The sequence below is a fragment of the Patiria miniata genome, unplaced genomic scaffold (assembly GCF_015706575.1).
Source record: "Patiria miniata isolate m_02_andy unplaced genomic scaffold, ASM1570657v1 HiC_scaffold_6, whole genome shotgun sequence".
Classification (NCBI taxonomy): Eukaryota; Metazoa; Echinodermata; class Asteroidea; order Valvatida; family Asterinidae; genus Patiria; species Patiria miniata.
The window spans coordinates 6,820,095-7,108,452 of record NW_024037073.1 but is presented as its reverse complement, the minus strand read 5'-3'; the positions used below and the strand labels follow the sequence as shown (position 1 = coordinate 7,108,452).

The 288,358-nt window shown below is 41.5% G+C and overlaps 13 protein-coding genes and 19 non-coding genes across 54 annotated transcripts; 8 read left to right on the top strand and 24 right to left on the bottom strand.

Annotated features, from left to right (window-relative positions):
- Positions 1-6,941: 6,941 nt before the first annotated feature.
- Positions 6,942-13,955, top strand: LOC119742782 (hyalin-like). Its single transcript, XM_038218955.1, has 9 exons — positions 6,942-6,996; positions 7,966-8,301; positions 8,587-8,832; positions 9,011-9,253; positions 10,173-10,415; positions 11,003-11,281; positions 11,647-11,880; positions 13,129-13,377; positions 13,942-13,955. Exons 1-9 carry the CDS (start codon positions 6,942-6,944, stop codon positions 13,953-13,955), a joined length of 1,899 nt encoding a protein of 632 aa, XP_038074883.1.
- A 50,265-nt stretch (positions 13,956-64,220) lies between these two features.
- On the top strand, positions 64,221-90,509 carry LOC119742832 (hyalin-like). Of its 16 annotated transcripts, XM_038219016.1 has the most exons (32): positions 64,221-64,255; positions 67,706-67,978; positions 68,455-68,697; positions 68,831-69,073; positions 69,202-69,444; positions 69,570-69,812; positions 69,952-70,194; positions 70,306-70,548; positions 70,687-70,929; positions 71,041-71,283; positions 71,414-71,656; positions 71,782-72,024; positions 72,163-72,405; positions 72,531-72,773; positions 72,912-73,154; positions 73,279-73,521; positions 73,653-73,895; positions 74,021-74,263; positions 74,644-74,886; positions 75,476-75,718; positions 76,422-76,664; positions 77,039-77,281; positions 78,799-79,026; positions 79,807-79,929; positions 80,168-80,307; positions 81,526-81,745; positions 82,398-82,473; positions 83,854-83,903; positions 85,381-85,613; positions 86,393-86,467; positions 86,765-86,824; positions 88,279-90,509. In XM_038219016.1, the coding sequence occupies exons 1-31, from the start codon at positions 64,222-64,224 to the stop codon at positions 86,807-86,809; spliced, it is 6,357 nt and encodes a 2,118-aa protein (XP_038074944.1). In that variant the 5' UTR covers position 64,221; the 3' UTR covers positions 86,810-86,824; positions 88,279-90,509. The 16 variants fall into 16 exon arrangements, with proteins under 16 accessions (XP_038074944.1, XP_038074945.1, XP_038074949.1 ...); XM_038219017.1 differs by lacking the exon at positions 69,202-69,444; XM_038219021.1 differs by lacking the exon at positions 69,952-70,194.
- A 471-nt stretch (positions 90,510-90,980) lies between these two features.
- Positions 90,981-106,661, bottom strand: LOC119742831 (phospholipase B1, membrane-associated-like). Its single transcript, XM_038219014.1, has 14 exons — positions 106,346-106,661; positions 105,765-105,877; positions 105,005-105,068; positions 104,370-104,428; positions 103,657-103,724; positions 103,075-103,118; positions 100,457-100,565; positions 98,492-98,690; positions 97,621-97,709; positions 97,081-97,159; positions 96,583-96,687; positions 96,062-96,154; positions 94,189-94,254; positions 90,981-92,948 (listed from the first exon to the last, which is right to left on the bottom strand). Exons 1-14 carry the CDS (start codon positions 106,440-106,442, stop codon positions 92,742-92,744), a joined length of 1,392 nt encoding a protein of 463 aa, XP_038074942.1. The 5' UTR covers positions 106,443-106,661; the 3' UTR covers positions 90,981-92,741.
- A 4,549-nt stretch (positions 106,662-111,210) lies between these two features.
- Positions 111,211-128,934, bottom strand: LOC119743200 (bile acid-CoA:amino acid N-acyltransferase-like). Of its 4 annotated transcripts, none has more exons than XM_038219580.1 (10): positions 128,833-128,934; positions 124,117-124,254; positions 121,870-121,994; positions 121,135-121,392; positions 120,834-121,003; positions 119,096-119,212; positions 118,842-118,927; positions 114,190-114,301; positions 113,224-113,431; positions 111,211-112,196 (listed from the first exon to the last, which is right to left on the bottom strand). In XM_038219580.1, exons 2-10 carry the CDS (start codon positions 124,248-124,250, stop codon positions 112,081-112,083), a joined length of 1,326 nt encoding a protein of 441 aa, XP_038075508.1. In that variant the 5' UTR covers positions 124,251-124,254; positions 128,833-128,934; the 3' UTR covers positions 111,211-112,080. The 4 variants fall into 4 exon arrangements, with proteins under 4 accessions (XP_038075508.1, XP_038075507.1, XP_038075504.1 ...); XM_038219579.1 differs by having other exon boundaries at positions 128,829-128,927; XM_038219576.1 differs by lacking the exon at positions 128,833-128,934 and adding an exon at positions 124,786-125,012.
- Positions 128,935-138,093: 9,159 nt separating this feature from the next.
- On the top strand, positions 138,094-162,771 carry LOC119742781 (phospholipase B1, membrane-associated-like). The gene is made up of 13 exons (XM_038218954.1): positions 138,094-138,114; positions 138,697-138,754; positions 140,676-140,734; positions 142,447-142,514; positions 143,083-143,126; positions 143,468-143,576; positions 145,034-145,232; positions 145,860-145,948; positions 146,456-146,531; positions 148,116-148,220; positions 148,487-148,582; positions 159,044-159,112; positions 161,182-162,771. Exons 1-13 carry the CDS (start codon positions 138,094-138,096, stop codon positions 161,314-161,316), a joined length of 1,128 nt encoding a protein of 375 aa, XP_038074882.1. The 3' UTR covers positions 161,317-162,771.
- Trnap-agg lies at positions 149,081-149,152 on the bottom strand. The gene has a single exon. It is a non-coding gene; the product is annotated as a tRNA-Pro (tRNA).
- On the bottom strand, positions 149,725-149,796 carry Trnap-ugg. Its single transcript has one exon. It is a non-coding gene; the product is annotated as a tRNA-Pro (tRNA).
- On the bottom strand, positions 150,204-150,275 carry Trnap-ugg. Its single transcript has one exon. It is a non-coding gene; the product is annotated as a tRNA-Pro (tRNA).
- Trnap-cgg lies at positions 150,576-150,647 on the bottom strand. Its single transcript has one exon. It is a non-coding gene; the product is annotated as a tRNA-Pro (tRNA).
- Positions 151,182-151,253, bottom strand: Trnap-ugg. Its single transcript has one exon. It is a non-coding gene; the product is annotated as a tRNA-Pro (tRNA).
- Positions 151,608-151,679, bottom strand: Trnap-agg. The gene has a single exon. It is a non-coding gene; the product is annotated as a tRNA-Pro (tRNA).
- Trnap-ugg lies at positions 152,219-152,290 on the bottom strand. The gene has a single exon. It is a non-coding gene; the product is annotated as a tRNA-Pro (tRNA).
- On the bottom strand, positions 152,591-152,662 carry Trnap-agg. Its single transcript has one exon. It is a non-coding gene; the product is annotated as a tRNA-Pro (tRNA).
- Positions 153,202-153,273, bottom strand: Trnap-ugg. Its single transcript has one exon. It is a non-coding gene; the product is annotated as a tRNA-Pro (tRNA).
- On the bottom strand, positions 153,637-153,708 carry Trnap-ugg. Its single transcript has one exon. It is a non-coding gene; the product is annotated as a tRNA-Pro (tRNA).
- Positions 154,009-154,080, bottom strand: Trnap-agg. Its single transcript has one exon. It is a non-coding gene; the product is annotated as a tRNA-Pro (tRNA).
- Positions 154,467-154,538, bottom strand: Trnap-ugg. Its single transcript has one exon. It is a non-coding gene; the product is annotated as a tRNA-Pro (tRNA).
- Trnap-agg lies at positions 154,840-154,911 on the bottom strand. The gene has a single exon. It is a non-coding gene; the product is annotated as a tRNA-Pro (tRNA).
- Trnap-ugg lies at positions 155,383-155,454 on the bottom strand. The gene has a single exon. It is a non-coding gene; the product is annotated as a tRNA-Pro (tRNA).
- Positions 155,800-155,871, bottom strand: Trnap-agg. Its single transcript has one exon. It is a non-coding gene; the product is annotated as a tRNA-Pro (tRNA).
- Trnap-ugg lies at positions 156,842-156,913 on the bottom strand. The gene has a single exon. It is a non-coding gene; the product is annotated as a tRNA-Pro (tRNA).
- On the bottom strand, positions 157,220-157,291 carry Trnap-agg. The gene has a single exon. It is a non-coding gene; the product is annotated as a tRNA-Pro (tRNA).
- Positions 157,815-157,886, bottom strand: Trnap-ugg. The gene has a single exon. It is a non-coding gene; the product is annotated as a tRNA-Pro (tRNA).
- Trnap-agg lies at positions 158,654-158,725 on the bottom strand. Its single transcript has one exon. It is a non-coding gene; the product is annotated as a tRNA-Pro (tRNA).
- Positions 162,772-163,693: 922 nt separating the features above from the next.
- Positions 163,694-174,326, top strand: LOC119743157 (phospholipase B1, membrane-associated-like). The gene is made up of 14 exons (XM_038219530.1): positions 163,694-163,911; positions 164,939-165,057; positions 165,177-165,240; positions 165,821-165,879; positions 166,579-166,646; positions 167,265-167,308; positions 168,118-168,226; positions 168,765-168,963; positions 169,680-169,768; positions 169,920-169,998; positions 170,123-170,227; positions 170,812-170,904; positions 172,625-172,690; positions 173,315-174,326. The coding sequence occupies exons 1-14, from the start codon at positions 163,830-163,832 to the stop codon at positions 173,531-173,533; spliced, it is 1,395 nt and encodes a 464-aa protein (XP_038075458.1). The 5' UTR covers positions 163,694-163,829; the 3' UTR covers positions 173,534-174,326.
- A 1,281-nt stretch (positions 174,327-175,607) lies between these two features.
- LOC119743158 lies at positions 175,608-192,653 on the top strand. 2 transcript variants are annotated; one of them, XM_038219532.1, is made up of 9 exons: positions 175,608-175,915; positions 176,231-176,349; positions 177,011-177,074; positions 184,906-185,017; positions 186,535-186,574; positions 187,636-187,827; positions 191,091-191,142; positions 191,923-192,131; positions 192,537-192,653. In XM_038219532.1, exons 2-9 carry the CDS (start codon positions 176,343-176,345, stop codon positions 192,545-192,547), a joined length of 687 nt encoding a protein of 228 aa, XP_038075460.1. In that variant the 5' UTR covers positions 175,608-175,915; positions 176,231-176,342; the 3' UTR covers positions 192,548-192,653. The 2 variants fall into 2 exon arrangements, with proteins under 2 accessions (XP_038075460.1, XP_038075459.1); XM_038219531.1 differs by lacking the exons at positions 175,608-175,915; positions 176,231-176,349; positions 177,011-177,074 and adding an exon at positions 180,462-180,559.
- A 16,747-nt stretch (positions 192,654-209,400) lies between these two features.
- Positions 209,401-222,446, top strand: LOC119742381 (phospholipase B1, membrane-associated-like). The gene is made up of 14 exons (XM_038218279.1): positions 209,401-209,710; positions 210,057-210,175; positions 211,115-211,178; positions 211,715-211,773; positions 212,426-212,493; positions 213,946-213,989; positions 214,974-215,082; positions 215,984-216,182; positions 217,120-217,208; positions 218,165-218,243; positions 218,656-218,760; positions 219,424-219,516; positions 220,497-220,562; positions 221,431-222,446. The coding sequence occupies exons 1-14, from the start codon at positions 209,614-209,616 to the stop codon at positions 221,632-221,634; spliced, it is 1,395 nt and encodes a 464-aa protein (XP_038074207.1). The 5' UTR covers positions 209,401-209,613; the 3' UTR covers positions 221,635-222,446.
- Positions 222,447-224,392: 1,946 nt separating this feature from the next.
- Positions 224,393-233,370, top strand: LOC119742875 (coiled-coil domain-containing protein 42 like-2-like). Its single transcript, XM_038219105.1, has 9 exons — positions 224,393-224,614; positions 225,860-225,917; positions 226,581-226,757; positions 227,412-227,569; positions 228,968-229,050; positions 230,349-230,518; positions 231,141-231,251; positions 231,886-232,002; positions 232,673-233,370. The coding sequence occupies exons 1-9, from the start codon at positions 224,523-224,525 to the stop codon at positions 232,826-232,828; spliced, it is 1,122 nt and encodes a 373-aa protein (XP_038075033.1). The 5' UTR covers positions 224,393-224,522; the 3' UTR covers positions 232,829-233,370.
- A 7,500-nt stretch (positions 233,371-240,870) lies between these two features.
- Positions 240,871-254,584, bottom strand: LOC119742582 (protein salvador homolog 1-like). Of its 2 annotated transcripts, none has more exons than XM_038218680.1 (8): positions 254,504-254,584; positions 252,180-252,337; positions 250,742-250,909; positions 248,603-248,707; positions 247,982-248,084; positions 244,985-245,089; positions 243,563-243,759; positions 240,871-242,015 (listed from the first exon to the last, which is right to left on the bottom strand). In XM_038218680.1, the coding sequence occupies exons 2-8, from the start codon at positions 252,274-252,276 to the stop codon at positions 241,753-241,755; spliced, it is 1,038 nt and encodes a 345-aa protein (XP_038074608.1). In that variant the 5' UTR covers positions 252,277-252,337; positions 254,504-254,584; the 3' UTR covers positions 240,871-241,752. The 2 variants fall into 2 exon arrangements, with proteins under 2 accessions (XP_038074608.1, XP_038074609.1); XM_038218681.1 differs by lacking the exon at positions 254,504-254,584 and adding an exon at positions 254,189-254,315.
- Positions 254,585-254,651: 67 nt separating this feature from the next.
- LOC119742581 (radial spoke head protein 4 homolog A-like) lies at positions 254,652-268,748 on the top strand. Of its 2 annotated transcripts, XM_038218679.1 has the most exons (14): positions 254,652-254,787; positions 254,958-255,150; positions 257,062-257,123; positions 257,469-257,596; positions 258,182-258,283; positions 259,204-259,380; positions 260,732-260,786; positions 261,681-261,794; positions 262,524-262,621; positions 262,945-263,086; positions 263,595-263,704; positions 264,847-264,988; positions 266,328-266,445; positions 266,736-268,748. In XM_038218679.1, the coding sequence occupies exons 2-14, from the start codon at positions 255,062-255,064 to the stop codon at positions 266,962-266,964; spliced, it is 1,566 nt and encodes a 521-aa protein (XP_038074607.1). In that variant the 5' UTR covers positions 254,652-254,787; positions 254,958-255,061; the 3' UTR covers positions 266,965-268,748. The 2 variants fall into 2 exon arrangements, with proteins under 2 accessions (XP_038074607.1, XP_038074606.1); XM_038218678.1 differs by having other exon boundaries at positions 254,737-255,150.
- A 1,328-nt stretch (positions 268,749-270,076) lies between these two features.
- LOC119743036 (tRNA (adenine(58)-N(1))-methyltransferase catalytic subunit TRMT61A-like) lies at positions 270,077-288,139 on the bottom strand. Of its 2 annotated transcripts, none has more exons than XM_038219353.1 (6): positions 288,111-288,139; positions 276,523-276,727; positions 275,735-275,876; positions 273,252-273,418; positions 271,677-271,776; positions 270,077-271,075 (listed from the first exon to the last, which is right to left on the bottom strand). In XM_038219353.1, exons 2-6 carry the CDS (start codon positions 276,709-276,711, stop codon positions 270,537-270,539), a joined length of 1,137 nt encoding a protein of 378 aa, XP_038075281.1. In that variant the 5' UTR covers positions 276,712-276,727; positions 288,111-288,139; the 3' UTR covers positions 270,077-270,536. The 2 variants fall into 2 exon arrangements, with proteins under 2 accessions (XP_038075281.1, XP_038075283.1); XM_038219355.1 differs by having other exon boundaries at positions 288,115-288,138.
- Positions 280,113-285,797, bottom strand: LOC119742780. Its single transcript, XM_038218953.1, has one exon. The coding sequence runs from the start codon at positions 285,795-285,797 to the stop codon at positions 280,113-280,115; it is 5,685 nt and encodes a 1,894-aa protein (XP_038074881.1).
- Positions 288,140-288,358: the final 219 nt, after the last annotated feature.

Below are 288,358 nucleotides of genomic sequence, written 5' to 3'. Positions count from 1 at the left end.
GGGACCCCCCCCCCTCAATTTACAAGTGTCCCTCTTGCAGACATAAATGTGCCCACTCGAGCAGAAATGTGTTCCTTCGAGATGCAAACAAAAACTGGCCTTAAAATTTCGGACAATTTGTCTTCATTAACCGTTTCCCAAAATGGTATAGAGAGTTCTGATATGAACGAGGAATATGAAAACCAAGCCCCAAAACCCTTACAATGCGCCCTGAAAATGGGTACATAATGCGTAGTTTGCATAATGACCGGGTTTGAAGAGCCCCTATTTTGGAACATGGTACCAGCCCCCCCCCCCCTCCCACTATTTGATTTCACGGAGTGCCCGGTGACAAAAACGTGTCGACATTTCTGTACGGATGTGTTCCCCCTCCCAAAAAAAATGGATACGCTGCTGCACTAAACGGAAGATGCCTTTTACTGAGCAAGTGCCCCTTTTTGGTGACCCCCCCCCCCCCCCCGTTTGAAAACTGTTCCGCCGCCACTGTTATCATGTGGGTCATAGACCCGTAATAATTTAATTACTAATCTGTTTAGAAATGTTTGGGAGGGTTGAGTTCACAGTCTTTATGGGAGTTTGAAAAACTGCAGCAGGCCAAGGCAAGCCCGATAAAGGAAGTCGCGGACCGCACATAATTCTATTTCATTGATTCACAATGGCCATAAGTTTCGTAGAATAGACTTAAGCGGTAATCTGATGGAGATGACGTATACTGCCTTGTATGCTTAAAATCAACATGTTTATTTAGCTCTAACTTGTGTAAATATTTTTAAAGTACTTGTATTTGTAAGTCTGTATGCAATCTATTCCTTGTGAATTTCTCTTTGCTAAACTTTACATGTAACGTGCAGTCCCAATGCAAGGGACTGTTTTTATTATTAATATTATTGGCTTTTTCGCAATTTGCGAAAAAGCCTTTGTTTTTGTTGTCATTTTTTTTTTTTTTCGCAAATTTGCGAAAAGCCTTTGTTTTTGATCTCATGTATTTTTTTTTTGCTTTTCGCAATTTGCGAAAAAGCCTTTGTTTTTGTTATATATTTGCAATATGCTAAATGTTTTATATGTTTTTGCAATATGCTAAATTCAAAATTCTTTTGTATTAGGTTTGTTAAGCAATAGGTATATGCACACAATTTTGAAAAATGTTTTATTATATGGTAATAATGTTTTATTAAGATGGTAGTCTCCTCCTTGATTCTCTTCTCAATAGAGCCAAGATGGTTAGTTTCCTCCATAATTCCCTTCTAAATAAAGCCAAGATGTCTAGTCTCCTCCGTATAATTCCCTACTCAAAAATATCCTCTTGGCCAAGATAGATGGTTAGTCTCGTAATTCCCTTCCAAACAATATCATCATCATTGTCAAGATGGCTAGTCTCCTCCCACAATTCACTTCCAAAAAAATATGTTTCTAACCAAGATGGTTTGTCTCCTCCGTACTTTCCCTTCCTTAAAATATCCTTCAAATCAAAATGGTTTGTCTCTTCCATAATTCCCTTCTTAATATCTTAAGCCTTGATTGAAAAGTGGCGCATGCATGCCTCAAATAAGGTTAATGATAATGTAGCGCATGTCCCTATTACATGTATTATGTGACTGATGTTTTTACCCCGTAGTTAAGACAATGAATGAATTGTTGTTCCATGCATTTGCCCTTTATGCATCTGGAAAAGTTCAGCTAAATGACATTCAAAGCATCCTTAAAGTAACGTGATTTGCTACAAGAACTATATCGGTAGCTTTCAAGCGCTATAACTCAAAAACTAGCTGGACAACCCCTCCTTTTAACATGGATTACTAACGTTATTTTTTCACGTGCTTCTTCAATAAAGCATAGTAAAGTTTGACCAGACTGCGTTAAAACATGCACAGAGACAGTTCTTTTAAACCTAGCAACTTTTTAGCGCTGAAAAGGCAAATATCCTTGGATCGCAGGATATATTATACTCCGATCGGAGGATAATTGTAGTATAGTTTATACGCAACCTCGTCCCCAGTGCTTACTTAATTTCCAACCGCGTTAGTAAACCCTGGATAGGAAACTTTCTTCCTGTATCCTGATTGGATACCGCAATTGGCTAGTAATGGATTTTTATCGTGTACTTGGTGCCATATATTCACAACGTGCAGTACGTGTTTTCGCGATCATTCGCCCACGCCTTCTCGAAAATACTAATTTCCTTTCCAATTTGCTCATATTAATATGAAATATGATACTGCATGTTGTCTCGATAACATCGTAACAGTTTGATTTAAAAAATCGTGTTTTCGTAACTCACGCCGTGCTCGCGCTGCTACGAATTGACTCTGTTTTTACCCCAGACACCGCATACAAAAACAAACGCTAATGTGTAACGCATATCCAGGCACCAGACTGTTCCTCATTTGCATACGTGTGCAAAAATCTTGCACATGCAAATGATCCAATACCAGGGTGAGAGAGCAAGTAGTGGTGGGCGCGTACTGCTCGACACCCTGGGGACGAAGTTGGTTTATACGGCGATCAAAGTATAACGCCCTCAACGTTCACTTATTTCCAGAGTTATCCGTCGATCGGAGGATGTTCCCTGATGGATGGAATACGTGAGTTGTGCCGGTAACTTTAAAACACGTTCTGGCGCCGAGCTAGCCCCATAAATGTGGCCTATTTACTGGACTGCCTCCGTAGGCAGTCCAGTAAATAGGCCACATTTATGGGGCTAGCGCCGAGCGGCCCAGGTACATCATCATCATACATGTTGTTAGAATTAGAAGGCTTCTCTCCGTCAGCGGAGAGGAGAAGCCTTCTAATTCTAGAACTAAATCTTAAAATTAATGTGGCCTGACGTTGCGAACTTTGCAAGTTCTTCTTCAGAGGCTAAAACAGAAATGACAGAGGTACATACATTAACATGGGGGTGCACACAAACATGCAGGGCTGAAAGAAGAAACACAAAAGGAGGATTAGGTGTGGAAAGATGCAGGGGAGGGTGGATGAGAGAACAAAGAAACAAAGGGAGATGGCAAACCACAAGGGGTCTTGTGTAAACAGGGGAGGGACCAGAAAGGGGAAGGATCAAAGGTCACAGGGAGTGGGAACGGACAAAAGAGTGTGAGAGTGAAGGGATATGATGGGGGGGGGGGACAGTATTGAGGTGGAAAGGGATGAAAGATGGGGGAAGATGGGTAAACACAAACAAGGAAGACCAGATGGATTATCTGTAACAGAAGACAATGGAGGAAGAAAAGGATTAATCATTTCCAAGTTGGATGTTGAGACCATGTGGTTGAATAGTTCGAAGACGATTCATCCACACTTTCTCTCTGCTGAGGCGAACTGAGTCCTTGCGATGGCCAAGAGATTCAATGCCTTGCAAAATCATATCAGAAATGGAGTGGTTAGGCAGGTTGAAGTGATGACCAACAGGGGTGTCTAGTTTGTTGGTGTTGACCGTTGACCGGTGGGCATAGAAACGCTTCTTGAGCGTATTCTTAGTCTCACCTACATACTGCACTCCACAGACCCTGCAAGAAATGAGATATATGACATTAGAGGTGTTACAAGTGATGTTACCAATGGTTCTGTGGGTAGTGACAGAAGAGTGGCCAGAAAAGGAGTCAGACTCCTGGATATGAATCTGGCAGACAACACATCTGGAACTGCACTTGAAAGTACCATGCTGGGTGGGAGGGGATGCATCTAAGGAAGGGACTTCAGCTCGAACAATCAAGTCCCGTAGATTTCGAGGACGCCTGTAAGCCAATGTGGGGCCGTTGGGGATGGCGCGGGCAAGGCGATCTGAAGTATGGAGGATATGATGATTGTCATTAGTGATTTTGCGAAGGGGAGGGAGATTGGGGTGAAACGTGGTAACCAAGGGAATCATGGGTTTGGCCATGGCATCAGGGGCCTTTTCCGTGAGAGCTTGATTTCTGGGGATAGCTTTAGCTCTGGCAATGGCACGATGAACTTGGCGAGAGCTGTGACCCCTGGCCACCAAGTTGTTCCTCAGTATCTGTGTATGGCGAGAGAAATCGGAATCATTAGAACAAATTCTTCTGAGTCTGAGTGCCTGGCTAAACGCTATGCCAGTTTTGCAGTGCCTGGGGTGACAGCTGGAGGAGTGGAGGTACTGGTGGGTGTCTGTGGGTTTGGAATACAGGTCAGTGGTTAGTGAGTTGCCTTGCTTGCGGACGGTGACATCCAGAAAGTGGGTTTGGTGAGCCGAGAACTCCGATGTGAATTTGATGGTTCTGTGGAAGGAATTGATGTGGTTAGTGAAGGTCAAGAGACTGTCCTCATCACTGGTCCAGATGAAAAAAACATCATCAATATATCTCCACCAGATCCAAGGGCGACACGGGGCCGAGGCAAGAATGCGTTCTTCGAGGTCGCCCATGAAGAGGCAAGCCATCGACGGGGCCATGCGAGTGCCCATTGCAGTGCCGTGTACCTGTAGATAGTGTTCACCAAGGAAGGAAAAATTGTTCTTCGTTAGTATAAGTCTCATGAGGGTGCCAACATCACTGATGGGAGGAGTCGTGTGTCCTGCCTTGGCCAGAGCCAAGGAGCAAGCACGAACACTCTCCTCATGTGGGATGTTGGTGTACAGAGACATTACAAACAGTTCAGTCGCATCTTCCATAGACGACCACGCGCGTGTACTTGTAGTGGCATGAACACGACGCGCTCTACTCCATAGCGATTCTACACAAAGCAAAGAAAACGACGGCCTCACGGCTGTTTCCAAGACTTTCAGATTAATGCACACCGAGTTTAAACTAGAAGATATATTACTTAAACATTCTGGAGGAAAAAATTTACAAAATGAACAACTAAACATCCGTACCTGGTACATTTCCCTACTTGTGACAACACGCACATTTTGACTAACAGCAGAATGAGCAACGGAGATTTGCACGTAATTGACAGTGTGACCGGCGGGCTACCGCAGTGTGCGTACTGCACTGAAAGTTCCCGGATTCATGACGCGCCGTTACTTCAAGTAATAAATGCACACTCGGCACTGTAAAGAGGATTTTGTAAGCTTCATTTTGATCGGTCATTCAATGCAGTTGGTAAAACTAATACCCCGTACCAAGGACCAAACAAATTTGTCTACTCAACAGACCTTTGGCCGCCATAAAATAGGCGAACATCATTTTGCTACGCTCCACCACTGTGTTGTTACAAAGTAACAACTCAACGCGCGCGCGCCGCGCGATCAGGCGATGGTAGACTTGTACTGACACACACGGCGTATACACACATGCAAGGGATAAACGCAATTGCTGCGACAAAACCGTTCCACACGCACTTCACGTAATCAATAACTGACTTAATAAAGTTTAATACTGCTGTTCATGTTGCGACTCGCCGTGTACAAACTGTTTGTAATGATGAGACGTCGAAAGTCCCAATGATGGCTGTGCTGGGAATCTGGTCCTTGATTCCTTCAAGCTTGCGTAGGAAGTCTGGGGTGTCGTGAATGTATGACGAAATCTGTGGGACAAGGGGTTTGAGAAAACTGTCAATGAACAGGGAGATGCGTTCCGTGGGTGAGCCATTACCGGAGATGATGGGTCTACCGGGGTTGCCAGCCTTGTGAATCTTGGGTAGAAGGTAAAATCTGGCAGTCCTACAATCACAGGGAGAAAGAAATTTGTGAGCTTTCTTGGACAACTGGTCACGTGATCGCATATCGTCAAGTACCTGTTGTATATCTCGACAGAAAGTGCCTGTGGGGACCGGTCAGAGTCAAGGCGGGTATAGTTAGTGCGATTATCCAACTGGCGGTGGGCCTCATCAATGTACTCGGTAAATACTAGCGAAATCACTCTCTCTTTTGATCCGCTACATATAACCATGTACAATTTTGCCCATACGTAAATCACTTACTTGTTAGGCTTCCTGTGAATTTACGCGAGTGTTGGATCTGTCATTGCAATGCATTGCCAAGAAATCTGATGTAAAATACGGCACAACTTTGTCACAACGAACATGACAAACATTTTCAAAATGATCAGAAAATCAAGAACAGGCGTGACACTCTGGTACCCCAAGTTTCGTTTGCGCAAAACGGTAGGAGTACCACCAGTGGGTACCCGACTAACCGTCTTACATGGCAGGATGACCGTAATACTATGTAAAAATCTGCTAAATCCACTTTAAAAGTCTGCCAAATCACCCAGTATATATTGCTGGTCCATTGTGCAAGGATTTGTTTCAGGGATCTTTCAATAAATGAAGGTTTTTCAAACCAAATGTGCCAAATTTCTCTAATCTTTTTCCTTCATCTTCATAATTCTGCCAAAAAAAATATTGTGCTGGATTTTCTGTACAACTCATTTTTTGTTTGCAAATATTCTGTCAAATGTAGCCGAAATTCGGCTAGAATGGTCACTCCATCTTAGTAAACGCGGATCACAATAGAGTGTTTTTACTATAGATTGAAGCGTGGCTATGTATATAGCCACGTTCACGGGTCTATAGCCACGTTCACGGGTCTAGGGGCGTGGATGCGGGCCTGGACGGACAAGCATCTTGCTGCGAACACGGCGACTACGGCAAGCAGTCACAAAATGGTTGACGATGTTGAATTTGTACTTGGGCGGGTGGGGTCCTTCGGTGAGCCGGACCCCATCATACAACCAACTTGGACCCAATACGAGCAGAACTTTTCATTTCTTTGCAAATTGAAACATCGACGTGATGAGATCGAGAAATAAGCTCTGTTGGCTGATGTTTCAGTACTTCGACCTATTTATTCTTAGATTGGGAATTAATTTTACAAATGATTTATCCATATTTTATTTTTTTCCACTGGCACTAGCTTTCCAGTACACCCACTGGAAAAACCACAATACAAACACACTAAGCAAGGACCAAGCACACTACATGTACTAACACGTCTAGGTGATACGTAAACATTATGCGCAGCCACAGCCCATGCTCAATTATTCATGGTAGTGCTAGTGGGCACACCTGAGGTACCGGTATATGCTCGCAAATTTCAAGGTAGGTCTGCCCGAATCGCCAAGACTACTCCTAGAACTAGTATGAGGCGGCTACTCCTAGAACTATGAGGCTCCACGTAGTGGAGCTCCACTTCGTGGAGCCTCATAGTTCTAGGAGTACTACTAGGCGGCTTGTTCGTAAAAACGAACATAATCCAAATCCAGTTTTGGACCAAGCAAGACTACATTCGATAAGGCATCTGGGTCAGATTTTACCTGACAGTCTGGTCATAGTTGTGTAAATTAGCCTACACTTCTTGTCAACATGACAATTGCTTGTGTCAATTTTACGGGACACGTCCACATATGACCCAGAAAAGTGACCCAGAGAGACGTCATTTTGATCCAGTGTCTGCAGGTCAGATCTCCCCAGGATACAGTGTGGAATATCATTGCTTTGCTACTGAACTACCACAATGATTGAAGTCTCCACTGCATTTGTACTACATTATGCCAAAATTACTGTTTTGTGACCCAATTTTGGAAATAAAAAGTGCCGTCTTTAACCCAGAATTAGTCCAGAGTTAAATCTGACCCAGAATCGAATCAGGGTCCTTTTTGACTTAGGGTCAAAGTGGCACTTTTCTGGGTCTAAATGACACTTTTGGCAAGGTTTCCAGGTCAAAATGATCTGGGAAACGATCAAGAGAAGTGTCATAAGTTTACCCTGCAAAGTGTAATCGTGACCTTGAAAAGTACACTCTAAAACTAAAAAATCCAGACAGATTTTACCCGGCGCGGAATCCGGGTTATGTTTGGCCTGACACTTTATTCTTGATCGAAATGACACTTTATCGGGTCAAAATTACCAGAAAATGAATCAGACAAAGTGACAATTCATTATCATTTTGACCCCTAAAAGTATCAGGTCAAACTTGACCCTGGAGTTTTGAGAGTATCAGGTAAAACTGACCGAGGACTTTTTAGAGTGTATGTCCACCAACTTTGCTGTGTTTCTTGTTTTTGACAGCTCTGGTGTTCGATGGCTCATCGTGTCCTCCGCCAGAAGCGAACACCGGGAATGATAACAACACGATCCTGGCATACCTGCCCTCCAACGTGTCAGTCGCCCCTATCTACTGGACCAACCCAGTGCTGGAGTCGCCGCCTGCCAGTACCCTTGAGTACATCTTTTGCGAGCCTGACCCCAACATGGATATTGACATCTACTGCCGGTCGGGGGACGAGTTCCCTGTGACGTATAATAACGATAATGATGGGCGCATCAAGGTCATTTACCAGCTGGTTGATCCGACTCCTCCCGACTTCGAAAATGGCGATTGTGTTTTCTACATAAGGATTCTCGGTAAGTTACACTCTTAAAAGTCGCCAGGTTCAGATTTGACCTGACACTTTCAGGATTAAATTTTGTTCTGGGTCACAGCAAATCTGTGTTGCGATTTTATGGAAGAGTATCAATAATAATGCTGATCACAAGTATCAAAAAATAAAGCTGCCTTGAAATTTTGTATGTTTATAGATAAGCTGCATGAGGGAAAAAACCCCTGTATCGCTCTTTTACTAAGTCAAATCAAGAAAAAAATACCGTAAATAGGAGTCTTTCGTCAACAATTTTTACCCCTCTAAACAGACAAGGACGCTCCGACGATAACTTGCCCGCGGCCGTCGAATGTCAACGAGAACACCGACGCAGGTGCAACAACGTATACATTGGTCTACAGTGCGCCCGAAGTTGCGGACAACTCTGAGGGCGTGGTCTGGAGCTCTGACATCACAAACGGCACTGCCCTCTCCATTGGTCCCCACGTTGTGACGTTTACAGCTACTGATACTTCTGGAAATACAGCCGAATGTTCTTTCACTGTAACAGTTGAAGGTATTAAAAACATGTTAATGGCTTTCAGTGAACTTTTTTTTAGTCAGGGTTCTTCCAATCTTGATGTCGACCAAAAATCCTATATCGCCATGTCTTTTTTTTATGGCCGAGCATGTTGATCGGACGTATCGATTGTTTGTAAAGTACTCTTCAAGTACTTTTTCTGATTGGTTTCCAGACTCTGAGCCTCCTGAACTGGACTGTCTGGACTCCTTCTCCATCACCACAGCAGTGGGCCAACCTTACGGCGTTGCATCTTGGGTGATACCGACCGCGACCGACAACTCCGGCGATGCGCCAGTGCAGACCGCCAACCTGACCAGCCCTGCAAACCTAGGCATCGGCATCCATACAGTGACCTACGATGCCACGGATGGTAGTGACAATACCGCCTCCTGTACATTCCAGATCACTGTTACAGGTAGGGAAATGTAACTATAATGCGTCTATCTGGGGTTTTCCTTAGAATATTCTTCTGGGGTTTTCCTCCCACCTCTAAAACTGTGAATTTCTTCACATTGTCTTCTCTCTACAGGTTCTTCAGGCTCTTGAGCTGCAGTGCCTATATACAGGGTGGATAAAAACAACGAAACCAACATATTATTGCTAATTGGAACGAAAGTAGGGAACATGTGAATCAAAGGGAGATATCCTCTGTTAGGGTTGAATCTCCTCTTTAAAATGACACCCTGATCATGTCATTACATTCACGGTTGACTGAGCAGTGACCAATTTTTATGAAAGGGTCTATTTAGAGAATTGCGCCACTTTTCATGGTGAAATCTCGTTTTCCCCCACCTGCCTTGATTGACAACCATAGCCTTTCACTCTGTGACAAATGACACAACAAAAACCACAATTGAAAAGTGGCGCAATTCTCTAAATAGACCCCTCCATAAAATTGGTCCCTGCTCAGTCAACCGTGAATGTAATGACATGATCAGGTTGTCATTTTAAAGAGGAGATTCAATTCTAACAGAGGATATCTCCCTTTGATTCACATGTGCCCTACTTCTGTTTCAATTAGCAATAATATCTCGGTTTCAGTTTTTTTTTATCCACCCTGTATAAAGAGCACTTTTGAGGAATCCTTGGTTTCAGATAAAATAAAAAACTACAATGATTAAAGGCCAGAAATTGTTTATCCAACTTTTTTTGCTGTAATCAGCTCAAAACACCACGGTGTCGAAAGTCCTGAGACATTTGTTTGTGTACTTATTTATTAAGTTTTCAGTTAAAAGTAACAGTTGAACTGTTGACCATTATTAAACTATTTTTCATTAATATACAAATTCAGCTTCAAAATAATTCTCATATTCATGTTCCATGCTTTTTTGCAGATGAAGAGGCTCCAGACTTGAGTTGTTTGACTTCGTTTTCTATCGAAACCGTGTTTGGTCTCCCATACGGAACGGCTACATGGATGATCCCTACGGCCAGCGACAACTCGGGTGAAACCCCCGTGCAGACTGCGAACCAGACTAGTCCTGTCAATCTAGAAATCGGCACCTACACCGTCACCTATGATGCCACTGATGCCAGTGGTAACAGTGCGGAATGTTCATTCAAGATAACAGTCGTCGGTAAGTGTAGTATACAAGTAATGAATGTTTATGAGTGCAAAGGTAAGAATAATTTCATGAGGTGAGTGGAACGTTCCATTTCATGAGGTGAAGCTAAGTGGAATGGGACATTCCATCTGTTACCGAATGAAATTATTATTTCCATTGCACAAATCGAGCAATTCATTATTTGTTTTGTACAACATCTGAATAAATCCTCGTTATCTGAGTGGTCAGAGCCACCAATAGTTTGACCGTGCAACAAAATTTATACTTGCCGTGGAATATTACCTTGGGTTGGGACGAATAATTGAATGATATGTGATCAACGACCAACCACTCAATGTTGTCTCTCATTGCGCGTTGTGTGTTCCATCAGCTAGAGAGAGCATGGGCGTCGTGAGGTGGGGGGGGGGGGGGGGGGAGAGAACAACATTGTTGAACATTGACCAGGGGAGTGGGTGACCGTGGGAGGCCAAGGTTATTTTCAAGTGTCCCAAGCATTTTGGCCGGGATTGTAGATTCAAGAGCAATTCTGACCTTGGACATTTGTTTTAGTGTGCCTTCCATTCGAGTTAATTGATTCTGCTTCCTTTCTTTTTTTTCAGAGGGAATTCCACTGTCAGTAACTTGCACTCCGTTTTCCTTAACGACGGACTCCAACAAAGCCCACGCCACATACACACTGCCCTTGAACCCGGACGTAATCGAGCATAACTCTGGGAGCTATACCGTCGAGACCACAGTCACCACACAAGACGGGACGCCAGTCTCGCACACTGATGGGCAGAGTGCCCAGTTCAGTTACGATGAAGTTTACAGCGTCCAGTACTGTGTCCAAGACAGCACGACAACAGAATGTTGCACAAGTCAACTGGCAGTTCAGGGTAAGCATTTTGAAAGCAGGAGCAGTTTGATATATAAACATATTTCTTTAAAAATTATAGGAAACCCAAATTAAATGGAAGATGCTTATTGATGACGTCACACATTCCTTGTTCCAGCGAAAAGATGTTTTTTGCTCCATTCTATGAAAGAAAACTGTTTATTCCATAACAACATTGTGCATGTTTTCCTGTCATCGGCTTCTCAGATTTACTCACATTCTTAAAACAAATCCCAAATAAATGCATAAACCGAGCTGCAAATAACCGTTCGATCGGTGACATTTTAATAGAATGGTTTTCATGTAGAAAAAAAATTGTGCTGAAAGTTGGTGACAATTGGGATTGGATGTTTTGAAATATTTCAGATGACGAGGACCCGGTAATAACTTGCCCAGCAGCGTTCGAGACAGCCACCGATGCCGGGGTCGCATATTACAATGAATCTCTACCCGCTGCTACGGTTACTGATAACTCTGGCGAAGACATAATGTACATTCCAGAGGATGGCCCTTATCCACTCGGCACCAACACTGTCACGTACACTGCCACAGATTCCAGCCGCAACAGTGCTAGTTGCACAGTGGAGGTCACTGTGAAAGGTAGCCCAGCATATTTACTTGTTCACACAGACATACCTTTCACATTACAAATGGTTTGTACACGGCGAGTCTCAAAATAAACAGCAGTACTCAACTTCACTAATAAGTCGCTCCTTGATTATGTGTTGTGCGTGTGCAATGTGACTTTTTCGCAGCATGCGTGTTTATCCTTTGTGTGTGTGTGCACGGATACCCTGTGTGTGTCAGTGCTAGTCTATCATTGCCTGATCGCGCTATAATTTGGGGGGTTTGGGTTCCGCTTTTTTGTTTTTACTTACCCTGTGTAGTAAGGACACTTTAAACGCCCTGTGAAACTATTTCTTCTGCCATGCTGTCATATTGAAGAAAACATAAAAGAAGTTCATTGCCAAATATGTGTCAAGTGACAAAATGTTTTGGAAATTTCCGTTAGTAGTAGGTTAGTAATTGACCAATTGTGGTAGAATCTCATCAACGTAGCTTGTGAAATATTGTCCAATTATATCATATACAAATGGACGCGGAATGTGCAAAATTGGAGGCAAACAAAATTTAACGTACACAAGTCCATATAGCGTTGTCTGAAGGTCAATTAGGCGAATCCGTGAATGGATGCACGCAAACATTGGCACGAGGCGCACGTGTGTGTGGTTGCTATTATTTGTCGGTTCAGTGCGTAACATTGCATAGATACAATCCTTTAAATGAGAACATGTGTTCCGGATACTGATATGGGCACAATTCAAAATATGACTCAGCAAGTTTTAAAATGAAATCAAGATCCTAGAATATTGTTATCTCGGAATATACCGCATTCACAGAGCTCAAACTTCATCAAGTTAGTTGTTGAGCACCCGTCTTTAGATTTTGAGCATTTTGGTTGCTTCAAACGAAACAAATGGCAAATGATATACGCTACCTTTAATTATTTTCAGGAGCAAAAGCCTAGGCTTTTGTTACACAACTATGTATTAGAATCACCAATTCTCATCATACACAAATTGGTTTCAGCTGAAAATCATACCTCTTGCAATGTTCTTCTTAATTTTTAACTGAGAGTCATCAATTTTATTAATTACTTTCAGGATCACAGTTGTATTAATGTGTTTAAATAATAATTACGCCTGTTTTCTTTCTCTTCATATATTTTTCATTCAAACTTACTTGTGTCGGTGAACCTTCAATCATCCTGCTATTTTTGTCAACACACAACCAGCTGTTGCTAATAGACTAGTTTTTTAATTTTCTTGTTTTTTTTGTTGGTTTCAGACGAAGAACGACCAACCATTCTCACCTGCATAGATAGCATCGGCACGACCAATATGGGATCAGGCGTAGCGACGGCCTCCTACGAACTACCCACTGGCATCGATAACTCGGGCTTAGAAGTCACTGTTCAGTGCACGCCGGTACTGGGCACCCTCCTCCCACTAGGAACTCACACGGTCACCTGTGTCTTCCGTGATCAAGCGGTGCCTGTCAATATCAACCTTTGCTTCATAACGGTGACTGTAGGTGGTAAGTTGAAACCACTTGATGCACTCTTAAAAGTCCACAAGGCCGGGCGTCATCAATCCCTTCTCAAAGGTGGGGGGGGGGGGGAAATACCTTGATCAGAACTAATGTGAGCGTGAAGCGCAAAGCCATAACAGTGGGGGTTCGGGGCCTGCTTAAGGGTCCTGGATAATTTTGGATTCTAGATGCTGTGTGGTGTGATCTGAGACAATTTCTGACCACTTTAACCATTTGTTTTAGCCAAAGAACATCATTTTCAAGTTTGGAGTCTATGACTTAGGGGCCATTCAAAATTTTCAATGTTTTTAAATTTTGACGAGGGGGGGGGGGGCATTTGATAGGCGTATTAGGTTCGGGCAGACCTCACACAGAAGAGGATCACTGGAGAGAGATGGGCAAGTTGTGCTGTCAGGTGACTCACAATAGCCTAGGCCTTTCCGTAGAAAAAAACATTAAAAATAAACAAAAACCTGGGTCTGAGAGAGTCCAATTTCTTCACAAATATTCATCTCAATAAAAGTCTGTTTGAGATTTCGTAATTATTTCTAAAATGGGCCCCTTTAAAAGGTTACAGTCAATGACAGTAAACAATAAACATAAGCATGCAAATAGAAACAATTCACCCCAGACATGCAAGACCATAAAGAAAATGCCAGACGGAGATTCTATAAAATTCCCAAAACGTCTTCTACAATTAATTTTGGAATGAATACAAAATTATAGTTCATTTAAATCATAGAGGAAAAAAACATGACCCAAACTAGGCCTATGTGTTTTTTTTCCCCCGGAAACTGAAAATTCCAATATAGTCATTTTCCTAGTTCCGAATTGCAAACATCATTCAGGCTGCTTTCGGCTCAACTACTGCACAAATTCAAGTGACATTGATTAAAAAGTTTACCCTGAGTGACAGAGATGTTACACAACAATTTTCCAAATTTAAGCCCTTTTAAATTTGACTTGACCCTACTTCTATGTAAGCGTGCGTGGGTGGGTGGGTGTCCGGATAAATCTTGTCAGCGCGATAACTTGAGAAATACTTAACATATGAACTTCATATTTGGTTTGTGTATTGTTCTTGGTAATCCTAAGAAGCCTATTACATTTGGGACCAAAAGGTCAAGGGTCAAGGTCACAGTGGCTAAAACAATAGAAATTTTGTTAGCAGGATAACTTGACAAATGCTTCACATGTGAACTTAAAATTTGGTTTGTGGATTGTCCTTGGCAATCCTCAGAAGCCTATTGCATTTGGAGCCGAAACGTCAAGGGTCAAGGTCACAGTGGTTAAAACAAAAGAAATTTTGTCAGTGCGATAACTTGAGAAATACTTTAAATGTGAACTTAAAATTTGGTTAGTGGATTGTCCTTGGCAATCCTAAGACGCCTTTTGCATTTGGGGATGGTCAAGGGTCAAGGTCACAGTGACTAAAACAAACATGTGAATTCCTTTAGGGAACTAACCCACCGGGCCGGTTTTTATGTGCAACCGCTATGAGAGAACACGGCGAAAAAATCATTAAATGATACATGGTCAGCCAGACACCCTCGGCTACGGATAATGTGGACACCTTAACTGCAAGTGACATCAGTTGTACAGATGGGAATGGCAATTCAGTGGTGTCAGCGGGCACATACACTTTGGGCACCACGACGGTCACGTGCACTGTCACTGATGCCGCTGCGAATATGGATACATGCATGTTCACCATAGAAATCATAGGTAAGACTGGGTAGTGGCTCTTTGTCCTGGATTAATGGAACTGAGTAGTTTTTGATTGACTGACAGAAGTTGCGGATAGAAAAGGCAAATTTGTTTTTGGCGTCCAGCTCATTTATTTTCTTTTGATTTAATGCTGCCTAACAGATGATGAAAACCCTGACATCACATGTCCTGCCGCAGTCACGGGCATGTCTACGGACGCTGGAGTTGCGACTGCTGTCGTTACATGGTCAGCCACACCCTCGGCTACGGATAATGTGGACACCTTGACTGAAAGTGACATCAGTTGTACAGATGGGAATGGCAATTCAGTGGTGTCAGCGGGCACATACACTTTGGGCACCACGACGGTCACGTGCACTGTCACTGATGCCGCTGCGAATATGGATACATGCATGTTCACCATAGAAATCATAGGTAAGACTGGGTAGTGGCTCTTTGTCCTGGATTAATGGAACTGAGTAGTTTTTGATTGACTGACAGAAGTTGCGGATAGAAAAGGCAAATTTGTTTTTGGCGTCCAGCTCATTTATTTTCTTTTGATTTAATGCTGCCTAACAGATGATGAAAACCCTGACATCACATGTCCTGCCGCAGTCACGGGCATGTCTACGGACGCTGGAGTTGCGACTGCTGTCGTTACATGGTCAGCCACACCCTCGGCTACGGATAATGTGGACACCTTGACTGCAAGTGACATCAGTTGTACAGATGGGAATGGCAATACAGTGGTGTCAGCGGGCACATACACTTTGGGCACCACGACGGTCACGTGCACTGTCACTGATGGCGCTGCGAATATGGATACATGCATGTTCACCATAGAAATCATAGGTAAGACTGGGTAGTGGCTCTTTGTCCTGAATTAATGGAACTGAGTAGTTTTTGATTGACCGACGGATGTTGCGGATAGAAAAGGCAAATTTGTTTTTGGCGTCCAGCTCATTTATTTTCTTTTGATTTAATGCTGCCTAACAGATGATGAAAACCCTGACATCACATGTCCTGCCGCAGTCACGGGCATGTCTACGGACGCTGGAGTTGCGACTGCTGTCGTTACATGGTCAGCCACACCCTCGGCTACGGATAATGTGGACACCTTGACTGCAAGTGACATCAGTTGTACAGATGGGAATGGCAATACAGTGGTGTCAGCGGGCACATACACTTTGGGCACCACGACGGTCACGTGCACTGTCACTGATGCCGCTGCGAATATGGATACATGCATGTTCACCATAGAAATCATAGGTAAGACTGGGTAGTGGCTCTTTGTCCTGAATTAATGGAACTGAGTAGTTTTTGATTGACGACAGATGTTGCGGATAGAAAAGGCAAATTTGTTTTTGGCGTCCAGCTCATTTATTTTCTTTTGATTTAATGCTGCCTAACAGATGACGAAAACCCTGACATCACATGTCCTGCCGCAGTCATGGGCATGTCTACGGACGCTGGAGTTGCGACTGCTGTCGTTACATGGTCAGCCACACCCTCGGCTACGGATAATGTGGACACCTTGACTGCAAGTGACATCAGTTGTACAGATGGGAATGGCAATACAGTGGTGTCAGCGGGCACATACACTTTGGGCACCACGACGGTCACGTGCACTGTCACTGATGCCGCTGCGAATATGGATACATGCATGTTCACCATAGAAATCATAGGTAAGACTGGGTAGTGGCTCTTTGTCCTGGATTAATGGAACTGAGTAGTTTTTGATTGACTGACAGAAGTTGCGGATAGAAAAGGCAAATTTGTTTTTGGCGTCCAGCTCATTTATTTTCTTTTGATTTAATGCTGCCTAACAGATGATGAAAACCCTGACATCACATGTCCTGCCGCAGTCACGGGCATGTCTACGGACGCTGGAGTTGCGACTGCTGTCGTTACATGGTCAGCCACACCCTCGGCTACGGATAATGTGGACACCTTGACTGCAAGTGACATCAGTTGTACAGATGGGAATGGCAATACAGTGGTGTCAGCGGGCACATACACTTTGGGCACCACGACGGTCACGTGCACTGTCACTGATGCCGCTGCGAATATGGATACATGCATGTTCACCATAGAAATCATAGGTAAGACTGGGTAGTGGCTCTTTGTCCTGAATTAATGGAACTGAGTAGTTTTTGATTGACTGACAGAAGTTGCGGATAGAAAAGGCAAATTTGTTTTTGGCGTCCAGCTCATTTATTTTCTTTTGATTTAATGCTGCCTAACAGATGATGAAAACCCTGACATCACATGTCCTGCCGCAGTCACGGGCATGTCTACGGACGCTGGAGTTGCGACTGCTGTCGTTACATGGTCAGCCACACCCTCGGCTACGGATAATGTGGACACCTTGACTGCAAGTGACATCAGTTGTACAGATGGGAATGGCAATACAGTGGTGTCAGCGGGCACATACACTTTGGGCACCACGACGGTCACGTGCACTGTCACTGATGCCGCTGCGAATATGGATACATGCATGTTCACCATAGAAATCATAGGTAAGACTGGGTAGTGGCTCTTTGTCCTGAATTAATGGAACTGAGTAGTTTTTGATTGACTGACAGAAGTTGCGGATAGAAAAGGCAAATTTGTTTTTGGCGTCCAGCTCATTTATTTTCTTTTGATTTAATGCTGCCTAACAGATGATGAAAACCCTGACATCACATGTCCTGCCGCAGTCACGGGCATGTCTACGGACGCTGGAGTTGCGACTGCTGTCGTTACATGGTCAGCCACACCCTCGGCTACGGATAATGTGGACACCTTGACTGCAAGTGACATCAGTTGTACAGATGGGAATGGCAATACAGTGGTGTCAGCGGGCACATACACTTTGGGCACCACGACGGTCACGTGCACTGTCACTGATGCCGCTGCGAATATGGATACATGCATGTTCACCATAGAAATCATAGGTAAGACTGGGTAGTGGCTCTTTGTCCTGAATTAATGGAACTGAGTAGTTTTTGATTGACCGACAGATGTTGCGGATAGAAAAGGCAAATTTGTTTTTGGCGTCCAGCTCATTTATTTTCTTTTGATTTAATGCTGCCTAACAGATGACGAAAACCCTGACATCACATGTCCTGCCGCAGTCACGGGCATGTCTACGGACGCTGGAGTTGCGACTGCTGTCGTTACATGGTCAGCCACACCCTCGGCTACGGATAATGTGGACACCTTGACTGCAAGTGACATCAGTTGTACAGATGGGAATGGCAATACAGTGGTGTCAGCGGGCACATACACTTTGGGCACCACGACGGTCACGTGCACTGTCACTGATGCCGCTGCGAATATGGATACATGCATGTTCACCATAGAAATCATAGGTAAGACTGGGTAGTGGCTCTTTGTCCTGAATTAATGGAACTGAGTAGTTTTTGATTGACTGACAGAAGTTGCGGATAGAAAAGGCAAATTTGTTTTTGGCGTCCAGCTCATTTATTTTCTTTTGATTTAATGCTGCCTAACAGATGACGAAAACCCTGACATCACATGTCCTGCCGCAGTCACGGGCATGTCTACGGACGCTGGAGTTGCGACTGCTGTCGTTACATGGTCAGCCACACCCTCGGCTACGGATAATGTGGACACCTTGACTGCAAGTGACATCAGTTGTACAGATGGGAATGGCAATACAGTGGTGTCAGCGGGCACATACACTTTGGGCACCACGACGGTCACGTGCACTGTCACTGATGCCGCTGCGAATATGGATACATGCATGTTCACCATAGAAATCATAGGTAAGACTGGGTAGTGGCTCTTTGTCCTGGATTAATGGAACTGAGTAGTTTTTGATTGACTGACAGAAGTTGCGGATAGAAAAGGCAAATTTGTTTTTGGCGTCCAGCTCATTTATTTTCTTTTGATTTAATGCTGCCTAACAGATGATGAAAACCCTGACATCACATGTCCTGCCGCAGTCACGGGCATGTCTACGGACGCTGGAGTTGCGACTGCTGTCGTTACATGGTCAGCCACACCCTCGGCTACGGATAATGTGGACACCTTGACTGCAAGTGACATCAGTTGTACAGATGGGAATGGCAATACAGTGGTGTCAGCGGGCACATACACTTTGGGCACCACGACGGTCACGTGCACTGTCACTGATGCCGCTGCGAATATGGATACATGCATGTTCACCATAGAAATCATAGGTAAGACTGGGTAGTGGCTCTTTGTCCTGAATTAATGGAACTGAGTAGTTTTTGATTGACTGACAGAAGTTGCGGATAGAAAAGGCAAATTTGTTTTTGGCGTCCAGCTCATTTATTTTCTTTTGATTTAATGCTGCCTAACAGATGATGAAAACCCTGACATCACATGTCCTGCCGCAGTCACGGGCATGTCTACGGACGCTGGAGTTGCGACTGCTGTCGTTACATGGTCAGCCACACCCTCGGCTACGGATAATGTGGACACCTTGACTGCAAGTGACATCAGTTGTACAGATGGGAATGGCAATACAGTGGTGTCAGCGGGCACATACACTTTGGGCACCACGACGGTCACGTGCACTGTCACTGATGCCGCTGCGAATATGGATACATGCATGTTCACCATAGAAATCATAGGTAAGACTGGGTAGTGGCTCTTTGTCCTGAATTAATGGAACTGAGTAGTTTTTGATTGACTGACAGAAGTTGCGGATAGAAAAGGCAAATTTGTTTTTGGCGTCCAGCTCATTTATTTTCTTTTGATTTAATGCTGCCTAACAGATGATGAAAACCCTGACATCACATGTCCTGCCGCAGTCACGGGCATGTCTACGGACGCTGGAGTTGCGACTGCTGTCGTTACATGGTCAGCCACACCCTCGGCTACGGATAATGTGGACACCTTGACTGCAAGTGACATCAGTTGTACAGATGGGAATGGCAATACAGTGGTGTCAGCGGGCACATACACTTTGGGCACCACGACGGTCACGTGCACTGTCACTGATGCCGCTGCGAATATGGATACATGCATGTTCACCATAGAAATCATAGGTAAGACTGGGTAGTGGCTCTTTGTCCTGAATTAATGGAACTGAGTAGTTTTTGATTGACCGACAGAAGTTGCGGATAGAAAAGGCAAATTTGTTTTTGGCGTCCAGCTCATTTATTTTCTTTTGATTTAATGCTGCCTAACAGATGACGAAAACCCTGACATCACATGTCCTGCCGCAGTCACGGGCATGTCTACGGACGCTGGAGTTGCGACTGCTGTCGTTACATGGTCAGCCACACCCTCGGCTACGGATAATGTGGACACCTTGACTGCAAGTGACATCAGTTGTACAGATGGGAATGGCAATACAGTGGTGTCAGCGGGCACATACACTTTGGGCACCACGACGGTCACGTGCACTGTCACTGATGCCGCTGCGAATATGGATACATGCATGTTCACCATAGAAATCATAGGTAAGACTGGGTAGTGGCTCTTTGTCCTGAATTAATGGAACTGAGTAGTTTTTGATTGACTGACAGAAGTTGCGGATAGAAAAGGCAAATTTGTTTTTGGCGTCCAGCTCATTTATTTTCTTTTGATTTAATGCTGCCTAACAGATGATGAAAACCCTGACATCACATGTCCTGCCGCAGTCACGGGCATGTCTACGGACGCTGGAGTTGCGACTGCTGTCGTTACATGGTCAGCCACACCCTCGGCTACGGATAATGTGGACACCTTGACTGCAAGTGACATCAGTTGTACAGATGGGAATGGCAATACAGTGGTGTCAGCGGGCACATACACTTTGGGCACCACGACGGTCACGTGCACTGTCACTGATGCCGCTGCGAATATGGATACATGCATGTTCACCATAGAAATCATAGGTAAGACTGGGTAGTGGCTCTTTGTCCTGAATTAATGGAACTGAGTAGTTTTTGATTGACTGACAGAAGTTGCGGATAGAAAAGGCAAATTTGTTTTTGGCGTCCAGCTCATTTATTTTCTTTTGATTTAATGCTGCCTAACAGATGATGAAAACCCTGACATCACATGTCCTGCCGCAGTCACGGGCATGTCTACGGACGCTGGAGTTGCGACTGCTGTCGTTACATGGTCAGCCACACCCTCGGCTACGGATAATGTGGACACCTTGACTGCAAGTGACATCAGTTGTACAGATGGGAATGGCAATACAGTGGTGTCAGCGGGCACATACACTTTGGGCACCACGACGGTCACGTGCACTGTCACTGATGCCGCTGCGAATATGGATACATGCATGTTCACCATAGAAATCATAGGTAAGACTGGGTAGTGGCTCTTTGTCCTGAATTAATGGAACTGAGTAGTTTTTGATTGACCGACAGATGTTGCGGATAGAAAAGGCAAATTTGTTTTTGGCGTCCAGCTCATTTATTTTCTTTTGATTTAATGCTGCCTAACAGATGACGAAAACCCTGACATCACATGTCCTGCCGCAGTCACGGGCATGTCTACGGACGCTGGAGTTGCGACTGCTGTCGTTACATGGTCAGCCACACCCTCGGCTACGGATAATGTGGACACCTTGACTGCAAGTGACATCAGTTGTACAGATGGGAATGGCAATACAGTGGTGTCAGCGGGCACATACACTTTGGGCACCACGACGGTCACGTGCACTGTCACTGATGCCGCTGCGAATATGGATACATGCATGTTCACCATAGAAATCATAGGTAAGACTGGGTAGTGGCTCTTTGTCCTGAATTAATGGAACTGAGTAGTTTTTGATTGACTGACAGAAGTTGCGGATAGAAAAGGCAAATTTGTTTTTGGCGTCCAGCTCATTTATTTTCTTTTGATTTAATGCTGCCTAACAGATGACGAAAACCCTGACATCACATGTCCTGCCGCAGTCACGGGCATGTCTACGGACGCTGGAGTTGCGACTGCTGTCGTTACATGGTCAGCCACACCCTCGGCTACGGATAATGTGGACACCTTGACTGCAAGTGACATCAGTTGTACAGATGGGAATGGCAATACAGTGGTGTCAGCGGGCACATACACTTTGGGCACCACGACGGTCACGTGCACTGTCACTGATGCCGCTGCGAATATGGATACATGCATGTTCACCATAGAAATCATAGGTAAGACTGGGTAGTGGCTCTTTGTCCTGAATTAATGGAACTGAGTAGTTTTTGATTGACTGACAGAAGTTGCGGATAGAAAAGGCAAATTTGTTTTTGGCGTCCAGCTCATTTATTTTCTTTTGATTTAATGCTGCCTAACAGATGATGAAAACCCTGACATCACATGTCCTGCCGCAGTCACGGGCATGTCTACGGACGCTGGAGTTGCGACTGCTGTCGTTACATGGTCAGCCACACCCTCGGCTACGGATAATGTGGACACCTTGACTGCAAGTGACATCAGTTGTACAGATGGGAATGGCAATACAGTGGTGTCAGCGGGCACATACACTTTGGGCACCACGACGGTCACGTGCACTGTCACTGATGCCGCTGCGAATATGGATACATGCATGTTCACCATAGAAATCATAGGTAAGACTGGGTAGTGGCTCTTTGTCCTGAATTAATGGAACTGAGTAGTTTTTGATTGACCGACAGATGTTGCGGATAGAAAAGGCAAATTTGTTTTTGGCGTCCAGCTCATTTATTTTCTTTTGATTTAATGCTGCCTAACAGATGACGAAAACCCTGACATCACATGTCCTGCCGCAGTCACGGGCATGTCTACGGACGCTGGAGTTGCGACTGCTGTCGTTACATGGTCAGCCACACCCTCGGCTACGGATAATGTGGACACCTTGACTGCAAGTGACATCAGTTGTACAGATGGGAATGGCAATACAGTGGTGTCAGCGGGCACATACACTTTGGGCACCACGACGGTCACGTGCACTGTCACTGATGCCGCTGCGAATATGGATACATGCATGTTCACCATAGAAATCATAGGTAAGACTGGGTAGTGGCTCTTTGTCCTGGATTAATGGAACTGAGTAGTTTTTGATTGACTGACAGAAGTTGCGGATAGAAAAGGCAAATTTGTTTTTGGCGTCCAGCTCATTTATTTTCTTTTGATTTAATGCTGCCTAACAGATGACGAAAACCCTGACATCACATGTCCTGCCGCAGTCACGGGCATGTCTACGGACGCTGGAGTTGCGACTGCTGTCGTTACATGGTCAGCCACACCCTCGGCTACGGATAATGTGGACACCTTGACTGCAAGTGACATCAGTTGTACAGATGGGAATGGCAATACAGTGGTGTCAGCGGGCACATACACTTTGGGCACCACGACGGTCACGTGCACTGTCACTGATGCCGCTGCGAATATGGATACATGCATGTTCACCATAGAAATCATAGGTAAGACTGGGTAGTGGCTCTTTGTCCTGGATTAATGGAACTGAGTAGTTTTTGATTGACCGACAGATGTTGCGGATAGAAAAGGCAAATTTGTTTTTGGCGTCCAGCTCATTTATTTTCTTTTGATTTAATGCTGCCTAACAGATGACGAAAACCCTGACATCACATGTCCTGCCGCAGTCACGGGCATGTCTACGGACGCTGGAGTTGCGACTGCTGTCGTTACATGGTCAGCCACACCCTCGGCTACGGATAATGTGGACACCTTGACTGCAAGTGACATCAGTTGTACAGATGGGAATGGCAATACAGTGGTGTCAGCGGGCACATACACTTTGGGCACCACGACGGTCACGTGCACTGTCACTGATGCCGCTGCGAATATGGATACATGCATGTTCACCATAGAAATCATAGGTAAGACTGGGTAGTGGCTCTTTGTCCTGGATTAATGGAACTGAGTAGTTTTTGATTGACTGACAGAAGTTGCGGATAGAAAAGGCAAATTTGTTTTTGGCGTCCAGCTCATTTATTTTCTTTTGATTTAATGCTGCCTAACAGATGATGAAAACCCTGACATCACATGTCCTGCCGCAGTCACGGGCATGTCTACGGACGCTGGAGTTGCGACTGCTGTCGTTACATGGTCAGCCACACCCTCGGCTACGGATAATGTGGACACCTTGACTGCAAGTGACATCAGTTGTACAGATGGGAATGGCAATACAGTGGTGTCAGCGGGCACATACACTTTGGGCACCACGACGGTCACGTGCACTGTCACTGATGCCGCTGCGAATATGGATACATGCATGTTCACCATAGAAATCATAGGTAAGACTGGGTAGTGGCTCTTTGTCCTGGATTAATGGAACTGAGTAGTTTTTGATTGACTGACAGAAGTTGCGGATAGAAAAGGCAAATTTGTTTTTGGCGTCCAGCTCATTTATTTTCTTTTGATTTAATGCTGCCTAACAGATGATGAAAACCCTGACATCACATGTCCTGCCGCAGTCACGGGCATGTCTACGGACGCTGGAGTTGCGACTGCTGTCGTTACATGGTCAGCCACACCCTCGGCTACGGATAATGTGGACACCTTGACTGCAAGTGACATCAGTTGTACAGATGGGAATGGCAATACAGTGGTGTCAGCGGGCACATACACTTTGGGCACCACGACGGTCACGTGCACTGTCACTGATGCCGCTGCGAATATGGATACATGCATGTTCACCATAGAAATCATAGGTAAGACTGGGTAGTGGCTCTTTGTCCTGAATTAATGGAACTGAGTAGTTTTTGATTGACTGACAGAAGTTGCGGATAGAAAAGGCAAATTTGTTTTTGGCGTCCAGCTCATTTATTTTCTTTTGATTTAATGCTGCCTAACAGATGACGAAAACCCTGACATCACATGTCCTGCCGCAGTCACGGGCATGTCTACGGACGCTGGAGTTGCGACTGCTGTCGTTACATGGTCAGCCACACCCTCGGCTACGGATAATGTGGACACCTTGACTGCAAGTGACATCAGTTGTACAGATGGGAATGGCAATACAGTGGTGTCAGCGGGCACATACACTTTGGGCACCACGACGGTCACGTGCACTGTCACTGATGCCGCTGCGAATATGGATACATGCATGTTCACCATAGAAATCATAGGTAAGACTGGGTAGTGGCTCTTTGTCCTGGATTAATGGAACTGAGTAGTTTTTGATTGACTGACAGAAGTTGCGGATAGAAAAGGCAAATTTGTTTTTGGCGTCCAGCTCATTTATTTTCTTTTGATTTAATGCTGCCTAACAGATGATGAAAACCCTGACATCACATGTCCTGCCGCAGTCACGGGCATGTCTACGGACGCTGGAGTTGCGACTGCTGTCGTTACATGGTCAGCCACACCCTCGGCTACGGATAATGTGGACACCTTGACTGCAAGTGACATCAGTTGTACAGATGGGAATGGCAATACAGTGGTGTCAGCGGGCACATACACTTTGGGCACCACGACGGTCACGTGCACTGTCACTGATGCCGCTGCGAATATGGATACATGCATGTTCACCATAGAAATCATAGGTAAGACTGGGTAGTGGCTCTTTGTCCTGAATTAATGGAACTGAGTAGTTTTTGATTGACTGACAGAAGTTGCGGATAGAAAAGGCAAATTTGTTTTTGGCGTCCAGCTCATTTATTTTCTTTTGATTTAATGCTGCCTAACAGATGATGAAAACCCTGACATCACATGTCCTGCCGCAGTCACGGGCATGTCTACGGACGCTGGAGTTGCGACTGCTGTCGTTACATGGTCAGCCACACCCTCGGCTACGGATAATGTGGACACCTTGACTGCAAGTGACATCAGTTGTACAGATGGGAATGGCAATACAGTGGTGTCAGCGGGCACATACACTTTGGGCACCACGACGGTCACGTGCACTGTCACTGATGCCGCTGCGAATATGGATACATGCATGTTCACCATAGAAATCATAGGTAAGACTGGGTAGTGGCTCTTTGTCCTGAATTAATGGAACTGAGTAGTTTTTGATTGACTGACAGAAGTTGCGGATAGAAAAGGCAAATTTGTTTTTGGCGTCCAGCTCATTTATTTTCTTTTGATTTAATGCTGCCTAACAGATGATGAAAACCCTGACATCACATGTCCTGCCGCAGTCACGGGCATGTCTACGGACGCTGGAGTTGCGACTGCTGTCGTTACATGGTCAGCCACACCCTCGGCTACGGATAATGTGGACACCTTGACTGCAAGTGACATCAGTTGTACAGATGGGAATGGCAATACAGTGGTGTCAGCGGGCACATACACTTTGGGCACCACGACGGTCACGTGCACTGTCACTGATGCCGCTGCGAATATGGATACATGCATGTTCACCATAGAAATCATAGGTAAGACTGGGTAGTGGCTCTTTGTCCTGAATTAATGGAACTGAGTAGTTTTTGATTGACCGACAGATGTTGCGGATAGAAAAGGCAAATTTGTTTTTGGCGTCCAGCTCATTTATTTTCTTTTGATTTAATGCTGCCTAACAGATGACGAAAACCCTGACATCACATGTCCTGCCGCAGTCACGGGCATGTCTACGGACGCTGGAGTTGCGACTGCTGTCGTTACATGGTCAGCCACACCCTCGGCTACGGATAATGTGGACACCTTGACTGCAAGTGACATCAGTTGTACAGATGGGAATGGCAATACAGTGGTGTCAGCGGGCACATACACTTTGGGCACCACGACGGTCACGTGCACTGTCACTGATGCCGCTGCGAATATGGATACATGCATGTTCACCATAGAAATCATAGGTAAGACTGGGTAGTGGCTCTTTGTCCTGGATTAATGGAACTGAGTAGTTTTTGATTGACTGACAGAAGTTGCGGATAGAAAAGGCAAATTTGTTTTTGGCGTCCAGCTCATTTATTTTCTTTTGATTTAATGCTGCCTAACAGATGATGAAAACCCTGACATCACATGTCCTGCCGCAGTCACGGGCATGTCTACGGACGCTGGAGTTGCGACTGCTGTCGTTACATGGTCAGCCACACCCTCGGCTACGGATAATGTGGACACCTTGACTGCAAGTGACATCAGTTGTACAGATGGGAATGGCAATACAGTGGTGTCAGCGGGCACATACACTTTGGGCACCACGACGGTCACGTGCACTGTCACTGATGCCGCTGCGAATATGGATACATGCATGTTCACCATAGAAATCATAGGTAAGACTGGGTAGTGGCTCTTTGTCCTGAATTAATGGAACTGAGTAGTTTTTGATTGACTGACAGAAGTTGCGGATAGAAAAGGCAAATTTGTTTTTGGCGTCCAGCTCATTTATTTTCTTTTGATTTAATGCTGCCTAACAGATGATGAAAACCCTGACATCACATGTCCTGCCGCAGTCACGGGCATGTCTACGGACGCTGGAGTTGCGACTGCTGTCGTTACATGGTCAGCCACACCCTCGGCTACGGATAATGTGGACACCTTGACTGCAAGTGACATCAGTTGTACAGATGGGAATGGCAATACAGTGGTGTCAGCGGGCACATACACTTTGGGCACCACGACGGTCACGTGCACTGTCACTGATGCCGCTGCGAATATGGATACATGCATGTTCACCATAGAAATCATAGGTAAGACTGGGTAGTGGCTCTTTGTCCTGAATTAATGGAACTGAGTAGTTTTTGATTGACCGACAGATGTTGCGGATAGAAAAGGCAAATTTGTTTTTGGCGTCCAGCTCATTTATTTTCTTTTGATTTAATGCTGCCTAACAGATGACGAAAACCCTGACATCACATGTCCTGCCGCAGTCACGGGCATGTCTACGGACGCTGGAGTTGCGACTGCTGTCGTTACATGGTCAGCCACACCCTCGGCTACGGATAATGTGGACACCTTGACTGCAAGTGACATCAGTTGTACAGATGGGAATGGCAATACAGTGGTGTCAGCGGGCACATACACTTTGGGCACCACGACGGTCACGTGCACTGTCACTGATGCCGCTGCGAATATGGATACATGCATGTTCACCATAGAAATCATAGGTAAGACTGGGTAGTGGCTCTTTGTCCTGGATTAATGGAACTGAGTAGTTTTTGATTGACTGACAGAAGTTGCGGATAGAAAAGGCAAATTTGTTTTTGGCGTCCAGCTCATTTATTTTCTTTTGATTTAATGCTGCCTAACAGATGATGAAAACCCTGACATCACATGTCCTGCCGCAGTCACGGGCATGTCTACGGACGCTGGAGTTGCGACTGCTGTCGTTACATGGTCAGCCACACCCTCGGCTACGGATAATGTGGACACCTTGACTGCAAGTGACATCAGTTGTACAGATGGGAATGGCAATACAGTGGTGTCAGCGGGCACATACACTTTGGGCACCACGACGGTCACGTGCACTGTCACTGATGCCGCTGCGAATATGGATACATGCATGTTCACCATAGAAATCATAGGTAAGACTGGGTAGTGGCTCTTTGTCCTGGATTAATGGAACTGAGTAGTTTTTGATTGACTGACAGAAGTTGCGGATAGAAAAGGCAAATTTGTTTTTGGCGTCCAGCTCATTTATTTTCTTTTGATTTAATGCTGCCTAACAGATGATGAAAACCCTGACATCACATGTCCTGCCGCAGTCACGGGCATGTCTACGGACGCTGGAGTTGCGACTGCTGTCGTTACATGGTCAGCCACACCCTCGGCTACGGATAATGTGGACACCTTGACTGCAAGTGACATCAGTTGTACAGATGGGAATGGCAATACAGTGGTGTCAGCGGGCACATACACTTTGGGCACCACGACGGTCACGTGCACTGTCACTGATGCCGCTGCGAATATGGATACATGCATGTTCACCATAGAAATCATAGGTAAGACTGGGTAGTGGCTCTTTGTCCTGAATTAATGGAACTGAGTAGTTTTTGATTGACTGACAGAAGTTGCGGATAGAAAAGGCAAATTTGTTTTTGGCGTCCAGCTCATTTATTTTCTTTTGATTTAATGCTGCCTAACAGATGATGAAAACCCTGACATCACATGTCCTGCCGCAGTCACGGGCATGTCTACGGACGCTGGAGTTGCGACTGCTGTCGTTACATGGTCAGCCACACCCTCGGCTACGGATAATGTGGACACCTTGACTGCAAGTGACATCAGTTGTACAGATGGGAATGGCAATACAGTGGTGTCAGCGGGCACATACACTTTGGGCACCACGACGGTCACGTGCACTGTCACTGATGCCGCTGCGAATATGGATACATGCATGTTCACCATAGAAATCATAGGTAAGACTGGGTAGTGGCTCTTTGTCCTGAATTAATGGAACTGAGTAGTTTTTGATTGACCGACAGATGTTGCGGATAGAAAAGGCAAATTTGTTTTTGGCGTCCAGCTCATTTATTTTCTTTTGATTTAATGCTGCCTAACAGATGACGAAAACCCTGACATCACATGTCCTGCCGCAGTCACGGGCATGTCTACGGACGCTGGAGTTGCGACTGCTGTCGTTACATGGTCAGCCACACCCTCGGCTACGGATAATGTGGACACCTTGACTGCAAGTGACATCAGTTGTACAGATGGGAATGGCAATACAGTGGTGTCAGCGGGCACATACACTTTGGGCACCACGACGGTCACGTGCACTGTCACTGATGCCGCTGCGAATATGGATACATGCATGTTCACCATAGAAATCATAGGTAAGACTGGGTAGTGGCTCTTTGTCCTGGATTAATGGAACTGAGTAGTTTTTGATTGACTGACAGAAGTTGCGGATAGAAAAGGCAAATTTGTTTTTGGCGTCCAGCTCATTTATTTTCTTTTGATTTAATGCTGCCTAACAGATGATGAAAACCCTGACATCACATGTCCTGCCGCAGTCACGGGCATGTCTACGGACGCTGGAGTTGCGACTGCTGTCGTTACATGGTCAGCCACACCCTCGGCTACGGATAATGTGGACACCTTGACTGCAAGTGACATCAGTTGTACAGATGGGAATGGCAATACAGTGGTGTCAGCGGGCACATACACTTTGGGCACCACGACGGTCACGTGCACTGTCACTGATGCCGCTGCGAATATGGATACATGCATGTTCACCATAGAAATCATAGGTAAGACTGGGTAGTGGCTCTTTGTCCTGGATTAATGGAACTGAGTAGTTTTTGATTGACTGACAGAAGTTGCGGATAGAAAAGGCAAATTTGTTTTTGGCGTCCAGCTCATTTATTTTCTTTTGATTTAATGCTGCCTAACAGATGATGAAAACCCTGACATCACATGTCCTGCCGCAGTCACGGGCATGTCTACGGACGCTGGAGTTGCGACTGCTGTCGTTACATGGTCAGCCACACCCTCGGCTACGGATAATGTGGACACCTTGACTGCAAGTGACATCAGTTGTACAGATGGGAATGGCAATACAGTGGTGTCAGCGGGCACATACACTTTGGGCACCACGACGGTCACGTGCACTGTCACTGATGCCGCTGCGAATATGGATACATGCATGTTCACCATAGAAATCATAGGTAAGACTGGGTAGTGGCTCTTTGTCCTGAATTAATGGAACTGAGTAGTTTTTGATTGACTGACAGAAGTTGCGGATAGAAAAGGCAAATTTGTTTTTGGCGTCCAGCTCATTTATTTTCTTTTGATTTAATGCTGCCTAACAGATGATGAAAACCCTGACATCACATGTCCTGCCGCAGTCACGGGCATGTCTACGGACGCTGGAGTTGCGACTGCTGTCGTTACATGGTCAGCCACACCCTCGGCTACGGATAATGTGGACACCTTGACTGCAAGTGACATCAGTTGTACAGATGGGAATGGCAATACAGTGGTGTCAGCGGGCACATACACTTTGGGCACCACGACGGTCACGTGCACTGTCACTGATGCCGCTGCGAATATGGATACATGCATGTTCACCATAGAAATCATAGGTAAGACTGGGTAGTGGCTCTTTGTCCTGAATTAATGGAACTGAGTAGTTTTTGATTGACTGACAGAAGTTGCGGATAGAAAAGGCAAATTTGTTTTTGGCGTCCAGCTCATTTATTTTCTTTTGATTTAATGCTGCCTAACAGATGATGAAAACCCTGACATCACATGTCCTGCCGCAGTCACGGGCATGTCTACGGACGCTGGAGTTGCGACTGCTGTCGTTACATGGTCAGCCACACCCTCGGCTACGGATAATGTGGACACCTTGACTGCAAGTGACATCAGTTGTACAGATGGGAATGGCAATACAGTGGTGTCAGCGGGCACATACACTTTGGGCACCACGACGGTCACGTGCACTGTCACTGATGCCGCTGCGAATATGGATACATGCATGTTCACCATAGAAATCATAGGTAAGACTGGGTAGTGGCTCTTTGTCCTGAATTAATGGAACTGAGTAGTTTTTGATTGACTGACAGAAGTTGCGGATAGAAAAGGCAAATTTGTTTTTGGCGTCCAGCTCATTTATTTTCTTTTGATTTAATGCTGCCTAACAGATGATGAAAACCCTGACATCACATGTCCTGCCGCAGTCACGGGCATGTCTACGGACGCTGGAGTTGCGACTGCTGTCGTTACATGGTCAGCCACACCCTCGGCTACGGATAATGTGGACACCTTGACTGCAAGTGACATCAGTTGTACAGATGGGAATGGCAATACAGTGGTGTCAGCGGGCACATACACTTTGGGCACCACGACGGTCACGTGCACTGTCACTGATGCCGCTGCGAATATGGATACATGCATGTTCACCATAGAAATCATAGGTAAGACTGGGTAGTGGCTCTTTGTCCTGGATTAATGGAACTGAGTAGTTTTTGATTGACTGACAGAAGTTGCGGATAGAAAAGGCAAATTTGTTTTTGGCGTCCAGCTCATTTATTTTCTTTTGATTTAATGCTGCCTAACAGATGATGAAAACCCTGACATCACATGTCCTGCCGCAGTCACGGGCATGTCTACGGACGCTGGAGTTGCGACTGCTGTCGTTACATGGTCAGCCACACCCTCGGCTACGGATAATGTGGACACCTTGACTGCAAGTGACATCAGTTGTACAGATGGGAATGGCAATACAGTGGTGTCAGCGGGCACATACACTTTGGGCACCACGACGGTCACGTGCACTGTCACTGATGCCGCTGCGAATATGGATACATGCATGTTCACCATAGAAATCATAGGTAAGACTGGGTAGTGGCTCTTTGTCCTGAATTAATGGAACTGAGTAGTTTTTGATTGACTGACAGAAGTTGCGGATAGAAAAGGCAAATTTGTTTTTGGCGTCCAGCTCATTTATTTTCTTTTGATTTAATGCTGCCTAACAGATGATGAAAACCCTGACATCACATGTCCTGCCGCAGTCACGGGCATGTCTACGGACGCTGGAGTTGCGACTGCTGTCGTTACATGGTCAGCCACACCCTCGGCTACGGATAATGTGGACACCTTGACTGCAAGTGACATCAGTTGTACAGATGGGAATGGCAATACAGTGGTGTCAGCGGGCACATACACTTTGGGCACCACGACGGTCACGTGCACTGTCACTGATGCCGCTGCGAATATGGATACATGCATGTTCACCATAGAAATCATAGGTAAGACTGGGTAGTGGCTCTTTGTCCTGAATTAATGGAACTGAGTAGTTTTTGATTGACTGACAGAAGTTGCGGATAGAAAAGGCAAATTTGTTTTTGGCGTCCAGCTCATTTATTTTCTTTTGATTTAATGCTGCCTAACAGATGATGAAAACCCTGACATCACATGTCCTGCCGCAGTCACGGGCATGTCTACGGACGCTGGAGTTGCGACTGCTGTCGTTACATGGTCAGCCACACCCTCGGCTACGGATAATGTGGACACCTTGACTGCAAGTGACATCAGTTGTACAGATGGGAATGGCAATACAGTGGTGTCAGCGGGCACATACACTTTGGGCACCACGACGGTCACGTGCACTGTCACTGATGCCGCTGCGAATATGGATACATGCATGTTCACCATAGAAATCATAGGTAAGACTGGGTAGTGGCTCTTTGTCCTGAATTAATGGAACTGAGTAGTTTTTGATTGACTGACAGAAGTTGCGGATAGAAAAGGCAAATTTGTTTTTGGCGTCCAGCTCATTTATTTTCTTTTGATTTAATGCTGCCTAACAGATGATGAAAACCCTGACATCACATGTCCTGCCGCAGTCACGGGCATGTCTACGGACGCTGGAGTTGCGACTGCTGTCGTTACATGGTCAGCCACACCCTCGGCTACGGATAATGTGGACACCTTGACTGCAAGTGACATCAGTTGTACAGATGGGAATGGCAATACAGTGGTGTCAGCGGGCACATACACTTTGGGCACCACGACGGTCACGTGCACTGTCACTGATGCCGCTGCGAATATGGATACATGCATGTTCACCATAGAAATCATAGGTAAGACTGGGTAGTGGCTCTTTGTCCTGAATTAATGGAACTGAGTAGTTTTTGATTGACTGACAGAAGTTGCGGATAGAAAAGGCAAATTTGTTTTTGGCGTCCAGCTCATTTATTTTCTTTTGATTTAATGCTGCCTAACAGATGATGAAAACCCTGACATCACATGTCCTGCCGCAGTCACGGGCATGTCTACGGACGCTGGAGTTGCGACTGCTGTCGTTACATGGTCAGCCACACCCTCGGCTACGGATAATGTGGACACCTTGACTGCAAGTGACATCAGTTGTACAGATGGGAATGGCAATACAGTGGTGTCAGCGGGCACATACACTTTGGGCACCACGACGGTCACGTGCACTGTCACTGATGCCGCTGCGAATATGGATACATGCATGTTCACCATAGAAATCATAGGTAAGACTGGGTAGTGGCTCTTTGTCCTGAATTAATGGAACTGAGTAGTTTTTGATTGACTGACAGAAGTTGCGGATAGAAAAGGCAAATTTGTTTTTGGCGTCCAGCTCATTTATTTTCTTTTGATTTAATGCTGCCTAACAGATGATGAAAACCCTGACATCACATGTCCTGCCGCAGTCACGGGCATGTCTACGGACGCTGGAGTTGCGACTGCTGTCGTTACATGGTCAGCCACACCCTCGGCTACGGATAATGTGGACACCTTGACTGCAAGTGACATCAGTTGTACAGATGGGAATGGCAATACAGTGGTGTCAGCGGGCACATACACTTTGGGCACCACGACGGTCACGTGCACTGTCACTGATGCCGCTGCGAATATGGATACATGCATGTTCACCATAGAAATCATAGGTAAGACTGGGTAGTGGCTCTTTGTCCTGGATTAATGGAACTGAGTAGTTTTTGATTGACTGACAGAAGTTGCGGATAGAAAAGGCAAATTTGTTTTTGGCGTCCAGCTCATTTATTTTCTTTTGATTTAATGCTGCCTAACAGATGATGAAAACCCTGACATCACATGTCCTGCCGCAGTCACGGGCATGTCTACGGACGCTGGAGTTGCGACTGCTGTCGTTACATGGTCAGCCACACCCTCGGCTACGGATAATGTGGACACCTTGACTGCAAGTGACATCAGTTGTACAGATGGGAATGGCAATACAGTGGTGTCAGCGGGCACATACACTTTGGGCACCACGACGGTCACGTGCACTGTCACTGATGCCGCTGCGAATATGGATACATGCATGTTCACCATAGAAATCATAGGTAAGACTGGGTAGTGGCTCTTTGTCCTGGATTAATGGAACTGAGTAGTTTTTGATTGACTGACAGAAGTTGCGGATAGAAAAGGCAAATTTGTTTTTGGCGTCCAGCTCATTTATTTTCTTTTGATTTAATGCTGCCTAACAGATGATGAAAACCCTGACATCACATGTCCTGCCGCAGTCACGGGCATGTCTACGGACGCTGGAGTTGCGACTGCTGTCGTTACATGGTCAGCCACACCCTCGGCTACGGATAATGTGGACACCTTGACTGCAAGTGACATCAGTTGTACAGATGGGAATGGCAATACAGTGGTGTCAGCGGGCACATACACTTTGGGCACCACGACGGTCACGTGCACTGTCACTGATGCCGCTGCGAATATGGATACATGCATGTTCACCATAGAAATCATAGGTAAGACTGGGTAGTGGCTCTTTGTCCTGAATTAATGGAACTGAGTAGTTTTTGATTGACTGACAGAAGTTGCGGATAGAAAAGGCAAATTTGTTTTTGGCGTCCAGCTCATTTATTTTCTTTTGATTTAATGCTGCCTAACAGATGATGAAAACCCTGACATCACATGTCCTGCCGCAGTCACGGGCATGTCTACGGACGCTGGAGTTGCGACTGCTGTCGTTACATGGTCAGCCACACCCTCGGCTACGGATAATGTGGACACCTTGACTGCAAGTGACATCAGTTGTACAGATGGGAATGGCAATACAGTGGTGTCAGCGGGCACATACACTTTGGGCACCACGACGGTCACGTGCACTGTCACTGATGCCGCTGCGAATATGGATACATGCATGTTCACCATAGAAATCATAGGTAAGACTGGGTAGTGGCTCTTTGTCCTGAATTAATGGAACTGAGTAGTTTTTGATTGACTGACAGAAGTTGCGGATAGAAAAGGCAAATTTGTTTTTGGCGTCCAGCTCATTTATTTTCTTTTGATTTAATGCTGCCTAACAGATGATGAAAACCCTGACATCACATGTCCTGCCGCAGTCACGGGCATGTCTACGGACGCTGGAGTTGCGACTGCTGTCGTTACATGGTCAGCCACACCCTCGGCTACGGATAATGTGGACACCTTGACTGCAAGTGACATCAGTTGTACAGATGGGAATGGCAATACAGTGGTGTCAGCGGGCACATACACTTTGGGCACCACGACGGTCACGTGCACTGTCACTGATGCCGCTGCGAATATGGATACATGCATGTTCACCATAGAAATCATAGGTAAGACTGGGTAGTGGCTCTTTGTCCTGGATTAATGGAACTGAGTAGTTTTTGATTGACTGACAGAAGTTGCGGATAGAAAAGGCAAATTTGTTTTTGGCGTCCAGCTCATTTATTTTCTTTTGATTTAATGCTGCCTAACAGATGATGAAAACCCTGACATCACATGTCCTGCCGCAGTCACGGGCATGTCTACGGACGCTGGAGTTGCGACTGCTGTCGTTACATGGTCAGCCACACCCTCGGCTACGGATAATGTGGACACCTTGACTGCAAGTGACATCAGTTGTACAGATGGGAATGGCAATACAGTGGTGTCAGCGGGCACATACACTTTGGGCACCACGACGGTCACGTGCACTGTCACTGATGCCGCTGCGAATATGGATACATGCATGTTCACCATAGAAATCATAGGTAAGACTGGGTAGTGGCTCTTTGTCCTGAATTAATGGAACTGAGTAGTTTTTGATTGACTGACAGAAGTTGCGGATAGAAAAGGCAAATTTGTTTTTGGCGTCCAGCTCATTTATTTTCTTTTGATTTAATGCTGCCTAACAGATGATGAAAACCCTGACATCACATGTCCTGCCGCAGTCACGGGCATGTCTACGGACGCTGGAGTTGCGACTGCTGTCGTTACATGGTCAGCCACACCCTCGGCTACGGATAATGTGGACACCTTGACTGCAAGTGACATCAGTTGTACAGATGGGAATGGCAATACAGTGGTGTCAGCGGGCACATACACTTTGGGCACCACGACGGTCACGTGCACTGTCACTGATGCCGCTGCGAATATGGATACATGCATGTTCACCATAGAAATCATAGGTAAGACTGGGTAGTGGCTCTTTGTCCTGAATTAATGGAACTGAGTAGTTTTTGATTGACTGACAGAAGTTGCGGATAGAAAAGGCAAATTTGTTTTTGGCGTCCAGCTCATTTATTTTCTTTTGATTTAATGCTGCCTAACAGATGATGAAAACCCTGACATCACATGTCCTGCCGCAGTCACGGGCATGTCTACGGACGCTGGAGTTGCGACTGCTGTCGTTACATGGTCAGCCACACCCTCGGCTACGGATAATGTGGACACCTTGACTGCAAGTGACATCAGTTGTACAGATGGGAATGGCAATACAGTGGTGTCAGCGGGCACATACACTTTGGGCACCACGACGGTCACGTGCACTGTCACTGATGCCGCTGCGAATATGGATACATGCATGTTCACCATAGAAATCATAGGTAAGACTGGGTAGTGGCTCTTTGTCCTGAATTAATGGAACTGAGTAGTTTTTGATTGACTGACAGAAGTTGCGGATAGAAAAGGCAAATTTGTTTTTGGCGTCCAGCTCATTTATTTTCTTTTGATTTAATGCTGCCTAACAGATGATGAAAACCCTGACATCACATGTCCTGCCGCAGTCACGGGCATGTCTACGGACGCTGGAGTTGCGACTGCTGTCGTTACATGGTCAGCCACACCCTCGGCTACGGATAATGTGGACACCTTGACTGCAAGTGACATCAGTTGTACAGATGGGAATGGCAATACAGTGGTGTCAGCGGGCACATACACTTTGGGCACCACGACGGTCACGTGCACTGTCACTGATGCCGCTGCGAATATGGATACATGCATGTTCACCATAGAAATCATAGGTAAGACTGGGTAGTGGCTCTTTGTCCTGGATTAATGGAACTGAGTAGTTTTTGATTGACTGACAGAAGTTGCGGATAGAAAAAGCAAATTTGTTTTTGGCGTCCAGCTCATTTATTTTCTTTTGATTTAATGCTGCCTAACAGATGATGAAAACCCTGACATCACATGTCCTGCCGCAGTCACGGGCATGTCTACGGACGCTGGAGTTGCGACTGCTGTCGTTACATGGTCAGCCACACCCTCGGCTACGGATAATGTGGACACCTTGACTGCAAGTGACATCAGTTGTACAGATGGGAATGGCAATACAGTGGTGTCAGCGGGCACATACACTTTGGGCACCACGACGGTCACGTGCACTGTCACTGATGCCGCTGCGAATATGGATACATGCATGTTCACCATAGAAATCATAGGTAAGACTGGGTAGTGGCTCTTTGTCCTGGATTAATGGAACTGAGTAGTTTTTGATTGACTGACAGAAGTTGCGGATAGAAAAGGCAAATTTGTTTTTGGCGTCCAGCTCATTTATTTTCTTTTGATTTAATGCTGCCTAACAGATGATGAAAACCCTGACATCACATGTCCTGCCGCAGTCACGGGCATGTCTACGGACGCTGGAGTTGCGACTGCTGTCGTTACATGGTCAGCCACACCCTCGGCTACGGATAATGTGGACACCTTGACTGCAAGTGACATCAGTTGTACAGATGGGAATGGCAATACAGTGGTGTCAGCGGGCACATACACTTTGGGCACCACGACGGTCACGTGCACTGTCACTGATGCCGCTGCGAATATGGATACATGCATGTTCACCATAGAAATCATAGGTAAGACTGGGTAGTGGCTCTTTGTCCTGAATTAATGGAACTGAGTAGTTTTTGATTGACTGACAGAAGTTGCGGATAGAAAAGGCAAATTTGTTTTTGGCGTCCAGCTCATTTATTTTCTTTTGATTTAATGCTGCCTAACAGATGATGAAAACCCTGACATCACATGTCCTGCCGCAGTCACGGGCATGTCTACGGACGCTGGAGTTGCGACTGCTGTCGTTACATGGTCAGCCACACCCTCGGCTACGGATAATGTGGACACCTTGACTGCAAGTGACATCAGTTGTACAGATGGGAATGGCAATACAGTGGTGTCAGCGGGCACATACACTTTGGGCACCACGACGGTCACGTGCACTGTCACTGATGCCGCTGCGAATATGGATACATGCATGTTCACCATAGAAATCATAGGTAAGACTGGGTAGTGGCTCTTTGTCCTGAATTAATGGAACTGAGTAGTTTTTGATTGACTGACAGAAGTTGCGGATAGAAAAGGCAAATTTGTTTTTGGCGTCCAGCTCATTTATTTTCTTTTGATTTAATGCTGCCTAACAGATGATGAAAACCCTGACATCACATGTCCTGCCGCAGTCACGGGCATGTCTACGGACGCTGGAGTTGCGACTGCTGTCGTTACATGGTCAGCCACACCCTCGGCTACGGATAATGTGGACACCTTGACTGCAAGTGACATCAGTTGTACAGATGGGAATGGCAATACAGTGGTGTCAGCGGGCACATACACTTTGGGCACCACGACGGTCACGTGCACTGTCACTGATGCCGCTGCGAATATGGATACATGCATGTTCACCATAGAAATCATAGGTAAGACTGGGTAGTGGCTCTTTGTCCTGGATTAATGGAACTGAGTAGTTTTTGATTGACTGACAGAAGTTGCGGATAGAAAAGGCAAATTTGTTTTTGGCGTCCAGCTCATTTATTTTCTTTTGATTTAATGCTGCCTAACAGATGATGAAAACCCTGACATCACATGTCCTGCCGCAGTCACGGGCATGTCTACGGACGCTGGAGTTGCGACTGCTGTCGTTACATGGTCAGCCACACCCTCGGCTACGGATAATGTGGACACCTTGACTGCAAGTGACATCAGTTGTACAGATGGGAATGGCAATACAGTGGTGTCAGCGGGCACATACACTTTGGGCACCACGACGGTCACGTGCACTGTCACTGATGCCGCTGCGAATATGGATACATGCATGTTCACCATAGAAATCATAGGTAAGACTGGGTAGTGGCTCTTTGTCCTGAATTAATGGAACTGAGTAGTTTTTGATTGACTGACAGAAGTTGCGGATAGAAAAGGCAAATTTGTTTTTGGCGTCCAGCTCATTTATTTTCTTTTGATTTAATGCTGCCTAACAGATGATGAAAACCCTGACATCACATGTCCTGCCGCAGTCACGGGCATGTCTACGGACGCTGGAGTTGCGACTGCTGTCGTTACATGGTCAGCCACACCCTCGGCTACGGATAATGTGGACACCTTGACTGCAAGTGACATCAGTTGTACAGATGGGAATGGCAATACAGTGGTGTCAGCGGGCACATACACTTTGGGCACCACGACGGTCACGTGCACTGTCACTGATGCCGCTGCGAATATGGATACATGCATGTTCACCATAGAAATCATAGGTAAGACTGGGTAGTGGCTCTTTGTCCTGGATTAATGGAACTGAGTAGTTTTTGATTGACTGACAGAAGTTGCGGATAGAAAAAGCAAATTTGTTTTTGGCGTCCAGCTCATTTATTTTCTTTTGATTTAATGCTGCCTAACAGATGATGAAAACCCTGACATCACATGTCCTGCCGCAGTCACGGGCATGTCTACGGACGCTGGAGTTGCGACTGCTGTCGTTACATGGTCAGCCACACCCTCGGCTACGGATAATGTGGACACCTTGACTGCAAGTGACATCAGTTGTACAGATGGGAATGGCAATACAGTGGTGTCAGCGGGCACATACACTTTGGGCACCACGACGGTCACGTGCACTGTCACTGATGCCGCTGCGAATATGGATACATGCATGTTCACCATAGAAATCATAGGTAAGACTGGGTAGTGGCTCTTTGTCCTGAATTAATGGAACTGAGTAGTTTTTGATTGACTGACAGAAGTTGCGGATAGAAAAGGCAAATTTGTTTTTGGCGTCCAGCTCATTTATTTTCTTTTGATTTAATGCTGCCTAACAGATGATGAAAACCCTGACATCACATGTCCTGCCGCAGTCACGGGCATGTCTACGGACGCTGGAGTTGCGACTGCTGTCGTTACATGGTCAGCCACACCCTCGGCTACGGATAATGTGGACACCTTGACTGCAAGTGACATCAGTTGTACAGATGGGAATGGCAATACAGTGGTGTCAGCGGGCACATACACTTTGGGCACCACGACGGTCACGTGCACTGTCACTGATGCCGCTGCGAATATGGATACATGCATGTTCACCATAGAAATCATAGGTAAGACTGGGTAGTGGCTCTTTGTCCTGAATTAATGGAACTGAGTAGTTTTTGATTGACTGACAGAAGTTGCGGATAGAAAAGGCAAATTTGTTTTTGGCGTCCAGCTCATTTATTTTCTTTTGATTTAATGCTGCCTAACAGATGATGAAAACCCTGACATCACATGTCCTGCCGCAGTCACGGGCATGTCTACGGACGCTGGAGTTGCGACTGCTGTCGTTACATGGTCAGCCACACCCTCGGCTACGGATAATGTGGACACCTTGACTGCAAGTGACATCAGTTGTACAGATGGGAATGGCAATACAGTGGTGTCAGCGGGCACATACACTTTGGGCACCACGACGGTCACGTGCACTGTCACTGATGCCGCTGCGAATATGGATACATGCATGTTCACCATAGAAATCATAGGTAAGACTGGGTAGTGGCTCTTTGTCCTGGATTAATGGAACTGAGTAGTTTTTGATTGACTGACAGAAGTTGCGGATAGAAAAGGCAAATTTGTTTTTGGCGTCCAGCTCATTTATTTTCTTTTGATTTAATGCTGCCTAACAGATGATGAAAACCCTGACATCACATGTCCTGCCGCAGTCACGGGCATGTCTACGGACGCTGGAGTTGCGACTGCTGTCGTTACATGGTCAGCCACACCCTCGGCTACGGATAATGTGGACACCTTGACTGCAAGTGACATCAGTTGTACAGATGGGAATGGCAATACAGTGGTGTCAGCGGGCACATACACTTTGGGCACCACGACGGTCACGTGCACTGTCACTGATGCCGCTGCGAATATGGATACATGCATGTTCACCATAGAAATCATAGGTAAGACTGGGTAGTGGCTCTTTGTCCTGAATTAATGGAACTGAGTAGTTTTTGATTGACTGACAGAAGTTGCGGATAGAAAAGGCAAATTTGTTTTTGGCGTCCAGCTCATTTATTTTCTTTTGATTTAATGCTGCCTAACAGATGATGAAAACCCTGACATCACATGTCCTGCCGCAGTCACGGGCATGTCTACGGACGCTGGAGTTGCGACTGCTGTCGTTACATGGTCAGCCACACCCTCGGCTACGGATAATGTGGACACCTTGACTGCAAGTGACATCAGTTGTACAGATGCGAATGGCAATACAGTGGTGTCAGCGGGCACATACACTTTGGGCACCACGACGGTCACGTGCACTGTCACTGATGCCGCTGCGAATATGGATACATGCATGTTCACCATAGAAATCATAGGTAAGACTGGGTAGTGGCTCTTTGTCCTGAATTAATGGAACTGAGTAGTTTTTGATTGACCGACAGATGTTGCGGATAGAAAAGGCAAATTTGTTTTTGGCGTCCAGCTCATTTATTTTCTTTTGATTTAATGCTGCCTAACAGATGACGAAAACCCTGACATCACATGTCCTGCCGCAGTCACGGGCATGTCTACGGACGCTGGAGTTGCGACTGCTGTCGTTACATGGTCATCCACACCCTCGGCTACGGATAATGTGGACACCTTGACTGCAAGTGACATCAGTTGTACAGATGGGAATGGCAATACAGTGGTGTCAGCGGGCACATACACTTTGGGCACCACGACGGTCACGTGCACTGTCACTGATGCCGCTGCGAATATGGATACATGCATGTTCACCATAGAAATCATAGGTAAGACTGGGTAGTGGCTCTTTGTCCTGAATTAATGGAACTGAGTAGTTTTTGATTGACCGACAGAAGTTGCGGATAGAAAAGGCAAATTTGTTTTTGGCGTCCAGCTCATTTATTTTCTTTTGATTTAATGTTGCCTAACAGATGATGAAAACCCTGACATCACATGTCCTGCCGCAGTCACGGGCATGTCTACGGACGCTGGAGTTGCGACTGCTGTCGTAACATGGTCAGCCACACCCTCGGCTACGGATAATGTGAACACCTTAACTGCAAATGACATCAGTTGTAGAGATGGGAATGGCATTTCAGTGGTGTCAGCGGGCACATACACTTTGGGAACCACGACGGTCACGTGCACTGTCACTGATGCCACTGGGAATATGGATACATGCATGTTCACCATAGAAATCATAGGTAAGACTGGGTAGTGGCTCTTTGTCCTGGATTAATGGAACTGAGTAGTTTTTGATTGACTGACAGAAGTTGCGGATAGAAAAGGCAAATTTGTTTTTGGCGTCCAGCTCATTTATTTTCTTTTGATTTAATGCTGCCTAACAGATGATGAAAACCCTGACATCACATGTCCTGCCGCAGTCACAGACATGTCTACGGACGCTGGAGTTCCGACTGCTGTCGTAACATGGTCAGCCACACCCTCGGCTACGGATAATGTGGACACCTTGACTGCAAGTGACATCAGTTGTACAGATGGGAATGGCAATACAGTGGTGTCAGCGGGCACATACACTTTGGGAACCACGACGGTCACGTGCACTGTCACTGATGCTGCTGGGAATGTGGATACATGCATGTTCACCATAGAAATCATAGGTAAGAGTGGGTAGTGGCTCTTTGTCCTGGATTAATGGAACTGAGTAGTATTTAACTGACTCAACGCAGTGATTATAGTTACCATTGCGCTGGAAGCACATAGGTCACAACATGCAAATCAAAGTGTTTAATAAAAACATGCAAATCACTTGCAAACCTTTGAGGTACCGAAACTGAGGGCGCACTTGGTTTCCCTACAGTCAGAATAATGAAGTCAAATATATGCCCCACCTTAATTGCTGCATGGTATTAAGATCGTAAAGGGTCACCTCATAGCGCAAACAAGAGAATGAGATCTTAAGAGTCATTTCGTGTAAATACTTCATATAACTGTCCACGCTCAAAAATCGAATCTTTTTATACTTTGTGGGATGAAAGGACTTAGGGAGTAAGTAACCAAAATAGACTTTTTAAACTTTTGTTTTGCCCGTTGCCATAGTTACGGGCCATTATGCATTTTAGCCATTTTTGGGCAATTTTGAGGCTGGACAAATTCATTTTTTGCGTTATTTTCGAAGGTCATCAAGCCAAACTGCTAGCTTTTGTCACAAAAGTAACTATATCACGACAAAGTATCATCCTTACCCTAACAAGATAAAAATAAAAACACTTCTGAAAAATCCCCTTTATATTATTTGTAGGCCCTATAATACATAATGTTTTTACAACTAGCAAAAATGCATTTTTTACCCCATTTTTATCCCTCCAAAAAGGCACTTGCCAGGGCACTCAGAATAATTTCCCTTCGGCTATGGTTAGTTTAGACATTGGTCTTTACGTATCTGGTGAGAAAATCGTGGTTTTTTTTTATATCCTTTGTGCAGTATCGCTCCAAATATGGTAAATTTCACAAAAACCTTAAAAAGTGTATTTTCAGTAATTTCCTTTGTTTTGAGAAATAACTTGTATAATTGGTATTCATGAATCTAGCACATTTTCACAAACAAAATCAGACTGTGTATCATGTTTAGACCAGTGGGTGAATAGTAGGTCGTGTAGTCCCCGCCCCACACACACCTTGTTAGGCCCGGCCCACTCCCCTGTGCCACCGAATTTTGAACTTATATGTTGCATAACGAAACAAATGTAAATAAATAATATGCAAGGGAATACTTTAGAAATAGCATAGACTTCCTTTTCACAGCCTCCCCTTCCCCACCCTGCGGGCATTGCTTGGGGTTCAGGGTGGGGTGTCACCAACCACTAATAAGTTGTAGTTTAGTCGGAAAAGGGGGGTATCGTGCACCCTCGGAAATCAATTTCTAATCAACGTTTCTAGGTCAGAAAAAATGCGTAGAATACGATTTGCTATGTTAAAAAATTCAAAAAATGTCCCACGTATTGTTTTTATGCAAATTAGTGCCGCCATTACCGAAAAATCTATTTTTAATTATATCTCAGCCAATATTGCAGATAACTGAACGAACTAGGTGTCTAAACCCATGTTTTCTAGGTCAGAGATCACAATAAAACTATTCTGGAAGTGACCACATGTGTCTGTGTCTGTGGCATAGGAATATGCAAATTAGCTGCAATATTGGCCGAAATATTGGCTAAAAATCAAATTTCTGATAAATCGACACTTTAGAATTTACATATTTACCTGCCAAGGACACACATAGTTACTTCGTGAATGGTCTTCTAATGATATGTGACCCTCAAAACATGGGTTTAGCGCCTTATACTGGTGTAGTTATGTGCTATATTGGCCGAGATATGCCAAAAACATGACTTTCCGGTATTTGCGGCACTAATTTGCATATTACTATGCCACAGACACATGTGGTCACTTCCAGAATAGTTTTATTGTGATCTCTGACCTTGAAAACATGGGTTTAGACACCTAGTTTGTTCAGTTATCTGCAATATTCGCTGAGATGTAGTTACAAATAGATTTTTCGGTAATGGCGGCACTAATTTGCATAAAAACAATACGTGGGACATTTTTTGAATTTTCTTACATAGCAAATGTTTTCTACGCATTTTTTTCTGACCTAGAAATGTTGATTAGAAATTGATTTCCGAGGGTGCACGATATCCCCCTTTTCCGACTGAACTATTGGCTTTGTCGGTAAAATCAAGCCGCAATTAATAGTAATGGCCATATCCATTGTCCTCTAATTGAAGTGCATTCATTAGAAAAAAAAAATGATGTCTAGTTCTCCCCTCCCAGCTAGGCCCCGCCCCTTCCCTTGCCATCAAATTCAGATTTTGATTACCATTTGTATTTGCCTACATTAAACTTGTAAATAGATATCAATTTGCAAGTGAACCTTTTATAACTTACACCAACATGCTGGAACATTTCATGGGGGGGGGCGTCATGTAGATCAATGATAATTTTTTTAGAAACTCAAAATCTCAGTGGGGGAGGCGACTGGGGGGCGACAAGGTTTCATGGGGGAGGGCTGTTGCCCCCCACGCCCCCCCCCCCCCATGGCTACGCCACTGCGGGTCATACAGTTAAAGTTTATGTAAACTTGTATGAAAAGTCAAAGAAAAGTAACTCCCATGATCTATTTGACACCAAGTTTGTGTTAACTTGCCAGTAACGCCCTAAAAAATTATCCAGACAAATATGTTTATTTTGTAACATTTTATGTTCGTCTGTCGGTCTTCTTTGCTGTTATGTTTACTTTTAGGTACCTTCAATGGTACTATGCTTAATTAACCTGTTCATTTGTTTAATTAAACTAATAACGCACATATAGTTGCCAAATATGGCACTAACAAGTTTGAGGTCGGCAATTTTGTCTTTAAAAATCTGGGTACGTCGGGTTACCGTACACACAATTGTCCTGGAAACAACAGTACCAAAGTACAGAAAGTCGTACGCAAGAGCTCCCCAGCAAGTATCGCTGACGCCATTATGATTCCAAAATTTCTCACTGTGTCACACAGTGAAATATCTAAACAGCGTCGTTGTATTGTGAACGTTGTATTATTCTTGCACACTTTTTGCAAGTCGACATAGATATCCTTGAACCACTGCCCCTGCTTTGCACAAGTGCACATGAATGAATGATTCGACTTTTATTCAAAGAAATTTCTATGTACAGTCACCAGACTCTATTTAGTAAAGTCCCCATCAAAACGAAGTAAACAGTCCACGTGCGTAACGCACGGCTACACCATCGTACAGTGTGGCAGGGACACCAACAAGTAACACAACAACTAAACATGTTTAAAAAAATTGATAAATATTCTGATTGAATTTCGTTAAAAGATACTTGTTGGTGAGGTATCACATATTTTATCACATGGTGTTCAAGTACATGTACATGTACATGCAGTGCATGTACATGTACATGTTCAGTTTTTTATTAATCGAAATTAGGGGTGGGTGGGTGGGTGGGTCAAAATAATTTGGAAAAAAAGTCGAAATTTTAAAACATTGAAAATTCTGAATGACCCCTTACATATTGCCTTGTGGAAAGTCCACATATTTACATGCACTATTTAGGTTTGGCTATTTTTTGACAACGTGGGAGTGGTTTGGAATATCTGGAAAGCGCGGGGGTGTAATATGGATACATGTACATGTACATAATAGCTGTATTTTTAATTTTTTTTTAAATGCATTTTTTTTTATCATTTTCAATACAGAGAAGTGATATGGCGATTAAGAGCGCAAATAAGTCATATTTTTATATTAAAATACATGTACTTTAAAACAACTATCACTCTAGTGAAAACTCAAAACGGCTTCTATTTTGATTGATTGCATTGTCTTGGCCCTACGTGTAAATATGGTCAGATCAAGCACATATAGTCAAATATAGTAACGTTGTGGGTGCTGCTATGCCCTCCAAAATCGTAATTTTGTAATCAGCATGACATTTTGAGTCTTTTCCAAACTGTCATCAGTAGTCAACACTTCTGTGGTGCATCCATTGTTGCATGACAAGCAATTTTAAATGTATTGGTGCTTATAAATTACAGGTTGTTTGTATACAAACAGGGAATGTTTTGTTAATGTGTTAATTAAACATATACCAACTTCCCCACCTAGCCACAAGTGCTTACAGATTTTAACCCTTTCTGGCGGGTATTTGGGGTTTTTTTTCTGAAAGGGAGGGGTACAGCACACTGTGATCCCCATGTTGATTTGCATATGCTTTGACTGATTTTGCTACAACTGATTTGGCAGGAAAATATTGGTTGACCATTACTCTATAATATGACATTCTTGTTTCTATTGCTGTTACCACTAGAGGTTTTTTTTTCTATATATTTTGCCAAACTCTTGTCTAGATAATATTTTGGGCATACTGTATGTATTTTTTGTGTAAACATTCATCCCAGTCAGGCAATTCTGTGCATCCATTGTCTCTGCCATAGGGACTATATACTTACTAATTTTATTCCAAAAATTAGTGGGTTTTCAACCTGAATTGGCAAAACTAAAGTAAATATACATAAATGTGGTGATATTATTTAATGCTGTGCAGTAATAACTGTCGGAAAAGTACATCAAAACAAAGAAAATGGTACAGATTGAAAGTTGAAAATTACATGGGCTTCTCGCACCAATGGCGGCCACATTACATACTGAGCATGTATTGTTGTTAATTACATAGCCATGAATTTCAGTCTAAAGATAATACTTTCGTGATAGGTTTTGAAAATGGAAGTATTTTTGAATTTAGTTAATGAGCACCGATGTCTTTACAACGGTTGCCATGGTAATAATGAACACACTACAGAAGTGTGTTTGGTGCAATGGTGACCACTATTAAAAGTCACAAAATGTCATGTTGATCAGGCAAATACAAATTTGGAGGACACTTCCACTAAAAAAATACTTCAGACCCTAACTACATGTATATAGCTAAGTCAAGTCAGAGTGAAATTCATGCAATCAAATTAAAGCTGTGTTCTCCCAGAGTTTTCACTGGAGTGATCCTTAAGTGTTCACTTGCATATTATTTATTAACATTTGTTTCGTTATGCAACATACGAGTTCTAAATTCAGTGGCAAAGGGGGAGTGGGCGGGGCCTAACAAGGTGTGTGTGTGGGGGGGGGGGGGGGGGGGGACTACACGACCTACTATTCATCCACTGGTCTAAACATGATACACAGTCTGATTCTGTTTGTGAAAATGTGCTATATTCATGAACAATACCGATTATACAAGTTATTACTCAAAACAAAGGAAATTGTGAAATTTACCATTTTTGGAGCACTACTGCACAAAGGATATACAATAACCCAAGATTTTCTCACCAGATATGAAAAGACCAATGTCTGAACTAACCATAGCCGAAGGGAAATTTTTCTGAGTGCCCTGGCAAGTGCCATTTTGGAGGGATAAAAATGGGGTAGAAAATGCAATTTTGCTAGCTGTAAAAACATGCTGTATTTTTGGGCCTAAAAATAATATTAACGCGATTTTTCAGAAGTGTTTCTATTTTTTTCTCGTAAGGGTAAGGATGATACGTTGTCATGATATAGTTACTTTTGTGACATTACTTCGCAGTTTGGCTTGATGATCTTTGAAAATAACGCAAAAAATGAATTTTTGCAGCCTCAAAATTGCCCCAAAATGGCCAAAACATAAAATGGCCCATTACCATGGCAACTGGTTACTTGCTCCCAAAGTCCTTTCATCCCACAAAGTATAAAAAAAATTCGGTTTTTGCGAGCATGGACTCTTATATGAAGTATTTACACGAAATGACTCTTTAGCATTATCAATTAACTTTGTGTGCTTGCTTTGTTTACAGTGCAACGTCAATCCCACTTTGTGCTTGGTAATAATTCCTCCCGAATTCTCCGCCGGGGATATTATTAACAAGAAAGATTTCAGGAGAATGGCAACTAATTTGATTTTGAGTGGTTATCCCAATACCGAAAACTGTTGGTGAGGACGAGTCAGCAACAGCCTGATGAAGATGGTTCCATAGATCGATGGGTCTCGGGAAAAACGAGTGTTTCAGTGTTGATGTGAATTCTCTCAAATTGTTTGTTGTTGCCTTTCCTTGACCCCCTAGGTTTTGGCTTCAGGATGAGACTAGAATTGATTGTGATGATGTGATGGATGATTTTGAACAGGGTTGTACAGTCATGTGGTTGCTAAGGCAAAGCGTCTGTCGTTATTAGGGAAAGCTAATCCGATTACGTACTTAGACGCTATAGCAGAGCAGTGAAATTCATGCACCACAAATAAATGGCCTTTTAAACGTTGTGTTTCTCAGAAAATATTCTCAGTATGATTGAAATGTTAAATGATGACAGAGAAAGAAATTCTAAACTTCGTGTCAGTGAAAAAAATTTGCCGTCATTAATGCTGAAACATCAACACTGGTTACTGGTATAGCTGACCTTCAAGTCTGGAAGAAATCGTGCGTAAACTTCCCCAAATCCATGTATTTATATCAATTTCTAGGAATCTACTCATTTCATTTCATTTCATTTCTTTTATTTGTCTCAGATTGTGGCCCGGGGGCCAAATTCCAAAAGAAAATTACATCATAAACAATTAATTCTACAAACGATTAAAACTTGCTTATACAAAAAATGAGTAAAATACTAGGCAGGCAATACATTAAAATTATACGTAAACAAACACCACATATCCAGGGAGACAGAACTATTTAAGAAAAAGGGGAAAACATGCAGGCCCCCCCCCCAAAAAAAAAAACATTACGCACAATAAATAACAACTTGAGCACAAACACTTCAAAGGTTCAAGAACTGTTTCAAGACTTTTCTGTTCAATCGTTAAACTGCTTTCACTGTTTTCACTAATTTTGAGTCTACGTTTCTGTAACTTACTTTGCTGCTAAGCGCTGTGATACCTTATGTGTAAGAGCGCTCTATAAATGCTTGTTATTATTATTATTATTATTATTATTAAGATGGCACTCAAAAGGTGATTTCTGAATGTTTGGCGTATCTATTCCCTCTCTCTTTGGAATCAGCTGAAGGCGCCCCAAACATCACCTGTCCTTTCCCAGTTTCAAACTTGGGTACAGACTTGGGAGTATCTAGTGCTGTCGTTTTGTGGTCGCCTGCGCCATCGGCTGCTGATGATGTCGACACCTTAACTGCTGACAATATAACCTGTGTTGATGCAGACGGCAATAACGTGATGTCAGGTGGCACCTTTGATGTAGGCATAACGACTGTCACCTGCAGCGTAATCGACAGTGACTCCAATTTAAACGTTTGCAGATTTACTATTGAAGTGGTTGGTAAGTCTGATTGTTGTTGTTTCCATTCCTATCATGAGTAAAAAAAAAACACATTGTTTTCATTGTCATTGAGGGAAGTGTGTAGACAGTGGCGTAATTCTGTGTCCGTGAGTGGCCATGGGGGATGGGCGATGACCAAAATCCTCCAACATGACACTAGGGGGCACTGTTCATTATACAAATGTAAATCTGAATATGCAAACTTGCGCACTTAAGCCAAACGTTCCGCATAATGAACATTGAGGAAATTTTTCATCATCTCAAAACCTCACATATTTTGTGGCTCTTTGTCCTGAATTAATGGAACTGAGTAGTTTTTGATTGACTGACAGAAGTTGCGGATAGAAAAGGCTAATTTGTTTTTGGCGTCCAGCTCATTTATTTTCTTTTGATTTAATGCTGCCTAACAGATGATGAAAACCCTGACATCACATGTCCTGCCGCAGTCACGGGCATGTCTACGGACGCTGGAGTTGCGACTGCTGTCGTTACATGGTCAGCCACACCCTCGGCTACGGATAATGTGGACACCTTGACTGCAAGTGACATCAGTTGTACAGATGGGAATGGCAATACAGTGGTGTCAGCGGGCACATACACTTTGGGCACCACGACGGTCACGTGCACTGTCACTGATGCCGCTGCGAATATGGATACATGCATGTTCACCATAGAAATCATAGGTAAGACTGGGTAGTGGCTCTTTGTCCTGAATTAATGGAACTGAGTAGTTTTTGATTGACCGACAGATGTTGCGGATAGAAAAGGCAAATTTGTTTTTGGCGTCCAGCTCATTTATTTTCTTTTGATTTAATGCTGCCTAACAGATGACGAAAACCCTGACATCACATGTCCTGCCGCAGTCACGGGCATGTCTACGGACGCTGGAGTTGCGACTGCTGTCGTTACATGGTCAGCCACACCCTCGGCTACGGATAATGTGGACACCTTGACTGCAAGTGACATCAGTTGTACAGATGCGAATGGCAATACAGTGGTGTCAGCGGGCACATACACTTTGGGCACCACGACGGTCACGTGCACTGTCACTGATGCCGCTGCGAATATGGATACATGCATGTTCACCATAGAAATCATAGGTAAGACTGGGTAGTGGCTTTTTGTCCTGAATTAATGGAACTGAGTAGTTTTTGATTGACTGACAGAAGTTGCGGATAGAAAAGGCAAATTTGTTTTTGGCGTCCAGCTCATTTATTTTCTTTTGATTTAATGCTGCCTAACAGATGATGAAAACCCTGACATCACATGTCCTGCCGCAGTCACGGGCATGTCTACGGACGCTGGAGTTGCGACTGCTGTCGTTACATGGTCAGCCACACCCTCGGCTACGGATAATGTGGACACCTTGACTGCAAGTGACATCAGTTGTACAGATGGGAATGGCAATACAGTGGTGTCAGCAGGCACATACACTTTGGGCACCACGACGGTCACGTGCACTGTCACTGATGCCGCTGCGAATATGGATACATGCATGTTCACCATAGAAATCATAGGTAAGACTGGGTAGTGGCTCTTTGTCCTGAATTAATGGAACTGAGTAGTTTTTGATTGACTGACAGATGTTGCGGATAGAAAAGGCAAATTTGTTTTTGGCGTCCAGCTCATTTATTTTCTTTTGATTTAATGCTGCCTAACAGATGATGAAAACCCTGACATCACATGTCCTGCCGCAGTCACGGGCATGTCTACGGACGCTGGAGTTGCGACTGCTGTCGTTACATGGTCAGCCACACCCTCGGCTACGGATAATGTGGACACCTTGACTGCAAGTGACATCAGTTGTACAGATGGGAATGGCAATACAGTGGTGTCAGCGGGCACATACACTTTGGGCACCACGACGGTCACGTGCACTGTCACTGATGCCGCTGCGAATATGGATACATGCATGTTCACCATAGAAATCATAGGTAAGACTGGGTAGTGGCTCTTTGTCCTGAATTAATGGAACTGAGTAGTTTTTGATTGACCGACAGATGTTGCGGATAGAAAAGGCAAATTTGTTTTTGGCGTCCAGCTCATTTATTTTCTTTTGATTTAATGCTGCCTAACAGATGACGAAAACCCTGACATCACATGTCCTGCCGCAGTCACGGGCATGTCTACGGACGCTGGAGTTGCGACTGCTGTCGTTACATGGTCAGCCACACCTTCGGCTACGGATAATGTGGACACCTTGACTGCAAGTGACATCAGTTGTACAGATGGGAATGGCAATACAGTGGTGTCAGCGGGCACATACACTTTGGGCACCACGACGGTCACGTGCACTGTCACTGATGCCGCTGCGAATATGGATACATGCATGTTCACCATAGAAATCATAGGTAAGACTGGGTAGTGGCTCTTTGTCCTGGATTAATGGAACTGAGTAGTTTTTGATTGACTGACAGAAGTTGCGGATAGAAAAGGCAAATTTGTTTTTGGCGTCCAGCTCATTTATTTTCTTTTGATTTAATGCTGCCTAACAGATGATGAAAACCCTGACATCACATGTCCTGCCGCAGTCACGGGCATGTCTACGGACGCTGGAGTTGCGACTGCTGTCGTTACATGGTCAGCCACACCCTCGGCTACGGATAATGTGGACACCTTGACTGCAAGTGACATCAGTTGTACAGATGGGAATGGCAATACAGTGGTGTCAGCGGGCACATACACTTTGGGCACCACGACGGTCACGTGCACTGTCACTGATGCCGCTGCGAATATGGATACATGCATGTTCACCATAGAAATCATAGGTAAGACTGGGTAGTGGCTCTTTGTCCTGGATTAATGGAACTGAGTAGTTTTTGATTGACTGACAGAAGTTGCGGATAGAATAGGCAAATTTGTTTTTGGCGTCCAGCTCATTTATTTTCTTTTGATTTAATGCTGCCTAACAGATGATGAAAACCCTGACATCACATGTCCTGCCGCAGTCACGGGCATGTCTACGGACGCTGGAGTTGCGACTGCTGTCGTTACATGGTCAGCCACACCCTCGGCTACGGATAATGTGGACACCTTGACTGCAAGTGACATCAGTTGTACAGATGGGAATGGCAATACAGTGGTGTCAGCGGGCACATACACTTTGGGCACCACGACGGTCACGTGCACTGTCACTGATGCCGCTGCGAATATGGATACATGCATGTTCACCATAGAAATCATAGGTAAGACTGGGTAGTGGCTCTTTGTCCTGGATTAATGGAACTGAGTAGTTTTTGATTGACTGACAGAAGTTGCGGATAGAATAGGCAAATTTGTTTTTGGCGTCCAGCTCATTTATTTTCTTTTGATTTAATGCTGCCTAACAGATGATGAAAACCCTGACATCACATGCCCTGCCGCAGTCACGGGCATGTCTACGGACGCTGGAGTTGCGACTGCTGTCGTTACATGGTCAGCCACACCCTCGGCTACGGATAATGTGGACACCTTGACTGCAAGTGACATCAGTTGTACAGATGGGAATGGCAATACAGTGGTGTCAGCGGGCACATACACTTTGGGCACCACGACGGTCACGTGCACTGTCACTGATGCCGCTGCGAATATGGATACATGCATGTTCACCATAGAAATCATAGGTAAGACTGGGTAGTGGCTCTTTGTCCTGAATTAATGGAACTGAGTAGTTTTTGATTGACCGACAGATTTTGCGGATAGAAAAGGCAAATTTGTTTTTGGCGTCCAGCTCATTTATTTTCTTTTGATTTAATGCTGCCTAACAGATGACGAAAACCCTGACATCACATGTCCTGCCGCAGTCACGGGCATGTTTACGGACGCTGGAGTTGCGACTGCTGTCGTTACATGGTCAGCCACACCCTCGGCTACGGATAATGTGGACACCTTGACTGCAAGTGACATCAGTTGTACAGATGGGAATGGCAATACAGTGGTGTCAGCGGGCACATACACTTTGGGCACCACGACGGTCACGTGCACTGTCACTGATGCCGCTGCGAATATGGATACATGCATGTTCACCATAGAAATCATAGGTAAGACTGGGTAGTGGCTCTTTGTCCTGGATTAATGGAACTGAGTAGTTTTTGATTGACTGACAGAAGTTGCTGATAGAATAGGCAAATTTGTTTTTGGCGTCCAGCTCATTTATTTTCTTTTGATTTAATGCTGCCTAACAGATGATGAAAACCCTGACATCACATGTCCTGCCGCAGTCACGGGCATGTCTACGGACGCTGGAGTTGCGACTGCTGTCGTTACATGGTCAGCCACACCCTCGGCTACGGATAATGTGGACACCTTGACTGCAAGTGACATCAGTTGTACAGATGGGAATGGCAATACAGTGGTGTCAGCGGGCACATACACTTTGGGCACCACGACGGTCACGTGCACTGTCACTGATGCCGCTGCGAATATGGATACATGCATGTTCACCATAGAAATCATAGGTAAGACTGGGTAGTGGCTCTTTGTCCTGAATTAATGGAACTGAGTAGTTTTTGATTGACTGACAGATGTTGCGGATAGAATAGGCAAATTTGTTTTTGGCGTCCAGCTCATTTATTTTCTTTTGATTTAATGCTGCCTAACAGATGACGAAAACCCTGACATCACATGTCCTGCCGCAGTCACGGGCATGTCTACGGACGCTGGAGTTGCGACTGCTGTCGTTACATGGTCAGCCACACCCTCGGCTACGGATAATGTGGACACCTTGACTGCAAGTGACATCAGTTGTACAGATGGGAATGGCAATACAGTGGTGTCAGCGGGCACATACACTTTGGGCACCACGACGGTCACGTGCACTGTCACTGATGCCGCTGCGAATATGGATACGTGCATGTTCACCATAGAAATCATAGGTAAGACTGGGTAGTGGCTCTTTGTCCTGAATTAATGGAACTGAGTAGTTTTTGATTGACTGACAGAAGTTGCGGATAGAAAAGGCAAATTTGTTTTTGGCGTCCAGCTCATTTATTTTCTTTTGATTTAATGCTGCCTAACAGATGATGAAAACCCTGACATCACATGTCCTGCCGCAGTCACGGGCATGTCTACGGACGCTGGAGTTGCGACTGCTGTCGTTACATGGTCAGCCACACCCTCGGCTACGGATAATGTGGACACCTTGACTGCAAGTGACATCAGTTGTACAGATGGGAATGGCAATACAGTGGTGTCAGCGGGCACATACACTTTGGGCACCACGACGGTCACGTGCACTGTCACTGATGCCGCTGCGAATATGGATACATGCATGTTCACCATAGAAATCATAGGTAAGACTGGGTAGTGGCTCTTTGTCCTGAATTAATGGAACTGAGTAGTTTTTGATTGACTGACAGATGTTGCGGATAGAATAGGCAAATTTGTTTTTGGCGTCCAGCTCATTTATTTTCTTTTGATTTAATGCTGCCTACAGATGACGAAAACCCTGACATCACATGTCCTGCCGCAGTCACGGGCATGTCTACGGACGCTGGATTTGCGACTGCTGTCGTTACATGGTCAGCCACACCCTCGGCTACGGATAATGTGGACACCTTGACTGCAAGTGACATCAGTTGTACAGATGCGAATGGCAATACAGTGGTGTCAGCGAGCACATACACTTTGGGCACCACGACGGTCACGTGCACTGTCACTGATGCCGCTGCGAATATGGATACATGCATGTTCACCATAGAAATCATAGGTAAGACTGGGTAGTGGCTCTTTGTCCTGAATTAATGGAACTGAGTAGTTTTTGATTGACTGACAGATGTTGCGGATAGAAAAAGCAAATTTGTTTTTGGCGTCCAGCTCATTTATTTTCTTTTGATTTAATGCTGCCTAACAGATGATGAAAACCCTGACATCACATGTCCTGCCGCAGTCACGGGCATGTCTACGGACGCTGGAGTTGCGACTGCTGTCGTTACATGGTCAGCCACACCCTCGGCTACGGATAATGTGGACACCTTGACTGCAAGTGACATCAGTTGTACAGATGCGAATGGCAATACAGTGGTGTCAGCGGGCACATACACTTTGGGCACCACGACGGTCACGTGCACTGTCACTGATGCCGCTGCGAATATGGATACATGCATGTTCACCATAGAAATCATAGGTAAGACTGGGTAGTGGCTCTTTGTCCTGAATTAATGGAACTGAGTAGTTTTTGATTGACTGACAGAAGTTGCGGATAGAAAAGGCAAATTTGTTTTTGGCGTCCAGCTCATTTATTTTCTTTTGATTTAATGCTGCCTAACAGATGATGAAAACCCTGACATCACATGTCCTGCCGCAGTCACGGGCATGTCTACGGACGCTGGATTTGCGACTGCTGTCGTTACATGGTCAGCCACACCCTCGGCTACGGATAATGTGGACACCTTGACTGCAAGTGACATCAGTTGTACAGATGCGAATGGCAATACAGTGGTGTCAGCGGGCACATACACTTTGGGCACCACGACGGTCACGTGCACTGTCACTGATGCCGCTGCGAATATGGATACATGCATGTTCACCATAGAAATCATAGGTAAGACTGGGTAGTGGCTCTTTGTCCTGAATTAATGGAACTGAGTAGTTTTTGATTGACTGACAGAAGTTGCGGATAGAAAAGGCAAATTTGTTTTTGGCGTCCAGCTCATTTATTTTCTTTTGATTTAATGCTGCCTAACAGATGATGAAAACCCTGACATCACATGTCCTGCCGCAGTCACGGGCATGTCTACGGACGCTGGAGTTGCGACTGCTGTCGTTACATGGTCAGCCACACCCTCGGCTACGGATAATGTGGACACCTTGACTGCAAGTGACATCAGTTGTACAGATGGGAATGGCAATACAGTGGTGTCAGCGGGCACATACACTTTGGGCACCACGACGGTCACGTGCACTGTCACTGATGCCGCTGCGAATATGGATACATGCATGTTCACCATAGAAATCATAGGTAAGACTGGGTAGTGGCTCTTTGTCCTGAATTAATGGAACTGAGTAGTTTTTGATTGACTGACAGATGTTGCGGATAGAATAGGCAAATTTGTTTTTGGCGTCCAGCTCATTTATTTTCTTTTGATTTAATGCTGCCTAACAGATGATGAAAACCCTGACATCACATGTCCTGCCGCAGTCACGGGCATGTCTACGGACGCTGGAGTTGCGACTGCTGTCGTTACATGGTCAGCCACACCCTCGGCTACGGATAATGTGGACACCTTGACTGCAAGTGACATCAGTTGTACAGATGGGAATGGCAATACAGTGGTGTCAGCGGGCACATACACTTTGGGCACCACGACGGTCACGTGCACTGTCACTGATGCCGCTGCGAATATGGATACATGCATGTTCACCATAGAAATCATAGGTAAGACTGGGTAGTGGCTCTTTGTCCTGAATTAATGGAACTGAGTAGTTTTTGATTGACTGACAGAAGTTGCGGATAGAAAAAGCAAATTTTTTTTGGCGTCCAGCTCATTTATTTTCTTTTGATTTAATGCTGCCTAACAGATGATGAAAACCCTGACATCACATGTCCTGCCGCAGTCACGGGCATGTCTACGGACGCTGGAGTTGCGACTGCTGTCGTTACATGGTCAGCCACACCCTCGGCTACGGATAATGTGGACACCTTGACTGCAAGTGACATCAGTTGTACAGATGCGAATGGCAATACAGTGGTGTCAGCGGGCACATACACTTTGGGCACCACGACGGTCACGTGCACTGTCACTGATGCCGCTGCGAATATGGATACATGCATGTTCACCATAGAAATCATAGGTAAGACTGGGTAGTGGCTCTTTGTCCTGAATTAATGGAACTGAGTAGTTTTTGATTGACTGACAGAAGTTGTGGATAGAAAAGGCAAATTTGTTTTTGGCGTCCAGCTCATTTATTTTCTTTTGATTTAATGCTGCCTAACAGATGACGAAAACCCTGACATCACATGTCCTGCCGCAGTCACGGGCATGTCTACGGACGCTGGAGTTGCGACTGCTGTCGTTACATGGTCAGCCACACCCTCGGCTACGGATAATGTGGACACCTTGACTGCAAGTGACATCAGTTGTACAGATGGGAATGGCAATACAGTGGTGTCAGCGGGCACATACACTTTGGGCACCACGACGGTCACGTGCACTGTCACTGATGCCGCTGCGAATATGGATACATGCATGTTCACCATAGAAATCATAGGTAAGACTGGGTAGTGGCTCTTTGTCCTGAATTAATGGAACTGAGTAGTTTTTGATTGACTGACAGAAGTTGCGGATAGAAAAGGCAAATTTGTTTTTGGCGTCCAGCTCATTTATTTTCTTTTGATTTAATGCTGCCTAACAGATGACGAAAACCCTGACATCACATGTCCTGCCGCAGTCACGGGCATGTCTACGGACGCTGGAGTTGCGACTGCTGTCGTTACATGGTCAGCCACACCCTCGGCTACGGATAATGTGGACACCTTGACTGCAAGTGACATCAGTTGTACAGATGGGAATGGCAATACAGTGGTGTCAGCGGGCACATACACTTTGGGCACCACGACGGTCACGTGCACTGTCACTGATGCCGCTGCGAATATGGATACATGCATGTTCACCATAGAAATCATAGGTAAGACTGGGTAGTGGCTCTTTGTCCTGAATTAATGGAACTGAGTAGTTTTTGATTGACTGACAGATGTTGCGGATAGAAAAGGCAAATTTGTTTTTGGCGTCCAGCTCATTTATTTTCTTTTGATTTAATGCTGCCTAACAGATGATGAAAACCCTGACATCACATGTCCTGCCGCAGTCACGGGCATGTCTACGGACGCTGGAGTTGCGACTGCTGTCGTTACATGGTCAGCCACACCCTCGGCTACGGATAATGTGGACACCTTGACTGCAAGTGACATCAGTTGTACAGATGGGAATGGCAATACAGTGGTGTCAGCGGGCACATACACTTTGGGCACCACGACGGTCACGTGCACTGTCACTGATGCCGCTGCGAATATGGATACATGCATGTTCACCATAGAAATCATAGGTAAGACTGGGTAGTGGCTCTTTGTCCTGAATTAATGGAACTGAGTAGTTTTTGATTGACTGACAGATGTTGCGGATAGAATAGGCAAATTTGTTTTTGGCGTCCAGCTCATTTATTTTCTTTTGATTTAATGCTGCCTAACAGATGACGAAAACCCTGACATCACATGTCCTGCCGCAGTCACGGGCATGTCTACGGACGCTGGAGTTGCGACTGCTGTCGTTACATGGTCAGCCACACCCTCGGCTACGGATAATGTGGACACCTTGACTGCAAGTGACATCAGTTGTACAGATGGGAATGGCAATACAGTGGTGTCAGCGGGCACATACACTTTGGGCACCACGACGGTCACGTGCACTGTCACTGATGCCGCTGCGAATATGGATACATGCATGTTCACCATAGAAATCATAGGTAAGACTGGGTAGTGGCTCTTTGTCCTGAATTAATGGAACTGAGTAGTTTTTGATTGACTGACAGATGTTGCGGATAGAAAAAGCAAATTTGTTTTTGGCGTCCAGCTCATTTATTTTCTTTTGATTTAATGCTGCCTAACAGATGATGAAAACCCTGACATCACATGTCCTGCCGCAGTCACGGGCATGTCTACGGACGCTGGAGTTGCGACTGCTGTCGTTACATGGTCAGCCACACCCTCGGCTACGGATAATGTGGACACCTTGACTGCAAGTGACATCAGTTGTACAGATGGGAATGGCAATACAGTGGTGTCAGCGGGCACATACACTTTGGGCACCACGACGGTCACGTGCACTGTCACTGATGCCGCTGCGAATATGGATACATGCATGTTCACCATAGAAATCATAGGTAAGACTGGGTAGTGGCTCTTTGTCCTGAATTAATGGAACTGAGTAGTTTTTGATTGACTGACAGAAGTTGCGGATAGAAAAGGCAAATTTGTTTTTGGCGTCCAGCTCATTTATTTTCTTTTGATTTAATGCTGCCTAACAGATGATGAAAACCCTGACATCACATGTCCTGCCGCAGTCACGGGCATGTCTACGGACGCTGGAGTTGCGACTGCTGTCGTTACATGGTCAGCCACACCCTCGGCTACGGATAATGTGGACACCTTGACTGCAAGTGACATCAGTTGTACAGATGCGAATGGCAATACAGTGGTGTCAGCGGGCACATACACTTTGGGCACCACGACGGTCACGTGCACTGTCACTGATGCCGCTGCGAATATGGATACATGCATGTTCACCATAGAAATCATAGGTAAGACTGGGTAGTGGCTCTTTGTCCTGAATTAATGGAACTGAGTAGTTTTTGATTGACTGACAGAAGTTGCGGATAGAAAAGGCAAATTTGTTTTTGGCGTCCAGCTCATTTATTTTCTTTTGATTTAATGCTGCCTAACAGATGATGAAAACCCTGACATCACATGTCCTGCCGCAGTCACGGGCATGTCTACGGACGCTGGAGTTGCGACTGCTGTCGTTACATGGTCAGCCACACCCTCGGCTACGGATAATGTGGACACCTTGACTGCAAGTGACATCAGTTGTACAGATGGGAATGGCAATACAGTGGTGTCAGCGGGCACATACACTTTGGGCACCACGACGGTCACGTGCACTGTCACTGATGCCGCTGCGAATATGGATACATGCATGTTCACCATAGAAATCATAGGTAAGACTGGGTAGTGGCTCTTTGTCCTGAATTAATGGAACTGAGTAGTTTTTGATTGACTGACAGATGTTGCGGATAGAAAAGGCAAATTTGTTTTTGGCGTCCAGCTCATTTATTTTCTTTTGATTTAATGCTGCCTTACAGATGATGAAAACCCTGACATCACATGTCCTGCCGCAGTCACGGGCATGTCTACGGACGCTGGAGTTGCGACTGCTGTCGTTACTTGGTCAGCCACACCCTCGGCTACGGATAATGTGGACACCTTGACTGCAAGTGACATCAGTTGTACAGATGGGAATGGCAATACAGTGGTGTCAGCGGGCACATACACTTTGGGCACCACGACGGTCACGTGCACTGTCACTGATGCCGCTGCGAATATGGATACATGCATGTTCACCATAGAAATCATAGGTAAGACTGGGTAGTGGCTCTTTGTCCTGAATTAATGGAACTGAGTAGTTTTTGATTGACTGACAGAAGTTGCAGATAGAAAAAGCAAATTTTTTTTGGCGTCCAGCTCATTTATTTTCTTTTGATTTAATGCTGCCTAACAGATGATGAAAACCCTGACATCACATGTCCTGCCGCAGTCACGGGCATGTCTACGGACGCTGGAGTTGCGACTGCTGTCGTTACATGGTCAGCCACACCCTCGGCTACGGATAATGTGGACACCTTGACTGCAAGTGACATCAGTTGTACAGATGCGAATGGCAATACAGTGGTGTCAGCGGGCACATACACTTTGGGCACCACGACGGTCACGTGCACTGTCACTGATGCCGCTGCGAATATGGATACATGCATGTTCACCATAGAAATCATAGGTAAGACTGGGTAGTGGCTCTTTGTCCTGAATTAATGGAACTGAGTAGTTTTTGATTGACTGACAGAAGTTGCGGATAGAAAAGGCAAATTTGTTTTTGGCGTCCAGCTCATTTATTTTCTTTTGATTTAATGCTGCCTAACAGATGACGAAAACCCTGACATCACATGTCCTGCCGCAGTCACGGGCATGTCTACGGACGCTGGAGTTGCGACTGCTGTCGTTACATGGTCAGCCACACCCTCGGCTACGGATAATGTGGACACCTTGACTGCAAGTGACATCAGTTGTACAGATGGGAATGGCAATACAGTGGTGTCAGCGGGCACATACACTTTGGGCACCACGACGGTCACGTGCACTGTCACTGATGCCGCTGCGAATATGGATACATGCATGTTCACCATAGAAATCATAGGTAAGACTGGGTAGTGGCTCTTTGTCCTGAATTAATGGAACTGAGTAGTTTTTGATTGACTGACAGATGTTGCGGATAGAATAGGCAAATTTGTTTTTGGCGTCCAGCTCATTTATTTTCTTTTGATTTAATGCTGCCTAACAGATGACGAAAACCCTGACATCACATGTCCTGCCGCAGTCACGGGCATGTCTACGGACGCTGGAGTTGCGACTGCTGTCGTTACATGGTCAGCCACACCCTCGGCTACGGATAATGTGGACACCTTGACTGCAAGTGACATCAGTTGTACAGATGGGAATGGCAATACAGTGGTGTCAGCGGGCACATACACTTTGGGCACCACGACGGTCACGTGCACTGTCACTGATGCCGCTGCGAATATGGATACATGCATGTTCACCATAGAAATCATAGGTAAGACTGGGTAGTGGCTCTTTGTCCTGAATTAATGGAACTGAGTAGTTTTTGATTGACTGACAGAAGTTGCGGATAAAATAGGCAAATTTGTTTTTGGCGTCCAGCTCATTTATTTTCTTTTGATTTAATGCTGCCTAACAGATGACGAAAACCCTGACATCACATGTCCTGCCGCAGTCACGGGCATGTCTACGGACGCTGGAGTTGCGACTGCTGTCGTTACATGGTCAGCCACACCCTCGGCTACGGATAATGTGGACACCTTGACTGCAAGTGACATCAGTTGTACAGATGGGAATGGCAATACAGTGGTGTCAGCGGGCACATACACTTTGGGCACCACGACGGTCACGTGCACTGTCACTGATGCCGCTGCGAATATGGATACATGCATGTTCACCATAGAAATCATAGGTAAGACTGGGTAGTGGCTCTTTGTCCTGAATTAATGGAACTGAGTAGTTTTTGATTGACCGACAGATGTTGCGGATAGAAAAGGCAAATTTGTTTTTGGCGTCCAGCTCATTTATTTTCTTTTGATTTAATGCTGCCTAACAGATGACGAAAACCCTGACATCACATGTCCTGCCGCAGTCACGGGCATGTCTACGGACGCTGGAGTTGCGACTGATGTCGTTACATGGTCAGCCACACCCTCGGCTACGGATAATGTGGACACCTTGACTGCAAGTGACATCAGTTGTACAGATGGGAATGGCAATACAGTGGTGTCAGCGGGCACATACACTTTGGGCACCACGACGGTCACGTGCACTGTCACTGATGCCGCTGCGAATATGGATACATGCATGTTCACCATAGAAATCATAGGTAAGACTGGGTAGTGGCTCTTTGTCCTGGATTAATGGAACTGAGTAGTTTTTGATTGACTGACAGATGTTGCGGATAGAAAAGGCAAATTTGTTTTTGGCGTCCAGCTCATTTATTTTCTTTTGATTTAATGCTGCCTAACAGATGATGAAAACCCTGACATCACATGTCCTGCCGCAGTCACGGGCATGTCTACGGATGCTGGAGTTGCGACTGCTGTCGTTACATGGTCAGCCACACCCTCGGCTACGGATAATGTGGACACCTTGACTGCAAGTGACATCAGTTGTACAGATGGAAATGGCAATACAGTGGTGTCAGCGGGCACATACACTTTGGGCACCACTACGGTCACGTGCACTGTCACTGATGCCGCTGGGAATATGGATACATGCATGTTCACCATAGAAATCATAGGTAAGACTGGGTAGTGGCTCTTTGTCCTGGATTAATGGAACTGAGTAGTTTTTGATTGACTGACAGAAGTTGCGGATAGAAAAGGCAAATTTGTTTTTGGCGTCCAGCTCATTTATTTTCTTTTGATTTAATGCTGCCTAACAGATGATGAAAACCCTGACATCACATGTCCTGCTGCAGTCACGGGCATGTCTACGGACGCTGGAGTTGCGACTGCTGTCGTTACATGGTCAGCCACACCCTCGGCTACGGTTAATGTGGGCACCTTGACTGCAAGTGACATCAGTTGTACAGATGGGAATGGCAATACAGTGGTGTCAGCGGGCACATACACTTTGGGCACCACGACGGTCACGTGCACTGTCACTGATGCCGCTGCGAATATGGATACATGCATGTTCACCATAGAAATCATAGGTAAGACTGGGTAGTGGCTCTTTGTCCTGAATTAATGGAACTGAGTAGTTTTTGATTGACTGACAGAAGTTGCGGATAGAAAAGGCAAATTTTTTTTTGCCGTCCAGCTCATTTATTTTCTTTCGATTTAATGCTGTCTAACAGATGATGAAAACCCTGACATCACATGTCCTGCCGCAGTCACGGGCATGTCTACGGACGCTGGAGTTGCGACTGCTGTCGTTACATGGTCATCCACACCCTCGGCTACGGATAATGTGGACACCTTGACTGCAAGTGACATCAGTTGTACAGATTGGTATGGCAATACAGTGGTGTCAGCGGGCACATACACTTTGGGCACCACGACGGTCACGTGCACTGTCACTGATGCCGCTGGGAATATGGATACATGCATGTTCACCATAGAAATCATAGGTAAGACTGGGTAGTGGCTCTTTGTCCTGGATTAATGGAACTGAGTAGTTTTTGATTGACTGACAGAAGTTGCTCATTTATTTTCTTTTGATTTAATGCTGCCTAACAGATGATGAAAACCCTGACATCACATGTCCTGCCGCAGTCACAGACATGTCTACGGACGCTGGAGTTCCGACTGCCGTCGTTACATGGTCAGCCACACCCTCGGCTACGGATAATGTGGACACCTTAACTGCAAGTGACATCAGTTGTATAGATGGGAATGGCAATACAGTGGTGTCAGCGGGCACATATACTTTGGGCACCACGACGGTCTCGTGCACTGTCACTGATGCCGCTGCGAATATGGATACATGCATGTTCACCATAGAAATCATAGGTAAGACTGGGTAGTGGCTCTTTGTCCTACATTAATGGAACTGAGTAGTTTTTGCTTGACTGACAGAAGTTGCGGATAGTATAGATAAATTTGTTTTTGGCGTCACGCGCATTCATTGTTTTTTGATTTAATGTTGCCTAACAGATGATGAAATACCTGTCATCACATGTCTCAACGCAGTGATTATAGTTACCATTGCGCGGGAAGCACAAAGGTCACAACATGCAAATCAAAGTGTTTAATAAAAACATGCAAATCACTTGCAAACCTTTGAGGTACCGAAACTGAGGGCGCACTTGGTCTCCCTACAGTCAGAATAATGAAGTCAAATATATGCCCCACCTTAATTGCTGCATGGTATTAAGATCGTAAAGGGTCACCTCATAGCGCAAACAAGAGAATGAGATCTTAAGAGTCATTTCGTGTAAATACTTCATATAACTGTCCACGCTCAAAATTTGAATCATTTTATACTTTGTGGGATGAAAGGACTTAGGGAGTAAGTAACCGTTGCCATGGTTACGGGTCATTATGCGTTTTAGCCATTTTTGGGCAATTTTGAGGCTGGAAAAATTCATTTTTTGCGTTATTTTCAAAGGTCATCAAGCCAAACTGCTAGGTTTTGTCACAAAAGTAACTATATCACGACAAAGTATCATCCTTACCCTAACAAGATAAAAATAAAAACACTTCTGAAAAATCCCCTTTATATTATTTGTAGGCCCTATAATACATAATGTTTTTACAACTAGCAAAATTGCATTTTTTTACCATTTTTATCCCTCCAAAAAGGCACTTGCCAGCGCAGTCAGAAAAATTTCCCTTTGGCTATGGTTAGTTCAGACATTGGTCTTTACGTATCTGGTGAGAAAATCTTGGATTATTTTATAGCCTTTGTGTAGTATCGCTCCAAATATGGTAAATTTCACAAAAACCTTAAAAAGTGTATTTTCAGTGTTTTTTCAGTGTATTTTCGGTTTTGCGAGCGTGGACTCTTATATGAAGTATTTACACGAAATGATTCTTAAGCATTATCAATTTACTTTGTGTGCTTGCTTTGTTTACAGTGTAGCGTCAATCCCACTTTGTGCTTGGTAATAATTCCTCCCGAATTCTCCGCCGGGGATATTATTAACAAGGAAGATTTCAGGAGAATGGCAACTAATTTGATTTTGAGTGGTTATCCCAATACCGAAAACTGTTGGTGAGGACGAGTCAGCAACAGCCTGATGAAGATGGTTCCATAGATCGATGGGTCTCGGGAAAAACGAGTGTTTCAGTGTTGATGTGGATTCTCTCAAATTGTTTGTAGTTGCCTTTCCTTGACCCCCTAGGTTTTGGCTTCAGGATGAGACTAGAATTGATTGTGATGATGTGATGGATGATTTTGAACAGGGTTGTACAGTCATATGGTTGCTAAGGCAAAGCGTCTGTCGTTATTAGGGAAAGCTAATCCGATTACATACTTAGACGCTACAGCAGAGCAGTGAAATTCATGCACCACAAATAAATGGCCTTCTAAACGTTGTGTTTCTCAGAAAATATTCTCAGTATGATCGAAATGTTAAATGATGACGGAAAAAGAAATTCTAAACTTCGTGTCAGTGAAAAAAATTTGCCGTCATTAATGCTGAAACATCAACACTGGTTACTGTTATAGCTGACCTTCAAGTCTGGAAGAAATTGTACGTAAACTTCCCCAAATCTATGTATTTATATCAATTTCTAGGAATCTACTCATTTCATTTCATTTCATTTCTTTTATTTGTCTCAGATTGTGGCCCGGGGGCCAAATTCCAAAAGAAAATTACATCATAAACAATTAATTCTACAAACGATTAAAACTTGCTTAACACAAAAAAATGAGTAAAATAGTAGGCAGGCAATACATTAAAATTATACGTAAACAAACACCACATAACCAGAGAGACAGAACTATTTAAGAAAGGAGGGACAACATGCACAATACGCACAATAAATAACAACTTGAGCACAAACACTTCAAGGGTTCAAGAACTGTCTCAAGACTTTTCTGTTCAATCATTAAACTGCTTTCGCTGTTTTCACTAATTTTGAGTCTACGTTTCTGTAACTTACTTTGCTGTTAAGCGCTGTGATACTTTATGTGTAAGAGCGCTCTATAAATGCTTGTTATTATTATTATTATTAAGATGGCACTCAAAAGGTGATTTCTGAATGTTTGGCGTATCTATTCCCTCTCTCTTTGGAATCAGCTGAAGGCGCCCCAAACATCACCTGTCCTTTCCCAGTTTCGAACTTGGGTACAGACTTGGGAGTATCTAGTGCCGTCGTTTTGTGGTCGCCTGCGCCATCGGCTGCTGATGATGTCGACACCTTAACTGCTGACAATATAACCTGTGTTGATGCAGACGGCAATAACGTGATGTCAGGTGGCACCTTTGATGTAGGCATAACGACTGTCACCTGCAGCGTAATCGACAGTGACTCCAATTTAAACGTTTGCAGATTTACTATTGAAGTGGTTGGTAAGTCTGATTGTTGTTGTTTCCCTTCCTATCATGAGTAAAAAAAACACATTGTTTTCATTGTCATTGAGGGAAGTGTGTAGACAGTGGCGTAATTCTGTGTCCGTGAGTGGCCATGGGGGATGGGCGATGACCAATATCCTACAACATGACACTAGGGAGCACTGTTCATTATACAAATGTAAATCTGAATATGCAAACTTGCGCACTTAAGCCAAACGTTCCGCATAATGAACATTGAGGACATTTTTCATCATCTCAAAACCTCGCATATTTTGTTAACATTTGGAATTCAGTAAAAAGTTGTGCAGTAATTGGATTGATGATCTAATAATGGTGCAGCCCTATTGGAAGCACAGAGACTTTTCTCCAACTTCACTCCTATGTTTTTTAAGGATTTACCTCAAAAAGAATCTGAGTTAAACACTTATGCAAGATATACATCATTTCAGATATTGTGTTGCTGTTTTTCCTAGATGACGAAATTCCAATATTTCTGAGTGTCCCTGACGACATCAACATAACGACAGACGCTGGTCAATCGTTTGGCACTCCAAATTGGGACTTACCAACAGCGAGTGACAACAACGGCAACTTTACTCTGATGTGTTCTCACCAGCCGGGCGACACTTTTGACATTGGAACAACGACAGTGACTTGTACTGTCACAGACCAAGCTGGCAATACTGCAACTGTAACATTTAACGTCACTGTCTTTGGTAAGAGACTTTTCTCCAACTACACTCCTATGTTTTGTAAGGGTTGTCCTCAGAAAGAATCTGAGTTAAACTCTTAAGCTTACATTGTACAAGATATACGTCATTTCAGATATTGTATTGCTGTGTTTCCTAGATGACGAAATGCCAATATTTCTGAATGTCCCTGACAACATCAACGTAACGACAGATGATGGTGAATCATTCGGCACACCAAATTGGGACTTGCCTACAGCGAGCGACAACGGCGGAAACTTCACCTTAACGTGTTCTGACCAGCCAGGCAACACTTTTGATATTGGAACAACGAGGGTGACTTGTACTGTCATAGACCAAGCTGGCAATACTGCAACCGTAAAGTTTAACGTCACTGTCATTGGTAAATTTCTAGACGACATGAATAATAAAAGGCATTTCAAATACTCAATGGTTTATTTTTTTGAGGTCATTTAAACACTTTAGAAGAATTTTAGTACCGTAATACTGATTTTTTTTATTTTACTACAGATGATGAAATGCCAATATTTCTGAGTGTCCCTGAAAACATCAACGTAACGACAGAGGCTGGTCAATCATTTGGCACACCAAATTGGGACTTGCCAACAGCGAGTGACAACAGCGGAAACTTTACTCTGTCGTGTTCACACCAGCCAGGCGCTACTTTTGATCTTGGAGCAACATCAGTGACTTGCACCGTCACAGACCAAGCTGGCAACAGTGCAACTGTAAAGTTTAACGTCACTGTCATTGGTAAGCTTCTAGACGACATGAATAATAAAACGCATTTTAAATATTCAATGGATTGTTTTTGAAGGTCATTTAAACACTTTAGAAGAATTTAAGCACCTTTATACTGAATTGTTATTTCACTACAGATGATGAACTGCCAATATTTCTGAGTGTCCCTGAAGACATCAACATAACGACTGACGCTGGTCAATCATTTGGCACACCAAATTGGGACTTGCCAACAGCGAGTGACAACAGCGGAAACTTTACTCTGACGTGTTCACACCAGCCAGGCGACACTTTTGATATCGGAACAACGACGGTGACTTGCACCATCATGGACGCAGCTGGCAACACTGCAACTGTAACATTTAACATCATTGTCATTGGTAAGCTTCTAGACAAAACGAAATTTTCAGGAACATTTATTTTAATGTTTTCAGACATGCTTTCCAAAACCACTATGAAAGGGAAGTAATTAACTTAAATCAAATCATCAATTAAATCATCTTAATATTTTTTTTTAAGATGACGAAAAGCCCATATTTCTGAGTGTCCCTGAAAACATCAACGTAACAACAGCCGCTGGTCAATCATTTGGCACACCAAATTGGGACTTGCCAACAGCGAGTGACAACAGCGGAAACTTTACTCTGTCTTGTTCACAACAGCCAGGCGACACTTTTGATATCGGAACAACGACGGTGACTTGCACCGTCACGGACGAAGCTGGCAACACTGCAACTGTAAAGTTTAACGTCACTGTCATTGGTAAGCTTCTAGACGACATGAATAATAAAATGCATTTTAAACACTGAGGTCATTTAAACACTTTAGAAGAATTTAAGCACCATAATACTGAATTTTTTTATTTTACTACAGATGATGAAATGCCAATATTTCTGAGTATTCCTGAAAACATCAACATCACCACAGACGACGGTCAATCATTCGGCACACCAAACTGGGACTTGCCAACAGCGAGTGACAACAGCAGTAACTTTACTCTGACATGTTCACACCAGCCAGGCGACACTTTTGACATTGGAACAACGACGGTGACTTGCACCATCATGGACGAAGCTGGCAACACTGCAACTGTAACATTTAACATCATTGTCATTGGTAAGCTTCTAGACAAAACGAAATTTTCAGGAACATTTATTTTAATGTTTTCAGACGGGCTTTCCAAAACCACTATGAAAGGGAAGTAATTAACTTAAATCAAATCATCAATTAAATCATCTTAATATTTTTTTTAAGATGACGAAAAGCCCATATTTCTGAGTGTCCCTGAAAACATCAACGTAACGACAGACGCTGGTCAATCATTTGGCACACCAAATTGGGACTTGCCAACAGCGAGTGACAACAGCGGAAACTTTACTCTGACGTGTTCACACCAGCCAGGCGACACTTTTGATATTGGAACAACGACGGTGACTTGCACCGTCACGGACGAAGCTGGCAACCCTGCAACTGTAAAGTTTAACGTCACTGTCATTGGTAAGCTTCTAGACGACATGAATAATAAAATGCATTTTAAATACTGAGGTCATTTAAACACTTTAGAAGAATTTAAGCACCATAATACTGATTTTTTTTATTTTACTACAGATGATGAAATGCCAATATTTCTGAGTATTCCTGAAAACATCAACATCACCACAGACGACGGTCAATCATTTGGCACACCAAACTGGGACTTGCCAACAGCGAGTGACAACAGCGGTAACTTTACTCTGACATGTTCACACCAGCCAGGCGACACTTTTGACATTGGAACAACGACGGTGACATGCACCGTCACGGATGAAGCTGGCAACACTGCAACTGTAACATTTAACATCATTGTCATTGGTAAGCTTCTAGACTAAACACATTTTTTATTGACCATTTCCAACATTTATTGGAATGTTTTCAGAAGTCTTCTACAAAGACACTTGAAAGGGAAGTATTTCAATCATTATAATAATTTTTCCTTTTGAAGATGACAAAATGCCAGTATTTCTAAGTGTCCCTGAAAACATCAACATAACGACTGACGCTGGTCAATCATTCGGCACACCAAACTGGGACTTGCCAACAGCGAGTGACAACAGCGGCAACTTTACCCTGACATGTTCGCACCAGCCAGGCGATACTTTTGATATTGGAACAACGACGGTGACTTGTACCGTCACAGACCAAGCTGGCAACAGTGCAACTGTAAAGTTCAACGTCACTGTCATTGGTAAGCTTCTAGATGACATGAATAATAAAACACATTTTAAATACTCAATGGATTGTTTTTTTAGGTCATTTAAACACTTTAGAAGAATTTAAGCACAGTAATACTGAATTTTTATTTCACTACAGATGACGAAATGCCAATATTGCTGAGTGTCCCTGAAAACATTAACATAACTACTGACGAAGGTCAGTCATTCGGCACACCAAACTGGGACTTACCAACAGCAAGCGACAACAGCGGTAACTTTACCTTGACGTGTTCTCACCAGCCAGGCGACACTTTTGACATTGGAGCAACAACAGTGACTTGCACCGTCACGGACGAAGCTGGCAACACTGCAACTGTAACATTAAACATCATTGTCATTGGTAAGCTTCTACACAAAACGAAATTTTCAGGAACATTTATTTTAATGTTTTCAGACGTGCTTTCCAAAACCACTATGAAAGGGAAGATATTAACTGAAATCAAATCATCAATTAAACCATCTTAATATTTTTTTTAAGATGACGAAAAGCCCATATTTCTGAGTGTCCCTGAAAACATCAGCGTAACGACAGATGCTGGTCAATCATTTGGCACACCAAATTGGGACTTGCCAACAGCGAGTGACAACAGCGGCAACTTTACTCTGACGTGTTCACACCAGCCAGGCGATACTTTTGATATTGGAACAACGACGGTGAGTTGTACCGTCATGGACGAAGCTGGCAACACTGCAACTGTAAGGTTCAACGTCACTGTCATTGGTAAGCTTCTAGACGACATGAATAATACAACGCATTTCAAATACTCAATAGATCCTTTTTGGAGGACATATAAACACTTTAGAAGAATTTAAGCACCTTTATACTGAATTGTTATTTCACTACAGATGACAAAATGCCACTATTTCTGAGTGTCCCTGAAAACATGAACATAACCACAGACGACGGTCAGTCATTCGGCACACCAAACTGGGACTTGCCAACAGCGAATGACAACAGCGGTAACGTTACTCTGACGTGTTCACACCAGCCAGGCGACACTTTTGACATTGGAACAACGACAGTAACTTGCACCGTTACGGACGAAGCTGGCAACACTGCAACTGTAACATTTAACATCATTGTCATTGGTAAGCTTCTAGACAAAACGAAATTTTTAGGAACATTTATTTTAATGTTTTCAGACGGTCTTTCCAAAACCACTATGAAAGGGAAGATATTAACTTCAAGCAAATCATAAATTAAACCATCTTAATATTTTTTTTAAGATGACAAAAAGCCCATATTTCTGAGTGTCCTTGAAAACATCAACATAACGACAGATGCTGGTCAATCATTTGGCACACCAAATTGGGACTTGCCAACAGCGAGTGACAACAGCGGCAACTTAACTCTGACATGTTCACACCAGCCAGGCGATACTATTGATATTGGAACAATGACTGTGAGTTGTACTGTCATGGACGAAGCTGGCAACACTGCAACTGTAAGGTTCAACGTCACTGTCATTGGTAAGCTTCTAGACGACATGAATAATACAACGCATTTCAAATACTCAATAGATCCTTTTTGGAGGTCATTTAAACACTTTAGAAGAATTTAAGCACCTTTATTCTGAATTTTATTTCACTACAGATGACGAACTGCCAATATTCCTGAGTGTCCCTGAAAACATCAACATAACCACAGACGACGGTCAATCATTTGGCACACCAAATTGGGACTTGCCAACAGCGAGTGACAACAGCGGTAACTTTACCTTGAGGTGTTCTCACCAGCCAGGCGACACTTTTGACATTGGAACAACGACGGTGACTTGCACTGTCACGGATGAAGCTGGCAACACTGCAACTGTAACATTTAACATCATTGTCATTGGTAAGCGTCTAGACTAAACACATTTTTTATTGGGCATTTCGAACATTTATTGGAATGTTTTCAGAAGTCCTCTACAAAAACACCTTGAGGGGGAAGTATTTCAGTCATTATAATACTTTTTCCTTTTGAAGATGACAAAATGCCAGTATTTCTGAGTGTCCCTGAAAACATCAACATAACGACTGACCCTGGTCAATCGTTTGGCACACCAAACTGGGACTTGCCAACAGCGAGTGACAGCAGCGGCAACTTTACTCTGACATGTTCGCACCAGCCAGGCGACCCTTTTGACATTGGAACAACGACGGTGACTTGTACTGTCACAGACCAAGCTGGCAACACTGCAACTGTAAAGTTCAACGTCACTGTTATTGGTAAGCTTCTAGTTGACATGAATAATGAAACACATTTTAAATACTCAATGGATTGTTTTTTGAGATCATTTAAACACTTTAGAAAAATTTAACCACAGTAATACTGAATTTTTATTTCACTACAGATGACGAAATGCCAATATTGCTGAGTGTCCCTGAAAACATCAACATAACCACAGACGACGGTCTGTCATTCGGCACACCAAAGTGGGACTTGCCAACAGCAAGCGACAACAGTGGTAACTTTACCTTGACGTGTTCTCACCAGCCAGGCGACGCTTTTGACATTGGAACAACGACGGTGACTTGCACCATCATGGACGAAGCTGGCAACACTGCAACTGTAACATTTAACATCGTTGTCATAGGTAAGCTTCTAGACAAAACAAAATTTCTGAAGAATTTTAATCATTCATTGGAATGTTTTCAGACCTGCTTTCCAAAACCACTATGAAAGGTAAGTAATTAACTTAAATCAAATCATCAATTAAATCATCATGATACTTTTTCCTTTTGAAGATGACAAAAAGCCCATATTTCTGAGTGTCCCTGAAAACATCAACGTAACGACAGATGCTGGCAACACCGCAACTGTAGACTTTGATGTGACTGTAACTGGTAATCTGTATGACAAACTGAAATTAGAAAGCATTTAAATACTGTAGTCGACGTTTATTTCCTTTCGTTTAGGCCACTTCCATAAAGGATTGTAAAGATCAACATGAATTTTTTTTTGGTTTCATTCAAGATGACGAAACGCCGATATTTGTGAGTGTTCCTCATGACATCACTATCACGACAGATGACGGTGAATCTTTCGGTACACCAACTTGGGATTTCCCAACAGTTAGCGGCAACAGCGGTAACTTTACGCTGACGTGTTCTCGCCAGCCGGGCGACACTTTTGGTATTGAAACCACGATGGTGACTTGTACAGTTACTGATGAGGCTGGCAACACTGCAACCGTCAAGTTTTATGTCACTGTCATCGGTTAGTTTCAAGATGCATCAAAATTTGGAAAGCATTTTAAATTTTTAAAACCCTCCTATGCCAACATACACTCTGTGCAAACTTGTCCTTTCAGTCAATTAAAATCAGTCAAGTGACTGTTTCTAACAGTTAAGAGCTCCCAGCCTACATTAAGCAGGATTGACTGGCTGTGACTGTTTATGTACTTTGATACAGCTATGCTTTGACTGTAGGTGATTGATAAGCTAGCTGTGCTTACCACTTGCCTGCTTTTGTTTGACCGCATTGGTAAGTAGTCTGTGTAAACAGGCATCCAACTTTTCCTCGGATCAGCTGATTTCCTATTTTTTTACTTCCCATGTGTGCCATTGAAAATAAAAAAAAACACTGTAAAAAGTCTGGGAAAAATTTGAATTTCCTCTTTTTTTGTGATTTCCCAGTTGCATGCCTGTGTAAAAGGCGCAGGGGAAGGGGATTGATTTTTGACTGTCTGTGACTGTTCAGACAGCAACAGGGTTAATTAACGAATTTTTATCATCATTATTCATTACTTTCGATGACTTAAGTGAACTATATAAAACGGCGTTTCTAATTTCTTTTTCTTTTACAGATGAGGAAAAGCCCATATTCCTCAGTGTCCTCGATAACATCAACATAACGACAGAGGACGGTCAATCTTTCGGCACTCCAAATTGGGACTTACCAACAGCGAGCGACAACAGCGGTAACTTTACCTTGACGTGTTCTCACCAGCCAGGCGACACTTTTGATATCGGAACAACGACGGTGACTTGCGCCGTCACGGATGAGGTTGGCAACACTGCAACCGCAAAGTTCAACATCACTGTTATTGGTAAGCTTCAAGACCAGAAGAAATGTTTATGAAGCATTTCAAACATTGAATGGAATGTTTTCAGAATTTATTTTGACGGACAGCATGAAAGATATATATAGTCCATCATTTGTAATTTGTGCATTTTGTTCGTTTGAAGCAACAAAAGTCCTCAAAATCTCAAGAAGGGTGCTGAAGAACTAACCTGATGAAGTTTAAGCTCAGCTTCAGCTGTACATTTCGAGAAAAACAACATTCTAGGATCTCGATTTCAAATCAAAAGTTGCTTGAATTGTGTTTTGAATTGGGCCTAAATTCAGTGACCGAGACACGTTATCACATCACTGCAGCTACGTGATGTCGCACGCTGATCTGACGAATAATAGCAACTGCGTGCGGTGGGCGTCGTGTCAATGCTTGCGCACGCTTCGCGGAATAAAAAAGCGAACTACTAATGGAAATTTCCAATGGTGCGTCATTATTATGTGCGTCTTTAGATGCACCGTTGGAAAGGCCTTCTTTCGTTGATTTCTTTGAAACAACGTATAGCATGCCAGAAAGATTAATTTCACAGGGAGTTTAGTTCTATTACTATCTTTCAATCAAGTACGTTTTTCAAGAACAATTACGTCAGTTACTTTTTGGATAGCTGCAAATGATGGACTGTAGCTTTAGAGGAATAAACGTAAATTATCTTAATACATAGTTTTTTGTTTCTTTAAAGATGATGAAAACCCAATATTTTTGAGTATCCCTGAAAACATCAATATAACGACAGACGCTGGTCAATCGTTCGGCACACCAAACTGGGACTTGCCAACAGTGAGTGACAACAGCGGCAACTTTACTCTGACGTGTTCTCACCAGCCAGGCGACACTTTTGATATTGGAACCATGACGGTGACTTGCGCCGTCACAGACAAAGCTGGCAATACTGCAATGTTACAGTTTGATGTCGTTGTATCTGGTTAGTGTTTTATTTAAAATAGAGTGCCCAAGTGCTTAATTTAAAATCGTTCATTTGAAGTTGAAACTGATTGAGTGCTTGTATCCATTTTGCTTTTCTTTTTTATTGAACATTTGTCAGTTATCAACATTTTTCATTGATCCCAGTTAGATCAGCATAATTTGGTCTCTACCTTCACAGGTAACCATTTATACTCGTGGATGGAGAGAGGCAATCGTAGTCAAGTGTCTTGCCCCAAAACACCAGCATCGTGTTCCCCATCAGGGTTCGAACCCACGTGCCACGGCACATGAGTTGAACATCGTAACTATAAATGGACCACAGCTCCCCATAAAAACATTCCTCAATATATCCTTACAATTTTTTTTTACCAGACAATCAAGCACCCATTTTCCTGGAGACACCTGGATCGATTTACTTAGAGACCGATCCTGGCGAAGCCTTCGGCACAGCAGCTTGGACAGTTCCAACAGTTGCTGACAACAGTGGCAACTTCACATTGACGTCGTCTCACCGATCAGGCGAGACGTTTGATCTGGGACCCACCACGGTGACGTACACGGCAACAGACGGCGGGGGGAACACTGCAAGCGTTGAGTTTGTTGTCCACATAATAGGTACGGTTATAGCCCTCCTCACTGTTAACTGTTGGTCAAACTCGGTGGGAATTACTGTTTACAATGTCTGATTTTATGAGCAGCAATGTCTTGTCAAAGATTCTTGGGGATGGGGAATAAGCGCATCCAGAAAGGACGGCTTAGAAAAGTTGTGGTCGACAGAAAGAGCTGTGTTTATGCAGAAAATTGTGGTTGACAGAAAGAGCTGTATTTATGTTGAGGTAGGATACTTGCATCAAGTTATTGACGATTACATGTGAATGTATTAATTGGTCGAATAAGATCCTACATCAAAATTCTTTTGGTCTTTGTCCCGAATGCCTTTCTGTAGAGCTGCGGCCATATTGCGAAGGATTGTGTACTCCACAGACTCTATCTAGCCATTATACACGAAATCCTGTAATACGTCAGATGCACATATATACCGTCCTCATCCAATGTGATGGGCCTTATTCACGAGTTGGCCATTTTAGTTGAGTTCCCTGAAGATATATCATTAATTCTTAACTGTTGAATGGGATGGCGCCAGACTATTTTCGCAGGCATTATGCTGCCGTTTTTAACTGTAATTTTTTTTTTAATCTGGCTTTAAACATTAGGGAACATTTAATTACAAATTTAAAATTATTCATTTTGAGCAGACTGGAAGTACTTAGTAATCAACTTTCTTTCATTTCTCTACACAAGTTCCAAAAATGAAGTTTTTAACTCACTCTCAATCCAATATGGCCGATTCATTTCACTATATTTAAACCACAGTATAACAATACAGTATGTCCCAAAAAAGTGTCCATGAGGTCAATTTTGAAAATATTTGGTTGTGCAGGTACTCCTAAACCTTGGCCTCAGCCCCTATGAGTTTCATTTCATTTCAGTCATTCATCACTACACAATTGTCAATTGATCACAACATTTTTGGACCCTGTGACCAATGCCTTATTCACTTTCAGTACTGTGTTAAGTTAGCTGTGTAAAATCCTTCATCTTGTGAAAATGGCTGCAGTTGGGGTTGGCATTAATTGCCTGGCTACCAGTCATCATGGCAAGACCTCAGTTTAATGCTCAAGGGCAAATGATTCCAATCCCAAACCACACGGGCCTTTTTCTTTCACAACATGCAGGATGTTTCACAGCTTACATAACACAGCACTGATATGGCTGAAGGCATGGAACTTAGTCACAGTGTCCAAAAAGGTTGTGATTGTCATTGACAATAATGTGAAATGATGCGTGACTGAAATTAAATGAAAATCATGGGGGTTGAGGCCAAGGCTTAGGAATATCTGCACAACCAAAAGTTTTCAAAATTGGCTTCATGGTTTTGTAGTTATTTTAAAAACAGTCAGACGAACACTTTTTGGGGGACATAACCGCAGAATGATAGTCCCTTCCAGCTCTGCATTGTAGTCTTGTGCAGGTAGGAAGGAACTGTGGTGAAATATCACACAAAAAGCGTTTTCTATAACAAAATTAAAACAAAAACCTAACAGAAAATCTTCGAATTGTACTGATTGCAGATAATGAAGTGCCGATATTTCTGTCAAGTCCTGGAGATATCACCATTTCCCTGAAGGGCGGAGCCTATTGGAATCCTCCCACTGCTTCCGATAATAGCGGGAATTACACTATAAGTGGAAGCCACTCTCCCGGGGATACCTTCAGTCTTGGCGCAACAACAGTCATTTACACGGCGACAGATGCTTCTGGCAATACTGCGACCGTTCAGTTTGTCGTTTATGTAACAGGTGGGTGTATCGTGCTATACTAGAAAAAGACTCTTTAAAAGTACAGGTGAATGGCTTCTGACTAGCGCCACTTGAATGAAGACAGAAATGGGGAACCGCCAACATAGGGCATAGATGGTAGGGCACCGGAACGGTAATCCAGTGGTTGCAGGTTCAAACTCGCTCCAGTCAAATTCTTTGTTCAACTTTTAAAAATTGTTATAATGCACCTAGTTAGTTTCCCTTTGTGATTCATGTAAACAAAATACTCATATGAAAATATGAAAAATCATATACAAATCTGACTCCTATGAAAATCGGACTCCTTTTCTCTATTATTGGTTACTCCCTTGCAGGTGACAGGTCACTCTCCCATAACGATCCAAAAAAAGCATCTTATCGTACTTACGCATGGGCAATACTACCGATGAGTCCATATTTCATGGAGTCTGATATTCACGCTGCACCAGCAGTAGCCAGCCTGGTCTGAGGATGAGTCTCTCTTTTAATGGACCTTTCTCAGCAAAAACAAATTTTATTTTACCCCCAAAAGTGTGTGGTCATTGCCCAAAAATCCTGGAAATCTAAACATGCAGACAAGGCATGGATCTAAAATGTGGGCCAGTTAAGTCTTCAAGAAGTGTATACATGTATTTAATTTGGATGTTGCCCGACAAATGGATGGCCATGTCGTATTTGGCCCCATTTGACAGCCGTGATACCCCTGGGCCTGGAACAAAACCTCTTTCCTAATCCAAAGAAGGAGATCATGATCACATTCTTTTTTGTAACTTGGTTTAGACGAATGCGATCCTGGTAATTCGACCTGCCCGGGGGACCTCAACTGTATTTTCATCGTTGGAAAGTACACATGTGACTGCCCGTACGGATCCAGACGGCTCGAAAACACCAGTTCATGCATAGGTGAGCCTATTTCGTGAAACCAGCTTGGTAAAAATTGGATACAGTAGTTGAAAATGTACGAAGCGGAACTTGTATGCGGATGCGAAAGACAAAAGTAGACTGTTTGGTTGCATTCAGTTTAACGGCTTTAAATAGACTTTGTCTTGAAAACGGAAAGAATGGACACCGTAACTGATTGTTGCTTAAAGGGTTTATATTTACATTCAGTTTATACCCTTATTTTTTTTTCACTCAAAAGGTGCGATAGAATTCAGGACCACGATCGTAATTGTTGAGTTCGTGTATCCGAACCTCGTCATACCGGCAACGTTTCCTGATGAATTACTGGACCCAACGACGGACACCTTCAAGAACATGCAGGCAGATCTTGAAAGAATTGTAGGTTCATTGTATTTTAAAGCTGTCCTGTTGGCTGGCTGGACCATGGCATATGTGATTCGATCAAACTACACAAGTTGTTTGTCAACCCTGGTCAATTTTTTTTTTATTACAGATTTCAAAAGAGCACAATCTCAGCATTTCTGCTGTGAAAACCGCATGCTGATACCATCTTTAGTTTAAAAATTATAGAAGTTGGAACACCAAGAGACGTGATGAAGTGATGTGATGAAGTGGCCCTATTTTGGCCAGTATCTCCAAATAAAAATTCCAGACGAACGACTCATTTAGCTTGATTGCATCACATATAGTGGTCCGGAGTACGTGGACAAATTTGAATTACTTTCAACCATTGGATGGCAAAACAACCTAACTCAAAAATCGGCCTTTGTAAAAAATTGAGTTCAGAGTTTGTATGTTTTTCCTTTTTGTGATGTAAGAAACTTGATGAATGTATAACACGTGAAATTTGTTATTTTGCACGTCTTTAATATTCGAGCAAAAATGGATTGTAGACTGGAAATATAATACATTTTTGTGGATAAATAAACTTTTGCCGCAAAATATGGCAAAGTTCATAGGTTAGCAAGCAAGGCCTTCTGGCTTAATTCTGGTAATCTTCTGCTGGTACTGTTTGCGCAGAGAGGTGATCATCAGGGTGCACGAAGTATAACAATTTCCCATAGGCAACAGTGATAACTTCCCATACTTTAAATTCTTTTAAAAATGCCAAGAACTCTCACGGGTGTTCAGGCTGCACCGAAAAATAATTAACAACATGTCATCCTTCATTTTCTTTCCAAATTTTGGTGGGATGCCTGATGACTTTTCGAGACATATGCACCCAAGCAAGACAACACCCTTAAACGAGTGATGTATTCAAAAGGGAAAAAGTATCCATCTTGAAAAAAGGATCCCTCCACAACATGGCTAAATAGCGCCACTTTAAATTTCGGGCCCGATTGCATCCAAAATGCTCTGAATTGAAAGCCCCAAGTCCGGGCCAGAGGGATATTGCCATATTCCATGGCTCTCAGAACAATCTAATATAGAACAATTTGAGTGTATAACTTTACTTCATGAGCTCGGCAGATGGATTTTGGGCGGGCCTATTTACTTGGGTTTACCCATAAGCGTGGTATAACAGAGCCTTGACATTTGACCCTGATAGTCTTAGTACTTCATTTCCTCCTTACCGCCCTACTACTTGCGTTTCAGCTGACCGAAGTGTATCGCCAGCTGTATCTCTTCATCCGGGTCCGCATCTACAGCTTCTTCCGTGGCAGCATCGGTCTCAATATAGTGGTGACGTTTGACAACAGAACAAACGCAACGCTGCCAATGGTTGCAGACACACTGAATGATTCTATCACACGTGGCGAATTGCTCTCTGCTTCCATATACAAGGTCACACCAAGTTCAATCAAGGCGCTTGAGAGTGAGTAACGCACTTGACCCTGATTTGACCCAAATCCAGGTCAGATGTGACCTGGAGTCACGTCATGTCGACATGAAATAAATATCATTTTAATATAATTGTCATTTAATACAAACAAATTGTCATATCTGTTGAAATCTGACCTAGATTCTGTGTAGAATGCAACCCAGAAGTTTTAAATTGCATACAAGGACAAGAGATTATTCCAATACAAATGATAAACGGCCAAACTACTTTCGCAAGCAAACATGCGTGTATATCAATTTCTCTTAACTGTACGTTCAACGTTTAAAATGGACGGGACTACAAGTCTTGCCAATTGTGTTGCACGGGAAGCTCATGAAAAAAAAAAAACGCAGTTTATTTCTGCATCTTATAAAATAGTGTAAACTCGGAAATTCTAAGTGCTCTGCAAAACTGGATGGAGTATTGATTTACCTTGTTATATCAACTGATGATGAGCAGAGCACAATGTTCGAAACGTCGAGTTAAACCAACTGGTTCTTCTCAGAACCACACAACTCACTAAGAGATATCATTCACATGCCGCAAATTAAACCTCCCATTCATTGATCATGTCCACCATGCAAACCCTTGAGGCTTACTTATGTCAACTTTCATTGATTCAGTACATTTTTTTTAACCTTTGCAGTTGTCTGCGGGAATGGCTTCTGCTTAAATGGTGGCACTTGCATTCCTGATGCGAGCAACTACGCCAGCACATGCAGGTAATAATAGTCATTTGACTAAAGCGATTGATAAGTCATTTTAATTAAAACCAAATTAAAACACAGTTATTGTACATATATATTCACTGTATGTATTGAAGTTACTATTACCGAGAATGTACCTGAGGGTGTGCGTATCTGCTGCAGATTTTTTTTTTTGCTGTGACGTTTTTTGAACCGTTGTGACGTTTTTTGAACCATTGTTTGCGTATGTTCTACTTGCGCTTTGCATTTAGAGTACACTTACCAAATTCAATCTATCTAATTGCATTGTGTTCTACAAACACGCTCGTGAATTCAAAATGTCTGCGCCCAGAGCGGCTTCAAAGCGTCTCTGCGCCAGAGTTGTAACGAGTCACTGATGTTTGTGACTCAAGTCGAGTCGAGTCATTTTAAAGAGGTGAATAGAGTCGAGTCGAGTCATTAGGTCAAAAGGTCGAGTCGAGTCGAGTCAAATGTTTAGCTCGAGTCAATTCGAGTCACGAATATTTGAACACTATATACCAAAATTTATTAAAGGATGCCATAAGTTTAACCAGCGTTCGAATCAAAGAGCTTTATAAGAAATCGCCCATAGCCAATGATGAAACAACGAATTAGAAAATGTGTTTAAAAATCTGGTTCCTGGATAGTATTTTGTGCGTTCTAGAACCATGAGGTGGGAGTCTGTGACACGTTGTATATTTGTACATGACTGCTATTCGCAAAGTGAAGTGAGCAAAAATGTTGCACCGTAAGTCATTGCAAATACTTTTCGCAAAGTTTTGCTTTTATTTTTGGGACTCGAGTCTTATTAGCCTTCGCTCGAGTCGAGTCGAGTCTTCTGATGAGGGACTCGAGTCGAGTCGAGTCAATTGCTCGCAGTGACTCGAGTCGAGTCAAGTCATTTACCCTTAGGGACTCGAGTCGAGTCACCAAAAAATGTGACTCTATTCGGACTCGAGTTGAGTCATTGACTCGAGTCATTACAACTCTGCTCTGCGCGCATGAATGAGGACTTAGCACTCTAGTAATTTATAGCTCTATGGTTCTACCTTATCCAACCCCCACGAATTTTGGTACATTCATGTTTTGGACCACAAGCAATCGATCTAGCCCGTATTTGCAACACTAACATTTTGCCTCTAAAGAGTAGTTGTGACATTAGCGGGACATTAATCTACATTGTCCCCCAATAACTTATGACGAAAAAAAGGTACATTTAAAGGCATTTCATTTTTAAATTCTACTTAAATATGATTATATTTGTTGTCCACATGTTCCAATTAGCTTAAACTTGTCATAAAATAATGAGAACTTTTGATATAATTAGGTAATTCTGTGAAAATAAGGTCACGTGCATCAGTCATATCAACCTAATTATTATTTTTTTTATTGAAGGTGTCTGCCAGGATATTTTGGAGCACGTTGCAATGAGACCATTTTCGATTGTGAGTGTCATCGTATTACACTTTTCTATTGCATTTTTGATACTTGTGCCTTATTAAAGGCACGTAGTAGGAGCATCAGTAATAGTAATAATAATAATTACCTTGGATTGGACATTTGGGAGACATTCCCATAAACTTGTGCACAACATTTTTTAAACTTAAATGTGCCCTAACCCAATATTCCCTTGTCCTTTTTCCACGAATGTTGGTATGTTTACTAATTAGACCACAAGCAACAAAAATAACCTAATTGCAACAATAACATTTTGCCTCTAAAGGGGGGCTGTGACAATAGGAAGACATGAAAATGTCTCCCTAATGACCGGTGTCTCCCACCGTTCGATTCACGTGTGCGAGTCCTGGTGACAAGTCTAGCTGCAGAGTTTTGTATACGTTGCAGTTTACTAATTTGAGTATCAGGCAGTCCATACAGTAAGCTGTTATGTATCTATGCGACACATAACCAAAGAGTGAATCAATTGTTCTGTAGATTTTTTATCCAAATATTGTCTAATGGTAGCAATTTTATGAAGGGCAAATGAAGCAGCACGACACACATTACTGATATGAATAATCATAGAAAGATGAGCATCAAATACAACGGGCTGTGGTCCAATGGTTACGGTGTTCGACTCGTGTGCCGTGGTGCATGGGTTCGAATCCTGACCGTGGGAACATGGTACTTGTGCTCTTGAGCAAGGCACTTTACCATTATTGCTTTGTCCTTCGGATGGGACGTAAAGCCGTAGGTCCCGTGTGTTGTGTAATGCACGTTCAAGAACCCAGTAACACTTATCGCTAAGAGAAGGGGTTTGCCCCGGTGTTTCTGGCAGTGGCTGCAATGTGCGCCGCAGCACCTTGTAAACCCTTATAAGGTGCTACATAATGGGTCTCATATTTCTCATAAACTTTATTTACCTTTCTTTAATAATTGACATAATTTCCAGCGCCTTGAGTACCTAATTGTTGGTAGATACGTGCGCTATATAAGACTCCGTTATTATTATTAACCCCAAGGTTGAAAACACTTGAAACTGGACATATTGAAGTTTTATCTGATTTGATACATGCGATAGGATTAAAAGATCTATGGTGACTAGAAAAATGAATAATGTCAGTTTGATTATTCCGGAAAAAAATTAGCCTCCAGTTTTACTGAGATGAACCCTGCTCAGAGTGAAGAAAATGCTGCAACTTTACCCTGTGAAATTGATCCCTCCTGAAATTACATCGTTCGGAAGAAAACAAACATGTGAAGCTGCTCTTTTCCGCACGCTCATTATTCGTTTTAAATGTAATGCTTTTATGTAAAATACTGCGAGAATTACCATTGATTTGGACCTTGACGTCATGTACGCCAGGTACCTAAATGTTGATGTTATTCGAAATGTAAAAAATGGCAACTTTTTAATTGCTAGTGCTGGCAACGGAATCCACTCACGACTGTTAAAAACGCTTCCATTTTTTGTCTGTATAGTTGGCACCGAACAGCCGCCGCCTACGGCGTCACCTGACTCAAGTCTGACAATCATTCTCACCGTTCTTGGCTGCATCTTCCTTGTCGTCCTCCTCCTCCTGTGTTGTTGCTTCTGGTTTTGCCTGGTGGCAGTCAAAAGGCGTCGGCAACGCCACCAGCAAATGTACCAGAGTGAAGACTCCATTGAGAACACTGATCCGTACGCATACGATCCGAGAATGACGCCGAGATCGGTAAGATTCTGTAATCCGACTCTAGAGGGGGGGGGGCTGGAAACCACATGTCACTAAGATTCCATATCGGACTCTTGAGGTTGCCAGGGAGGGAGGGGGGGCTATAAAAACCGCATGACATTAGGGGGCGCTTTTCAAAGATACAATTGCACAACTTATACAAACTTGTGTGCATGCTTATGTCCAACCTTCCATCAAAACGGTGCATTTAAAGCTTTTGTACTTTATGTCCTCCATTAAAAAACAAACATTTATGCATTTCCACTCTTGGAGAGTTAAAAGAAAACCTCAGAATCTGCATTTTTGGGTCCATCACCACTTCTTTTTTTTTGGGGGGGGGGGAGAGGAGGATGATCCAATGGCTCATCCCCCCCCCCCCTTTTTCCAAAAGTGGGGAATAGGCCTAGATCCTGCCCGTCCCCACCCCACCCCTTGATATACTCCCTTGTAAACGATTACCCCGTCAGTAGCAAAATCTCGCCCGTTGAGTTCTTTAGTTGTATGAAAAGACTCCCAGTGGATAGCTATTCTGAATCAATTTTTAATAGAATTGTAATGCAGTATGCAGAATTGGTATCCTAAAATTTCTTTGCAAAATATCAGACGGTTATTTATTACTCCTCATCACACTCAACTCCCTTCGGCAGTGACCGCAAGCCCAGTTTCAAGAATAAGTTAAGACAGGATCATGGTACCAACTTTTATGACAACGTGCTAGTAATGTGTGTTCCGTGACCAGCTTTTCAAAGCTTTCCTTGTCTTATTTTTGTATTCATTAGATGAAGCAAGCATCATGCCGTCCGGTGGGGCTCTTTGCACCGTATGTGGCTACCGGCAATGAAGCCCAGGAACAGGTAAATATGCCGATACTGCATTTTCCGCGCAGCATCAACATTAGGTATTGCCCTTCACCGGCATAATCTCATAAAGTACACTGTATACTTAGTTATATGGTGGTGTCCGAGGGAACACAGGAAAATATATAATAACCTTATTTACTTCTTGTGGATTGATTTGGTGTGAAACCTTTAACGTGTTTTGATTATGACTTACGGAGCAATGGTACATTCTGGGCAATCTGGAGTCGTACAGAACCGATTTGTGTTTTTTTTTCTCACAAATGTTATTCTTGCTGTTCTTTTAATTACCAGATGGAACGTTACCCATACGCTGAGAGACAATACCATAGATATTAGCTTGAAAACAACAAGGTCAGTGAAAGTCTTTAACAATTTTTGGAAGTATTTTGTTTTAAGAATGACCTGTTAAACAATTACATGTATAAGTAACAAGGTTTCTTTTCTGCAAAGACTTTCTGGTATCCAATTTTCTCGCTAGCCCTTTTGTGGGAATTTTTTTTTTTGATTCCCACTTCAAGAGTGCGTTTTTGATGGCTCCACGTCTAATCTTTTTCCATTTTGTCACATGAAGATAAATTGGACGTTAAATTGACGCTTGTATAAATGGGGTGGGCGGGATATAGGCGGGAATGGGGTGGGCGGGATATAGGGATTTGAGTAGGGGTTAGGATGGGGATGTGTAGGGGGGGGTAAGGAGGGATAGGGGAGGATAGGGTAGGTGGGTGTAGGGAGTTGGGGTAGGGGAGGGTAGGGGGAAGGAGGTAAGGATTGGAGTTTGGGTGGGGTGGGGATGGGTAGGGGGAAGATGGGATGGGTGTGGGTGGGGGGGGAGGGGGCGGGTCAGGGATGGGGTAAGGTTTGGGGCATGTGGTGATGGTGCTGTGTCTACATGTACATGTATACCCATTCTTTTTCTGCATTTGTGGGGACTACACAAGAGTTTTCCCATGGTAATACAAGTATGGGGACCCAAAGGCACTGTGGGGGCTGCAAAAAGGCTCCACAACTGGGTCCTAATTACCCTAGCAATGGAAAACTTCCCCATAACGCAGTGACGGCTAACCTATATACACATGTATTTATTAGGTCATCTGTTGACTTTTTATGTTGACCTTTAAAAACTGACCCCTACACCCTGGCACATCAACGAGAATCCTGATCCCCTTCCATCATGCCCATCCCCATCTACAGCGAACCATGGCGGCTTCGCTGTTCTAGTTTGTGTTAAAACCGCAAGGTCAGGGGCGTTGGGGCAGGGGGGGGGGCACTTGCTTCCCCAAATTTACCCCCTCTTGTGGACATCAATGTTCCCTCTCGAGCGTAAATGTGCCCCCTTGAGATGAAAACCAAACTTGCCCAAAAATTTTGAATAATTTGTTTTTAGTAACCACACTCACTATGTGATTTTACGGAGGTCAAGTGTCTGGTGAAAAAAAAAAACATGTCGACATTTCAGCATGGATCTGCCAAAAACAAAAAATGCTGGGTACCTTTTACTATTAAGCAAGTGCCCCTTTTTTGTGATGCCCCCCAGTTTGAAAAGCGTTCTGCAAGGTTGATACTTTTATTTTAACACAACGCTTTTGTCGTGAACACTGCAATGATTTTTTAAATACTACAAAAAATAGAAACAAATGCTTGGTGTTTTATTAAATCAATCAAAATTGTTAAGACTTTGAAATTCTTGGTTTCCTATTTAAACTCTTCACTGTATTATTTTCGTCTTAAGATTTAGATTCTTAATTTTCTTGTTTTGCTTTTTAAAGATAACAGTTTTTTTTGTTTTATTTTTTTCTTCTTTATAGCTTCTGCACAGCTGTTAGTTGCTTCACCTGAGGTGACATCAGTATCAATTCGACGACTGTTCATGGTGAATTTCAGTACAATTGATTAGAACATAAACAATTTGTGCTGAAATTATATCCGTTATAATTTTTACGATTCCAGTAACACAGTTAGGAAGTTTACATCATAAAAGTAAATTTTTAGCGTAACCTAAACTTGGCAACATTTCAGGACGAAGCACGTCTGGAAAATGAAGAAATGATAGAAATACCATTTAGTTTGCACCTATCAGCCTAGTAGACTCGCCACACAATGTGAACATAGTTATGTTTCCAAAAATGCTGCACTGTACACACTGTAAAAATGGTGCGTAGACTTTCTGTACCCACTTTTTTCACTTGTTTATTCTCAGACATGTTCAGAGTTTTTACACAGGACGAAAGTCTGTTAGTAGTATCAGATATAATTGTGCCAAATTCATATATTTTGGATTTTGTCTATAAAAAAAGACAAAGGAAAGTAGGACGTACAATATGTTTCAGGCTTTCTTTCCACAAGTCATTCTATTTACTTTTACAATTTATATTTGGTTGTAGTAAGAGGCCTTCGTACTCTACCTAAAACACTGAGCTACAAATCTAAACATATCGTAGATTCAAACATAAACACGGGACATCCTTGCAAGTGCTGCCTTCATGGGGTTGAAGATGAACGCACTGCCAGCAGCACCTGGGCAAACCCCTTCTCTTAATGACAAGTGTTACTGGGTTCTTTTACGTGCATTACACAATGCACAGGGCCTACGGCTTTACGTCCCATCCAAAGGACGAAGCAATAACGGTTAAGTGTCTTGCTTAAGGACACAAGTGTCGGTGTAGGCCATCCATTTGTGAAAAGAAATTTAAGCAAGATTACTCTCATGTTATAAGTAGATTAGTAGCTCAGTATGTAAATAGTTTCAGGTGGTAAAATAAGTCTTCTTGAAATTATTAGATACAGTTATAAGAAATTAATGTCAACACATCGAGCTGTTAAGTGAATGTGTGTTTACGCAAATATTGAAATATAAGAATTATAATCAGATTTTTTAAAGTTGAAATTATCACCAATCTATTTAATATGTAAAGTCATATTAATTGTAAGGTAACATAGATTGCGTTTTTCTTTTCGTTTATTGACCTTTTGTGAAAGACTGAAATATTTAGAACTTTGATAAATATAATGTGGGGAAACGGCCTCTGACGATGCGACGACTAGTAGCAAGTCTAGGGGAGCACTTCATCACTTTGCTTTCAAACTGTATTACATTTTAGCCTCATCACAGCTCAACGAATGTAAACATTGGGTGCAGTGAGACTAGCGCTTCAAATTTATTCTGTGAAAGCAATAATTTTGAACATGACCATGTAATGATTTCTTAATTGAATCGAATACTGGAACTTACTTTTGCAACTGTGCGACGTTGCGTCCGAAACAATCGGACTTCGTCAGGATACTGGTGACCCGGTGGGCTGGTCACGTGAGAGTCACTAGTTGCCTGACGAAATCCGATGGTTTCGGACGCAACGTCGCACAGTTGCAAAACGGTAAGTTCCAGTATTCGATTCAATTAAGAAATTATCCACTACTACTGCTGGATGACTGATAACATACATTATCATGACCATGTAATATTTGCTCAGATAGAGTAATGTTCAGATTAATACAACGTTTCTATAACTTTGTTTTGGATGTGCTTACACTGGGTAACTTGGTTAGCGTACGGGAATAGCGAGACGAAGACATTGGCTGTTGAAGAATGCGGGGACGCGCGGTTTGCACCGTGTTTCATTTACATGGAAAATGTGCAGCTGAGTTGTCATATTTTTTTTTATTGAACTTTTTATCAAGATTTCAACATTTTAATGGAGACTTGTTATCTCTTAAGAATAATATACCAAACCGTGGCTTGTGTAATTTAGAATAAATTTTAACTTCGTGTAACTTAGAATGAATTTTAAAAGTAAAAAAGATATATTCGTAGAGAAGTACATAATATTTTTATGGTGAAGGTACGATCAGTTTTAAGTTTGTATTATTGTTCGTAATATACTCCATCCATTTACTCGTATTTTTCAAATCGTTTCCTAATTAATTGTATATTCAAGAATGTTCGATTTGTTCATCCCTTCAATGTATCGGAGTTGAGACTAGATGGATCTAATATATTGGGCATGAGGAAGCATATTAATAAAGGTCGTAACGTTAGGTTTATCATTTGCTGCGTTCTTTTTTTGTGTCAAAATCGCAAGGAGGCTGCATTATAACTAACCTTCTGTAGTTTCAGATCATCGGGAATAAATCACTTTGAGAAAGCAGAAACAACCTGTGAAAATGTTTGAGGATATTTTGGTCGCGCATGCGCTAACTCGCCGGCCGCCTTGACCAGGATAAGTAAACCTGTCTGCCGAATACAACAACGCACATATAACTGCGAACAGTTTTCTCCACTATAATATACAGCTTGGATTTCTTCATACTTTATGGTGTAAATTGGCAGTGTTTTTTTTAATACATGACAGTGAAAAGAAATATACTATTGGACTATATCCCAAATCCTATAAAAAAATACTCTGTGCACGTGACGAACAATTAGTGACGTCACTATAAATGTCGTCTATAACAGCACATTATAATACGTACATGTCAAGTTACAACCAAATCGAACGAACATTATAGTTCTGTAGATATTGGCCTATAAAAGAATAAAATGCCCCTTTAAGGACGTCACATGACATTTTTTCCAACAGAGCAGATGAAAAAACAAAACCGATGTCAAAGATACCAAATAGCCGCCACCCAACCCTCTATAAAAGCCCACCAAAAGTTACCCTCATGATAACAATCTTTGCCTTCATCATTTCGAATAGCAATGGGTGACTACACCATTAATGTTTACAGTTACCTTTATTCACCACTTCCTTCTGTGATTCGTGGCTGCACTAGCACTCTTCAACTGCGTTAGTTCAAATGTCATGTTCACGTGATCTAACTATGTTTATAGTTGATCAGCATTATCAATAATTATTGGAGTCGTTGCTATGCGTTCAATTGTGGAATTCGGATTGCAATATACCTTCTGAATATACTTATATGACTTTCCAAACATAAAAACACTGAATTTTTCTCTTTTTTTTGATAAATTTTCCGCAAGGTGTCTTAACCTTATTTTGGATTTCCCGGACATGTTTCATGTTTTAAGCACATTTAAATTATGAGTAAGTTGACCAAACTGTGAAATCGAATGGTAAATGACTAAATTGATTTTGTTAAAAGCGTGTAAAGTGTTTCTCAGACGAATTTGAATGTTAGAGTTGGTAAATTTGAATAAAAAAATGTTTTAAAATAGCCGGAAAAACCTATATCACTAAGTCACAGTATTGTTTTTCCAATAATTAAAGAACATATCTCCCGGCGGTTTTTGTTTTTATTGAAAAAAATCATTTCTTCATTCCAAATTCAAGATGCCTTCGATCTGATTAATATAAATACGCACTGTAAAATTTTGTAGGATGATTGAAAACATAAAATAAATCAAAACATGTTAACTATTCTCCCATAGTAATGTCACCAATACATAATTGCAAGGACAGAAACAAACTCACACACACAGGATAAAAATACAAAAACAATTCTTTAAACAAAAATGTGTATGTACGTCATCTCCGTATGTGTGTTTTTTGTGTATAATTATATAATCTTATTAAGGCTAATTGTTGTTGTCAATATTTAAACAGACGTTTTTACTTAATGTTTTTAATTTTTAATTTATGCTGTAAATTCACATGCAATCTGACCTTCGGGCCACGATTTGTGGATGAATAAACCGATCTATCTATCTATCTATCCATCATTTAGTTGGTATTGCCCCTTAGTATAAGCAAAGGTTTCGATAGAAGTACGATAACCTAATATTTAATACAATACTACTTTTTGCACCCTGTTTCCAATCACGACTTAATGAGCCATAATTATCAAAACATTTATATATATTTATATTTATATTTATGTTTATATTTACAAACGAAGGATGGGAAATCAAATAATACATGTACTTCCAAGTTATTTTGTTCAAGAAAAAACGTACACGAGTTATTTTTTTCAAGAAAATACGTACACGATGGACGAGGAATATATGAATGATAAACATGTACATGCAAATCGAAAGAGATTATTGCAGTTACGCTGTTAGAATTTTAATTCCTGAATTTTGAAATTTTGAATGCCAACATACACGCTGACAGCTGATAGCTATCGACCAATCAACAGTCAGTTTCTTGCATGTTATTAACTCACGAAAAAGCTCCGATTGAATGGCGCACGGGTTGAATATAGCATGCGCACCAATATCAGACATTCGTTTAGAACAGCTCTGGTGAGAGCGGGTACGTGATAGTCAGACTAGAAGTTGCCGTAGTTTTGCAAGGAGTCCATGAAATAAACACTAAAACGAGTTGAGCATGCTGACGAAGGCACCAATCACGAGGAGTGTCAACTGATGAGCAGAGCGGAAGACTGAAGCATCCCCGCCAGGCCCGTCGTCTGCAGTGTCCGCAGTGACTGAACCGCCTTCCTTCTCTGTCGTCACTGGTCGTTTGGTGGATGACGCACCCTTCCTGCTGTTTACGTTGGTGTAGAGAAACGGCGATTCCTAGTATTGAAGACAGAAGAGGGACACAACAGTCAACAGTCATTATATTTGTTCGGTGCGGGGATTTCAAGTACTATCAATTTGTGATTGATGGTTAAAACAGACTCATCAGTATCACAAGGACTGACTGCGCACAGTCTGTGTCGATGTACATATTACTAATAAATCATTTTAAATGTGTACCGATGAACATGGATGTCCACTGACATGACAGGGGCATCCCCGAGGATGGGACGGCTTCATCCCGCACCTATTAACTATGACAATCCCAGAGATTTCTGTATGGGGGCACTTGCTGACCGTATTGATGGAGGGGTCACTTCACTTGTTACCAACAAATAAAACCATTTTGCCTCCCCCGAAATTCGGAGTTGGGGCGGGGATGACACAAGGTGGTACAGGCTTCGAGTGGTTCAGCTCGTTAGACTACCCCAACCTCCTCGAACCCTCTAACTTAATGTTGATAATGACAACAAACTTGTACACCAATTCAATTCAAAACCGTATATTCTAAAGTTGTTTGAAACTTTGAGAGAGTTGATTGGTTCCTATCGACGTTTGGGAAAGAACGTTAAGCGCGAATAGGTGTATCTATCTAATGAATGGCGCCACCTATTTCAGGATTGTCAGCCGCTGACAGTGTTTGACCGTCTGCTTCACAAAATAACAATTCCATCATCTAGCAATTAAGAATCATCACCCCTAACCGCTGGTACGTTTTATGTACAGATAAACTACATTTCATGCGAATCCAGCACTGATGTCATCACAAGAAAAACAACAAACCAATCTTAGGCCAAAAAAAAGTCTCCAGTTTCTGGTATGGAGCTTGCCCAAAAAGTGGTGCGGCGACGCGGCTTTTTTTTTTACCTGGTTTTTCTTGCCTCAAATGTCGGCTGATGACTGCGAATGGTGCCCGACTAAACTAAGTGCAAATATATGGGAGTCCAGAGAGGCCACATAAAGCTTATTCTCGATCATAACCCCATCCAAAAACACGTTAAAATTGTGCAGCAGCAGGATTCCAGTCAAACCAGTGAGTTTGGCGGTTTTGAGACATCATCTTTCATTTTTTTCATTTTGCCGACGCGCATGGCTACGGCGACGCGCGCACATACCAGAAACAGGAGACTTTTTTTGTTTGGCCTTACGTAAAAAGAATGAATGAACTCTGCACAGATAGATCGCTACAAGGAAGATGTCCAAAACCTAATGACAACTAATCGTCACATTGCATTACCTCGGTTGGGCAAGTGAATGGTCCGTCTAATACCCATGCTGTCGCCTTGCTGCCCACTGGCTGCACCTGCAAAAGAGCAATTTTGTCGAGTGTTGTTAACATTGAACACCGCTTTAGGAACGTAATATCAAAAATGACGAACTCGACGAGGTTGACATACGACATTGGCAATTGAAAATAATAAACGTTATTTTTTTGGTAACACTTCAACATTTCGCTTGCAGCAGGTTTAGATAGACGCTTAGCATAAAGCCCCCTCACTGAGGACTGGTTTTGTTAATTAAATGAAATGGTAATGAAACTACTCGCGCGTATCACAGACGGTTAAAACCTGGCCTACGTGAGACCGCTGTATATGCAAGGAGTCTATTCAGCATGATGGGAGATCTTGAGTGTTTTGTTTGGAGTGTGAAATGTGCATAATTTGAGCAACGACATACTTTTCATGAAGTTGAAGTGGAGCGTCATAAAGCATTTGAATATTTCCTCTTCATGTTTCGCCAGAGAGACTCTTTCATAATTATAATAATACCAACCAATAAATAGGTCGTTTTTATTGCAGCCATCTTAAAGGCGTGTGGTTTTGTTGCACGGGGATGCTTGGGTAGACTTCTTGTGGCTTCATGGCTACATGTTTTGTTTCACTTTTGTTCTCCTCCTTGGCAGCCCTGCACTGTCCACGTTCTGTCTTTCGTGTGTAGTGTTAACGTGGTTTCTTATTGTTTGTATATTCTTTTGTTTTAATATCAAATTTTATGTATTTATTGTAATTGTGTGTATAGATGTCAATTTGCCGAATAAAAAAATATATAAAATAGTATTATTACTTAAAAACAACAAGAAAACGCCTTCAAGATGGCCGCTGGATGCAGCACGTCTATATAGGTCTTGCAGCAGGATGGCCCCTGGCACAGTTTTGTTAATGCCGTAGCTGGTATATATATAGACCGAAGCTGCACTGCAAAAACTGTAGTGTTAATTTAACACCATTCGGTATCTATATAGGACAACACCAGTACAATTTAACACCAGATGGTCCTATATAGATACCAATGGTGTAACTTTAACAGTGCAGTTTTTGCAGCGTGTGCGGGGCATCTATATAAGTCGATGTGACATTTGTTTAAAAATTTGATGCTGTGGTCACGTGATGGCTACTTTCAGCAAACGGTTTTCTTCTGCACTGCATGTAGGATGCCTCTTGACATGTGAATGGTTTATGCAAAAGACGCTTTAAAATGTTTGGTTGCCAGGCGGTTGCCTGTCAGAATGACGTCACAGGGCACGTGGTCTATACTCAGGAGTTTGCACAATATTCTACAGATGCCGATACAGAAGATTATACAGGGTGAGTAAAAAAAAATGAAACCCAAATGTTGGGACCATTGTTTTAGTGAAGTTCTAATTGTAGCACTTCAAACTCAACGAAATATGAAAGCTCAAATTCATAAGCTTTCTTTTAGTACAAGAATCATTCAAATCACTTATGTAATTTTCAAGTTACGTACTTTTAAAGTGCAGTCTACGGATCACAAGACGGTAAGTGTTCTTTCAGTAAAACGAAAACAAATCACATAGGGAGGTGTGTGAATTGTTTTCGTTTTGCTGAAAGAACGCAAACCTTGTGTGCGATCCGTGGACAGAACTTTAAAACGGTGGTTGTGTTTAAAATTTCATAACTTGAAAAGTACTTAAGTGATTTGAATAATTCTTGTACTAAAACAAAGCTTATGAATCGGGTTTTTATATCCTAGATTTTGAAAGTGCTACATGCAGAACTTCACTAAAACAATAGTCCCGACATTTGGGTTTCGTGTTTTTTTACTCACCTGTACTTTGTGGGGAAGGTTTGGAATCATCCGTTGCGTCTTACCATATTGTTCCACAAGGACTTGCCCGTCTCAGCATGGCCCTTAGCGCTAAAGTGAAAACAGTCTGGTGCCATAAACGAAAGATCATCGTCAACCTGCAAGACAGCAAACACCATAATGATAGATATAATACAACTAGAAAAACGGCTATCAAGACTTACACCGAAACTCTACATATTACACATAAATATGGGTTTGTCTGCGGGACCGAGCAGCTTAGTTTCTGCAACCAACTTGTATAGTATATGGTGATGCTCATGCTTCATAACAACGAATTTGTTCTCTGACTACAATTCCCTTAACTCCTCTCAAAGAGTAGATGTGGAATTTGCTTCATTCCCAATTACTACATCGTATTTTTTTGTTCAGGATTCTGTTTCAAATTGAAATAGTTGATTTTGAAAACTAGGCTGGATATGTAGCCACAAAATATCAATCATTTAAAAATAATTACATCAGGCCAAAACTGAATTTTATATGCTTAGGCCTATGTATAAGTTGGCTAACGAACAAAAGAAATTACCCCGAGTGTTGGAATTTTCGACTCGTGCAGGAATGGCTGGTAGACGACAGTGAAGTCTTCTTTATCATCGAATGTCCCGCTGGTAACCATCGCCTCCAATTGACTCTGTAAGAAAATCAAGGCGTATTATTTTATGTCCCAACTATACCAATGGTCCCAACTTGGGACAGTCGCAAATTATAGTATGGATCTACCCAACTGTAATTGGGATCGTCCCAAACTGTAGTTGGGACGGTGCTATATTTAGGGCCTAACAGATTTAGACAATTGAATTAGGTCATAGCGCTGCAATTTATTTAGCAGCTTCACCAAGATTCCTTCGATAATTTCACCGACATGAACGCCTTGGCAATCGTAAAATTCATTAATTCATACAATGACATCATCAGCACACGAACCATTAATTTTGAAAGCATAGTTCAATTTCCTGATTCAGTACTGACTTTAGAGATCATTCCATTGTAAACTTTACAAGATCGAAAGCAGGATTGATCTTACCTGGTACTGCAGCAGCGTTGGTGTCCATTCTTTATCTAATTCATCGTCAGAGACACCTGAAACACATGGGCAAAACTGTCTACAGGAAAAACGATGAGACAGTGTCAGAAGATCTCCCTGCTCCTAGACATGGCTATAGTTGCTATATCTATTTATATTAATGAATGTAGCATCACTCAGTTTCCGGTAACCTGATTTCAGAGATGGCTAATTTGATTGACGGTTAATGAAAAAGAAACCTTAATTGAATCTGGTGCCGATGGCATTAAACTATAAGTGAAATAGAATGATGAATGTTTGAAATCGTCCTCTAAAGGGAAAAAGAAATCTTGTAAACGAATCTGAATGGACATAACGAAAGGTGCTGCTCAATCACTTAATTGATTGAACTGAAATGGAATTGAATTCACTAGTACGAAAATAAAACGCGTGTTCAGAGCTATTCTCAAATTCCGACGAAATTTAATGACCGATTTTTAGAAGTGAATGAACATTTTCGGAAATTGGCCGGGAAAACCTATAATATGAATTATTGTTTACCTGTGACTTATCTTACACAAGAGTCCCTTGAATTCATTGATTTGTCGGAGGTCGAGGATGCCTATAACATTGACAAAGGTACGGGGCATCTGCATATCAAGAAGGGATAAGAACTGGTTAAACATATTTTCCACTGAAGAAGCCAACGTGATGTTTTATGATTCCCGTTTGACATGAGAGATCATCCAAAATGAGCCAATTCCTGCGATTAAATGCGATTTGATTCAGTTGCCATTTTCTGGTAATGCGTACCTTTTGTAAATGTCAAGATAATGCTAGTGGACCCATGTGCCAGTGGCGTAGATATGGGGGGGGGGGCCTGCAAAACTTCACAGCCCCCCCCCCCCCAGCTGGCCCCCATTAAAGAACCTAAGATTTGTCGCTTGCCAAGGAAGTGTCTGCTGTCTAACTATGTTTTTGGAATAATGGAACAGAAGTGGAGTGAAGTTGACGATTTTTCTAATCGATTTCTACTCCCCTTTATTCCCTTGACTGTATAGCTTTATGAAATTTGAATAAATTGGTAAGAAAAAAGAGCGCCCTGTCCGTCAAAAGAGGTCGAGCCGCCCCCCCCCCCCGGCTTTTTTAATTTGCAGCACCTGTACTTTTCGGAAAATTTTGTTAGGTCCGCCCTTGCTGCCATGCACCCCATAACATGCTGGTGCCCCCTGGTTCCCCCCTTCCCCCTCCCACTGAAAAAATCCTTGCTACGCCACTGCCATGTGCCGGTCCAATCTATGTTAAAAGACCCATGACCGACCCGGGCACGCTCCTTCAATGGTGAATGTGTTGGTTGTGATCAGTCACAATTTCACAACTTGTGATGTTACTATTAACTTTATTGATCCTCATGTTCATTGTCGCTCAATACCTGGTCATGTAGCACCTGAATCGTTGCCTGGATATTTCTGACGTACGCACTTGGCGAATATTTCTCCGGGTTTTCGCACACTTTACATAGGTCATTGCCTCCGATGAAGATGGTCACCAACTTCCAGTCTTTCTCATAGTCGATGGTTGCGTCATCCTTCATCTTCTGCACTAAGCGTTCAGCTTGCTCTTCAATTTCACTGAAGGAGATTCATGACAACATTTTAGACAATAGGAGCATTTGCATTTAATATCCCCAAGGTAACCTACCGAATATCATCACAAAGCTTACTTCGATTAAATATTGTCCTGTATTAAACACCCTGTGAAAATATTCCTTCAGACTTGCTGACATTTAAAAGAAATTTTAAAAAATGTAGGTGCTTCCAACGATCTGTCAACTGGCTTAATGTTAACGAAATCGTGTTTAGTGATCAAAAGGTTGAGCAGGTTTATTCTTTACTTTTGGAAACGAACACAATGCATTAAAGTGCAAATGGTGTATTTAACAAGTTTGCTTTATCCGTAACGCTGTCAGGAATTTACACAAAAAAATTTAATTCAACATCATTTGTCAAGGGAATGTCCCGTAGCGCGCAGGGAGGTTTTCTTGGGCTGTTTAATTTCCAAAATGGTATCTTGCACAATATCAAATTTAAACCAGAGAATTTTTTTTTTATATTCTCCTTTTGATTTTTTTTTTTTTTTGGCGAGTCATGTTATCAACATTCACAGGACGTCATAATCGGCCCATTGTGTTCTCCGGAGGGGGTGGTGTTACAACTCCTTCCTTCTCAAAATGTAGCGAATAATGCCGGGGATTTTAAGGACCAATAGAAATGGTGGTAGAACGGGAATCGTATGCAGCTTGGAAAAATAATCGCATGCCGAATTACTTTCTTGCGTTGTGCTTTTATCGAGAACATCGTCGGCAATGTACATCTCACATCAATATATTGAGATCTAGATATGTTGGCCTGGTATACTATCACGCACAATGCTGATTTAATAAGCCGTATGGTTGCGAAGGCAAATCGTCGGCCGTTGAAATGCAAAGGTAATCCGATTACGTACTCAGAGCTAATAATGAATAGGAACCTTATAAATATATATTTGTGAGTCTTGAAAAGATTGACAGATATTGCGAACGCTAGTGTACCAACTTTCAAAAGTGCACGTAGCCAGGCCTATTTTCCAATTTCAACGAAAAGTAATGAACACATCACAACGATGTTTAGCACATACTTTGATCATTATGGGGGAAGTAAACCCTGAAAGTTACATGAAGATACAGTCTTCCAAACGGGAGAAATTAATTTTCAAAGATTTCGCCCGCCAACAGTGAACATGTGTGCGTATATGTAGTTTCATTCAAAATGAAGTGTTACGTAACCTTTAGAAATCGCCCTTCGCAACCGCATGACTGTACAATGATTGTCAATCAGGTTTATCGTTCACAGTTGTATAGTTAACAACTCAAATGGGTTTTCAGTGATGTGCATGTTTATGTACACAACATGCTCAACAATAGCAATGGGACCCCAAAGCCTCTCTAATCCAGTTCATTAGTGTGACGTCACGTCAGTTAAAACCACGCCCACTGCATATTAAGTAGCGTTGGAAGCATTGATACCAGAGTGTTTAGCTTTCCACATGGTGTTACCTGCAAACTTGCAAATTTAAGAATACGTCTTTCACGTGGGTAATATTACATAACAATCCCTCTATCAATTACAATGCAAGTCGAAATTCCCGGTCGCTGTTTTAAAAGTAATTCATCGGAACAAAAATGAACCCCATCTTGCTTCACAAAATAGGCTCTAGAACAAAAAGTACTGGACCGAATCGAGCAATATTAGTTTCATTTTTCTTCTAAAAGGATTCTGCATGCATTGGTGTGTGGTTTGAATCTCAGAGTAGTGGAAGTATCCTGTTCGGCATTTTTGGGACCACCCTGTATACTTACTATGCCTTTGCTCCTGGTTCGGCTACGTTCATTCCTGCATTGTCCGTAGGCCACGTCCCTCTCCCCACGCCGTAGCCTTTTAAACTTGGGTTGTATTTCCGAAGAATATCTACAAAATGAATGGGTTGACAAAAAGTACGTCAGGGAATGCTTTCTGAAGCTAATAGGCCCCCTAGGCGGCGATCCCGGGGATAGCGGCGATCCGGGGATTATGTCCACCCTCCAAAATAATTTGCGGGGGACGCCGATGGCGATATTCCGTACTACGCCAGGGATCATGACTGAATATTACTTGGGTTCTCATTTTTACATTTTTTTTTAAATTTTGACATCCCCTTTTATTGAAAAGCACACTTTTTTAAAAACATAACAACAAAACAAATTTTCCATGCTTTTCTTGACAAATCAGGGCGCTGTCGCTGTGTTGTCATTTCAGGAAGACACTGTTCAGTTCAGGGATTCTCGGTTAAAATTGTGAACCCAAAATTTGCTCATTGAAATCATTTGTGGAAAAACTTTGCTCATTGGCCAACTGTCATGTACTGAAACAACAAATCACGAAAGAAAAGAAAATTTACGATAGCAAAATATCCACAATCGTGGCAAATTTTGATGCTAAAATAGATGTAACATTGAGGTAACTGCCTAAAATGACATCACACTTTTGCTCATGAATAAGTAAATTTGCATAAGCATAAAAACCAATAAAAAAAAATACTGCAAGTAAGACTTGCGCTACCCAAGTATTCTTCAGATTGTTCGGGATCGAACAAAGGCCATGAATTAATTTCCCTGGCTAAGTCAGGAATCTTCATACTGAGAGACATGCCAGCTGCTGACGTCGCCAAAAAGAGATCCTTGCGTGATGTCATGCAAAAGGCCTACAGAGATGGAAACAATCCGGTCTTCAGAAATGGTGAGGAAACACACCTCAGCTGATGAATCTCCTTGTTCACCTTAAACTTTGCCATTCCATTGAACAATAGGCATACATGCAAAGTCCTAACCATGCTTAAGCTTCGGTTCAGGTGGAGCGCCGTAAGTTTGATTGTTACTCGTTGTGTTGTGATTATTAGTTTTGCATGCTGTTGTTCGTCTATGAATACTATTTAAGTAGTGTGTTATCTTTTGTTCATTCCTTGATTCAGTTGCCTTGGTAATTGTCTCGTGTTGTTTTTGTTATGACTGAATAACCTCCTTGACTGCAACATGTCACTCATCAACCACGTCGCATACGTATCAAAATCGGTCCGTTATCACCTAAGGAATCTCGGCTTCATCCGTAAATACCTCAATCGCACAGCTACAGAACAACTGGTACATGCTTTCATATCTTCCCGCCTGGACTTCTGCAACTCTCTCCAGTACAACTTGTCGCAATATTTAATTGACAAGCTGCAACACCTTCAAAATGCCTCTGCCCGTCTTGTCACACTGTCCAAACAATCAACCCACATAACCCCCATACTCAAGTCTCTTCACTGGCTCCCCATCACTGATCGAATTTCATTCAAAGCTCTCCTTCATGTATTCCATTCACTACAAGGCACTTCACCCGGTTACATCAATGACTTAATCACTTTGCGTCATCCAGCCAGAAATCTCCGTTCACGAGAACTACACCAATGGACTGTCCCTCGTACCAATCACTCGTGGGGTCAACGGTCTTTCGCTCATGCTGCCCCGGAACTTTGGAACAATCTCCCACTTGAACTACGCCAAATGAAATCTACATTCAAATCTAACTTCAAAACCGATCTGTTTCTACGTGGTTTTAGTAATTAATGGGTTTTTTTGTATGTATGCGCCATGAGCGTCATGCCTGGCGGATACCGGCGCTTTATCAAGTGTTCATTATTATTATTATTATTAATAAAGTACTTCTTAAGTTATCGCATTGGCAAGATTTCTTTTGTTTTAGCAATAGTGACCTGACCTTTGACCTGTCGGCCCCAAAATCAATAGGCTTGTTAAGACTATTAAGAACAATTCACAAACCAAATTTTCAGTTCCTAAGTAAAGTATTTTTCAGCTTACCGCGCTGACAAGAGTCAACCTAACCAAAACATAACACACAGACGTACACACCCATACCGGTACACACAGGCATACATGCACACAGAAGGAGTACGCTATCGCAATATCCCTACAATGGCAAAATGATAATTGAAAGTAAGGTTTTTGGGACACAAAGGTGCATTTCTAGTAATGCATTAAAAATGCATTACAATGGGCCCTTTAAAGGCAAAAACATTTATGACAACGACAGTGCAGTTTCATTCCCTTGGAAAACTAGAACGCACTCAGAGAGCGCAAACCTCCGCCAAGGTTTAAAAATTCCTCGCCATAATATATAGAAGGCCTACATCCAAAAGAAATACTCGCATAAATGGTGAAGAATCCTGAAAAAAAATCCTGGATCCAGACCCAGATCCGGATCACTTCCAGAAATCTAATCGATTTGTAGGCCTACTTGTACCAAGGACCACCCCTACAAAAAGTTCCAAACGTCCATTTTTTGAGTTATCTTGTCAACAGACAAACCAACCAACAAACAAACTAACCAAATCGATGAAAACGTAATCTCCTTGGTGGTGGTAATTAAAGATCAAACTTACTAGCAAGTGTCGGCACTGTTTCGTAATTCTCGTCCCCACCATGGCTGAGAAAAAATATCAATTGAAAAGGGTTCAATCATGACAAAGAAAACCATAAGCCAATCACGACATGATGAAGTTCAGAAATTATACGCACACGAAAAGGTTGAATGTTAGTACTCAGGTCCATATATACTCTGTGGGTCCAGGGAGGCGGAGTTGGGAGTAGGTATTTTTTTGTTCCGGGGGTGGGAGTGGATGGGTTAGGGCAAATTCCTTCGCTTGAAAGCCAAGATCAGTGCCATTTCGTCTTTATCCTTGTACCTTGTGCCCTAGCTCCATGCTCGTACCTTGTAGATCAAACTCCCGAACGGTCCACCGGGGACTAAATTTGAAGTTGTTCCGACACCCCTATGTTCTGACTGCACATATTCTATAACACAATCTTATGTGTTGCTTGTCGGAACATAGGGGTGTCGAAACATAGGGGTGTCGGAACACGAGCAGTCGTCCTTATGAGTCACTGTGTGTGTTTGCCGTGGACATAAAGAGACCCCTGCATGCTTATATTAATGCTTTTGAAAAAAGTTCAGAAAATTATACCTGAACGATTTTCCTCGGTATTCGAACAATACCTGTGGCACTGAACAGGCTCCTCCGCCATTTGCTGCCTGAAACACACAACGAGAGGGAAACAAGGGAAACGTGTCCGTTTGAAAAGAAATTCGTCTGTGAAGATGAAATGTGTTTGTTTTTCTGTTGTTCTGTCTGCTTGCATGGGCTTTCAAAAGAAACCAAATTTTCAATCGTTCTGGAGCAGAAAGAAGGGAACAACAAGCGTCAATTCCCATTATTGTCGGGCTCTGTAGTTACAATAGTAGGTTTTTATACAAAACGACATGTTACGTACATCTTATAAAGACTATTCATATCGAGAGAAAAAAATTAATTACGTATTCTAATTCTAAGACTGAAGGTTTATTAGAGTTGTAGAACTGTGTCAAGGAAATTGTGAAATGACTTAAACAATTAGTTAACAAGCTTCACGTTCTTCATGTCTTCCGAAGTGAATCGCTGGAGATAATTTATAAGGGCGTATTCTGAGCAAGGAAGCTTTCAGATAAAATATCCGATGCCTTTTGAAAATAAATATAGTTGAAACTCAAAACGTTATTTACCGCTACGGTTGCAACCAACAGTGCACGATCTGCGAATTGTCATTAAACGGTTGTTAAATTACAAATTAGGAAGATTAGTCATTGTTCTGTGGTTGACAATATCGTTTGTTCTCGATTACGTAATGATGACGTACTTACCGTCAGCGAGTCCCCAATGGCGCCAATCACATTGATGTCTGCAGGGCGTAACATATGCACTGAGAGAACAAATAAATGAATAATAATGACAAATAAAGAAATATTTTCTCCCAAATACAAATGAACGATTACTGTTTTGAGGTTTGATTTCTTAATCCAAAATCATATATATGTGTCAATCATAATTGGCAGTACGTGTGATCTAGTGGTATAGAGCACATGCCTCATGATCCTGAGATTGTGAGTTCGGGCACCGCCGTGGCCATGCGTGTTGTGCCCTTGAGTAAGGTGCTTTACCTAAACTACTCTTCTCAACCCAGCCAGGTGTAAAATGGGAACCGGCATTATTCAATGCTGGGAAGGTAACAGACTCGCTGTGGAGGAGGTGCGGCGATCCCCCCACAGCAGCATTTCATGGACTTGAGTCTGGCCCAATCGCTTCGAAAGAGAGATGGGCACTCCGTTCCTGTGAACATAGGTTCGTCCCCTGTTACTTTGCCATGTTACACTTAATCAGTTATGTTGTATTAGCTGGCAGGGGATACTGCATTTCTGTACTCTCTTCGATCTACCTTAAAAGTATTGCCCATCCTTTGTTCATTTTGAGCATTAAGATGTCTATTTTCAGTGCTTACCGGAGTTTGGAGGTGATTCCGACGGAGGAAGAATTTGACAGGGGAAAATCTGCTCCACGCCATACTGAAAGTATCACAAATCACAATCCACAATCATATATCATATTTCACAACACATTGAAATCACATGTCAATTACAAGTCGAATAAAGACCAAGTCACATAATGGGAGAGGACTAACGATCATAAGGAGAAGGGTGTCTTTGCCTCAATTCATTTTTAAATAGCGCGTCACGTGTGAATGACTTGTGATGACAATCTTAACTCTGCTGAAACCTCTACGGTTGCAAGCCATTAAATCGGTCCGAAATTGCCTACGCCGGCCAAATCATGATTTGCATGCCCTGAAATTCTTCAATATTTGAGCATAATGTTGGCCATGAACTTTAGAGTTTGTAAAAATTATGAATGGAAGCCGTGCACAACACTGTGAGCTTGTGTTTCAGTGAAATTTGGATGAAATTCGGGCCCTGAAAGTGCTCTATTTTACAATGGAGTGTAGGCACCGTTTTTCAAAATGGCAATGGGCTTCAGGTTCAGGACTATTGTAAGGGGTGATCATTTTGGGATGGAAAATTCTCCTAAAAGTAATCCGATTACCCCCAAAATATTAAAAGAGAATGAAAGATGATGTATTGAATGCCTTGGAGAGTTGTGAGTATTTTCCCGAATTTCTGAAGTTGGGCCAATTAACTCTGGGGTCTATGGTAGTTTATTTACTCGTCTGCAAGCCTACGGTTCGGTTTACTTTCTGCTCTTACCGGCCATTTTTCATCCCCCGTACAGTTATATCCCGGCAGTAAAGTGATGAGATCCCGGATGGTTCTGTTCCAGTCACTGTAGTCATCGGCAATGACACCGTCGAACTCGAAATCTAAAAGATTGGAAACATTGTATCATGCATTGGAGTATATAGCCTGCTGGATATGACTTTCCGAATTCGCATAATAGGCCTAGTCTTAAAGGGGGTCTATCCAATGTTCCCCAATACTCCCCAATACCGATGTTCCCCGAAATCCTTATAGGATTAGGGTTAGGGTTGGGGTTAGGGTAAGGATTTCGGGGAACATCGTTATTGGGAAACATAAGTATTGGGGACATGCACCCATCTTACAGATACTTAAAGGTATTGGATCTTACTAAAAACAATTATACAGCTTGGCTGAATTAAGCCCTAATGGCGGATCTAACAATTTGAAAATAACCCCTTTTTGAAAGTATAAATAAAGTAATAGTGGAAAAAGCATCATCAGTAACGCAACTAATAACAACTGAAAGAGAAAGTTTTAGGGGGAAGTGCATATAGGACATTGCCCCAGGAAGGCGAGCGCATCTTTCTTACCTTGGGCAATTCCGAAGACATCCACCTCTACAGCAAGCAGGAATATCAACGCGGAAAACAAAAAGGAGAACCTTCCTAGGTCTTTTGACAAAGACATGATGAGCTACAAGTAATTAGCGATCCGATACATAAATCATCAGCGAAGTAAAAGACACATGAACAGATGTGAAATAATTTTAGTTGATCACAGAGATTGATATTATAAATAGGCTACCAAGTCTATGGATACGGTCAGTATTGCATGCAGTCCATGTTCTGTACAATTGACATCCTCGTTTCGAGCAACTGCTATTAGCGTCTGGTTTACCTTGCGATTTACTTTTGGGATTTTAAAAGATAACTAAGATATTACCTATCTTTACACCACGTGATTTACCAGATTGTCTGATCACGTCATTTTTACGTGTGAAAGGGCAAACCGTAATTACAATGGGAGCCTTGTATCAATGTATTACATTGGAATACATAATGTGCAAATTTAAACTTAAAAAAATTGTTATTATTTGGTATTAAGTAACAGTTTGACATCCCCCCCCCCAATTTTTTTTTTTTTTTAAAGCAACAAATAACGTATTTGTTTTTATTAATATCATTATTATTTTTAGTAGTTTTTAAGCTGGGAAAATTTCCATAAAAACACAATTTTACAGCGTTCAAACCATTCCCCTTTTTAGACAAATTGCAATTGTGGTAGGAGGGCGCTATTTGGTTGGGGCTAACTTTGAGCAAGTTGGGGCAAAGTCTATAAGTCGACTGGTAGTTTTTTTTTGGGACGTAACTTACGCCTGTGCACTAATGCAACGTGCATACGCCTAGTCAAACAATGGTCAAAAGATCAGACCTGCTGACTTACGATGGCCGCGGATATTGGCAACCAACAATGCTACCCTGCCCCATGCTCAGGCTCCGGTTCCAAATAGATTACTAGATTAGTCCAACAGTCTAGTTTGCGCCCGAACTTGCTGAAGGTCGTATATTTATCCAAACATACCCACATGAAATAACGCCCTCCTGTTGTGTCTGCTATATATCAAAAAAGCTAAATGGGTTTCTTGTCCGATTGCGATGGACGTAGTGGCGGTTGATGATGAGAACATTGGCAGTTACTCACTCTCACAATTTCAAAACTACAAATAGATTTGTCTGGAGAATAGTTTAGCTGTAACTCAGTCAATGTAACAATACATAGATTGAATGTAAAAAACATGCCGTGCTGTATCTGCCTTAATATTCCTATTGTCAACACCGTAATCTGCAATATAGATATTGTGTGACACTGAAACGTTCAGTATCTCAATCACAGCATAAACAAAACGACCACTCTTTCGTCTAATCACCCTGCAAGTTCAGCAAACTTTTATAGTAATATTTATCATAGATATTAATGGAGTTAAATTTTATAATGTACAAATATAGATAATCCTTCGATATTGTATAAGAAAGGTATGTGTGTCTCTGCATGCCAAAACAAAACATTCGTGTGTCAATTTACTGCAACTTGTCAACAAAGTTTGAGTGCAAGTGGCCCTAACAGTTTTGAAGTAAACTCATAGGCGTAACCAGCGGGAGGGGGGGGACGGGGGGGGGGACGGGGGGTTGTACTAACTTTTTAAGAAGACCGGCCTTTCATATGTTTTGTACACAATCGTAAATTGGGGGCTCTCGGGAATTGTGGACCCTATTGTCCTCTGTTGTTCAACGTCCCCTATTGAATGCGGAAATAAACTCACACACACACTATTCGATTTTACGGAGGCCAAGTGTCCTCCGAGAAAAAAGAGAAAAAAGGTGTCTACATTTCAGCACGGATGTGCAAGTGCCCTTTTCAAGAATAGTTTACCCCCCTCCCCAATACAAATGACCTTGCTACGCCCATACAAATATGCGATTTGCGTGATATCACGATTCTTGCGTCTTTTGTTTGTTGATAAAATCGTTAACTTCATTGCTGGCTGGTTGGAACTGTTAACGATTCTAAACTTTATATAACTCGCTTTAATAGGCGGTTATATATTGTTGATGTACCCTAACGTGGCGCACTCTGACTTTTCCCCTGTCTCGTCTAGCTAGAGCAAAAGTTTTAACTGAAATTTCACAGAGAGTGTAATTTCATCAAGTTCTAAACACTCCCGTTCGTAAATCACGAGTTTATTTACTCGTCTGCAAGCCTACGGTTCGGTTTACTTTCTGATCTTACCGGCCATGTTGGATCCCCCTGTGCATAGCGCGTGAGGATATATGCTGACGATTGACCGCGTACGGGACGAATAACGACGAGAGCATTGACCAAGGCTAGCCTACCCCACAAGAACGGATTTTTGTTGTTGTCGGGTCGCCAGTAAATCAACATTTCCTAAAGTTCTAATTCAACGACTAAATTAATGCCGATTTTTGGAGGATGTGACATTCAAAGTGAATGCAACGGCACGATGCGACAAAGCCGTCGTACCGTCGATTCGCCGATTATGGTAAAAAAAATAGCCGTGATAGTGAAGTGAAACCTCTTGGTTATATTCAACCTTTTTTATTGGATTTTATGTTTTTCTGAATAAGCGAGCATTTGGTTGTTTCCACACGTCACGCAACTTTCGACAAACTCGCCCCGTATTATATTGTACAGTGCAACAATCTCGGCCCTAACTGCTCAAGCTGTTCTAAGATTCACAAGCTGTTGCACAAGCTGAAGCCAGGAGCGATTAGTTCTGGCCCAAGACGGTAATCAAGAGCGATAGTTGCATCCGTTGTGTAGCGCCCTTGCATATTGTTTGTTTTTTACTTTCTCTCACTATAACGCCAAATCATTTCGTAGCAACGGGGCGGGGCGACACCTTTCTCTGGAGCTCCATGCTTGATCACCGTAATTATAGCGTGTGTGTTTGCAACCGTCGGGTGAGCCATTCAACCGTTTCTCGGTCGCTGATTGGCTCCATAGGAAAGCAATGTTGCTTGACCACCTTCAGACGCAAGTGCAGGTAGGCTGGTCTAATTATTGTGCCATTAGCCAGATTTTCTTGCATGAAAGTCTTGCATGAAATCCATCAAAATGATCCCTGCCAAAGCTGAAAAAAGGCGACGCCGAAAAATGCGACGCCGATGGAACATATGGAACACGGTACTTTTCGTCAATTTTCGAGACAGACAGACAGACAGCCACAACGCTCGACAGCCCGACAGCCCGACAGACCAATCACAAAATGAAATACACAAGCTCATGCCATAGTTCAAAAACTAGGGGGAAGGGTAACACTCCATTTTCCCACGAGGGCGCTGTTCAAAACCGACATCATTGTAAATGTCAGACAATAGGTGGCGCTATTCGCTTCCTACGGGACGTTAAAATAAAAAGTCAATCGCAAGAAACAGGGTTTTCGCGAAAAATAAACAGAAATAGTGAAAAGGCACTTCATGTTAAACCCTCTAATCATGGTAAATTATTATATTATGCCCTTCTCTGGTCGACAAATTTCCGGGGGGGGGGGGGGCAAGTGATGGGGCAATGATTTTTTAAGGGTTGCACCCCCCCCCCCCCCCCCACCACACACACACACACACACACGTCCCCCTCCCCTATCTACGTCGCTTTATAATTAGCGGCTAAAGTTTTATATTTACACGTAATGGGTTGCACTTAAGCTCAATCTTTACACAATAAATAAACGCATGTAAGCCATTTTGAAACACTAAAGTGTGCATTTCTCAATAGGAATTAATGGTACATATATCAGTTTCCGCTGGCCAATACATTGTTCATGTGATGTGACAAACTTCACTGAAAGTCGGGTATGTTGTTCCACTTGTGAAATGGGTCTCACCGAATAAAATCTTAGACACTTGGTCAAAGGCCGCCTATGCCTTGAAAAGTCATCAACACTTCATTGACTCGATAGGTTAATGGTTCAATTCAATTAAATTTTATTCCGATAAAATAATCAACAACTTTTACTACATACATCAATACCAAGATAAAGAAACAATTAACAGTTGATTTCGTCTGGGATAGCTCAAGAAAGCCAATCCGGTTCGTTAGTGACTTCGTCATACACAAGCACGCACCATTACAAGCACCCATTGGCTAAACACTCTGGTATCAATGCTTCCAACGCTACTTAATATGCAGTGGGTGTGGTTTTAACTGACGTGACGTCACACTAATAAAATGGATTAGAGAGGCTTGGGTCCCATTGCTATTGTTGAGCATGTGGTGTACAAATAACACATGCGCGTCACATGCGCGTCACCCATTTGAGTTTTTAACTATACAACTGTGAACGATAAACCTGATTGACAATCATTGTACAGCCGTGTGGTTGCGAAGGGCGATTTCTAAAGGTTACGTAACACTTCATTTTGAATGAAACTACATGCACTCAGACATGTTTACTTTGGCGGGCGAAATCTTTGAAAATTAATTTCTCCCGTTTGGAAGACCGTATCTTCATGTAACTTTCAGGGTTAATTTCCCTAATAATGATCCCATTATGTGCTAAAAATCGTTGTGATGTGTTCATTACTTTTCGTTCAAATTGGAAAAATAGGACTGGCTGCGTGCATTTTTAAAAGTTGTAACACTGGCGTTTGCAATATCTGTCAATCTTTTCTAGCGTCACGAATATTAATAAGGTTCCTATCCGTATGTGGTGTGCAGTAAAAATTTGCAGAAAAGCCTCCTTCATGAGTTAATCATCAATAAATATCGGTTACCATTGATCGATACCGAGACCCACGCCAAGTCACGCCGAGTGACGCTAATGAATATGATAATATGCGATCGTCCATCGTGTTGCTGGGCCGAAATCGGTCAACCATAGCGCCTACGGCGCTATAGAATCTTTGCTGAAAACCATGCACGTGGTTTGGTCGGAAAGAAATCCTCGTCGAAATTTTCCATGTTTTAGTTCAAGGTGTAACACTAGCGATTGCAACAACAGATTAAACTTAAATTCGGAATATAATTAGATGATATCAGTATTCAACTACTCGTGAAATAACCACTATCGGAAATTCCTAGAAATTGATACAAATGCATAGATTTGGGGACGTTTTCGAACGATTTCATTCCGACTTGAAGTTCAACTTCACCACTAACCAGTATTGAGGTTTCAGCATCGATGACGGCGGTTTTTTTTTTCACTGACATGAAGTTGAGAATTTCTTCTTCCATTATAATTACATTTCATTATACATTTCAATCATACTGAGCATATTTTGTGAAAAACAAAACGTTTAAAAGGCCATGTCTTTGGGGTTCATGAATTCCACTGCTGTAGGTCTAAGTACTTAATCGGATTAACTTTGCCCATCAACAGGCCGCGCTTCGCCTTCGCAACCAAATGGATGTGTATGTTATCCCTAAATTGGAATTCTACCTTTTGACGCATGCGCGTTTTTGTCATTGACCATACTTGATTGCAGAGGCGAAAAAAATAAATGCACGCGCATAGGGGGATTTATCCCCGCCCCTTAGATTTTTCTCGCAGGGAACGCCGATGGGACTCCCCCCTCCCCGAGTAAATAATTCCAGTGCTAATAATTTCAATCACAGTTACTTCCATATCACAAGGCAGTTCCTTATCACAAAACCAGCTCCTGCTGTTTGATTAGATTTTTCTCTCAAACTACGAATTTACTTTGTGCACGGATCTTACAATTAAATAGAAAAGGCTAAACTAGTTCAACGTTGCTACTACACGCGAAGCACCATACTTGTTACCCGTATAGTCAGTCTTGGTTGCCTGTCATAGCTTGGGACGGTCATGACCACAGTGGGCGTGCAGGAACCGGACGATTTGAGGCCAGGAGTTCTCCATCGCTTTGGCATTTCCTGCAGGCGTACCTCCTTGCTCGATTACCCCTACAACAGAACAAGACCGACAGATATTGTCAAAATCACTGCAGAATATGATTTCTACACATTTTCTGTACCAGGAACAAATCAGTTTCTCGTTATAGTTATCAAAAACGTTCAAGCAATTTGTTGCTCATATGCTGCTGATGACATCAATGTGAGTTCACAAGCGTATCAGCATGTCACCATTTGGAAATGAGACGTGCGTTACCGGCAATGTGCCCGATATAATAATAATAATGATATAATAATAATATTACTGGAGTCTTATACAGCGCACGTATCTAACAACAATTAGGTCCTCAAGGGGCTAATAATCATGTCTTGAATTAAGTTTATGAAATATGAGACCATTGTAGCACCTTTATAAAGGTTTACAAGGCGCTGCGGCGCATACTGCAGCCACTGTCAGAAACACCAGAAACACTGTGTTACTGGGTTCTTTTACGCGCATTGCACAGCGCACGGGACCTACGGCTTTACGTCCCATCCGAAGGACGAGTCAAGACCGTGTCAAGACCGGGACTCGAACTTACACTCTTCTGAACAGAAACACCAGTCTGGTGCTCTTAACCGCTCGGCCATGACACCCCACAATAATACATGTATACCAGTGCATGCATGATTCTAAACGGTCCCTATTTCTTAAGGGTCCCTTTGCGCACGCGTGAATAATGCAGGAAACAAGGTACCTGTCCTGTCACATCATTTGGTTGCTATAGCCAGCTGCAGACATAATGTATTGTTTACATAAGCGCTCTCCCACGAGAGGTGGTCGGAACGAGACAGCCACCAAACTTCCATAATTGTGAATCAGCCTATTGGAGATACGCATTCATTAAATGATAAGACGGACTCAATGGCAAAACTCTTGAATGATGGTAGAACTGTTCATACAACAAGCCTTTGCTTTCCATTGAGGCCTGCATCTCACCCTGCATCTTAACTATTTTGTAATTTCCCCAACAGTTCTTGTGACACAAGGAGCATTATCATAACATACATATAACCCCGGTTTTCTAATCTAGCTTACCAATGCCCAGTGAGAAGAAGACGTCTGCTATTGGAGCATATGGGACCTCAATCAGGTGCCCGGCGTTTGGATAGCTCAGCAGTTGATAGTTGTGACATCCATGTCTCACTAGCCTCTGTATTGCCTCCCGTGCGTAGTGACAGCTGTCCCATACCTCATCGCCCTCACCCGCGATAAACATGAATTGACAATTTGGGGCATTTTCAAGCTGAAATGGTAACACATTGCAACTGGTTATTTCAGTGCGTTTATGGTAGCGTGTCAAAAAAACCCAGAAAACACAATGAATTTCTACAGATCAACAAAGAATGGTCAATATTAATATCTCAAAAAATACTTACAGCGCCCCGCGTTTCCAACTAAACCTTTTACAACTAACCTTTTAATTTAATTACTTTTCATCCGGGTTTGGCTTTGACGCGTTCGAAATTATATACCAGAGTCACTGTATGCGTGACTTTCATACAAACTCTATTAGGCAAAATTTTAATGTCGCAATTAGGTTATATTTGTTGCTCGTGGTTTAATAAGTAAACAAACAGAAATTTGGGGGGAAAGGACAAGGGAATTGGGTTAGGGCACATTTAAGTTTGAAAAAAATGTGTGCACAAGTCTATGGAAATGTCTCCCAAATGTCCAATCCAAGGTAATTATAATAATAATAATAAAAATGTATTGAGTAATATTGCGCCCATTCCATTCAATGTACACAGTCGCATAACATCAAAAAAAGAATAAATAAACAAGTGATATATTAAATTAACAAGTTAACCGATAAAAAGCTCGAGAACTTCACAGTACATTCATAATGATATGACATAGAACTCCCCATTCAAGAATATAAAATTACAAAAATCGATTAAAAGGCTTAAACATCTTGACAGTAAAAATCGTTGAATTATCAATGAATATCAAAAACCACACACATTAATGTTTAATGAGGTGGGTCTTCAGCACTGACTTTACCTTGAAAACTGTACCATTCTCCTCGCTTGCGTCATAGATATCCCCATATACTCCAGATATGTTGTTAACGCCCTCTCTTGTTAAGGAAGGTTTGATGCCATCAGTGTTCATCCTGTGGAACGAAATAAGAAAGTCATTCACACGGTTTGAGTTCACTCAGAATGCAGACCACTTTCATCACCATGTCGACTACTTTTATGAATGACATTGCCTGCAGTGATGCGTTTAATACGGTCATCAATATCCAGTGCTGTCATGAACGCCTTGTTACATAAAATTAATGGCTCAATTTGAAGTGCACATTCAGCTATCATCAAGTTGGAAAATTAGCTACTAAAAGCCAAATCGATACATGTATTCCAATTGCGCATGCGCATAAGATTCGACAATATATAGGGACCATTCAGATGAAATGGTACGCGTACGGGATACGTATGCGGGACACGTTTGCGGGATCAGCAGTGTCCTCAGCAAAGTCTGTGTTGTCTGAAGCAAAGAAGATGAAGGCGCCCTTCTTCAGGAATGGTGGCACATACAGGCCTTGAAAATGTCTGGTGTTTTCCACAACGGCATTGGCAAGAGCAGTCTCCATGAGCAGGGTACGGCCATACGAGACGCAGTGGCCCTGTGCATTGAGAAGACCCATCAGCATTTTGCTTCGTGTGTCATGGTGTACAGTCAGAGCCAGTCCCAGGACTTGGGGTTTTCTCTTGCATGTTGGGGTCTGAATGTTGCTGTGTCGCTGCTTGGCTTATACTTCATCTGTCTGTTGGACTTGAATCCGAACATGATGTTTTGACTCACGGTGAGTGCTGCTCTGTCAAGCACACTGGTTCTCGTTTCGTTTTCCATATCCTGCACTGGTCCCACCATGATCCAGCGGATCATAGTGTATAGTTCAGATGGAACATCATCGATGTTGCTAGATACAGGTATGGCAGTTTCTGGCTTGTCCTTCTTTGTGAAGTTTGCAATGCTCTTGCGTATCACATCTGCAGACTTGTAGATGGCCTTCATGTCATTCACATCGTCAGCATCACTTGTGATAGCAGAATGGACCATGGCTTCCTCACATGCATCTGGAGAGTAGAGGTCAGCCGATTTCCTTCTATCTGTTTGTCGAACAGACTTCACGCTGGGCAACTCAGTAAGTATCTTTTCCTTCAACCATGCTCTTTTGAATGCAGGCGAATGATTTTCCAAACCTTTTGGACCAAGCAAATTGACGTATGTGGTTTCAATGTCATCCATTGAGAGGTAAGCTTGTTGTTGAGTTTGCATACTGATAAGGTTGGTCAGTTCAATCAGACTTGCCCTTTGCAGTGGGTGCTCTTTGTGTGTGCTTCTTGTTCTGGTTTCATCTCGCACTGGGTGGAACACGTGTCTTCTCCAACATGACTTGTGGTACCTAACGTCTATCGCGTGGGCATCAGTTGGTGAGATAGATGTGTTCAACCTCGTTTTCAATGAGGCATCTTCAGACTTTTCTACAGCTTTTCTCAGCTCTGCACCAGCATTTTCAGTCCTGACTTTGAACAACTGTTGGCCATCGTCCTTCTGACAGAAGAAGCACTGTTTCTTATCCAGCGGCACTGTAGATGACCGTGTGAATGGCGCTGATGAACCAGAAGTTGATGGGTCTGGTTCATCCATTTTGGTGCTGTCTCTCTTCTGTCCACGTTTTCTGACAGTGCAGCTTCCCGTAGAAAGTGCATCTTTGCGGTCTCTGGCACGTTCTAACAGTTGCTTGTTAGTTGCATTGGAGTAACAAGTGCGATGCCAAACTGCCTTCTCTGTGCACAAGGTTTCTTTTGTGCTGTCTTTGAGTCGTCTATGGACTTGGGCGAAGTTGCCATCATGTAAACTGGCCCTCTCTTGTATCTTCTCCAGTAGATGCTTGTAGGAGTCTATTCTGGGCTGTAACACAAAGGCTCCTTTCGTAACATCATCAGACTGGCACAGCATGCACAGCTTCCAGTTGGTGGATTCCCGGGTTTGGTGCACCCCTTGACCAAGCTGTGGCACCGCACTCATAGTGTAGATAGTACTGTTACCTGGGTTCCAATTTTCTACTGGGTACTTGGGTGCCAGTTCGCTCTCTGTGGCATAATAAAATGAGGGCGACAATTGAGCATTAACTGGCCTGATCGCAAGAACAATGGATTTATTAATTTAGTGCAATATCCTAGAATGGTCAACATATTCTGTTTGTGAGTTTGCAAGGTACAATAAATTACTAATACTTTAAAAGTCTGGTCCCTAGCCTTATCAGCATGGGTAATCATGTCATTCAATACCTAGTAATCACCAATCAATCAACAGGTAAGTTCAACTATGCAAGGTAATATGAGCTGCTGTTACATTTTAAGAAAGCAGAGTACATGTAGTTCCGAATCTATATATGAGAAACACAACTTTTTTATGTGTGGCCATAATGTAATGTGACTTCATATTAAAATCAGGTCCAGTAAATGTACATGTATCAACATAACCGGCTCGAGTGGAACTTATGTTGTGAGGTTTCCTTAAAGTCAATAAAAATGTATATGCATGACAATCAATTCTTTAAAACATGCCGGCAAGTTATAACTCTAACAATGTTTTGAGAACATGAACTTTGGCTGCAACAACGTATATTAATAATAATCAATTTCAGTGCACAGCTCTGAAGGAAACTAACTAATGTTAATTGACAAATGTCTACTAACCCATGTTAATTGACAAATGTCTACAATATTCTGATATCCTGGGACCATGTACATGACAAAATCAAAATACCTTGTGTACATGTATATCACTTCATCATACCTTTGCATGGGTAACCATGGTAACATGGAAAACAGTTGGAAATACTTTGTGACTTACATTCCTGCTTTATGGCTTAATTTCCAAACTCAGGTTTCCATCAAACAATAATGATCCATGTAGTGTCAGTGACTTTCACTTTTGCAACTGTTCACATATGAAAGATTGTTGATCCACTTCTGCCTATGGAATAGCATGTGCAATGTCTATGTTACAACTCTCACATGCATCGTTACACTTACAAACTTTACACAGTTTTCAATCCTTTCAATCCTTAAATCTTCTCCAACTCTACAATTTAAATTATATATCAAAATGATCTATGATGTTTTAAGAATACAGTAATAACAATAAGAAATTTTGAACATACCTGTGGCATAATAAAATGAGGGCAACAATTAGGCATTAATTGGCCTGATCACCAGAACAATGACTTTATTATTAATTAATAACAGCGCCCTCTGTTGTTTGGGTTTTCTGGCCACAGGTCTAAAAGTTTTGTTGGGGGGGGGGGAATCATTATACCCTTTAACAGTACTAGAACGTGCAAATACAGCAATGGGAAGCACCACTTAAACAAAAATAGGGAAAAAACAGACATTTCCAGAAAAAAATATTGAAAAAATAGGCAGCCATTTTGAAAATCCAAGATGGCCGCTTTGTGGTTATGTTTAGCTTATTTTGCTTTGTACCACTGGCTTCCTCACCCCTGAAAATGTATGTTTAGCCGTTCAAATCATGACTCCAGGCCACCTGGATGCTGAGATATTGAGAAACACCCATTTTGAAGGCGGCCATTTTGAAAATCCAAGATGGCCGCCATGCATGCTTCCGGCAAATTGTAAACATTGGTTTTCTGATTGCCTATACCACACAGATTCCAAAAATGTATAGGTTTGCAAATCCCCCAAAAAAGTTAACGAAGTTCAATATCTGGACATAGTGAACTTGACTATATGCGGGATACGTATGCGGGATACGTATGCGGGATACGTATGCGGGATACGTATGCGGGATACGTACGCGGGATACGTACGCGGGATACGTACGCGGGATACGTACGCGGGATACGTATGCGGTATGGAAAAGTTGCTTGTTTAATCATCATTTTGCGTGGTTATTTTAACTTGCACGCCGAGACTAATGCGAATTTTCACACGAAATGTTAAGATAGGTGCATGGGCTTGGTGAAGTAACCACACAAATAGTGATATAACCTTCTAGTTTTACAAAAACCACATACATGTCCCGTTCCCACACCATTTAATGGTCCCAGTTAACTTCGGGATAAACGCGGTAGATAAATACACATAAGTCTATGGGAGACGTGGTAACGGAATCTACATTCTGCAATTCATTTTTACGCATACAAAAAGACATAGAACTTTCGTCCGCACTAAAGTTGGGGCACACAAATCACCTAAAAACAATTCGTTGTCCACATATTTTGAAATGTTATGCTTACTTCAAAACAAAACAATTTCTATAATATTGCTGGTAGCCTGGTACCCGCTATGATTTTGCACGCATATACAGCGAGTTGTTTATCCCGAAAGAAAAATGGTTCAATCTTGATATGCACATGCGCAGTTGGAATACCGAACTGGCTTATTACTGTGAGATCCGCACGGGTCATATTTTGTAAAATCCAGCATTTGTGTTTGATGAAGTGAGTTGACAATGGTAAGATTAAAATTCATTAAATATGAACTCAATTTATTTATATGCGAAAAACTATAAAACGAGCGAATGTTATCCCCTTAGAAATGGCGAAAAACAATTATTTTTGAGCTAGAAAAGCAACAATTTTATCTTCAAGACTTTAAATGATTATCATTGGCACTCACAGGATCGCTTCTGACTCTTCACCATTCACCTGAAAAACGTACGAAGTTATGGCATGGCAACCGTTAATACTGACTACTGCTCTCACCTGCAGAAGAATAGATGATTATTCAATTAACAAGATTTTGATATTTAATTTAGATTTTTTTGGGGAAAGGGGTTATGTACTTCTAAATCAAAATTCTGCTTATTAGCTTGTGTTCCTCAGATTTCAAGATAATTATTGATGTGTACGTCCTTTCACAATTTGTGGTACCTTTTCGGGAAAATATGTTGCTGTGGCGAGTGCGAACTGTGCACCCAGTGAGACGCCAACCATTCCAACGCCCCCTGGTTTTACGAATGGCTGATCACTCAACCAATCAACGGCTTCCTGCAAATCAAATGAACATCAGGAAATAAGTTAGCGCATGCGCCCTAGGCAAGGCTCACCGAACGGCGTATTAGTTACGCTAAAGTGTGTTCACCGTCCGTGACCTGAACATGTTGCCTTTTACGGCGTAGTCGAATAAGGGAATAAAATGTGCTTGGCTTGTTTTAAACACTTTGTTTAAGACCGGTTGGTGTCTGGATATTATTTACCCGAGCCGAAGGTGAGAGTAATTATCAGCATCCCGACTTCAACCGGTCTTAAACAAAGTGTTTAATACCGGTCAGGTACATATTTATCCCCATTCATAAACACCTTTTCCGGTCAAATAATCAAAGAAATGATATTACACAGAATACACTTAACATAACTTGATAAAACAATGTAAGGGAAGCCTCGCTCAAGTACTTACCTAGCTGAAGCATGGCATTATTATATACATATACCTGGCAATAGATCTGGCTTTGATTTTTGCTATGAATGGGAATTCGACTCGACAACGAGTTCAACAAACTTTGGACTTACAAATAGGAAGAATTTCTAGACTACAACCCGACAAGCACAGAGTGCATTGCCAGGTTTTGGTATATCGCAGAGTTGATGAGTCACTGATTTTTGTGACTTAAGTCGAGTCGAGTCGAGTCATTTCAAAGAACTAACTTGAGTCGAGTCGAGTCATTGGGTCAAGAAGGTCGAGTCGAGTCGAGTCAAGTCACAGTGTGTAGTCGAGTCGAGTCAAATATTTAGCTCGAGTCAATTCGAGTCACGTATATTTGAACAATATATAACAAATAAAGACAAGAGAGAAAGAAATTTGTATCACCAACAGTTATCAAGAAGTGAAACTTCGGTCTTATATCTGGTTTGGCTTGGGGGGGAACTCGGTCAGGGGGCGACTTGACACAATTATCCCCAGACAGACATTTTCTTCATCGTTTTCGTCCTATAGATCCCCCTGAATATCCGAACTATTTATTATTCATCCAAACACTTCAGCTACAGAAAGCCAACCTTTGAAATTAGCACCTGCTATTGAAAACCAGAATTAGGAAAATTCTCAATTTTGAGCAAAAAAAAATTCAAGGAACATGACAGATATATCATCGTGTTTACGTTGCAGTAAACACTTGACGTATTTTATTAGAGGGACTTCATTCATAAGTCGAGTTTCGCAATGTATACTTATGTTGTACAATTCATACGTACACTCAACGGTGAAAGGGTTAGTCCGGTTCCGGGATGGTATTTTGTGCGTTCCAGAACCACAAGGTGGGAGTCTGTGACACGTTGTGTGTCTGTACACGACAAACAGCTGCTGTACCCGTATTGTATTCGCAAAGCGAAGTGAATATATTTTGCACCATAGTCCTAAGTCATTGCAAATATTTGTCGAAAAAGTTTGCTTTTATTTTGGGGACTCGAATCTTATTAGCCTTCGCTCGAGTTGAGTCGAGTCTTCTGGTGAGGGACTCGAGTCGAGTAGAGTTATTTGCTCGCAGTGACTCGAGTCGAGTCGAGTCATTTACCCATAGGGACTCGAGTCGAGTCGAGTAACGGACTCGAGTCGAGTCATTGACTCGAGTCATTACAACTCTGGCATCTCGTGTAATATAAGACACTGTACCTTGAAGTATTCCAGATCTAAGGCCCATGCATTTGTAGGCAGGTCATCGTAGCCAAAGTACGGTAGAGCAAAGCATGCAAGGCCACGAGATGCCAGCATTGCCGAACGAAACTCCACCAAGCCTCCTACATTGCCAAACATGTCGATCACACCTGGAAACGGCCCCGACCCTGAATTAAAATACACGCCACAAAACAAATTATCAGTCGTTTGAAACGTTCGATGTTTTCCATCGATCTCCTTAGACCTACGACATCTAACAGTTTACAAGGATTTTCATTTTCAACATCAAGACAGGTACCTTTCGGTTTGAACAAAGTCCCCCTCAAGCGTCCGCTGTGGACTGTGATCCTCTCTACGTTCTGGCCCATGTACCGCCTCTCAGCTGTGGTAGTAGCCTCTGGTTCAGCCGTCTGTAGTGTCTCCGTATCCAGGTGGCCACGATACAACGATAAGTTGACTAACACTGGTTTTGTGGCATCCGTGAGCAGAAACCGAACGCCCAAACGCTGGCCTGCCAAGGGTTGCATGCTCCAGAATAGCCCCATCGGTTCAGCCCCTAAAATGAAACAAAAAGTTACGGGTATAAACATCTGTGCTGTGGAAAAAAAAGAAATTAGAATAATATCAAAGCAGGGGCGGATCCAGGAATTGTGGCGGGGGGGGGGGGGGGGGGTGTTCAAGTCCTTCAGATTTGTTTTAATCAGCAAATCAGTACTGAAATGTAGACCGGTTGTTTTTCTCCGGACACTTGCCCTCCGTAAAATCAACAAGTGTGGGGGGGGGGGGGATACCATCTTCAAATGGGGGCGCTGTTCAAATCCAACGATGATGCACACTATCACACAATAGTGTGCAAATAACCAACACCCCCCCCCCCTTTACCTCGCTGGCTACGCCTCTGTGTCCGAGTGTTGCGGACAGGCGGACGTATAGGTAATTATTATTACTATAATTGTCATAATTTATGGTTGAACCCCCCCCCCCCCGATCCGCACCTGCAACGAATGTGGAAGTCTGCACCAACAAGTCTTACCGGTGTACGTCCCGCCTAGTGACATCTGATCTGGGACTGACACGACTCCCCTATCATCAGCGATGTAATGAGCATGACCCTCAAACTTCAAAACATTATTTCGAATTTTGTGCTCCAAGAAAGATCTAGTCAAACAAATAATGAAAGGATACATTTAAAGAGCTCTTTAAGAAAGATTCAACTGAATCAAAATTGGTCATTGGGTAATATCATAGGCTTTTTTTTAACAATAAAGTGCAAACCAGACGCAATTAATCGCAAAAGAATCGCGCTACCAAAAAATAACACCCAACCAAATTTAAAACGTTGTCCCATCACTCCTAAGAAATGGACATTGCACGGGATGTTTAAAGTCGCATACCCCGTATCTTCAAAATGATTTCCCCCCTTGAATTTCTCTCAACGATTTTCCAATTTAAATTTCATGTTTTTAACACACAAAAAAACCTTGTCTGCAAGCCCCTGAAAGGAGTTTCATTTTGCGCAAAATTAAGCCCACCCTGCGAGAGCCCAATTACGTTAGGCGAGCCCTCAAATTAGAATCCCTCCCCGGACCATTCGGGGTTGATCCCGCCCAGTATGTTGAAGGGATTGGGACCTTGCATGGAACCGATCGGCCTGGATTAACTCCACCAGGCTACTGCGCCATGGCTCTGGCTCATCACAAAGGAACCAATTTGCGACGAGCTAATCCTCCAGTAGGCAACAATGACAGTGACGAGCTTCATAGAAGTTGCCGCTGGTAATCCCAGTGGTCCGAATAATCCTCCGACAATGGCCAGACTTCAATTTATGTTACCTATTGTGAAACCCTGAGTCACCAGTTTGGACCGATTGGGGCGTCACGCTTCAGTGACCGGGTGGCTTCTGGCTTCGTACCGATTGGGGTGAAAGAAATTAGCATACTGGACCCGGTACCCGAACGGTCTGTTATCTGATGGCTCGCCTTATTGTCTGGCAGCTAATAATTCAAAACATTTTGAAGAAAATAATGCAATCATTAAATGTCGGTGGAATTTTTGTTGGACGTCTCAATCAAAAAAAGTGAATAACCTTTATATTTCTATTTTCTATCAAAACAAAAACTATTTTTCGAGTCTAAACTTGGAAATAGCATGGGAATGCATCTTTAAGTAAGGAAGTTATTTTTTAGATATTATGCGTTCCCTCCTGCACCACTGTTTTCGATTGGAATGGAACATCAGTTTAAGTTCGACACAGGGGTGGCGGAACCGGGAATCGGGGGGGGGGGGGGGGGGGGGGCACTTGCCCAGGCCAACAAAAGTGCCCCTCTCACGGTTATAAATGTACCCCCTCGAGATGAAAACAAACCTACCCCTCAAACGCATACAGCATGAAAACATACGATCGCGCTACAAATAAAATTGTCTCTTCTCTTGTAATGCAAAACTGCCCCTCAAAAACACAAGTACGCCTCTCGCATTAACAAGATTGTGCACCTTCTCGAGATGGAAAACTACCCCTCGAAAGCACAAATACCCCTCTCGCAATAATTCAATTGTGCCCCCTCTCAAGATGAAAACCGGCCCATAAAAATAATAGTGCTCTTCTTGCGAATAAAATGGTCACTGAACTGGCAATCAAAAGCAACAGTGCCCCTCTCGCGATAAAAAAAAAGGTCTCTCTACATAACTAGGTAAAAGAAACACAAAGAGCAAGATGGAAAACGTATTCATAATTAGTTCCTTGTCATATAGGTTCATAGCGAAATAAACGGGACCATATTCTTTTCCTCCACTTTCACACCGACGGAAGGTGCCCTTTTTCTGAGCAAGTGCCCCTTTCTGGTGTGCCCCCCCCCCCCCCACTTTGAAAAGCGTTCCGCCGCAACTGGTTAGACGAGACTCTGTAAATCTACCGTTTCCAACACAAGCTTGAAAATACAAAATAACAGTGTCAAATTATCAATAATCACATTGTAGCCTACCCTCATTGTCTCTAAATGCGGAGTTCAATGACCTATGTCAGTCAAGGGTTTAGTCTTCCTAAAGTATTTAGAGGCCACCAGAACAAAATACTTCAAGCAGAGCTTTCTGAGAGATTACAATCGTCGCTTCTCCTTCAGTTCTACGTGTCAATTAAAAGTCAGGTTGTTTAAGCACCTTTAAGCCTTTGTGGACAAAACTATAGTTTTCCAACATCAGGCCTAGTCAAACCGTACGTTTTTTTCATGTGATGATGAATGTTCCCCGTTTTATACCAATGAATGAAGGCTTCTATATTTACCTGATGGTGACTCGGCTGTTAGACTCCAATCCAGTCGCTTGTACTGTGACGATTGTGTCGACCAAAGAAGAGACGGGAGTGACTGATAAACTGGCAGACATGGCAACCCCGCTGTGCGGTTGTGAGGTAGTCATCTTTCTGACGAAAAAGAGGAGAAATATGACCTCCTGTCTGAAGTACTTCAAGGGTAAACGTACTACAGGGCGAGTAAAAAAAAAAAAAAGTCGGAGCCTTTGTTTTAGTGAAGTTCTGCATGTAGCACTTTCCAAATCTAGGATATGAAAGCAAAATTCATAAGCTTTCTTTTAGTACAAGAATCATTCAGCTCACTTATGTAATTTTCAAGTTACGGAATTTTAAACACAACCACCGTTTTAAAGTTCTATCCACGGTTAACAAAAGGTAAGTGTTCTTCAGCAAAACGAAAACAAATCACATAGTGTGATGTGTGTGTGAATTGTTTTCGTTTTGCTGAAAGAACGCACACTTTAAAATGGTGGTTGTGTTTAAAATTCCGTAACTTGAAAAGTACATGGGTGATGTGAACGATTCTTGTACTAAAAGAGAGCTTATGAATTGGGCTTTCATATCCTAGATTTTGAAGGTGCTACATGTAGAACTCCAGTAAAACAATAGTCCCGACGAAGGGTTTCATTTTTTTTTACTCACTCTGTATAAGTGATGCACTGCAATGTCCTATGGATTAGCATTGGCTGTTATACTAAAATCAGCTAAGAAAAGGTAGTAAATAAAAGTAAGAAATGTGCACGTAACGCCTGTATGCCCTATAGCTAAATACTGCAGCCAGTGGCCATTATGCTAACCGCTGCAAACACACAATTTGATTTCCATGCCCACACATGCATAGGCAATACGTGTGACGATTTTCGATGAGTCACGTGTCTGCATGTTGTAACACGGGTGAAACATGGCAAAAGGTAATGACTTAGCTTACCTCCGACCTGTGACTTTGCTTTATGATCATTATCCTACCTTTATCATGTTAATATAGACCCAGTAGCTTCAACTTGGGCAGGTTGCTTCAGTACGGGCCTCCCCGACAAAATACACAAATTTATTCAAGGCTTCCACGATATGACATTATAGGGTGACAATGTTATCATGCCTCGATCTGCTGATACCCCTCCACTCTGTTATTTGCTTAGAATGTTATTACACACTTATAATTTTAAGTAACACACGAGCAGGCGTTCGTATCCACGCAGCACTCGATAATATTTGGATTTGTGCTTTGCCCCAGGGCATTTTCTCTGTAAGTAAGATTTTTTTGGTCAACATGTTGGAATTCGATACAGGGAACCATGTTAGGTCCAAAGGTTCAAGAAGCGAATCATTCGGATCTAAAAATAGCGTCACAGAAATCAAAGCTAGGGAAACCTCAACACATAATGTAGTCGTGGTGCTAGACGTTCTTAGCGGGGTAGTTCCCGGTAGACGGTGCGCGTAATGTTTTTCCTATACAAAAATACAACCCCGAAAATACAACCCTGAAACATTTGCCTTTTTATCAAACACGTGAACTGTGAATTTTTATGTTTTGGGTATCAGATTCAAGCTGAGAGCTTTTTCTTTCAAATACTGAAAAACATAAGGTATTTCCATCTAATTCATTTGTGTTCTTGTCATATTATGTGCCGTGGTGTTTGTAAGGAATAGGAAAGAATGTGCTACATAGGTACAGCAGTGCAAATCCCTTAACTGTGGTAATGCCATTGGAATGGGCCAAAAAGGAGTTGTGTTACATAACTGGCATTTTCTCAGTAACCCAATGTGCTATTTTCGTGATTTTTTTTTTTAGTATTTGAAAGAAAAAGTTCTCAGCTTGAATCTGATACACAAACATACAATTTACATATCACGTTTAAAAAAAGGCAAATGTTTCAGGGTTGCATTGTTTGGGGGGTCACCGTGTATAGGAGGGTGAGGGGCAATTATCATAAATGGGCGTATCTAGACCCTCTCGCATGCGTGTTTCTGAAAACACAAGAGTGTGAGATGGTCCGCTTAACATATATATCGACGCTGCATTGCTCATGTACCTTTGCACAGTTACATGTACATAGGGAGTTTCTCAGACGTGGGATTCTGTGTTACGTATAGAACAAGGAAACCCATACAATAAAAAAAAAAGCATCCGAAAGATAAATCTCCAATGAACATACAACTGGTTGACGCATGTCACTCCCCCGCCCGTGCTCATTAGTAATTGAGCTTGGGACATGTAGGCACTCTGAGAAATTCATCATTATGCATGGAGCTATACAAAAGTAAACAGACAATCTTAGGTGCTTTTTTTCTGAACTAAAACCACCTTGAAAATGAGTACACGTGATCTTGGTCAGGGCCACACATTCCTGGACTAGGGATTATGAATAAACAAAGACTTCATAAAACAAAATAAGTAACAATACAGAATAATCATGATAAAATGGCCCAGCCCAGCACAGGTTAAGGGTCTGGAGGTCGAGACTGTGCTTGAATGAGAACAAATCCACCCAGGGTCGGAGGACAGACTGACAGTGGTTGAAACGCAAAAAGAAGACGTAAATAAAAAAAAACATAAAAATATACCACGGGCTAGTGGAAAAATTAATAAGTATGAAGTTAAAATGTTCTGGCATCTGAGACATCACTTAAACTTTAACTAAATTTAAATAATAAAAATGTTTGCAGAAGATATAAGGTAACTTAAAAGTGGAGGAATATACATTGTTTCACCGATCATTCTTGTTCATGCTTGTTTCAGCATGGTCAGGGCCTAATGTACATGTACCATATAGAGCAAGGAACAGATGCATAAAGCTGGTACTCAACAACACGGACTTCTATCTCATTATGTTTGCATCTGCAACCTGTTTGTGTGTGGCAATTGTATTTATTTCAGCAGCAAATTAACCAACTGATCACAAGTACTAGCTAAAGGTCTGCTCAGGTCGCCACGATCCGTGCTCAATGGTCTAACCATAGAGCTATTCTAACATACTAACTCTATGTGTTCGTGTGCCTTTGTTTATGCGGGTGTAAATCGAGGACCATGCACGTGCAACATCATCGATGAAATGAGGACAGGAACCAAATCGAGGACTCCTCGGTTGGAAAATGTGTACAAAACCAAAGAGAGCTGTAAGTTGCGAAAGAAAAAGGGCCAGAGGAACAATAGAAAATCCTCGATTTACACCATAAACAAACGTGCGTGTACATGTATGCACATGTGCGCGATTCGCAAAACAAACATTCATAATTGTGCGCTACTGCATTTCGCCGACCTCTGAACTCTAGAAACGCCCCTTTTATGATAATGGCCCCTAATACGCTCCCAGGCAAAGCAAAATACACAGACGGTACAGCCTTTGAACCGCACGCAGCAGCATTTATTTGCCCATTCACAAACTTGAACCTTACTGGGTCGACGAACCAACCGATCTCTACACTCGGCATGTCCACGCAATTAAGAAGTAATGAAGGTGTAGGTTTTAGTTAAACTGTCCTACTCAACTCCGAGTTTATTAAGGGAATAAATGTGTGCTCCGGAGGTTTTTATCACTCTGTTTAATACCACTTAGAGTCTGGGTGCTGATAATTACCCGAGCCGGAGGCGAGGGTAATTATCAGCACCCAGACTCTAAGTGGTATTAAACAGAGTGATAAATACCGACGGAGTACATATTTATTCCCATTCATAAATACCTTTTCGGTAAAAAAAAATCATATAATTCGTGCAAAACATCCCGATTTTCAACAAATTCACTTTATGCTTTTTGAATCATCCCTCCTGCAAAATAATGGAGTGTTCAGCTGGCGAGTAAGATGAAAACAACCCTTTTATGGAGATTGACGCGCGCGTATGATGTTCTATGCGATGTCGCGCAGAACGCACCTGGCGCGTTGCGTTTTGAATTTAGAACTATAAAATTCTAACTCCCTGGTAGTGTTGCGCATGCCTACGTGAGGATTGTGAACGTTCAACCAATTAAACGATAAGAGGCACTGGATTTTTAGGAGTCCACATTTTATTGTGACACTGGAAAAGTGTTTAAGACCAGCTAGCCATGTCTTTATCATCCGTTTAATACCGGCCACGTGACGGGCTCTCGACCAATAGGAATGGCTAAACTGTCTGAGGTATTTATGAATGAAAGTTAAATGACTCACCAAGTTGAACTGAACTATGTACGCTATGTACTTTAAAGGGAACGCTACATAAGCCTACATGAGTGACCAAATGAAAAGGGGAGAACTCGAAAGTTGAAGTTAACATTTACGGTAACAGTTCCAACCGTCCGTTAATATGTTAACTTCTGTTAACGATATAAAATGCAACTAATTGTTAATAGGGCCTTACTGGGTCGACGAACGAACTACTTAGCAAGTTGATAATAAGCAGGACAAGTTCTTCTCAGAACTAATATCTTCTAAGCAGTAGTTATTACCACATGGTGTTACCGCAAAACCGAAACGATACCGATACCCCACCATGCAAAGCCTCAAATCTTATATTAATTCATATTGTTTCCTTCCATGACGAGTGCAACCTAGTGTGAGATGATTTCAACCAAACACGCCCCCCGCTTTCCCAGCTGTTTTTCGATTTTCAAGCGGATATTTAAAGATTTTACAATAACAGGCAAACTCGATCCCCCCCCCCCCCCTCCCCCAATTGTCAAACAAAACAAACGAGTTGTAATAAATACCTACTGTTTGTGGACTTCGGTCGACCACGCAGTGCAGTAAACTAAACATTAATGTTAGTCTTGGACTGAGTTCCGAGAGTTTGTTTGGTCGTCATCATCATGTGCTCGCTTGTATGTGTAGTCAAGCCACCTCGGCGGTAGAGGGCGCTATCAACAAGATGAATAACCTTCGGATCTGTGGGATACGACTAGCTGCAGCTAGACTTGGCCAAGTCTGGGTTGCGCTCGGTCTGAGCCTATAATAGTAAATCCACTCACAGCGCATATCGCATACTTACAGTACATAACGCGCGCCCTCATGCGTCGAATCCGGACCATCATGTTAAAAACGTACATGTACATGTTATTTTCAAGTGATGGGAAACAACATGGCGCTGCAAAATCGTACCCACGGGGCACGAGGTTGGATCAAGTCGATATTGCTAACTTTTGCACCACATGTATGTACATGCTCTGGAATACATGCACACATATGTACATGTACGTATAATACGCGTATTGTAGTACATACAGTGTGTGCGCATTATTTTACGGCACTGAAGTGGAACGCGCGCTGAAGTGTACCTTGTCACTGCTTGTCGGGCTTCTGGAAAGACGTAAACTTAGTGATTTTTGCTACTTTTTTTTTAAATTAAGATACCGACTTAAGGCAATTCCGACTTGAGTCAAGTCTAAGCTGCAGCCGGCTGCGGACGCTTCCAATTGACACTTGTGTAATTTCAAGCCGTAGCCCAAGTAATTCGTACGCGGCATAATCTTGTCTTTGTAATGTTCGCTCTCTGCTCTAGCATACTCTCGCGCAGGAAAAGGCTGCGCTGCACTGGGGGAACAAAAAACAAATCCAGTCTTGAAATCAAGACTATGAGAACTTCATCGCGAACTCTTTACCCGCGACTTTGGTCGTTGCTGCAGCGCTATCAGTGTACAAGACCGGTCAGGAGGACGGGTCAGGACGACTGCCCGGAGGAATTGTCGCCCTCAACGGGCTCCGTTAGTACAGCGCATTCATGTACATCCAAAGCTCGATTAAAAGTGTACTTTTAAATACATTTTAAACTTGAAAAGTATTGATGATATCATATGAAGTTAAATATATACAATGACTTATTTCTGCACGCTTAAGCATACGGAAGGTTCTTTAATTTAATTAGGCAAACGAACTATCAAAGCGGAAGAGACTGTGTTTGGAAAATATAGGTTTCGTTAATTCAAGTTTAACCCAAGGTCAAAGTACCTTTATTGTTACCGAGTTGTAGCATCATGTCGTTGATCGTATCTATCGATTGCATTTGTTCCTATATTGCCAGACCGGATTGACCTAAACGGACGGAACACCTGTTTTTAGCACCTGCAACCGACCATAGTTGAGCAAGTCTAAGGGTTTCATTTCAGATTAACCTTAACTTGAGCTGGATACAGTGATGAGACTTTTAGTCACATTCGCAGCTTTGCTTCTGACCGTCGCATCGACGGAGGTTGAACACGGTGAGTCCCCTTCAAATCCATATCTGCATTCAGAATTTCCTGCGAATAATTATTTTCCAGGTGCAGATCAGTCATTTTCACGGATGCGGATAGACTATCCACGGGGCGAGTGGGTAGAGACGAATTCGGAAAGACGTTACCCGGAAAAAAATTTACTAACAACATTGATACACTTTTAAAAATGTTTGCCTTAAATTTAAAAACAAATCTTAATTCCCTCACTCTGAAATAGTCTCAATATAGCCATATTGTTATCAAATAAGGTAATTTTTCACTTGAGAGGGCCCTCCTGCCTCCGTCACACCCCCGGCAGTAGCCTCTCTGGGTCCGCCCTTGAATTTGACTAGTTAGGCCTATGCAAAGGGACCATTTTTTTTTAGCGTGTCAGGGGCACTGTTGCTTTTGATGGCCAATTCAGTGACCATTTTATTCACGTGAGGAGCACTGTTATTTTTTACAGGCCAATTTTCCATCTTGAGAGGGGCACCGTTTTAATGTTGCGGGGCACTATTTGTGCTTTTGAGGGGCAGTTTTCCATCTCGATAAGTTATCGCGAGAGGAACACTATTGTTTTTGATGGCAAATTTCCCATCTCGAGAGGGACACAATCGTATTATTGCGAGAGGGATATTTGTGCTTTCGAGGGATAGTTTTCCATATCGAGAAATTTCACAATCTTGTTAATGCGCGAGGGGTATTTGTGTTTTTGAGGGGCACTTTTGCATTACAAGAGAGGAGACAATTTGTAAGCGCGCGATCATAATGCTTTCATGGGTGCGTTTGAGGGGCAGTTTTGTTTTCATCTCGAGGGGGCACATTATGACCGTGAGAGGGGCACTTTTGTTGTCCTGAGAAAATCTGGGGGACAAGTGCCCCCTCCCCTGCCCCCACCCCCCCCCCCCCCCCACCCCGTTCCGCCGCCCCTGCTCAGAGCATAGAATCTCTTTATTAACCCACCCCGGCTCAACATTTCGTCACCGACACCACGAAGTAACACTCTACCGTGTTAAACCATATCTTTTTCGATTTTCAGTTTTCTGGATTTTTATACATTATTCATCAAGGCCTACCATTGCACGAAGATTCAAAGCTTCAAGAGCTTTACTTTAATAATCACGCTAAGTATCCATGGCAACTTTTGCGCAAAAGTGACAATTTTCGTTTTCACGAAGTAACACTCAAGTTCCATCTACCATTGCAATGCATGGCGCGCACTCTGCTCGTAAGTGAGCAAAAACGTTTTCACGAAGTAACACTCTTCTTGTAATAAGTTGTATGAGCGCGCGCGCTGACCTGAAGTTGCACTTTCCTCGTGTTGAATACATTGAAGAGTGTTACTTCGTGAAAACGAAAATTTACAGTTTCGCAGCCTTTTCGGTTTCGCGAACTAACACTCATCTTTTTTCTCTTATTTCTTGTTTATTTAATACACAAACGGGTGAAAAACAGCAGATTTAATAAATTCAATTCATCAAGTGTCCACAACGAGAAACCCAACTGAAAATACTCTGTCGTTTTGACGCAAAGTGTTGTTTAAGAAGGCGTTCAACTTTAGTTGCCGTTTTCTCCGATTGCTAGTTTTTACTGGTATGTAGATGGGTGTTACTTCGTGGTGTCGGTGACGATTTGTAGTACTCAATCCCACGGGTCATCTAGCCAACCGTTGCGAAATATGACTGTAAAATCTTACAGTTTTACATAGACAACGAACATCTAGCTCAACTTTTAAGTAATTTTGTTGGGCTTCAACATGTTGGTTCTATTAGGCGTGTACTGATTTTGTTTTCCTCGAAAAAGAGGCGAATTCAGGATTGCAATATATTTCAACGGGGCGCAGGTAGGATGAGACGTTAATGTTGTAGGCAGTCAAAGCAATGAATCAAGATTTTCAGTTTGGAGAGGAACTATGTAGGGAACTTGAGGAGATTTTGTGTTTTCCATGATAATAATTAACAAGAGGATGGGGTCGTAAAGGCACCCCCAACAGATTCTCAACTAGTATCCGCCATTGCGAAGATATTGGGCTGTTCTTTCTGCATCAGGGAGGACGCCTCCTTTTCTACATTTAGTATCGAGCGACCTCTTTGAATTTCCTAATCACTGTATTTTAATTTTCTGGAGAGTCAATCATAAATTATTTTCTCAGCTCAAAACCTATTTCAGTTGCCAATTATTGTGATTAAAAGTGTACTGTCCATGGGCGTCGCCAGGATTTTTCTAGAGGGGGGCAAAACATATTTTTCCCAAAAAAATTCTTGTATTTCTGAACAAATTCTCGATTTCTCCGTTTTAGACGGGGGCAGGGACATTTTGCCCCTCCCCCAACTCATTAAATTTACACCACTATGACTTCGCACCTCTTTTTCATTTTCTTTTTTCTCTTTTTTTTTCTTCCTTTTTTTCTTCTTTTTTTTGCTTTTCCGGGGGGGGGGGCAAGCGCCCCCCTTGCCCCCCCCCCCCGCGACGCCCATGGTACTGTCCCTAATATTTTCGAGTTTCACCCAAAAGGGCGTGCAACATAGAATTCGTTTGGAAGCAATCCCATTCCCATCAGTCTATGGGATTTGAGATAGAAGAGCAAAAAAGAATAACGAATTTTTCTGGCTTTTCCGGGATAATTCGTTTTCAAAAGTAAAGTATGCATTGATTTAGTGTTGCACAGTAAATCAAAATTTAAATATTTTAAAATTATAAAACAATAGATGACATCATCATAAAGTCATTTCTTGATTTGCGTACTTGATACATCTACGCAACATTAAGTTTGTGTTCCATTTAACTTTATTTTTTATATTAGTATTGCCATTTTCAAGCGTTGTAAAAAAAAACGTTTAAACAAGATGACAAGGAAGTTTTCATCAAAATGGTGTCTCCCTCGACTTATTTCAATTAGTCATTAAAATTTATTAACCATTTTAGTCCAGTTTCTATAATTATTCATTCAAATGAGTAGATTTTATTTGTCTTTCCATGATACCTGAATCAACCAAGTTGTTTAGTTAAGCGACTCAATAATTTAGTCAGATGTGAATTGACAAAGTACAATAGTCACACGAGTAGTTTTAATATTTTTTTTTAAAGGCACACCAAAAGGTTCGGATTCAGCATGTAGGAATCACAGGCGTCGCTACACCATTTTGAAGGGGGGGGGGGCATATCATGAAATTTGCCGACGGACCGTCACGAAAAATGAGTAAATTTCCGCCCAAATGATCCTTTTAACTCCATTTCTATAATTTCCTCCACAAATATACGAATGGTTAATTATGTTGATTACTTTGAATGGATTTAATTTTTCAGTGGGATAAGTTCAACTTCAAATTAAAGTAAATCGTCAGAAATTTGGCCCTATCGTATTGAAAGGTTTTGGATATTTGCTGGTCACAAAACTACGTGTGCACGCTCAGTGCGTGTGCGCATATACCTTGTTTAGGCCCGCTCCCTGATCCCAGACCGGGGGGGGGGTCTTAAAATCCTAAAGTAAAACGTTTTATATATACGAGCACGGAGCGCGAAGCCCTGAAGGTGTGGGGTCCGAGGCCCGCTTAAGGGCCCCGCGACAATTTCGGATTCTAGATGCCCCATGCAATCTGAGGTATTTCCTGGCCACTTCCCCCTGACTTTTGGAATGAAATGTACTCGTGTTTAGGAAGATGGGGGTGGGTAATCAAAGTTGATATATTACATCACAAACATCACATTAAGTAAGATTTGAGGCTTTGCATGGTGAAGATACTAAATAATGAAAGGTTTGCGGAAACACCATGTGCGAATAATTTCTCAACTAAGAGAATGGTTCTGAAAAGAACCAGAGGTATAAACTCGACGTTCCGGTCAGTATGCTCTGACCGTCTTCAGGAGAGTGCCTAAACTCTAAGAAAGTGAAAACTTAAGTAGCAAAAGGTGAAATCAATGGAGTAATCAAAGTAAACATCACATTAAAACTGTAGCTTGGCTCTCTTTCAAGTTTTGCCCTCTTTAGCTTGATCCATGATTTTGAGTCGTCACTAAGAATCAGCTAAATTCGTAACTGCCTGTAAGCGAGCACGTGATTGTGTTTTGCACAGCTGTAGCTGTCAACCGCCGTATGTGAAGCGACCTCGCGCCGCAGCTCGTGCCGACATGACAGAATGTACAATCTTTTACCATGGGTTGCGGAACCTGATTGAAGCTTCGCGGGGTTTTGAGCAGCAGTGTTTATTATTTACATTTTCTATTTTTACTTCTTCCCTCTTCCTTTCCCTCTTCCTTCTCCATTCTTCCTTTTGCTATTTTGCCGACAGCGTGATTGTGCAGACAAAACTGACTAATAGTGTGACAAAACTTTTTGTCACACTACTTTTACATAATCGGCATTTTCTTAGCAACCCAAAGCGCTATTTTCATGATTTTTTTTCAGTATTTCGAAAAAAAAGCTCTCAGCTTTAATCTGATACCCAAAACATAAAAATCCACCTATCCCTTTTTGGTTTAAAGGCAAATGTTTTAGGGTTGCATTTTTGGGGGTCACACTGTATAATAACAATCATAATGGGTGACATTTCGGTCCTTTTATAATACTTCACATTTTGTAATAGAGATTATGGAATATAATTGTTTTTCTCTTACCGCCCTTAGATTCTTTTCAAACCGAATTTAAGGAGTGGTATTTTTGTGCCTTTGTTTCTGACAGAAAACTGGAAAAGATACAGGGAAGAGATTTATCGAAGCGGGATCTCAGAAACCTGGCAGAGAGCAGCATGCAATGAACCCTTTGTAAGTGAAATCTGTGTTTCTTCGGGTAAATATAAGGCATCTCCCGGATGCTGTTATCAATATGAATGAAGGAAAGACAGAATAAAGACTGCTATCGACGAATTCGTTTTTTGTGGTCAAAAGATTGTGCATTTTTTTCACTGTTTTCTCGAAAAGTGTAATACCCACTGACCTGTAACTTCAACAAGTTAGGTTTTTCAACATTCTTTTTTGGATTTTGAATGGTGTTATTATTGGAAACGAACAATGGCACAAAAAGCAAATAATTCTATATTGAATGCCCGTAAATGTTTTGGCGTGTATGTAATCCGCGGGGGTGAGTTTTATCCTGGCCATGGTCTGGGAAGAAGAAGATTCGTCCTATCTATTTTATTGCTCGCTTTTCAACAACTTAGTACTTCCTTTTCCGTTTCTAGAACAATGTAACTGCCATTCGTAGCCCTATAGGCTCCGTGCGCGAACAAGAGAGGGCACTTTTTCCACCGTGGACGGGACAAACCTGCGTACTGGTTCGCGCGCGCGTATATCGAAAAGTACGCAGGACCATGGGCGTCACGAGGGGGGGGGGGGTGGGGGGGGGCAAGGGGGGCGCTTGCCCGGGTTGCCCCCCTCCCCCTGGAAAAGCAAAAAAAAAAAAAAAAAAGAGGCGGGAAGTCATAGTGGTGTAGATTTAATGAGTTGGGGGAGGGGCAAAATGTCCCTGCCCCCCTCTAAAACTGAGAAATCGAGAAAATGTTGAGAAATACAGGAATTTTTTGGGAAAAATATGTTTTGCCCCCTCTAGAAAAAAATCCTTGCGACGTCCATGCGCAGGACTAATTTTATTCTGAATGTGCACAAAGTCATATAGCGTCTTCACGTGAGCATCAGTCGTCAGGCGTTCGAATGTTTCTCTCCCCCCCCCCCCCCCCCGACCCTCGGTCTCTCCCAGCTCTTCCTTTTTTAAACCGTTGAGGGTGCATTTGTGCACGGAGCCTATATAAAAGGACACTGCATAGACTTGATTAAACACTGTAGCTTGCCAGGATTTGCAAAAACTTTTATCAAAACACCGCTTGTTTTGTGTGGTCCGTTGATATAATATTATCTGCTCAGGAATGGGGTTAATGTTCCGTGCACGGAAAGTACAAGGTCCTTGCGCAACCACGACAACCTTGTGTACAGGGGGCCGTAGCGAACGGTGGTGGGTTGGGTGATACCTCCCCCCCCCCCCTTCCCACCCCCAAAAAAATCTCTCGGTCGCCATTTTAAGCTTCAGTCGTCAAATCGAAAATCGAAAATCGTTGTCCTAGTCGGCAAATTCGTCTGTCTGCCGGCAAAATTAATGTGTCTCAAGAGAGCCACCTCTTGTCGGTTAGCGTGCAAGATCGTCTGCTTTGAACAGCCCTCCATTGTAAGATTGTGTCCAGTCCATTGATCTCCATTATAATTACAGGGTGCGTTCGTTAAGCTCACCCGGGTCGACACGGGTCCGGGTCAGCCCCGTGTCATTTCCTAGAAACGGACAAATATGGCGGCTGGACAGCGGAAATCTCAAGTGGACTTAAAAATTGACTTTATTTGAAGTCTAAAGGTAATCATCAGTCCGACTTTCTGAGGTTTGCAACTGACAAAAAAGCAGTACATCTCAAACTAAGACCCAATCCGAAACGGGCGTTTTTTTCAGTGGCTACGGCCACGGCTAAGGGCGTCACGTGAGGATCTTTAGCCCGGCTGTCGTGCCTGACTCGTCTGCCTTTACCCGTGTCGACCCGGGTGAGCTAAACGAGCACACCCATAATGGATACATAAGTCGTGCTTATTTACGTTGCACCGTACGCGGGCGCACGCAGGCGCACATGATATGCATGCCCCTTCCATGGTATCTGGCTTTCGAAAGTGGTCACAGTGCCGTATACACGGAGCGGAGTCCATTTCCGACGTCCAGACAAATTTTATTCAGTGTCAAGATTTTACCATACATCGCACCCAAATCTTGAACACGAATACTCACCAGTATACGTGAATCAAACCTACATTTGATCGGGTTTTTTTTCTTCAAACAATTGTAAATCAATCAGTCTTTCTAGTAGCAAATCAAGCAAAATATCCTACATAATCTGCAATTTCGTTAATCGGATTCAATTTTGTGACCGTGCTTAATTATGTTCATCATAGTGCAAAACTTGTTTGCTTGAGTTATTAATAGGCATTGGTTGTTGGTTTTCTTCATTAAAGCGTTTGTGTGCCAGCAGGTGCACCATATTTACTTGTTAGAGGTATCAGTATAATTATTGTAGGTCCCTTATGCAAATATATTTGGTTTTCGAGGCTATCCACCGTCTCCAAAGACGGTCCTGTACAAAGCGTAAAAAAACCCGCTTATTCTCTACAGCCTTCAATCAGTGATAGAATATGACAGGCTGTTGTGAGTATAGCAACATCACGAGACTTCGACATAAAACATCGCGCGGGAAAACCCGATAACTGTATTTGCTTTTCGTGTGTTCTGTGGTGATATGGACTTCTCGATGGAGATAGCCCCACTCTTAACACAAAGATCAGGGCCATTATGCCGTACTGATTGCGATAATTGCACAAACCTTCGGCCCCAATTGCTGATAGGTTTATTTGAATAGGACCTACTGTCACAACTTGTTCTTGGATAAGTAAAGTTTATGAAAGCTAATGAAAACTGCTACAAATAAGCCAGAAACTTTGTTGCGTTATATTGGATAGCTTAAACACTTCCACTTAAAACTACATCATTTTACCAACATTTAACTAATGAACGATCAATATAGTTTAAAACTGTATAGCTTTTTACGTATACACAATGTATAATTTATAGCTCTTCACACTCATGTGCAATTGATGTTGCACTGTCAGAATTAATCAAAGAAGAAGATTAGAGCTGCGTTCCTTGTTAATGTTCCGCTTAAATAATTTTACACTTACGTTCAGACTTATGAATCGTGACTCGGACTTGGACTCTGGTCCGACTCAAGTCCCATTTTCCGTGACTCGGACTCGGACTCGAATCACGATGACAAATTCCTCGGACTCGGTGACAGGTGACTCTACCAAAAATACCACAAATCGCTTTTTTTTCCAACTACAGATTAGTATTTTGAAGACGGTCCTCTCCTGAGCAAGCGATATACAGTCTGTACGGTGTAGACGAAACGCATATACACAGCGCGTGGGGCCGGCTTGTTCCCGATACAATTGCGAGAAGTCAATGTATCAAAACATGTACCTAGAGCCCACACTTGATATTGCCAATAAATGCAACCTTGACAGTGTTCGATATAAGATTATCCTTTCCAGAAAGTGGTGCCTTGCCTTATCTGACTTGTTATACACAAATTTACAGTTCTTTAATTAAATCAGAGAAAAGTTGTAAAAGAATGGAAACATTTAGGCCTACACTGTGAGGTTTTAGCAGTACCTCAATATATTAAAGGTGACTCGTGTATAGGACTCGTGACTCGACATTTGTGACTCGTGACTCGGACTCGGACTCGACCTGCATGACTCGGAACTCAGACTCGGGAGAGGTGACTCGGATTCGGACTCGGACTCGAGGTTTGGTGACTAGAATACAAGTCTGCTTACGTTTTCTACTTTTGTTTTGTTGACCACGCAGGATCATGGAGTTCGTTTTAATTGTAAAGTGGAGACCTCAACAAAGGTTCCAAAATCTGGTGAGATTATTTTGAAATCTTTCATGCGTTTCGTTCCATAATGTGACAATAAAACATAACAAAAGTACGTTTAGAATTCCACCCTTATGTGGGAACCGCGGTGGAGATTGCAAACGGTGATAGGGAATAGAGAATGTCACTGGTCACACTTAATTGGAAGGCATCCTGTGCTGGTATGCTGAGGGTTTTTACAAACTTAGGCGTCGTTCGTGTCTTAGGCTCCAGAAGTTTTAATTCAGGTTTGTAGTATCAAAAGACGAGTGAAATACTCTCAGTCTTCTGCCATGTAAATAGATTTCATGTTCCTGCAGGAAAAAAAGAACCTATTGAGCTTTATATTAGTCTCTAACTTCTAGAACCTGTATCTTTGGGAGCCAAATTCGAAACGAAGCCGATATTGTGAAAGAACAACGATGCGTTTATAATTTCCATTTGTAAGAACTGCTGCATTACCTGGGTTGGAAGTAGTGGTTGTCGCCCTTTCGAACTTTTCACAACAAGATGAGTAAAAAAAAAAAGGGAAATCCAAACGGCAGGACCATTTTAGTTCTGCATGTAGCACTTTCAAAATCTAGGATATAAAACCCCAATTTAAAAGACTTTCTTTAAGTGCAGAAATCGGAATTAAAACACAACCATCGTTTTAAAATTCTGTCCACGGAAAACGGAAAAAAGGTGTTCTTTCAGCAAAACGAAAACAATTCACATGTACGTGAATGGTTTGGGATTTACGTGAATGGTTTGTTTTGCTGTGATCCATGGACAGAACTTTAAAACAGTCTTTGTGTTTAAAATTTCGTAACTTGAAAATTACATTAGTGATTTGAATGATTCCTGCACTAAAAGAAAGCCTTTCAATTGGGGTTTCATATCCTAGATTTTGAAAGTGCTACATGCAGAACTAAAATGGTCCATTTGTAAGAACTGCTGCATTACCTGGGTTGGAAGTAGTGGTTGTCGCCCTTTCGAACTTTTCACAACAAGATGAGTAAAAAAAAAAGGGAAATCCAAACGGCAGGACCATTTTAGTTCTGCATGTAGCACTTTCAAAATCTAGGATATAAAACCCCAATTTAAAAGACTTTCTTTAAGTGCAGAAATCGGAATTAAAACACAACCATCGTTTTAAAATTCTGTCCACGGAAAACGGAAAAAAGGTGTTCTTTCAGCAAAACGAAAACAATTCACATGTACGTGAATGGTTTGGGATTTACGTGAATGGTTTGTTTTGCTGTGATCCATGGACAGAACTTTAAAACAGTCTTTGTGTTTAAAATTTCGTAACTTGAAAATTACATTAGTGATTTGAATGATTCCTGCACTAAAAGAAAGCCTTTCAATTGGGGTTTCATATCCTAGATTTTGAAAGTGCTACATGCAGAAATACTTCATTACAAGAATTGTCAAGCTAGGTGGGTTATTTTTTGATCATTCTGTATAGGAAAAACTAACGAGGAAACCTAGTATAAGGAAAGTGGTAACCAATTAATATTCAATTCCCGGGTCAGGTCCTTATATGGGACAGATTTGATCTGACATTTTTAGAGTCAAAATGGAAAAGAAAAAAGACCTCAGACCTGATGACGTAATGGCCTTGTTTACATATGTGCTTTCCTGTGGGAGCGAAGTCGGGACGCCAGACGAAGTAGGGACCGTCTGCCACATAGGAAAGCGTACAAGTGAACAAAGCGTGACGTCAGTAGGTCTCAGGCCTATTGTTACTTTGTAACTTATGAGTGTATAGGTCAAATCAGACCCGGATTCCGGATCGAATTTGACACGGGACTTTTAAGAATGTAATATAGATGCTGCACATAGTTGTGTTGTTAATCTATACCACATTGGTAGTGTGATGACTACTTGACCAGTCATGGTATTAAGCCCTATGCCAATTACATTTGTATTTCCGTTTGTATTTCAGTCCATGAGTTGACACCAGGAGACATCAAAGTTATTGGAGCGATAGGGGACTCAATCACAGTAAGCATATTGAGCACAGTTTCTCGCATTCCTCCTATCTCCGGCCCGGTGTTCGGTCTTAGTTATCTGATGTGCTGGTCTTTCTGGACGAATTTAGTGCATAATCGAGCACTTTTGATATCGCCGCGGAGGGAGTTTCCTATGGACGGGGCACCAAACTGCATTGGGCGTTTCAGCTGAGGGTGAGGCTTGGGTGGTGGCATGGACGTAATTCAGGGGTAGTGGTTTGGAAGCGAGGATATATCGCCCACTTGTTGACCATGGGGGATGGGCCAAGGTTTCAATGCACATGCAATAAACATTGGCAAAGTGTAAACCCCGAGCAAGCGTACACGAACATGTACAAGAGAAGAACACAGCACACAGCTGCAAAGCTGGCAACAAAATCGCTGCACAGCTTCGTGCATGCGTATTTTACCGAGATTCACCCTGTGAGAACGATCAGCACACGATGAACGAGACCTTTTTACGAATCTGTTACGTTTTAAGTACCTCACTTATTCCAGAGTTTTCCTTCACCTTTTAAAACTGAACATCTCTTCGCCGCTCTCTTCGTTCTTTCTGTTTCTTCAGGCTTCAGATATTCACGTATATAGTGGCAAATGTGAATTAACATACAGGGGCGGATCTAGCTCTCAAGAAACCGGGGGGTTGAGTGAATGCGTGCCAGAGGCACTCCCTGCGAGGTGGGGGATGATCCGGGAGCATGACTCCGAAACTTTTCCAAATAAACGATGCTTGTTACTACATTATAAGGCAATTTGAGAGTATATATCTAGGAAATTCAGTATTCAATGTGTTATTTTTTGGCCCCATTGCACTGATTTCACAACATTATTCGGAGGCTGAACGGGGGTACTGCTACACTATCCATTTTGTTTAGTTACCAAAACAATTACATGCAATAAGTTAATACACATTAGCACAACAGATTTTAGTGGTACTTTTAAAGTGCAGGCAAATGCTGTTTGACATTTTCAGATTCTGCGAAAGTGTCTTATCAGGGACTTAAAGATGCGAAAGGGTAACCACGAGCAGGACGGATGTGTTTGGCCTACGTTGCACCGAACAAAAATTGAAACAATTATGTCAAAGTTTTTTGTTAACCCCAAACTTACTGGCATTAAACCTGAACTGTTTATTACTATTATTACGGGAAATGGTACCTTAGGGGGGCTTTCCCATGGGGTTGTGCACAATTTTTCCTCCTAACCTCTACCCCAATGGACCGATCCAGTAAGCACCGCCTCATGGTATTCTGACCAATCACAGCCGTGATTTATGTCCGACATGCGTGCACAAAAGTCCGACATGCGTGCACGCGCGTATGATGCGCGCGGCAGGAAAATGCAGTGTGGCATTGGAGATGAGCACGTGTTAATTTGCCCACGTGCGCAGTGGGAGGGGCTTACTGGATCGGTCCATTGACCTATCGCGGTTTGCGAGTTAGCCACGCCCCTTAGACAACCCTATGCAGTTTTTGCACGCTACGTTTTATTTGTCTAGATTTTGCGCGTTCCGCGTCCATTTTGTATATCATGTAATTGGACAATATTTCACAAGCTGCGTTAACGCGATTCTAACGCGATTCTACCGCGATAGGTCAATTTCTCTTATCCTATCCCCACACAATTTGGTGATCTCTATGATAATTCTGTTTCCTAATTGTTGTGAAAATCTCTGACAAAATCATTTTGTATTTATGTTTCTAGGCTGCAAACGGCGCCCATGCCTGCAACATATTTGAGGTTTTCAATGAGTATCGCGGAGCATCATGGAGGTACGATGGTCAGCTACTTCAATGCACCATTTTTGTAAATTACTGCAATGTAATTTTCAAGTTCCTCTTTCTTAACCACACCAACAATAAAAGAGGTTGCATTTGTTATTGCCACGGTCTAAAAAGCTTCAGGTCAGATTTCACCCGAATTTCGAGTTATATTTGTTATTCGACGATTTGACCTGATACTTTTCAGGGTGAAAATGACAGGCTTTTCCTGGTCAAAGTGACACTGTTCCGGATGAAAATGACAATTTTCCGGTTGAAAACGGCACTTTTCCGGCGTAAAGTGACACTTTTCCAGGTGAAAAATGACACTTTTCCCGGGTCAACATGACACTTCTGGGTCAAACTGACCCAAAAATTGATCTGGCGAAGTGTCATGTTGACCCGGGAAAAGTGTCATTTTTCACCTGGAAAAGTATCAAGTCAAATAATTATGACCCGCATTCCAGTATCTATGCCAAGAGGAATCCTCTGTTCACGTTTCTGTGTAAAATGAAGTGTCCTCGTAGTATGCGTGCATGACTGTTATAATTTTAATAAGTCTTTATTCTTTTTTTTTCAGCATTGGAGGGGATAATAATCTTACACTGGCCCTCACAATACCAAGTACGTGGACGATTTCATTGATGTTTGTCTCGTTTACATAGTTTAAGTTCAACCGTCTTGTCGATGGTTGCAAGCAATCGGAAGCCATTTTAAAAACAAACGCTTATATGTTCTATTTCACATGAAATATTTTCCCTTGACTATCTTAATATTTAGCCGTATTCAACGTTTACGTATACATTGGTCTTATTTAGACGTAATTTATTTATTCGGACAGGTAGAATGCTTGGTATGTTGAAACGTCACGCATTATTGTGTTTGTTCAGCGAGGTTGGTGAAATTGAGATTTGCCCAAAATGAATATTATTGCAGTCTTTGAACAATCTCTGTTTTATCTTAAGATATTTTGAGACGTTTTAATCCTGATCTGATCGGGTTCTCTTTGGGAGTGGGAAACGTCACGTCCGGTGGGTCAAACTTCAACTGTGCTGTGCCAGGTTCTGAAGCTAGGTACGTCTCTCGGATATCTATAATTCACCATCTTTCTCCTCACCGAACGGGAGATTGTATGAAACATTTGTCGCACGTGGTGCGATTTTTTTACAGCCGATAAAGACTCTTGAGTCTGAGTATCACCCGTATTGACCTATCGCCGTTTATGAGTTAGCCACGCCCCCTAGATTACCCTATGAAATTGTGTACTTTAAAGCTACAGTCCATCATTTGTAATTTGTGCATTTTGTTCGTTTGAAGCAACAAAAGAGTTCAAAATCTAATGAAGGATACTGAGCAACTAACCTGATGAAGTTTCAGCTAAGCTTCAGCTGTACATTCCGAGAAAAACAGCATTTTCAAATCTCAATTTCAAAGCAAAAGTTACTGAATCATGTTTTGAATTGTGTTAAATTGCAGCTATACGCGGCGTCGCGCACTGATCCAACGAATTATAACAACCGCGCGCGCGTGTGCGTCGTTCCAATACTTGTGCGCGCTGCGCTGAATAACAAAACGAACTACTAATTTAAATTTTCCTACGGTGCTTCTTAAGAATCACCGTTGGAAATGCCTTCTTTCGTTGATTACTTCAAAATGACAGCTTCCCATAAAGAATAATTCTACAGGGAGTTTTGTTCCCTTACTATCTTTCAACCAAGTTTGTTTTTCAACAGTAATTACGCCAGTTACTTTTCGGATGGCTGCAAATGATGGACTAAAGCTTTAAGCCTTGTTTATCTCATAATTTGCGTGTTCCGCGTTCGTGTGTATATCTTGTTATTTGAGAATATTCACAAGCTGCGTTGACGCGATTCTACCACGATAGGTTAATTACGTGCGTTATTTAAAAACATTATGTGATCATCATTTGAAGCCACATTCACGCATCCTGTAACATGTCGTTCAACAGGCCCCGTGCATGACACAGTCTATTTTTGGCTAACACAATTCACATTGTTAAAGCAAAGTAAATGACATGTCTAGGTTTTATTGGATGTCCATGATAACTGGTTACCGATGACCGGATACATGAAGGCGCCCGCTGAATGGTCAGAATCTCGAGGTCAAGACGCAGTCTCAGTTGTTTGAATAATTAATCGCTGAATATCTGCTCACGCATCATAGACCCTTGCCGTGCAAGGGGATATTCCATAGACTAGGTTAAGTTCCTTACACACGAAAACGATTTTACCTTGAAAACAAAATCTTATATATATGATATCTACCTCAAACGAAGTGTAACTGCAATCACTTGATATGTCAAACGCGTGCGTACTAGACCCGATTGTACAAATAAATGTGCTGGGGTAATGCTTTAATATAACAGGGGATGCATTTGGCTCCACCGAGTTACAAGCTTTGCATTTCAAATTACGTTCAATTTCAAATAAATGTGTAAGAGAAAAACTGTTCTTTTGAAATCAGTGGACTATTCGAAATATGTTTTGTTATTTTTACTTATCACCTTTCAGTGACATGCCCGGGCAAGCAGAGAACTTAGTGAACCGAATGCGCGCTAATCCCAACGTGGATATTACCAACGATTGGAAGCTGATTACCTTGTTCGTGGGAGGCAACGACCTGTGCGAACATTGCGTACACCCGTCTAATTTCACGGTGGAAGATTATATTTACGGCATCACCCAAGCACTGGACATCTTTCACGAGAAGGTAGTGTCCTATGTGTCCCTGGACGTATCATATAGCCTTCAGTATGTGGTGGCATTTTCGTAAAACTGAGGTCCAGTTTACATGCAGGGAGGAGATACTTGGTGTCTTTTTTCTGGAAGGGGCACTTAATTGGGAATGTCTAGTTTGAATAAGTCTTGCCCTTTTTCTTCTCCGAATTTTAAGTGGGGAAGGGGCGGGGTTGGGGCAGACACGGTGAGGCGCAGGCCGCGAGTGTTGGTCCGCGCCCCACCTCACTCCGCACCCGTCTTGTGAATCGCCAACACCATCACCACCTTGACAGTTTCCCATAGACCATTATCATGTTGCAGCGATTTGATTTTTTCCCATTCAAATCAATGTAACCAAAGCAAGACTGGTTCCTTTTTGCTCAAAAAGCATTCAGTATTATTATTGGATACAGGGAACATGACTGAAATGGTGGCAGCATGATAAAGATCTGTTACAAAGAAAATGGTATCTGATCAATTCGATTTTTTTATCCAGACACACTATCTTACGTGACAAAGTATTGGCGCTTATAGTAGTACCACTGGTAGGCCTATTACCAAATTCTCAATATTTTGACTGGAAACTGTCCCATATGTTTTTTTTCTTCTCTATTTCAAGCTACCTCGTACCTTCGTCAATGTTGTGGGCCTGATGAATATCACACAGCTTGTCATACAAGAAAAGGTCATCTGCACGATTGTTCACGAGTACGTAGAGACGAGTTTTATAATTGTCAAAGGTTTATCAGTTTTTGACTGCTGTGATGTGAGATTTCGCCTCGGGTGCTATGCGCCCCGAGGGTGTTCAAAATGGCATATCCCTCATCAGCAGTCAACACTTGTTTTGTTATAATATCGTGCCAATAACTCAAAGAGATAAATTGTTGTAACTTGCTGTGTCAGAAATAACATAAATCAGTGCGATGTTACCTTTGATAAATGAAGGTTTTGATGTCCTGCTGGACATGAGCCTGAGTGTTTGACGTTGCAGTTCTCATTGCACAAGAGTTAGTGCGCCGTACGATATTACCCTGAGTGTGTGGCATGCGATTTTATAAACAAGACACGTGGCCCTTCTATAGACCAAAGAAATGACAGTATCCAAGTACACGATAAAACAAAAACAATTATCATCGCGTTTATTGCGAATGAATCTCTAAAAAGAATAATATAATCTGCATCATTCTTAATGTACATGTATATATTTAATTTCAGAATACTTTGCGAATGTATCCTTAATCTCGACCTAGGCGAACGACTGACACTGGAGCAGCTCAATCGGGACTACCAAGTTAGTAATTGATGTCAATGTGACAAATATATTTTATAAAAAGATCCTTAGGTACATCTTATGTAGGGTTTCCCGGCTATTTTGAAATATTTATCATTCAAATTCACCAACTCTATCATTCAATTTCGTCCACGAAAAATTTCACACGATTTTAAGAAAAACCAATTTAGTCATTTACCATTCAATTTCAAAGCTTGGTCATCCTATTTAGTCATCGGATTAAGAATATTCGTCATTACAGATCGAATTCGTCCAACCTGTTGCCGAATGGCAGCATTCAGGGATCGAATTCGTCTTATGAATTTGATTTCTGAATAACAAGGTTTGGCGTAGACGAGACGAAATCGAATTTGCTCGAACTGAATTTGAAATTGCCTGACGAAAGACGATATTAAACATTGAAAGAGCACTAAATCAGTGATGATGAACAGAATTGATTATTAGAAACGGTGAATTCGAATGATTAACGTTTTAAAATAGCCGGGGGAAAAAATTGGTGCTCCAAGATGCAGTCCCTTTGCTACTTTCGAGTTCCATCGCCTAAAATAGATTTTTTTTTCAATTTACTTTTTTTCTAAAGCGGTACCAAATTTATTCACTTTTGAATGAAACATAAAAAAAAATCTGCCCATGTTTAGTTATTGAATTATATTGCTTACAACAATTTCGAAGTATTGGTTGTCAGACAATCAACCCGTTTTCGCGGAGAAGGCTGGTTCCCGCCCCACAAATCGTAAAGATAGTGAACTTGCGAACGGACCGGGATGCAGTCTGCTCGCAAAGGGTACCTGTTTTTTCCCCCCTAAACACAAAAACCTTGTTTTTTAAGCGGGTTGCAGTTGTCCAAAAAAGGAGGAAGAGAGGGTTTTGGGTTGAAATATATAGAACATACATGTTACAAATTCATTAATAGAAAAAAAAATCGAATTGCTTGAAGAGCACTGGAAACACAACTTTAGGCCTAATGGATATATTTTTGTCAAATCATATCGGTTTTCTCGGCTATTTTGAAAATGGTTATCATTGGAATTCACCAATTCTTATATTCAAATTCGTCCAGCGACCTCGATTTAATGCACTTCCAATGTTTAATTTCGTATACTTTTTTTTGGTCAGACAATTTCAAATTTAGTTCAAGCAAATTTAAACAATGAGCAAACGTTTTCGTGCCGGAGTTTCCATTTCGTCTCGTCTAAGGCGAACCTTGTTATTCAGAAATCAAATTCGTAATTGATTTAAATAGGCCTATGACGAACTTGATCTCTGAATGCACAGCTTAGACCAATTTTTTTTCTGTTATGACGAATATTCTCGACCCGGTGACCAAAGAGGGTGACTAAACTTTAAAATTGAATAAAAGATGACTAAATTGGTTTTGTTAAAAATGATTGTGAAATTGTTCTCGGACTAAATTGAATGGTAGGAAGTCGGTGAAGTTGCATGAAAAATATTTTCATATAAATAAATTGGAATTGGTTGAAGAGCACGGGAACACAAATTTAATGGGTAGGCCCCTATATATTTTTGTTAAATTGTATTTAGACTTCATTGTAAAGCCAAGTGGATTCTTTATTTTTACAATAGGATGCACTGAAGGACCTTGCAAGCGGAGGGAGGTATGATACCAGAAGTGATTTCACCATTGTATATCAGCCATTCATGGAGGAAACAGAGTTTCCAATTGGCGATGTGAGTATGATAACCATTTTCATTGCTGCAGTAACAGGCAAGGACATGCATTAGGTCACTAGGCGCATTTTAGTGAAGCATTATTCTACAGATAGCCAAAAACAACTGACATTGTCTTTTTGTGTTTTGTGTTCAATTGCAAAAGCGACGTCTCTAAAAAAAAAAAAAGCTTCAATAGAAAGCCTATCTAGGTCTTATATCGAAATTGGAATTGTGCCGTGGGTGACAAAGCGTTTGTTTTATCTTGCACTTATTTTCCCCATCAGGATGGTAAAGTCGACACTTCGTACATGGCGCCCGATTGCTTTCATCTGAGTGCCAAGGGACATGCCTTTGCAGCAAGGGAGCTCTGGAGCAACATGGTATGGTTCAACCATTCAAACTAATTAGGGACCCTTTCACGCATTTACAAGAAGATGATGAGAGTACGAAACACGTATATGAGGCTTCGAGTACATGTATAGTACAATGATATTTTGTGAGCTTTTTCCAGTGAACCGAAAGCGAGAATCATCGACCATCAAGTCGTCGACGAATGGGAAATTTTCTATCATATCTGGCATGGAATTAATGATTAGTGCTTTTGTTTTAAATTAACCAAGAAAAAGGTCTTGGTGTGTAACAGATCACTCTTTGCCCAAGGTGAAATCGCACCACTGGACCATTCCGCGGCTACCCCAAAAATTGATGAGAAGTTCAAAACTTAACACTGCCGGGCGTATAAAAAAAATCGATAGTTTGCGAATGGTTTGTGAGTGTCGAAAAGAACATGTTCACGGATTTATCGATGATGACGTCAACCTGTTGGGAACATCTTTTATTCGGACCAAATCGGAATTAATAAAAAATGTGAAGGTTTTGGGCTTGTCCGGGAGTTGAACCCGGGACATCTCGCACCCTAAGCGAGAATCATACCACTAGACCAACAAGCCGCTGATTACTGTACGACGTCAACAAATAACATCTTGCGAAAGGCAACTTTTTACCCTTCGGTAGGATTTTGAGTCATTTTTGCATAAACAAAATAGCCTGCCCGGCCAGAGCGCGCTGGCGCTCCAGTGACGGACAAAACCAAAGTATAGCAATTTGGCCTGAGAAAAGGATAAGAACACAAGTAACAATTTAATAGCACACTTTCCAAGCACTCAGAGTTCCGATTTTTTTTCAAGGTAGATAAAAGCTCGTATACCTAGGTTCAAAGAACGATTTATTTCTGGTTCGGTGAACTTTCAAAAATCGTCGCCGTTTCTTGAAGGGACGAATTCGCCCCAAAAATCATCACTTTCGCCGAAACTGCTTTTCTTGGTCAAAATCGAAATCAACATCTTGATGAAACTATTGTCAAGATCCATAAAAAAAAAATCAATCAAATAACGATAATTATTTGTGCTTTTTTTGAGCTTTGTCACATTGTAAAAAGATATGAAAGGGAAATTCTTCAGTGACATCTTCATACAGAATAAATCGTGGCTGTACAAGGGTTAAATGAAAAAAACAAAAGCTTGGGCTTGTCCGGGAATTGAACCCGGGACCTCTCGCACCCAAAGCGAGAATCATGCCACTAGACCAACAAGCCGCTGAAGCATCGAAGATCTTTCGCTCATATTACTATGGGAATAACTAGGCCTTATGTTTTAAATAACATAAATTGACTGTTCCGAAATATAAATTGGGTCCTCTTGCAACCTCTCCTCTAGATTCAGAGAACGATTTCTTTCTGATTCGGTGAACTTTCAAAAGTCGTCACCGTTTCTAGAACGGACGAATTAAAAAAAATCATAATTTTTATCGAATTTCTTTCCTTGGTCAGCAAACCAACAACCTGGTGAATTTATGTTCAAGATCAATAAAAATCAATCAAATCACGATAAGCAATTTGGGCTTTTATAAGCTTCATCACGTTGAAGGGGAAATTCTTCAGTGACATCGTCATACGGAATAAATCGTGCCTAAACCAGGGTTCAACGACAACGACACAAATGAGGGCTTGTCCGGGAATTGAACCCGGGACCTCTCGCACCCAAAGCGAGAATCATGCCACTAGACCAACAAGCCGCTGAAGCATTAAAGAACTTTCGCTCATGTTACGGTGGAAATAATTCGGTCATATGTTTTAAATTTATATCAAAGGAGGACTGTTCGTAATAGAACTTGGGTCATCTTGCAACCGAAGCAAGAAACACACGTCTATAGACCAACACGTCGCTAAAACGGTGAGGCTAGAGTTTCAAGGTGCAAAATGGCACTGCAGCTGTGAAAAAAAGTTGAAAACAAATTGATTTCGTGATGATGGTGTTATCTGTTGAGAAAATATTTTGTTGGGACCAATTCAGGATTTGAAGATTTCAAAAGTTTGGGCTTGTCCGGGAATTGAACCCGGGACCTCTCGCACCCGAAGCGAGAATCATACCACTAGACCAACAAGCCGCTGAGTCTGACAAGACATAAGGATAATAAGATCCTCCGAAGGGAAAATGAGTACGAGTCGTTTTTGCATAAACAAAATTACCTATACCAAAATGCTCCAGTGAGGGACAAAACCAAACAAGTTTGAATTTAGCCTGAGATCCCTCTTGCCAAAAGGTTACAAGACCCAAATTTTACACAAACATTCCAAGCATTCAGAGTTCAAGTTTTTCTTCAGGTAGAAGCTCATACCTAGATTCAGAAAACAATTTCTTTCTGATTCGGTGAACTTTTAAAAATCGTCACCGTTTCTAGAACGGACGAATTAAAGAAATAGATAAAAACAATTTTAACTTTTGCCGAACTTTCTTTCCTTGGTCAACATTTAAACAAACAACCAGGTAAAGTTTCATGATTAATAGAAATCAATCAAATCACGGTAAGCAAATTAGGCTTTTATCAGCCTCGTCACATGGAAAGGGAAATTCTTCAGTGACATCGTCATACAGAATAAATCGTGGCTGAATCAGGGTTCAACGAAAACAACAAAAGTTTGGGCTTGTCCGGGAATTGAACCCGGGACCTCTCGCACCCAAAGCGAGAATCATGCCACTAGACCAACAAGCCGCTGAAGCATTGAAGAACTTTCGCTCATATTACTGTGGGAATAACTAGGCCTTATGTTTTAAGTTAACACAAAAGGACTGTTTGGTGATAGACCTTGGGTCCTCTTCAAACCGAACACACGTCTAGACAAGTTCGCCGCTGAAACACCGTGATTGATAGGGTGATGTGACAGTTTCATTGGTGCAAAATGGCACTGCAGCTTTGGGGAAAAAATACTTACTGATTTATTGATTGAAAAAAATGCAAACCAAACTTTGATAAAAAAAAGTCCTGACGCATTCGACGATGATGTTATCTGTTGAGAAAATATTTTGTTCGGACCAAATCAGGGTAAAAAAAAAATATTAAATCTTTGGGCTTGTCCGGGAATTGAACCCGGGACCTCTCGCACCCTAAGCGAGAATCATGCCACTAGACCAACAAGCCACTGCTTGTGGCAAGACATAAAGAGAATAAGATCCTTCAAAGCAAAAATTGTACCAGTTTGGTAAGAGTACGACTCAGGGTTTTTTTGCATAAACAAAATGAGCTATATACCAAAAGGCTCCAGTTAGAATCCAAGTAGTTTGATTTGGCCTGGGATCTCTCATACCAAAAGGCTACAAACACAATTTATACACAAACATTCCAAGCATTCAGACTTCATTTTTTTTAATGATTTTCTTCAGGTAGAAGCTCATACCTAGATCCAGAGGACGATTTCATTCTGATTCGGTGAACTTTCGAAAATCGTCACCATTTCTAGAACGAACGAATGAAAAAATAATGATTTTGCCGAAATTTCTTTCCTTGTTCAGTTCAAACCAACAACCTGTTGTAGTTATTTTCAAGATCAATAAAAATCAATCAAATCACGATGAACAATTTTGGCTTTTATCAGCTTCGTCACATTGAAGGGGAAATTCTTCAATGACATCGTCATACATCGTGGCTGAACCAGGGATCAACGAAAACAACAAAAGTGAGGGCTTGTCCGGGAATTGAACCCGGGACCTCTCGCACCCAAAGCGAGAATCATGCCACTAGACCAACAAGCCATTGAATCATAGGAGAACTTTCGCTCATGTTACGGTGGAAATAATTCGGCTTTATGTTTTAAATTTATATCAAAGGAGGACTGTTCGTAATAGAACTTGGTTGCTCTTGCAATCGAAGCAAGAAATACACGTCTAGACCAACACGTCGCTGAGACGGTGATGTTAGAGTTTCAGGGTGCAAAATGGCACTGCAACTCTGAAAAAAATTAAAACATGTTGATTTAGTGATGGTGGCGTTATCTGTTGAGAAAATATTTTGTTGGGACCAAGTCAGGATTTCAAAACAAAATTAAAAAGGTTGGGCTTGTCCGGGAATTGAACCCGGGACCTCTCGCACCCTAAGCGAGAATCATACCACTAGACCAACAAGCCGCTGAGTCTGACAAGACATAAGGATAATAAGATCCTCCGAAGGGAAAATGAGTACGAGTCATTTTTGCATAAACAAAATAACCTATACCAAAATTCTCCAATCAGGGACAAAACCAAACAAGTTTAAATGTAGCCTGAGATCACTCATGCCCAAAAAGTTACAAAACACAATTCATACACAAACATTCCAAGCATTCAGAGTTCACGCGTTTCTCAGGTAGAAGCTCGTACCTAGATTCAGAAAACGATTTCTTTCTGATTCAGTGAACTTTCAAAAATCGTCACCGTTTCTAGAACGGACAAATTAAATAAATTAATACAGAAAAATCATAACTTTTGCCGAACTTTCTTTTCTTGGTCAGAATCTAACAAACAACCTGTTCGATTTATTGTCAAGATCAAATAGAAATCAATCAAATCACGATAATCAACTTTGGCTTTTATCAGCCTCGTCACATTGAAGGGGAAAATCTTCAATGACATCGTCATACAGAATAAATCGTGGCTGAACCAAGGTTAAACGAAAACAACAAAAGTGAGGGCTTGTCCGGGAATTGAACCCGGGACCTCTCGCACCCAAAGCGAGAATCATGCCACTAGACCAACAAGCCGCTGAAGCATTGAAGAACTTTTGCTCATATTACTGTGGGAATAATTAGGCCTTATGTTTTAAGTTAACACAAAAGGACTGTTCGGTGATAGACCTTGGGTCCTCTTCCAACCGAAGCAAGAAATACACGTCTAGACAGGTTCGCCGCTGAAACACCGCGATTGATAGGGTGATGTGACAGTTTCATGGGTGCAAAATGGCACTGCAGCTTTGAAAAAAAATATATACTTACTGATTTATTGATTGAAAAAAATGCAAACCAAACTTTGATTCAAAAAAAAGTCCTGAGGCATTCGATGATGATGTTATCTGTTGAGAAAATATTTTGTTATAACCAAATCAGGGGAAAAAATATTAAATTTTTGGGCTTGTCCGGGAACTGATCCCGGGACCTCTCGCACCCAAAGCGAGAATCATGCCACTAGACCAACAAGCCATTGAATCAAAGGAGAACTTTCGCTCATGTTACGGTGGAAATAATTCGGCTTTATGTTTTAAATTCATATCAAAGGACTGTTTGTAATAGAACTTGATTCCTCTGACTTGCAATCGAAGCAAGAAATATTCGTCTAGACCAACACGTCACTGAGACGGTGATGTTGGAGTTTCAGGGTGCAAAATGGCATTGCAACTGTGAAAAAATTAAAACATGTTGATTTAGTGATGATGGCGTTATCTGTTGAGAAAATATTTTGTTGGGACCAATTCGGGACTTCAAAACAAAATTAAAAAGCTTGGGCTTGTCCGGGAATTGAACCCGGGACCTCTCGCACCCTAAGCGAGAATCATACCACTAGACCAACAAGCCGCTAAGCGTTGTACGACATAAGGATAATAAGATCCTCCGAAGGGAAAATGAGTACGAGTCATTTTTGAATAAACAAAATAACCTATACCAAAATGTTTCAGTGATGGACAAAACCAAACTAGTTTGAATTTAGCCTGAGATCCCTCATACCAAAAGGTTACAAGACACAATTTATAAAAAAAAACATTCCAAGCATTCAGAGTTCAAGTTTTTCTTCAGGTAGAAGCTTGGTAGATCCTGAGAACGATTTCTCTCTGATTCGGTGATTTTTCACAAATCGTCACCGTTTCTGAGCTTTGTCACATTAAAAGGGAAATTTTTCAATGACATCGTCAAACGAAATAAATCGTGGCTGAACCAGAGTTCAACGAAAACAACAAAAGTTTGGGCTTGTCCGGGAATTGAACCCGGGACCTGTCGCACCCAAAGCGAGAATCATGCCACTAGACCAACAAGCCGCTGAAGCATTGGAGAACTTTCGCTCATGTTACGGGGGAAATAATTGGGCCTTATGTTTTAAATTAATATAAAAGGAGGACTGTTCATAATAGAACTTGGTTCCTCTTGCAATCGAAGCAAGGAATACACGTCTAGACCAACACGTGACTGAGACGGTGATGTTAGAGTTTCAGGGTGCAAAATAGCACTGCAGCTGTGAAAAAAATTTAAACATATTGATTTAGTGATGATTGTGTTATCAGTTGAGAACGTATTTTGTTGGGACCAATACAGGATTTAAAGATTGTTTTTTTAAAGTTAGGGCTTGTCCGGAAATTGAACCCGGGACCTCTCGCACCCTAAGCGAGAATCATACCACAAGACCAACAAGCCGATAAGCGTTGCAAGACATAAAGAGAATAAGATCCTCCAAAGAAAATGAGTACGAGTGATTTTTGCATAAACAAAATAACCTATATCAAAATGCTCCAGTTTATAAAAAAAAAAATTTCCAAGCATTCAGAGTTCAAGTTTTTCTTCAGGTAGAAGCGCATACCTAGATTCAGAAAACAATTTCTTTCTGATTTGGTGAACTTTTAAAAATCGTCACCGTTTCTAGAACCGATGAATTAAATAACTAAATAAAAAACAATCTTAACTTTTGCCAAACCTTCTTTTCTTGGTCAAAATTAAACAAGCAACCAGGTGAAGATATTTTCATGATCAATAGAAATCAATCAAATCACGGTAAGCAACTTATAGGCTTTTATCAGCCTCGTCACATTGAAGGGGAAATTCTTCAAAGACGTCTCATACAGAATAAATCGTGGCTGAACCAGTGTTAAACGAAAACAACAAAAGTTTGGGCTTGTCCGGGAATTGAACCCGGGACCTCTCGCACCCAAAGCGAGAATCATGCCACTAGACCAACAAGCCGCTAACGCCTTGAAGAACTTTCGTTTTTATTACTGTGGGAATAACTTGGCCTTAAGTTTTAAGTTCACACAAAACGACTGTTCGATGAAAGAACTTGGGTCCTCTTGCAACCGAAGCAAGAAACACACGTCTAGACAGGTTCGCCGCTGAAAGACCGTGATTGATAGAGTGATGTGACAGTTTCATTGGTGCAAAATGGCACTGCAGCCTTGGAAAAAATACATACTGATTTATTGATTGAAAAAAATGCAAACCAAACTTTGATAAAAAAAAAGTCCTCACGCATTCGATGATGATGTTATCTGTTGAGAAAATATTTTCTTGGGACCAAAATATTAAATTTTGGGGCTTGTCCGGGAATTGAACCCGGGACCTCTCGCACCCTAAGCGAGAATCATACCACTAGACCAACAAGCCATTGAAACATAGGAGAACTTTCGCTCGTGTTACGGTGGAAACAATTTGGCCTTATGTTTTAAATTCATATAAAAGGAGGACTGTTCGTAAGAGAAATTGGGTCTGTTCTATGCGCACTACTTGCGCTAACTATAGTCCCTTTCACCACTCAATAATTATACATGCAAACATCACAATTAGTTGCATGTAGCCTGTCGCCATGGCTAGCGTCGGCTGATTTATTTTCAGTTCATTAATACAGTTCAAAATTCACATGTTTACATTCAAATTGCTGTAAACATTGTAATAACAAAAACATTCGATGGAAGCTCTTTTTCCACGATTGAGGTCTTCGTATATAGCTCACTTTCAATAACGCTGCTGTATTTTAGATCTATGATTTCGCTCTATAACTGACTTTGCCCAGGGTGAAAAACCAGAGATAAAACTCTATGAGGTAAAACTCTGGAAAACCTTGTGGCCGTATACATTGTGTAATTCTTGAATGCATAACTTACTGGTACGTATACATAAAAGTGTCTCATCTTCTTTTACATGAAATATACCATGTTTATTGGTCGTTATGAAAAAATACCGACCTAGCGCGTGGTGGACGCAGGCTAGAATGGCCATACCACGGCCACACACACGCCCTTTACTCTATAACGTGCTCAATGACATTCTATTCAAATTAACCCTATTCTTCATCCTGTTCACTCAAGCATCAAGCTTGTGAGTAACATACAGACAAATTTTTCCTGCTATACTTCGTACCGCAGGAAAATAAACTTCCTCTTGCAACCAAAGCAAGAAATATACGTCCAGACCAACAAGTCGCTGAGACGGTGATGCTAGAGTTTCAAGGTGCAAAATGGCACTGCAGCTGTGAAAAAGAGAAAATTTAAAACATATTGATTTAGTGATGATGATGTTATCTGTTGAGAAAATATTTTGTTGGGACCAAATCAGGGGAAAAAAATATTACATTGTTGGGCTTGTCCGGGAATTGAACCCGGGCCCTCTCGCACCCAAAGCGAGAATCACGCCACTAGACCAACAAGCCATTGAATCATAGGAGAACTTTCGCTCATGTTACGGTGGAAATAATTCGGCTTTATGTTTTAAATTCATATCAAAGGAGGACTGTTTGTAATAGAACTTGATTCCTCTGACTTGCAATCGAAGCAAGAAATACACGTCTAGACCAACACGTCGCTGAAACGGTGATGTTAGAGTTTCAGGGTGCAAAATGGCACTGCAGCTGTTGAAAAAAAGTTTTAAACATATTGATTTCGTGAGGATGGCGTTATCTGTTGAGAACATATTTTGTTGGGACCAATTCAGGATTTCAAAACAAAATTAAAAGCTTGGGCTTGTCCGGGAATTGAACCCGGGACCTCTCGCACCCTAAGCGAGAATCATACCACTAGACCAACAAGCCGCTGAGTGTGGAAAGACATAAAGAGAATAAGATCCTCCGAAGGAAAATGAGTACGAGTCGTTTTTGCATAAACAAATAACCTATATCAAAATGCTCCAGTGAGGGACAAAACCAAACAAGTTTGAATTTAGCCTGAGATCCCTCTTGCCAAAAGGTTACAAGACACAATTTTTACACAAACATTCCAAGCATCCAGAGTCCAGGTGTTTCTTCAGGTAGAAGCTCATACCTAGATTCAGAGAACGATTTCTTTCTGATTCGGTGATGTTTCAAAAATCGTCACCGTGTTTTAGAACGGACGAATTTTAAAAAATCATAGTTTTTGCCTATTTTTTTTTCCTTGGTCAGTTCAAACCAACAACCTGGTGAAGTTATTTTCAATATAAATAAAACAAATCTAACCGAATCACGATAATCAACATGGGATTTTATGAGCTTTGTCATATTGAAAGGGACATTCTTCACAATGACGTCGTCAAACGAAATAAATGGCTGAACCAGAGTTCAACGGAAAAAAAATTGAGGGCTTGTCCGGGAATTGAACCCGGGACCTCTCGCACCCAAAGCGAGAATCATGCCACTAGACCAACAAGCCACTGACGCATTGGAGAACTTTCGCTTATGTTACTGTTGGAGTAATTATGCCTTATGTTTTAAATTAGCATAAAGGGACTGTTCCATAAAAGAACTTGGGCCCTCTTCCAACCGACGCAAGAAACGCACGTCTGGACACACACACTAATCATTTTGGGTTTACGGGGTACCACTATTGGTCGTCCCTAATCCCCTTCTTTTGTTCTCCTTTGTCGCCTTAGAAATCTCAAAATACATAGCGCTACGGCTATGGGATACTTCAATTTCTAAAGACCGTACTTGCAGGGTACCATTGTCCCTATTGTTGCCCTTTGTTGCCGGTACCCCATAAGTGCCCATATGTAAGAGCAGGTGTGCGTGAATTTCTATACGCCCGAGGACAATGCTTAGTGTTTCCCTCCATCCACATAATTTCACACTCCCATAGACTAAGCACATGAACCATACGATCGAGGACCCTTTTCAACAAAAAGCCCAACGCTCGAGGACTGAAAGGATCTATTGTTTGCTCTCTGTGTATCTGTCCTCTATCGTAAAGCCACACATGTACCAACACGCCGCTAAAACACCGCGATTGATAAGGTGATGAGACAGTTTAATGGGTGCAAAATGGCAATGGAGCTTTGGGAAAAAAAGGCATACTGATTCAGTGATTGAAATAATACAAACCAAACTTTGATAAAAAAAAAATTCCTGACCCATCCGATGATAATGTTATTTGTTGAAAAAATATTTTTTGGACAAAATCAGGATAAACAAAACAATTTTGGGCTTGTCCGGGAATTGAACCCGGGACCTCTCGCACCCTAAGCGAGAATCATACCACTAGACCAACAAGCCGTTGAGTATCGATAGATCTAAACAAATAGAATCCTTCGAAAGAAAGTAGGGTTATAGTTATTTATCTGCAAACTAGTAGCTGTAAGCACTCCAGTTTGATGTTTCAAAGCAATCGACAGATTTTAATAAGCAATGTTTAGAAGTAAATTGTACATTATTATTATTTGCCAAAACAACTAACACTTCACTTGGAAATAGGCTGAATCGGGCATTGGGAGAGAGAAGTTGAAGAAGGATCAGAGTAGTTCGAGTTTCAGATTGAAGTGAAATGTGAACTCTCTGTGAGCATATTTGTTTTTTTCTTTGTTTGGTACACAGCTTCAGCCAGTTGGCCGCAAAACCGATGCCTGGGATCCATATGCCACCGAAATTCCATGCCCGACCAAGGTAATTGAAAATAAAATAACACCACATGGTGGTGAAAAAAAGAAGGAAACTCACTTCGGACAGCAACTTTCACCCACTTCAAATTCAATTTAATGGTATGAAAAAAAGCATTATCTTTAAACATTAAGTGACGAAAAAAGTATTGCAAATGGATATGCTGTCTCTGAGGTATGGTACTTTAAAATGTTCATGTTATACCAAACCTGTTTGTCAACGGATGGCTTTATTCCATCCACTTGACTGAGCTCCGGAGCTTGATTTGAAGACCAAAAACACTACACTAGGCTTACACGTGGACAACAGTGATTTTGGTGACTTGCATTCAAATTAGCATAATAACACTATTCTTGCGATTTTTTTAAAGATTTTTTTTTCACCACGTACGGTTGAAGCACTTACTTCACTACATTATAAACAACCAAAATAAAAAGTTCAAATATTCGTTAAGTAAGTAGATAAGGCCTACAATTCCTGTCCAAAGTGGGTTTCCTTCTTTTTGCACCATACACCATGTTGCCTATCTTGCTTTGAAGCATTATCATGTCACGCTTTGTATATGTACATGTGCAGTTACCAATAGTTAACTTAAAGACACATTGGAACATTATGACTTTACCCGGAAACGTACCTACCGATTTCACATGACAATCCTTGCTCAAAGTGAAGATAGGACTGGTTAAATTATTCCGCCTCAAATGGTATTATTCGGAAGAAAACAATCGATGAATGGTGGTTTAAGGCTGTGCCCGCCGTCACAGTTTTGTACGTGCGTTAGCAAATGATTTCACTTACGAGACAAATCGTGCATGGTGTTCCTCTGTTTCCTCTGTTTTGTGCAACTGTATATATCGTATCCACTGAACTGAATCTTCAACAAGTTAGTTGTTATGCAACCTTCTTGAGATGTTGATAAGTTCTGTTGCTTCAAACGAAAATTTAGACAAAAGCAGATAATCCTGTGTAGACCTACCTCTAATGCACAATTTTACGTCAAACCAGACATTAATGATACCGAACTGGTTAACAGACTAAACGACTTGCAAACAAACACTCCTTTACATATTAAACTACTTACCTATTTTCTTGTGGTCGGTAATTTCCACTGCAGCATCTCTCTGCAAAAACTGCGATGAAAAAAAATAAGAATCAGCAGTATATTTACAAGGGACCGATGGATTCAGAATAGTTTTTTTTTTACTGCATTGGTCCTTTATAGATATATACATATATATCATTGATGTTGAATTTTAACACCAGTGTTTTCTTGCATTGCCCTGTCAACCATGGCAAAGGATCTCTTAAATGTATTTACACAAAGCGCTTTCTACGCCTAATTCCGATCAAAGCAAAAGCTTTAGTGAATACATTGATTAGGTGAAACGCCCCCTCCCGGTCGATGACTGTTCCCCAATCCCCCTCCCCCCCCCCCCCCCCCCCCCCCCGCTCAGAATTGGGAAAGGCAAAAAATGAGCTGTTTTGTACCCTTTGAATGCCCTCTCTATATAATATGAGGCCGCCTTAACTCCCTCTGTACAACACTGTATGAATTATGTGCAAGCGAGCACAGACGATAATCACTGGATTATTTGTTCGCGTCTCTCTGAAGGGTATATATTTGTTCTTAATGCAAAAGACGTTTTATGTATAAACGATAAAAAAAATCAATTTCAAATTTAATCGTAAATAATGCGTTTTAATTTTAAAAAAAACCCAATAAAATAAGAAAACGGAAATATGTTGTCCTGGTTTCACACCTATGTTCCGCACCTATGTTCCGACACAACTTCCGACACACCTATGTTCCGACACATTTATGTTCCGACACACACACCCTAACCCTAACCCTTACCCTAACCCTCACCCTTACCCTAAACGAAACACACAGGCGTGTTCGAACATAGGGTGTCGGAACATACAGCAGTTATGCCGAGGGCCATGTATACTGTTTTAAGCAGCCTTCAGCGGTGGTAAAACGGGGGTTTAAATCCACCTATATGACGAGCTCACAATTAGTAGGAATGGATTAAATCACATTGTGAATAATGTATTAACCTTTTTGCTTTCTTCAGAAATATCCCTACTTTGCTACAATCAAAAATAAAGACGGCGTGGTGGATGGGGGAATCCAGTCCGTTGAGCCGTGTCATCAGCTCGTACTCGCCTTGCAGTTGCTACTGGCTCTTCTTGTATTCCTGAATAAATAAACTCCTCAATCCTTAACAATCAAACAAAACCGTCCACCCTTTACCTCGTTATCTTCCTGAAATACCCGGAAAGTAAAAACTTAACTACTGTGACATAACACGCAAATACCGGGATTTTTTTCATACTGTTGATTTTCCGATGTGTAGCGTATAACATTTGTTTTTCCGCAACGGTAGCCGTCTTATATTGCATTGTCCCCGATATGAAGTTTGTTTGTTTGTTTGTTTGTTTGTTTTGATTTGGGTGTTTTTGTTTGGGGGGGGGGGGCGGTCAAGAGTTTACAATACCAAATTTGCAATTTTGTTGAGATTATGCCTACTCATTGTTATATTCCTGTATTGCCATGCACTGCCTTAACGTTACGTGTACCGGGGTTGAAGTGTAAACGACTTCCACATGGCAAACACGGGTCAAAATCGCATATCAGTCTTTGACTTCAATCCCAGGCTTTGTAGACCCTCTGTTTTATAGACCAACTGTTGAAAAGAGCAAGGGAATTTATGAGCAAGAAAGACCATTTCTATTTCCCCTTTATTTTGTCACAATGGCTCAACTTCTTAAATATGTAAGATGCACGTACATGTCTACATAATACCGAGTCATATAGCGCAGATTGTTTATCACATTATAAGTAACCGTTAAAATGTATCATTACTTTGTAAACTTATTCGCAGTATTTGTTAGATTTACTTACAAGACAGAGAACTGTATAAATAGAGAGATATTACACATGTAAAGTGCACTAGAATTAATTTAACACTCAAAAGTGAAATTGTCTACATGAGGATTGCTTTCGAATGTGGAACTGAGGAAGGCAATATGGTTGATAATATAATGCACATGTTAAAATTGAATGATATATGGATTTATTTGTATATCTCGGGTCTGGATTAATTGATGATTCTTTATTTTGGATTTAAAATCACAAAATCTGATAAGTTAATCGCAGACCGTTTTTTAACCATTTGAATTATTACATCGTTTAGTCTCCGTGTGCCCATAGTTCAACATCATCTGCACTCACAGGGATAGCTATCGGATTGTCTCCTAGCTAGGACAGGTAGAGGTTGTTACTACGCATTACACGGCGCTTCAAATGATATGATACCTTTAGAGTTTCACTGCACTCAAATAACCGTTGTAGTGCCGTTTAGATTATCGACTATTATGGCCGTTGAAGTAAACAAAGCATATTTTGATCTTTTGATTGTTGATGTAACATTTCATTATCTAAACAGCGAGTTGTTAACCTATAAAAGCGTGATTAGTGTTCCTATGGAGTGCGCATTATCTTTTGTATTGATCTTTCTCAACAGAATTCGCAATTTAATCTCAATTCTCCCTCGGTTTTATAATGACTTCAACAGTTCTTCAAATGACGATGTTGTGGTAAGACGAGTTCAAAGGGTATCTGGGGAACATTCCTTTGTGTCGTTATTTACAGACTTGATGAAGAACCAGATTGTCATATTAAAAAAAAAAATCAGTTTGTATATAATTTAATGTGTCCTTCACACTGTTTTCCTTTTCTTTATTAAATCGCTGCGGAACGCTTCGACTAATCGGCATGCACTTCGTTGACTTTCTCTGATTTCTATGCCAATTCAAACCAAATTTGTAGAATGACGATGGTTGATGTGGGACCTGGTTTAAAAATTAACGAGAAAAAGTGTTTTTTTTAAATGAGCAAAGGAAATATCTATTTGTTTTGTCGGAAATTGTTTTCTGTTCCAAAGCTTTTAAGCATGTCTCTAAATCAACTCCAGTGCATTCTGGGAATTCAATATGGTCGCCGTGAAAAAAAGTTCAAACTGTTCCTGCGCGATTTCCTCTATTAAAGGTGTTATTCTGCTGTTCATACATTGACAAATCGCAACCAGTAACTACCTCATCGTCACTTCACTTCGATTATTCAAGACTGCCTTCAAGTTCAAGATTGTCTATCGCAGTTTTAGAAAAGGGTTAAAAGACTTTTTAAAATGCGTATTTTATAGACAATTGTTGATGTATATGATGGAAGACGAGGGCCTATGTATTCCTGCCGTGAGAGGTCACTTTTTACTGAAGTGATCGCCGATGTGCTATAAAAGCATTACATGTAATTAGCCTCGGTTTCCGGGGAAACATTTAATTCAGTAGGTAGTGATATATTGATAGTTGAACAGGTTGCCAAAACTATTTCCTGATCTATAAAGAACTGTATAATTGCGATGATGTTGCGTGACCTTACGAGCAAATAAACATTAGACTTGCTGTCGTCTGAACACACCGAACTTATCTTGCTAATTGTCGTCTTTGATTACGTTGCTATCTTCCAAATCCGTAGAGTAAATTATTAGAATCAAAATAAATGGGGACAGAATATCACAACTTGAGTCTCTGGGCTGTCCGCGATGATTCAACACAGTCTCAAAACAATATCAATTGCTTAACATTGGCTTGAGTTCTTCCGGCGTGACAAGCGGTTTGCAAGCTTTTTTGCGGTCTAAAGACTAAAGAACAGCCGAGAGCCATGATTTCTGGAAGTGCATCAGTAGGTTCAATCCTCGTGATCTTGATTGTGGCGGGAGCAGTGCATAGCGGAGTCTTGCAAGGTGAGTAGAAAGTTCAAAGTGCTTGAATATACGATACTCGGATATTGGATATTTGGCGGGATATGCAGGGTGGTGCAAAAGTAATTAAAACCCACTTTTGACAGGAATTTTGGGGCCGTATCATAAGTCCGACGCCTCATAGGTCCGACGCCTCATAAGTCCGAAATTTCGGACTTATGAGGCGTCGGACTTATGAGGCATAACATTTATGTATTCCGCCTCATAGATCCGAAGCCTAATAAGTCCGATGCCTCATAAGTCCGACAACGGAAAAACGAGGCGTTTAATATGTCGGACTTACGAGGCGTCGAAGCTTTGAGGCGTCGGAGCAATGAGGCGTCGGACATATGAGGCGTCGGACCTATAAGGCGTCGGACTTATGGGCCTTTATTTGGTTAGGGGATGCGAGTTTGTCGGACTTATGAGGCGTCGGACCTATGAGGCATTGGACTAATGAGCGCACCCCGGAATTTAAACCGACTGACTTAACTTATTTGAACTGGTTTTTTTTGTCATAATGTAGTATGTTCAACCATACGTGGTGAAAAAAATCTTTTAAAAAGTCGCAAGAATGGTGTCAATAGGCTAATGGATACAAGTCATCAAAATCACTGTTGTCTACCTGTAAGTCTGGAGCAGTGTTTTGGTCTTCAAATGAAGCTCCGGTGCTCAGTCAAGCGGATGGGATGAATTTAAGACCTCCGTGGACAAACAGGTGTTTGTGCATTTGCAATCACTTATGTTTCAAAAAATCAATTGAAGTTGAAATACATTTTTGCAATATGCTCAAAAGTTATTGGTGAAAATTGCTGTCAAGAGTGGGTTTCCTTCTTTTGCGCCACAGTACATGGAGAGAAATGGAATAAGTTGGAACAAGCATTACATTACAAACTGTGAAATTATCACTCCTGATTGGTTTTACGTGCGTTACATTTAATGCTTTCAGGCCTAAAAAAAAAGGTATGAATAATTATGTTTGTACTTTGTGTAGTCGTACTTGCTTCTTATATTGTTTCCGATCTTTCAGATTTTGAGTATGACTACGATGGTGTCATTGCCGATGACTACAGCGACTGGAACAGAACCATCCGGGATCTCATCACTTTACTGCCGGGATATAACTGCACGGGGGATCCAACATGGCCGGTAAGTAACGAGACTTAGACGATTTGACGGACAAACATCTTAACATGATATAACATGTGCAGCGTTAACACCAGAATACCTCTGTCGAAATTAAAATGAATGCATTTCTTTTGTTTCAGCACGGCGAGGTGCAGATCTTTCCCTGTCAAATCCTTCCTCCCTCTCCGTCGGTCCCCAACTCAGGTGAGAACCACGTAGACTATTTTGATGCTAAAAGCTAGAAGTATGATCAAATTAAAAGTAAAGTAATACCATGCAGTGGCCTAATGACAAAGTCAATGACGGTTGTTAAACTTGCGCCTTAGAAGCATAGTCACTCAATGACTTTGTCGTCCAATATCTACTGACTCGGAGACAGCGATTCTGAACATGGCATTTCAAAATATTACTTCTACGGGAATAACTCAAATTCAAAGCATTTTTATTTGTAACCGCAGCACATTAATATGAGTATTATACTTCACTTTGAAGCAGCGGTTGCAAATCTTATGCAACCATTGAACAAATAACCGGAACCTCCCACGTGATTTTTTTTCACATCCTAACTGCAAGAACTGAATGGCAACGAGTTTACACTGAAGACAAAAATAGAGTTTTTAGTTTTGTAAAACACGCATGATTCTCTTTAGAAAGGAAACAATAAAGAAAACATTGTGTACTTGGCTCAATTGCAAAAGATCTCATTTCTCCACCAATTGAATGCCATATTTGAATGATCCAATAAAACATGAATGCTTCCTTATTTTTCACGTTATTCATTCAGTGCACAAGTTACGACCTTCTGATATCAATGTGATTGGAGCACTAGGGGACTCACTTTCGGTAAGTCTCATGCGTACAACAATAAAGCAACAACATCCTGGACGATTGTATGGATTGCACGCAAACCGACTGAGAGTATACACTGCTAAAATGTTGGAGAATAAAAGTACGGTCAAGCTCGGTTTCCCTGATGTTGTGAAACATCAGGGAGTTAGGGTTAATATATAGTCAAACCTTTCACCTCTTTCCTTTCAATTTTATCAAAAGTTTTTTGCCCTATGGTTGTAATATATACCGCTTTTCAAGATTCGTGCAGCTTACCGTGAAGCAGAAGTTACAAGATCATTAACGAGACATATATACACTGTTAAAAATTAAGTTTCGGCAGTGTGATTCTTTCTCGGTGCAAGGTGACTCTGTAAAATCTCACCAACAATCGGAAGAATTTGCACAAATGTCGGGTCTGTTTATTTTTTTAACCATCAAAATATTAAGGACAACATGTATTATGACAATCAGATTGTGTTTCGGTCTTGGGCAAACTCTTCCTTATAAGAGCAAATTTGTGCGCTTAGCTGAATGAATTTGGGCGCTGGTCGATACGAAGCAGAAAATGTAAAAGTGATGTTGTAATTTAAGACGCACAAAGGCGTTTATACCTAACATATCAGAGTATAAATCGAATTAGGGTGCAGTCCTATAGTTCTTACGTTTATTCGCGGCGGAATACCACGATTGTATCCCACGTTTTTATTCCAGGCAGCAAGTGGCGGTGGAGCCTGCTCATTGCCGCAGATGTTACTGCAATATAGAGGCAAGACATTCAGGTGAGAGCTGATCAAAGGGACCTTGAAAATATTTTTTTTTTTTCAAATTTCACTGAATGCTTGATTTTTTCCCTTCTATCAAACGGAAAAGGGGAGATTCTTTTTAAGAGCAAATAAAGATACTGCATTTGAATAAAGCAGAGTTTGAATATCGAATCGAAGCTTTATGAATTGATCCGGGAGTCGGGACATGTTTGATCTGATATGCCTACATTTTAAAGGTCAAAATGACACTCTTGCCGGTCAAAATGACACTTCTCTAGATCAAAAGTATCATGTTCATAGAGAAAAGTGTCGTTTTGACCATGACAAGTAACGGGTCATACATGTTTCGGGTTCCGGAACTTCTGGGTCACGTCTCACCCAGAACTTTTTAAGAGTGTATGTTGACGTTCCAGCTGCCATGTTCGGGACTTGTGGAAAGTCACAACGTGCTGCGCGGCCAGTGATGGGTAGCAACACGAAGGGTGGGATGCTGACAAGTTCAAGTCGTATATGGGATCAGTCAACACTCATTAAATTCTTTGTTCACTCTGCAAAATAAAAAAAATATACCTTTGATTATAATGACCTATTAGTGTGTAAATATAACATGATTGTTTTGTTGTCATTGTACAGTCATGGCGGAGACGAGAGTTTTGAGACGGTACCAACTATTGCCAGTAAGATTATTTAAACCTGTTACGAGTTTCGTACTGACTTTTGTTTTTAATGGAGGACAAATAACTTTTTAGCAAACAGAAGAAAGCCCGAGACATATTTTTTTCTGCAACCAACTAAAGTCACTTATCATAATACGCATGCGTGAAACTTATCACGTGATGGGCATTATAACCATGTGATCTGAGATAACTTTTATATGGCTTAGATTTGTAAGAATTACCATTGGCGGGGGTGGCTTACATTGGTGCCTTTTGGATATACTGGACGCCGTGGGTTCGAATCTTAAAAAAAAATTAAAAATCCTTCTTTTTTTCTCACTGAAGTGAATAATTATTCGTTTTATAACTAAATTTTTAATCGGAATTTGTATTTTTTTTAATCACCTTTTTTCTAATTCGTGGCTCTGTATTTTTTTTCTTTAATTTACTTTTTTATTTATTTAAGGGAAGCAAAGTCCGAGAACCATTCCGTTACCAACTGACGCATGTGCATTATAGAGTCATTGACTTTACTTGGTTGCAAAAAAAAAGGTAATTGCGGCCCGGGGATTTTGGGCCATATTCAGTCATTTCAAATTTGCTTTGTTGAAGATCAATAATCAGGTACGTTTCAGCTTCATAATGCTTTATGAACGAATGAAAAAAAGTTAGTAAGGAAACGGTTTCAACAGCACGCCCCATGAAATGATGCTTAAAGCTAAGACCTACGTCATAGTAGTGTACCCTGCATACGTTATGCAAGCCTACATCATGTATACTGTATGTTTACAAAATAATGTACTACTCCTGAGTTTTCCCTTGTTTTGCAGATATTCTTCGGAAATACAACCCGAACTTAAAAGGGTACGGTATAGCGACCGGGGCCTGGGCCTCTGAGAATGCTGGAATGAACGTGGCAGTACCGGGTGCAGTTGCTCTGTAAGTAGCACAGAACTACAAATTGTTTATCATTTTACTTTTCCCAATATGTTTCTTAATGGTAATGACACCAAGGGCGGATCCAGAACACAATTTTTTGGGGGGCCAAAAAAAAAATTGTCCCCCCCAAAAAAAATTGGATTCCAGATGCTCTGTGGTGCGATCTGAGGCAATTTCTGACCACTTTAACCAATGTTTTTTGAGGAAAAGATGGTGGTGTACTCATTGCCTGCCTTTATTGCGATGTCACATAAAAAAAATTTAAAAATGGTTTCGTTTTGGGGGGGGGCATGGCCCCCTTTGCCCCCCCCCCCCCCCCCCCCCCCTGGATCCGCCCTTGAATGACACCGGTTCATCGATTTAGACTTTGATTCTTTCTGATGTGCGAAGGATTCCTTTAAAAAAAATGCTCTGATGAGGAATTTTTCTGAAGTTTTCTCAGTCATGAACTGTCAAAGAAGTAGTTGTGAGGAATATATATCCTTTTGGATACACTAAAGAATTTGCCTCACCGGGAAACTTTTGTTTTCGAATGCAGTGACATTCCCGAGCAAGCGGAGAATCTCGTGCAGAAGATGAAGGACGATGCCAGCATCGACTACGACAAGGACTGGAAACTGATTACCATTTTCATCGGAGGCAATGACCTATGTGCAGTGTGCAAGAACCCGGAGAAATATTCACCGAGTGCGTATGTGAGCAACATCCAGGCAGCCATACAGGTGCTACATGACCAGGTAGGAGCGACAAAAAAGATAACAGTAAAATCACAGGTTATGAAATTGTGACTGAACACAACCGACATGGCAGACTTGGATGCGAGGGTCACTGCGCGTTCACACACTTATTGACAATAGAGCTGAAGCTATTTTCGATCGTGTTGCCTGAATCTATTTCATAAAGTGTAAACTGTTGAATGGGATGGTGCCAGACTATTTTCTGATAAGAGTGCGCTCCAAGCCTCACTTTCAATTTTGTTTTAAAGTGGCTTAAAACAATTGGATGTTTAATCGCAAATTTTAAATTATTCATCAGAATAGACTGGCATGAATTTGTAATGAACTTTTATTTAATTGCTTTCGGAGTTTACTTCGCTTTCAATATAATATGGCCGACCCTTGTATAAATTCTAGGCCTATACCAGACCGTTCGAAGTGACACACTGTGGCTGTGTTGCTTTGAAAAAGCTGCAGCTGACGAAATCGCAATCCTTCGTGCAAAACGAAATGCACTGGTTATTTATTGTTTTCTTTAATAGAAATAACGTCCATTGAACTGCCATTTCAAGAGTGACGTCAATACTGAATTAGGAATAAAAATCATTATACATACAAAAGTATACCGATGAAGCTTTAACAACAAGCGTCCAAGGTAAAATTCTGGGGGGAAACGATTATTGCTATATCAGGATAATAATTCGTTTGCATTTATCTTTTTTTAAATTACATTACAGATGCCTCGGACCTTGGTTAGTGTTATGGGCATTCTTGACCTGCGAGAATTAAACCTTCTTTCTGGATCAGTATGTGCCGTCAGCCACAGGTAAATATTACTCAATAAGCCCAAGAATAAGTATTGTCGATTTGCTTATAAATTGTTTAGTACAAAATCGAACAAAGGAGACAAACTTGATTTCAGAATGAACAGAATACTAACTTGTTATTTTACTGACTTTTTTCCATTTTTGGTACAGCGTTTTCTGCCCTTGCATTTCGAACGCTACAGAGTCCGAATTACAAAATGAGTGGTTACCAACGCTGTTGCAGTACCAGGTAAACAATACCACGTGAATAAAGTACACACATTAATGATTCGATAGTCAGATAGTTAAGAAATACTATTTCATTTGGTCTTTTCTGTTACAGGTGAGTGACTCTTGCATTTTTTTTTCTTCAGAACTTGTTGGAAGGTGTGGTTACCAGCGGAATGTACGACGACAGGGAGGATTTTACAGTTGTCTACCAGCCATTTTTCCACGAGACCAAATTACCGCTAATTGATGTGAGTGGTTGCAAAAAAATAACCTACTGTAAATCTTTGCCAAATTTCCGTGCGAGATTGAGATAAACAAATTATCTCAAATTTATAAGAATAATGCTATTTTGCATTGGCGTAGCCACGGGGGGCGTGGGGGGGGCGACAGCCCCCCATGAAACCTTGTCGCCCCCCCCCCCCAGTCGCCCCCCCCCCCCGACTGAGATTTTGAGTTTCTAAAAAAATTATCATTGATCTACATGACGCCCCCCCCCCCCACTGAAAAATTCTGCTATTTTGAAAGCTTTGATAGAAACGCGGCGAGAGGTTTAATTCTTCTCTCTTGAAATATTTTAGTAAGTCCACTTCATTGACGTAACTTGGCCCCATTTCGAATGGCCCCATTCAGATTTGGGAAAGGCACAAACAAAGCTTTTTGTTTGTAAAAATGCACTCGGTGCCCCCTCCAGAACAGGAGACCCCCAGAGTGACCCCTGTATAGGTCTTATAATTTGGAGGTCTTGAAATTAAACCCCAAATTAGTCATGTTGCCGGATTTTGCTTGATCGAACCCAGTAGAATAATCATACATTTTGTTTCATTCCTATAAGGGTTTCGGGGACATTTCTTACTTTGCACCCGACTGTTTCCATTTCGGTGCCAAGGGTCATGCGGAGACCGGCAACTCATTGTGGAATAATATGGTAAGTAACTGTTCCACCGCGTAAAATACATGATACATGTATGGTAGCGTTTCACCTTCTGAGACTGACCCCTAGGCCTATGTACATTTTCCCAAACCGATACTTTGATTAAATTGGTTGTTTTCTAGCTTTAGATTCAGATCTTCCTTTCTATCTACGGTCGGTGGTAGGTTTTTACAGTCTACTTTAGGCCAAAAAAAAAAAAGTCTCCGGTTTCTGGTATGGAGCTTGCCCAAAAAGTGGTGCGGCGACGCGGCTTATTTTTTTTTTACCTGTTTTTTTTGGCCTGAAATGTCGGCTGATGACTGCAAATGGTGCCCGACTAAACTTAGTGCAAATATATGGGAGTCCAGAGAGGCCACATAAAGCTTATTCTCGATCATAACCCAATCTAAAAACACGTTAAAATTGTGCAGCAGGAGGATTCCAGTCAAACCAGTGAGTTTGGCGGTTTTTAGACATCATCTTTTATTGAAAAAAAAGCTGTTTAATTTTGCCGACGCGCATGGCTACGGCGACGCGCGCGCATACCAGAAACCGGAGACTTTTTTTTTTGGCCTTACTGATAGGGGTCCAGTTTTACTGCAACGTACAGAAGTTTACACCGGGACATGCAGAATGTTACAGGACAGCATACATAGCTCCTGGCTTCAGCTTGGGCGAAATCTCATTAGGGTGTAGACCTGTGCAGTCTAAATAGGCCCAGAATTACCTACGCGGGGTAAATCACAATTTGTATGCCCTCAAATTCTTTGCTATTAGGGCACTTTGTGAGCCATGGACTTGAAGGTTTTTAAAAGAAAAAAAGAAGGGAGGAAGCCATGCACAAGAGTGTGAGCTAGTATTGCTGTGAAATTCGCATGAAATTGGGCCCTAAATTGGGCTCCTATTTTGCAATGGAGCGCAGGCATCATTTTTCAAAATGGCGATGGGCCCAGGACTAGTTTTCGGGGTGATCATCTTTGGAAGGAATTTTCTCTCCCAAAAGTCATCAAATAATTGAACAAAACTTGAACAGAAAATGAAAGATTGAGAAATAAGCTTTAATTTGATGTTCGTCTCAAACACCTTGGAGAGTTGTGAGTATATTATGTCTGATAATTTTCTGAAGTACGCATAATTATCACTGAGGTCTGCACTCTGCACCCATAACAGCTTGAGCAGATATGGGTTGTGATTGTTGCAACGAATTATGCGGGGCGAGTTTGTCGAAAGTTGCATGACGTGTTGAAATCTCCGACATCCAAATGCACGCTTGCGCAGACACACATCCACGGAAAGAAGCGGGATATAACTAAGAAGTCTCACCTCACAAAAACGGCTAAATTTACCACACACTCACAGAAACAAAATGCTAAAAACTACTATATTCACGACATACACATGCGTCGTCCCTTCTAGCTACAACGCCGTTGCATTCCTGGTGCTATTCACTCTGAATGAGATATCCTCTGAAAATCGGCTTTTAGTTGTTTAATTATTACTGTAGAAATGTTGAATCACTTGCCACCCGACAACAAACAAAATCCGTTCTCGTGGGGTAGGCTGGTTCCCGCACCACAATCGTAATCGATTGCAAGGCTCCAATCAAACTTTTTGGCCATCCAGGAAAAAACTTCAGAGCACCTAGTGGTAGCGTACTGCTCGACGCCAGGTAGGCAAGGTTGATAGTACGATGAAAACTGAGGGGTATTGGGTTTTGTTTTGTTTTTAAATTCAGGTGCAGCCAGTGGGCAGCAAGACGAGAAAATGGACACCCAATGGACCGTTTACTTGCCCAACTGACGTAAGTTAAGTTCATCAATTCAATAACATTTTTTTGTTCTTTTATTCTATATTCTTGCTCGTATTGAAACCAAATCTTCTTCAAAAGTGCAAAGGCAACGTATTAAGCTCAATAGACTGTAGACACAAAGAACTCAGAGAGGACAATGAAAAAAAGTTCCAGGAAAACCGAAGGAATCAGGCAGGGACTAAAATTCTGCCTTAGTTTTGGGGGGCTGTGTTTGAACCCCGATCGCCGAGGTTGAAATCAGGGGATGAACCACTGACGCCGACGTCTTTCTAGCTCCTGTCCACCGCCCTATCACCGATCACGCCGGTAACCCCTGTTTTTCTTTCAAGCTCCCATTCAATGGAGTTCGTGTAACGAATGTTTAAGGTTCAACACTTTTATGTGCGTACGACGCATGCGCACCCTGTGCTAAGGCAATAATAATATTTAGCCACCAACTAAGTTTACTTTGCAAAAGTCTGCGTTTCCATCACAAAAACTTGTGAATGTATCGGCGCACTTCATAAGCGGTAAGCAAAAGTACAAAAGACATGCAGAATTGTAGCATGTGTCTTCCAATTTTGAATTTATATAGATCCTAGACGTCTCAACTGCTTCCATGTGTTATTTTTCTAGGCCTCGCCATTTATCTACACTAACGTGAACAGCCGGCAGAGTGTCACAACCCAGCGGCCACCGATGACGTCAAAGGAGGGAATGGAGGGCGCCACCACCGCCACCCTTGATCCCGGTAGCGGCGATAAAGGAGACGCATCCGGACTCATCCCCTCTCTCTTGAGCGTAGTTCTGTTGGTGGCTGGCTCTGTATCAACAACACTCCATCTCAGTCTCTAGCCTTCGCGATAATTCACTAGCCGCATATTGAAGCAAATTATAAATAGTTTAGAATGTTTGAACAGTGCCCACCGGCCAGCAACGATGTTAACGATTTATCAACAACAAAAAACCTGAAAAGTCGTGATATCCCGCAAGTCACACATTTTGCTTAAATACATTTGTGCCCTTTTGCACTGAAACTTTGTCAACATGTATAAATGAAGTTGAAGTAAAAGAACTTGACCTAGTACACGAATGTTTCTTTTGGCATGAATAGACACACACGCCTATCTTAAGCAAAATCAAAACAATATTTATATTTGTACAATATAAAATTTTAATTCCGTTGATATCTATGATAAAATATTATTGTAAAAGTTTGCTGAACTTGCATGGTGATTAGACGAAAGAGTTGTCGTTTGTTGATGCTGTGATTGAGATACTGAACGTTTCAGTGTCACACAATATAGGGCTCCAGATTACGATGTTGACAATAGGCATATAAAGGCAGATACAGCACGGCACGTTTGTACATTCAATCTATTAATAAGATATCACAGCAAATACCAACCGTTCAGTGTTTATTTTGTGTCGATGTATTTTTAGTTCGGCAAATGGAAGCGCCTATAATCACTTTACAAAAAGTCACTCAAAATGTTTCTCTTAGAACAAGTGTCAGCTGGCACTAAGTCTGACTGGTTAGCTAGCTATTGGGAAATGACTAGAAATCTCATCAGTGAAAAACACACGTTGCGATCATTGTAGCTTTCGATTAAATGTTCAGGTGCCGCTGATTTTTCTGGTCAATTAATTATCCTTGAATACAAGTATTGTTACATTGACTGAGTTGCAGCTAAAATATTCTCTGGACAAATCTGTTCGTAGTTTTGAAATTTTGAGAGTGAGGCAGAGAACTGCCGATGTTCTCATCATCACCCCCCCCCCCCCCCCCCACTACGTCCATCGCAATCGGACAAGAACCCAACTAGCTTTTTCGATATATAGCGAACACAAGAGGATGGCGCTATTTCATGTGGATATATATGTTTGGGTAAATATACAACTTTGAGCTAGTTCGGGCGCGAATTAGACTGTTTGGCCATGGTTGGACTATACTCTAGTAGTCTATTTGGAACCGGAGCCTGAGCATGGGGCAGGGTTGCATTGCTGGTTGCCAATAACCGCGGCACAACGGGAAGCCAGCAGGTCTGATATTTTGACCATCTGTGACTAGAGGCGTTCGCGCGTTGCATTAATGCGCAGGCGTAAGTTACGTCCCAAATTAACTACCAGTCGACTTATAGACTTCGCCCGAACTTGCTCAAAGTTAACCCAAACCAAATAGCGCCCTCCTATCATTATCGCAATTTACCCAGAAGGGGGAATGGTTTGAACGCTGTAAAATCGTGTTTTTATGGAAACTTTCCCAGTGACCAAAAAACAAAAAACGGGTGCGAGTAAGCTTTGGCTGTCTTGCATGAAAGTCCTGCATGCCAAAATTATCCCTGCCAGAGCTGAAAAAAAATGCGACGCCGAAAAATGCGACGCCGATGGCACATATGGTACACCATACTTTAGATTCGATTATGAGTGATTTGTGATAAATACCACGTGACTATAGCATTACTGCACATTATTTCGCCTCATTTACAAACTTTTCATAAATATCTTTTCGAAATTTTACAACAATTTTGGTTATGTATCTAATTTATTTTGTTTGCTTTTTTTGAAAATTAAAAGTTGGTAGTTATATTTTATGGGAAACTCAGGGGGCATATTTTGGTCTATTTCGCGGGGACAGACAGACAGACCAACCGACCGACCAGAAGCTTCTACCAGAGCTTAAAAATGTGATAATATTTGTTTGGGGGCGGGGGTCAAATTGTTACTTAAGGCAAATGTTTAAGTTTAAATTTGCATATGTATTCCGATGTAATACATTGATACAAGGCTCCCATTGTAATTATGGTTTTGCCTTTCACACGTAAAGATGAAGTGATCAGACCATCAGGTAAATCACGTGGTGTATAGATAGGTTATATCTTTGTTATCTTTTAAAATCCCAAAAGTAAATCGCAAGGTAAACCAGAGACCACTAGCAGTTGCTCGAAACGAGGATGTCAATTGTACAGAACATGGACTGTATGCAATACCGACCGTATCCAAAGACTTGGTAGCCTATTTATAATATCAAACTCTGTGATCATACCAACTAAGTTACATACACAACTAAATTACTTCACATATGTCGTTTACTTCACTGCTGATTTATGTATCGGATCGCTAATTACGTGTAGCTCATCATATCTTTATCAAAAGACCTAGGAAGGTTCTCCTTTTTGCTTTCTGCGTTGATATTCCTGCTCGCTGTAGAGGTAGATGTCTTCGGTATTGCGGAAGGTAAGAAAGATGCGCTCGCCTTCCTGAGGCAACATCCCATAGGCACTTCTTATTATCCCTAAAACTTTCTCTATTAAAATTCATTACTTGCGTTGCAGATGATGCTTTTGACCATTGTCACTTTATGTATATATTCAGCAAGAGGTTGTTTTGTACATATCCGCCATTAGGGCTTAATTTTATAAGCCGTATAATTGTTTCAATAAGATCCAATACCTATCATTATCTTTAAGTCTAGGCCTATTATGTGAGATCGGAAAGTCATATCTAGCAGGCTATATACCCACGCAAGATACACTGTTTCCGATCTTTTAGATTTTGAGTATGACTACGATGGTGTCATTGCCGATGACTACAGTGACTGGAACAGAACCATCCGGGACCTCATCACTATACTGCCGGGATATAACTGCACGGGGGATCCAACATGGCCGGTAAGCGCAGAAAGAAAACTAAACCGTTTACGGTTGCAGACTAGTGAATAAACTACCAAAGACCCCAATGCTAATTGCCCCCACTTCAGAAACTCGAGGAAAATACTCCAAGGTGTTCGAGACACACACCAAATTAAAGCTTTATTATAATTCTTTTCAGTTGTTTTTTGGGGTAATCTGATTACTTTTAGGAGAATTTTCCATCCTAAGATGATCACAATTAAAATAGCCCCGAAGCCCATCTCCATTTTGAAAAACGATGCCTACACTCCATTGGAAAATAGAGCACTTTAAGGGCCCCAATTTCATCCAAATTTCACTGAAACACAAGCTCACAGTCTTGTGCACGGCTTCCATTCATACGTTTTACAAACCCTCAAGTTCATGGCCCACAATATGCTCAAATCGTGATTTGCCGGCGTAGGCAATTTCGGACCGAATTACTGGCCTGCAACCGTAGGCTGAGGCTTCAGCAGAGTTATGATTTAAGTCAAGTCACATATGCAGCGTCATCACAAGTCAATCACACGTGACGCGCTATTCAAAATGAATAGCGGCAAAGACACTCTCGTAATGTGACTTGACTTTGATTCAACTTGTGAATAACTCGTGATTTCACTGTTGTGAAATGATTTGTGATTGTGATTTGTGATACTTTCAGTATGGCGAGGAGCAGATTTTCCCCTGTCAAATTCTTCCTCCGTCGGAATCATCTCCAAACTCCGGTAAGCACTGAATCTTAATGCTCAAAATGAACAGAGGTTGGGCAATTCTTTTTAAGGTAGTTCGTAGAGAGTGAGAAATGCATTATCTCCCCTGCCAGCTAATACAACATAATTGATTAAGTGAAACATGGCAAAGCAGTGGCGTACGCAGGATTTTTTTCAAGGGGGGTGTTTCAAAATTGGATATCAAGTTATGACGCTAGAAATGAAGATGGTAAATTGTGTTGGCGCCAGAAATAAAAAATAGTATCAGTGAGCTAAACTTAACGCTAAAATAAAAGTCGGGAGTTTGTGTTGGCGCCAGAAATAAAAGAGGGTATATTTCGAAGGGTTAAACTCGAAGGGCAGGGAACCCACGACCATCAGTTGTCTTTTTGAGCTAAAGCATAGTAAATTTGAAAAAAAGAAACATGTTCTGTGTCTTTAGAGTATATGATGAACATATGAGTAAAGGGGTCAATGTGGGCAGTCCCCTCCCTCAACAGCATTTAAACAAAAAAAGAAGAAGAAATTCAAGAAAAAAAGTGACACGGGCTGCGGAAGTGCTAGGATCTGTTCTTGTAATTGGCTAAAATTACTCAGCTTCGTCCCCTGGATCTCATGATTCTCATCCGTTGGGAATCTTTGTGTAAACAACCGTCACCCCTAAGGCCAAACTTCAGATACAGGATACGTATGCGCTCTCACAGGGGCGGATTCAGCCTGCCATTTGCCGGGGGGCCTAGAATTGTAATGAAGGGTCTAGGACCTGCGAGCGCGCAGCGTGAAACCCTTAGGCCGTGGGGTCCAGGGCGTTGGGTCCGGGGCGGAGCGCGGACGGGTCGGAGCGCGGACGGCGCGGAGCCCGGACGGCGCGGAGCCCGGACGGCGCGGAGCCCGGACGGCGCGGAGCCCGGACGGCGCGGAGCCCGGACGGCGCGGAGCCCGGACGGCGCGGAGCCCGGACGGCGCGGAGCCCGGACGGCGCGGAGCCCGGACGGCGCGGAGCCCGGACGGCGCGGAGCCCGGACGGCGCGGAGCCCGGACGGCGCGGAGCCCGGACGGCGCGGAGCCCGGACGGCGCGGAGCCCGGACGGCGCGGAGCCCGGACGGCGCGGAGCCCGGACGGCGCGGAGCCCGGACGGCGCGGAGCCCGGACGGCGCGGAGCCCGGACGGCGCGGAGCCCGGACGGCGCGGAGCCCGGACGGCGCGGAGCTCGGCTTCGTTTCCGATTTCACTTTATCGCCTGTAGCTTTTAATGTTCTGATCAAATTTTAAAATAAATCATCTGCTTCGTAATATCATACAGTTATGATAATACAGTTTGATGTTTCTGTAAGATAACATTGACTAATGTTGATCTGGAATCTTCAAAATTAGGAACCCAAATAGCACTGTTAGCAGGCGGAGCCGAATGAAGACCGAGTCTGGAAATATCGTCGAAAGAAAGTCACAAAATTTGAGTATTTTAACTGTTTATTTCGTTAAAAAAGGTATTTATTAATGGGAATAACTGTGAGGATCCGGTCTTCACTGCGTGATAATGACCGGGTGTGGGGGTGACCGCTGTTAATGGACCTCGACTTCGTTAGACTCGGTCCATTAACAGCGGTCACCCCCACACCCGGTCATTATCACGCAGTGAAGACCGGCTCCTCACACTGTTATTCCCTTATTAATAAGCAATTAGCAGTTAATTAAACCTATATTATATACTCGGAAATACTCGGGCGCTATCCGATTGTCGACGAAACGACTTCAGCAAACTTCGGAAATTTTCGGAAAAAGGAGGAATTCCTCCCGTTTTAGTCACGTGACGTAAATTGTAATACAATGTATTACCGGAGGTTACCGGACCTAAGATTCATCAGGAATAGTCAGAAACGTTTGGTCTGGGAACCAGACTTTATTTCCCATTCCCATGGGCGGATAGTACCTTTTGAGCCGCGGCGTGAATGTGAGCAATAACGAATGTCACGTGATGTGAGTTCCACTAATCAAATGACAAGGATCTGTATGTCGGTAATATAAAAAACACAAATAATGAATGTTTCACGTTCGTGCAATGGAAAAAATAATTTCATTCGGTAACAGATGAAATGTTCCATTCCACTTGGCTTCGCCTCGATCGTGGAATGGAACATTTCATCCTCATGAAATTATTCTTGCACTCACAAAACATTCATTATGTATCTCGGGGTCATTTAAAGCCAGAGTCCATCATTTGCACTCCAAAAAAGTAACTGGCGTAATTATAGTTGAGAAACATACTGGTTAAAAAATAGTAAGGGGACTAAATTCCTTGTGAAATTATTCTTTCTGGCAAGCTCTCATTTTGAAGAAATCAACGAACGAAAAAGGCATTTCCAGCGGTGCGTCTTAACTCGGAAGCACCGTAGGAAAATTTAAATAAGTAGTTCGTTTTGTTATTCGGCGCGGCGCACGCAAGCATTGGCACGACGCACACGCGCGCGCGAATGCTATAATTCGTCGGATCAGTGCGCGACATCGCGTAAAGCTGCAATTCAAAACAATTCAAAACATGATTTAGCAACTTTTGATTTGAAATTGAGATCCTAGAATGCTGGTTTTTCTCGGAATATACAGCTGAAGCTGAGCTAAAACAACTTCATCTGGTAAGTTGATCAGTATCCTTCATTAGATTTTGAACACATTTGTTGCTTCAAACGAACAAAATGCACAAATTACAAATGATGGACTTTATGTCTTTATAATACAAATCTTTGCTAAATAACGCAACGTCCCAAACATTTTGTTTGAAAGGATTGATTCTTCAAAATCACAACTTTTAACATGTTAAAGATGGCGTCGGCACGTAAAACGGATAAACTGCAGCCTAATTATAATGTGCCATATTTTGACACATTTAAATTACACAATTCCAGGGATAAGATCGCGCAAGGCATGAAGGGAAACAACATGGCGCAGCACGCGTAATTTTTATTCCTAGGAGGGTTAGGGGCAATGTCATGAATAATTCAGTAGTTTCGATGGGAAATTATGTTTATCCATGACACGGACAATGACATCAACAGCATTTTAAAGAACGGTTGTCGTCGAGCTACCACACAGTAGCCTAGTGGATAGCGAGATGAGCTTATGGATACAAAGGTCCCTGGTTCGAATCCACTTCGTCGCTGCTCATTTTCATCAGCTATTTTTCTTCTCCAAATTTATCACTGAAATAATTTTAAATTAAGGGGGAAATAGAACGAGAACCTTAGTCTTGCAATGATTCAAAGGAAAAACTGAATTATTCATGACATTGCCCCTAACCCTCCTAGGAAAAAAAATTACGCGCGCAGCACAATAGTTTAATCGCTGGTATACATGTACGAGTAAAGCATCTCCCAATACATCGGCAACCAGTTTGGGGAATCCCCCATAATGTATGACGCAACTCTATGAGAATAATACAGTTTCGTCCGTATTCGGCCGCGCCCAGGGACAACTCCAATTACAGCGACGTCACAATGTTTTTACGGTAAATAATTGATCTTTATTTCACCAATTATCTCAAATATAACCATTGTAACATAAATCCGTTGAGTCACCGAAAATTTGGGACTCTCTGATTTAGAAATTAGAGTCCAAAAACTTAAGAAAATAGACTGGCAGTCCAGTAGTACAGTGGCGGTAAACTATAGTCATGACAGTCATTGACAAATGACAGTGGTCCGAGTCTAGACCTAAACTTGGACCCAAGCTTAACCGCATATGCCGAGCGACATTGACTCAAAACCCGACATTTCCCAACAAAAACATCAGATTTTACCCTGAAAACGGCCTCCAAATTACTAGATACGCCACCTGAGGTACAACTTCAAGTAGACATCGATAATTAATGGCAGTGTATATTTTGCCGGAGACGGCAAACCTTTAGTAAACATTAGTTTGCCGGATATGCACTGAACATGCGCAGTTACTGTTTTTTTGTAGGCAAAACATTTTCCGGCGACAAGTTTTAGTCTGGCTCCATGCCAAAATTATCGTTGTTACCTCGTATTCACAAGATGGGATTCAGACCATTTTATAATTTCGGACTTTATTTCCCTTTTAAAAAACGAAGTGGCTATCGTTACGGCAGTCGTTCTTTAGCGCCCTCTACGATACTTTTTTGATACGCACGCAGGTATATAATTATTTGTTTCCCCATATATTAGCGAGCAGTGCGACAGCTCAGTCGATAGAGGGTAGGATTTTGCACCGCGAAGTTGCGGGTTCGAATCTCGGTTTGGCACTCGAATTTTTTTCCTTTTCTAACCTGAGGCTTTGGAGGATTTTTTTTTAAAAGGGAAATAAAGTCCAAATTTCATCACCTTCAAATTCACTTTTTTCCTTCTAATTTTATATTTTCTTGTCATATTTTTATAAAAGTTGCAGTCTACCGTAACGAAAGAAAATGGGAAATGCGTTACGGCTGCCGTAACAATAGCCACTGCGTTTAAAAAAAATCCTCCAGAGCCACAAATCTGAAAAAGAAAATGTAATACTCTGCAAAAAATGTTTGAGACATGTTAAAATAATAAAAGAAGAATAGGCCTATTCTTATTTATTTGGGGATGAGAAAAAAAAAACTTAAAAATGTGGTGCGGTCGGAATCGAACGCGAGTCATCCCGCTCACTAGAGCCTTTGCTTAACCACTACACCAAACGTGCTACACAACTTTTGGTGGGAATTTAATACATGTTATAATTCAGCCCTATTTTAAAGAGTACAGCGCCCTCTGTTGATATGGATTGCCGCCGGCAAACCTTTAGTAATCGTTAGTTTGCCGTCATTACCTCCGGCAAAATATCCACTATCATAATAAATAGGTTGTACTTAGCTCTACTGAGTGGAGCGTTGAATTACGGGTTTGTATGGAGAGGTACCCGTAATTCAACGCTCCACTCAGTAGAGCTAGATTGTACTGAAGTTTACATACGATCCGGAAAAAAGTGAAATTTCCCGTTCAATTCCGAGAACTCCCCTCGCGATCGTGAGCACATTAAATGTCCGACGTGTGTTAATGTTTGAACAATGCGATGTGGTCATCATGCCCAGCGTACATTAGACAGTCCCTGTATCCCGCGTGTGATTCCGCTACCGAGCGCGATGCATCAACTATGATAATGAGTAGACTGGATCACGTTCATTATAACTTTATTAGATGAAATTTAATTTTGCGTCGGGGTGATATAAATCAAATTAAGCTTTTGCCCTTCACCGACGTTTAAACACTGTATACGCAGCATGCTCAGGGTGTTACCTCCCGAGTACATGTACATCAGATTCAAACCAGCCAACTGATCCCGTTAGCTCGGTGGTTGAGTGGTAAGACATCTGCACTAGAAAGCAGGAGGTCGTGGGTTCGAGTCCCACTCGAGTGATTTTTTCAAACTTTCACTCGGGAGGTAACACACTGAGTATACAGTGTTTAAATGTCGGTAAAGGGCAAAAACCTAATTTGATTGGATCAAGTTTATTTGTAAACACAGGTGCATTTCGAACGGTAAAAGGGAGTCGGGAATAGCTTGAACTGGTTTTCGCTTCTAAAAGCTGCCCTAGTTCCCGACTCCCTATATTATCGTTAGAAAATGCACTATGCAGTTGTGTTTACAAACATGATCCAGTCTACTCATTATCATAATCGATGCATCGCCCTCGGTAACGGAATCTCACTCGGGATATGGGGACAATGTAATGTACGCTGGGCATGATGACCACATCGCATATCGTTCAATCATGAACACAAGTCGGACAATTTAAATGTGAATCTTAATTTAAATGATCAAAGAAAGAAAACATGGTTGATCATATTACCTGACAAAAACTATTATTACGTTTAATATTTAATGAATGAAAAATCTAGGTGCGTTTAGGCCACATGCATGAAGAATGATTCAGGCTAGTCCCATAAATGTAACTGAAATACTGGACTAGCCTACCTCCATATATAATATTCAGTCACAGTGCCACATATGGCCTGTGCGCGGATGGTCCCATTGTTAGGGGAGCCGAAAATCAATTAAAAATCTTAAACTTAAAGCAGAAAATCAACCCAGCTATAGTATGACTGCTAAAAAGCACAAAATCATTAAATTCGGTACCCTCAGAGGTCTAGATATCCAAAAATCATGGTAATTTGGCAAAGAATTTCGACAGTTTTGAAAAAGCATGGCGTCTCTGATAATAATAATAATAACGGAGTCTTATAAAGCGCACATATCTACCAACAATTAGGTACTTAAGGCGCTGGAAATTATGTCAATTATTAAAGAAAGGTAAAGAAAGTTTTATGAGAAATATGAGACCTATTACGTAGCACCTTAATGGTTTACAAGGTGCTGCGGCGCATATTGCAGCCACTGCCAGAAACACCGGGGCGAACCCGTTCTCTTAGCGATTAATGTTACTGGGTTCTTTAACGTGCATTACACAACACACGGGACGTACGGCATTTGCGTACCATCTGAAGGACGAAGCAATATAATGGTAAAGTGCCTTGCTCAAGAGCACAAGCACTGTGTTCTCACGGTCAGGATTCGAACCCATGTACCACGGCACACGAGTCAAACACCATAACCATTGGACCACAGCGCCCCACTATTTACCAGGCTGTTTCCCGGCCACCCTAATAATAGTCAACAGGCCAATGGGGTCAGCCGAACCAGACAAGAGCTTTAATCATCTACTGAGCGTACGTCAGCTTTGGCAAAGCAGACCGCGGCTGTTGCCTGTCGTTCCAAAATCTTTGGAGCTCTGTGAATTACCCAGATGCAATACGCCGCCGCAGATGAAGAGCGCACACGAGAGGGCGCGTTTCACTGCTGCAGTCCTTCTGATTAGAACAATCACAGACGTGTAGAAAAAGGCTCACCTGGATTTTTCTAGGCAAGTGATTTTTTTTAGGCGTGTGATTTTTCTAGGAGTGTGATTTTTCTAGGCGTGTGATTTTTCTAGGCGTGTGATTTTTCTAGGTGTGTGATTTTTCTAGGCGTGTGATTTTTCTAGGCTAGGTTGAACCAGCGCCACGGACATTGGTGGCGCTATTTTCATGCCCAAAATGACCTAATTTTTTGTGACCGCCTTTTTGAAAAGGTTTGACATGAAGTATCACATACAGAGATACTTTCACTCAGTGGCGTAGCCAGGAATTTTTCAGGGCGGGGGGGGGGGGGGGGGGCTGGAACATTTCATTGGGGGGTGTCATGTAGATCAATGATAGAAACTCAAAATCTCAGTGGGGGGGGGGGCCAACTGGGGGGTGACAAGGTTTCAAGGGGGGGCTGTATTTTTCTATAATATTCATCTTGGTTATTTTTCTCTTCAACAAAATACTTTTTCACAAATTATGAAGTATATTATGCCGTAAACGTATGTCAAGGTGTGCGGTACAGAGGGATTCAGGCGTGCGATTATTCACACTTCTTGGGAAGCTTATGGGCATTCGATGGCGTGGGGGTGTGATCGCACGCCTCAACACAGGACGACTTCTGCTGAGCTAGGCTTCAAAGATTTTGGAATGCCAGGCAACATATGTGGCACTGTGACTGAAATTACGGAGGTAGTCCAGTATTTCAGTCACATTTATGGGACTTGATTCAGGCATGCCAAACAAGTCGTTCAGTCAAGCGATACTAGTTCCCTGCTGGCATTCATCTGGTGCTTAACTGTCCTTAGGAGAAAAAATCTTGAGTTATAAGAGATTTGCTAACCCTGCTACAGTCTTGATGAATAACCCGAATATGAGGCCGCGCTGGTCAGGTTTTCTTTTAAAAGAGGATTCACGGCATGATTTCATGCAAGCTGCATTCTTAACCACCATGATACTTTTTTTTTCTCAGATGGGCGTTCCCAAGGGTAGAACTAGAAGCCTACAATGTAGATGCAAGCAAAGCTGTCTTCTTTCTCATCCTTGCTGTACATGCTGTACTGCCAATCCAAGCTGAAATAAAGGTACACATCAGAGAACACTTTCAAGCATAAGTAGGGCTTTTTAGTGGTCCCGGAGGGTCACCCAAGTTTGCTCTTTGTACCTATGTCACTGACTGATTGACTCTTAAGCCCATGGATAGTATGATATTGGATAATCCTGTAACACCATGAATCAGCTCAGATCTGGCTCATTGTGTAAATTAGGCCTCACGCCATTATGAATGGACATACATGTATGAGGTGAATTCCCTTTCAAAATCCTGGGCCCTTTTCATTAACCAGGCTTTCGATGTTTAGGCCTTAATCTTGACTGAGCTCAGTGTAACATTATCAGGTTAATTCCTTAAGGCAATCAGTTACACCACAGGGGGCCAGTCCACATAGTACACAGTCAGTCAAAATCATGATTTCCGTTGTTTGTGCATCAATTTCAATGATCAAAAAAAGGACTAACATAGTTTCATTAGTTTGGTATTTAATTTATGAAAAATCTAGGTTCGTTCAGGCCACTGAGGATTGATTCAGGCATGCCATGCAGCAAGTCGTTCAGTCAAAGGCACTAATTAATTCTTCCCTGCTGGTGGTAGGTATTTTGGTGCTAACACTGCCCTATAAGGAGATAAAATCTGGAGAAAAGAGAGATCGCTAACCCTGGTACAGTCTTGATCAAACACCTGAATATAAGGCAGCTAGTCAGGTTTTCTCTTTAAAGAGGATTCACAGCATGAATTTAAGACAACGCTTTGCTGTGGTTTGCAGGCGTATGGCACAAGGTACACATGTTTATATGACACAGTACACATGTTTATATGACTTGAAACTTTGCATGACGGAGGACATATACATGTAAAATAGACCAAATTGCGGGTAACACCATATGGAAAATTTAAGTCTCTTCTTGGAAGAAGGGTGGTTCTGAAAAGAACCGGTTGGTTGAGTGTAGAACTCTGTGTTTCGGACAGTGTGTTCTGTGCGTCCTCAGGAACGTAGGTGAGTGATGGGCTGTGGATGACGCTGGAGGTTTTATGGCCGTGCATGTGTAGTGGGGTGTGACTGGATATCCTGAGTACGCAGAGCATACTGTCCGAAACGTCGAGTTCTACACTCAACCAACCGGTTCTTTTCAGAACCACACTTCTTCCAAGAAGAGAGTTCTTTCCACATGATGTTACCTGCAATTTTGTCTATTTTACGCATGGATTTACCACTGTCGATCAAGGAACCCAGTGGGAGGAGCACACTGGTTTGCAGGCGTATGGCTCAAAGTATACGCATGATTAATTTTATCAACCAACTCATAAAAAAGAAAACTCAGAAAAGCTTGATGTTCTGTTCATCGAACAGGCATAGATCCAGTCACCTATTGCTTGTTGTATGACTGGTGATGATCGACTAGTAAATGACTAATTGTAGTTGACTGGTAGGTGATTTGACTTGTGATTGAATAATGAATAATCTAATGGAGATTGAGTTTGAATTGACATCGGCTTGAGTTGTGATTGGTTTTGTGTTGTCTTTACCCTCAACATGGTTCACAGCCAAGTCTTGATCCAAATCAACCACAGGAAAAACAGGCAGGTCAGTTATGTGCTCCACATTAAATTGTACGGAGCCCGTTAGGGCACTAGGTACATGTACCTCTTTCTCTTTCACGATGGTGAGTTTCTCTTTCACGGTGGTGCGTTTCTCTTTCATGGCCTCGATCGCTTTCATAACATGTAACTCGCAGCCGCGACATAAGTAAGTCAGGGCCGTGAGTTAATAAGTCGCAGCCGCAGGATAAATAAGTCGCAGCCGCGAGTTATGTCTTGTCAAGGCTGGGACCGGCCGTGAGTTAATGAGTCGCGGCAGCAACATATTTAAGACGCGGTCGCAAGATAATTAAGTGACGGCCGCAAGTTATTATGTCATGGCCGCGACTTATTTATGACGTGGCCACGACTTATATCTCGCGACATATCTAAGCGGCCGCGACATAGTTAAGTCGCGGCCTTGACGTAGTCGCAGCCTTGACGTAATTAAGTCGTGGCCACGATTTAATGAGAATTAAGTCGTGGCTGCGAGTTATTACATGTATGTCGCAGCCGCAACATAATTTAGTCGTGGTCGCGAGTTGCACGTTATGAAAGCGAGGCCAGCTACCATGAAAGAGAAACGCACCACTGTCCGTAAAATTGTGTTATTTCAGAAGGTGCATAAGTATTTCATTTCTTTCTTATAAGTGTGCTGTTCAAAGTGCAGGAACGTGGGCTGGGCACTATCAGACAATAGGTAGCAGTTTTCATGGTAGCACAACTGCCGACAATCGTGGGACAAAAGGGCACTGCTTGGTGACAAACTATTGTATAGTAAAGTATGAATGATGTTTTCCCAGTACAGAATAGTATTCAAATACCACCTAACCAAGCTGGCTCTGTCCGTATTTTGTGCACAGGCGGACATTATTACCAGTATCCGCACCTGTAAATATAACAGTCAACTTCAAAACCTATCTGTTTGTATCATTAACTGAAAATGGTGTATGAAATGATGTTGCCGTGGAAACTAGATAGAAAGGATCGTATTTGATAACAATAGAGGTTCTCAACAATAAGTTTATTGCTGTACATTTGTTTCTCCTATTTCTTTTTGCTATGCAGGAGGTGAAGATCAACACCCATATCAAATCACCACATTTGTGATTGTCGTTCTCATGCTTGTCATGATGGTGATTGGCATGATTGGGGTCATTTGGTTTTGTGCCAAAACGAACCGTACGGGAACAGACCAACATCAATTATCACCTTATGTAAAATTTACGTCAAGTGATGTAGAAAATGGTGATGGAGAAGGTAAGGGTAGGTTGTGTACATTGTAGCTGTCACTTTTAGCGTACCTTTCTAAGGCCAAAAAAAAAAGTCTCTGGTTTGGGTGCGTGTCGCCGTAGCCATGTGCGTCGGCAAAATGAAAAAAAAAAATTTTTAATGAAAGATGATGTCCCAAAACTGCCAAACTCACTGGTTTGACTGGAATACTGCTGCTGCACAATTTTAACGTGTTTTTAGATTGGATTCAACCTCGTCCCCAGGGTGTCGAGCAGTACGCGCCCACCACTACCTGCTCTCTCACCCTGGTATTGGATCATTTGCATGTGCAAAATTTTTGCACACGTATGCAAATGAGGAACAGTCTGGTGCCTGGATATGCGTTACACATTAGCGTTTGTTTTTGTATGCGGTGTCTGGGGTAAAAACAGAGTCAATTCGTAGCAGCGCGAGTACGGAGTGAGTTACGAAAACACGATTTTTGAAATCAAACTGTTACGATCTTATCGAGACAACATGCAGTATTATATTTCATATTAATATGAGCAAATTGGAAAGGAAATTAGTATTTTCGAGAAGGCGTGGACGAATGATCGCAAAAACACTTACTGCACGTTGTGAATAATATAGCACCAAGTACACGATAAAAATCCATTACTAGACAATTACGGTATCCAATCCGGATACAGGAAGAAAGTTTCCTATCCAGGGTTTACTATTGGAAACGCGGTTGGAAATAAAGTAAGCACTGGGGACGAGGTTGGATTGGGTTATGGTCGAGAATAAGTTTTATGTGGCCTCTCTGGACTCCCATATATTTGCACTAAGTTTAGTCGGACACCATTGGCAGTCATCAGCACACATTTGAAGCAAAAAAGTCAGGTAAAAAAAAAAAAAAGCCGCGTCGCCGCATCACTTTTTGGGCAAGCTCCATACCAGAAACCGGAGACTTTTTTGGGGGCCTTAGTAGGTAGTTTGTAATCCATGAATGGGTGCGCGCAAGCGTTAACACGGCACACATGGTTGCGGTTGCTATTATTTGTCAGTTCAATCCGCTGAATGAGAACATGTCCTGGGCGCAGTTTTGGGCACAATTCAAAACATGACTTTTCAATTTTTGAATTAAAACCGAGATCCTAAAATATTGTTTTCTCGGAATATACAGCATTCACTGAGCTAAAACTTCATCAGGTTAATTGTTAAGCACCCGTCTTTAGATTTTGAGCTCTTTTATTGCTTTAAACAAAAAATGCACAAAACTAGATTTCTGTTTGTGGACAAACACATGGCTGTTTTGGCATTTTGTTTTATGTTATGTTTAGACTGATAGGACATACATGTGCAGTAGAAAGTTGCTGAGTGATCAAGGCCAATAGTTTCATTATACACTGTTATATACATGTAAACCTTACAATGGACCTTTAATGTGACGTCATATTGTAACTTTCGGACTTGTCAGGAACAACATCTAGGGAATCTGGTCTTGATTGTGTAATGCGTGAGCACACGTTTGGCCTAATATATGCAGCACACAATTCAAAGAATTTATAGTAGTTCCGATCGAAACAAACTCTCAAATTTCTTCCAGTGCAAAAACAGATGCAGCAAGACCTTTGTGCAACTTCAGCTCTTTTAATATGTGTATGTGTAAAGGACTGAAAATGGACCGTAATTGCCTGCAGAAGTCGCGCTTGCGCACTAGTAATTCCCCCATTTTTCGGGAGGAGATTTCAGGAGATTCCTTAGACGTTGTTCCTTACAAGTCCATGATTGGTTGGTCGTGATAGCACCCTCTCATGGTTACAGGTTATGAAGTATCAAACCATAACAATGTCTAGCCCCTTGACTACCCCTCAACTTGTTTTTAGCATGAAGCTGATTATACACATTAATTATAAAGTGATTTTAGCAAACTTCGCCACACAAATCAACTGATTATTCATTTTAAACATTTTCCAACCTGCCACTAGAGAGCGCTCTAACATTTTATAACGTCACTGTTAATTCTTTGTAAAGAAGGACCAAGCCAGAGCATACATCGTTGAAAGCAAGTTCACATCTATTACCAATTTTAAATTACAAGGCACTTCCGAGGTCATGTGATTTTGCACGTAATATCAAAAATAAAGACCCTGGATTATTCTATCAATTCCCACAAAAGTCATGTTCAGGTCTCTCACAGTTGATTTTTATTGATTTTCAAAGATCAAATCTGTTCATCTTTAACGTGACGTCACATGACCCATGATGACGTTATCATGACGTCACCTTATATTTCATCTTTAAAACAACCCAGTGTAGGTATAAATCAACTTCCAACCCAATCGGACCTGTAGTTCTTGAGATATAGGCCTTCGAGTCATGCACATTTAATGTGATGTCATGTGACGCGTGATGACACATCAACAGGTGCTGGTCTAAGTGTGTGCCTTGTATAAAGGCAGTTGGGTTGATTTTAGGGCCCAAAGTGCCGAGGACAAAAAAATATGTTCAAATACTATTGGCAAAAATATTAACTGAAAAAGAAAAAACAAAAAAAAGAAAAGCTGTTTCGGCAATGTGCTGAAACAGCCAATAATGACAAATGATCTACCCCACCTTTAACTTTGTGTACTGGTTTTCAATTGACTGGACTATTTTTGAAAAACTGTAACATTTATTCTTTTGTTTAAAATCACTTTCCATTGTTGTAAACATCACACTTGGTTCAAATCTTTAGAATAATTTAGCTGGATGCAACTCTGAAATGGCTTTGAACTTGTGAGTCTGTTTTTTGTTTACAATAAGAACCAGTGGATAAAAGTATCAGGTGAAGTGCAGTTGACGATGCATCTATTCCAGAGTCCAGAACTTCCCCATAGGATGATCAGAACATTATGGGCTCCGTGCGCAAATGAAAGAGGGCGCTCTTTTACCTAGCAACGACATCCCATGGGTGGGACATTTAGCTCACGCACCGAAACGCGCACCGTTTCTTGTGTGTGACGCACGTACACCAGGGGATTTGTACTATTAGTACACGCAGTGATACAGGGCGCGAATTTTGGAGAACAAAATTTGCGTACGGGGCCAGGTGCACGTCGCGGCAAAATTGCAGTCGGGCAAGATGGTGAGGGGTACTTGTAAACGGAGCGGATACCCCCGTTCTTATCATTTTTTTTTCTAACAACGAAAGCTTTCCATTGCACCATGGCAAACCTTCCACATGTTGCAGGTTTAATTTATGTTCAATATTGGCATTTTATTTGTTAATTGTCAAAAACTTATATTCATGTGATATCTATTTACAGCTGAGACAAACAATGAGGAGGAACAAGTGCCAGAACTGGATCTGCCTACAAGGTAAATTTCATCCAACTTTTTTTTGTAATAATCAACTTGTCCAATCTGTTACTATTTTCTGTAAGTAAAAGTAAAGCACATGGTCCTGAATTATACATGTACCGTAATGTTAAAGTATATGCAAAAGAAAACAAAATCAAAAAAATCTAAAATCCAAGTGAACGTTCAACCTTTCTGATAATAACGCAAACTCTATATATCCTTAAAGAAAACGAAGGTTGGAATCAAACAGATCAACTAAGAAACTTTCCTCAAAAGAACAACCTTCATCAAAAGAAGTAAAAACACATGTCTTAAGCCAAATAATCAATGTACATTGTACATGTAAATGAAAAAAAATTAAATCCAAAAGTTGTAAAAGAAAAAGTTCAACCTGGGACTTCCTAACCTGACCAGAATAAACTTTTACTATAACTCAGCAAACTTTCCAAGAATTAAAACTGGACTTACTTACTGAAAATAATTATACAGAATAAGTGAAAATAGGAAAATATTATACAAAGAATTAGAAAACTCACCAAATGACTAAAGCAGACAGAGCTCAAACAGGCAGTCCAGTTATACGTAAATAACACATGTATGACAGTTGTCTCTGCTGTCGCAAGTTTTTAACATGCGAGGGGTGCATATAGCACCCAAGGCGATATTGTTATATCGTGCCAATGACTCAAAAAGATAAATGGTTGTAGCTTACTGTGTGAGAAATACACTATGAAACCACTGCGATGTAACCTTGGATAACTGAAAGTTTTGATGTCCTGTTGAACATTGACGTTGCAGTTCTCAGCCAGGTGCATGCATTGCTTCTATTTCTGCATCTGTGGCACACGGCACAAGCACTTCCAACCCGCCCCAAAACCAAGACCCATATGAGAAGAGTGCGACTGAAATTCACACTGTCATTGATGGAAATAACAACACCGTACACATCTCCTCAGGTGTTCGGTACTACATGAACAGCGGCTACACCACACTCCACAGTGACACAGGTAATTCTTGTGTAAAAGCTGAATCACTGTACAATTTTTCCAACCCAATAAGACATTTTATGAGGAACTTTTTGAGAACATTGAGGCATTGTAGAAATTGGCTAAAAAAAACCTGAAACAAAAATAAACAAGTAAAAGTGTACTAAAACAACATTTATTTTCAGCTGCTTTTTCAATGTTCAGAATATGTATTTGTTTTTCATAAAACTAAATTTGAATTTATGCTTGTGCACTAAAGCTTTTCAAAAGTCAGATTTCAAATATTTGCCCCTGAAAGGAATGATGCTCTATATGTAGCAGTCACTTTAGTGCACATATACATGTAGTTAAATTATTTTCTAAGATAAAAGGGATTTTTTGAAAAGTTTTTCTGAGGCTGTTTTCCATCTGTTATGCTTTTTCCAGACTGCGGGTGAAAGAACTTCGCAAGCAAACAAGTCTGCCACCATCGGATGACCTCTACAGGGTGAGTCAAGAAGAGCGAAACCCACATGTCGGGACCATTGTTTTAGTGAAATTCTGCATGTAGCACTTTCAAAATCTAGGATATGAAAGCCCAATTCATAGGCTTTCTCTTAGTACAAAAATCATTGAAATCACTCATGTACAAAAAATGTACTTTTGAAGTTACGGAACTCAACCACCGTTTTAAAGTGCTGTCCACGGATCACAAGAAGGTAAGTGTTCTTTCAGCAAAACAAATACAAATCACATAGGGATGTGTGTGAATTGTTTTCATTTTGCTGAAAGAACGTACACCTACGTACAATAGTCCTGACATTTGGGTTTCGCTTTGTTTGACTCACCCTGTAGAATTCATCTTGGATATCTTGTGGACAGTTACACTGTAAGACTGGTACTGTGATTTTAAAAAATATGTACTTACCCTTATATTTTCATATGCTCTTTTTCCAGATTAATACAAATACAAAAACTGAAATAATAAAAATCGGCATTTGAAGAATGCTCTTATTAGTAAACTTAATCACAGCGCTTACGGTATTATTATTACCCCTGATCATTGGGCAATTAAACATTTCAAATACCATCTCAGCTCCCTGGGGAGTATACAGCTCGATGCTGCATGTTAGGCGCAAGCAAGCTAATTCAATCACATTAACCATCTCTGCCCTCACAGGTACCCATTTACTCCTAGGTGGAGAGAAGCAATGGGTGACAAAGTGCCTTGCCCAAGGGCACACGCACCATGACCCCAGGCTGGACTCGAACCCACAACCTGCAGAATTACCCGCAGACCACGAATTCAATGCCCTTTACCACAAGGTCATGGCACTCCACTCCACTGGAATCAAAATAATATACATTGAGTTGAGAAGCTTCTTGAGGATTTTTTTTCTGCAGGTACTGCCATTAGGCCAATAAAAACAAAGAGCAATACCTTGAGTCTTCAAAACTGCTACCCAGGTAGGGATGCTGGGTTATGGGTGCAGAAATTTGAATAGGTCCAGAATTGCCTACACAGACAAAATCATGATTTGTATGCCCCAATTTCTTTGCTATTAGAGCATTTTGTGGGCCATGAACTTGAAGGTTTGTAAAAAAAAAAAAAAAAAATGGGTGGCAGCCGTGCACAGGAGTGCGAGCTCGTACAGCGTTTCTTTGAAATTTGATGAAATCGGGCGCCAACATTGCTCTATTTCGCAATGCAACACAGGCATCATTTTTCAAAATGGTGATGGACCCCAGGACTAGTTTGAGGGGTGATTGTCTTTGGATGGAATTTTCTCCCGAAAGTCATTGGATGACCATTCAAAATTTTAACAGAAAATGAAAGATGATGAAATTGGCTTTTATATGAATTTGTCTCAAATACCTTGGAGAGTTGAGAGTAATTTTGATACTTTTTGGAAGTACGCGTAATTATCACTGAGGTATATGGCAGGCTATTAACAGGTCTGCACCATTATGCTTATTCATTAAGTAAATAATTCACAGTACTATGCAAAAGTTTTCAATCACTAAATTCGAAAGTCTTTCATTGTTTTATGCAGAATATATATTTTTGTAATAGTTTTAATACTTTGGGTTTAGGCATTGGAAATACAGATTTATATAATACGTTCAAATTAGATTTTTGCCCTTCACCGACGTTTAAACACTGTATACTCAGTGTGTTACCTCCCGAATGAAAGCTGGGAAAATCGCTTGGGTGGGACTCGAACCCACGACTTCCTGCTTTCTAGTGCAGATGTCTTACCACTCGACCACCGAGCTAACGGGATCGGTTGGCTGGTTCGAATCTGATGTACATAGCAGTACATGGTCGAGTGGTAAGACATCTGCACTAGAAAGCAGGAGGTCGTGGGTTCGAGTTCCACCCGAGTGATTTTTCCCAACTTTCATTCGGGAGGTAACACACTGAGTATACAGTGTTTAAATGTCGGTGAAGGGCAAAAAACCTAATTTGATTGATATCACCCCGACACAAAATTCCATCTTATAAAATATAATACGTCCGAAAAGTGTCTGCTTAAATCACAAAGTAAATTTTGAAAATTTTGAATTGTGCAAATAGTCCTAATCCTTGGCCTTAACCTTTATTGGAATCATTTGCCCTTGAGCATTAAATTGAGGTCTTGCCATGATGACTGATAGCTAGGCAAATGATTCCAATCCCAACTGCAGCCCTTTTCACAACATGAAGGATTTTACACAGCTTACATAACACAGTACTGAAATTGAATAAGGCAAGGAACTTGGTTACAGTGTCCAAAAATGTTGTTGTGATTAATTGTGTAGTGATGCGTGACTGAAATTAAATTAAACTTATAGGATCTGCACAAATGAGAAATTTCGAAGTGTTATTTCACAAATATTTAAGAGGACACTCTTTAGGGACATGCTGTTATTATACTAGAATTGTGGGGACCACCGAATGAAACTCAAACATTCATTATTATACATGCACCGTACTATGCAAAAGTGTTCAATCCCTTTTTTATAAAGAAGAGTGTATTCAACGTCTCTTTCCAATTTAAATGATGCAGGAAAAACTCAAAGGGATATGAATTAAAATCTTTCATTGTTTAATGTAAAAGGTTTTGCAAAACCTTCGAGATTACAAATTACAGAAAAGGCAAATGTTGTATATTCCTTTAACTCATCAATTTATGCAAATGACAGGGTACTCAGTTTTCATGTGTCAAATTCAAATTCATGATCACGTGACCTCCGATAAAGATGTTATATTTTTGCCTTAACTTCAAAACATTTATTTTTGTAACAATAAACTGCACCGAGTTTTTTAATTATTTTTTTACTTGAACTTTTTCGAGAAGCAATATGTTTATGTTTAAACATGAACATAATGCATGTATGTGTCTTTCAGCTGGTGTTTAATAATTTGCCTTCAAATTTTTTTTTTACCTAGAGGTGCAAGAATTTATATTTCATCAGATTTTTTATTAAGAAAAATAATTCTAATATAAATAATAATGTAGTTCTACCTTGCTGAAATTCGAAAGTGTAAATGTAGGCTAAATGTACAATTTTGAACATTATGCTGTATACATTTTGTACTTTGTATTTATTATTACCATAATTTTGTTGTTGTTGAGAAAGATTGTATCAAGCTAGAAGTTGTCAAGTTTATGTAAGCATTTTAAACAGGGTGTAAGGGATCTACATGTATTGGCTTTATAAGCAGAGACCATCTCATAGTTTGACATTATGTGACCTTCCATTACGGGATTCAAGGCCATATTTTGAGGTCCAACCGACTCTCGTTAACTCAGCCGGACCATGCAAAATGTTTGTTCTTTCAGATTTTTGTATTAAGTTGAGTGTCAATCCCTTTCATTACCTCCGCCAAGGAGGTTATGTTTTCATCGGATTTGGTTAGTTTGTTGGTTGGTTGGTTGGTTTGTCTGTTAACAAGGTAACTCACAAAGTTATGTACGGATTTTCATTAACAATTTTCTAGGGGTGGTCCTTGATACAAGTTCATGTACAAATCTATTAGATTGTGGAAGTGATCCGGATCTGGGTCTTGATTAAGGATTTTTTTTAAAAAGATTCTTCACCATTTATGCGAGAATTTCTTGTGGGTGTACTGACAATATGGCAGGGAATTGTTCAGCCTTGGCAGAGGTTTGCGCTCTCAAAGTGTTTTCTAGTTGTGCACGCCAATTCACAGTCGGGACCAAGGCTTAATGTTTGCTATAACCAGAATCTGTATAAATATTAAGGAGAGTTGACTATACATTGTGCAGGCAAAAATATGTATTGAAAAAAAGCTAGACTATAATGAATATATTTCTCTTCCAATGAGTTAATTTTTAAATTTCGTAAGTACTTCATTTTGAAAATTTGACGAAAAAAATCTCGATTTTTTTTTTTTTTTCAAAGTTTCCAAGGCCCATTATTTGCGAAGTCAACTGAAAATACCTGTGAATCCGGCATATTTTGCCCAATACTGATATTCTACACATCATTGGAAAGCTTATTCAATGTCCTTTTTGTAATGAGCACAAAATCCAACTTTTCAAAAGTTGGTCCAAGTGACTAGCGCTGTGCTGCTTTAATGGGCTCTTTTTGTTTTCATGCAGCTAATGGTCTGTATTATGGCAATATAAATGATTGCTTTGCTTTTGAATGCGCCGTACAAATGCTGCTTTTTTGTTATATATCAAAACGCTAATGTTGTTACAACAAAATACAGGAAATAGAAAAAACATTTTTCGGTGCTAAAATGGTTGTGCATCACAAACTGTTTTGGATTTTTAAAAGCTTCATTTGTGGATGATCGTGTATAATTGCCATCTTACATTCACTCAGTGCCAAGTTTTACCCAACTGTTTAGAATGCTTTTGTATAGGGTCGTATTTCTGGGTCATTCATTCGATAAATCTGGGGTCCGCTTTTTTCCTGTCCCTGTTACATCTGACATCTATGATTTTATAATTCTGATGCACTCCTTAATGCAGTCATCCTCCTAAAGTGATTATGAATAGCAACCTCCCTACCCAACAAATAAAACAGTGTTTCAAGTAATGATACTTGAATGGCAAATTACAAAGTACCGAGGTAACAGGGACAGAAAAAAATGGCCTTATGCAACTGTTCACAGTGGTAGAGAAACTTTACTGGTGAACCAAATTACAATTCTGACGAGGATTTCAAACATTATTTCTAAAAAGACAGTAAATCATGTGTGCAACAAACATGAAATTTCAAAATATATTTTCAAATAAAGCATTATTAAGACAGTAAGCACCGAAAAGTTGAGTTGGTTCCATTATCTTTGCTGTACGTGAACGCGATTTGGACGCAGAGCGCTTTCAGCCATTGCGTGTGACGACGACATTTTCTATCCAATAGGAACATAGATATACGAAGCAAGACGTCAAGATGGGCTTTTGGATGGTTGTAAATCTTCATCTGCATACTTAATTTGTAACTGCTTGCTTCATGTTACGCATCGATTTCATAAATCAGCAGTCATATTGGAGGTGTGTCTTGTTATGTTAATTCGTTAATAATGATGCACAAGAGGTCTACGCATGCGTGTCCCTATTGAACAAAAGCACACACCTCAAACATGGCTGCAGTGCTAGCGTAGCGGCCTATCTGCCCGAACTTTCATATTGCCTTTGAGGAAGATTCTGCTAGAATCAAAATTTCAGGCACTAGTTTTGTGACTAAATGCATGAAAAGAAAAGAATAATTCTCTCATGAGGTGATGTCTGCACTTAACAATTAACCAACAGTCAGAATAAGGGTTGCCATGGTTACATTGACGTCAGTCCGGAAAAAGTAACAAAGAACAAGCTAAAATCCTTGGACGATAACTCGTTTCGTTCTGTTGTGATTGCATTTGCAAAGTTGTTCCGTAGTGGTTTTTATGTATTGTATGCATTAAATATCATGGGTGGGCTATCCCAAAAGTTTGCTTAGAAATTTGTCTTTTGCAACTTTGGGTAACCAATTATTTAAATTCAGCTATTTGTTTGTTGCTGAATTCAACTTTCACTTTGGCCACCCAGCTTCCCAAATATGGCGATCATTTGAATATTATTATTTTTTTTTAGACAATTACGTCATGCTTGGAAGTTGAACGGGATTTCCCCTTCGTTTTATGTTCACCCAAGCGTGGGGGATTACAGTACCATGTCTGTATGGGCATGGGCGTCGCCAGGATTTTTTCTAGAGGGGGGCAAAAAAAATTTTTACCAAAAAATGCTTGTATTTCTCAACACATTCTCGATTTATCAGTTTTAGAGGGGGGCAGGGACATTTTGGCCCCCCCCCCCCCCAACTCATTAAATTTACACTACTTTGTCTTCGTGCCTCTTTTTCTTTCTTTTTTTTTCCTTTTTTTCCCCTTTTTTTTGTTTTTTTTTTGCTTTTCCAGGGGGGGGGCAAGTGCCCCCCCCCTTGCCCCCCCCCCCTCGCGACGCCCATGTGTATGGGCTGTGTGGTGTGATCAGTCATTGACCAATCATTACAGATTTCATCCAAGTGAAATAACTAGTACATGTACAACCCCCCTCCAAAAAACGAAACAAAAACAATTTCTCATTGTGATCGATCAGATATGGACCTGTACCGGCGTAGGCCCACATGCTGCGAGGAGAGGCATTATTATGTAATACCAACTTCATAATTATTTTGTCCGTATCGATATCATCACGTGAAATGGCCAATCACTTGCACAACTTCGGCACAAAGGCACTTTTTCGTTTCTCGATTATGGAAAGACGTCTTACCGCTGGCCTTGGAGCTTGCACAGTTGCACTACCCACAGTTCTACTTGCATTGCCTTTGCAGTTTTGGGGGCCATAGTTTTTGTTTGTGTTACCATGTTCTCCCCAGTCCGACTGTCACTGTTTTGTGTACTTTAGTTTTTGTCTTTGTTGTTGTCCTTGCTAAAATTGGGAAAACCCAAACTTTTGTTGTTCCTCTAATACAAAGAAGTGGGGTGAATTTTGTCTTGTTATCATTGGTGCAACAGTATTGATTGTTGAATATGTGACTGCATGTGTTGTAGCCACACCATGTTATACTTCTTTCCTTGTTTATCCTTCTTCTATAGTGTTTGGAGTTAGTTTATTGTATGTTGTATTTTGGGCTTACAAATTTTCATTGCTCTATTCATGTAAAAGCTATGAACTACTTTGTCAGAAACGGAAAAAAAATGTAAATGTCATAAAACTGTTCGACGAAGAGGAGGTTTCACTTTCTTGTACCTTGTCATATTGCTAAGCTTTGTTGCTCAAGCTGTTGCCCTTCTTACCCCCAAATATATTATCTCAGGCTACATCATTAATGCTCTATCAATCCTGTCGCTGTATAGAGTTGGTATCCTTTCCCTCGCCAGTCCTACTTCTCTTAATCTGCCCATGACTTATGAAACTGAGAAGGCGCTTGTCCCGCAGGCTGCAGATTCCTGTGAGGAACAGAGTCCCACCAGCAGTGTGCAACTAATTGATGAAGGTTGTCCTGATGTAACGGAGGAAAATGGGGGTTGAAAAGATCTGCATCTGAAAAACATGCTGTGGGCCGGTTGGCAAAAAGGCACAAGAACACCCAATAGATCCTGATAAGGCTCCTCAATATGTGAACAACAACAACATTCAGGGACATGGAAACAAGGTTACTATCATTCCACCTGGACATCCAGGCCCTGTGATTGTGAAAAAAAAAACCTAAATGTATTTCAAAACACACTTTGTGGAGACGATAACTCAAGAACAACACAGTACACTAAATTGAAATTGCGTTCTATAATTGTTTGGGATATAGGACACAAATGGTTTAAAAATCGACGGGAACCATTAAAGAATAAATTTAATATGATTTAAGGAAATACAGTGTACTAATCGCGAAAAATTCAATTCGAACTCGAGTCGCTTATAATGGAACAAAAATAAAGCACGCTTTGTGGAGACGATAACTCAAGAACAACACAGTGCACTGATTTGAAATTGCTTCCCATAATTGACTGTGATATAATTCCCCGCCGCATTAACTAAGCAAAAGGAAAAACGGATACCGAAACCATTTCCCATTTCCTAAGCAACTTAAGAATAGGAAATAACGGACTTCGAATCCAAAATCCATTCTCAACAGCAAAACGGAATAACGATTCCCATTTTCCTATTCGACAGTGATACGGAAAACGAATAACGATTCCCCAAATTTTATCGAGAAACTAGGAATTAGGATTTCGCAGTGCATGACACGAATGTTTCAGCTGCTCATTTAGCATGCGCGCATGCGCACTCAAAATTTAAAATACTGATATCAGCAAACATGGATGTCTGCAGTCGCAGTTTGACCCGCTGAAGTATCGGTCAACATCATGCTCGAACTTCGAAGTACTTTGATAAATTTTTCTTTCCACGTGGACAGGAATTTAAGGTAATCAAAGTCACTTTTGCAAACCTTAGCGTAAAAAAAACAAAGAGTTTTTGATGCAATGTTTGTGTTTTTCCGTGTCGTGTAGTACAAAAGTATTGGGTCACAAATTCAAAACAGGCGACAGTTTAGGGGATAATTTTTCAGTTTTGCCAAGTAATTGTAAACTTGTCTTCACTGACAAATGGTAAAGGATGCCACGGAAGGTGCGATGTATAAATATCATTTAAGTCGAAAACCGTTTCAATGAGAAAAGTAAGGTCTCACGTTATACGTTTTTTTCGTTGAATGTAACGTTATTGTACACGTACACTGTACACGAACCTTGGATCTGACCCGCTCGGAACGTTTTTTAAGTTCTACATCTATGACTGCACTCCGTTTGTAATCTTTCGACGCGTTGGAAATACATTTAACTGAAACGATTTACAACTGACTGGTTCCCGCCCCTGAAATGCAGTTAAGTACGATCATAGAGGGCACTGGAGACCAGTCTATTTGTGCACGAAGCTTTCAAAATGGGTTTACTCGAAAAATGACGATTTTTATAAGCTACAGGTTTGCTTATTACATCAAATCATCTGTGAAATGAAGATAATCTATCATCTTTTCCGATGGTACTACGGCTGATCTAAGGTAAACCCGGCAATTTTACCAAATGTGTAAACCAAACTCAAAAGCGAACGATGTTTTTCCGTTTCATTTTGTACGGTTTTTGTCTATAATTTCTATGTATATTTTAAAAAGTTTTTAGCGCCGTTACCACACTGTAGAGACAATTTATATCTTTGGAAGATTTCGAGCAAAAAACTTTGGCAACAGCTCAATTCCAACCTAAGTTATGGCTTCGATACGTAGATGATACATTCATCATTATGGCCACATGGCCCGGACAAGCTCGATGGTTTCCTCCGCCATCTCAACCAACAACATCCGAGTATACAATTCACCATGGAAACTGAGACATCCGATTCATTGCCTTTCCTTGATGTACTCATTTCCAAACGGGCTGATGGTTCACTTGGACACTCTGTGTACAGGAAACCTACACATACAGACCGATACCTCAATGCTCGTTCATTCCACCCACCATCAGTGAAAACCTCGGTGAACCGCACCCTACTTCGAAGGGCACATATCATCAGTGATGATGAACACCTACAATCCGAACTGAAGCACCTCAATAAAGTGCTAAGAGACAATGGGTACAGACCTACCTAAGAATCACAGCCTCGCACCGGATTCGAGCATGTCTCAGACCCTGAACACACCCGATATGCCGGTTGCAGTCCTTCCGTATATTGGCCATGCATCACACAGGATCCAGCGAATCCTCCGTGAAGCCAATATTAAGGTAGTCTACTACCGAACTCGCAATAAACTCGAAACGAAATTGTACACCCACAAAGACAAGCACAACCCGAGAAGTCAAGCAGGAGTTTACCGAATTCCTTGCTCATGTGGCAAAGTGTACAATGGCGAGACTGGCAGAGACCTCACTACCAGGCTTAAAGAACACATAGCTCACGGCCGCAGAGGGGAACTTGACAAATCGGCAATTGTCAAACACTGGGAACAAGCGGAAATCATAGCCCCAGAGAAACACTGGTACACCCGTCGTATCAGAGAAGCTATTGAGATCCACAAACATGACACTGTCCCACAAGATATCGGCTACTTCATAAGCCACATATGGCATTCAGTTATTCCAAGTTGCAACACTCGTGGCTCACAGCCAACTGACACACCTGAGCGAGCAGGACGCTCAGCGGCATCCCTCAACACAATGCCCAAGGCTCACAGCCAACTGACACAGTCGAGCGAGCAGGACGCTCAGAGGGCATCCCTCAACACAATGCCCATGGCTCACAACCAACTGACACACCCGAGCGAGCAGGGCATGCCCAGCAAGCACTCCTAATCCTAACAAATCCTACTTAAGGAGTAGCAACTCCAACTATCTTCAGTCTCCTGACGATGACTAGAGCAGGCCAGTCGAAACGTTGAGACCAAAGACAAGTTCTTTTAGAACTTACAGCAGGACTGTTCTAAACAGAACAAAAAACTACTTAGCAAAGTTGATAATAAGCAGGACAAGTTCTTCTCAGAACTAATATCATTAGCTTCTTGCTCCCATTCACGCCGCGGCTCAAAAAGTATTTTCCGCCCATGGGGAATGGGAAATATTTTACACCACCTGAATATATCCCCGAATAATCGTTGATCGCATATCATGGAATTATTCGTACCAACGCACTGCGCGCGCGTGGTACAGTGCAATGGAAGTTCTATTGCACGGTGAATAGAACTTCCATTGCACGGTGTCACTGCTGCTGCTGGTGGCGCTGTTTTAGATCGAGATAAAGTGAACATGATTGTTCTCAGCCTGTTGAACAGTTTGCATTAATATAAATATGATGAACTTGTCGAATTTGTAAACATTTTTTAACCTGAATAAATTGGTTTTATATTAAAAGTCATCACCCAATCAGATGACAAGGATTTATTCAGGTGTTATATAAAACAAATAATGAATGTTTCACGTTCGTACAATGGAAAGAATAATTTCATTCGGTGACAGATGAAATGTTCCATTCCACTCGGCTTTGCTTCGAAAGGAACATTTCATCTGTCACCTCATGAAATTATTCTTACCACTGCACTCACAAACATTCATTATTTGTATACTATTGAACAGTTAGGATCATGACGCTGTACTTGTGTGCAGATGCATGCTGGTGTGCGAATTCAGCGTTGCGCGTATTGTTCCAAAGAGCTAGCGCTACAGCGTTGGGTTCAAACATTTTCGTGAAGGGGTGGTTTTGGAAGACAGAAATACATTTTCCTCCAGTTTGTATTGAAATAAAAGTTCAAATATCGTCACCGTTTTCACGAAAAGGTGAATTTAGTATATTTCACTGTCTGAACAAACATTCGAGATAATCGCGTTTAAAGTTGGTCCTTTTTTCATTTGACAATTTAAAACTGAAAGATGCATAAAATATGCAAGATTTAGGTATCAGAGGAAAGAAGAGCTTCTAATCATCCTAAATATAGCAAACTTTAAGAAAAATAGTTGATTAGTTTTGCAGAATTAATCAATAAAGAGAAGTGACTGTTAGCAAATTCGCCCCTGCGTGAAAACGCTAAAGTGACTACGCGCAGATTTCGCCCTTCTGCTGTCTGAGTCAATGCATTTTGTACAGTACGCGCAGATTCTGCCCCACTGCGCATGCGCCTTGAAATTCGCCCCTTCGTGAAAACGTTTTATTGCACGCGCATGGAATTTGCCCTTTCGTGATATACGCGCTATTGTATTACAATGTATTTATTTACTGAACATTTATTAATACCATAAATATAGAATGCGGAAATTCTCCCTTTCGTGAAAACGCACTTTTGGCAAATTCGCCCATTCGTTAATTAGGTTAATTAAGATTTTAATTAATTTTTTAAAAGTATAGCCTCACCAGGTTGTAGATATTGATATCTTTATTCATTTACACACAATTTTTTTTTCCTCGAAAAACAGACGATTTTCATGAAATTCGCCCCTTCGTGAAAACGGTGACGATTAATGACAAGGATCTGTATGTCAGTTATACAAATATTGAGTGGCTTTGAATTTTGAAATGGGAGGAATATTATCACTCGGTAAAATCTGGACATTAGAGCGACAATCAACATAATGACCAAGAAAGATTGTAGACTGTTATTCCAACTTTATTCGGTGGTTCAAAAATTGCTGTTTTATTCTCTTTAAGTTCAATTAACCAAGGTTTTCACTGGAGAATTACACTTATACAATTACACAACTGTCAACACTTGTAGACCATCACAATTGACCGGTGCGAGAATAAACAGGTAGTCAAATACTGATGTGAGCAAGTTTCCCTCCCTTTTGTCCCTCCCTTTTGTTGAATGAGCCCACCGAGTATCTCTGACTCCTAAAAGAGTGTGAAAATGAACCTTTTTTTTTGCACCCTGGAAATTATTAAGCCTTCTGGCAAGTTTGTAGCGGAAAAACGAACGCCCTCAAGCGCTTGCATAAAAATGGAGCGCGCCCTCTCGCGACAGAGCCTGCGCAGCTGCAACAAAGATAACAGTATAACATCATAGCTTGTAAAATTGTGACTGATCACAACCGACAATGCAAACTTGGATGCGAGGGTCACTGCGCGTTCACACACTAGAGCTGAAGCCATTTTCGATCGTGTTGCCTGAATCTATATTATAAAGTGTAAACTGTTGAATGGGATGGTGCCAGACTATTTTCTGATTCAAGTGAGCTCCAAACCTCACTTTCAATTTTGTTTTAAAGTGGCTTAAAACAATTGGATGTTTTATCGCAAATTCTAAATTATTCATCAAAAAATAGACTGGTATGAATTGGTAATGAACATTTATTTAATTGCTTTGGGAGTTTACTTCGCTCTCAATATAATATGACCGACCCTTGTATAAAGTCTAGGCCTATACCAGACCGTTCGAAGTGACACACTGTGGCTGTGTTGCTTTGAAAAAGCTGCTGCTGACGAAATCGCAATCCTTCCTGCAAAACGTAATGCACTGGCTATTTATTGTTTTCTTTAACAGAAAACAACGTCCATTGAACTGCCATTACAAGAGTGACGTCGATACTGAATTAGGAATAAAACTCATCATACATACATACAAAAGTACCGATGAAGCTTTAACAAATGTCCAGGCCACCGCAAGTCCTGCGAGTTCGTAAAGTGGAGGGGGGCTGGACCTCTTTTGACGCTAGATGGCGTTCTTTTTTATCAAAATAAAGCATTGCGGTTCGGGGAGGTCCAAAGTCATCTAGATTCTTTTTCGCATTAATAACTTTAAACGAATACTTCGAACAACCACTTACTTGGCAAGTTGTAAATTCCTTATATTTTTGGTGGGAGTACCTAGGAGGGGGCGCTGGGAATTTGCGGAGGGGGACGTCCCCCCCCCCCCACCCCCTCCTTGGCTATACACCACTGGTGGTAGGTTTTTACAGTGTACTTTACTGATGGCGATTCAGTTTCCTCAACGTGCAGAAACATCACGCAGAAGGTTACGGGATAGCATAGCTCCTGGCTTCAGCTTTTGCGAAATCTCATAACAGCTTGAGCAGTTGGGGCCGAGATTGTTGCACCATGTAATTGTTGAATTATTACTTGAGAAATTTTCAATCACTTGCCGCCCGACCAAAAAACAAAACTCCGTTCTCGCGGGGTAGGCTCATGGTTCCCGCCCCACAATTTTTCGATTGCAAGACTCCACAAAAACTGTTTAGCCATCCAGGAGCACCTAGTGGTAGCGCACTGCTCGACGCCAGGTAGGCAAGGTTGATAGTACGATGCAAACTGAGGGGTGTTGGGTTTTGTTTTGTTTTTAATTGCAGGTGCAGCCAGTGGGCAGCAAGACGAGAAAATGGACACCCAATGGACCGTTTACTTGCCCAACTGACGTAAGTTAAGTTTATCAATTTTTGCTCTTTTATTCCAATTCTTCCTCGTAATGAAACCAAAATGTGTTCTTCAAAAGAGCAAAGGCAACGTAAGCTTAAGAGACTGAAGACACAAAGAGCTCAGAGAGGGCGATGGACAAAAGTTCCAGGGAAAATCCAAGGAATCAGGCAGGGACTGAATTTCTGCTTTATTTTTTTTTTTAGGGGTGGATTCGAACCCACATCGCTGAGATTAAAAGTGGGGAATGAACCACTTCGCCAACATCTTTTCACTACCACCCACCGCCCTATCCATTCGCACTGGTAATACCTCTGCTGTTTTTAAGCTCTCATTGAATGGAGCCGTTTGTAGAATGTTTGAGGTTCAACACTTTTTTCATACCGTGTGCCTATAACGCATGCACACGGTATGAAAAAGCAATAATAACTTTAGCCAACAACAAATGTTGTGAATGTATCAGCGCTTTTCATAAAGCGGTAAACAAAAGTGCCAAAGACAGAATTATAGCATATTGTCCTCCGATTTCGAACTAATATAGATCCTAGATAGCTCAACTGCTTCCATGTGTTATTTTCCTAGGCCTCGCCGTTTATCTACACTAACGTGAACAGCCGGCAGAGTGTTACAACCGAGCGGCCACCGATGACGTCAAAGGAGGGAATGGAGGGCGCCACCACCGTCACCCTTGATCCCGATAGCGGCGATAAAGGAGACGCATCCGGACTCATCCCCTCTCTCTTGAGCGTAGTTCTATTGGTGGCTGGCTCTGTATCAACAACACTCCATCTCAGTTTCTAGCCTTCGCGATAATTCACTAGCCGCCTATTGAATCAAATTATAAATAATTTAGAATGTTTTAATAGTGCCTACTAGCTAGCAATGATGTTAACGATTTATCAACAACAAAAAACCTGAAAAATTGTGATATCCCGCAAGTCACACATTTTACTTCGATACTTTTGTCCCCTCTTGCACTGAAACTTTGTCAACATATATAAATGAAGTTGAAGTAATAGAACTTGACCTAGTACGCGAATGTTTCTTTTGGCGTGAAAAGACACACGTACACGCCTATCTTAAGCAAAATCAAAACAATATTTATATTTGTACAATATAAAATTTAATTCCGTTAATATCTATGATAAAATATTACTATAAAAGTTTGCTGAACTTGCATGGTGATTAGACGAAAGATCTTCGTTTGTTTATGCTGTGATTGAGATACTGAACGTTTCAGTGTCACACAATATAGAACTGCAGATTACGATGTTGACAATAGGCATATAAAGGCAGATACAGCAAGCCACGTTTTGTGCATTCAATATATTAATAAGATATCACAGCAAATACCAACCATTCAGTGTTTATTTTGTGTCGATGTATTTTTAGTTCAGTAAATGGAAGCGCCTATAATGACTTTACGAAAGTCACTCAAAATGTTTCTCGTAAAACACTTAGAAGTGTCAGCTGGTACTAAGTCTGACTGGTTAGCTAGCTATTGGGAAATGACTAGAAATCTCATCAGTGAAAAACACACGTTGCGATCATTGTAGCTTTCGATTAAATGTTCAGGTGCCGCTGATTTTTCTGGTCAATTAATTATCCTGAATAAAAGTATTGTTACATTGACTGAGTTGCAGCTAAAATATTCTCTGGACAAATCTGTTCGTAGTTTTGAAATTTTGAGAGTGAGGCAGAGAACTGCCGATGTTCTCATTATCAGCCCCCCCCCCCCCCCCCACTACGTCCATCGCAATCGGACAAGAACCCAACTAGCTTTTTCGATATATAGCGAACACAAGAGGATGGCGCTATTTCATGTTTGGGTTAATATACAACTTTGAGCTAGTTCGGGCGCGAACAAGACTGTTGGGCTACTCTAGTAGACTATTTGGAACCGGAGCCTGAGCATAGGGCAGGGTTGCATTGCTGGTTGCCAATAGCCGCGGCCATCGTAAAGCACAACGGGAAGCCAGCAGGTCTGATCTTTTGAACATCTTTTGACTAGAGGCGTTCGCGCGTTGCATTAGTGCGCAGGCGTAAGTTACGTCCCAAATTAAAGGGAACTAGGTCCTGGAACAGCCCAATTGGGCTACAAAACGCGCTTTGAACGAGATGATGATAATCGGAAATAACATTTAAAAGAAGAAAATATACATCCACACAACTATCCTTTCAAAACTGGGCGTTTTTGTGTTATTCCTGTATTATGCGTGTGAGAACGAATTGTGGGGTCCACTTTTGCGACCCCATTAATTCGAGCCGTTTGGATGCTAGTTGTGATTTCGTTCGTACGCGTAAAGTGTTCGCCTTTTGCGGACGATGAAGAAACCACAATTTTTTGCATTGGTGATTGGTCACCGCGCGCTGTTCCCGAGCTGACACACAACGCGTATAGCGTACACTGAGAACGACACGAAAAACGTATTCGTACTCTGTCATGTCCGATGTAAACAAGCGGGTTTTTTCGTCCTTTCTCGGGAACGGTAAGACATGAGATTGGTTTCCTTTCAACCAGATGTTTGAAATAGGCTAAGTAAACAATCCAAAACATAACATTTTCGGGGGTTTCAGGACCTAGTGCCCCTTTAACAACCAGTCGACTTATAGACCTCGCCCGAAGTTGCTCAAAGTTATCCAAACAAACAGCGCCCTCCTATCATTACCGCGATTAGTCCAGAAGGGGGAAAGGTTTGAATGCTGTAAAATCGTGTTTTTATGGAAACTTTCCCAGTGACCAAAAAACAAAAAACAAGTGCGAGTGCTCAATAAGCTGTGGCTTTCTTGCATGAAAGTCTTGCATGAAATATATCAACATGATCCCTGCCAGAGCTTAAAAATGTGACGCCCAAAAATGCGACGCCGGTGGCACACATGGAACACCATACTTTAGATTGAATTTAGAGTGATTTGTGATAAATACCACGTGACCATAGCATTACTGCACATTACGCCTCCATTTACAAACTTTTCATAAACATCTTTTCAAATTTTTACAACAATTTTTGTTATGTATCTAATTTATTTTGTTTGCTTTTTTTTTGAAAATTAAAAGTTTGGGGTTATATTTTATGGGAAACTTAGGGTATTTTTTGCGGGGACAGACAAACAGACCAACCGACCGACCACGAAGTGACAGATAGAAGCTTCTGCTAGAGCTTCAAAATGTGATCATATTTGGGTTTTTTTTTTTTTGGGGGGGGGGGGGTTCAAACTGTTACTTAAGGCAAATGTTTAAGTTTAAATTTGCATAAGTATTCTGATGAAATGCATTGATACAAGGCTCCCATTGTATGGTTTGCCCTTTCACACACGTGGAGATGAAGTGATCAGACCACCAGAAAAAAAATCACGTGGTGTAAAGATAGGTAGTAATCTTCGTTATCTTTTAAAATCCCAACAGTAAATCGCACGGTTAACCAGAGGCTACTAGCAGTTGCTCGCAATGAGGATGCCAATTGTACAAAACATGGACTGTATGCAATACTGATCTCAACCATAGACTTGGTAGCCTACATGTATTTATAATATCAAACTCTGTGATCATAACCAACTAAAATTACTTCACATCTGTTTATATATGTATTTTCCTTCGCTGATGATTTATGTATCGGATCGCTAATTACGTGTAGCTCATCATGTCTTTATCAAAAGACCTAGGAAGGTTGTCCTTTTTGCTTTCCGCGTTGATATTCCTGCTCGCTGTAGAGGTAGATGTCTTCGGAATTGCTCAAGGTAAGAAAGATGCGCTCGCCTTCCTGAGGCAATATTCTATATCAACTTCTTATAATATCCCTAAAACTTTCTCTTTTAAATGTCATTAGTTGCGTTACTGAGGATGCTTTTGACCACTGCAGTGCACTGCCACTTTATTTATATTTTCAACAAGGGGTTGTTGTGTACATATCCGCCATTAGGGCTAATTAGTTCAGCTAAGCTGTACATTTTGTTTAAGTGAGATCCAATACCTTAAAGTATCTTTAAGTTTGGGTCTATTATGTGAAATCGGAAAGTCATATCCAGTAGGCTATATATACATGTATATATACCCACGCATGATACATTGTTGCCGATCTTTTAGATTTTGAGTATGACTACGATGGCGTTATTGCCGATGACTACAGTGACTGGAACAGAACCATCCGGGATCTCATCACTTTACTGCCGGGATATAACTGCACGGGGGATCCAACATGGCCGGTAAGAGCAGAAAGAAAACTGAACCGAAGGCTTGCAGTGATTAATGTCATTGCCAGTCACATCAAGGCATCCTATAGGTCATCACAAGTCTGTTACACCGTGACACGCTATTGAAAAGGAATTGTGGCAAAGACATTCTTCTCTTTACGATCGTTAAAGGGGCATACAGGATAATTTGTTTAACGTAATCCTTCAAAATGCACCTTTGTGTCACATTTAACTCTATTTACAAATTTCGTTTTTGCCATTTTCAAGTGGATTGTTGTGCCTTTTTGGTTTTATGCTAGGACGAATTTCCATATTCATGAGCAAAACTGTGATGTCATTCCGGGCAGAAACCTCAATCTTACAGCTATTTCAGCCCCGCCCCCCACCCCCCCCCCCCCCCCCGAAAAAAAGTACTAGCATTTTTTGGATATTTTGATGTCATAATCTAAATGGATGTCATATAGAGGAGCAGAAATTAAGTTGGAGCAGAAAATAGGTTGCACAAAATGTGTTCTAAGAAAAAAATCATAGCATGGACCATTTAATCCTCTCCCATTATAATGTGCCTTAAGTAAGATTTGAGGCTTTGCATGGTGAAGATACTAAATAATGAAAGGTTTGCGGAAACACCATGTGCGAATAATTTCTCAACTAAGAGAATGGTTCTGAAAAGAACCAGAGGTATAAACTCGACGTTCCGGTCAGTATGCTCTGACTGTCTTCAGGAGAAGACAGTCAGAGCATACTGACCGGAACGTCGAGTTTATACCTCTGGTTCTTTTCAGAACCATTCTCTTAGTTGAGAAATTATTCGCACATGGTGTTTCCGCAAACCTTTCATTATTTATAATGTGCCTTGACATTGATTCGACTTAATGTAATTGACATGTGATTTCACTGTGTTGTGATATATGATGTATGATTGTGGATTGTGATTTGTGATACTTTCAGTATGGCGTGGAGCAGATTTTCCCCTGTCAAATTCTTCCTCCGTCGGAATCACCTCCTAACTCCGGTAAGCACTGAAAATAGACATCTTAATGCTCAAAATGAACACAGGTTGGGCAATACTTTTAAGGTAAATCTTAGAGAGTAAAGAAATACATTATCTCCCCTGCCAGCTAATACAACAAAATTAATTAAGTGAAACATGGCAAAGTAAAGGGGACAAACCTGTGTTTACAGGAACGGAGTGCCCATCTCTCTTTCGAAGCGATTTGGCCAGACTCGAGCCCATGAAATGCTGCTGTGGGGGGATCGCCACACCTCCTCCACAGCGAGTCTGTTACCTTCCCAGCACTGAATAATGCCGGTACCCATTTAACACCTGGCGCCACTCAAGGGCACAACACGCATGGCAATGGCGAGGCTCGAACCCACAATCTCAGGATCATGAGGCCAGCCCTGTGCTCTACCGCTAGACCACACGTGCTTCCAATTTGAGTATTTGTATGATCTTAGATTTAAGAAATCCAACCTCCAAACACTAATCGTTCATTTGTATTTGGTAGAATTTTTTTAAAACTATTATTCATTTATTTGTTTTCTCAGTGCACATGTTACGCCCTGCAGATATCAATGTGATTGGAGCCATCGGGGACTCACTGACGGTAAGTACGTCATCGTTACGTAATCGAGAACAAACGATATTGTCACACACAGAACACTGAGTAATCTTCCTAATTTGTAATTTAACAACAGTTTAATGACAATTTGCATATCATGCACTGTTGGATGCAACCGTAGCGGTAAATAACGTTTGAGTTTCAACTTTTTTTGATTTCAAAAAGGCATTGGATTTTTAACTGAAAGCTTCCTTGATCAGAATACGTGCCTTTAAATTATCTCGCGTGATTCACTTCGGAAGAAAAGTGAAGCTTGTTTGACGGGTTGTTTAAGTCATTTCACATTAATACAGTTCTACAACTAACTAATGCATGTTCAATCTTACCAAATTAGAACACGTCACTTAAATCTTTCTCGCCATGAATAGTCTATATAGGATGTACATAACATGTCATTTTGTTTAATAACTCACTCTTGTAACTGCAAAGTCCGAACAAAAACATTACTTCTTCGTAATAACATGGGAAATGACGCTTATATTCCCTTCTTTCTACTCCAAAACAGTTTGGTTTCTTTTTAAAAGCCCATGCAAGCAGACAAAACAACAGAAAAACAAACACATTTCACTGATCTTCACAATCAAATATCTTTAATACAGACACATTCCATGTGTTTCCCTCTTGTTATGTATTTCAGGCAGCAAATGGCGGAGGAGCCTGTTCACTGCCACAGCTACTGTTCCAATACCGAGGGAAATCGTTCAGGTAGAATCTTCTGGACTTTTTTTTCAAAACCATTACTATGAGCATGCAGGGGCCTCTCTTTGTTTACAGCAAACACACACAGTGTCTCATATTCATAAGGGGATTTAATTGCATCCCAACCCATTTTAAGTACCGCTGGGCGAGTAAATCGATTACTCGAGTACTCACGAGTACCTTATGCGATACTCGTTGTTCTACTTGTGGTTTTTCATCTACCATACTTATCCTGGTGTGAGTAGAAGCAGGTACTCGCGAGTACCAATTAAGGGTTGAGGGTTCACGGCTTAATACGTCCCCTTCAAGCAGAGAATCACTCCCTCCACCTCTCTCTCACTAGGATTCCATACGACCAAAAAAAAAATAAAGTAAATGACTCAAAACGTCGCACATCCTATACTCAGGGCTGAAGAATGTGGTGTGAATTACAAGCTATTTGTAAGTAAGTTCACGTCATACTGACGTATATGTTATCCTTCTGCTTTTATGGGAATTCGGTTAACTACTCGCGAGTACTCGCCTACTCACGAGTAATTTCTTTGCGAGTACTCGAGTAGAAAAATCCAATACTCGCCCAGGCCTATATGAATATCTCAGTGCTGAATGGTGTGAGTTGCAAGCTATTTGCTTGTAAGTTAGTTCACGTCATACTGACGTATATGTCATTATTCTGCTTTTTATGGGAATTCGGTTAACTACTTGCGAGTACTCGCCTACTCGCGAGTAATTTCTTTAAGAGTACTCGAGTAGAACAATCCAATACTCGCCCAGGCCTAAAATTAAGATCGTTAATTGTACGGGTTAAGAACATTTTTACACGAACGATTAAGTTCTCTTTAAAAGACAAAAGATCAGTTGCTCTTTGTGCATTTTATTTTTATTTCAAGCAACAAAATTGCTCAGAATCGTAAGTAGAATGCGTAACAAGTACCTCGTTGAAGTTTAGCTCAGTGGCTACTATAGTCTATACATAATTATTGAGAAAGCAGGGAAAAAAAGCAGTTTACTTATCTTGCAGCTAATAGCATCTTGTAACTAGATTCCATTGCTAACCAACATTTTAAAAACCATGAATGATTGTGTACTTCCGAACGATGCTACCTCATGTTTCAGACGGAAATATTTTCCACAGGGTATTTAATTGGTCCCGGTCCCAGTATCTTCACTTTGTGGAAGTTTAACTATAATAATGTTATTATTTTGGCATATTGATATGGCCGAAATGGCACAGATCTTGGCTTTCAAGCAAACGAATGGGTCCTACCCATCTACCCCACCCGGACTACCTACTCCCAACTCCACCTCCCTACACCCACAGAGTATATGGACCCGAGTACTAACATTGAAACTTTTCGTGTGCGTTTCAACTATCAACTTCTCACCTTCATCATGTCGTGATTGGCTTATGGTTTTCTTTGTCATGATTTAACCCTTTTCAATTGATTTTTTTCTCAGCCATGGTGGGGACGAGAGTTACGAAACAGTGCCGACACTTGCTAGTAAGTTTTATCTTTAATTACCACCACCAAGGAGGTTAAAGAGAATATACAACATTTGCAAACATCGAAAAACAAAACTATCAAATATTTACGAAATACCTTACTATGATGTTGATAAATGACAGTCTAAAGCATCCTGTAAAATTATAGCACCTGGTGTGAAGTCATTTTCAAGAAAAGTGGTATTTTGTATACATTTCCAACAGAGGTCGGCCGACCACCGTTGGAAAACCTAACTATTTTTCAACCACTGCTCCAAATTTACCATATTTTTTCAGTCCAAATTTTGTTTCCTGTTGGTTACACGTCATGAACGGGTGCAGAATCAGCTATACTGGTTCCCTTACCTTACAATTTTTCGGCATCTATAAATTGATCCTTTTAATCTTTTTTCTTAGTGGAGTCAAGGAACCAGACTACTTGAACATTTTTGTTTTGCTTGGTTTTTCCAGCATTTTTGAACACAAAACTTCAAACATGTCAGTGAAACAATATTTGATCTATTATACTAACCCCTCAAATAGTTCATTTCTGAAAATTACAGCAAAAGCGAATGATGTACATTCCCTTTAATGTTTTCATCGTATTTGGTTAGTTTGTTTGTTGGTTGCTTTTTCTGTTAACAAGATGACTCAAACAATTATGGACGGATTTGTAGGGGTGGTCCTTGGTACAGGATTTGTTTGTCAGGATTTTTAAATGTTTTTAAAAAAAAGCGCTTTTTAATTTAAAAAAAAGGGATGTCAAGTAGTGTACATACATTTTAAGAGGAGTAGAAAAGTGCACAGAATAAGAACACGAGTAATATTCATGTAATGGACCCTATAAGACGTGATTTGGCCCAGCACTGGGATATATTATTGGGGAACATCACCAATGGCGTCCCCCGAAAGTACATACCTGGGAGAGTGGACATAATGTGCCCCTATCCCCGGGATCTCCGCCTGGGGCCTATAATTTTTTGTCAACCCGTTCATTTTGTAGATATTCTTCGGAAATACAACCCAAATTTAAAAGGCTACGGCGTGGGGACAGGGACGTGGTCTACAGACAATGCAGGGATGAACGTAGCCGTTCCTGGATCAGTGGCATAGTGAGTATAAAATGTTGTATCCCTGTATCACTTGCACTGACTCCTTTCAGGGGTATGACAGGTACCATTAGAATGATGCGCGCACGGGATACGTATGCGGCTAAAAAAATATGGGCTTTAAAATCAGCATTGTGTGTGATAATATACCAGGCCAACATGTTTCATCTCCATTTAGTGATGTGAGACAGATACACATTGCAGACGATGTTCTCGAATAAAGCACAACGCAAAAAAGTTATTTGACACGCGATTATATATGTTTCCAAGCCGCATACTTCTCCCGTACTATAGCACCATTTCTAGTGGTCCCTAATACCTTCGGCATATGTACATATGATTTTGAGCAGGGATTAAGGAGTTGTAACATCACCCCCTCCGGAAAACACAAGATGCCGATCATGACGTCCTGTGAACGTTGATAACATGACTTACCAAAAATATCTCCGATTTGAATTTAATGTAGTGCAAGATACCATTTTGGAAATCAAACAACCCAAGAAAACCTCCCTGCTACGGGACGTTAATTTTACGAATGATGCTGAACTAATTTGTTTTTGTAAATTCCTGAAACCGTTACGGATAAGGTAAACTTGTTACTTAAAGGCACCATTTGCACTTTAATGCATTTTGTTCGTTTCGAAAAGTGAAGGGAAACAAACATGCACAAACCTTTTTGATCACGAAACACGATTTCGTTAACAATAATTAGGCCTATACTCTTTATTTTACAAAGATATTTCTTTTAAATGAGAGCATGTCAGACGAAATACTGTCACAGGGTGTTTAAATACCAGGACGATATTTAATCCAAGTAAGCTTTGTGATAATATTCGGTAAGTTACTTTGGGGATAAATGCAAATGCTCTTATATGCCTAGAATGTTGTCATGAATCTCATACAGTGAAATTCAGGAGCAGGCTGAACGCTTAGTGCAGAAGATGAAGGATGACGCCAGCATCGACTATGAGAAAGACTGGAAGTTGGTGACCATCTTCATCGGAGGCAATGACCTATGTGAAGTGTGCAAGGATAAGACCTTGTACTCTCCCGGGGCATATGTCAACAACGTGCAGAGGGCTATTCAGGTCCTGCACAATAAGGTATGAAATCCCACAATGGGAAAGAGAGAACTTTTGGTTTTTAGATAATTTTCTGTTTGAAGCCTGCATGCCACCAAACAAATGGAGCTGTTTTACTTGCGGTGTCGATGCATCATGCAAATCTATAGACGCATCCGGGCACGTGAACACTGAACACTCCCGAGGCCCCCTTCAATGGAGCAACCATTGTGCACGCTATTGTACAAAGCAACTACCCCGTGACAGATTATCCTAACAATAGCACATTTACCATTGGAGGGGGCCTTCGTAAAAGAATTAATTGACAGCGTGCCCGGATTGGTCCTTGAACATCGCACCACCACAGAGCAGTGTAGTACGTAGCCAGGACTTTTTCGGGGGGGGGGGGTCGAGGGCGGGGGCATCAGCATATGCTATGGGGTGGCAACAAGGGCGGACCTTGAAAATTCGAAAAGCGGAGGAAGGGGGAACTCGACATCTTTTGACGGGACAGGCAACGATTGTTTCTTACACATTTTTGTCAAATTTCATAAATCCATAGGGTCCAGGGAATTAAGGGGAGTAGATATCGATTGAAAAATTCGTCAACTTCACTCCACTTCTGTTTCATTACTCAAAAAAGATAGTTAAACAGACACTTCCTTGGCAAGCGACAAATATATATATATTAGGTTCTTTTGTGGGGGCCACCTTGGGAGGAGGGGGGTACTTGAAGGTTTTGCAGCCCCCCCCCCATATCTACGTCACAGGCACATAGGTCCACTAGTACTATCTTGACTAGTACAAAGCTACGCATTACCAGAAAATAGAAACTGACTCAAATGCTCTAATCGCATTTAATCGCAGGAATTGGCTTTTTTTTAAGATGATGACTCATGTCAAACGGGATTCACATCACGTTGGCTTTTTAAGTTGAAAATATTTTTAACGATTTTCTCTTTCCTTTCTTAATATACAGATGCCCCGCACCTTTGTCAATGTTATAGGCATCCTCGACCTCCGACAAATCAATGAATTCAGGGGATTCGTGTGTAAAGCAAGTCACATGTAAGCAATAATTCTTTCACATGTTTAAAAGAGAGTTTTGCATCCGCGAAAAAGTATTGAACGTTTTCGTATAGTACACACGTATATCCGTATGATATCACACACATATGCACATACGTAATGAATATCTGTTACGGCATCGAGAGCGTCATTGCCAGAAAATAATTATAATAGTTGCCAGACAATAATTCGGCTCTCGCAGGGTGGGTTCATTTGTGCCAAAAAAATGAAATTTCTATTACACTGGATTGAAGCAATACCGCATACCCTGGGAAAAAATGATAAATTGTGAATTGCTTTTAGAAAGTACACGGATTTTGTTTTTGGCGGGGAACGTGATAGCCACCCCCCTCCCCTAGAAAAAAATCTTGGCGACGCCCATGAATGTGAGGTATTCTCATGCGCCATGAAGTTGAAAACAAGTATCATTTTGCACAAATTTGGTGTGAAAAAGCGAAAATGAATATACGTAGTGCTATCGTATCAGAAGGCTTCCACACGTATTTCCGTAGCCAGCTCCTAAAAGAACGCACGCAGTGATGAATCGACATAGATACGCGATACGGGCGCAAATTTCTAAACTTGCCGAAAGTCTCAATATAATTATTTAAAGTTGTGCTATTTTTGAGCTTTTGATTTTTAGTTTTTCTAGTCTAGTTGTGTGCCAAGTATAAGGGCACTCGGATTGATTTGAGTTGCCCGAAGTGCCTTTGAAAAAAAAGACGTGTACAAAACTACAAATGTTTTAGGCAAAAATGACCGGAAAAAGGAACAAAAAATCTTAACGAAAACAAGGCTGTTTCGGAAAATGTGCCGAAACAGCCAAATGGAATAGTTGATAAAAAACAGTTACCGGAAACTAAATTATGCTACATTCATCAATATAAATGAATATAGCAAATATATAGGATGAGGGAGATCTTCTGACTCTCTCTGATCGTTGTTCGTTCTTGTAGAGGGTTTTGCCCATGTGTTGCAGCTGTCCGTGATGATGAATTGGAAAAAGAATGGACACCAACGCTGCTGCAGTACCAGGTAAAATCAATCCTTCTTTCGGTCTTGTAAACTTGAAGTTTTACAATGGAACTATCTCTAAAGTCATGCAGTACTGATCAGGAAACTAAACTATTATGTTTTCAAATTTATGGTTTTGATGTCATTGTATGAATTAATGAATTTACGATTGCCAAGGCGTTCATGTCCGTGAAATTATCGAAGGAATCTTGGTGAAGCTGCTAAATAAATTACAACACTGTGACCTAATTCATTTGTCTTAGTCTGTTACGTCCATTGGTATATGGAGATCAATGGTTACGACCTAAATATAGCATCGTCCCAACTACAGTTTGGGACAATGATCCCAACTACAATTTGCGACTGTCCCAATTATAGCTGGGACCATTGGTATAGTTGGGACGTAGAATAATACGACTTGTTTTTATTACAGAGTCAATTGGAGGCGTTGGTTACCAGCGGGACATTCGATGATAAAGAAGACTTCACTGTCGTCTACCAGCCATTCCTGCACGAGTCGAAAATTCCAATGATCGGGGTAATTTTTATTTTTTTCATAGGTCAACTTACACAAAGCATGTATGTAAAATTTAGTTGCTATAGAGTTTGGGCTGGATGTGTTTTTTAAATATATTTTATGGCTAAATATCCAGACTAGTTTTACAAAATCACCTGTTTGAATTTGAAACAGAATCCTAAACAGCACTTTCAAAATCTAGGATAGAAAAGCTCAATTCATAAGCTTTCTTTTAGTACAAGAATCATTCAAATCACTTATGTACTTTTCAAGTTACCGACTTTTAAACACAAATACCGTCTTAAAGTTCTCCACGGATCACAAAACGGTAAGTGTTCTTTCAGCAAAACGAAAACAAATCAAATGTGTGTGCAATGTCTTCGTTTTGCTGAAAGAACGCACACCTTTTGTGTGATCCGTGGACAGATCTATAAAACGGTGGTTGTGTTTAAAATTCCATAACTTGAAAATTACTTAAGTGATTTGAATGATTCTTGTTCTCAAAGAAAGCTTATGAATTTGGCTTTTATATCATAGATTTTGAAAGTGCTACATGGAGAACTTCACTAAAACAATAGTCCCGACATTTGGGTTTCGTGTTTTGTGACTCACCCTGTATGTTAGCCCTAATAGCCATCTGTCTAGTAATATCATATCTGTCATATTGTGCTTGCTTACTTGTAGGGTGCCGGTGATCTTTCGTATATGGCACCAGACTGTTTTCACTTTAGCGCTAAGGGCCACGCTGAGACGGGCAAGTCCTTGTGGAACAATATGGTAAGACGCAACGGATGATTCCAAACCTTCCCCACAAAGTATAATCTTCTGTATCGGCATCTGTAGAATAATTCTGCAAACTCCTGACTATAGACCACGTGTCCTGTGACGTCATGCCTACAGGCAACCGCCGGGCAACCAAACATTTTAAAGCGTCTTTTGCATAAACCATTCACATTTCAAGAGGCACCCTACATGAAGTGCAGAAGAAAACCGTTTGCTGAAAGTAGCCATCACGTGACCACAGCATCCAATTTTTAAACAAATGTCACATTGACTTATGGATGCCCCACGCAGCTTCCGTCTATACCAGCTACGGCATTTAACCCTGTGCCAGGGGCCATCGTGCTGCCAATCTGTATATCATAGACGTGTTGCATCCAGTAACCGTCTTGGAGGTGTTTTCTTGTTATTTTTAAGTAGCCATGAACCCACAAGAAGTCTACCCAGGCATCCCCGTGCAACAAAACCAAATGCCTTTAAGATGGCTGCAATAAAAAGAACCCATTTATTGTTTAGTATTATTATATGGAAGTGACTCTCTGACGAAACATGGAGAGGAAATATCCAAATGTTTTATGACGCTTCACTCAAGTTCAAGCGCATGTAAAGTAGGCAATATCTCATGGATAGGCAAAAGGATGTATTCCTTCCACCCCCAATACTCAAGATCTCCCGTCATGTTGACGAGACCACTTGTATAGATCGCTACGTATGACAGGTCGCTACCGTCCTATTTAAAATACCATTTAATTTCAATGGCAAAACCTGTTCTCAGTGAGGGGGCTTTAATATATGCAAATTATTTATCCACACCCACCGAAAGCGAAATGTTGACGTTTCACGGAGAAATAACTTATTATTTCCAGTTGCTAATTTCGTACATCAATCTCGTCAAGTTCGTCATTTTGTTTGGTATTTTAGTTCCTGAAACGGTGTTCAAGCTTACCTTAACACCCGACAAAATTGCTCTTTTGCAGGTACAGCCAGTGGGCAGTAAGGCGACAGCATGGGTATTAGACGGACCATTCACTTGCCCAACCAAGGTAATACCATGTGACGATTAGTTGTCATTAGGTTTTGAACATCCTCCTCGTAGGAATCTATCTGTGCAGAGTTCATTCATTCTTTTTACGTCAGACTGTTTTGTTGTTTTTCTTGTGGTAATATCAGTACTGGATTCGTATGGAATGTAGTTTATCTGTACAGAAAACATATCAGTGGTTAGGGGTGATGATTCTGTTAGATGATGGAATAATTGTTATTTTGTGAAGCAGACGGGCACACACTGTCAGCGGCTGACAATCCTGAAATTTTCGCGCTTTACGTCCATTCCCGACGGTCGATAGAAACCAATCAACTCTCTCAACGTTTGAATTGAAACAACTTTTAGAATGTGGAAGGTTTTGCATTTGAATTGGTGTACAATTTTTTGGGTCATTATCGACATTTTAAAGGGAGCGAGTATATAGGTTGGATAACCTAACGAGCTGAACCACTCGATGCCTGTACCACCTTGTGTCATCCCCGCCCCAACTTCGCATTTCGGGGAGGCAAAAGGGTTTATTTGTTGGTAACAAGTGAAGTGACCCCTCCAGAGATACGGTCCCACAAGTGCCCCCCCCCCCCCCACAGAAATATCTGGGATTGTCATAGTTAATAGGTGCGGGATGAAACCGCCATATCCTCGGGGATGCCCCTGTCATGTCAGTGGACATCCATGTTCATCGGTACACATTTAAAATGATTTTGATTAATAACGTACATGAACATCGACACAGACTGTGCAGTCCGTCTTTGCGAAAACTGATCAGTCTGTTTTGACCATCAATCACAAATTGAAAATACTTTAAATCCCCACACCAAACAAAATAATCGAAGTTGACTGTTGTATTCCTCTTATGTCTTCAATAGGAATCGCCGTTTCTCTACACCAACGTAAACAGCAGGAAGGGCGCGTCATCAACCAAACGACCGGTGACGGAGAAGAAAGGCGGTGCAGTCACTGCGGACACTGCAGACGACGGGCCTGGCGGGGATGCTTCAGTATTCAGCCCTGCTCATCAGTTGGCACTCCTCGTGATCGGTGCCTTCGTCAGCATGTTCAACTTGTGTTAGTGTTTATTTTATGGCCTCCTTGCAAAACTACGGCAACTTCTAGTCTGACTATCACCTGCTCTCACCATAGCTGCTCTGAACGAAAGTCTGATATAGGTGCGCATGCCATACTCAACCCGTGCGCGCCATTCAATCGGAGCTTTCGTGAGTTAATAACATGCAAGAAACTGACTGTTCCCTGTTGATTGGTCGATAGCTATCAGCTGTGAGCGTGTTTGTTGGTTGGCATTCAGAATTTCAAAATTCAGGAATAAAAAGTCTAATAAAAAATAAACAGCGTAACTGCAATGATCTCTTTCGATTTGCATGTACATGTACATGTATATCATTCATATACACTGTCCATCGATCGTGTATGTATTTTCTTGAAAACAATTACTTGGAAGTAGATTTAATTATTATTTGATTTCCCATCCTTCGTTTGTAAATATAAAGAAATGTTTTGATAATTATGGTTTGTTTAGTCGTGAATGGGAACAGGGTAAAAAAAGTTATACATGTATGTATTAAAGGCTAGCGTACTTCAAAATGGTTTGTATCATATTGTGGTTTGCAGATGATCCTCCATTGACACCTTTGCTAAACCATGGGGCAAGACCAACTAAATACTGATGACCTTGCTATTATGTATTGATGACATTACTGTTGGAGAATATTTAACATGTTTTTTATGTATTTTATGTTTTCAATCATCCTGCAAAATTTTACAGTGCGTATTTATAATTATCAGATCAAAGGCATCTTGAATTTGGAATGAAGAAATTATTCTTCAATAAAAACAAAAATCCCCCGGAGATCTATGTTCTTTAAATTTTGGGAAAAAAGGAAATATTGTGACTGAATGATATTATGCGCTTAAAATTAGGTTTGGCTTTTCTGGCACATCTCAAGGGGGACGGGCAGCCGCTAAGACCGTTAAATGAAGAGCTACAAAAGCTTCTGCGGCGCCACGGCATGAATTACAAGCCAGATTCGCAGAAATAGCTGGTTGTTTTCATGAACAGATTCAAATCCGTGGAAGAGTGCATGACTGCGTTATATATTTCTATACTAGCCCATCGGGCAAGTTAAAGCGTGCGCTTTACTAGCCTGCAGCATGTTTTGCGCGTACACTTTGCTATAAAGATGTTCCCGATTGAGTAATAGTTAGTTGTTATTTCCCATGTGAATTAATACTGTCTTTGTAAATTGCCTTGGAGGTAGATTGGATTGATAGGCCTCGGCGGCGTAGCCAGGGTTCGACGACGAGTGGGGGTTCTACGGGGGTAAAGCCCCCCCCCCCCCCCGCCCCCTAAAAAAAAAAAAAATCCATAAAAAAAAAAAAATTGCACTGGCAAAATTGTAAGAATGTGACGTACATGCAAACCGGTCTCCCCCTAAATACATAGTTGTGAAGGGTGCATTTGTACACCTATTTGTACACCACACCTATTGATTTCCGGAGGCCTTAGTGTCCGGAGAAAATAACCGGTCTACGTTTCAGCACGCCTCCCTGAAAAAATTCTGGATCCACCCTGCTAGCCCCCAAAATATTGGCTCTAGAACCGCGCCTGGGGGAGGGGGGCATGTGGGGGGGGGGGGGGGCTTGAGGTTACAATGGAGGGGCGCCCAAAATTTCATCCGTGCTAAAAGGTAGTCAGGTTTTTTTCACCGGACGCTCGCCCTCCGTAAAATCAAATAGGGGGGGGGGGGGGGGCTGTTCAAAACGTATGTCATGGTTACATTAGACAATAACTATATATTCGCTTTCCAAGGGACGTTACAATCATAAACAGCCACTCGCGAAACAAAAACTTAAAAAGAGTTTTGGTAAAAGTTTTGCACAAAATCGCGGAAAAAGGGACTGTATGTTCTTCCATCATGGTAACTCATATGGCTGTGCTTTCTCCGGATGCCAAATTTTCAGGGGGGGGGGCGACTGGGGGTCGCGAAATTTTATGGGAGGGGGGGGGCGTGCGCCCCACAGAGCATATAGAATCCAAACTTTTTTCGGGGCCCTTAAGCGGGCCCCGAACCCCACGCCGTAATTTTTTTGGACACACTTTTTGGGGACCAACATTTTTTTTGGCCCCCCTCCCAAAAAAAATTGTGTTCTGGATCCGCCCTTGATAAAATGCGGCTATGTTCCGCTCGTGGCGTACTATGGGGTCACTTTTTGATGGGTGTGGCTATGATCAAGAAAATGTAATTTTGTTTATAAATGAACTGGAGAACAAGTGAAGAGGACTATAAGAACGGTACTGTTGTCAACTCATCCCCTATATCTCCACGGATGCGTGGAATATTAGTAAAGAGAAGGAAAAGAAAGAGGGGAGAGCACCCCCAGTGTCACATCGGGTCCAGTACTACCCCTCCCTCCATCCCTCCCCCCCCCCCCCCCCCCCCCCCCCAAATTCTCTGTCCGGACCCGGCCAAATTTCATGGCCCCACTAGGCCCCTATCCACTGGTGTTTTCACATATCGGAGATCGAACCTATAGTGTAATATCAATTTTCTTCACACATACACATCCTTCTGGACAAAGTTTGATTAAATCTGTTAAAAAGAAAATATTGGTTGAGTCGCATATACCATTCCTTGCTCTATGCACATACAGTTAAAAAAAGATGCACAGGTGCAGACGACAGGTGTGTCAATCAATTAACTGACCCGTCTGAATACCAGACTCCTTACATGTAGAAAAAAAATACGAACGCGACAGGACCTGACTAGACGTACATTGACAGTGTATCACGTGACCAAATGAACTGTGTACATGTTGTCGTTGGATACACAGGTTCACGTACCTAGTCGCATACGTGAATATTTTGTGGTTCAAAATTCAGTTATATTTGTTTTTTTGGAAGTTTTATTTTCGGTATTTCTGGTACAAGGCAGATCCAAGCAACATGGCCAGCTCGACTGAGGCATCTCGCTCCTACAGGCTGGAGTTGGAGCCACAAAAAAGGAGTGTTTTTGTCACACAATTGGGAGAAAGAGGGTAAATCGTTTGCCGTGCATTTCATGTTGTACTGTCATGACCGTCATGACCGTGCATAAACAATACGTGTAAAGACAGTGGATATTTTTCCGGCGCCGGCTTTCTTTTAGTAAACGTTATATAATAATAATACAAATTCACGAAGGCTTTCTCTGATTGGCGCGGCTCATATTTAATTATGTCATATTGGCTGCACCGGCTCTTTTGTTTAGTTCGCCGGAGTATTAAATCAACATGATCAAAGATCATTTTCTACCCAAAAAGCCGGCGGTGCCGATATGATAGATAATACTAAGACAAGATGAAATTAATTTTCATTTTAATATAACAAAAAAATATATATCAGCCAATCAGATCTGAGGAAGCCTCTGTGAAAAAAACGTTTACAAAAAGAAAAACTGGCGCCGGACAAATTTTCACTGTCATTCTATCCTCTATTAAACCTTTTTCATAAAGGTTGTGCCAAATTGAGTTATCTTTGTTCTGTAGTGGTGTTTCCTTACCTGGCGCACTTCAACGTTTACCCAGACTTTCCTCATGTTGTGTTGCCAACTGTCTTTGTTGACAAACTTCAAATTCATTCAGTGAAACACTTGTACTTTTACCTTATTATTATTAATGCTTGCTATTTAACCTCTGTGAACAATTTCGGTGTCATGAAAGTTAATCCGAAATTCAAAAACGGTGGTGTCCGGAAATTGGGCACAAAATCGGCAAAGTACGTGGCGCACTTGAATAAATCTTGAATAAATAACATTTAAGAATTTCTGTAAAGTAGATAAATTCTGATAAACCATTAATATCTCCACTTACATACCCAACAAGAAGTTTGTCAGAAAATATTTTTTTTTATTTTGGAGGGACATTTTCAAAGGGTTCACTGTGCACTTCGAAATAAAATTGAAAAATCACGCCAAAATAAATTTTTCTTCAAACTTTGTATAAACAGGTAGAAAAATCATGATTTCTGAACGGGAGTGTTTAGAACTTGATGAAATTTCACTTTCTGTGAAATTTTAGTTCAAGTTTTTGCTCTAGCTATGTGCTACAGGCGAAAGATCAAAGTGCCCCACGTTAGGGGCCGCATCAGGTAACTCACGTTAGGATACATCAACAATGCATTCTACACGTATGCAAATGCCTGCTGATAACATAAAGACAAGATGAAATTATTTTTCATTTTAATAATAACAAGCATAGTACCTAAACCTGTTCTCCTCAATTTTTTGGAATCCAATTTAACAGAGATGATGAGCATGACCGTGAAGAAGAAGATATCAATAAGTACCCGATTGTCAAAGAGGTGAGACTCGGTGTTGAGTAAATGTATCATTGGATTCATCCTTAAATTATTAGTCTTCAGTATTCTTGAGTACTGGAGCCTGGAGTCAGCTCAAGCCATAAAACTGTGGGGCCCAGCTAGCGAGGCGGAATTGATATTCGCTATGTGATCTGGTGATAGGCCTATAGTTATGCACTATTACGGAAAATTTTGAAATCTAGATGTTCGTGATCTGAGGCAATTTCTGACCACTTTAACCAATTGTTTTTTGGAGGACAAGATGGTGGTGTTCACAGTGCCTGCCTTAATTGCGACGTCACTTAAAAAAAAGATGAGTTCGCTTTTTTTGGGGGGGGGGGCATGGCCCCCTCCGCCCGCTGTTGATCTAGTGGTGGTGAGCTCCATTGATTTTTATTTCCCCAAATGGCAATATTTTCCTTCACTGTTTTGCCACTAATGTTCCAGAGGACACTAAAACTGGTAACAGCCGCTGTTAACATGGGGTTTTAATACCCATGAAAGTGTAAGTCAAAAGAAAGCATTGGACTCTTGCACAGTGGGAGATTATGGAGGCTTTGGGAGGGCTCCCAGTAAAAATGCCTGTTTGGGTAAAACGTACAGTATGTACATGTACCTATCAGACTATCCATATATAATCCCCATTTTGGTTGTATGTAACCCCAGTCGGCAGGCAAGCTGATAGAGACCGGCCTGAATACCATGCAGAAGACCCTGCTGCTCAAGAGGGAAGTAGAAGTCGACAAGGTGACCCTGGAGCTTCAGGCCAAGCGGGAGAGTTTCCAGCGGCGCATGGAGGAATGCGAGAAGAAGAGAATCGAACTACAGAAGAAGCAACAAAGAGTAAGTTATAATCACATTATACCAGAGGGCAACTCCAGTGTCACGAACATTACATTACATGAACATGTATTTTTCAAGTCTAGTAATAGTCAAGGAGATTACAGAGTGGGGATTTTGGATCATTTCTCTGAAATCATTAATACATATCACGTTTTGCTAGGATCAGTAAGCCATTTGCAAGTGATCTATACCCTTTGGGATTTAAATTTGAAAAACATCTGGTACACTGACTTGCTCAGAATGCTTGGCACATTTTAACTTTGAATTCTCCAGACTAAAGACACTGTTGCTAATCACATGATTCGGGGCAAGCTCTTGCATACATACGTAAGAGACGCTCAGCACCAATACATTGTTCAAAGGGGGGTGAGAGTGGCACAAAGACACCAGACCAGGCCGGAGCTGGGGGTTGCTAGTGTAAGGCTTGCCCCGAATCATGTGATAAAGTAACAGTCTCTTTGGTCTGGAGAGTGCAAAGTTAAAACGTGCAAAGCATTGGATTAAGTCAGTGTTCCAGATTTTATTCAAATTTAACTTGCAAATGGCTTATTGGACAAAAAGGAAATAGCACAATCAATATTGAGCATGTAAGAAAGCACTTATGCAGTATGAATAATCTTTCCATCTTATGTCGTTATTTCCATTGCGATCAAGATGAAAGATAGAGTCAGCAAGTTTGACAAGTTCATTCAAGAAACGGAGGCAAAGAGGCGCCGAGCAATTCACAAATACCAGACGGAGTTGAAACTGAAGGACCAGAAACAGTCGGAGTATGAACTGCTGTTGGAACAACTAGAAGACCTGAAACTTGTGTAAGGAGACTTAAGACAGATACCCTGGATGCCCAACAATGTTGTAGTCGAGTACTTTTTTCCAAGTACCGAGTACTGCCGAGTACTTAGGTTACCGAGTACGAGTACTTGTACTTCCGAGTACAAGTTCAGGTCTCCGAGTACGAGAACTAGTACTTCCGAGTACGAGTATGAGTACTTTGACATTCGAGTACGAGTACAAGTACTCAAAAAAAGTACTCGAGTAGCACTCGAGTGCGAGTACCGTGTACGAGTACTACAATACTGATGGCCAATACCCGGCCTTAAACAGCGGTTACCTGGTTCCATTTTTTTCTGTTTCCATTTATCTGACATGACCTTTCTGAAAGTTAAAGACACATTTTTGATTAGTTTTTTATTTTATGTTTTTGCATCCAAGGAAAATGATCTGACTATAGTTGATGACCACTATGGATGGATATTTCCTTTTTTCCTGGCTTTAGAGGAGACTTAGTGAAAGCTGACCTTGTCTTTGAGTCCATTTAACTACAATACCTGACATTTCAGTTCTGAAAATAACTGTAAAGCACACGCACTCTTATATTTGTGTGCACTTTGTGGTTTTTATGGGTATAACTTTAGACTGCAATGCAGCAAGAGAGTTTGGCTTTACAGAGACAAATAATATTGAATGGCTTTACGGGGATACAAGAATATATTGTTATAGTGAGTGCAATATATTCTTGTATCCCCTGAAAAAAGCCATCCAACATTATTATTATTATTTATATTAGGCTGACGAGCTTGATCCGCAAGAAATACATTTCAGGACACTGCCTTCATTTCTCGAAGCTGCCATTGTGGCTGTTGACAACAGTGCGCATATTATGCGCTGCGACGCGTGCCGCACGCTCACTCTGTTGACTGGTTGACTGTGACTTTCTACACTCTAGATTGTGCGGGAACCAGTGAAAATGCCCGGGTGACTGCAATATCAATAATATTGCAGTCATCTGGGTACTTTATTGACATAATATTGCAGTCATCCGGTACTTTTTACGAAAGCATACGATACGCTGATTGATTTTTACCACTGGAAATTACGTCATGTAAAAGGCATTTTAGGGGTGGTTGGGGAGGCCAACCTCACCCCCTCCCACCCCACTCCGCCTTTTCATTTGCTCTTAAATTATTTGTTGAACTTTTTGAAATTATTCTTTTCAAATTTGACACTGTATCACATCCCTTATCATACAGCCTCGGACAAGATTTTGTTGCTCCATAATCAAGTCATCATTGATCATCATTAGCAGTCATTCTTCCATGCATACAATCATGCATTATGACATAGTTATTGATATAGGATATTTAACATTGTTTCAATTTGAGCCTGACTTTTTTAGGTTTTTCTTTCTGGTTGATCCTTTGTTTCTTTAGACACAAAGAACTTTGTACAAAACTGCAGAGGCACAAGAAATATGAGGACTACTTGATGAGAGTTCTGGATGAGATCCCAGAAAGTATGTACATGTATCGTGGATTTTCCTGAAATTGGTGTTCAAAGTATAACTGTTAGCTAATATAGATCAATCCGGGCACATCAATCTATGAAGAAGGTCCCTTCAGTGGCAAAACGTTGTGCTAGCTATTGTTCAGATAATCCATCATAGTAGTTGCTTTGTACAATAGCATGCACAATGGTTTCTCCATTGAAGGGGGCCTCGTCAGTGTACAGTGATCACATGCCTGGATTTGTCTGTAGGCTGAGAGTGTACAGGCTGCGTCAAAAAATAGCAGAACCCAAGCCCCAAAAATTATATTTCATATTTAAACAAATGTGTAGCGCCAAAAATAAGAATGACTGGAAAGCCAATTTCATAACTACTTTTTAGATGAAAAAAATACTGAAATTTGTCAATCCATTCAGAAAATATCACCATTTAAACACAATGACCCTAAAACCTGTCTCGTACAAAAATAAAATGCGATTTCAAGAATCGTCGTCGCAATTGTCTTCAAACATCACCATCGATAAAATCTCAGTTTAAATGTTAAAAGTATTCAACAGAATCCCTTTGAAGGCCTTTCCTTTAAAAAAGTACATTTTTATAAATCATATTGTTTGCCATACAAGGGTTGTTAAAAAAGATATTGTGTTCATTGTACTAAAGTTGGTGACAGTTGTTGAAACAAGTATTCTGTGTCATTGTCTTTGTTGTTCCAAACAGTCAAAACACACAATGAATTGCTTTTTTTTTTGACGAGACAGGTTTTAGGGTCGTTGTGTTTAAATGGTGATATTGTTTGAACGGATTGAGCAATTTCAGGAATTATTTCACCTAAACGTAGCTTATGAAATTGGCTTTCAAGTCATTATTATTTTTGGTGCTACATGTTTTTTTTTAAATATGAAATATATTTTATGGTGTTTGGGTTCCACTTTTCACCCTGTATTAAAAGAACCTAGAAAATGTTTTACTCTCCAGAAAGGTAGTCAGTGCGCCAGGTTCAATCTTGTATGGCAAGTGTAGAACCTATAAAAACTGTCATAAAGAAGAAAAGGTAGTACTAGCTGAGTTGCAGGGAACAGAAAGAAATGCAGGGAACACAAAAAATTGTGATTTAATTGTGTATGCACTGTGTATCCTAGCTGATCATACCCAAAGTAATTGATGGTTTTTTTTGTAATGCCACATATTTTAATGCTCCGGTCTGGTTTCATCAACATTTTGAACTCGTCCAGTAAGATTTTAATCCAATGTGGTGCCTGCAATTAATCATTGATTTGTATTGGTTTGTGTTTGCCCTTTCTGACCAGACTACTTGGAAGTCAACGATTCCATGCTGCGTAGTCTAATGGACCGGCATCGTACGTTGAGCGCAACCAATCAGGCGCTGATAAGCAGGGTTCAAAACGTGTCCGACCAAATCGACACCGACAACCAGTTGCTGGAAGAACTCAAGTACACTCATGACCAGAAAAAATTGGTGAGTCGAAATGAACTTTTAATAACCAAAAATAGAGGTACATGTACATCTCTGTTTTGATATTTTTAAGGTTTGGAACAGTTGTCGTGTAGAGAGAAACTAATTCACAAATTGAGCCAACAATACCAAAGAAGAACCGCTGTGTGTTTCCTGATCGATTATTAAACAAATATACAAATCACGAAACACAAAACATGCATGAACATGGTTATTTCAATATGCATACTTATAAGTTTTATTTGAGTGATAAATGCTTTTTGGTTTTTTTCAATGCATCTCAAAAATGCATGAGTTCACAAATTTTGAAAATCACAAAACAAGAAGCCTACACAACATTTAAGTTAATATATATTTTTTTTTTGCACCTCTTGTAAAAAGTATCTAATCATAACGTGTTTGTATTCCATGTAGATTTTAAAAGGCAAAGCATAGCTGTATCAGGTTACATAAACAGTCACAGCCAGTCAATCCTGCTTTATGTATGCTGGGAGCTCTTAACTGTTAAAAACAGTCACTTGATTGATTTTGACTGAAAGGACAACTTTGCACAGAATGTATGTTTGCATAGTTAAATGGCTTTTACCCGATGATGACACTTCTCCACGGTTGTTTCCTTTGCTAGTTGATCAATCGTCAGCTTGCTGAGCTTCAGAGCAGGCAGGAGGAAGTGACAGAATCAAATTCTCAGTTAGAGGAGATCATCTTCAATGAGTTGAACAGCTACAGAGACCATGTAAGTAAAAAAAAAAACAAGCTCGATCGGAAATATCTTGGAAGCTGCAGGCCAACGAATTCATGTTCATGCATGAGTCATGTGATTGTGCCATGTAATTTTCCGGAAGGAGTAGTGTTATGAGAAAAAAAAGTAAAGTGACCCCATGACCTTTGACCCCAGTTTGGTCATGTGACATGTTGGTTCTTGGCTACTGTTACTTTTGACAAAGTTTGGTTGAAATCGGTCAAATATGTAGGAGCAATAGACAATGTCAACGTTTGTTACTAACTAACGGACTAACGGAGAGACATGATGATTTGTTGAGCTGCTATATATTCCACAGCTCATAAAACCTCTACCGAGTTACTTTGCTTATAAAAATTATTTTAAAAAATTCAATTTCCATTCCTTCTTATTTCAAATAATTCATTGTTTCAGAATTTCTGGAAACATTTCTATTATATATGAACGTAAACAGTGTGAATAATTTTTGTGAAACCACTTCAGTCTTACAACGTTGAGGCTTTAATCTGTTATCTTTAATTTCTTATCCAGAAGAAACCAAAAAAACTGAATTGTGATGTAACATGTTTTGTGTTTGTGCATTCTTGCCACAATGAAATGAAAATTATTGGTTTTCTTAATTTTTCAGAGTGAAATACTTGGGAGAACCCAGATGGCCATTAATGACATAGCAGACAAATGCCACAAGAAGCACGACCCAGCCCTGGATTCATTGACGTACATTGAGAAGCTTCATCTTATCATGGTAAGAATAACAGTTGTTAATTTCTCTTTAGGACTCTCACATACAGCTATTATTAGATTACCAGAGTGCTGACTCACCGTTCAAGAGTATATTACATGTAGCCTACTACTAGGTGCATCCATGTTTGTGCACAAGCCTCGGCAGGGACAGTTAAAAAAATGTTTCGCAGCTTTTGCGTGCCTACTTGCGTATCTGCGTTTGTATTCAAAACTGATGTGTAAGTGAAGCCGATTCCAGATGAGAAGTGAAGCAAATCTACATGTATTTTTTTAGGATGTGGGACTGAGTGTGTGTACACCTTTTCAGCAGGTTTATGAATGCATGCATGTGTGCACAAACTTATGCCTCTTCACAATGTGTTAATTGTCCATCATCTCTCTTTCTCGCCATTGAAGTGTACGAGAATGCCATACAGTGTAATTGGTCACTTTGTGGTCCTCCTAAAGGCTTGTTCCCACTCGGCGGAAAAGCGAATACAAGGAAAATGTGATGTCACCAAATACATTTATAGTGAAACAAACTGGAGTTGAACTGTTCAATTGTTGCACAACTGCTTGTCGTAATGTCCCAATACACATTAACTTTTGCACCAGGAATGAACCTGCTTTGTTACAAGCGTGGACGAACCATGACTGTTAATCTGTTTTTCTATTATTTATATTTTGCTCAGTTGTTCACAATGGACCTGATTTCAATTGAGAAGATGGCCAGGAACATGAGTCTGGGATCACGGATGCGCAGGAAAAGTAAGAGCTCCGGTAGCGCCACTGGCTCCAAGGCTAGCAGGAACAACACAAGCATGGGCTCAACCACGCAGAAGAGATGAAATTAATAACGCTGGCGTGTGGATACTGTACACAAGGACTCCAACGGCAGCGACAAAAGGAGACATGTGTCAGACACTTCAATGCTGTTACCGCCGTGCTCAAGCAAAGACGCTGTTGGCTTGTACATTTTGATGAAACTTAGTCATGCATACTTTGTGCCATATGAGCATGAAGCAGGATGGATCCCACACAGTGGAGCTCTGACGAGTGGTCACACAGCTCCTTCTACTCCATAATATAGTCAGAACGTACTTACCATCACCAAGTATGCATGAACGTCCAAGTGAATGCAGCCTAGCCTCATCTCTAAAGGCAGAGAGATGGTGAGAGGGATCATTTCACCAAGAGTGACTTTTTAAAGATGTGACCAGTCAAGATCCATGAGGGAGGAATCAAGATCCAGAGTGGGGAGGAGGGAAGCAGGGTCCTGACGTTTGGTTAATAATTCTATTTTAGCAAAAATTGAAGCTTTCAACCCCACTTAAGGACTTTTTAAATCCTTGGCTTCAGCTCCAGGTTCATGTCTAGTTTCAAAATCACACCTTGAGAAAAATCCAAGATCTCTTCAAGTTCTTGAGGAATACTGTAGATGCTGAAGCAGCTGAGGACTGGAGGAATAATCTACATGTATTTGACCATCACGATTAGCACACAGTAAACTTGAACAATGTTTTGACTGAATCTGTAGTCATGTGCAGTGCAAGGGAAGCTACATGTATGTGTCATTGGTGCATGTATGAAAACCCCCATTAAAAACTTTGCATTGTGGTAGTGTATACTAGTCAGGTTTGCGGTAACACTGTGTGTCATAGTCTCTTTTTGAGAAGAAGTGTTGTTCTGAAAAGAACCTTTTGGTTGTGAAACTCGACATTCTGATCAGTATGCTCCAATTGTAATGGGGTGCTATTGTCTCTCCTGAAGACGATCAGAACATACTGATTGGAACGTCGAGTTTCACAACCAACTGGTTCTTTCCAGAACCACACTTCTCAAAAGACATTATTCCACATGGTGTTACCGCAAACCTCACCAGTAAAACCCGAAATTGTTTTTGACGTCTCCCAGTGATAAGCATTCTAATATAATAATAGCCTTGGTCAAGGCGCTAGTTGTTATTCATCCCGGCCGTAGCGCGGTAAACTCGCTAGCGCTATGCATGCGGTGCTAAGTACAGCGCGAACAGCGACCTCACGCGGCCACCATTTTTATGCAAATCAGTTGGACCTAATCTAGCGCTTTGGTTCAATCGTTGGCAAAAGCTTATGTTTTTCTTTATTTTGCACTGGATTTCTAGCGCACGACCTCATATGCGAATACATATAAGTGTAGGCGGGGCTAATATGTGGAGTGTCCAATCACACCTTGGTAAATCCGGACGTAATCAAATTATTTGCAGCTATTCGCCTTTTGCGGACGTGACAGGAACCACAGTTTTTGTGCATTGGTGCCGTGTGCAGAGACACACAACGTGTACGTGTATGGATTATGTACGGTGCCACGTTTCACTATGCAAGTTTCCACGCAACGATCGACCAATATGAAAACGACATTTATTAAGGTCAGCTAAGGCTATTAACATAATGAGCACCACCCCCAAAACCTCACATGGACGATTGAACCAAGGCGCTAGATTGGGTCCAACTGATTTGCATACAAATAGTGGCCGCGTGAGGTCGCTGTTCGTGCTGTATTTTTAATGCACTGCATGCATAGACATATGACTGCATGCATAGCGCTAGCGAAGATATCGTTTACCGCGTTACGGCCGGATGAATAACAACTAGCGCCTTGACCAAGGCTAATATAATAACCACATATATATTAAACAACTTTAGCTTTTGGTGCCTTTTCAACTTGTGGACGCAGATTTGTGTGGATAAGTATTGCTGTGCTGTTCATCTTGGCTGTGTTCATGAGTTGCTGGACACCTGGGATCTACATGCGTACTGTTTATATTTTTCAAAGCAAATCCGAGTTAAAATCATGCGATGCACAGAAATTTGTCAATAACCAAATATTATTTTCAATGGCATTTAATTTGTACAAATATTTATAAACATATAAACTAAATATCAGGTGCACTAGTGTAATTTGTTTTTGTTCATAAGGCCGATTCATATATGAGAATGTCATACTACATGAGAAAGTTGGTGCAAAACGATGACGTCATGAAATTCGCTTTACATTTGCTTTGCATTTGCTTTGAAGTACATGTAGTATGTTTTAAATGTAGGTCAAAATCATGTCACTCAAATGGGCTAATAAAACTCAGAAAAGAACCATTAAAATATTTGAAGATGTCAAGTCATTTTTAAGTGCATTTCAAATTCTATTCCATTATTTTTCCCGAAAAAGCACATTTTTGTGTAATCTCGATTTGCAAGAAGTTGAGACTTTTGACAAAATATTTGTTGTAATCTCAAAATATATAGAATCAACTGAGCTGACACTTCAGAAATTAGTTATGTCTTAAGATTTGGAGCCATTTTATTGCTTCAAGTAAAAAGAAAAATTGAACAATTAAACAAAAAAGCAAATGGGCCTATGCACCTTTCATTGTCCTTCCCCTGCAGTATATCAACAAAAACACACAAGTACAGCAAGAGTACTGTTAGAGGGAAATTGCGTTAAAAGTCTGTTGAGCTTGCCTTTATTCTCACAGATTTGAAACCAGAATGCATTTTATTACACCAAGGTGCAAATGAAATTCTAAAAATGTACACTTTTGCACTGATTTTGCCTGAATTAGTGTATTCCTGTGCATTAGGGGGAGGATCTAGGCAGAGGGGGACAAAACAACTCTTGTTTGCATGCAACATCGCCAAAGTTTGTATTGCTATACATGTATAAATATTAAAGAGGTTGTGGAATGCTCGAAAACATTTCCGTCATATTTTGAGTATATGTAGCCTAAGGTGTGATGAAAAAAAAAACGACTATTGTTTCTGTCATGAAATGAGTACAAAGGGTACTTTTGAGAGCTATTTTTCAGGTCCTGTTTCGACCCGAACGTGCAATTTGTGTAAAAGTCGTCGTTGCGGGCAGCAAACAAAACACAGTAAATCGTGACGTAATAAACAGGACTCGTTTATGCTTCTCTGCATCGGGAAAAACAGCTCTTAAAAGTACCTTTTGTACTCATTTTATGACAGAAACAATAGTCGTTTTTATTTCATCACACCTTAGGCTACATATACCCGAAGAATGACGGAAATGTCTTCGAGCATTCCACAACCTCTTTAAAATGGCTTAATAAAGCCAAGGTTTGAGATTCTCTATATCTTCTTAAAGTACTGTTAAAGAAACCAGCAAGGGTGGGGGTTTCACCCCTCCTTTTGCAACCAAAGATCCACCATTTTTATGTGTAAATGTTTCAACCATTCATCTAGTGTACAGCCAATTATACTACAGCAGTTGTTAAAAACACACATACATGTAGGTCATATACAAGTTACACCGGAAAGAATGTTGCAACCTGACGCCACTTTTTTTCCTTCATATATCATCTCAATGAAGGTCAGTCATTGCAAAAAAAGATAAGACATGAATCTGGGACTGAGAAACATTTCCAATTTTGTTAGGAAATACTTAGAAAATGTTCTTGACTCTCCATAAACTTTGTACACAACCGCTGAAGTGGCGTCAGGTTGCAACATTCTTTCCGTTGCACCAGAATGAACATGGATATGACAGGCATGCAACGTTTCCATGGTTCAGCTGATTTCATCGTTTTTCACTTCACACTTATGCCATCAAAATTGACGTAAAGTCTTGTAAAGCTTGGAAAAAGCTTTCTGTTCCCAGCTGCATGCCTGATATGATTGGAAGTATGAGAAGGTACATTTAATTTATGAATACGACGACAGTAACGTAGCCCGGCCTTGATACAAGTTGAGAGTCAACTTTTTGTCCATGAATACAAAGTACTTGAATATGAGTTCTACATGGAGATGAACAGTGATAGTAATCACTAACCATTTAATAACAGACTTCTTCTTGTGACATAGTAAAACTTGCCTCCCGAGGTGATCCCTAGAGCACACTATTTTCCAGGGGGAGGATGGTGAGTTCAAATGGATGATTTACGTTCAATGTATACAGTATTGAATCAGGCCATTCATAATCATTCTAAACCGTACCCGATGCTGTTTGACCTGAACATCTAAACTCTACTAAAGAATATTAAACACAAAACCACTGGTCCCTGAGTTTAAAAACTAAAAATATATACATTGTATGCACACAAAAATATTACAGTAAAATTAACTGACAAAAACTTATTTTTTTTTAAGTTAACCTAGAATACAAGTAGGCTCTATATAGAGGCTACTGCATAGCTTATGTCGTGAAAGTGACGGCACTTGCATGTATCAAGGGTGCATGGGATTGGGGGAAGATGGAAAAATCCACATAATAATCAGCTGAGGGTCACCGAGGACCCCAGACCAACATAGGGTGTAAGGTATATGTTAAATTTGCCTAAAGATCCCTAAAAATACCAATTTCTTTTGTTCTATATAGAATATTAGAAACATGTTAACGGTAAAAATTCAGGAATTCCAGATTACAAAAGGATTCTTAAAAAATCCTGAAATCTGGAAAAATCCTGAAACAAAATTTTGACATCAGGAAAAAGCTGACAAATTTAATCCCAACTGATTCACTGGTTATTATGTACCTGAACACTGTACTAGTCGCTCGTTATTATTCAGTATTTACTGCATACCACAGGAGTGCCCTTGGCAATTTGTATAATCACTGGCATATATGGGTGGCTACCTAGTTGTACATGCAGCCAACTGCTCAAAACGCAATGATTTAAAGAAGGAACTAGGCATTTTTATAGTGCTCGTTCAAATGACGTCATTTCCTACAGACCATGCCACGTGCATCAGCATTTTGAGCGTGAACTTGCGCAACGCGCATCGGCTGCGTCGTTTATCGAACACATTTCGAGCAACAAGCGCGCGTGTTTGGAACATTTTCAACACTGCGCAATGCGTGCTTGATTGCGTAAAATGCGCAGTTGCTGTATAGAGATGGCTAGCTGTCATTGAGTGAGCCCTATTGCCATGATGTTATGTGCAAGGCATCATATGCAGGTTTTTTTTAGTGGACAGAACTTATTGCATACAGTGCTGCTACACTTTGGACCATTTTTTGGACAAAGCAACCTGCAAGCAAACAATGCCTCACAAGCATATACTGCACCTGCACTAAAATTAAGGCTACTAACCTGCAATGACCACACATCTGTCAACGTAAAATGAGGCAAATTTTGTGAGTTTTTGGTTTCAAATACACTACCCCCATCTTTCTTTCTTTTTGAAAGCTCATTTTACCTGAACTGTATCAGGATATGAAATTCCAATATAAGGTTCATATGCAGGATTTACATTTGTTGTAGCCTAAGTGTCTGTCTACTGCTTGCTGTACAGAACAACTCTAAGCGAAATGTCATTGAATGTTTGGCAAGGCTTAAGGCACTTGGTAAAAGTCTGCACTTTATTCTACATGTACTTTTACGACTTCTAATTCTACTGATTGCAGATGCTTTGACAAACATGAACTAACATACAATGACAGTTAAATCAGAAGAAACAATTTAGACAAGATAAGGTCCCGTACATGAATCAAATAAACTGTTCAACAAATGTTATTGCTGCAGGGGAATAATGTACTTACATGAACATAAGATGAACTTCTCATTTAAGCTGAACTTCTGAAGTGAATAACGTACAAATCTACAAATAAAAAATCTACAAATGTACGTTTCCTTGATGTCAAAGTTTTCACATTATTTCAATGTATTCAATAAACGTATTAAACAGTATGGTGATCATTTAAAGTTGGAAGACATATCACAAGAGAAATATCAATTCTGCAGTTTAATATGTTTGCAAACAATAGTAAAGCTTTAAGCCAGATTCCATTATGAGTTAAAGTTTGATTTAAAAAGTATCTCTATGGAAATCACATTTAAAAGTTCATATTTTAGTAATATTCCAAACTAAAACCTATTTGATCCATAAATATATTATATCCTATTTTTTACATATGTGGTAAACGTTAAAAAACAAATTACACTTTTATCTACATTTTTCATGCTATGATTTCAATCGAACTAAGTAAATGTATTGAATACACGAACAGCCAAAATTACAGAACATGGTGAAATTTACCATTATTTTGTCAGCAGCTAAAACCATGCATTCTACAATCTAAATAGCAGTTAGCCTTGAATACGGTGTATGGGTTGACATTATGTGCTGTTAAATTTGAGTTTGCTTTTTTTTCATGAATTTTCACATCGACCTTTCTTTTTATCGAGGTACTTTTATGTTAAAATTTTAAAGCAAAATAAACGGACACTGAATGTTCTTAAAATGGACCATCTTTGAAAATGGAAATTTTAGAGAGGGGTAGGGAATTGGAAATGAAACTATAGCCCCTTTTTTATGCACAGAGTTTACTTTCAACCAACATGCTCCTAACCATGACCCCCAACAAATTTTCTGCTGAATGCCATGGTCCAGTGGTTAGTATTTGACTCATGTACGATGGTGCGTGGGTTCGAACCCTGTCAGGAACATGGTGTTTGTGCCCTTGGGCAAGACACTTAACTACAATTGCCTCTCTCCACCCAGGAGTATAAATGGGTACCTGTGAGGGCAGAGGACCGAATGTGCGCTGAAATCCGCTGCTGCGTGGTCCCATGGCCTAACGAACGGGGGAAAGCACTTTGAGATTGTTGATAGGATGGAAAGCGCTATATAAGCATTACAATTAATCTTTTTAATTATTATTTGCTGAATCTTCCAAAACCCACCAACGACATATGCTTTGTACGGTACTTAGTTTTTAGAGACATAAAATCCCATGTCAAGTGCTAAAAAAAAAACCTCAAAAAACTCTTTGCAGATTTTGAAGGTTTAGGTTAGTTTGCTTCAAATTTCAAATGTACTAATGTCGACATTTTAACTAAAATATCCATTAGATTGCATGATTCTTTGCTACTTTGTTCATGTAGAAAAACAAGAAAAAGACAAAACCTTTCATACATACATATATGCTGAATATACCCTGTCCTATTAAATACTGCTTTTTATTTACAAAATATTTACAGAAATGCTGATTAAAGTGTCCCTTGTCCATCTTCCGAACTATTTCAAAAAAAAACACCCAATAATCAAGGTCTTAGTTGTGATCAAAATTACCAATTTTCTACATGGGTCTAATTTTAGACATGTATGCACAGTAGTGTAGCGAGAAATTTTGGATTGAGGAGGGGGGGTTTAACCAAGTTTTTCCTTAAAATTTCATTTGCCGGATGGCCACGTTGATGGTTTAAACCACGTCCGCGCATAGTGCACCACATGCAAGCAGGCCATGTGCAGACAGCACGTGCAGCGCGTTGATTAGATGGGCGGCTTTACTCCTCCCTTTTCTCCACCACTTTTTTTTTTTGGTCATGGGGGGTTGAACTGCATGTAGTTCTTAATCAGATTAATGCCTTCTTGCTTCAATAGTGATTTTATAAAGCAAAATATCTACCCAACAAATAAAAAAATAAAAAACTTGGTTTTTTAGGATACATGAATGGCAAATACAATCAGTGGTAACAGGGATATGAAAACTGTCACACTTTGGACTCTGAATTAATAGAATGACCCACAAGCTAAGCACTGACTTTTGCTATGTACAGCTTTACTGTTAATGTCTGTTGCACAATTTGTTAGTGAAAGCACACACATGTTTATCTGCTCCTCACCATCAGGCTCTGTGAGGATTGCAAGCTGCTCATCTTTCCACAGTGTCATAGTCCAGTCCTTTTTCCTCGAGTACGTGAATATGATGATAAACAGCTGGTATTTACTCCGTTCACAAGTACCCCCTCACCGGCAAAGAAAGTACAGTTGGGGGTGACCGACCGACACCATCTTGCCTGACTGCAATTTTGCCACGACGCGCGGCCGTACCACTGCGCGTACATAGTACAAATCCCCTGGTGTACTTGTGTCACACACAAGGAACGGTGCGCGTCAACCAGCTAAATGTCCCACCCATGGGACGTCGTTGCTAGGTAAAAGGGCGCCCTCTTTCGTTGGCACACTGAGCCCATATAGTAGCATTCAATACTAAATGCTACAGCTACATATGTACAAATGTATGTTGACTGGTTGATCTGAAGGAGTAGGAATACATGTCTTGGCATTTTAACACACAACTGATGACACAGGTATGGAAAATGTCAACAACAAAATTACAAAAGGAATTAGGCTGGGACACGAGTCAGAGTCCTTATGTGAATATTTAGACATTTTGGCAAACCTTTTTCCCAATTACCAACAACCTCGATGTCAATTTGTTAGGGTAATGGTGAATATCACAATGGATTTTCAATGAATTTTGCGTCATGAAATTTGATTTGATTTGCTTTGCTTCCCTTTTTATCGCTTTCGCTTTTGTGAGAAGTATGTACCGAACTTCACCCGTAAATATCAACCAAGTACTCATATCTCATTTCCAGGCTTAGTCCTTCTACATCAACTGTGCGTGACATGGGAGGCACATTGTGTAAAGCGCTCGCCTCTCACCACTGTGGACCGGGTTCGATTTTAGGCTCAGGTCATATGCGAGTAGAGTTGTTCGTTGATTCTCTCCCGTGCCACGAGGGTTTTTCTCCAGGTTCTCCGGTTTTCCTCCCTCTGCAAAAATCAACACTTTCGATCTCTGGCTGTGCTCCGTAGTCAGACATGGGTCGTATGGCGGCTGCCTAATGCGCCTTTGTAGCTGCATCCTTCGCAATTCAGATTCTGCTGCGAGTAAGGATGTTAGTCCACCAAATTTACTTATTATTTATTTCATATTATTTATTGCAAGACCTGGACAAAGGACCCGACTACAGCACTGCGCATACCAATCAAACCTTGGTCTCCTTGTTCTGTTGCTGCAATGCCTGCTGCTGCATCTGTTTGGAGTACAGCAGCCGTCGCTCCATCTCCCTCAGCAGCGCTTGCCTGTAGGCCTCGTAGTCCATCACCACGTCTTCCAGGTCCTTCTTGTAGAGTCGGGACAGCATCCCCTGGTAGGCGTCTAGCTCCTGAAGGCGGAACAGGTCCCACTTCAGCTTGTGGTCGTGCTCTGACGAGGCCTTGTAGTACACGTCCAGCCACTTGGGGATTTCTGTCAGAATGAAACAGTTGGAAAGAGAACGGCTCAAATGCCACATACAAATCTACTAGACTATGCATTGGGGCCCACGCAATGGTCAGAAAGAGACAGGCATACTGTTCAATGCCCGTTCTTACACATTCAATTTTAAAGCTACAGTCCATCATTTGCAGCTATCAAAAAAGTAACTGACAAAATTATCGTTGAAAAGCATATTTGGTTTAAAGATAATAATTGGACTAAACTCCCTGTGAAATTATCCTTTCTGGCAAGCTGTCATTTTGAAGAAAACAATGAAAGAAGGCCATATCCAATGTTGCATCTTAAGACGCATTTTTGGGAAATTTCCGTTAGTAGTTCTTTTTTAATTCGGCGAAGCGCATGCAAGTGTTGACATGACGCGCATGCGGTTGCTATAATTCGTCGGTTCAGTGCACGACATCACATAGCTGCAATTGGCTGAAAGAGAACGTGTCCCAGATGCTGAATTCGGGCGCAATGCAAAACATGACTAGGCAACTTTTGATTTCAAATCGAAATCCTAGAGTATTGTTTTTCTCGTTTTTCTCAGCATTCACTGAGCTGAAATTCATCAGGTTAGTTGTTCAGCACCCTTCTTTAGATTTTGAGCACTTTCATTGCTTCAAACGAACATAATGCACAAATTGCAAATGATGAACTCTACCTTTATATCGGTTGTATGTGCTTCAAGCTATACATGTGCAATCCAGTGTGGGCACGTGTTTTTTCCCACAAGTGGGGCTCTTTTGATTGGTCAAAAGCGCCATTTGCAGTTTTTGCACAGAGTTCATACTTCTAGCAGCTCAAAACTCAAAACTTTCCCACGACCGAAAGTATTTCACAATGACTGGTGACAACGCAAGGACATATCGTTTGCTATCGAACAAGGTGTTGATTTGGAAATGTTAAGACTTAGAAATTTACAAGAAAGCACTAGTCCAGCACTTATCACTGGATTTGGTCCGGAAGTCGAATATCCAATGGGTATTTCAATCCATGCTGAAATGTTGTCATGTTCTCATTAATGATCACATGTCAATCCCAAGTCATCCAGTCCCATGTTTTTTTGTTCTGTTCATACTCTGTTGTTTGTGATCGACATGTGGCTGACTTGTGATTTGACTTGTGACGATCTAGCTAACAAATCTCTTATCTGATGTAGTGTCTTTCAAGAAATAAGTCAGAAATTTTATTTGCCAAGATATATGTTGTTGAAGAATCAACTATATTATTTTTCAAACAAAAAAAACAGCACTTGATTGTACACCCACCATGTGGACATTTGTCTCAATTACGTTTAACCCTAACCTTCCCAAATCCATTAAAATCCATCTCCCCCATTCGGTAGGCAAGTCACGAGTACCAAGTCCATCAAAACCCATCTATAGTAGTGGTAGTCTTGTGAAGATTATCAGCGGAATTTGTCCCAAAGCGTTATGTGAAGTAGGGTCACTGATCAATTTTGGTGGACTTGGTCCAGTACTTAGTAACAGACAGTAGGGAGTTAAAGTTAAGGGAATTTTCTTGACTAAATTTACCTGTGTAGAGATAGGGGTTTGGTGGAACCCACACATGTTGGCCCCCGGAGTGCTCAGTGCCGGGTGCATGAGGGTGGCCCCCTGCTCCCCTATGGGGGTAGGCGATGGGTAATTGCTTGGGCGCTGGAGGGGGAGGCTCGTAGCGGGGCATGTTTCTTGCACTTGGATGGTGGTACTGGGCCATCTTAGAAATGTGACTGGAAAGAGGAGACATAAAAGTAACGACAGTGTTAAAGTATTGATGACACAATGTCCTTACAGGCGAGCGAAAATCTATATAAAATAGATTGTGAAGCAATAATTAACCCTAAGAGATCCATCCAAATACAACAGCTAGTACAGATAGGCTTTGATAGATTCAGGACTTTACAGTGTAGCCACCATTACTTTACATGGTGTTTGATGTCCCATTTTTATTAAGTTCAGTACAACAAACACGACATTTGTTCACTGCGCATGCGTGGGATTGGGCTGGATCCAGGACAGGCTTCTAGCAAAATAATCAGGTGCATGTAGCCCCTTATTCATAACTTCGTCATTGCTGACACATTTACTTGTATTTTCATTATTTTCATGAACAGGAAATAAACGTTTCCAAAAAAAAAAACGATCTCCTATAGCCTGATATTGTTAGGCCAACAAAAATATGCTGTGTTTCCAGTTATTCAACTGACCCTAAACTTCTGGTTGTACATAGAATCAGCTGTTTTTTATGGGTTTAAAATTATATTTGATATATATTTTTAATTTCTATTCATACAATTTTGGAAGTGAAAAATACCCCAAATGAAAGTCTGAAATATTTGTTAGCATGCAATAAATTACCTCCTTACAACTACATCTACTTGCCCAAACGTCTTCCAATATATACATGTATACATGTACTGTGTACATGTATATGTGTACGTATGAACAATTCAACACCAAAAACAAACAACAAGCCTACCTAATGACCCTTCCTTTTTGGGGCATGTTACCAGATTTTTTTTTCCTTCTTTTTTTTTTTTTTGCCTTATTGTCCAATGGCGCCAGCTCTGTACACTCTTATGGGCAGTCGTCACTGAAGTTTACAAAAATATCACACCAGAAAACAACTGTTCAAGACTCAGGGGAGTATGGTTTCCATGAAGGTACTTTCCTGGTCTTCTGGTGAAGTTCTAGATCTGTGACCTTAGGTTCGATTCCCACCCAGGCTCACAAGTGGATGAGGTTTTTCAGTCCGTACCTGATTCCTCAGTTTTCTCAAAAAAATATTTATCAAGGGTTTTTCTTCCACCTCTTAATCTGAGCATTTCTCACTGTCTTTCCTTCACAGGTTTCTTGTGAGTTGCTGGCTGCAGTGCCTTGATTGCTTTAGAGGAATCCTTAGTGTCATGACCAGAAATAAAAATTAAAGAAGTACATGTCTCCCTAACTTCTTACTTGATGTAGTAAACACCATGCTCCGGGGATTCAACTTTCTCCCAGCCGGCCGGCAGTCCTTCCTTCTCCATTGGGTGACTCCAGTGAGTTGTTTGGGTATTATGGCTGAAAATGTTATGCAGACAACATCAGAAGACTTGACTTGACTCTAGTGAAAGGCTAATAACACTCAAGTTCCAAAACTGTGCAAAAATATATTTGTGGTGACTTACGGCACAAAATTATGTTCGCATACTATGTGTTATTACCATCAAGTAGTGGCCGTTTATTGCGTACAAAAAAACAACGTATCACAGACTCCAATCTTGTGGTTTATAGCGCACACACTATTATCCCGGAACCAGACTTTAACGTATTCCCCAATTCTTGGTTTCATCATCGGCTTCGGGCGATTTCTTAAGCCCTTGATGGAACTCCGGCTGAATTTGTCCTGCTTTTAAAAAATAGTTTGATTTTTTTCTACACACGTATAATCAAAAATAGTTTCATATGTTGCAATTTGGTTTGACGTTAGGCCAAAAAAAAATAATAGTTCTGCTTCCGGTTTCCCTACCTACTCTATTCTGACAGCCTCTACCCTAATTTTGTATGGGAAAAATGAGAAAAAAAAACACCCCAAACCATCAATTTTTACCTTTTACCCTTGGCAACACGCAGACGCCTCCATATGATCGTACACAAAAAAAATTGGCAAAAAAAAATTTATTTCCCTACCTACCTACCCTATTTTCAAATGCCATGTAATCGGAAGCAGAACTATTTTTTTTTGGCCTTATCGGCGTAAAACTTATTTCAGACCTGAAGCCAAACCAGAAATAAAACAGAAGTTTCCCCTTTTGTTAACTGTTTTAAAATACATAGATCTTTGGTAGAAACTAGAAACGTCCAGCAGAAACTGTCTATTGGGTACCATGCAGCATATTTAGGTCTTGGATCTTCATACTGGTGCCTTGTGTTCCTATTCTATTCTGTAATTCATTAGATGGCGTTCAAATATCAGTGCCTCGAATTGACTTGAGCATAAATTTGACTCGACTTGACTTGACTACCCGGTGACTCTACTCGACTCGACCTTCTTGACCGCTAATGACTCGACTCAATTCGAGTCACTTCCTCAGGGATGTGATTGGTCTGTGACAAAAAAACCTGAAAATTTTATGCATGAAGTGCAAACTCCGGCGAGCGCGAAGCCATTACGGCGTGGGGTCCGGGACCCGCTTAAGGGCCCCGGAAAATTTTTGATTTTAGATGCTCTGTGATGCAATCTGAGGCAATTACTGGGCACTTTCCTCTGAAATTCTGAAGCAGAATTTGTTTTAATTTTATGAAGAATTTTCCTTCATTTGTTAACATGTACTCTTGTTCTAATAAAGTTTTTTCTGTACTCAAAGTTGAGAACCATGCTGTTCTCACCAGGATTTTTTCAAACCTGTGGGGGAATTTTTGTTGTGATACAACAACCTGCGAAGCCACGGCGTGGGTTCGGGGCCCGCTTAAGGGCCCCGAAAAATTTTGAACTTTAGAAGCTTTCTGGTGCATTTTAGAGCATTTCAGAGGAGATCTTGTAATATTTTTGTAAAAAAAAATCAAAATTGTAAACTTAAATCACTTCTGCTTCCGATAACATGCCTTTCAAAATCTGAGCGTCGGTAGTATTGTTGGAAAAAAAATATTTCACCATTTCTATATTTGTAGTTAAGCAAGGAATCGTTTATATTTCATGTATTTTGTGCCTGGATTATTCTCATTTGCGGCACAAAAATTATCAAGACTAGCCATCAAAAGTGATTAAAACTTGCCTCACCTAATTAAAAATATATTTGAGGTGGGTCATTCCACAATTATGCTTAACGTACATCACGGCCGCTAGCGCGGCAAACATTCAGTCTGGCCGGCCGTACATCGCGCCGTACACACGGCCGGCCCGGCGCAGTATCAGTGTGCATTGCTGCACAGTGTACGGCCCATCCCACGTGGCCGAAAATTCTGCAAGACTGCAGGAACACGCTACGATGTTTCTCCACAGGTTCGAGTTTTGCAATCTCGTCTTTTCAATGGAAAATACATACACAGAAAATGAAGATCACGTTCTGTGAATTAATTTGCAGAAATCCTCTTTTTTCATCGATGGTTGTTTGGTATTTTTACTATTTTTACGATCCAACTTCGGCCGATTCACGCACGGAAAACGAACCTGTGAGTACTTGCAGTAGTCACTGGTTCCGGTCCTTCATCATAGCATTGATTCTGTTTGCACGCGAAGGGTACCAGTGTACCATGCTGCACTCGTCTGCACACCTGACCAGCGCAACACGTGCATCTGAAGTACCGACACAGGAACTAGACCTACATAACCACAACCTCGGCCCCGAGCGAAAAATCACATAATCACACTAATGGCAACGCATGGTCTTCAACTTCGTTCTCACATTGGGTGTTCAATATGTGCGTGCGGCATACATATCGATCAACGATGTTTATGTCCGTAAGTAAATTTTGGATATTTCGGCAAGCAAAACTCATTATGAATAATTAATAAGCACATTCAACCCCCCTATTTTCTCAACGGATTCACACGATTCACGTTGGTGGACTTTTGAGGCCCCAAAAAACGGAGTTCCGGAAAAAAACGGAGAAATCACATCCCTGCTTCCTTAAAATGACTCGACTCGACTTTCAGTGACAAAATTCACAAAATTCAGTGACTCGTTACAACTCTGATAGCAACTGACAATTAGTTTTCCCCCTATGGAATAGATAGATCAATTAAAGCCCTGCCCACTGCAACAATGTACACATGCACCTCGGCTATACTGCACTGCATGTTCCAATCACACGTCACATGCAGGTGCACGCATATCGGACTTGAATCTTGGTCAAAGCATAACGAGGGAGCGTAATGGATTGGTCTATAGATGAGAAAGAAATCCATTTTGGTTTTAAGATACTACACACCAACTAACAACTATTATTTCATTGTATGTATTGCATACTCACTCTATAAAAAAGATGCGTCCTCTCATTGTTTGATCAACCGTCCACCCTGGGGGGAGGGGAAGGGCCAAGTTGCCTCCTGGAGGGGGCGGATGCCTCAAGTTTCCTGCTCAAAAAAAAAAACCAAAGTGAGAATGGTCAGCTGCATGACTGTCTCACTATCCTAAACTCCCTTTCAGTTTTTTTTCGGAACCTTCCTACAAATGTCAAAGTCTAAACCAGCAGTAAAGTGCGGGGCTTGATAAATCAGGCATGATAAGTTAAACAGATAACAAACCGTCGCGTCAGTGCAACGAGGTCCTAACTCCATTCTGCAACAAAATCGTATCTCGCGCGAATACGCTCCGTGCAACAACGTCGTATCTCGACATCCATTGACTTACGGGTTATTTTAAGTGAGATACAACCTTTTGACATTCTGAATCTTGCGTTTGGTGTGCGGCCCATTTTAGGAGGTACGTCCTTGTTGCACGGACAAGACGAAACAGACTTTTGTTTTCAGTTCATCGTTAAAGGTATCAATGTTATTTTAAAAATTGTTTCCTTTGATCATCCCTGTTTCTTGTGAGTTGACCACAACTGTGGCATTTACAAATGTACAAGTACAAAGTCTGGTTTAATTACCTATTGATGAACTGACTGGCACCATGTCTTGTACATACTGCCCCCGAGATGGTTGCGCAGCCAATGAAGGTGTGTAGCGACTGCTGTATGCTGACACACCGGGTTCTGTAAGCACCAAAAGCAAAAACCCAAAACGGGACGATGTTACAAACATTGTTAACTTGCTCCTCTAACTTTGTCTGAGTAGCAACTCTTATTTCTTATCAAACTTTCATTGTAAAACAGAGAGTAGAGAAGATATTTCAGAAACATACCGTTCTTCCAACACGCCATCTTGCCTGACTGCAGTTCATTTGCCGCGAAGCACATCCCCTGGTGTACGTGCGTCGCACACAAGGAATAGTACGCGTCAACCAGCGAAATGTCCCGCCCAAGGGACGTTGTTGCTAGGTAAAAGGGCGCCCTCTTTTGTCGGCGCACAGAGCCCATACGACTCACTTTAGGACTTATTTTTCAAATAGTGCAACAGTCTTGGCATTGGTGACCATTTGAACGTAAAAGCTTCACAATGTCAAATTCCATTTTTTTAAACAAAAGAATAACAGGGTTGCTCCTTTAACCAATCATGTCTTTCAGTCTTGAAAATAATGTAATTTCTTGGCCTCTTCTTTTAAATATTTTATTCAATTCCTACACCCTTCAGTGTTGTAGTCGAGTTCATCACTATGTCCTTTCACAAGTCCAGTCAAAAGTCCAGTCATAAGTCCAGTCACAAGTCCAGTCACAAGTCCAGTCACAAGTCCAGTCACAAGTCCAGTCACAAGTCCAGTCACAAGTCCAGTCACAAGTCCAGTCACAAGTCCAGTCACAAGTCCAGTCACAAGTACAGTCACAAGTCTAGTTACAAGTCCAGTCACAAGTCCAGTCACAAGTCCAGTCACAAGTCCAGTCACAAGTCCTTTCACAAGTCCAGTCACAAGTCCAGTCACAACTCCAGTCACAACTCCAGTCACAAGTCCAGTCACAAGTCCAGTCACAAGGCCAGTCACAAGGCCAGTCACAAGTCCAGTCACAAGTCCAGTCACAAGTCCAGTCACAAGTCCAGTCACAAGTCCAGTCACAAGTCCAGTCACAAGTCCAGTCACAAGTCCAGTCACAAGTCCAGTCACAAGTCCCGTTACAAGTCCAGTCACAAGTCCAGTCACAAGTCCAGTCACAAGTCCTTTCACAAGTCCAGTCACAAGTCCAGTCACAAGTCCAGTCACGAGTCCTTTCATAAGTCCAGTCGCAAACGGGATGAACAATGACAAGGCAATGCTTTTGCCACAGTTCATTTGAATAGCTAGTGACTTGACTTGAGACTGAAGGACTAGTGATGGACTTGGGATGGACTTGTGATGGACTTGTGATGGACTTGCAGGGACTGGTGATGGACTCGTGTACAACACTGACACCCTTTTATAAAAAAAACCTCAAGATAAGTATGTATAAAGTTAGATAAGACTTTACATCTAAATGATATTGACATCATACATGTATATGCATTGTTGTTTCAGTATCAAATTGCAATCACTTTTCCTAGGCTGAACAAATGATGTTGCAAATTTAGCCGTTAGCGTCCCAGATGCTTTAATACTAAATCCCTAGGCCTTTTTGCTAGGATGTAGCCTCAATCCTGCAAAATGCTCCAATTGCCTCATGGAAAATATAGCCTCAATCCTGCAAACTCCTCCATTATTTCTTGAATACGGTCCGTGGAGGGGTGACCACTGCCTGAATCCTGCAAAATCCTGCAGCAGTGACTGTCAATATGTTGAGGCTTGACCAGTGACATCCTGGAGCAGTACGGAGGATTTCAAGTATAATCCAGGCCTATATTTATGCATGGCTGAGCAAAAAACAACACAAGGTCCGGCCCAAGACCTTGACAAAGTGCATCCTACAAAATCAGTAACGCACTTTTGCCATGTAACCTCAATTCCTCCACTTTGGCAAAGAGGATTTTGAAGGATTCAGGGCGGTTAGGGTTAAAATCCACCAGAAGGATTTGGAGTAAATTGCAGAACCGAGGTGTCGATTTACCTCTAAATGGGGCTTATTGTTCCTTAAACAGAAGAATTTGAGAGAATCCAGGAAGGTCTCTGGCAAAAATACAGAGATAGTTTGGGTTTATAACCGGACACATATCTATGCTGATACCTGCGCCTGTCGAGGCAAGACTCTGTACTGAAGCGTTGGGTGAGCGACTGTAACGCCCAGCACTGACGCTCTGTGCTTCGTGTGCTGTGCTGGGGTGCTGTGCGGAGCTTGGAGGGGTGCGACGACGGCTCTTGGCTGGCCCATGACGTACCACTGGAGATATATAACCTAAAAGAATGAAGAACGTGGACTTGCAATGCAATCTGAACTTCGTGCAATATTCAGTCAGTTTTTGCATCTTTATTTAATTCATTAACCCTTACTCTCTGAGGGTAGTTTACTGCATGTCAGTTGGTTATGCCAATGCCCTCCAGCTGCAGTTTATTGGAGGATACTTTGATGTAGCAGTGAAGGCTCCAATTGGCAGGAGTTGGAGGCCCTGGAGGGTACCTGATACTGACCAGCTGGGGGCACTTGATTGTTATCAGAGGACTCTCATTGTTCTCTGTGGCATGTATTGGAGTGCCTGTCCAGTTACCCTTGAAATGACATGGCAGATATTGGAGGGCCATGCAAAAAACATAGGAGATTTTCTTGAGGCACATATTGGCATGCGTTGGAGGGTCTAGTAGGGTAAGGGTTAAATCTAAACTCGCAGTGATACACAAAGGTGATGAGAGTTTGTGGCCATGGAAATCTGATTTCGGCTGGCACTTTTCCTTCTTTTTTCCTCAAAGAACATTTTCACTGGTTTATCCCCTTCCTGCAGTAAATACATTGTTTTTGTCTTAATTTATTAGTTTTAAAAAGCACTTATAATAGCCAGATTAATTCACTTCCCTTTTGTAAAATTCCAGATTATAATAGCTAAATGCGGTACCCGCTGCTATGTACATCAGATTTGAACCAGCCAACGGATCCCGCAAGCGCAGTGATCCAGTGGTAAGACATCTGCACTAGAAAGCAGGAGGTTGTGGGTTCGAGTCCCACCCGAGTGATTTTTTCCAACTTTCACTCGGGAGGTAACACAACGGAGTATTCGTCGGTGAAGGGCAAAACCTAATATTGATTTACATTACCCCGACGCAAAAATTTCATCTTATGAATAGCTCATGATGACTTTCTCATGCATTACACTCTTTATTTTCTTTGCAGCTGGATGTAATTGTAAAGTACATGCATGTTGGGCCCCAACTGAAACCAATTTTAACGGTTCCGGAATACCCTGCAATAACCAAGTGTAATACATTTATAAATTAACACTATCCAATCGGCGGTTGAAAGTCCACAAGACTGGTCATAACCAAGTGTAATACATTTATAAATTAACACTATCCAATCGGCAGTTGAAAGTCCACAAGGCTGGTCATGAACTTAACTTGTCACCTTTATTTAATTCCTCTATCGTAAAAAAACTAATCCCTTATAAATAACAAACAATTGGGCATAGGGTCCTAGTACAGGGAACCTGTTTTTGTGATCCACTGATCAGACTCACTTTGCAGAATGGGGGATGATTCTCGCTTGGTGTATTTGCCGGCGATACCCTCTGAAGTCAAAGGCTTGGAAGAGTCCTTCTTTCGAGAGAGCAGCATCTTGGCCTTCCCGGTCAAGTAGATGAGGGTCTATATTTGTTGGTGTCCTCTCTGTTTATTTCTGTTGTAATAATAATATTGTTGAGATTATTGTGAATGCATGAAACATAAGTGTGTATATATGCCAATAATGTGGGCGATCGTGTAGTGTAGGGTCCCTTTTCTGTTTCGATCAAATTAGCACTAACCCCCTAGGCCTTTTTGCTAGGAACCATCCTCAATCCTCCAAAATTTTACAACAGCGCCTAAATTATTCAAAATTTTCAGACAGTCCTGCCTCAAAATGCATTCATCCTCAATCCTCCAAAGTCCTCCTCATCCAACTCCAAAATCCTCCTCATCCAAAAAAAGTTGCACTTATGTTCAAATGAAGGGTACCCAGCCCCTCAATCCTTCAAAATCGTCAGACAGTCCTGCCTCAAAATACCATTCAGCCTCAATCCTCCAAAATCCTTTTCTGAAAAATACCATTCAGCCTCAATCCTCCAAAATCCTTATCTAAAAAAATACCATTCAGCCTCAATCCTCCAAAACCCTCCAAAACCACACGGAGGATTGAGGAGGGCTAGGGTTAGAATCAAGAATATTTTTTACTACTACATGTACATTGTAAAACGTGACATTGTCAACATAAAGCAGACTTCTCTCAATGTTATGACAATTATAAGATGGAATTTTGCGTCGGGGTGATATAAATCAAATTAGGTTTTGCCCTTTACCGGCGTTTAAACACTGTATACTCAGTGTGTTACCTCCCGAGTGAAAGTTGGAAAAAATCACTCAGGTGGGACTCGAACCCACGACCTCCTGCTTTCTAGTGCAGATGTCAGATTTCTAGTGTCCGCTGCTATGTACATCAGCTTCGAACCAGCCAACCGATCCCGTTAGCTCGGTGGTCGAGTGGTAAGACATCTGCACTAGAAAGCAGGAGGTCATGGGTTCGAGTCCCATCCAAGTGATTTTTTCCAACTTTCACTCAGGAGGTAACACACTGAGTATACAGTGTTTAAACGTCGGTGAAGGGCAAAACCTAATTTGATTTATATCACCCTGACGCAAAATTCAATCTTATAATAGCTTATGCGGTACCCGCTGCTATGTACATCAGATTCGAACCAGCCAACCGATCCCGTTAGCTCGGTGGTCGAGTGGTAAGACATCTGCACTAGAAAGCAGGAGGTCGTGGGTTCGAGTCCCACCCGAGTGATTTTTTCCAACTTTTACTCGGGAGGTAACACACTGAGTATACAGTGTTTAAACGTCGGTGAAGGGCAAAACCTAATTTGAATGTTATGACACCTTTTTGGTAATTTTTTAACAGTTTCTTGGGGTAAAAATTACGATTTTTATATGTGGTTTTCGGGCTTGTTGGTGCTGTGTACTGTGTAGTGCGACTTACGTGCTCGCGGTACATCGTGCGGTGACCGCCATCTTTATCTCCCAGATTCAGGTAATCCTTACTTTTAGGACCCCTTTCCTATATAAGGTTAAAAGACTCACCAAAACAGCCGACTAAATGACACTCAAAAGTGACATTCTGATATTTATTGACACATTTGAACATTTGACAATGACACCTCTTGAATATCAGCAGGTTTGATTTTGTAGAAAGAGGGCAGGGTTTTGATTTATGAGGGGTTAAAGACGACGATGACAAACAGAAAATAAATTTTAAAAGCAAGATGGCGAACTGCAAAAAAAGGTAGGAAAGTCACATTTTCTTTGAAAGTGCTTTCAAAAGTTTGTCTGAAGAAAAAAGACTTCTTTAGCCTGCAAAAGTCACTTTGGTGCTGGACAGTCATCTGCAAAAGTCAGTTTTGAACAGAACTCGTACAAAATAGAGGTGTCCTAAAATACCCAACCCAGATTCATGTCTTATCGTCATTTTTGCAATGACTGACACACGACTGACCTTTACATGAGATGATAAAGCAGTGTCAGGTTGCAACATTCTTTCCAAAAATTGATGTGTTTGGCGGCAGGTAAGTGGTGTCCCAGAATGGAATTCGCAGGCTACATGCCTAGTTTTAAATGGTCTGACAATATTATTAGCGCCCTCTCTTGTTCCCACACGAAGCCGAACTGAGTACGCGTTACGGAATCGGCGTTGGGTTAATCGCCGACTAGCCAAGTCTGTCATGGGATTCCTTCCTCTGTGGGCAAAGCTAGCCACAAGATTTTTGAAAAAGTTCAGATTTTACCACAAAGCACAAACAAGCGTACTTACTTCATTCCAAAGCCTTACAAAACTGTTCCAAAATTGGTTCTTGTTTCCAAACTTTCTCCTTCCGGTAATTCCGTACGGGCTGCCATATTGATTGTTCGTGAAGCTGAAACTCTTACCTCCAATAATGATTGCTAACTGTAAAAACCAGTGACGTAGCCCGTTTATGTGTATTTATGTCGTGTGGGTGAACCTAGCAACGAGCATGCACCGCGCACAGTGATCGGATCGTGTGTCATGCATTGCATTGCACGTATTATGTACGAAGACTGAACGAAAGCTGTCGGGTGAGCTGAGATCGCCCTTCAAAAATTCATGTTAAAACCATTTCATCTGTTCGTTTTGCATGAATCCACACTGTTCATCGTTTAATTGAGGCTCATATTCATATTTCATCGTCATTTTTGTCATTGAATATTTCGACTTTGTGAAATATTTGGCATGTCAACTAATGCAGAACAACCTCCAGTGGAGGAGCAGAAAAACAACCAGTCACGATCACCCAGTAAGCCCGGAACCCCGGCTGGATCTGTCGTGTCGGCTACCACACCGCCTCCGAACATGGCTCTGAATCTCAACCCCAAGGAGCAGGAGTTCACCAACGCCAAGGCATACCTCTTGAAAGCAAGCGCAAAGTCAAATTTAAATTTGTACGTAACTTTTTATGTCATTTCATTAACCTTACGCAATTTTTTGTACATGAATCCTTTGAGTTTGACATTTGTATTGCAACCTATTTTTCAGTAGAAATCGTAAAGTTTTGGACCCCATTTCGTATAGAGAATTAAACAACTTTGCACGTACCCTACTGTTAAAACAAGGAAGAGTGTTGTATTTTCTTCCAAATTACTATTCAAAATGGTACTAACCTGCTGCAAAAATGCAAAAGTTAGGCCTACTTTGGAATGATAAACAAACAAAAAAGAAGTTTAAAGTGAAATAAACAGAGAGGGGTCCCAAACTTGATATTGCCTTTTTACCATTATTTGTTTGTAGAAATAGTTTCGTAAAAATGGTGCAACCTGATGCCACTTCAGCGGTTGTGTACAAAGACTATGGAGTGTCAAGACATTTTTTCTAAGTATGTCCTAAACAAAATTGGAAATGTTTCTCAGTCCCAGATTCATGTCTTATCATCATTTTTGCAATGACTGACCTTCATTGAGATGATATATGAAGAAAAAAGTGGCGTCAGTGTGCAACATTTTTTCCATAGTTTCTGCCTTATGTGACTGTGAGTATAACTAATTTACATGCAGTGAAATACAATGGAATTTTAGGCTCAAACACTTGATATTCAATTCCTTACACTACAGCTAAACGTTCCTGTTGCATGTCTTGACAACAAAAGCATTTTTCAATTTTGGGACTTCTGTATTCTTTTTGTTTGTTTGCTCTATTGTTTAAATTCTTAGAGTAGACAGTTTTTATCAATCCAAAATGACTTTTGCAGCCTCTAACTACAGTCTTTTTGTTTAGATGAACATTACTATAGGGTTTTATCATTTTCAGTGTTACTTTAGAAGAAAATGTGACATTCTTAACAGTTTTAGTTCAAACATAAGAGTGGATTTTCATTCTCTGCATTTGGAACGGAGTCCCTAACTTTACAATTACCACAACAAAATTGCCATTTTGTCTTCTTTAAACTAGACAGGGGATAACAGGGTAATTAGTTCCGATACTTGCATTATTATCAATTGAGCTTTTTTTTTTTTTTTTGTACATGTCGTAGATGATATGAGTATGATAATGCTTTTCAGGCTAGGAAATCATTCAGTTAGTCAAAGAGTCCGACATGAGGAGCTTGTAACATGTTTATCTTTATTTTCCATTTTTCAAAGTCAATCATTGACTCACATTTGGGCCTATATTACATTACACATGAAACAAAATTTGTGATTTAGGCTAGAGCTACCTTTTTAGTGGCAAAAGGAAACAATGTTTTCATGTGAATTTTTCAGTACTTTCTATCTGGGCAGAGGTTACATGTAGATGATATTGCCAACTGTCTTAACAGTCGACTAGAACTCATTTACCAAGGATTTTCACAGGTAATAATGTGTAGTGGAACTTTGTACTAGAGTTAGGCACAGACAAATGATTATTACAGTGCTCTCCCAGTACAGTTTTCCCAATACAGGTCAGATCACGAAGTGCTTTGTTGATAGTGGAGTTGGTAGGTTTCAGTTTTTAAGTTGTTTAGCCGAGGAGATAGAATTTGAGGCTAGAAATCGAGAGCGACTCTTAAAGTGAGTATTAAATCTACAGGTTTTAGTTAGGAAAAGTCCCTGAAATGGACTTCATGCATGTGGGCGTTTACTTGTATTTTATCTGTACATTTGGTCTATTGGAAAAATTTTATTTTTGTAATGTTTGAGATATTATGATGGACATAGTTTTAAGGGGGTTGAGCTCAACAAAATATGTAGTGTCATTTTTGTTTGTAGGTTTTTTTTACAATCATTAAGGAACTTGCATTTTAATATAATTCAATTCAAGTCATTCCACAAAAATAATTCTATATGTGACGTAGTTTTGTTTGTATTTTCCTTGTATAGGTATGATCATCTGAGTCGGGTGCTCACAAAAGTTCTTGATGAAAGGCCTGAGAATGTTGTTGGTAAGGGACAATCACAGTTGAAAAAATGTCATAAATTTTTGCATTTTGACATAATTCTTATGTTCGAGTTTGCTATTTCATTTGGTGATGATTTTGAATATTTAATATTACACTACAGTGCACTAAATTACAGCAAGTCAAATATCGGTTGTACAAGTTGTACGGGCCTGATGTTTTGATCGCAATGGAATCTTTCTAAAGTTGTACGGGGCCTGATGTTTTGATCACAATGGAACCTTTCTTAAACGCCGCTTGATCAAAATATTAGGTCTTCTTAGATAATCGTCAGTAATCAGTCAATTTGGTTATTCATGTGATAATCAGTATAATTAATTTTGTCAACAGATGTCTTTGAGGATATCAGCAAGGATGTTAAGAAGTCCAAGTTCACATCCAAGGTAGACACCATCCTGGACAAAGTGGACCACTCCACAGCAGTGCAGCTGGCTGAGTCACAGAGGGCGCTGTTTGAGGTGACTGTTCTGAACCTGTTAGTCTCTGTACCGCCCCAAAGCACCCTGCCTGTATACTCATTATATACCGCCCCAAACTGCCCCAGCATGCTATGGTTTATGGATTCGTCAAGGAGTAAACACAGTGTAGTAAAATGTAATGCAAGTGTTGAAGGGTTAATTATCCTGTCTAATAAACCACATACATGTATGAATTATATACTCCATGTACATGTAGCTTATGCATCAGTACTTCAGATTTGGCTTGGGTAATTCCAACTTTTTTGGAATCGATGCGAATTCCATCTAATGCATGGACTCCAAATTTTACTTGCTATATTGTGAAAATCCTCCGTCAATTACTAGTGAAGTACCCTAATGAGTTGAATCACACACATTACCCCTAAACTAGGGTTATTAATGCATTCAAGTGTGTAGCTATAGCTCCTTAATTTGAGCCAAAATCTGGAAACAGTAAAATGTTATATTTTAACTAAAAACTTGTAAGTGGAATTCAACGTCCAGGTCGATAATGTAGACTTGAAGAAAGCCCTGTAGGTCAATGCCTCGATCTGAAAGTAAAGTATTGTTTGCTTAAATTTGCAGAAAAATCAAGATGAAGCTGAGCATGAGGCAGGGGGTGAGGAGGAGGTGGACACTCCACTGCCTAACCTACCAGAACTGATGTATTACTTCGAGCAGGCTTCGGTGAGTTGATATCCAACAAACATTATCATATTGTTTACTTTACACTTGCTTACTTGTTTGTGTTTTTCAATTGGTGACTTCCTCTAACGAGTAAAGTTAAAGTGAAAGAGTTGACAAAAAGCTTAAGATGGAGAGTTTGAGGAGCAGATGACTGCATGTTCCCCAAATTTCAAAACGTTCATTTGCAGGCCAACTGATTTTGCCTAAGGAGTAGGTAATACAATGCACTGAAGCTCCTCACGCAGTCTATTAAGGAGGGTTAATTATGCAAAACTGTGAAGTGGGCCATGACTGTAGTCTGGCTTTTAATATGAAAAATTGAAAAATTTGTCTTGTTTTCTCAGATCGAGTCATACTGTTGTTTTCAAAATTTACAAAATTTGGGTTTTGTTCTTTAGTTGTTTAAATATTGAGTCATATGCATATTTAATTCAAGGTCTTGTCACTTGGAGAACTCCATTCATAATTTCATCCTCACCTTTGCTGTAAAACTGAAGGAAAAAGAAAGAACCAGGGTTTTGGAAGGAATTTGTCAAAAATGCTTCTGTGACCAATTTGACATCCATTATTGTTCTACTACCCATGTTCAAGTTCTTTTATAGATGTGAATGTGATATTCAGAGGTGTGAAAAAAAGTTTTTTTTTCATTTACAAATTTTCTCACGCTTTAAACGAAACCCAAAAATTAAGTCTGACATGATCTGCCTTCAAAATTGGCTATGCAAATCATCAATAATGTCTAAATATTTTAAGCAGCTGATTACTTGATCATGAACATCCCTCGTACATATATAATGACTGACAAAATCTCTACTTGTCTCAAGTTCAGTATATTGGGTTTGAAGTTTTTTAAATGTTTTTAGGCCAAGGTCAGTACTCAAAGCCCCCAAAATGTAACCACATTAAATCTCCACTTATAGATTGGCATTGGTCGTGAGGAAATGATGAGAATCTTCCTGGCTCTGAAGCAGCTGGTGGACAACTATCCCCTGCAGACCTGCCGCTTCTGGGGCAAGCTGTTTGGCACAGAGAAGAACTACATCGTGGCCGAGGTGGAATACAGGGAAGGAGACGAGGAAGAGGAGGAAGAAGAAGAGGTCGGTGTTGCAGTTGTTGGGCATTTAATTGTCTTCAGTTAATTGTTCCTCTGATTTTCTGCTTCAGTTGAAAGCAGTTGACTTCATCTTTTAAGACGGATTTAAGCTTTTTTGGAAAACATTGGAAATTAATGAATTCACTAGCCTAAAATACATACAAACTTTGCACATAGTGCAACAGGGGAGAGATTTGTCAGGATTTTTCCGGATTTCAGGATTTTTAAAACAATCCCTTTTGAAATCTGAAATTGTCTGAGCCTTGGCCATAAAGGTATCATTAGCTATAAATGACAAAAACACAAAAGAAAGGGGCATTTTAAAGGTAGAGTACATCATTTTTAATTCGTGCATTATGTTCGTTTAAAGCAACAAAAGGGCCCAAAATCTAGAAGGGCGCTAACAACTAAACTGATGAAGTTTTAGCTCTGTGAATGCTGTATATTCCGAGAAATCAATATTCTAGGATCTCAATTTCAAATCAAAAGTTGCCGAGTCATGTTTTGAATTGCGCCCAAATTCAGCGTCTGAGACACGTTCTCATTTAGCCGATTGCAACTATGTGATGTCACGCACTGAACTGACAGATTATTGCAAACGTACGCATGAGTGTATCATGTCAAGGTTTGCGCGCGCTTCCCCGAATTAACAACGAACTACTAACGGAAATTTCCAAAAATGCATCTTTATAGACGCATCGTTGGAAATGGCCTTCTTTTATTGTTTTCTTCAAAATGACAGCATGCCAGTAATTAGAATAATTTCACAGGGAGTTTAGTGCCATTACTAACTTTAAACCAAGTATGCTTTTCAATAATAATTTGGTCAGTTACTTTTTGGATAGCTGCAAATGATGGACTGTACCTTTAAGGGGTGCAATTATAAGCAATACAAATATATACACAGACCCTATGTCATGTATGTTGCTGTGAAAATGTCTACAACCTAAATGTGCACATCTGTGTTGGACAAAGTAAAGAGGAAATCCAACTTTAACAGCTTGACTACCGGTACTATACATGGGCTTTTACCACGCTTGAGAAAAATATCTCAATATATAAAAAAATGGTGTACGTGCGTTGCTGACCGTTAGCTAGTGTGTTCAAGCTGAGAGGAAAGCGTCCCTAGTGCAGGTGCATGATGCACAGATGCCAAAATCCGGGAGTACTTTAAGTACTTGCGGATTTTGCTAAAATGCTTTATGTACAATCACCTGTATGCGGTGGTGCAGGACCCCATGTAAGTCATCAAATGCTTGTCAGGTCTGTTGGTGCACAGTTTGTGTCTGTTTTTGTAGAGCACATATTTCTGCTCTTGTGTACAAGCATGAAATATTCTCCTTTTTTACTTGCAGGAGCATGAGGCGGAGGAGCAAGAGACAGAGAAGGATGATGATGAAGGAGAAGGAGGTAATGACACGTGGATGGCACATCGACTTTATTGTACTCTTTCACTTTATAAGATTTCAAGGTTTTCTTGGGTTTGATACCAAGTCTTAAACCATAGTTTTCCCAGTTTGGGAGATGGCATTCCCACATCACGTTTTTTTTCTGCGGTTAAAACCAAAACAAATGGTTTCTAGCCGGAGCTTCATCAAGATTATAACTTGCAGTTAATGAAAACTGAGCAGAAGAAATAAGTATGTGTTGGGAAGACCTGACAAGCCATCTAACAAGCACTCCCAAGACATATGTGATGTTATCAAGCTACATGAGTCGTTTGTCGGGAATTTTCATTTGGAGATACAGGCCAAAATAGGCCACTTCATCACATCACTTCATCACATCTCTTGGTGTTCCGACTTCCATAATTTTTGAACTAACGATGGTATCAGCATGCGATTTTCACAGCAGTACTGCTGAGATTGTGCTCTTTTCAAATCTGTAATAAAAAAAAATTGACCGGGGTCGACAAACGACTCATTTAGCGTGATCACATCACATATTACTCATGCAGTCTGTGTCTATCATGTAGGAAACATTTTTGCAAAAACAAACGGCCAGTTTAATCTGACTATTCAAAAACTTTGGGTTAATAAAACCAGTGGGAAATACAGTTAAGGGACCCAATTAAGGTTTTAAAAAGCCAAACCTGAGCTAGGAAATATTCAGAATGAGCAGTTTGTATTGGTAAAAGAATATAAAAATGCCGAAAGGTGTTTTATATGTCATATTTGTAGTAGGCAACAGACCTTATGCGTAGCGGCCATCTTAGAGGGCATCTTTTGTTATTTTTATTCAGTAACAATGAGCGCACAAAAAGGATTTGTAACTGATCCTTTTTTCCCCTCAAACTTTGAGCAGAGGAACAAGAAGAGGATGATACCCCAAAGCCAGACTTCAAGCCACCCCCGGTTATCCCTCGTGAGGAGAATCGTACTGGCACCAACAAGAAGACATACTTTGTTTGCAATGAGCGTAAGTTTGACAACTGACATGACTGATCCTTTTTCTTTTTATTAGTCCCGACTGATTTGCAAACATTATTCAAATTTTCCTAAGTTGTTTCAAAATGCTCCATCTAAGTATAGCCTGTAAGCCTCTTAAGTATAATTGTTCTCATAATTTTCCAAGACAGAAAAGGTTTTTTATGGTTACTGTGAGTGCACACAACCTTGTCTTGCTCCCCTATTAGTCAGTATCTGTACATCCCCTCTGGAATCTTCGAACATTCCAATTTTAAAGATGTCCCATAATCTGAAAAGCTCAATATTACCATTAACATAAAACGCCAAAACAAAGATTCAGCCAATTTGTTTTCACATTTATGGTAAATTAGCACATTTATGGTAAATTTTGTACATTAATTGTATTTAACTAGTTCACGCTGGGATTATTTTGACAAGAACCAAACGAGGCACAGGATTACTTTTCACTTGACCTCAAGCCAGGCGGATTGAAGCCATCACCCTCGGGCAGCACACTCATAATATTTCCGGCCTCGCTCGCTCGCTGCGAGCGGGCCGCTGACTGATATTTTCTTGCCTTGCTCCCTGTGTGTTTATCCGTCATCTGTATACACATCATCAAGCGCGAACTGGTTTAATAATGAAGAGAAAAACCTGTATTGAATTTTCTTTTAAAAAAACATGAGAGTTTCTTTCTCAGATCATAATACTTGGAATCATTTTTGTTTTTGCTTTATAGCTGGCCAACCGTGGGTGAAGCTACCACCAGTCACACCTGCTCAGATTGTCGGTGCCAGACAGATCAAGAAGTTCTTGACTGGAAAGCTCGATGCTCCGGTAAATATACTATAATTCTCTTTTTCTGTTGTTGCTAACAATACCTCATCCCAGTAGCCTGTTCTTATATTAAAGTTGCTTAACCTGCTCTCTTCAACATACTCAATTTGTTTTCTCTGAACGAATTCTCAATTTGCATGTTTGCCTCTTTTGCTATTTGGGACGTTTTCAACCCTCTGAAAAGACGCTTTTAGTTTGGGTTGCGTTTATAGACATAACGCACAAAAAGTAAACATTCCACAACTAAATCTGGGTGGATTTCTTGTTAAACAAGTTTCTGCTGTTTTTGTTCATTTCATGAATTGTTCTGATCCTATGATTAGATTGTGAGCTACCCTCCATTCCAAGGCAACGAGGCCAACTACCTGCGTTCCCAGATTGCTCGCATCTCGGCAGGGACTCAGATCAGTCCACTGGGCTTCTTCCAATTTGATGAAGAGGAAGAGGAGGAAGAAGAAGAGACGGGTATGCTTCAGGATTCTTCCCGTATTTTCCCATTTTACTTGTTTGTATTTTCACAGGGAGAAAAGGATTCAAATACATAATAATATCAGGGAAAATTTTAAAAGTGTGTTCATTTTGTTCAAGCATTTTAGGCTTCTAAAAGCATTCTGTAGTTCAAGATGAAGCTATTGCCAGAGACAATCAATTTTGGAAGATAGTATGACACAAGTTTAGATGTACACATTTTAAAATTTTACTCAAGCATAGGGGTCCGGGTTATCAGGTAGAAGTCTATAGTTGAACTAAAGTGTATATTGCATTGTATTTGATTCCTGATGAATGCAAAAACCTTACAGTGCTTGGCTGGTTTAGAGCAGTTTAGGGAATAACAGGCTGAGCTGTATGAGGAAGTACATAAATTAATTGGTCAAAATCAGTAAATAATTGAAACGGCGTATTCAAATTTAATTTTATTGCTATATTTCAATGGCTTTGTTTTATTTCTCATTATATTTCCTTTTCTTGACAGCCCGCGAGTCCTACATTGAAAACCCTGACTTTGAAGGCATCCCAGTCAAGGATCTTGTCGATCCCTCACTCTCCAACTGGGTGCATCATGTCCAACACGTTCTACCCCAGGTAAGAACTGGAGGATTTCTCAAATTGTCCTAGCTATACTGGTATCTTCACACGATCACCGCCGTGCACGTGACTGTCACCCCCACAGAGACATTACCGGTCTATACACATTCAGATACATTCATTGTACTGCTTTCAGAATTTAAGGTTGAACATCAGACTTTTTCTGACCATTAACCTGATTTGTATATCAATCAACTTAGGTTTTGCCCTTCACCGACGTTTTAAACACTGTATACTCAGTGTGTTACCTCCCGAGTGAAAGTTGGAAAAAATCACTCGGGTGGGACTCGAACCCATGACCTCCTGCTTTCTAGTGCAGATGTCTTACCACTCGACCACCGAGCTAACGGGATTGGTTGGTCGGTTCAAATCTGATGTACATAGCAGCGGGTACCGCATAAACTATTATAAGATGGAATTTTGCGTCGGGGTGATATAAATCAAATTAGGTTTTGCCCTTCACCGACGTTTAAACACTGTATACTCAGTGTGTTATAACTGAAAAATGGTTTTGCTCTCTCACATTCTGTACTGTAATTGTATAAAGTGATACAAATTGATTATTGTGCTAGTTCAGTTTGAGAGAGCAGTTTTCAACCTGTTTGTAACTTTGTTTTATAGGTAACGAACACCATTTTTTGCCAAAAAAAATGTATTTTAACCAATTCAAGGAACAACAATTATTACAAATTAAAAAAAAATAACATGTCGAAATGATGCTTGAAAAAAAGCATTTATGCATGAAAAAAAGCATTTTGTCTTGATGCAAAGCAAGGTTTCCTCCCTTCCAAAATGTTCTTTAATCCGTGTTGACTTGCACCCTCTTGTGGTTTGATCCCCAGTTTGTCACTCGTGAAAATAATTCAGGAAAATATGTAAACGATTGCAGAGTAAACTAAACTCGGTCAATTTGGGGCAGTATTTGAAAAAGTGGTTTCGTCCTAACCACAACGAGAAAATGGTGGTAATTCCATTTTTACAGGATTTTACAGGATGCTTGATCCTATTATTTACTTCCAGTCATCAAGTAGGATATTTTATAATATTGTGTTTTACTTGTGAATGTTTGCAAATATGTCCATCGCCTTAAAAACAGTATATATTTGATCAGCCTGACCATTTGTGTTTTGGCCTTGCAGGGTCGGTGTACGTGGTTCAACCCAGTCCAGCAGCAAGAGGATGACTTTGAGGATGAGGAGGATGAAGAGGAAAGGGAGGAGCCAGACGAACCGGAGCCTGAGGTGGGACCTCCCCTGCTCACACCCATCTCTGAAGATGTTGGTAAGTTACTTCGCTGGTTGTATTGTTAGTGTAGGGATTGTGTCACATCAGTCATTTAACGAGGGTCTATGATATGCGGGCAGATTCAGTGATTAATTATGCAAAACAAGACTGCGTCTTGAACTTGAGATTCTGACCATCAGCGAGCGCCTTCTATATCGGGTCTTCGGTAACCCGTTGTCATGGACATCTAATAAAACCTATACACCACATCTGTTATGCTTTTGCGTTGCGAATTGTGTTCGCAAGAAATAGGCTGCGTCACGTGGCCTGTAACGATATGTTACACGATGCGCAAACGTCCTGTGGCTTCAATGGCATGATCATCACGCCAATATTTTAAATAACGCGTGTAATGCGAATGCCCTCTTACACGTTCACTTTACGCCCACGATAAGCGTCGTCGTATTCTATACGCACAGCATTTTGCTAACAGTTTTGAAAGCTCATGGCGACATCGTGTCTAGGTCTTATGAAATCTCATATGCCCGTTGTTGTATTACAAAAACATGGCATCCAAATTGACCAATCAACAGCTTAGTCCATATTTCAGATTAAAATGATGTCACTATTTGGTAAAGTCTGATTGGCTGGCCCGCGAGGTCGCATAAATTTGCATGCTGAGATATATCAGGACCGGAGACAGAGAGAGCTCCGTTGGATAACAGTCGATACTCAAACTACTAACACCCTGGGACAGCTAAATTAATTAGTTGAATAACCATGGCTCATTATAGATACCAGTCGTTTTTCTGAAAGTCCATGTATTAATCAAATTTTGTGCAACTTTGTGCCAGAGCTGTAATTGTCAAATCCTCATCAGCATCACAAGCCAACCACAAGTCTTTCAGCCTCAAATAAAGTCAAAGTTATATGAGCAAGTTTGGAAGAGGAGCATGGTTAACCATAGTTCAACTAACTGCAATCAACGCAGGATTGTTGGACTACTCTTGTCGACATTTTGGAAATGGTTGCATCGCTGGTTACCAGTAGCTGCACTCATAATGCACAGCAGAGATCTGTGGGGAGGTTTCGTGGTGACATTTTCCAGAGGTTTCGTGGTGACATTTTGGCCAGCGTTTGACTAGAGACATACTTTGCTATTAGTGCGCAGGCGTAAGTTATGTCAAAAATCAACCAATGGTCGACTAATGGTCCTCACCCAAGCTTCCTCTGTGTTTAAATGACTGCAGCAAAGGCATCTCTTTGTTATTTTTTACTCGATTTGACCTGATGGACTTGAGTTTAGATGCTGGCTGCAACAGATTAGCTCTGTGTATGTACGTGCTGTCTTTATGAAAACTACTTCAAACTTGCCCCGTTTTTTTTTTATTTACAGAAATTGATACCATTCCACCTTGGAGTGCCCGCCTGTCTTCAACCCTTGTGCCCCAGTATGCTCTCTCTGTCATCCAGTCCAACCTGTGGCCTGGGGCATACGCATTCGGAACAGATAAGTAAGTCAAACCTTTGCTGTTACCAAAACCAAACAATCTTCACTGATTATTGTGGAAAATTCCGCCCTTACCATGTATTTTTGGCTCCTGTGTGGGTTAGGGTTAAAGCAGAATTACTGTGCCAGCACTCTTAAGCACAAACATTTAACTTGTAGAGTGGCACATCATTAATGTTTCTGAATGGTGATTGCTCTGTGGGGTCTACATCGTTGTCGACTAGCAATGATACTTGGCTAAACACAGTTAATGCGTTATTTTACTCGTAAAAAACCTTCTTCCTACCTTCGCAGGAAATTTGAGAACGTATACCTGGGATGGGGCCACAAGTACTCCCCGGAGAACTACAGCCCACCACCTCCCCCGCCAGTGCAGGAGGAGTTCCCCAGCGGGCCGGAGATCACCGAGGGTGAGGATCCTAGCCCCGAGGAAGAAGCGGCGCTCCGGGCCGCCCAGCAAGAGGCCATGGAGCAGGCCGAGGAAATGGAAGATGTGGACGAGGACGAAGATGAGGATGATTAAATCAAGGAGACGAGCTAAGGCCAAAGTGGAGCTGCTAAAGCACAGAAATATGCAAAACTGGTTACCAGCTAAAATGCCATACTGTGTTTATTGCTTGTCACTGGTTCTCAGCTGATTTGTGCTTAAAATTTGTATAAATTTGCATAAAGGATATTTTTGGCTCAGCAGCTTTGTAAATTTGAGCTCAGATGATGAGGAAGGGCCATGATGTTGACTTAGGATTCTTAAGGGGGGTATTTGTGCACAGGGATAAGGACAACACGTGGATAGGGCTATTATGGGTTTTCTAATTTTGGGTGGGAAAGCCTTAGAAGCATTGCTTCATGGCACAATAGGAAACGTGGTGCCTTCGGTTGAGTTTCAAGTCTTTCGAATGTGGGACGTGGGATGGGTGATCTTTCCCACTGAGGTACGCTGTCTTATGTTTGCCAGGGATTGATCATCTATATTTTGTCACACAGTTATCACTTGATGGCAGTAAGGACTATTGTCTAATTTCATTCTGCTTAACCCTGGGGTGGGAAAAAATCACATGAAAATAGGAGGATTAGCAGAAACATGTTTACCATGTATAGCAGAGAGTGGCTGTTCTAACACCTGTGTGCATGGCCAATTCTTTTGTTGTGTCATAAATTATGCCTCTGGAGTAAGCACGCACTCTGCTGTGCTTATTCAGCACCATGAAATTGGGCCCTTTTTACTTGATGCGTTGTCTGCTGGTTAAAGACTCATTTCAAAGACAATCGGAGAGAAATGAACACATGCACATTCTCCTGTTTGCAGAACAATCTGACGTCAATCTTCCAAGTGTTGCCAATTGGTTAAAGGCAAATATGAGGCCGGTTCATACTTAGTGTGAGGGAAAGGACAAATTTTGGCAAGTACATGTACTCTTTCTAAAATTGAAACAATTGAACACATTTCCACTGTTTTGTGTTCAAATTTGATTCACGTTCATGTTTAACCAGTTCACGCCAGGATTATTTTGACAAGAATCGAACGAGGTGCGGGATTAATATGCACTCGACCTCAAGCCAGGTGGGTTGAAGCCATCACCCTCAGGCAGCACACTCGTATTTCAGGCCTCGCTCGCCGCGAGCGGGTCGCTGACAGATATTTCCGGCCTCGCTCCCTGCGTGTTTATCCGTCATCCCTTGAAGCCATCACCCTCAGGCAGCACACTCATATTTCTGGCCCGCTTGCTGCGAGCGGGTCGCTGACAGATATTTTTGGCCTCACTCCCTGCGTGTTTATCCATCATCCGTTCCGAATACCGCAAAACTTTGCGTGTATTACACGTCATCCTGCGCAAACTGGTTAAAGTATGAACTGGCTTAAAAGTTTCGAAATCAGGGGTCATAAGTTCATTTGAAAAAATATTACGCCATTACAGACACACAGATCCGTCCATCAGCCAGTATTGTATATAATGTGGATGTGTATAAATGTATTTGTGCTTTTCTTATAAATAATTACCGCCTTCCATTGCATAGTTATACAGTTACCGAAAGTGCTTTTTCGTTTCATACTGAATTACATCCGTCCAATTAAAAACAGATTGTTACCACCTGGATTTTACTTTTCAATTTAAAAGATTTGTATACATAAATTTGTAATTCTCAGTATTTAAGCATCAACTGTTTGTTGGGTCTAGTCTTTGCCTTGAACATGCTTTGTATATTGTAAATTCTAAAATTTAATCAAAAACTTCAGTTCTAATGTTGTGTTTTGCTTAATTTTTGAAAGATAAAAGTTAATAAAATTTGACGAGTCTTTGTAAAGTCTGGGAGTTTCTGTCAGATTTTGTAGGCGTCTGCAATTGTTTTTGTAAACTGTCGTCCTCTTTTCTAAGGCATGACGCCTACACTTGCAAATCAGATTAAAACAAATATAAACTACCAATAGCTCTTGATCTCCATCCCCTCCCTAGTTAAACTGTATCTTCCACAAGCATTGAATAATGCCGGTTTGTACTTGGTCAACACAAATCTGAATTTGTGACATTACCACTTTGTTTACAAAAAAAAGTATTCAATTCAGCTAGTTCTGCACAAAATTTTATGTGGTGTTAAATTTGCCAAGTAAATCAAATAAATTGAAACCCAAAAATAATGGCCTTAACAGAAAGAGCTTTGGTGCTATTGCTCATGAGACAGTTAGATCTAACTTCACAGTACAAACTGTACATCCTTTTTAGGCGTAAACTGTGCTTGCACTTGGTGTGCCCTGATACACTGTACAGTCGAGTCTCGTTAATACAACCTCATTCAGACCTAGCCAAATTGTTTGTTATATCAGAATTTTGTATTAAGAGGAATATCAGTCCCATTCATTGTGCACATGCATGCACAATCGGGACTAAGGTTTTATGTTTGTTATAAACCAGAATTTTGTATTAACAGGGTTTGTATTAACGAGACTTGACTGTACATGTACTTGCTCCTTATGAGCACTGACAATAGGTCAAGATCACGGACTGAAGTCACTAGGGCGCCTTCTTAGGCAGGGGGCCAACCATACACAGATCTGGGGCCAATTTCAAGGCGCTGCTTAACAGTTAGCAGAAAAGTTGTGCTTAGCATAGCAGACAAATTTGCTAACCTTGAGCACTATTTCACGGTGTGGATTTGCTAACGGTCGTGCGTGAATGGCAATTTCTATTGTTACGTCACCAAGTTAAGCAAATTTTTCCTCTGAAGTAAGCGTGCCTTTTGCTATGCTTACGCTTACGGTCTCCACGAAATAGACAGAGGCTCTGTTAGCATACAATCCTGTGCTTAGCAGCACCGTGAAGTTCCGGCCTTGTCCCTGGGCCCAATTCCATGGCTCTGCTAACAGAATTCCGTGCTTACAATCAAAATTTTGTGCTAACCGCGCTAGCAGAAAAATTCTAAATCCTTAGTTACGGGATGTATGCATGCACATAAGCTAAAATTCCTGGCTCACCTGTGAAATACGCTTACCCTAAACAGGAATTTTCTGCTACAGCAAGCAGGGATTTCTCGCTAACGGTAAGCAGAGCCATGAAATTTGGCCCCGTGTCTCAGATCTTGATAGGTGTTGACAGTATAGGTACTAAAAACATGCCACAAACTACATGTACATGTACATTCTTTCCAGATTTTTTTTTATTTCCCGATTTCTTGTGCACTTCCATGTCATCATGACTCAAAAGAGTCTTGATTTGTGTATCCAAAGCCAATATGTCTCAGGAGGCCAGTGTTTATTTTCAGTTTCTGTTAGCAAAGCACAGACTGAGAGTGTTCTATTTCTCCGGATGGGATACAAGTCAAATTTTTGACATAGTACTATAGGTTGGGCCTTGGGGAGAGGGGTATATGGGGAAGGGTGGTGAAATCGCTTGCCCCAGGACCCAGGACCAGATGGCAAAGTCTATTTCACGTTTCTCCCCAACTTACACCACAGCCATGGATACTCTTGGGAAAGGAGCGACAACTGGGAATGCAGGAAAGTTGCATGCCCCAGAAGCAAGGATCTGCCTTGCAAATTCAAATCTCTGACCTCATTTCATGGGTCACACTCTTCCCCACCAGGTCACCATGCCTCTCAAATCATGATCCACCGGGTAAAATATAAAGTGTTGCAAATGTCAAGAAGCCTGTGTGTCCAGGCATGTCTTTCCACGGCACAGCGCACTTGGTGGGATAGTTAAGACTGTTGCCCTTCTTGTTGTCCTGCGGTGCCCCCTCGCACAGCTTGGGTCTCTTGGCTTGAGAACCACCCTCATTGCGATCACTCTCCTCCCTGTCCGTCTCACCCTGTCTGTCCAGGGGTTTGCCAGCCTCAGGGGTGGTTGTACCACTGGCAATATCTGTAGCTCCGTCTCCCTGTCTGGCCTCCGTTGAGGTACCCGGTATTCCTGTGTCTTGCAAAGATGAGCTGTCGTCAGGATTTGGGCTCGCTTGCTTGGAATCGTCTCTTGATACGGTTTTCGTTCCGAGATTCGGATAGGGTAAAATGACCGTGCGGTGTTCGTAGTTTCGCTGGAGACATTCGAAGGTGGAGATGTCACTAAACCCCAGGGAGCCCAGCTCCTCACAGGTGCGTTGTACCTGCTCAATGCAGGGTGAAAAGGAACATATCTTGCCTCCTAAAGACATAAAAGAAGAAAAGAAACGAATATAAAGTGGATAATTTTTATTGGATATTATGGAACAAGATCATTAAATGTGAATTTTTCAATGTTCATTTATTCCATTCACTCAAAAAATACAGGAATAATCAAGTCAAACTGACGACTCAAAATTGAACTTGCTGGTTCAATTTATAAAACGCTATAAAGAAACCGCCACAGCTGATGCAACAAATAATAATAATATTTTGTTTTCCTCCTTTTTATATATTTTTTTTGTTTAAGACACTGTTAACTGTGCACATCTGCATGTATGTGACAATGTTGGAATTGAAAGAAAGCTTCAACTACCTCAAATTGCCTCTTAATATTGGATTGTGACTTCAACTTGGACAGCAATGAGCATAAGGTGCTTTCCAAATTAAGTGATAAGAAGAAAAAACCCTAAACTTCCCAGTGTAAAGTTACTTTTGTAAATCTGCCAGGCCAACAGCATATTTTTTGCATGTATCTTCTTAATGTGGGCCGTGTTAGCCAGATCCATTGACTGGAATAAGCATTTTTTTTAATGCCAGGAGGTCCTGAAAATTGGTTTTACCAAAGTTGAGTTTAGACCTACCACTTGTCTTCAGGATCTTCTTAGCATGAGACACTGCACGCCAAGGACACGGCAGATCCAAAAACACTGCATCAACCGTGAAGTCAATTCCAAAACCATGCTGCGGAAAGAAAATAAGTGGACTGTAAGTTTGTACAACAGTGGTTTGAAGGAAATTCACCACTTTACGACTTAATTCCTCTGGACGTGGTTTTGGACAATGTACATGTATGTGGGGATTAGATAAGATGTGGTTTTTAATCAATATATGCCTAAAACTGTGTTCTGTCATGTCAATGCTAAGCTGCGATTTTCTCACTGGACTGGGGTATGTATGAACAATACAGGGCCAGTCCAAAAAAAGGAAACCCAAATGTCAGGAACATTTTTTTAATGAAGCTCTGCATGTAGCACTTTCAAGAATCATTCAAATCAATCATGTACTTTTCAAGTTATGGAATTTTGAACACAAACACCATTTTAAAGTTCTGTCCATGGAAAAGGTAAGTGTTCTTTCAGCAAAACGAAAACAATTCACATACATCCCTATGTGAATTGTCTTCGTTTTGTTGAAAGCCAAGAGCATCCCAATGGATGTGCCCCTACATGGTTAAAAGAGAGACAGGTGGACATTTCAGTGCCACTGCTGCCATGTGCTCACACTGTTTCTCCTCCAAAATGTGAAAGAAACACAATGGGTTTATGCGCATTTGTATGAAAATTGGTCACTCTTCGCTATCATGTGCACACAGTGCATGCACACACCTTGTCCTTCATTTACGCGTAGTTCATGAGTATGGTCTTGCTGAAGAGACAGTAGAAAGCATTGTGTGACAACTCAGGAGAGCTCCAGTACCTTAACCACTTTGCCCTGGGATTATTTTTGCCGAAAATTTAAATTTCGAAAAATTGCAACTGATACACAGCCAAACGCCACAAATACTGATTCGCAAGAGTCATTTCAACAGTATTTGTACGATATTTCTTGGCGAGTTGTGCACTGGAGCGTAATTGTCGAACAACAGGCCGTGCACAACGGCCAACTTAAGATAAGCACAGGGTCCACCTGCACAGACTTCACAGATTTTGTGTGTGTATACAAAAGGCACGAGGGATTAGCCTGTGTGTAGATGTCACACAGAGGCGAGTCGTGCCTGTGTTATCACGTCCTCCGACGCAAACTGGTTAATGGAGGAATGCACCCGCGCATAGATACCAATAGCAATGCCCATCATCTTTGTCTTTTTTTAATTCCTTGAGGTGGTACTTCTGCACATGGTGTCCATACTCCATACACCATATACTGTTCCTGCATGAAGTCCAAGGGTTTAGTGCAAAAGTACACCCCTCAACGGTTACAAAGGGAGAGTTGGGGGAGAACACAGGAAGGGACATTCAAACGCATTGCTGACAGCGCCTGATGCTCACGAGAAGACGCTACCGGTTTGTGCATATTCGGAATAAAATAAGTTGTGCTACTTTGCACAAGACGCAAACCTGTACGCGCACTCGGCATGTCCCTTCCACTGGGGCTTTCGAAAGTGGTCACACAGCGCCCTCTACTGTTCGTGCACGGGGTCAATACACTGTACGTACCTCCAAGACATCCCTGTGAGCTACAGTGACCAGGTGTGAGATGCCGTGGTCCTTGAAGTCCTCTCTTGCCTTGACAGCTCTCTGCTCATGGAACTCAAAGGTATGTAGGTGGCCATTGGGAGCTATGGTCCTCGCAAACGCATGGGAGACTGAGCCACTTCCAGTTCCTGGAGGGGGAGGAGGATATTTCATTGCAAAATGTTAATGCTTGATTAATTTCATTTAAAAACACCTTTCCAGCATGGGTAACATGGATGTTTTGTGTATGATGTTTATCAAATTGCACACCACTACAGACACTGAAGGGCATGTAGACACCACTACAGACACTGAAGGCATGTGGACATGGGCAGTGGACAAGACTAGAGCACATTTAGTAGAAATGACTAGAGACCTGACCTCCAAATCATTACCACATTTTTTTTTTTTTTTTTAACTTAGCGTTAAAAAAGCAGTATTTTGAAACTATTGTGTAAACGTGTATTTTATTGGGGTTTACCCGATGTTCCCCAATACCTATGTTCCCCAATACCTATGTTTCCTAAAATCCTTAGGGTTAGGGTTAGGGTTAGATGGTTAGGGCAAGCGTTAGGGTTGGGGAACATAGGTAAGGCCAAAAAAAAGTAGTTCTGCTTCCGATTACATGGCATTCAAAAATAGGGTAGGTAGGTAGGTAGGGCATTTTTTTTTTTTTTGGCCAATATTTTTTTGTGTACATACGATCATATGGAGGCGTCTGCGTGTAGTCAAGGGTAAAAGGCAGTGTTGGAGCAAAGGCTTTGACCCTCAAGGCCAAGGCCAAGGCCAAGGCTTTAACCCTCAAGGCCAAGGCCAAGGCCAAGGCTTTGACCCTCAAGCCTCGAGGCCAAGGCCAAGGCTTAACCCTCAAGGCCAAGGCCAAGGCCAAGGCCCTGTTTTATGAAATGACCACTGATATAGAACTTATTATAGTCACATGAGTGACACATCATCACGTAAGGGCGGACCCAGAACACAATTTTTTTGGGGGGGGGTAAAGAAATTTTACTCCCCCCAAAAAAGTGGGTCAAAAAATTACGGCTTGGGCTTCAGGGCCCGCTTAAGGGCCCCGAAAAAATTTTGGATTCGAGATGCTCTGTGGTGCGATTTGAGGCAATTTCTGACCATTTTAACCAATGTTTTTTTGAGGAAAAGATAGTGGTGTACTCATTGCCTGCCTTTATTACGACGTCACATAAAAACAAATGGTTTCGTTTTTTTTTGGGGGGGGGGGCATGGCCCCTTTTGGCCCCCCTTGATCCGCCCTTATCATCACGAATTGCTGGTTATGAAGAACAACATTTCTTTAATTGCAATCAACATGCTTGCATAGGCCTACACCGTTTTATGACTGCACTGTATCTATTAAAGTATAAGTTCAGGTCTTCAATATTGTTTAACTAAACAAAATAATGATTTACTTCTATATTGACACACAATTCTCCCAAGTGTAACAAAAGGGGGATCCAAGAAACTGATTTAGGAAATTTTTATTTGCTGGCCCAACATGGTCAGAAATATCAGCATTATCTAAAACAGATACATGCAAATCTTTAGCACTTATCAGGGAGACATATACAACCAATCAGATCTATTCCATAGTTATATGCAATTAAAGTGATCATCTCATTAGCCCCACAAGTGTACGGAAAATGTTTTGCAGCAAATATATTCCAATGGTAACAAAATGTGATGCTATAAAAGTGGAAGTGTGCCCAAAACACAAATCTATAGGGTGCTTCCCTCCTCCATGGTAATATGATTAAAATGATAACAGCAAAATTTCGAACAGATTTATCTGGAAAATGCAAAAATCTATGGGCCTTGAAGAGCCTTGACTCAAAATTGCAAGGCCCTGAACCCTCAAGGCCAAGGCCAAGGCCAAGGCTTTTGCCCTCAAGCCTCGAGGCCAAGGCCAAGGCCCTAAAATCCAGCCTTAAGGCAGCCTTAAGGCCAAGGCCCAGCATCAAGGCACTACATCACTGGTAAAAGGTACAAATTACGGTTTTGGGTGTTTTTCTCTTTTTCCCCATAAAAAGAATAGGGTAGGGGCTGTCAGGTAGGGAAACCGGAAGCAGAACTATTTTTTGGGCCTTATGGGGAACATAGAGAATGGGGAATAAAATGCACCCATTTTATTACCATCTGAGAACAGCTAGACAATGAGAGAACAACAGATTCATTGTCCTCCTCAGACGGAGATCTGCGATTGAAAACGATCCTCGCACATAAATATGTGTGCTTATCCTATGGAAGAGCGTTAATATAATAGGAACAAACAGAAACAATGCCTTGACCTCAAAACTTAACTGTATGATATTGTGTGCAAACAAGTCCATAAACAACAGTTCTTGAATTTGGGCCACATATACTACAAGTTGTGATTGGAATACAAATATGCGGGCTCCCTAAGCAATATAATTTTGGTGATTTGGTTTTTTTTTTCTTCTTACGAAGTCACTCACCGGATTCGACTACAACAGAGCCTGGCTTGAGCTCCAGCTGCAAAGTGATGAGGCTGATGTCAGCAAAGTAAAGTATTTGTGTTCGATGGGGCAGATTGAGTGTCCAGAGTTCAGGAGTCGGCTGCAGCAGATGCACATAACCCTGCAAACAATCATAAATAATTACACCAAAAAAGAGCTGAAGGGATGACGAATGGGGTGATGATATCTATGTGTGCCCATAAACTGGATGGATCAGAGTTTCCAGCACATTATGAAAACACAATTCCCTGAGTATTCCCTGATATTTTCACGAGAAATTACCAAAATTCCAAGAAAAATATTTTGAATGAATTGAGGACAGGAACCAAATCAAGGACTCCTCGGTTGGAAAACGTGTACAAAACCAATGAGAGCTATTGCAAAAAAGTTATAGATATAGAAATAGATATATGGATTTTACTCAAAAACTAGGAATTTCCAAGGTGGGTTGATCTGTCGCAAATGGAAGAGTTTTAGAAAAGGGAAATTAAGTCCAAATTTCAGCCAAGGAAATTAATTCTGGTTAAAATAAGAGCATTTTCAAACTTCACTTTCAAACTCGAAAACTTTACTACACGAGAACAAAGAAATGTCTCCACAAGGATACAAATTTGAGTGTGTGTGGGTGTGTGTGTGTGTGTTTTGGGGGGTTTTTTCTTGGGGGGGGGGGTAATCAAGTGCTCAGGCGTGGGTGGTGAGACAATCAGGATCTCATCTTGCTTTTATAGAAATAAGACCATTTACAGACAACATGTAATTGTATGTACCTTATCACTAAGGGTGCTGAGTCGACAACCGTACTTCTTGCCAATGATGTCTGAATGTCGTAAGGCACCTCGCTTGGTCTGCGTGACGGTGCCGTGGCTGAGTTTCAAAGACATCATGGAGTTGTAGCCCAGATACACAATAGCCTTGTCTCCATCACATATCACGTCCGAGTAACCAAGGAATCCCATGATGAGCTGCTTAAGACTGAATGATTTCAAAACCAGAAGTACATATGTTAAAACGTAAATATCGTAAACATGCCGAAAGGTGTACACATGTATGGAACATTCACAGGCGTACAAAGCACATGAGGGTAGATATGGGTAGAAATGCAGTTGTGTGACACAACATTTTTCACTGTACACGTATACCAGTTCATTGACAGTCTCACGGATACAACCATCTTTGTAATCACATAATCTCTGGGGTCATTTCATTGAAAATACGTCCTGTCATGTTCAGGAAACAATAGCATGATGTAATAGCAGACCCACTAACTGGGGCGCTTGTTGAACTCCTTTTTTCAAATTTTGGATTTGGTCAGTCACACTAGGGCGCTAGCTAGAACTCCTTTTTTATGAATTTTGGATTTGGTCCGTCGTACTAGCTAGAACAGACAGACCAAATCCAAATTCAAAATTAGGAGTTCTACTTCTAACGCCCCAGTTAGTGGGTCTAGAATACTAGTAATAGTTACTTTTAGACCCAGATCCTATATAATAAATGGTCTTTAACTTTTACTTGGGATAATCGATATATCGAATATTCTCTATAGTGGACTTCCAGTATTGGCCTTTTTATTATTGAAAATTCTGATATCAACGTAGGCCTAGTCTATGGCCCGCAGGCCCCGCACTGGAGTAGACGTACATTTTCTCAGAAAGTTGGTAACTTGAAAAAAGAAAAAAAAATTCGTGGAAATCATTTGGAAGTTCATGACAGGCAGCCGAGTATAAGTATATAGTCTGGTTCTCCCACCAAATGATTTCCCTTCCTTTAACGTACACACGTGAAGGACACCGCGCCTGGTTATGGCCATATCATATCTGAAAACAAATTGCATTCGGGATCAGAACAGCCAACCGATCACAGTGCCGTGCGCCTCGATTCAGCATAAGTAATTTTAATAAATAATAATTACTTTTTCGCAATCAATTTCCTCTTTTCCAGCTTGGTGGTGTTTCATGTGAGGGTTTTTTTAAAATAACTTTTGCACCCATGGACAGCTCAATGTTCATTTCAACAGCTCTGACCACCCCATGCTTTTATTTTACAGATTTTCAGTCCGGGTCACATGAACCCCCGCCCCCCTCCCCCCGAGTCATTATCGACGAAGCGCGCGTCGATTTGAATCATGCACGTCAACCAATTTTTTTTTTCTTCAAATTAACACGGAAGCTACAACGTACAGCGCCCTATCGCGATTTCAAGCAAGATGGCGGTATCCGCAAAACGGCTTATGTCCACCGATCGCTCCCATTCCCAATAACCATGGCACTTGATAATTATCTAGCTTGAGTAACTCCGGCTTAACAAGCTCATCAGGAGTTATGTGAATTCCTGATGAGCTGGAGTTACTCAAACTAATGTAATATTGTTGATGTACCCTAGTCCGAAAATTTGGGACTCTCAATACAGTGTATGAGAGTCCCAAAACTTAAGGTATTGAAAACATGCAAAAAACAAGAAAATAGACTGGCACCTAAAACAACCAGTCCAACACAGCTTCAGTACTGCATCAATCAACCATGCCAAAAGAATTTAAGAAACATGTGGCATGGAGCGGGAACTAGTCTCAATTTACTACACATTTCTCCATAGGCAAGCCACCAGACTATTAACAATGAATGAAGAGGTCAGTCTTTTCCAATAGTTGGACCATGGTTGGACATATGTACCAGTCTACTATTTAGCCCCATTTTGAAATCACTTGACTTCGCTCTCATGTGCAAAATATTGAAGGAAATTAGTCTCCTTTAAAAATTGAATTGAGTCTGCAAACTTGGTTGGTGAAATACTGAGGACATTTTCTTTGCCCCAGTGGAATATTTGGAGAAATTTGCTGGCTAAACTGTGAGTAAAGTGGGCCTGATTTAGTTTTGCACGTTTCAGAGCACTCCAGAGCCCTGTCTGGATGTACCCTAACGTGGCGCGGCCCCCAACGTGGCGCACTTTGATTTTTCGCCTGTTTTAACTTAAATTTCACAGAAAGTGAAATTTCATCAAGTTCTAAACACTCCTGTTCATAAATCACGAGTTTATTTACCCGTAACAAAGTTAGGCCAAAAAAAAAAATACTCGGTCTCTGGTCAGCGCGCGCGTCGATTTTAATCATGCGCGTCAACCTATTCTTTTTTTAAAATTAATACGGAAGCTGTAGGGTTCAAATTCTATTTCCCCACATTTTGCCACAGGCCGCCGATTTCCAATAACGCGATCTCAATCGGACCTATAGTTTCTAGAATTATCGATGCTAGAAACCTGTCTATATGAGTAACAGTTGGTTTATTGTTCATACTGCAGGTGTCATTACATACCTCAGAACAGGCATCACAGATGTACATGTAGATTCAACTTAGAAAATGAACAACTCCATGAAAATGAGAGAGAACAATAGAGAACGGTAAAAGAAAATTGTTGTCTAGCTGGCCGTGGCGAACGAACTGAAAACAAGTAGTTGCCACGCGTAACATTTGAAACTGATTAAGAACGCGTAAGTGCGCGCAGTACGCAAACCAGAAGCGCGCAGAAGACTGGCCTCAACATTCCAGCCCCTTAATTGTTATGTAACGAACATACAATTACCTCAAATCATGAAAACTATAAAAGACTCAGGCACTAATTTAAACGCACTTTTAAAAATAGAACTAGTTGCAGCAATCGTTACTGCTTTAAAGAGAAACCTGTAGAATACTAGATGCTTGTCAACCGAAGCACTGAATACAGAGTGCACACAGGTGTAACTCCAGCAAATGGTGTCTATTCATGCATCCCTGTAGCAATAAGAATAAAGACTCATCAAACAAGTTTATAAGTTATCATAACAACAGTCTTTGCATGCTTCACAAAAAAAAAAGCTTTAAGAAAGTGAGTTTTCATCAAAACAAAAAGGACACATCTGACAACTTGGAAAAAGGCAAACACTTGTACTAAGTAGAACAATGTCTTTTCAACAAGTAGAGTATAACTGTACAGCGTATGCTGAACATTCTTAAAATTACTTTAAAAGACATAACATTCACGGAGACTTCCATTAGGATGAGTACAATTCGTCGAATGTCCGGAATCGTCTTGCGATGATTTCAAGTAGAATTTGGCTTCAGAACCTGCAGCTCCATCCGCGATGACTAAATCACACTGCATCGAACTGACAGGTGTTCCAGGTGAAATGGTGGCTGTAGAACATTGAAGGTCTCCCTTGTGAAGATCCACTGTCTGGTTGGTATCCTTAAGCAACAGCTTGAAAGGACCCTTAAAGTCAGTCTTGCTTTTAATCTGACTTGGGTTCCCAGCAACCCATCCCAACTCTAGGGTAACCTACAGTTAGGTGTCCCAGTTTAGACGCCGGGGACTCGTCTCTTCAAAGTGTCTATAACTGTTGTGCATTACACAATGGCTCATTGTGATCCTTCAGAACTGAAGTTTCTTGCTCAAGGAGAAGGCAAAGCTTCGTGACCGGTCTCACCAGAAGAGCCGTTCTTGTTTTTACCTCAGCACTCCTGATCAATCCATTCTTGTCAGGATAGGTTTTTTCCACTATTCCAAGGGGCCACGAACTGCGCGGTGCTTGATTGTCGGCAACTAACACCACATCACCAGGGTGTAGGTTCCTCTGAGGGTACAACCATTTTTGGCGCCGTTGAAGATCCATCAGGTATTCTCTAGACCATCGCTTCCAGAACAGATCTGCCAAAAACTGCATTTGGCGCCATCGCCTCTTCGCATACTGATCTTTCTCTGAGAAAACACCAGGTGGTGCGACGTATAGACTGCTCGGTCTCAGCAAGAGCAAATCATTGGGAGTGATGGCGTTCAAATCCTTAGGATCATCAGACGCATGGGTTAACGGTCTACTGTTAATTGTGTACTCAACTTCACACATCAAGGTCCTGAGCTGTTCCTCATCTCTACACACTCTCATATGCTGCTCATTCAACATGGCTTGAAGTATCTTCCGAATGGTACGGATTTGGCGTTCCCAGATGCCGCCAAAGTGTGAAGCTGCTGGCGGGTTGAACTTCCAGGTGATACCACGATCAGTTGCGAATTTCTCGAGAGTTTCATGATTCCACTCGCTCATCGCCTTTTTCAACTCTGCATGAGGACCCACGAAGTTGGTACCATTGTCGGAAATCAACTCTTTTATATTTCCTCTTCTGGCAATGAAGCGTCTCACTGCATTTATGCACGAGCTTGTGTCTAGGCTCTCTGCAATCTCAATGTGAACTGCTCGGCTGGTCGAGCAGGTAAATACAACTCCATACCGCTTCTTTATGTTGCGGCCCTGCTTGATATTGAAGGGGCCAAAGTAATCTATTCCGGTGCTAGTGAAGGCTGGCTTCTCAGATAGCAGCCTGTTAGCGGGTAAGTTTGCCATCTTCTGCTGACCCAATTTAGCTTGGACTTTCTTGCAAATCACGCACCTCTTCAACACACTCTTCAAAACCACTCCTGCCTTCAAAATCCAATATCTCCGGCGCAGCTGTGCAAGTACATGATTTCTGCCTTGGTGGTGAATCTTTTGGTGTGTATGTTGCATAATCAGGTCTGTCACGTGGCACCTTTGTGGCAGGATTATCTGATGCTTGGCTTCCTCTGGGAGTTGAGCGGCTTGTAACCTACCGCCGACCCTCATCAAGCTCTTGTGCATCACTGGGTCTAACTGGTCTAACAGCTTATCCACTTTCTGCTGTTTTGGAGATTCCCTTGTGAGATCTTGAGGGCCATCATTCATTTCTTGAAGCCTCTTTATCTGGTGAGGAAATGCCTCATGTTGAACCCATCTCAAGATACTCACTTCAGCTTCTTCTATTTCTTCCACTGTGAGGTTGTTCACAGCGTCATGTTTGAATTCTTCTTTGCTTCTCTTTCTCAGGATTCTCTTTAACCGTAGCCACCATGCTGCGGCTCTCCTCAGACGATTCCAATCTGAGTAGTATTCTATCAGCTTCTTAACTGCATTTGACCGACTCAGCAGATTTTCAATCGGAACTGCCGCCATGACACGCTTTACTTCTGGGTCCCGATCTACTTCTGGCTCCTCGGTCACGCAAGTTGAAGGCCAATCTGCTTCTGCATGCCAGCGAAACTCTGGTCCTCGGAACCATCTCCTATTGGCAATGAACTTGTCGATGGGAAGTCCCCTTGAACAGTCGTCTGCTGGATTCTGTTCTGATCTCACATACTTCCACTGACATGGATGAGAACTGTCCCTTATCACTGTAAGTCGATTAGCCACGAAAGACTTGAACCTTGTCGTCTCATTGCAGATATACTTGATGACGGTCATACTGTCTGTCCAGAAGAAAGTCTGGTCAACAGGGATCTCCAGCTCTCTAACTATCGAGTTGTGTACTCTCACTGCTACAGTGGATGCTGTAAGTTCAAGTCTGGGTATGGATTGCTGCTTCAACGGGGTCACTCTTGATTTGGATGTAACAAAGGAGCAATGAACATCTCCATATCTGTTCTGTAGTCTCAGGTAGCTGACGACGCCATACCCTTTTTCACTGGCATCGGCAAAGTGATGGATCTGCACACTAACGGGATCCTGGAAGCCTTCAGGCTTGAAGCATCTATCTACTGAGATGCATTCTAGTTTGGGTAGGTCCATCAGCCAAAGGTTCCATTTGTGCAGGTGTTCTTGAGGAATCTTCTCATCCCAGTTCAACTTCAATCTGCATAGATCCTGAAGCAGCAACTTGGCAGGCATAATGGCAGCACTGACCATTCCCAACGGATCATAAACCGAACTCACAATGGATAGTATACCACGACGTGTGGGTTCACGATCTTTCACATTGATCTCGAAGCCGAAGGTGTCGCCCTCCATACACCACAAGACTCCAAGAGTTTTCTCTGGTGGAAGAACATCTTGATCAATCTGCAGGCCTTTTACCTCCTTAGACCATTCTTCCCTAGGAATCGACCGTAAGACTTCTCGCTGATTGCTGACCCACTTGGTGAGTCTGAATCCACCCTCAGCTAACAGGTCTGTCACTTCCCTCGAGATGACCTTGGCCTCTTCTTTATCTGGTACTGACTTGCAAAAGTCATCGACGTAGAAATTCTTCCTGACAGCATTCGTAACTTCCGAGCGATAGCGCTGTTCGTTGTCTGTAGCTGTCCTACGTAGTGCATAATTGGCACAGCTGGGAGACGATGCTGCACCAAAGACGTGCACTGTCATTCTATACTCTTCTAATTCACGACTCAGATCTCCACCTGGCCACCATAGGAATCTTAGGAGATCTCTATCTTCCGATCTCACCCTCACTTGGTAGAACATTGCCTCTATGTCAGCTTTGACGGCAACTGGTTCTTGTCTGAATCTCATCAGCACACCTGTGAGACCATTGGTCATGTCTGGCCCTTGTAACAGCTGTCGGTTCAGGGAAACACCACCATACTCTGCGGCGCAGTCGTACACCACTCTCATCTTCTGCTTCTGAACTTGGTAAACACCGTGATGTGGGATGAACCAGACTTTACCATCACTTCTGAACTTCTGGCTGTCGGGAACCTTTTCAACATAACCCTTGCCTATGGTATCTTCCATAGCTTGCACATATTTCTCTTTGAACTCTTGGTTCTTATCGAACTTCCGCTTCAGTTGAACAGCTCTCTTTTCTGCCAGCGAGCGGTTGTCAGGCATTCTTACTGTGGGTCGCTGTAGTGGTAGTGCCATCTGATAGTGACCGCCTTGAAACTCTGTAGTTTCTTTGACAATGTCTAAGAAGCGCATGTCTTCCCTTGACAGTGCACTTTCATCTTGGCTTTCGCCCAACCTTTCATTGAAGTCTAAGTTCATGTAGTGTTTGTATTGATTTTCCAGGTTGGTCAAGCCATCTAGTACGTTGATGTAGTTCGCATCAAGTTGGGATTTGGGTCTGCCGGGCACTCCATAGATGACCCATCCCACAGGGGTCTTAACACCATAAGGATCTCCCGAGTCGCCTCTGATGACCTCAATTGGTGTTGTAGCAGCTGGTACGTTCATACCTATGATTAGGGTTACCCTTGGAATCGCTGGGCTGCACAGTTGTGGTAGTTGTATGTGTGACAGGTGGGTCCATTCCTGCAGATCATCTTTCGTTACCATGTCTTCTGGCGACACAGGAATGTCATTCTTGACATACACATCAGGTAGGTCGATGAAGCTGTTCTCCTCTATCATCCCTCCCAACTGGAGTCTATCTATCACGATAGCAGAGTTGACAACTTCTTCTGAATTCAAGGTTTTCAGTATTATACTTCTCTTCCTTGTTCTCACCTTCAGTGCTCTGCAAATCTCGCTGTCTGCGAAAACTGCTCCACATCCGTTGTCTAGAAATGCGTACGTGGCAATGCATTCATGACTTGAAGATGCCTTTACTAAGACGGGTACGATAGCCATTCGAGGACTGCCAGATGCGTGCAAATTCGCCCCAGCCCCTAGTACACCTGCACACCCCGTTGTAACTTGGGTCTGAGAGTTCTGCGCTGGGTGGGACGTCTTAGTGATTTTCTCATCATTATGCAGAACTGTTGGATGGTTGCCTGGACATTTGCTGCATTTACTTAACTCTCTCTGTTTACAGCTTGATTTCGTATGACCGACCCCCAGGCAGCCAAAACACAATCCGTGTTTGAAACAGAATGACGACTTGTCCTTCCAACTCAGCTGCGCGAATTTCATGCATTCTAATGTAGCGTGATGGGAGTTACTGCCACAGAATTGACAAGACTTCTTCTGCCTTGCTTTCTCTGCATGGCTATTCACAGCGGTGCCAAATGCCTCTTTCTTGACTTGAACTCTTTTGTTCTTCTCTCCAATGTTATTCTTGCCTAGGTGGGGAATCTCACGTAGCCTTCCAAACGTTGGGTTGGAGAGTATCTGAGAGTGTCGATCTACGAAACTCACCAGATCGTCAAGGACAATGCATCTCTTTTTCTCTTCTTCCACTTCATACACTTTGTTTCTCCACATGCTGCGCAGTCTGTACGGAAGTTTCTCGACCAACATCTGGATGCTCTGGGTGTGGTTTAATTCACTGAGAGCGCTGACAGAACTTGTCATGTTCTTGCACTCCGATAAGAATATCGAAAACTTATTCAGGCCGGTAGCATCTTCTGCTCTGATGTCAGGCCAATTATTGGCTTTGTTTAAAACCGCCTGAGCAATCTTGTGACTGTTGCCGTATCTTTTGGCTAGCAACTCTTTAGCCTTGCTGTAGCCCTCTTCAGCATCATGGTAATGTAAACAACTGCTTACCAGAGTGTTGGGCTCTCCGGAGGTATATTGGCAAAGATAATTCAGTCTATCTCTACCGTCTGTGGTCTTGTCTTCGACACCGAACTCAAAGGACTTGATGAATCTTGTGTACTTCAGTGTATCGCCATTGAAGGTTTCTATCTGTTGTGCTGGTAACGCAGCTCTAACTTGTTGCTTGATCAAAAGTTGCGTCAGCTCACCGATATCGGAAATGGGCTGCAGATGTGGTTGATACCGTTGTGCTGTAGTTGGCTCAGGCACATGGTGATCCAGCTGAGCACAATCTTTGTGTAGCTGGCCTATATTCACCTGCGGAGTCAATTCTGGCATCCGGTTTTCGACTTCATCTACTTTAACTTGAAAGTCTTGCGGTATCGACCAAGGATTTTCAATCTTGTTGGGCTCTTCATTTGAAGAGACCTTTTCAGATGCTCCAGCTTCAATTCTATCACCCAACACAGAACTTGCACATGCCGCCGGATGAGGAATTTCGTCGGGCAACTTGAATCTGATTTTCTGATCAAACTCATCTTCATATTGCTCTATAGCACTAATGCTGGCTTCAGAAACTTCTATTTCTACCTGCAGGTCGAAGTTTTCCCTTTCTCTCTGCAGTCTAAATTCTTCCTGTTGCCTAGCTTGTTGCACAGCAAGATGTCTAGATTCTAATTCTTGTTTCTTTGTCAGTAGACGTTGCCTACATAACAGTTCAGCTCGTTTTGCGGCTGCTTTCACATGAACTGAGCTTGATGTTCGGTTACTCATGGGTGAAATTTGAGAAACACTATCTTTGGCATCCATCATTCTTTGATGTTCTCCGACGTGAAATATAACAGAAATGATATTACGGCATCATAAAACCGGTAGGTAAATATATAGCGCCCTCTATGGCGACATCATCAAGGCAAGACGATTTATCGATGCCCGAAATTGTCCGGTACGGGTGAAGAAATACAGGGAACCCGCAGTAATTCTACTTCAAAGTTCTATAGCTACACTCTACAAATGTTCACGAAGAAACTGGGTAGCACATTCAGTAGATCTACAGTTCATAATCAATTTTCTTTTACTAAAATGTAGGGTTCAAATTCTATTTCCCCACATTTTGCCACAGGCCGCCGATTTCCAATAACGCGATCTCAATCGGACCTATAGTTTCTAGAATTATCGATGCTAGAAACCTGTCTATATGAGTAACAGTTGGTTTATTGTTCATACTGCAGGTGTCATTACATACCTCAGAACAGGCATCACAGATGTACATGTAGATTCAACTTAGAAAATGAACAACTCCATGAAAATGAGAGAGAACAATAGAGAACGGTAAAAGAAAATTGTTGTCTAGCTGGCCGTGGCGAACGAACTGAAAACAAGTAGTTGCCACGCGTAACATTTGAAACTGATTAAGAACGCGTAAGTGCGCGCAGTACGCAAACCAGAAGCGCGCAGAAGACTGGCCTCAACAGAAGCTACAACAGCACCCTCTATTGCCGCGCCTCCTCAAATGTTTGTACCAAGGAGCACCAAGGAATGGGGAAATTGCACCAAGGCAAATGATAAAGGGCACCAAGGCAAATTATGGAGGACACCAATGTATAATGAGGACACAAAAAAGCAAAATAGTACCCACCTTGTCTGTACAATACAAGCTTGAAAAAAAAAAAGCCACCAAAAAAAAAAAAAAAAAACCGCGTCGCCGCATCAATTCCGGAACTTCGGTCTGACCAGAGACCGACTATTTTTTTTTTTGGCCTTACAAGAAAAATTTATTTTGGCATGATTTTCCGATTTTATTTTCAAGTGCAAAGTGAACCCTTTGAAAATGCCCCGAAAAATCAAAAAAATAATTTTCTGACAAACATCTGGCTGGGTATGTAAGTAGAGATAATAATTATTTATCAGAATTTATCAAGTTTACAGAATTAAATTCTTAAATGTTAATTTGGAATTTTCCGAGATGTATTCAAGTGCGCCACATTAGGGAACACTCTGCCAATTTGTGCCCAATTTCCGGACGCCACCGTTTTTGAATTTCGGATTAAATTTTATGAAACCAAAATTGTTCACAGAGGTTAAATAGCAAGCATTAGGGCATAATAATAATAAGGTAAAACTTTAAAAAGTAGTGCTAGTATTTTACTGCATGAGTTTGAGGTTTGTCAACAAAGAGGTTTGGCAACGCTACACAAGAAATGACAAGGAAAGTCGGGTAGGCTTCGAGTTGCGCCACGATATAGGGAACACGACTATAATTAGTACTAAATTAGGCCTAGGCCTATCATGATTATTGACAAAAATGACAGAAACAAGTAGAAAGTGAACATCGAACATGTGCATGATTAGCCCCATAAATGTGGCCTATTTACTGGACTGCCTCCGTAAACATAGGCCACACATCCACATGTACAAAAATCGTGTCGACTTTGCCAAATTTTGATTTTCACATTTAGGCTTAGTTTGTAGGTTTTTTTTGCTTTAGAAGCATACTCACCCTCTGTATAGGCTAGTCAGAAAGTGCTGCCTTTTTCAGATGTCTAATTTTTGTGAAATTTCCTGTTGAAATTTTGATACGCAAACGTGTAAAAATGAATCTGGAAATTTCACGAAAAATATTCATCTGAAAAAAGGCAGCACTTTCTGATTAGCCTATAAAGAGGGTGAGTATGCTTCTAAAGCAAAAAAACCCTACAAACTAAGCCTAAATGTGAAAATCAAAATTTGGCAAAGTCGACACGATTTTTGTACATGTGGATGTGTGGCCTATGTTTACGGAGGCAGTCCAGTAAATAGGCCACATTTATGGGGCTAGTGCATGATGTGTCGAAAGATTTCGTGGGCTATAGTGGGTCGTTGAATTTTAAACTCAATTATCATGATTATAAATTATAACCACAAGTTCCTATTCAGAAAAAGGGTCACCAAATGAACAGCGCCCTCACACATTTTCTAATGCCGCTGACGCTCAACTTGACCGGTGACGTATCGATACAAGTTACAACTGTCTTTCCCTCCGCGTTTATCGTATTGACACTGATAGACGAATTACTTGCATGCCGAATAACATGATTCCACTTTCTCGCACACCTTTTTTTTTTGAAAAAGAAAATTACTCACCAACCTGCCAGTGCCAACTGTAGTGTATCAGTGCAGTGATATTACTATACTATCACTGCATAGTGCATGCACGTGCACTATGATCTGACTTTTGCAGGTCAAATTTGGACGGGACCACAAGAGGGCGCTTTTATCATCCAACGCGTGATCGGATTCTGTATGGCGCTCCTTTTTTTCATACCACATTATGGGCGCTTATCGAAGCACTTTGGTTCTCGGACTTTGTTTTCCCTTAAAAATCCTCCAAC

Bases quoted from the DNA above. Each gene is read 5' to 3' on its own strand.
- LOC119742782 (XM_038218955.1), top strand. From the start codon at position 6,942: ATGGTAGTGCTAGTGGGCACACCTGAGGTACCGGTATATGCTCGCAAA. The intron at 8,302-8,586 runs GTAAGTTACACT...CCCTCTAAACAG, and splicing joins TTTCTACATAAGGATTCTCG to ACAAGGACGCTCCGACGATA. The intron at 10,416-11,002 runs GTAAGTGTAGTA...CTTTTTTTTCAG, and splicing joins ATTCAAGATAACAGTCGTCG to AGGGAATTCCACTGTCAGTA.
- LOC119742832 (XM_038219016.1), top strand. From the start codon at position 64,222: ATGGATACATGCATGTTCACCATAGAAATCATAG. The intron at 72,774-72,911 runs GTAAGCTTCTAG...ATTTTTTTTAAG, and splicing joins ATTTAACATCATTGTCATTG to ATGACAAAAAGCCCATATTT. The intron at 86,468-86,764 runs GTAAATATGCCG...TTTAATTACCAG, and splicing joins GCAATGAAGCCCAGGAACAG to ATGGAACGTTACCCATACGC.
- LOC119742831 (XM_038219014.1), bottom strand. From the start codon at position 106,442: ATGTCTTTGTCAAAAGACCTAGGAAGGTTCTCCTTTTTGTTTTCCGCG. The intron at 103,119-103,656 runs GTATAATTTTCT...ATTTTTTCTCAG, and splicing joins TACCGAGGAAAATCGTTCAG to CCATGGTGGGGACGAGAATT. The intron at 100,566-103,074 runs GTAAGTTTGATC...TTCATTTTGTAG, and splicing joins AACAGTGCCGACACTTGCTA to ATATTCTTCGGAAATACAAC.
- LOC119743200 (XM_038219576.1), bottom strand. From the start codon at position 124,826: ATGCTAATCCATAGGACATTGCAGTGCATCACTTATACAGA. The intron at 124,255-124,785 runs GTGAGTAAAAAA...CTTTTTCGTCAG, and splicing joins CAGTGCATCACTTATACAGA to AAAGATGACTACCTCACAAC. The intron at 114,302-118,841 runs GTGAGTGCCAAT...TTCGTTCCACAG, and splicing joins GAAGAGTCAGAAGCGATCCT to GATGAACACTGATGGCATCA.
- LOC119742781 (XM_038218954.1), top strand. From the start codon at position 138,094: ATGACAAATTCCTCGGACTCG. The intron at 143,577-145,033 runs GTACGTCTCTCG...ATCACCTTTCAG, and splicing joins GTGCCAGGTTCTGAAGCTAG to TGACATGCCCGGGCAAGCAG. The intron at 145,233-145,859 runs GTAGTGTCCTAT...CTCTATTTCAAG, and splicing joins TGGACATCTTTCACGAGAAG to CTACCTCGTACCTTCGTCAA.
- LOC119743157 (XM_038219530.1), top strand. From the start codon at position 163,830: ATGATTTCTGGAAGTGCATCAGTAGGTTCAATCCTCGTGATCTTGATT. The intron at 170,905-172,624 runs GTAAGTAACTGT...TTTTAAATTCAG, and splicing joins ACTCATTGTGGAATAATATG to GTGCAGCCAGTGGGCAGCAA. The intron at 172,691-173,314 runs GTAAGTTAAGTT...TTATTTTTCTAG, and splicing joins CGTTTACTTGCCCAACTGAC to GCCTCGCCATTTATCTACAC.
- LOC119743158 (XM_038219531.1), top strand. From the start codon at position 180,480: ATGAGAATAATACAGTTTCGTCCGTATTCGGCCGCGCCCAGGGACAAC. The intron at 185,018-186,534 runs GTACACATCAGA...CATGGTTCACAG, and splicing joins CAATCCAAGCTGAAATAAAG to CCAAGTCTTGATCCAAATCA. The intron at 186,575-187,635 runs GTCAGTTATGTG...TTTGCTATGCAG, and splicing joins ACCACAGGAAAAACAGGCAG to GAGGTGAAGATCAACACCCA.
- LOC119742381 (XM_038218279.1), top strand. From the start codon at position 209,614: ATGTCTTTATCAAAAGACCTAGGAAGGTTGTCCTTTTTGCTTTCCGCG. The intron at 209,711-210,056 runs GTAAGAAAGATG...CCGATCTTTTAG, and splicing joins TGTCTTCGGAATTGCTCAAG to ATTTTGAGTATGACTACGAT. The intron at 220,563-221,430 runs GTAATACCATGT...TGTCTTCAATAG, and splicing joins CATTCACTTGCCCAACCAAG to GAATCGCCGTTTCTCTACAC.
- LOC119742875 (XM_038219105.1), top strand. From the start codon at position 224,523: ATGGCCAGCTCGACTGAGGCATCTCGCTCCTACAGGCTGGAGTTGGAG. The intron at 224,615-225,859 runs GTAAATCGTTTG...CCAATTTAACAG, and splicing joins ACACAATTGGGAGAAAGAGG to AGATGATGAGCATGACCGTG. The intron at 225,918-226,580 runs GTGAGACTCGGT...ATGTAACCCCAG, and splicing joins AGTACCCGATTGTCAAAGAG to TCGGCAGGCAAGCTGATAGA.
- LOC119742582 (XM_038218680.1), bottom strand. From the start codon at position 252,276: ATGCTGCTCTCTCGAAAGAAGGACTCTTCCAAGCCTTTGACTTCAGAG. The intron at 250,910-252,179 runs GTGAGTCTGATC...TCATTCTTTTAG, and splicing joins ATCATCCCCCATTCTGCAAA to GTTATATATCTCCAGTGGTA. The intron at 243,760-244,984 runs GTAAGAAGTTAG...TCCTCTTTCCAG, and splicing joins CATGGTGTTTACTACATCAA to TCACATTTCTAAGATGGCCC.
- LOC119742581 (XM_038218678.1), top strand. From the start codon at position 254,942: ATGTCAACTAATGCAGAACAACCTCCAGTGGAGGAGCAGAAAAACAAC. The intron at 262,622-262,944 runs GTAAATATACTA...TCCTATGATTAG, and splicing joins CTGGAAAGCTCGATGCTCCG to ATTGTGAGCTACCCTCCATT. The intron at 266,446-266,735 runs GTAAGTCAAACC...CTACCTTCGCAG, and splicing joins TACGCATTCGGAACAGATAA to GAAATTTGAGAACGTATACC.
- LOC119743036 (XM_038219353.1), bottom strand. From the start codon at position 276,711: ATGGGATTCCTTGGTTACTCGGACGTGATATGTGATGGAGACAAGGCT. The intron at 275,877-276,522 runs GTACATACAATT...GATTGTTTGCAG, and splicing joins TCAGCACCCTTAGTGATAAG to GGTTATGTGCATCTGCTGCA. The intron at 273,419-275,734 runs GTGAGTGACTTC...CTCCCCCTCCAG, and splicing joins CTCTGTTGTAGTCGAATCCG to GAACTGGAAGTGGCTCAGTC.
- LOC119742780 (XM_038218953.1), bottom strand. From the start codon at position 285,797: ATGGATGCCAAAGATAGTGTTTCTCAAATTTCACCCATGAGTAACCGA.